This window comes from Cataglyphis hispanica, chromosome 6 (assembly GCF_021464435.1).
Source record: "Cataglyphis hispanica isolate Lineage 1 chromosome 6, ULB_Chis1_1.0, whole genome shotgun sequence".
Lineage (NCBI taxonomy): Eukaryota > Metazoa > Arthropoda > Insecta > Hymenoptera > Formicidae > Cataglyphis > Cataglyphis hispanica.
Window position 1 is genome coordinate 1,513,793 of NC_065959.1, and position 202,436 is coordinate 1,716,228.

At 37.1% G+C, this 202,436-nt stretch overlaps 1 protein-coding gene across 2 annotated transcripts; it reads left to right on the forward strand.

Annotated features, from left to right (window-relative positions):
• Nucleotides 1–21,457: 21,457 nt before the first annotated feature.
• On the forward strand, nt 21,458–179,809 carry LOC126850512 (uncharacterized). 2 transcript variants are annotated; one of them, XM_050593622.1, is made up of 7 exons: nt 21,458–21,965; nt 28,180–28,420; nt 139,433–139,746; nt 140,248–140,427; nt 164,829–165,001; nt 175,494–175,912; nt 177,141–179,809. In XM_050593622.1, the coding sequence occupies exons 2-7, from the start codon at nt 28,186–28,188 to the stop codon at nt 177,347–177,349; spliced, it is 1,530 nt and encodes a 509-aa protein (XP_050449579.1). In that variant the 5' UTR covers nt 21,458–21,965; nt 28,180–28,185; the 3' UTR covers nt 177,350–179,809. The 2 variants fall into 2 exon arrangements, with proteins under 2 accessions (XP_050449579.1, XP_050449580.1); XM_050593623.1 differs by having other exon boundaries at nt 28,185–28,420.
• Nucleotides 179,810–202,436: the final 22,627 nt, after the last annotated feature.

The window sequence follows — 202,436 nt, forward strand, 5'->3', positions numbered from 1 at the left end:
CCTTTGCATCAATGGCGTGGCATGTCTCTTATGAAAGCTAATATGTTTCTCTAAATCTTATGTAACATGCACTATATAAATATTTTTTGGAAAAATTATTTCCCCTAAAACAAAACACATTTGTGATTCTAGATTCAAAAAGCCAACATTTAATTCAAGTGCCAATGCACAGATGTTTCGTAGCATCATTTGTAATAATTCTTATTGTTTCCTCTTACGTCTGGAATTTAAAAGAAGCTGCAAACATTGCGTTCGATTGACACCAAATACGAAATATGTTCCTATATTTTTAATAAAAATATGTTTATAATTTTAATAAAAATGTATAATATTATTTCAAAATATATCTAACATTATAATTTAATGTAACATGAAAGACAAATAATTTAATATAAAAGAATCTAATACACAATTTAATATAAAAGACAGTCCCAAGTCTAAATTTTGTTCCTATTTTCAATTTCAATATTCTCACGTTTATGAACTAAAGGATTTCGACAGATTTAATTTATATAGGAATTTAACTTCTACTTTGTACTTCAAATAAGCATATTAGACGAACAATTTTCCACTTAGAGAAAAGGAGCTTTCAGCAGAATTATAGATTAAATAGTTTAAGAAAAGAAGAGAGCTCTAAATGTTCAAAATATCAAATTATAGATGCTAGATTAAAAATTAAAATCAAAAGTAGAAGAAAAGTCCGACTCAAAAACACAGGCAAAAAATATTATTAATTTACAACTGACTTAATACATCTACAAGCTTAATTTTCATAGGTATTACACTGGTTTCCGCTGTAATACCTACATCATGCGTCTGTGGCCTCCAGCGTTCCCTAAATAGCGGCTGTAGAAAATGTCGAAATTAATTTCGCGTAGTTTGATAGAGCGCTCAAACTTGAGGCAAAAGGCGGCAGGCGGAACTCTATCGCAATTGCAATTACATTCAATGCTGTCGAGAGCTAAAAGCCGGATATATCGTGAGCGTATTTAATAAACAATAGAATCACGGTAAAGGAGAAGGGAAAGCGCAATTGCGAGCGGAAACGGGACCGAAACTGCAAAGCGGCCGCGGCTCATTTCGCGAAAATGAGAACCGAGAACGAGAACTCGGTCGTAAAGAGAAAATGTGGCGAACCGGTCGGTCGTCCTTCTCGGTTGCGGTCTGCCAGACCAGGTTCGTCCGTACGCACAATGTTACGAGTGAGGGATCTATCTAGGATAACCGCATTATTCTGCGAGAGTTACGATTAAACGGATTTGCATTAGGTCCGATACGTTGCGCTCGTCATAAGTAGATTATACACGGTAGCTGAGATTTTAGAAGGCCAGTATCCCGCGCATTGACATGGATGTATGTATGGGTGTGTGTATGCGCGCGTGTGTGTGTGTAAGAGTATGTCGAAAAACAGCTGCGCGTTTTCCCGCTTGAACTTCCCTCTCTTCCCATGGTTTTCTCTTCGCCGAGAGTTTACTTCGTTAGACATCCTCGATATCGCGATATCCTTTTATTCTCGACGACAAGATTATCCCGAGACGAGCGCACCGGATGTCTCGCGATAACTCGCCTCCGGGCGATTCTTTCTTCGCGTATCGTCGATATCGGCGGGTTCCTTTTCAAACTTCCTTGCGCGAAGAATCGCTTCTCTCCCATGAGAATTAGTTGAAAATTACTTTTGTAAGAGCAAAGGAAATTAATAGAATCTTTTACAAACTTGGGAATCAATTAAAAATTGTTTCAATTTATTCTAGTAAATTATATATATAAAGTTATTGGCATTATCTGTGTATCATGTAAAATAATTTTAACAATATAACAAATATTATACAATATTAATCTCTGTTTAATGTAAGAATAACATATTATTTTTATAACGTTTGACTGAAACTATTAATACTTCTTTGTTTTTTTTTTTTTTGCGAGTAAAATAAGACAAATATTATTCGTGTTGCTAAAGTTATATACTTTTCTTAAACCTAGTTTTATGTCTACCGTTACAGAAAATTAACGAACAAGGTGCGTTATTGATTAAATGTCATTACTATAGCACTTCTCTCGAGCTTTCATCATGCGATGGCATTCTCATTAAATTGATATACCCTATATATGAATAATAGGTTCATGATCATATGTGCACTTAAGATGTATCAATTTTATAATTACTGTAAATTAAAAGCATCATAATCTTAAAAAAATTTTTTTTTTAAATATCGCTGGAAATTTCGATAGTATGTAAAATAATTATCTTTATTAGACATAATTAGAAATATCTGATTAATCATCCGCTGAGTAAATTGACGCTTTATTTATTCGGAGAAAACAATTCCACAGCTTTCAGACTGGTGCGCGTTCCGTTCCAATTACGTCCGCGGCTTTTCGCGGATGTCAATTTAGATTGTCAACGACACTTTTATCTTTCACGCAAAGCTTATGACGTCAAGTACGATTCGACGTAAAACAGCGTGATCGATAACGTGACCCATCTTCCCTATCTGTAACCTACGCAAACTCTCTTTCGATTATGATAGACTCTTCGACCTTATTCGCTTTTACCTACAACACATCTCGATTCCCGTTCTTTCTCAAAGTTCTTTCCGACGATGTCTTTCTGGTTAATGTTTAATCGGCCAACTGTCCACCGTGATTGGGAAACAGTGCAGAGGATGGAACAGGACGCGATAAATAATGACAGAGATGTCAAAACGGCCGCAGAAGAAGATCTGGGAGAATAAAAATGCGGTTTCCTCGCGGACAGGATTTGAAAGATATTTCACCGAGTTCAAAAATATTTGGTACGTCACGAATTTCTATGGCGCGCATTTCTTTCGGATCTCTGTCAATGTAGTATCAGTCTTATTTTATGACGAAGAATAAGACGACAAGAAGGTTGGATATTCCATTCAAATGAAATTTTCCGCAAATATTCTTCTCTTCAAAGATTCTCTTCTCTTTTAATATACAATCAATGGAATAGATCTTGAAATATATTTTCTTACGAGCATTTCTTTTCCATACTTTTCAGGTCTCGTTTATGACGCAATAATTTTTTCACGACACGCTTTTCTTTCACACTCGCATGCGCTTCAATTTCGTGCGTGTCCCCATTTTCGTTAAAAAAACATTACTAATTCTCGGCTTCTTAGTTTCCCTCTGTTAACGGTTCCGCACTCAGAAGATAATAAACAGCTTTCAGTCTCTTCCTTAGAGACGGCATGACGATAATGTTTTAAAATATGTATCGCTCTTTTGCTTCAGCAGTGAGTTCTCCACTCATCATTTTCCTGTTATTTCATACAATCGACATTTTTCCAAAAAAAAAAGAAAGAATTTGTTTTGCATCGCTAATTTGTCGATTGCGCCAAAGTTAAGCTGGTTTTTAAAAGAATATTTAATATTTTATTTAACGAGAAAATAACAGCTAACCTGATACTAGTATTTTATTAATTATTATTGACACTAATTTTTTATTAACTTTTTTGCATGTATTATTGAATAAACTAACTGTATATAAACTTAAATAATATTATAAAAAAATCATAACGATTGTATATAATATTTTAATTGTTCAATTTTTCTTATTGTTAATTACTGTTTTTCTCTTTTGCTCTCTTGTAATTTATCGTATAGATTATTAAAAAAAAAAAATCTTGCGATTGTTTTTCTCATGACCCGCGAATTACTCCCTTTTTCCTTTATGAACATTATACAATTTAAATTTAAAAGTTGACTTCCAAAGCACCGGCACTTAAAATTCGTTTAGCTTAAACAAGTTGCGGCTAAAAAGCCTTGTAGAAGATAAAACGATTACTTGTGGAAAGTAGGATATATTCCCCTTCATTTTTGAGAATCACTTAAAAATATGTAGTCTAAAAGAAAAGGAAAAGCTATAAAAGAAACAGTGTCAGTGTTGCTGTATATATATGACGTTTCAGGTTAAGCCATTTTAACGGCGTCAAAATTGATTTATAAATGAGAATATGAATTAATAATCATACATATAAATCATTTAATATCACACAGATATAAATGTGTTTTGCTCAAAATGAGGCCACACTAATTAACAATAGGAAAATATGAAAATTGAATATGAAGGTATAATATGGAAGTTTCTTCTTTCTCTTTCATGAGAGATGATAATTTTAAAATAACCATTCCAATTGCATTTGGTCCAACAGTTAGTTTATTTAAAATTGCGTTACATCCAGTTTTCGGAGCAAAATGTAAATTTTTTAATCAGTAACAGTGACACATTCAGCGGGGATTAAAAATAGAGAAATGTTATGTGTGCAAATTGGCTGCGCAATTCGCTTCGCATCGCTTGCCGTATGTAATGAGAGTCCTGGATATTCTATATACGAGATTATCGATTCGATGAAATTTGAATTTACGTATTCACATTGATTACACGATGATAATCACATGTCATGTTATATTTTTATCAAATTCGTACGCTGACGATTATTTTCTCACTTTCTCGATTATATATGTATAGTAACACAGCATAAAGTAGGAAGGCAAAAGATATTGTAATGACGTTATTTTCTTTTCGCCTTTAATAATTCCACTCTAAATCATTTCTTTTTTGTTTTCCAACCATCTGCGGATGCGCGGGTACTTTGCAACTCTGTTTATTTATAAAAAAAATAAAAGTATTTTTTTTCTATTACATAAAAAGAACTATGATGGGATTTCTTGATTCTTGTCGCCCGAATAGATCGCACGAGCGTCACACAATAACGTTTCTTCCAATATATTTCTGTATGGGATACATCGAAAACAATATGTTTCAATTTGCCACACTCTATTGGGCCAGATGAGCGCGCGGGATATATTAATAATATTCGGGAAATTATTTGAACAAGAAATTGTAGTAACGCTCGAAAGAGCGTTTTCCCGCACACGAGGACACAGCGACAGTCGTCGACATCATCGATTCATTTCGGTGGCGACGAAACAGCACTTACGAGAATTATAATTTTCCTGATTCGGCGAAAGTCTCGGAAGCTCCGAGGGAGAGCGCGCGCGCCCTTCATCCGTCAGGTTACCCACTCGGTTTATCTTATTAGGCGGACCCTTACCCTAACCAAATCACGATTTGATGGAGATGAGTCGGCGAAAACCGGAGACGCTAGCCCGTGAGTTTCCAATCATTTTTTAAAGTCAATCAGCGAACCGCGTTTACAAGAAACCAATATCCAAGATTAATTAATATTAATCCATAAAAAATATGTAAATATTGCGAGATATATGATTTAATGTTTCCACGACATTTAAATCTATTAGACCATTGATATAACCAAATTGATATAAAATAAAAAATCTATGATCACTTTATATATTTATATGTATCACACACACAGAGATATATAATGTGCTTTCAACTAAAATTTCAATCAATTTAATAATCTATCTCGGAAGAAAATGTCTTCTCGCTATCTTAAGATATTACGCATCTAAACCTAAGAAGTAATTGAATCATGTAACGATTTCAAGAAATATTGCGTTAGAAGAAGCTTTTCTGAGTAAAGCGATTTTATTGGAACGATGTTGCCGCTTCTAGCGTTATTTCGAAGCACCATCTTCATATGTGTGTGTGCGGTAGTCTTTTATGTAGTTTCACTTATAAAATAACACATATACCGCCTTTCCATTCCAGATTGCACTTATACACGATGAAGATTTATTGATTATGTAAAAATACACATTTTACATCAGCTGTTCATCATATTGCACATATTACGTTTCGTTAGTTAAATTTATACTCTTTGCAATTATTTTGATAAATAAATATAAAATATAATTTTTAAGGATATTATATATAGAATAAATTTTTTATTTCAAAATATCAAATGAGCATATTTACCTAATACAATATATAGCTATATTTTTAATAAATTTATAAAAAAAAAAGATAATTACTGTCAAAATAATTGTCAAATTAATTGTAATAGTGAGCAAAAATGACATTAGCTAATTTTTTTTTCAGAAATAGCATTATAATCTTTATAAAATTAATAGTCTCTTTCTCTCTTAATAATAGTCTTTATAAAGTTATTCACGCAAACACAATTATTAATCTCATAGTTAAAGATACTCCTAACATAGTCATGCTTAATTATCTCTTGCATTTCACACATTTTCTTCTCGTCTCTCATTTCTGTTGCATTCATCCGTATATGCAAGACTGGCGCGAGTACTCATATTTATCGTATAATTTTACGGATTTTCATCGTGCTATTATTATTTACAAGAGACTGCAAATGTTGAGATAAATATCAAAAAAAAAAAAGAAAAAAAAAGAGAGAAAGAGACGGCACAATATTTTGAATTTTATTAAAGTCATCGTAGCTAAGGACGCAATATTTTAATATTTTACTCGTGTCAGCAAAGGGCGAGTTACTGGGAAAGTAGCAGTTTCAAGGGGTAAGCTTTTTTATATGCGTAATATCATTCTATCGCAACCAACGTGTCAGTGGTTGTTCTTACGCAAATACCCATCTCTTGCATAATGCAGGTATTCCATAAAACCTCAAAGTTCGTTGAAAAAAACCATCCTTGCGAGAGATATACCATGGAACAAAAGAAATTTGTCAAGTAGCGTGAGCTTTTTGCGTTTCCCTCATTATTTATAAACATTTTTATATTAATTTATTGTGTTAAAAAATATATACTTCTTCAGAAGATCGATGATATTAGCGTTAATTAAAACACTATAGGATAGTTCAGAATGACTTTTCATATATATTGTAATAATTTCAAAAACGGTTGAAAAAAAAAATAGTAGATAGAACACTTGTATGTTTAGTTAAAAGGTAAAAATAAGCCTTATGCCAGGATGTTATAATCTCACGGGAACTTTTTTTCAACTATTAGTCGAGAGAGAAATGCTGAAGCTATACGTATTTTTATAATGTTTCACCTACGTAAAGGGTGCAGAGATTTTGTCATTTACAAAACAGCGTCATTATCCCCACTATTTGCGAGCAGAACCCTCGAATAAAAAGAGAGAAATGTTCATCATTAAGCGACAAAAAGGAGCGATATTTGAAATAGGTATAAGCGAGAGAAACTCAGCGAGAAAGATACTTAAGTCATTCTTGAAGGGAAGGACGCAATAAGAAATTCTCATTTTTCTTCGCAGTGGCAACAAAGGGAATTTTTAATGCCTTCTCGTAATACAGCTTCGGCATTTCTCTGATAATATTGAACTATCGTCTGCGATTCTATTGAACTACTTTCAGGAGTTACTTGTCGCGGAATTATTTTCAGTAAATTGGAATCAAAAATATTCGCGTGATCATAAACGAATTTGCGACTTTTTGTTACGGCTTTTTTTCAGCATCACGGCGGTTCACTTATTTTCACAGAGGTCTATATTGTTAGTTCAACATTTTTTAAAATATCTAAAAATTTAAAAATAAAAAAAATCTTTTAATTTTCGATATTTCCGAAAGAATTTTCAATTAATTTTAGAAAGAGTTTCATCATTTAAAGCAACGATAAGAACGTGAAAAATCTGGACTCAAGCTTTATTATATAACGTACATCTAAATAAATTTTTGATAAAGTTCTATTTAAAAAATCTAAAAATTAAATTTAAAATTGCTAAAAACTTATTTAAAAGTATAGAACTATCTGAAATCTTTTTAAAATTTTTGAAAATTGCTATTTTTACATAATGAAGGTAAAGTTAGTTTCCCGGTTTTTACTTTCCATCTTCTCGTTCCTTAAATGATAAAACTCTTTTTAAAATTGATTGAGAATTCTAAAACTCTTCGGGAGATCATCCAGAACTTTAATATTTTTTTTTTTTTCTGGAAATGTGGAACTAACTTTACAAAAGTAGTGGAATCTCGAACTTTGTTTCACACGTCGAAGCTTTCCCCACTTCCCTGTTGCTTAATCCTTTTTATTCCTGTTTTTGCTTAACGCGCGTGTTCGACGGACTCGGACTGATTCCGCTATTTTTGCAAGATAACTCGTGACGAAGAGAGATTAGCTGTGCCAAGCCGATTCGGACGGTTTCTACAAATCTCGCGTTTAAATACCGCGAAAATTCGCAACCGGTGCGGTTGAAATATTTGTTAAAAATTCATGAGAGATATCAAAAAAAAAAAAACATATTTTGTGATAAAGCATTACACATGAGAAAATCCAACATCATTTTATTAAAAATTTAATGAGAGTTTTATGTGCCTCAGCTTTTCATTTTTAATTTTAAATAAATGGTGTTGATATTTTCTCTTCTTTTTTTATCAAAGTTTAAAACATGAAATAAATTATATATAATAAAAGATTTATGACAAGTAGATCAACTTAAATTTTCGCAAGAAAGGTTTCAGATAAATATATATATAATAAACTATATTGTACATTGGCATGGTTTTTTATTGGCTGCAATTATTCAGATGAAGCTCAAGTTGTAGTATTACAGAAGAATTGTAATAATTTGCAGCCAAATATTTAATTTCAAAAAAGAAATTACGTATTTGATGATTTATGAGACACGCTACAAGGATTATCTTTTTAAAAAGTTATTATGCTTTTATGACTTACAAGAACAATAACTATTTGTCTTATTTACGAATATCTCTTCATTACGCATCACGTCCCATTCGATAGATGTCACGAATACACGAAATTGGTATCCATCTAATCTGCATATCTCCATTCCCGGAGATACATCCGACCGTACTCGGAAGTAAGTCCGAGCACGTCGATACACTAAAGTCTTTCTGACCTGCATTACGAATGCATAGGAACATCATTAGAAGTGGAAAGCATCAATTTTTTTCAACTTATTCGTTACCAGATATTCGAACGTCCTCGATTACGGATATTCCCTGAGAAGAGTTTCGGGATTACGAAGCATATAATCGATACATTGCATATTTCGATATATTTTTCCGAAAAATATACTTCTCGAATGAGTTAATCGATATAATCATGCCGAAAGGTTAAGCGTCATACTTTTAATTTTGTCATACTTTTTATTTTGAAATAAAAAATTAAATTGCCATAAATGTAAAGAAATGATAAAATAATTACAAAATATATAATTATTTATTAATAAGCCACGATTATTGATTAAACGGCTTTTAAAAAGAGAGAGAGAGAGAGAGAAAGAAAATGCGCGATTACTAATTACATTATCTTTTTTACCATCTTAGAAAAATGTGCCACAAACACGAGATCTGCCACGCTGCATCGAGGTAAGTACAAGTGCAGCAATCTACTCGGTGATGTACTATCGCCGGTGAAGTAAACAATGTTCGCGAAATCGCGCCCGCAACGTGAGTGATGCACCGCTCGCCACGGTCGGTGCAGTCGGATTGATACGAGCTGTCGGGGACCACCATCTATACGGTGAATACAAAGTATCGAGCAGTACACGAACGGAAGCTTTACGGGGAAAAGAGCGAGAGAGAAAGAGAGAAAGAGAGAGGCGAAAGGGGATTGCTCGGTTTTCTCAGTGGAAAGAGATCGCGCGCGCGCGATCGAGAGGATGCAGAATGGAGTTTACTCCGATGAATTCAATCTCCGTGTGAGAAAAGACGAGATCGTCAGCGCGATCGTCTATGCATGCACCACGCGGGAGTATATTCCGGAAAATGCAGGGCATCGTTCGTCGTCGCGCCGAGCATCTAGTTGCTACCAGGGGAAGAATCGAGCTGCACTTAAGGACGATATTCCCGTGATTTGGAGGGACGTGAGATTTCTCGAATATTCCTATCTCCCTCTTTCTCTCTCCCTCTATACTTGACGATATCATCGTCGGTTATTCGCGATCCGATCTACAATACTCGCGACAACCCGAGGAACCAGCGACGATGAAATATAAAAATCATTCTGTACAACCTATTGAATTTGTACGACACAAATAAATCCTTAAAAATATTTATCTCGATGTGATAATTATTATTTTAAAAGTCGATTTCTGCAGCTTTCATGAAAAATCAACATTTATGTTCTTTTTAAATAAAATATATATAGATTTTTTTTTTAAATAAAAATATAATGCGACGCAATGTAAGTTTAAAAATTTTGATATTAAAAGATGTAATATGTCATTAAATTCTATATATTATTTTTTAATAGAAAATATGACACATTTTATTTTTTGTATTGCTTATATCGGTTTTTTCTATTTCATTGCGCCTCAATCCTTGTCGAGGGCATCGAAAGAGCGCTCCATGATTTATGCATTCCTCTATCGTTGCATATAATGTGTAACTCGTACAGAATATGACCGATACTGAGATGAATCAAACAGCGCGTGCGCGCGCAATATTATTTATTAATCTATTTATTCGCGCATAATCAGCTTGCGTTCGATTAAGATGATATACTAGCGGCGTGTATTTTAAGTTGCGGGAAAATAAAGGGAGCGTCTGTGCAAGTTACAGATGCGCTTTGTTCGATTTGAAGTCTGTTGAAGTTTGAAACACAGGAGTCCAGAATTTTCAATCTACAAAATTTCTTATCTGTTTTCATTACATTGCATTACATATTTAGCGAGATGCCTCGATTTTCCTATTGTATAAAAAGTAATTCTTCTTGTAATTTATAATCTGTTGATATCACTTACTTTTACTTTCATCGATTTGAGTTAAATAAACATTTTATTCAAACAATCATGAAAATAATCTTTTTTCCTTTATTAATATTCTTTTGATTCTTTTTTGTCAAATAATTGTCGTCAACTGACACAATAAAATAAAATAAAATTTTATGTAATTTGTGAGTAAAATTCTCGTGGTTTGCATATAAATCGCTTTTAATTAATTAATTGTTCAGTTCGTCATTTGTCATAAAATGAAACTCGCAATTAAACACGCTCCATGCTAATTTTTCGTACAATTCAAAACAAATATTGAAAGCAAGTGCGATATGCGAATATCATTTATTCCCTAAAAAAAATGGATAAAAATATGGTAGCTTTTCCTGCGTGATCCATTTTATATACTAAAAAGCTGCGCAGTGGTGTTCAACACACAAATCGATAAAATGCAAACGCGAGATGTAGGAAAATAAAGTAACATGTAGAGTGCAAAATATACTTTGATATATATGTTCTATGTGATCCATATTGGATATGTTGTGTACTTTTTGTTTATGCGTACTGCAGATATTACAAGTATTTTTTTTCGTATTATGTTATTTGCATTGCGTCCCTTCTCTAATTTAACTTATCTTTTTATACATATATAAAATTATTATCCGCAGTTTTTTGCACAAATTCGTTAAAAATTTATAATCATTCTTCGATTGTATCCTACGAAAGAGCGAAATGCGTACGAAATAATGTTGGAGGCGAACGACGTCTATAACATGTTGATCGCGCTAACGAGATTGTACAAAATTACGGAAGAAAAGGCAAAGGCAATTAGATAATGCGACAAACGAAGGAGATGCGAGCGTACGAAAGAAAAGGAAATACCAAAACGAGCGCGACCGTATTAAAGCACAGGCGAAGAACTTTTATCTCTTCGCGAATGTGCGGCACGTTCTTTTCATAATACGTCGCGAAATCATTTAAAGTTGCTGCCACTCGTGCAACTAGCGAGAGGAAAAGGTGAATAGATAGAACGAGAGCGATAAAGAAAGAGGGAGATAGAGATAGAGACAGAACAAAAAAGAGAGAGAGAGAGAGAGAGAAAGATACATCTCTTGGGGCTGAGGATATCGCCTCGTTGAAGCTTTGTTCGTCGCGAGATACACTCGACATTTACTTACCGTCGTACGTCGGCCATTGTTAATTCGCAGAACAAACTTTTTCAATTGCACCGACAACGTAGAGGGCCACTTGCCACGGAAAATTGGAATCTCCGAAGAATTCTCGATCGTACCGAGTCGAAAGTGGAAAAGCCGTGGGACTATCGGCGCATTGGGACACAAAGTTTTCAACGTTCGTCTCTCTCTCTCTCTCTCTTTTCTTATTCTCTCCTCCTGCATCCCTCTATCCCTCGCCCTTCTTTTGTGCAATTGATATTGATTCTTTTTCGTTTCGGAGAAACGTCATTTGCAAGCGTTTCCCACCCTGGAAAATGCGACACAGTTTTAATCAGTCGGAAAGTACGAGCAATTTATTCATTTCACGAAATAATACTTTTGGAAAGCTGCTGTATAATTTTGCAACTTTAACGTAAAGTATTTCTTAGATTTTGTCAAAATATAAAGAATAAAAATTAGAAAATTGCAAATTCGAAATATTGAGAACGTTTGTCTTCAATTCAATTATGATAAAATCCAATATTTTTGAGTCACATGATTTTAACTTAAATTATATAATAAGCTTCAATGTTTTATCCTCTCTAACTGAAACAATATTAAAAAAAAAACCTTTTTTTTTATTTAATTTACGTGTAAATTCGAGTCTGCGGGATCACCCTTTGAAGGGATGGCGGGAAAACGGGTTTTAAAGCCATCCGACCACGAGAGTTCCAAGTTGGCGAAGCGGAAAAACGCGTTCGCCTGGCGGTACCTGAAAAATGCGAAATGTGTCTGACGGGAACCACCTTTGCGCTAGTCAGATTTTCGTCATAATCCTGAAATCCTGACGGAGGTGAAACGACGACCGCGACGAAGCAAGAAGAAGCAGGGAGAGAGACTGCAAAGGCAAAGAGAAAAAACCGTGGGGTTTGCCGCGGCGAAGAAGCCATTGACATTGACTTTGTCTTGAAGCGGAAGAAAACGGCGAGATAGAATACGGGAAAAAAGAGTAGAATAAACGTGTCATGGGAAAAAGAGAGAACGTCTCTTGGAGAGTTTGAAGAAGGGGAATCCACGAGATGGCCAATTGTGCGATATTGAGATCATAAAAATGTGATATTTAATTTAGATTTCCTCAATATGATTTAAACAATGTTAGCGCGATCGAAAGGATAATTACTAATTTAATTAACCAGGAAATGCATTGAAGGATTTTTTAGCAACCGCGCGCGTGGAGAATCCGACAAGCTCACTCTCGTGTAAATTATCGGTTTTGTGAATAATGGAAGGCATTTATTACAAGCTTTTAGGAGAATGTACCGAGGTTTCGCGCGAAAGGGATATATTTGTCTACTTCTCCTAGAGTAAACCATTTTTTCGAAAATAAAAATTATTTATTTCATTATATTATTCTGAACATCTAATCCAACATCAAGATCACGAGATAATTATCATGTCGTAAATATGAAATTAAAAATAATAAACTAAATTTCCACAATTTATTCCTTTAAAGCAAACTTTTTTCATTAAAAAAAATTTATTTTAAATATCCGACGTCAATAATTAATGATATCAAAACAAATAATTACCGCTCAACTATCGTGTAATGTAAAAGAAGAATGTTCTTTTCTCGTTGTTCGTATTGTGCCAATTTGACAAAAATGGCGCATATGATTTAAGTAAAGCTTACGACGAGACATGAGAATTCTTGAAAAATTGAAAGCATAGAAAAGATAGCGAAAGTGCTAAGAGTTTTGTCGCGTGAACCAGTTTCGCCGGAACTTCGTGCACGTCCCGATATGAAGTGTGGTTCCCATGAGAAAATATTTAGATGCCCCGACCCGAAAGCCGATATATCGATCGAAGCGCGCTCGTGAAAAGTTGTCGATGACGTTGTACGACACGACAACAGGGAATTTGATATTTAGGAGATATTCAGATTTGAATTATCCTATTCGCCTGATATTTTGATAGCCTACCTTTTTCGCAGAAAGATACATAACTTTGTAAGCAATATACGAGCTAAGAACGCGAACGATGTTAACCCAGAATCCTCGATATGTACGCTACTGCATTTAATAAAAGATCTCGGCGAAGTTTTGCAAGAAGCATATTACGAGGAATGAAGTAATATCGCTCTCGAAAAGACAAACATCGCATATTATCCCGAGTTATCAACGGCGCGCAATCTCTCGCTAACATATGACAGCATCGATCATACGCGGGTATGGCATCGAAAATGTACTATAAAATGCAGTGCCAGAGCGTGTCTCAAATGCATCTGAATCGATAATTCAGCACCTACCTTGCCAATATGCTCGAGATAAATTTGGCGACCGATGATCCATCATTCGTCGAGAATTCGATAAAGTGGCCCGTCACTCAGCGATAACGATAAACTTCGGTAAGATTTACTCCGCACTTAAATAATTCGTTTTTCAATTTTTCGACGAATGATTCTTTCGTGTCGAGCATTGAAAATATTAACTAATATGAGACGTGAGACAGAACATAAATAAATGGAAAAATTTGTATTTCGTAAAAGAATACTTAAAGCACGCTTATAAATGATAAATTTTTATCAAGTTTTACTTTTTGCTTTATATAATATCAAAATTAATGCAATTTGCCGAAAAAATTTCAATATTTTATTCACTATTATTCATAATGAAATTATCATGCAATTTTATTTCGCGCGCGCAAATTCGCAAGTTTTTTTTTTCAACGTCCATTAAATGCTAATATAAGTATATAGATTAATCGGCAAAAAAATCTAAGTTTCGTTCGCCGGCATTCGTCTTCTGACCTTAATCGAACGGAAGCTTTATTTTCGCCTCTCTAGCAATGTCCATTTTCTATAAATTACTTTCTGAGTTCGTGACGGAATGGTTCGCCTTGCTCTTCGGTCTTTCCCATTTACTTAAAATCTAGTCGCATAGCTTTCTGAACAATTACCCGCGAGATCGGAGCAAGAGGTGAAACGTCGAAGGATAAATGTTCCTTCTTTCTTTCGGGCCAGAGCGTAGAAGAGTGCTTTTACAAAACGTAACCGGGGACGAAAAAAATCAGAGATTGAACGGAAAGTTTAGTTCTTAGTAAAAAGATTCCACTAAATTAATATGTACATTATTATTGTAACATTTTGTGATTAAGAAATCATGTCGCGATCTCTCGTATGCGCGATGCACGATCGAATCTTTTATTTGGATAAATTCAATCATTAAGTATATATGTGTCTGGTTTTCATGAAAAGTGTGACACATGACATTTAAAAAATACATAATCACCTTATTAAATCTAAAGGAGAAACTTAGCAGCCTATTAACCCTAATGAGATACGCGTCTCGACAAAATTCATCCACCTTCCTCGTCCCAAATATCGCGAATTATCGCTCGCAATTTTTGCACGCAAGGAAGCCTAAGTATACCGGAAGAAGAGATATTCGGTGCAAGAAGAGCGATGCGGGTTCGACGAGCGTGCACGTGTTTCTGATCTAAGCACCGTCGGTTATAAATACGGACCTAAGAGCAACGACATGCACTCACAGCGTATGAAATATTCCGGTGGCCCGGCTACGTGATATTTGCAAATGCACGGCATATTCCTTTGTATCTTTGTCTACAGGTGACATGGCTAAAGTGCACTTTTCTCCAAGCGGCAACGAATGAAAAATGGGAGGAAGGGAAGGAGAGCGATAAAGAGAGAGAGAGAGAGAGAGAGAGAGAGAGAGAGAGAGAGGGATAATATAGAACGTAGTCGGCCGGCAGTTCCGAGCGGGTAAGAAACATCCAAGATACAACTTTCCCGGAAGGCAGGAAAGAATTAATGAGACGGGACCGAATGACTGACTACCACCTCGCGAAAGACAGGAGGAGAGACGGAAGGGCAAAGAAAAAAAAAAGAAAAAAAAAAGAGAGAAAAGAAAGAAGAGGGGAATTGGATCGCGAAGATGCAAAAGTTTTCCTCAAGCTGCTCTGCGTGCCTCTCTCTCTCTCTCTCTCTTTTTCTTTGCTAGTCAGAAGTCACGCGAATCGCTGCTTGCAAAGGCGGCGTGTCCTCCTTTCTTTCCCGAACAGCTGAGCAGCTTCTTCTTCGTCTGTGTCAAGCTAACTTCGTAATCTGAATTTTCCGCAGAGACGTCAAAATAAAGAATAGCTGAAAGCGACGAAAGAGTAACGAAAGCATTCTCTCCGCAACCGACTGTTCGAATATTACACAGTAAACATTTAATTAATCTAAATTAATTTCTCCCTTTCAAAAACATCGAATATGTATTAACAATGTATTACACGTTAATGCACATTGTAACTATGCGGAAATCATTATCATGTAAAATAAGTTGTTAATATTCTAACAGAGAGAAAAGGGCAGAAAGAAAGAACTAAACTAATTTACATAGATTTCAACAGAAAATTGAAAAAGTAGTTACTTATTTAAAAATATAATGAGATAGTTAAAATATATTTTTAGTACGACAAATTTAATCTTAATATTTTCAAATAATTATGAAAAAAAAATCGTGTCGTTGTTAAATAGCATTAGTTTAATATGTGTTAATAAGTATTTATTGTATTAAAATATAATAAACCAATGCTATTAAGCTTTTATCGTATCCTCCTGGCAATATTGATAATCGATATTGCCGCTGCTTGTGACAAAGACAGTGCGTATTTTTGCAAGCACGTAGATAAAACTGTTCTTTAATAGTTTCAAGTATAAAAATGAAATTCTGTTGACATTGTCAAGTCCCTGCGGTTATTTAGCAAGACTTTTTAAGAGAGATAACCTTGTTCCATTAATTTAGCATGCATGAAACATGCTGATGTTATTTGCGGCCACTGTTAACTAGTACAGAAAGATGCCACCATTTATTTTACTATGCAAGATAGTTTAATGACATTTTTTTTCGTGAAATTCAGCACGATAATTAAAACTTTTTAATAAATGGGACGACCTAATGATTTTCCGATACAAACCAAATAAAAATTTACATAATGCTGTATTTAATTTTAGTTATCTAGCTATTGCAATAGCATTGAACTATGATAACTAATTAATCTTATATTGAAAACTTTATTTTAAAACTGATACAATCCGTTGCGTATTTCTTCATATAACCTATTTTTTTCTATGCTTTATGAGATCAATTAGAAATAAACGCGATATATTGCTCTCTTGAATATGATCAATGTATTATTATTAAAACAATAAATCACTGATAGTTTCAGTTATAAATACACAAGAGTAATTCAGTGAAATCTTATTGAGAAGAAAAATTAATGGTAACTGTTTCAATCAGTGACATTAAAAAAAAAATGCGTCTTATAATATTATATATGAAATAAATTTTTATACAATAATATATTTTTTGTTAAAAAGAAATTTTTTGACCAAGAGTTTTATTCATTTTGTATCTTATCTTAAAAGTAAAATAGTATAATATGTAATATAACTTTGAATTTGTCAATACTAATTATATATGTTTTACATTTTTTAAATAAATAAAAATTTTAAAAGTTATATTTTACAAATATGTACGGTTATTATTTATTTTTTAATAGACTCTTATTGCCGTAATCAGTGGAGCATGGAGGAGCAAACTGTGATTTATTTCACGTAAAGATCAACGAATTTAATTAGTGACATTTTCACTAATTCAATTTAAGAGACTGTATAATGTTAATTTTGTGTAAAAAATCACTTAAAAGATCGGTAGATTTTAATACACGTATATTTAGTTAATTTAGTTAATCAAAACATTCTCGTTTATTCGCGGTATAATATTCACCTTCTGCATTAATTTATTAATGCACGAATTTTCACGTACATATTTCGATGAATATCAATTTCATTCCATCGCCGTTATATAGCTTGTCGAGGATAACGATCATAATCTCAATGCCAATCTCCATCGTGTATCGACTCTCAATACTATAGCTTATCCGCGATCAATATTAGGTGTTTCACGGGATTTCGATCAAGCCCCGAGGATCAGACACGGCGATTTCTCTCACCTCCATCAGATCGGATAATTTCGGTTAAGTGGCTCTCGGGAAACGATCGCGTCGACTGCGGCGGCGTTCCGTTAAACGGCGCTTCCTTCCGTCTCCTCACCGACTGCTCGTCGTTTCTCGTTGTTCGTTCCGCGGCATCGATCCCCATCTCACTTTGTCCGCCGAGGAGCGAGAGCAACGGGGTAAGAACAAACGCGCCGTAATGACGAAGCTTTGTCGAATTAGAGCCTTCTCCTTCCCAGCCATTTCGCGCCCGCTCTTCCCTTCCTATCTCGCACCCTCGCTTGCGCTTACGACGCGTGTATTTGTGTTTGCACGTTCGTGTGCTTGTATTTGTTTGCGTACGTGTTGGGTGTTGCGTGTCCTCCTCATGCGTCTAGATCGTCGTGCGTTGGAATTCCCTTTTCATCCCTCCACTCGCTTCGCATAGTCCCCCTAGTCGTGTATGTATCTACCGGCAGACATAATTAACAATTAGTTCCCCTCTCATAAGTCGAGCGTTCCCTTGATGTGCGGCGCGCGTCTTACCGTAAATTGCGTTTGCTTCCTCCTTACGTACTCGCGTTGCCGTGGCATTATTATTTATCATGAGAAATATTCAAGATTCATGATCGGACACAATCAGTAAAAATATCTGTGTCAAATATATACTTTTCCCCGAGTGGTACAAACTCATTAGATTCTAAAAATCATTAATAAAAGAATAGACATTTACTTATGTAAAATAGCATCCTGATTTTAATAAGTTTTCAACGCAGAAAATGATAGTATTTTAATGTTTGTAGTTGTAATAAATATTTATTATGTAAATTTCTTTCATTTTCATTATAATTGTAAATATTTCTCTCATATTATCACACACGCATTTCAATGTATTTTTTTATATTTATAATTACGCGAATTATAATGACTATGTTCTTTAATCTGCTCTTACGTTAAATTCAGACTAGATGAATATTACGGTAGAAAGAGTTTCATCTGTAAGTGTAAATAAAGAAACAGCAAACTTGTATGCGTATGTTTGAGGCGGAGATGCTTGCAGCGGAATTCATTTGTTCGGTGAAGCAAAGCTCAGCGAAATTTCGCGCGAGTGCGGAAAAACGACATGCGGAAATTGCGCATGGGAAAATAGTTTTTCAATGAAAATCGCTTGTTTACAATTCGGGGAAATGTATTTCATTGGATAGACATTCATTCGTTGCCTTGCGTTGTACAATACCACGTACATAACGACACGGCATATACAACATAAATATTTCAATAATCTTTTATATTATTTAGAAAAGATTAAATATGAAATGAAATATTATTCAAAGCCATATATATTATTTCAAAGGAAGCAATTTAAATAAAAACATTTTTAACATTATTAACATTATCATTATAACATAGTATTAATACTTGTTTCTTTTTTATTTCTCTATTTATTAATAAATGTATCAACATTAATTTAAAAAAAAAAAACTGAAAAAATTTCAGCAGATGGTAGTAAAGATGATGTCACTCGATGAATAAAAATTAAGAGTGTCTTGTACCGAATTGACGAAATAAAACTTGACGTACTTGCGAAACATGGCGCGAGACATTTAGAAACATTTTATTCATTGAAAATTTAATAATTCATGACTTTAAAATCGCCTCGATAACAAAATATACCGAATTTACATCGCAAGTTCGCAAATCAATCGTCCTTCTTCTGTTGAAACTTTTTTCGCTACTCTCCTTTGGTAAACTTTATTCGCAGATGTACGTCCAACAATATGCATGGTTATTTGTATCCAACTCTGACTCCGGAAATAAAGTATAGAAAATAGCATTGCTTTCTCGCGGTAAGTATTTCGTACCTTTTTACGACTTTGCTTATATGTAAGCGTAAAAGACCGTGCAAATGTAAAAATAGATATTTTACAATGTAATGCAACCGAAGAATTGAATACGTTTATCCATGTATTTTAGCATTAAATATCAAATATTAAATTTGAAATATATCGCATTTACGTTATCGTAGCGCACTCATATCCATGATGGTAAAGAAATGAATTGTATTATAAAAACACACGCTTAATAATTAAATAAAGAACAATTATACGAGAAAATCGGATTTGCAATATATTTCCGGCAGTTTCCAATATGCATAATTTATTTAAAGCCATCCTTTTTTAATTTCAATGTTGATATACGTATATATTGTAATCGCTATGTCAAGTAATTTATATCTTGTGCATATATTTTATTATGTATAAATGTATTTAAATTAGTTTAATAATAGATAATAAAATAAATAAATAGATAAAATACACTCACCGCACAATTGCTCCATTGTCGCCTGATGTCTCTCCGGATTTCCTCCTCCTTCTCCTGTCTTGCTCGTTTCTTCTGCAGCTACTCCTTCGTGGCACTCACTTGTGGAAACACGATTATATTATTTATTATTCGTGTAAAATTAATTGCTCTATTTTCGCGTGATAATATCGTTGATGTATTTTACATCATTGCGCGTCATAAAATGTTATCTATATTTTAAACTGAAATTACTTAAAATATTTATAATTAATATTTTTATAACAGAAATGTCCAGGAAATGGACATTTAAAAAAAAAATTAAATAAATAATATTACATAATTTTCAAAAAAAACAATTTTATTTAAATATGAATTTTTATAAAATGTGGCATATATAAAAAAAATTTTAAAAACGCATTTAAGATTTATACATATTCAAATTATTTAAATAAGTCTTAGATTTTTATTTATGTATATCACATTTTACAAAAGTTTATATCCAAGAAAAATTATATTTTTTGAAGATTATATAACATTTTTTATTTATATTTGTCTCTCTTTTTCACTGCTTAAATATTTATTTGCGTGCAATAATTATTATAAATTCGCTTTAAACAATCTTTAATTCATGACACAAATCAGATAGAATTTTACTTTCTAATTTTATATACCGTATAAACTATTGTAAAGTATTATATGTTCTGATATATATTTTATTAACGTATATATATTAATTTTTCAAATATTTTTTACGACTCATGAAATTATTCGTTGTATACTCTGCCGCATATCGGTGAACGATTTTTTATTTTAATATTTAGATAATAAATTATAAAAAAGAATTAAAAAAGTGATGTATTTGAAAAATAAAAAAGTTACATAGAAGGTTTGCTATAGATAAAAGAAATCTCATTCGTGAAGATGAAAAATTTCTATCAATTGTACTTGCATTTTGTACGTGCAAAAAAAAATATAAGTACTATAGCACTCTCAAGATTTTTCCTTCTCAGGAAAAAACACTCATGACCCATGATATTTTTTACTTCGAAAAATACTGACGCGCTTAAATATCAAAAAAATTTCTAACCCTTCTTTTCGCATTCCATGCAAGAATGCATGAGAATCCTATTTCGCCATTTATCAGAGTAATGGGAATTGAGTAATACTCACGCACGTTTGATCCAATATCTCCGAATTTTTCATACAAGAAGAAAACTAATCTCTCTGAATATGTGAAGAAGAAGCATTGTCAAAGATAACACTTTGAACGGCGAACGCGCAATTACTTGTGCAAGCGGAAAATAGGCGCGAGAAAGGGCGCGAGTTTGAAATAGACCAACTGTAGCGGCGTAAGTGGCGGCGCGGCGGATTGCGCGGGCGTTCGTTCGGTGGAGGAAGGTTCGCGAGCGCGGCCCCGCTCGCTCGCAGTATCGCGGCGACCCTCGACTCGAAAGCATCGTGTATCCCCGTCACCCGGCTAGAGGGGGACTTGCGGACCGTGTGGATCGGTGCGGTTCGAGGCCGCGTTGGTTGTGTGAAACGTGAGAACCTCTCCCGGAATCCTCCTCGTCCGTGACCAAATTCGTGCGCGTGTCGGCGGGAGCCGATCTTCGTCTTCGTCGTCTTCGTCGTCCTCGTCGTCGCGGCGCTTCTTCGAGAGGAAGGTAATGGGTGGAAATCTCGCGTTGTAAATTCGGTGAACGCAGTCGATCAGGAGAGGAGTAACTCTTTCTCGTCGTTCCTCCCCCTTTTTCCCCCCGCGACTCGTAATACGATCCGCGATGCGATGTCTGTGTGATATATACGTGTGAAAAGTGTTTTTTTCCCCCGCCAGTACTGTCTTGTCGCCATTTCACTCACGCACCTCCAGCCCGGAGACCGAGAAGAATATTTTGCAGACGGAAGCTGGGGACGAGGCTCAATCGAAGGTGTTTGTGTGACGGATCGTCGAAAAGGTAATGAGCGTTGCGTTTCGAAGTTAATTTATCGATTTTTATTATCTCGGTGTTTGATTTGTACGCAAAGACGCACTTTCGAAAAACGCTGTGCGAATAGATCGTTGTTGCAACTTGGTACTCGTCAATATATCATGTTACCACGTACGGTTTAGAATTTCATCTGCCGGGGATAAAAATCGCGATTTTTTCGCGTGACTCGAGAAATTGGTCGTAACGTTTTTTTTTCGCGCACACCTTCACACACACATACGCCATATTTATTGCGAAAAATCGTTCGTAGTAACTTCATGTAAAACACAGAGCACGTCCCTTTTTTTTTTGTGTGTGTCGAGTTATATTTTTCAATTTTGATAGTCTGTAAAAAAAACACTTTTACAAAACACTTTTGAAAACACCTCGTAGAAAATATTGAATAGTAAATGCATTTTATAAAGAGGTTTTGTAACAAATATATTATTTTACCCACCGGGTGTAAGTGATTGCGGATAGACACGATTTGCGCAGGTAAAGGTAATTTGTTTTCAAAAACATTTTTTAGCGAGTCTGCCACTCTCCCTCTTTTCCACGAATAAGCTCAAGTCCTTTGACCGCGGCTATTCGTTCAGCGTCGAGGTAAACAGAAGATTGAGTCCTTTTTACATGGAATTGAGACGCGCCGATGCGTCGCCAACGATTTCCGAGAAGCGTGTATACAGTTTTTTTTTTCCGTTTTCTCTATCGAGCTCGTCGATAGTATTGCCTATTTCGTTTTATTTTATCCGTTATCCGACTTATATACCGATCGTGAAAAATATTCGGCCCCTCTTTCTACAACTCAAAATAGCAAATATATTTATTTACAATTACCATATGCTTTATATTATGATTCTAAGTAAATAATTAATCTTAGATACAAGCTCAATCATATAAACTTTTATTTATTTATTTTATTTAATATATAGCTTGATAAAACACAAAAGAATAGATTGTTAATATATATATCATGGTATTCGTTTTTTATGGTTTGATAATTGATGATTAATTGAAACTAATTAATAATATATGATATTTAACATTTGTTTTCTTACATAATTATCCGATTTATATACCAATCATGAAAAATATGTTCGGTTTTTTTTCTGTAATTCAAAGTGTGGAATATATTTATTTATAATTAAGACAATATTTTTTATAAATCTAACTAAATATTTTATTTTAAGCAGAAACTGTATAATATAAATTTTTATTTTATTTTCTTGAAATGTTTAATGATACAAAAGTATAAACTTTAAATATATCTCATGGCATACTTCTCGTTTTATGGCTCATTAACTGACATTTAATATCTGCCACGACTTTGCTCTTGCACAGTTATCTTATATGTATAATCATCTTCAAGTCCCTTAATCCTTTTTGCATTCAGAATAGTAAATATATTTACTTATGATTTACACAATCTTTTTTATTATAATTCAAAGTAAATGTCTAATTAGACGAAAGTCGTGTGATGTGAATTTTTATTTTATGTATATTCTGGTAATGCGTATGTTCTTAATGGTATAAAAAAAAAATAGATTTTCGATACACGTTAGGATATTCCGTTTTATAGCTCATTAACTGATGACATTTGATACCTGCCATCCGACGAGAGCTCGCTTTTTGTGTAACCCGAGTTGTGTATCCGCGCGAGTTAAGATTATTATTACGCAGTAACTATTACGTATATTCACCCGACGCACAGCTCAGATTTTAGCGAAGGGGATTCCATTAACCACGATTTGGAACCCTTAATTCGAGCTCGTCCCGGCTCCAAATCTAGTTCCGTCTCAGATTCCTCAATGCATGGGAGTATTAATTTTCCAAAGCCAATTATCCGTAACTATGAACGTATGAAGACATAGTTTCTACCACGTTTACATAGGAAATACTATTTTTATGATATTACGACGATGCTCATTAAAATTACGAAGAATACAATTGATTTTTACGATATGATCGGAATATAAAAGTCGATAAAAAATATATATATATATATATATATATATATATATATATATAATAAACCTATTATGATTGCATCAAAGGTTATGAAAAATAAAATTGATTGTTTTTTTTTTTTACAAAATAATTGGAATACATAAGAGATCAAATATGAATATACATAAAAATAATAAAGTTATCGCGATTGCATCGAGGAATTTAAAATAATTTTACTTTCAAATTTCTTCGAGTAATCTTGCCTTGAGGAGAGATAATCCTTTCCATCTGTTTGTTTACGATTAACTAAGATTTATCCGTGAAACGTTGCGCGACGTCATCCTCCAAATTCACGCAAGCCCCTTCCCCTCGGACAAGATCCCCGGGCTTTTCGTTATTTACGTGCCAACAAATAATCAGATTTGCGACAACTTGTTGCTTACCGGAAAGCGCGGAAAGGCGAAGTTCGAAGACACCGGGGCGGAGAATCGCGCTAATAGACCGACGAGAGATAGAGATGAGAGAAAGAGAGAGATAGCGGAATCAGCTCCCGCGGCCATTAAATTAATCAACCGCCCGACCTCGGGAAAACACGGACCCCGGGTCTGAAGTTCTCTACGTCACCCGCGGTCGTTTGTACAGCGCCGTCGCAATTTCCCTCGACCGTCGTCGCTCCAACTTTTCCGACGACAATGATGACGGAATAAGGTCACCGGAGCTGAAAAACGAACAATACAGATCCTCCATATGACGCGAAAGAGAGAGAGAGAAGGGGAGGGAGGGGTGGGTCGGTACTCGTTTGCGCGAGCAGAGGGAGGGGGGGGGGAGAGGGGATAGAATCATAACTCGCGGCTCGCGCGTAAATTATTTCACCTACCTTCCCGCTAATGAAACATAATGAAATGTAAAGCGCAAAAAAGGTTTTTAGTTATCCAACTGCCGCTGCTATTCCGAGAGTGCGGCGACTTGCACCACCGCGGTTAAATAACGTTTCCACCTCCTGCTTTTCCCCCCCTCTCTTTCCCCGGTCGATCGCAAGAACGTTCCGCGGAATTCTACCTCGGATGAGCACGTCCCTCGAGATGGATCTCAGTCCGACTCACAAGAGCGTGTACTATAATTACGGATTTTTACTTACGCAACGCGTACTGACGCGAGCCGCGAATTCAGGTCTCTTGCGAGATATTTGCCACAGATATTTTCTCGCGTAAAAATATAATTGAGTTTCCGTGAAGGAAAAACTTAACTCGGCTCACTACTGCTCCAGTTCATCAACGTTGATATATCGTGGAGAAAAATAGAGCGAAAGAGTGTACGCGTATATTTTTTTCTGCGATAGGTAAAGGGATTATAAAATTTCGAGTGGATTAGTCTTCTCGGGTTGAGGAGAAATTAATATGAATATTTTTTGCCTCATAATTTTCGTTGATTTTTTAGTGGTTTTATAATAGATTGCAAATTATATTTATTCTACTATTTATTCTAGGAGCTTAAAAAGGACCGAGAAATTTTTTAATAAAAGATTAAATGCAAATTATATTAAAGAGAAATAAAATTATGTGATATGCACGGACATTTTTTAAAGCATTTTAAAGATAATATAATAATATAATAATAACATGTAAAATGAGTTCTTTGTTATAGGTAGGTAGTAAAAATTAGTATTTAAAAGACGTGATAAATGAATTACTAAATAAATTGAATTCGTAAATACTGTTTCTGCATTCGGTTTCTTACAATCGTATAGCGTTGTGATCAATACTGAATCGGAAACATGGAAAGTTTTGTAGTTAGCTCACTGCTCCTAGGGTGAAAAGGAGTATTTAACGGTGGAAGTTCGTGAAGTTGGTCAAATTTTGAGGGATATAAATATTTTTCGTGTGCTTTTCATTAACTGTTCGGTTTACATTTTAGCCTCTCGTCAGAAAGGCTAGCGACAAAATACAGGACGGTTATTTTAAAAGCAGAAATTTATGTTTACCGAAAGAGCGTCCAAGTTTTAACGCCGTAATTAACATTTTTAAATGTACAATTTTTTTTCTCTTTCTTTCTTTCTTAAAATACTTATAATACAGCACAGAAATGTTTATATAAATTTTATCGCAGATAATCATGTTTAATTTCTTAAACATAAATCAATCAATACAAAATTTGATGAAAAATATCAGTCGTGTATAATTTTATCGTCAAAATCAAGCATGTCTACATCTTATTATATATTGCATTTTTATCTTTCTATGAAAAATTGTGTACAAAGTTGCTGCAAAAAAAATTTCCAACATATGTATATATGAATTAATTAAATTATTGTATTTGTATAAATATTAAATTATTTATAATATATACACAGAAATAATAGTAATGACTTGACGAATTCTATTCAAGATAGAAATATTCTGTCAAATATTAAGTGGTGCCACATGATAGATCGCCAATCGTTTCGAAATCCGGTATTGGAACGATTCCAGCGACGCGATTTTTCTTGAAGCCGAGTGGTGGTCAGCCGGAAAAAAGCGGGTCGGAAGCGCCGTAAAATTTCGACGACTCGCGATGACACGATTGGTTGGCCAAAGTCGGGGCCTGTCGGAAGCGATTCGAATGTGATTTGAATTTTGAATTCGCGGATCTGCATATGTAAACACGAAGCCGTCGCGAGATACGATCGCGTAGCCGATTGTGTTGTCGTCGTTCGCATCCGGGACGAGAGGGACTGTTTCCGAGATCTTCGATTGATAGATTTATGCAGGTTTTAAAAACGAAATTTATGCGATTCGTGAAGTATATACGTGTATATGTGTGCGGGAGGAAACTAGCCTGCTAGCTACGCGCGCCTCTTTTTACGGCGGACATTTTTTCCCGACCGTTTCTGCGGGTGAAATGATAATTGAGAAACGCTCGTTCCCTTCTTTCTCCATCGAATAATGGATTCACTTAGCAAAAAAATCGGCACGTTCTTATGCGCAACGGACGGAGAGGGGTGGAAGGAGGGGGAGGATCCGGGGGAATGTAATGGTACGAACCGACCGAACATCGCCTTTTACGCGGCACTTTATTCGTCCGCGCGGTAATATCACGTTATCCTTTTGATTACGTTCATGTAAAAGAACCCCAAGAACCCCAAAGACGACGACCCCCACTGAGCTCTCGGCGGCCCCTGAATTATTCAGCAGTTACGCGAGGAAAAAGCGCGTCGCCTTCTCTCTCTTTTATTGACATGCCTTAGGATCAATTTTGTTTACTGCATCGAAACTGGATTATCACCTCGAAATTACTTTCGACAATATAATTTTTAAGCAATGCATATTCGCTTTTGAAATATTATCTTAAATTATCGTGCGTGTTTCTCGCACCGCTCGCCTCAGAGTATTACGTCATTAATTATCGTAATCGAAAAATGGAGAGATCTTTCTTTTTCTTAAGAAGTTCATTAGTGATGAATTATTTGATGAATTTAAAATTGATTTTTATTTTTGACGAGATTTTTGAGAAAGGAATAAAAAGGTTAAAATTCTACGAAAGTAAAATATACACTGCGATTTAATTAAGCGACAGGATTTTGTTCGGCGAAAAATTCTTTGCGAAAAGAGAGAGATTATAATTAAATAATGAAAATTAATTAAAACTATATTTTATTTTTATATATTCTTCCTTGTGTTCCTTGTATTCGGACACTATGATTATTCGATTATGCAAGATACAGACAATGGCTTTTCGCTTATAGTTGTAGAGACGAAGTATTCTCCTACCGACGGTTATAACAGATGATTGTACGGTCGCAAGGACATGATGAATTGTTGCTCCACTTCATTTTATTTTAGCTCACCGATAAAAGATAAGCTTTATATTTTCCCAACGGTATCGTGTAGTAGTAACGGTAGAAATTACTATCCGAAGTAGTTGCATCTACTAGTAGGTCGTTTCGCAGCTTTATCTTCCCTTGACGTCTCCTTATATGGAGCACTTAAAAGTTTCGCGTTCCTCTCTTAATATTTTGCGCGCGCACACACATACACACAAACACACATAAGGGTCTGGAAAATTGTCGGATGTGAGGCGCGCGCGCGCGTGTCGAATTCCATCGCGCTGTCGCGTTACGGAATGAGCGACTCAAGTATGCAACACGTGCGTACACATACGTGCGTGCGAACGTACGGCGGATGTTAACACGTGTCGCGTGCATGCCGCGCGCCACGGCCGGACTAATAGCGCTCGGCGATTTTATTTTTTATCCTTCTCTACCTTGTGGATATGTCAGCGCAGGATGTCTCGTGGCACGTGGCACCAGTGGTCGGTGCTCTTGCTGCTTCTGCTGGCCACGCGATTTCTCTCCGTCCACGGACAATGCGGATCGTACGCCCAGGACCGACAGGAGAAGCAGGACAAGCAGGACAAGTTGGCGCTTTACAAGGTTATCCTGAGGACCTACTGGTCGAGGGCGCGATTCCCGCGACATTATCCGGAGTGGAAGCCCCCGGCGCAGTTTGGCAAACTGATCGGTGAGTTTTAGTTTGTTGGTGTCAAATGACCTCGATCGATTCGTCGTGCATAAAACAAGGGCATGATAATCCTAAGACTTAGTACTCGCCGCTATATATGTATATAGCTATTCTGAGCAATTTAATTTTTTTTAATTTGTTTCCCAATTTTACTTTTTTGTCACTGAAAGATATATTATTACATCTGTCTCTTCGAAAATGCTTTCAAAAAATTTGCATGTTATATATTGATAGAAATACAAAAAAAAAAAAAAAAGGAAAGCATGAGTACCATACATTTTAGGATAAATGCCACAGAAATATTTGATGGTTAGATTTAAGTAATTTAAATGATATAATTTGCATATACGAAAAGAGAATTACAAACAGTTATACAGATTAAGAGTTATTTTTCTACGGTGATCAAATTCAATTTAAAGGCTAATATATCATTTGTAACGCATTTGGATCTGACGCGCATCTCGAATGAAGATTGAAATGTAAAATATGCACATTGAATATACTTCTCTCGTTACGTACTAGGATGTCAAAAACGGTTTTAATCAAACGCGACGTTATGTAAAATTAGATTAAATTGTTCCGGAATGATTCGAATCTCATCTATTGAGAATGCTGAGATGAAAGATCTGAGATAAGAGTTAGACTTTTTTAATTATTTTCAATCTACACGATCATCCGCAAAAGAGCAGCGTCGCTCTTAATTAATGAGATCTCTCTCTCTCTCTCTCTCGCGAGAGCTGTCTGTCGGCTTATCGACTCTCATCTCGACGACAATTTCTCTCACGCGTCTCACCATCGAAACTTTAATTCGATCAAATCCCCGCAGATATCGCGCGATTCCGATCACGGCGAATACTTATTTCTCCCGGACGATTTCGGGCAACGTCAGCAGCCCGAGCCTTATTCTGCGGGTTTATTTTCTTCGCGATCTCCTTTCTCGGTTGCGTCTTTCGACCCGAAAGGCGCAAAGGTGGGCGGGAAACGATAATTGGAGAAGTTGGGAATTATCGCATTACGCCACTGGCGTTCGCAGTCGTCTGACATGAATTTGAGATGTTTTTGCGCGTGCCTCTAAAGATGACAGAGCATGTATAATACATGGAGTGTCTCTCTCTCTCTCTCTCTCTCTCTTATAATAATTAATAATAATCTTTTTATTATATAAATGAATTTTTGGTATAAGTATTATGTAAAATTTTCTATTTTTTCCGAGCATAGATGATCTTTTCATACTGTTGTCAACAAGCGACAAGCTTGGTTGAAGATCTTTGATTTTAATCGCTATCTATAACCGAAACACCCTATACATAGCACGAGCAAGTGTCGTAAGTTTTCATCGGTCTATAAATCCCTCGCAACCCCTCTTGCCACCAGTTAGTCTCCATAGTTTCGCGCTTTCACTTGGTGTCTGTGGTCGTGATCCTTCGTTCTCGTTTCGTCTCCCCGACCATTCTCTTTCTCCTCCGCTTCCCACAACGCCCGGCTCTAGTCCCTTTCCTCATGTAACAAAGTCGAATAAATTCCGTCGGATCTGATCCGGCCGTTTTGCCGAATGTACGAGGGCGAATGTTCCGCGAGAAAACCTCAAATTCGAATTAGAAAACCGCGTGTGCGCCGCCGAAATTCAATTTCCAGACTCCAGCGGAGAGATCGCTCTCGGCGGCAGTGGACGAGAAGAATCCGAAGAGCCGCTTTTTCTTCTTTCGCCGAATTTATTCTCCGTATTGGTAGTTCGTGATTCGAAATATTTCCTGAAATATTTTGTTCGAATATAATTTAAAAATAACGGTTATTGTATTTTTATACATAAATGAATTTGGATCATCAGGGAAAAATATCTGCTGGATAATAATTGGGAATATTGTATTTTTATAATATAGTTTAATTAAAGAGAAAAATGCTGCATATACATACAATATATATAAAAGTTATTTTTTTATTTTAAAATTTTATACGATTTGTTTAATGAATGGTATTATTTTTTTTTCGAATATACATACTTTCATAATTTATTTATTTTTATCGCAATCAAAAAATTTATCAGACTTTGTCTTGATCATAACTTCAACAGCCACGTTGCGATTCATTCCGGAAAATAAATTTCGCGAAAAGTTTTGCGCGTTAATTACAGAAAAAAGGAAGAGGCGCGACGCGTGAAAAATCGGGAAAAATGCGTAGGTTTTGTCCGGAAAGAGGATCCCGAAGGATGGTTAGATAAAGAATCGGAGGGGAGAGGAAGGCTGTGAGTTTTCTCGTATAATACGAAGGAGGGAGGGAGGGAGGGCCACGTGAAGTGGGCTCGAAACCGAACAGAGCGGAACAAAAGCAGGGACAAAACGTAATCGAAAATCCTTTACGCCGTCCCGGGGAGAAATCGCGCGGGACGTACGAGGCACGAGACGGGGGTGATACGGAGGACGGGTAGTAGGTTTCTCTCCGCATTCCGTAGAACCTCTCTGTGGATATATCCTGCGTGCACACAGTCGAGCGAACACGTTCGATCGTTAACGGCCGACTAATGGAATGGAATTCGCATCTCTTCGTTCTCTCGTCGTATATACACTCTCCGTCGTTTCCGCCATTTCTTCAGTCGTGCGTCTGAATCGTAAAACTGTTGCCCGCGCATTGTCGTTGTTTTCCTTTCATGGCTCCGGATATGGTCGATTTAATTCGAGTCTTTTTTCTTTTTTTTTCCTCTTTCCGTTGCTGTGTTTCTTTTCAATTTTTTTTTTTTTTTCGTCCATTCTTCAATTTATCTTTTCTCTTTCCCTCTCTTTGTCACTGTTCTTGAACTCTGAATTTAGATGGAGGCACGCGCAATCATTACTCGATAACGTGTAATCGAATCTAGATACACGATACATCATATTTTTTAATCATATATTTTATTCGTAAAAAGATAAAATTTTTTAAATAAAAATAGTTTTTAGTTGATATTACATTTGATAGTACTTTAAAGTTTATTTATTTCTGAAAATGGAATGAGATAATAATATCTAATTGACAAGAAAAATTGATAGAATAAAATAAGTATTCTTTTCGATAGACAGCCTTTATAATTAATAATATTGACGTACATTCTGTATGGCAAGAAATAACGCATCGTGTATCTTGAGAATTGGCACATTTAAAGAAAAGTAGCTCTTAACTAAATAATGAGAATTATATGTAAACACATTGAAACTATCATAACTGAACCAGGTTAGAATAAATGCGCATTTGACTCGGTCACTCGAGCTTCTCGTAACTTGCACGTATCCACGAGGAACAAAGGGACGCGCTGTTACCGCGTGCGAGTATCTGCAAAGCAAGCACGATATAATAATAGCGTCGCTAATGCACAGTAGACACTACGCTAATGGCGAACAAATATCTTCTTCAGAGGTAGAACGAATTATATCGAATAACAAGGAAAATCTTGTAAACGTCTTTGCGCGGTGCACGGAAATGGGAAATTATTTTCTGACGGACATAAAAACGTAATCTGCGCGAAATGCTTTAATTGAGAATCGCGAATTTGATTTTACGCTTAAAAATATGTTTTTAATGACGTTTGATCTTTTATGCTTTGCTAAAACAAAGAGAAAAGAAGAATAGCAGGAAATATGACGCCAACGTATATTTATATACATCATAATCTTCTATAATAACATCTTTTAGCATCAAATGTGCACATTTTCTATTCACAAAAGTATATCAAATAATTGCGTTTTCATACGTCGATATATTGATACAATAATCGTTCCATTGCGAATAAATTGTTCTCTCGGCAAAAAGCGTCGCTCGATATTGAGATTTTTATCTCATACGTGGGACGGCATTATTATGGCAATATGTTTTCCATAATATGTTCGCCGCGCTTTTATTCCACGACGATGATACACATCGAAAGTTTGGGCTATTTGCGCGGGAAAAAAGGGATCGCGGCAAGTCAAAAAACACTCCGACGTATGCGAAAGTTTGCCTATTCCCGCTATGCTAATAGATTCCCATATAACAGCGACAAGAAAAAACGTTTTTTTCCCCTTGTCACTGGCAATTCGCGGACTTCATGGAATAAATGTTTAATAAAGGTATCGCGTGTACTATTTTGCAAACGCGCTCTGAATTTAAATGCACGTATTTATGCGTGTACTCGCAATTCATCCTTGAGTCTTCTTGGATGTTGAGTGTTCTCTTTCCCGTAGCGTGAATCATCTAACGCGTATAGGGCGGACCAAAAATATCTCCGGTGAGCGCCAGCTTGCCATGTCTACGTGCGCGAGCATAGATTCACTAATTCTTGTAAATAATCTTTCATTTGTAATCATTCAAGATCTAGAATGCTGAAGTATTATACTTTTACTTGTAAGAGAGACAAACAAAGAGAGAGAGAGAGAAAGGCATATATAAATATTTAAAAAAAATATATATATTTTTTTTATATTATTATCACAAAATATTAATAAAATGACGAAATGTTATATTAATTTATACTATTACGGCTGGAAATCATTTAGTAATATATAGTGACTTGTAATTGCGTATATATTGAGACTAAAATTACTCGTATCGAAAGAGTGACAGTTTGTGATAGTTTTTTTTGTTCGACAAGATTTAATCACGTGAACGCGATTATCGAGCGCAGGAGGGTGCTCGATATAACTCGACATACACAATGCACTGTAGATTTCTCAACTAGAAAGAGAGAGTTTCCCACGTTTAGACACCGCCGACAGAATGTCTTGGAACTTTGCTGAAGAGGTAAAGCAGCAGACTCTGGAACGAGGCCACGCCATACAGCACGAAGCGGAGATCGGAAGGAAAACGGGATAAAGTTGCTGCGAATGATGCCTCGTACATAAAACTTAAGCGCAAGTAAGCTAATTTCGCGAGAACTTTTCAAAAACTTTCAAAATATATATGTTCGCCCGTGTGTCTGCCTCTGAAACATTTCTTTTTCTTTGTCAGATTTTATTCTCGCTTTAACAAGATTCTCGACTCGATGACGCTGAGTAAAAAAATACGTGTGAAATGACTAAGAAAATAACATATATTTAATTTCTGAGGATTGCAATTAAAAACAGATTAATATTTAAAAAAGATTTTATATAAGGTGCAAAAATACGACGTAAGGGGAATGATTAAAAATTTGTTGCTTTTTTTTAAAGAAATGCGTTTTTACTCATAGAATCAAGACAAACGACACACTGCCAAAATCCGAATTTGATAATAGAAAATCGTGGAAAACGTTTACGCGATAGTTCTCTCTTCTGCGAATGAGTCAAGGACCGCTTCTAATTATTCTACCCTCGAGACACTCGCATCGCGTGCGCGCGGTGGTCTCGTAATTTTTTTTTTCTTTTTTTTTTTTTTATTTATTTATAGTTAGAACGACGGCTTGGTACAAGTGAGGGATAGAGGGAAAGTCGACTGGACTACGAACGAGGTAGCGTGCGGTGTAGAGATCCAGAAAAAGCGAGAAGGAAGTAACGATGTGAAAGAGAAACAGAGGAATAGCATAACGAAGAGAGGGTGAGAATACGGGGAGAGAAGAGGGAACGAAGAGGAGGTGTATTTTTAGTCCGGACCGAGAAAGCCGAGCTCTTCTTTCCCTTTGCTCCCATTTCTCTTTTCCCGTATACACCGGCTGCACCCATATTGACGGTGAAAAGCAGAAGAAGCGGGAAGTTGGGGGAAAGAGAGGAGGGAAAGAGCGCCCATTGTCAGCGGATTTGTTAAGATTGGAATCTTCGCGAAGGATCTTCGCGAAGGCGCGTTGTGACTGCGACGGATCACCGGCTTCTCCTTCGCCTTCGTGAAAAGATTATATAACGTGGCAGTTAATTCCGCGTTAAATTCAACGACCTCTCAAAGTATATACAACTCGAGCCAAGAGCGACGACGTTATACAACTTTCTGACAGAATCGCTAAAAGGCGACTTCTCCAATTCTATCATGACGCTTTCGCTTTTCCCTCGTCACCCGACACTTTGAGGAAACCGGAAGAGCATTCCGCGTGTTTCGAGATGGTGTGTGTGTGACGAGCAGAAAGATTGAGGCAATTTTTAGTCTGTCCAACTCGTGGCCTATTTCTTGTCTGTTTAGTTTCGAGCGTGTAGGACACTCATTGTCAGTCTTGTTTCGTTATTCGCAAGAGGCACTCAAAGCAGCCGTTTGTTTGTTTAGTTGCTCATTATCGAACGAGTACATGTTGTTTACAATTCGCTATATTTATGTTTGCATACTTTATCTCGCATTATCAAAAAAAGTATAGTATATCGTGTATCGAAGAATGTTATATTCTATGCTGTACTAATATATATATACATATGTATATATATATATATAATAACTTAGATTGTCATTTATAATATTACATGATTAGTTATATATAAAACTGTTTTACACTTGCCTCTAGAGAAAGAAAGAAAATTGGATAAAAATTCCAAAGTTACAAATTATATAAGAAGATTGATTTTCCACGCGCGCGTTAAGTGAGAGAACCCTCACCTTGGATATAAATTACACGAGAAGAACATAAACAATTTTATTAAACTTAAATAATAATATTCGTCTTTCCTATTTATCCAATGTTAAGCTAATGTTTCTCTTTGATTTTATTCCTCGTCATAACCTACTTGGACGCGCAGATTCAGGCGAATCTAAAAAGCCAAGCCGGTTCATCTTTGTGGAGCATCTTGCTGCTCGAACGTTATGTAAAGGGAGAGAAAGAGAGTGAGCGGACTTATAATTACTGCCTGCTCAAGTCGTAATGTTAATTGAGCGAGACTCGAGATTTTCACCCAACTCGCGATAACGCGATTCGAGATGGGCACCATTACGTTTACTGTAATAGAGATTGAATCCGTCCTAATTTCCGCGATCGCCATTCTCGACGAGATACGTTTTTGCTCGCGCGTCAAAGAAATTCAATTCTTAAAAGTTACATTCACAAAAGCACGTATCGAAGTGGAGACGAGCAAAGAAAGATCTCGGATCTGTTTACTCGAAATTCGGGGAATAACGCGCGCGAGTATCGATTTGTCCCGATGCCATGCGATGTAAACACGCTCCCGACGACGATACGGCGATAATGCGGATAATAATTTACGACGACAGGAAATGGACGGCGCATTAATAACGACGTTTCCGGCGAGATGTCCGCGTTATTTTACCATCGCGGCGACCGAGCGACGCCGATCGAAGAGAGTCGTTCTCGCGGTTAGCGCGAAAAATATATATATATATATATATATATATATATATATATATATATATATTTATATCACGACGAATCTCTGTGCGATGAAAATAGAACTAGGGCGAGAAATATGTCCGGGGACATGCGCGGAGCCACGCGTGCGCGCATAAGTGATGTTTAATTAGTTTTCCGCGTGTACGTTATTAATGCGTTTTCAGATAATTAGAACGAGCGCTCTTGTGCTCGAGATCAATCTTCTTAGACTGATACTCGAGGGATCTTTTCCACTATAACACGTTTTCTTTTCACGTCATCATCTCTCTTTCTGCATTGCTTCTCAACGTGCATTATAAAATATGGAATTGCGCGCGTATCATAATAATTTTGCGAGCTTTCTCAGTTTTTTTTTTTGCAGCCTGCATCCTTATGATATGTATGTTTTTAATATAAACAGAGTTGCATTTTAAAATAGCAGCATGTGAATATGAATTAAATAAATCATGTTTTATATGCGAAAGAAAAAAACGACGAAAATTCCGGAGTCCCGGGCATAACGTATAAAATGGATCCGATATTAAGACGGAGAACAGAAAGGCATCTTAAATCTGAAGTAATTCATTAAAGCGCCGCGGTACTTCTGACTATCCTGAGAGGTTTTTCTCTCGGAGGCGAATCTTTCCCCTTATCAGTGTCATAATCGCCAGTCAGAACAAACCGCAAAGTGTAACGAAGGAGGAGCCTGGTTAGAGAACAAGCGACCGACAGAAGATGGGAGGAGGGACGGATGGGAAAGAGAGGCAGAGAGAGAGAGAGAACAAGTACGACAGAAAGCTTTCTGTAGCAGATGTAGTACTCGCATCTGAAAATCATCCCTCGAGGGGCTTTTGTTGATTTAATAAACGCCAGCCCTCGAGCTCACCAGCCCCAACTCTATCCATTGTCATAGTCTTCCTTTCTCCTTCGTCTGCATTTCTCCCTCTCCCTCTCCTCTCTCTCTCTCTCTCTCTCTCATTCTCTAACTTTTTTTTTTATGTATATTTTTCTATCTTTACTTGTTTTATATTCGCCTTCCGTTTCCTTCACTCGGCTCACTCATTTGTTACCGCTTCGGATTACGTTACGCGCGAATCAATGTCCGAGCTTCCGAGAGAGAGCAAAAAAGGACGAAAAAGAAAAAAGAGAAAACTCTCTCTTCCTTTGTCGCAGTGCAGAGCCCATGTATTTGCATGATTCACAAAAACATCGAGACGAAAGCACGGCGCGGCGATGTACCCGAATATCCGTTCATGAACATTTGCGTGAATTCGCGAAGCCACCGTTTCCGATTGGATTACAAAGTGCGGGATTTTACGTATGCGATTTTGCGCAGCTATAATTGCCTCACTCATTACTCGAACTTTTTTTCGCGCGACGATCTCCTCTCCTTACGTCGCTTCGCGTTTTTTTCCTCGTTTTCGCATCTCCGACATTTGTATCGTATTTCCTTCGTTATGATATCGCGTTTTTATCGGAGTAGCAGAGGAATCCTCCCTTTGAATTTTAATATTCCCCGCCGTATAATAGAGCCGCACACTCGACAAATAGAGTCGAAAGATCCTTATCCCTTCGGTATCTAGGAGCAACCAGTGTCAAGTGGTAATTTCCTGTGAAATTATTCAAATGGTGCCACCCTTCTTCACGAAGCTCTCGCCATCCGTCGATTGGCACGGGGAGCAAATCACCCGCATTTTCTCGCTCTTCGATTCTAAAATGAATCAAGAATCTTGTCGTTCGTGATTCCGTTGATTTTGGAAAACGATTTTATTTACGCGATAAAATAAAATGAAATTAAAGAGCGATCGTTAATACGACTCCATTTACTTATTCACACGATTACGATAATGATTGTTAAATTATTTCGTAAAAAACAGAAAATAGAATTAAATATTATTTGGAGACAATATTATTCAATATTAAAATTTAATAAATTTTTAGATAAAATCGTAAATCTTTTACATTTTGGAGAGATTACGTCTTTCAGAATTGCTTCAATTTTTAATTGAAAATGGCACAGTCACATTTTAAGTCCGCAAAAACCGATTTTTTTATTTTAAACCGGATAGACTTTGTCATGCGACAAATCTCCGTCGCTGATAAAAGCATTACATAATGAATACACACGTTTCGTTAATAAATTATTTCCTTCGTCCCTTTACGAAAGGGGATTAACCCTTTTGGAGGCTATCTTACCCGTACTTGCGCTATCAACAGCTATTTTGCACACACGCCAACGTATTATGTACACACGCACATATGTATGTATACGCATGTTTACCGCTGCGACTACCATTTGCGTAATGAGCCACGTTCCCGGTTATGCGATCGTCATAATAATGCGCCCTTGTTGCGGAATAAAATTTGATTAACGAGCTAGTTTGGCGGAAACACGATATTAATTACGATTTAGTGCTACGTAGGTAGAATTTCATTTCTGAAATTGCCCTGGTTATTTGGCGTACGTGCTGGCGTCGCGTTATCTGAAAGGCATACTGATGGTATTTGATATCTGCCCGAAGATTCCCACGGCGTTTTCGTCCATCAGAATGAACTGACGAATGTCATGTTCACGTATACATGTACCTTCACAAACGAGGGATTTGTGAATAGAATATATATATATATATATATATATATATATATATATATATATATATACACAATAATTGTTGCCTTACAATTTTCTATAACCGCCGAAATGATTTTAAAAAGTAGTTTTTACGTTAAAATTTATTATTGATACGAATTAAGTATTAATTAAAATATAAATATTTGCTAGAGCATATATTACTGTGCAATTATTATATTAATATTCCATGAAATCTAAAAATTTTATTAGTTACGCAAGACTTACAGATCTAATATTGAATTTCTCAATTTATCTATGAATGATTCATAGAGCATAATTTTGTCCCGGAATCCGCGATAATTTATGAGCGAATATTTAGGATGCGAAACGTATAGCTTCGCTATACATAGATAACACGATTGAACTACTGACTCACTTTGTAGGATTTTGCACTCGGGTGACTCATGCCAGCTGTGCCACTCAACTTTGATGATTTTGAATAATCCTTTCGCACCTCTTGTTTGAGTTTTTACACGATAACGGCAATCTTAAAATATCGATGAGCGAAAACTTAAACGCTTTTTTTAAATTAATAGAAAGATCTCAAAACTATCATACTTTTTGTGTAATAGTTTGCCGTCTGTAATACAGTTTAAGTTTAACACCAGTAAGCATTTGCGAAAGACTTTGTACATCATTTTATTCATATATCGAGTTCAAATGTTACGTTGAATAAGAATGGCGGTTACGTGCGAAAAATTCCGTTCACGCACATTCTCACAATCGAGTGCGGATGTAAATTTTCTTTTATCTCACAAACGCAAACCCGGCGAATTTCGTTTGAACGTCGATCATTGATTGCCTCCGAAACGAACGGTAAAAGAGAAGCGCCAAAAAGAGGAGAAAATCTTTAATTTATTATTTGATATCTCTATTATTCTATTATTATATACTATATAATTTGGAGCTTTACTTTCACGCGCGATTTTACTGCAAGTTTCATTTTTACGGCATCTTGAATTTTTTATCACGCGCGTTAATAGTGTACAAATAGATTGACATTTTTTTATAAGCATGGAGGTTTTCCTCGTTTGATTAATCATATTATAAATATACTCAGTTGGCATTTGCGTTTATCGGCGATGTTAGTACAAGATGCGATATAGCCATTTCATATCGTACATGAGCGGCGGATTTGCAACACCCGTTTCAGATGGCTTCCGCCACTTTTTCCGACGGGAAATGAAAACGCGTTCAAGATTTCGCGAGAAATCCCGAAGAGAAATGAGATACTACTATCTAGTTGGTGTACATCCTCTGTTGATATCGCGCGATCAAAAGCGACTCGTCTCTACGTCTCGCGACTCGCAATGCTAACAGCTGATTGTCAGATGAAAACTTGTCAATGGATGAAAACCTATCTTGGCGTAAAATCAATCCGAAGCTGTCGTGGTGAATTCGTGAAGATTTTCAATATCTCGTCACATCCTGCAAGAGTACGTTTCACTTTTTCTTGACGCTTCATCTTTCTACTAGACTATTTGAAATACAATCATATTTTTACATTTTCAACATACATTGAATTAGACATTTTCGCAGGTTCAAAATATCAAAATTGAAGAAATCTTGTTATTTTTTAATGATAACTGACAATTGAGTTATTTTTTTATTCGATAATGACAAAACGAGGAAATGTGTGCAAACATTTATATATGCATTTATAACTTTAATTGCACGAAACTCACAGTCGCGTTTTCCTCTTTGATACGGTTATTACGGTTATTAATTTCATATACATAGACATGTATAAGAATTCCTCGATTTTAGCACTCGAGTAAACATTTTCAAGTATGATCGCGAGGCGCCAGGATTCCGGCGATTTTCGAAGAACACATCGCATTTTAATAGCACTTTATTTGATCGATAGTTTGCGCAACGTTGTTTACTCGATTCGCGAGGAGTAGTGAATAAACACGTGTAACAATGTTCAGATTCTCTATCGATGTTGGCTTCCTGCGGGAGAATTTCTCTCTCTCTTTTTATTTCGCAGAGAGGACAGTATTACGAGGGATAAATTATGTAAAGTGCACCGATAACTCAACTTGCATTACCTTGCGGGCACTGTCGCGTCGTGGGGGAGTCTCTACTTAATATTTCTTTTAAAACTAGTAAATACACTCTCGCTTTCCCGCGAGGACCGCTTTCCCCGGAGTCATCCCTCGTTTGTTTCTTGAATCTAGTCGTGTCTCGCGGCCGATCGGAATAATAAGAAAAGCCGAGAAAAAGAAGGAGAGAGAGAGAGAGAGAGAGAGAGAGAGAGAGAGAGAGAGAGAAGCAACTCTCTCGACAGAAAAGAAGGAAAGCGAAAATTCGGAACTTTTCGTTCTGGTTACTGAGAGTTGACAGAACTCACGTCATCCGTAACACCCTGCCTGGGACGAACACACCCCGTGAACTTTGCTGCCGGTTTCCTCGAGCCATATCGTCCCTTTTCCTTCGTTTTCGTCGCGAAAGATCCAACAAAGATCTAACGACGTTGCTCTTCGGTGTAACTGTATAAAGGGAAAACTGTATAAAGGTCTCCCGCTCTAATTAAACCTTCCGCGTGAGTAACCGAGATAACCGAGGCCGAGAATGAAAAAGGAGAAGGACAGAGAAGCTGCCGTCAATAAACTACGAGTTGCTGGGATTAATTAATTAAGTATTTATAATGCGGCAAGATGGCTGTCATCGGTGTATACCTGCGCGTATAACTGCGACATACAGTATAGCTGATTATAATCGTACATAATTAAGTGAACAGAAATATACAATTATATGTTGGAGATGTAAGAGAAAATTTGTAAGATTTTGAAAAGAAAAATCCTAATTTTTATTTAGTTAGATGCATGCATTTTTTTTTTAGGCTAGACAACAAGACTAGCAACTTTCGATAAATGTCACGGCGATCGGATGATTATTAAAGGCTTGTATCTTTCCCTCGAATTTTTTGCACCTGACGAAAGCAATTAAAAGTTTTCTTTCGATCGCGTTTCGTTATCTGCTGAGAAAGGGATTCGCAGATACTAGCCAGCGTGCGGCAACGGACGAGAAGATTGCCGGTTAAATGTGGCGTTATAAAGCATCGCGATTTTCGCGGGTCGTACGAGAATACCGAAGCACCGGAGTTTCTAGCACGAGTATCCTCTTGGAACGGAAAAGGAGAACTCCCTTGCTGGTACCGACAGGAGAGACCGTCCGTCGGTGGATCTTCTCCCGTTTGAGACGTGCTCGGAATATATTTCCGTTCGCGTAGCTCTGCGTAACACCGAATTTCCCCGGGAAAGTCGATCGGAGAAATTCCTCGCGTGACGGTGGGTTAATGTCCGTGTACGTTCATCACGAGTGAAGCTCTACGTCTGCGAAAGAAAATTCAGAAAGAATTTGGAGAAACGCGTCGACAGTCCGTCCGTTAGGATCTCGAAATATCCAGGCTGCGCGCAATTTTATCACGATAGCATACCAAGTATAATTTAGTGTTATATATTACGTGGATCTTTATATAATATAACAAACATATAGCTGACTTTATTTATTTAAATAAAATTATAATTAGTAGAAATAAAAAATTGCAGAGAATATTTTTTTTGCACAAAAAAATAAATTATATAATTTATAATATATTTTTATATAATTATTATATTTTCATAAAATTTATAATAATATTACATGCACTTGTCATTCACGATTTATTCACAATACGTCTTTTACATTATTAATATTTTATATTAGATATATTTTAGACATTATGTTTCAAGAGTAGGAAGAAAAAATAGCATCGTTTTAGTTTGATTTCAAAGTTAGATACCAAAGCTTTGAAGGACCGTTGGGCACGAATGAGGCATACCATTATTCGTGTCTCGCGAGTCATCCTACGTATTCATAAAGTTTTATTTGAATTGATGAGTTTGGACCGGCGACGGCGGCGTTCTCCTGTAAGTTTGCCCTATATTCCGTTTCTGTAGATGGATGCCGCAAAAGATCTTGACTTTTATTCGAAACGCGTCGACGATACTTTTAAGCACCGCTGCCAAGGTGCTTCGAAATGAATATCGATTTGGGCATTAAGGTTTATGGCAAGAGATAGGAGATTCTAGAGTCGAGGTCTTGACAAAAGTTTAATGCGCGATTCTTCTAGCAGCAGACAGTCTCCCCCAGAGTGCATACATACATACATATATATATATATATATATATATATATATATATATATATATATATATTTCAGTCCCTTGAAATATACGGAATAAAACAAAGATTGCCGTTGAATAGGCAGAGATGGGAAGAGAACATCTCGCATTTGCATGAGAATTGAGCCCTTCTAGTGTGTGTGCTGGATGCGAAATATTTTTTCGTTTATTATTCCTATAGCGTGCGAGTATGTCGCGCAAGAGAAACTCCCTGTATGTATTTGTTTTTTTTTTTTTTTTATCTATAAATATTTCTCGTCGGTTCGCGATAAATCGCCGCCGAACGTAAGTTCCGAAGACAGCGACAGCGGCTTATTACAGCTTCTGATACTAATTAATCCTCACCCGGCGTACTAAATTACTGGAGCAGCTAACGGAGTTAGAAATGCATACTTAATTCATTGTCCGTGATTAAAGGAGGCAGCGAGAGAGATCACGGCGGCCTCCGGTTATAAAGTGCATCGCTCGCGTTCGCGTGAAGACTTCAGGGGATAAGTTAACTCGTATAAACTTTTGCGAGAGTTAACTCCGGCTATAATTTTGTCGTTCGTCCTATCTACGCGGTACTTTTAAAGCAACCTATTGTTACGTTTCACCTAGAGAAAACTCGTTAACGCGAGTCAAAGAGTTTTTTTCTCAACGAACACATGCGACAGTCTTGCAATTTCTTCATGTCTTTTCTTTTACGTTACATGTCTTGTACGAGTTATAAGGATAATCAATATTCGACTCTCATAATTTTGTAAATAAATGCATCTTGATTGACATACAATATAATGCATTAAGTTATAAATTAAGAAAGAAGTAAGTTTAAAATTTTATTTTAATTTTTAACTCTTGAAAATTCGATAAACGTTGTAGCTTTGCATTGCATAATGTTGTTTTAATTAATAGAACATCAGATGTCAATTAATCACAGGAACGCTGGATATCCAGCTGTTTTTGTCTTTTACAAATGTACGCGCCGCGTTAACGCTCATTACGCTGAGAAGAAAAGAGGAAATAGGAAGGAGAATTTTGGATCGCGTCATTAATTTTAATACCGTCCTGAAACGTGAAAACTCGACGTACTCGAAACGACGACGACGACGACGACGACGACGGCCGACGTCGAGTTAGGGGGTCACGTAGGAAAGGAAAAATTGCGATCCATTCCTTTTTATGCGATTACGCCCGACATGTTTCTCTTAATGCCGGTACACGCTCCCATTTACGAAATATCGTTAACTATCTGGAAATTAAGGCGTGAACTTTCTTCGTCGCCATTAGTCGTCGCGATGTTATTTTAATCGCGAGACTTTTAAAAGCGAGACTCGAGGAAAATTTTAACGAGAACAAACAATGCGAACACTCCTCATTTTTTGTCTTTCGAGTTAAATTCAACATTGAGTGTCTGAAATGATTGTGTAAAATAAAAATAAGTGATACATTTTAATCGGTATCGAGGCTTGAAATATAATTAGATTCAATTATTTTTCGAAAAGTCAAATTGAAATACTTGAAATTGTTTGGTAACGCAATTAAACATTAATGGAAGGTGGCAACAATGAAGCCGCTCAATAACTTATTGATTTATTATTAGTGAATCTGACAATGAGATTATTTCTTAGCATTGTGCTGCAACATGTTTTAACACAATAATACGCGATAGTATATTTTAACACGCAGTAAATTAATAATAAATACATTTATTTCGAAGCAATTATTCTGTATAACCAATTAATTTATATGATTAATTTAAATATTTATTGGCGAGAGCCAATTTATTTTACGAACGGCAATATTTTTTGTTAGGTTACGAATTATTAATGCACACTGTGAATTATGTTTAAATATTTACATATAAGAGTAATAAATACAGACAATAGTTAATCGTTTTACACAGCAAAACAACATTTTTTTTAATTTTCAAAATAATATTATAGTATCACGAGCAAAGAAATTTATTCAAGCAAGAATATGTCATTTAATAAAAATCTAATTCTTTTTCTTTACTGAAAAAGTCGCAAAAGTCCGGTAAAAGTTTTTCCAAATGGCCCCTAACGTCGTCTTATCTCGCAACGATTTGTGCTAATGGTTCTTTTAAAAATCTGCGAAGAAAGAGAGCGTCGCGTGTGCGATAGTAACTTTAAGTGTATCATGTAATAGTTAGTTTAACATCTGCGATTCGCGTTGTACGACGATAAAATCGTTCGCGGCGATCGGTCGTGTAAAACCAAGTGTGATTTATACGCTCGCGAGTTATTATCCGTGACCAGTTAATAATGGGATCTGTTTTCGGCACGCGGCAAATTTCCGTGACTGTGGCGGCGAGCAACTTGGATAGTCGCAAGGGGTGAACTATATAGTTAGTCATGCAGATTAGACGTCGGCGCGTTCGTGTAGTCGTGCGTGTTCCAGAAGCTGTTTCTCTCGCCGTCCGCCGGTTCGGCAGCGACTGCGACCGTCCCAACCCTCGTTGGCCCGTATATTCCGTGCACCCCTCATTCCTTCCCTCGCTTGCACCCACCCTTGGGAACCACCTCGGTTGCATAGAGACAGAGAGAGAGAGAGAGAGAGAGAGAGTACGCCGCTAATAATAGCGATGAATTGTTGATGACGTCGCGCTGTACTCTGTATTTATGTACTGACGGGTCCCCAGCCGCGCACTCTATAGAGAACGGTCGCTCTCTATCATTCTCTCTTTCGCGTCACGTACGAGAGAGTCGCGTCATCCTCTTCGGGTCTCCGCTGGTCTCCACCCTCTCAGCCTGCGAGTTATGCGATGAACAAGCCGATGCTCTCTATTACGGCGAATTCATCCGCGAAATTTGCGTGCCTGCCGTCCCTCAACGTTAACCCATCCCCCTCCCCTTCAAAGAGGGTGCATTTTCAACTCGCAGTAACACGCCCCGAAAAATCGTGCCCCGACTGAGAACGAGCACATTTTAGGGATAACGGTAGTTCGTGAGAATCGAGCGACACGCACGTGTCGCGAGCAAACAGTCGCCACGTGTTCGTTTTGAATTCCGACGCGGTCGAAGAAGTGTCGTACGTGATTGAACTGAAGGCGGGAAAGAGAGTTGAACAAGAATGATTGTCACCCTTTGAATTACAGTTTGATGATCCTATATCATCTTTTTTTTTTATGATATTTGCGTGTCGGTATGCGTTAGAAACTCGAAAATCGAGAAGCTTTGTCGGATATTCTACCTTGCCTCATTTTGATCATATATTTATATTAATTAAACAATTTTAATCACGCTTTAATGCGAGAGCACATGAAATAAAATATAAATTGTTTATTTGAAATTATAAATTTACTGAAAAAAATATTTAATTATTAATTTACTTTATATAGGATTGAATTAATAGAGAAAAAAAAAATTTCTAACTATCCCTTTCATATCCTTTTTTATGCACGATGTATATCACGTGCTTTTCCATGCGGACGCTAAATTAGTACCTGTGCTTTGCGTGCTTACAGACGGTGGGGAGGAAGGGGAAGGAGGGGGCTTATACGAGCATTGGTATGAAAGAAACGAAAACCTCTCTCTTTCGCGTTATGCAAATATATGTGGAGATAATTAAAAAAAATTTTCCGGACGCACGTGAATTTGACACGTGAATAGCGAAAAGCATTGCAGCAGCTCCAGCTCTTAGACTGCAGCACGGTCTTCATTACGATGAATTCATCCACGGTTTTTGAGGTAAAAGAATAAATTGTTTTGCCGCAAAAAAAAAAAAAAAGAAAATCGCGAGAGAGTCGATAGTTTGTATAGAAAGTATATGAAGAGGTATTTTTCAGATACTGTTGCGAACAAATGATATAGGTAACGATGCTCTTAAGTTCTTTACTTTCATTATATAGAAAAATATCTCGTCTTCAATCTTTTTTGCGGAGAGGAAAAATATTAAATTATGCTCGTAATAAAGCACGTCGCGGGAGTAAAATACGTACATGAGTATAACATGAATATAACATGGAAACGAAGAGAGTTTATTAATATGTACACATCTGAAAAAAAAAAAGATTAAACAGTAAAAATTTTAATAAGATAACTCGAGAGACGTTAATAATCGGTATCCGTTTTCTACGAGGAAATTCAATGTTCCATTAAATCCCGGCGTAATTCATCCCCATGTTAATTTAATTCGTGAAATTAATTGTGACTGGAAATTTAATTAATATTGATCAACAGCTAAATATATTGCTTTGATAAATACGAATGCGCAGACTTGGTATGTTTGAATATTATTTTAAAATGCGAGATGATTACTAACAGCATTGATTTCGCGAAACGCACAGCGTATATAATTCATTTCTTATCAAGATTTTCACGGGATTTCTGGCAATCGTCGACACGACATCCCGCCATTGTTACTCTCCATTGTATTCGCGAGAAAAGCCGATATTCTGCGCACACTGACTCGAACAATAAAATCTGTACAAATATCTTCTCGCTTTTTTTTCAGTTTTTGGTAATGCAATTATCATTCATACGTACCGATAGAAAAAAAATAATAAGTTAATTATTCTTTTATTTTTAATACAGTTACGCGAAAATTTGGAATTTTATTTTATTTTAATAGATGCGATAGTTACTATCTGCTTAGATCGCGCGTGTTGAAATAATAATCGACCTCTTTATAAAAGTTTTAGAGGTATCAAAGCAAGTTTACTTTTGACGTTGATAAATTTACATTTAATGATGAACTTGCTCAGCTTGTCACGACGATGTTAGTTAGGAAGACTAACTAAAGGCTAATATGGCCCGTATACTTGTACACGGCCAGCTTTCACGTTCGCGAATCAAAGCGCGCGCGCGCACACACTTCCTTGTCTGTAATTTATGCTTGCAAATCGGCTTATACGTCACTCGACGTCATTGTCATTCTCGTCATTTTCGTCGAAGTTGTAGTCGTAGATAATACAAGCGAGATGCGCGATTCTATCGTCGCGAGATGTTAATTAATACATCAGCGATCCTCAAAGATGCGCCAATTGTCTCTTTTAAAAATGTTTATTTTTTTGTGCTACTGTTCGCTTTGGAAACGCGATACTCGACGAAACGGGATTCGTCCAATTATGTAGACTGAGAGATGCGGCGAGATCTCGCGTTCCATTTTACCGGCAGTCTTTGACAGCTCCTTTCGCTAATTAAAGGCTTCTCTCTTAGCTGAGCGCAACGAATCGCAGTCAGGTACACTTACGGAACTTGATTGACTAACAATACTTATTTTTCTCGTGGGATTGTTATATCACGTTCAACGGATCTTATCCGCATCTTATAACGCATCATCGCGCAATTATATTCACTGTTGACATTTATTTATAATTAAATGTGTCATATTATAACATTATTTTTTAAAATAATAAATAAGTAAAATTGTATATCTACGAGGATACATATTATCATGATTATTCGCTAGCACGACGAAAGTTAGACCGTGTTTCCGCATTCTTATTTCGCGAGAGTCGCAACGAAACAAAGAGAATTCGCTCCCACGAGCGGCATTATCGCGCGCGCGCCACGGTAAAAACATAATAAATACCCAGTCAAAAACGGCGCGGATCCGCTTCCTGTTTATGAGGGAACTTACGTAATAAAACGGAAACGACTTTTCGCACCGTGGAGACCACCGTCGCGCACCGAGAAGACAGTATAAGAGGGCGCAACAGAGAAAGAGAGAGAGAGAGAGAGAGAGAGGGAGGTTGGAGGCGGACAGCCATTATGAGATGAAATTTTACTGTGCTAGTCACGCCGAGAATGCAAACTGCACGACCGCGGGGCAAGCACCAAGTTTCGCGAACAGAGGAAGAAGGGTGGTGGGATGGGTGGGGGGAGGGGGAGGAGGGATTCCGTTTCCTCTTCGACGGGGATTGCGCGTAAATTTGTAAAACGACGGTCTCGCGCCGTGTGCTTATATACGGATTTTCAGTCCTCGTATGCGGCGGAATGTCTGGCATCGTCGTCGCCCGCGTCGTTGCAAGACTCCCCGAACCCGGTCACGATTGTAATACAAGCTATACACACGGCCGGAACTTCAATTCTCCGATCGTACGTGCGCGCGCAGAAAATTATGCGGAATGAATGCCGAGCGTGGAATGAAATTATTGTTCTCCTCCTACGGAAGAATGTGAATCCCGGGTATGTTGGACGCCGGGTAAAACATCGTTTTGAAATCTCGGAGGGAGCACGGATCCGGCGGTTTCTGGACGATTCGTTGCAAGCGAATTCCTTGAATTTCCCGCATTAATTCTCAACCCTTTTTCCATCGACGAGAAGATGAGAGCGAGAAGAGAGCGGTGAACGGGACAAGATGCGGAAACGAGAAATGATCCGATCCACGGAGTAAAAAGAAAAAAAAAAAAAAAACGAATATATCTACATATATTTTAGATTAATAGAGTAAAGAGAGAGCAGAGAGTAAGAAAAAGAGAATTTTTTTTTGCGCGAAAGATATAATGAATGACATTTATGGAATAAAAATTTATATTTTTGAAATGACTAAGTAATTTTAAATAATTTTTATAATTATATCCCATGCTTTCCCATTGATTCTAATAATAACAAACACGTCCCCTTTGACTCTATTAATTTTGCAACGTAATTTGTGTCGATTGTGCTTCGCGCGCGCGCTGATTATTCCTAAATAATTTCATAGATGGAAAATTAATCTTTTAATGAAATATCAGTTAATGGAAGATCAATTTTATAGGATCCAAAATGATTTTCCTGTAAACAAATTTTGCATTATATTAACGCGATTTTTATAGTTCCATAATTTCGCTTAGAGTAATTCGCATCAATCAAATTATCATTGCATAAATACATGATTTATAAATGCTATTTACTAACTCGAAGAGTTTATTAATTTTAACATTTTTTTTATCGTTTATCTTAAAGCACATCTTTTACAATAAACATAAAGTTAACAGAGAAACGTAGAAATTGAGTCAAAATTTCTTGGATCGTATTTTTAAAAGGCTTTATACAATACACATTCTCATCGCTTATACGAATCCGTCTCTAATTGTGGATTAATTCAAAATTATCTCGATTACAACTCGACTGATTAACATACGGAGTGGACAATTCGCGACATATGTCGCCTTCGTCAAATTGTCCCAGAAACCTTCGATAAAGAGACGTACAAAGTTACGTACGGAGTAAACGTAAAAGGGAGGGGCTGAGAAGGGCGACTCCACTGAGAGTCATTAAGAAAGTCGTTAGACCTGGTGGCGGAATAAGCGAGCACAGAATCCGGGAAATTTAAATTCGGCTCGTCTCACATCACAAGAACGAGAGAGAGAGAGAGAGAGAGAAGAAGAAGAAGGAAGGAGCGCGACGCTGGATGGACCGACCGCCACAGAAGCTCTCAGTCCCCGAAGGAATTATAAACAAATGGCCTCGCTCGGTACAGCAACCCCTGCTGCGCCAACCTTCCGCTTCCTGCCGCCGTATAACGACACGTTATTCGCGCTGTTACGAGGTACTTGCGAGCTCGTCGTATCCGAGACACGCCATCCCGTCTACCGTATGCTGGCGCCTCTGCAGTTTTGCTGCAGTTGCATAATTTCTAACGGGCGACGTCGGACGCATTGTAAGAGTTACCGCGAGGCCGATTGGTCAGGAATCTTACGTATACGTCATGTAATTGCATAATGTTAGAAAATACTTAATTTTTGCATATATTAAATCTTTACGCGAGCATTGATAAGCTGTTCGATTTGATTTTTCGACGATTTAATTTAACTTTGGATTTTAATATATCTTTGTAGTATCCGATTTCAAAGCGAATAGATTATTCGGATTTTCGAATACTTGATTGGCAAGCGTTCACATTCCAGGATCTCGAAATCGTCGGATCTTTGAATTTCCGATTAGAGAAATTCTTCAATCTTTCAAAAGGAAATCTCTTTTCTCGAATTCAACGAGACTCGGATTTTCAATAATTAAGGAAACGCTGTAGATTCACCTTACGAGGAAATGCTGGGAATTCCGCGAATAGCCGAGGAGAAAAATCCTGTGCTCGTAAGATTTGCTTTTTCGCGTCTGAGTTTATTTGCCAAGATAAATCTTGTATTTATTTTTACAACCAAACGAAAAAAGTATCAAACAAATCGAATAAAATCAATATCATATCTCGTTTAATCGTCGTTCTACATGTATCACACTTTAGTTTGAAATCTTTCCTTCGAAAATTCGACAAGACAAATGATTTAAATTTAGTTCTGTTAACGACAAAGAGAGAGAGAGAGGCGATTTTTTTCGTTCACGTTATGGTTAAGAGATAATGTTTAATCGATAGCGAAAGAGAGGATGGAGACGCGGCAGCAACAGCTACTCTCGTCGAGCAGAGAGATACGCAAAGGGGAAGAAAACAAGAAGGAGCAAGAGAATGGAAGACGTTCGCGGCGGTAGTGTTGCATCCCTTGATGCATGTAACCAATTTCGAACCGCACGCGCCGTAACCATATCTGTGCACACAGCCACATAGACACACATAGACGGTAGAAAGAAAGAGAGAGAGAGAGAGAGAGACTACGTGCGTATCGTCTACGTATTAATTTCGGGTATATATAGAGACGCGTCTTCCCTCTCGTCTGTATTCTGTAGACGTTGGCGCTCGCGTATCTTCCTGTAACCTCAGCTCACGATGAACATCGCCGCGCGGTTTTGGCCGCGATTCATATTGCAAAAGCACGCTAATAGCATTAGCGTTTAATTAAGACCGTGCGCCGAAATTAATTTTGCGTCTGCCAAACTTTGTGTTGGCATTTGTGTCATAAGTACAAATGCGAGCTTGGCGAATATATGTAGAGAAACAAGCGATTGATGGCAAGCGATAGCGAGTGCATCATACAATCATCGGTCCGGAATGTTCCGAGAAAATAGTCGCTTTTTCGCGACGAATTTCCGTTAAGGCTAATTTGAAGATAATTCCGCGTCGTTTACGCCGTGAAACAATTCAATCTTCCTTACGGAATGGTTACATCCAGAAAATTACCCCCAAGAGTTATATCGCTGCCAAGTCTTCCGTGTCAAGCCACGGCTGTTCTCGACCTAAACAGCTGAGCCGACAGACTGAACCACTCCATTCTGCGAATATTGTGTTATGTTACGTCACTAACAGTCGCAACGCTATTGTATAATTCGTGCACTCGCGATGCGCGTTAATATGTATATTTAATAGTATAATTTAATGTATATATAATAAAATGAAAACATTTAAAGTATATTTTATTCTTAGCATTTTATGAATATTTTAAATGTTTTTTAATAATTCTTAGTGATTAAGAAATTTCTTTTTCAATGCCTAGCAATATCATATAAAAAATAATTATAAATACTACTAATAATCTTTTTTACACATTATGATAAAAATATTGTCATTATATCGATCGATCAGATAACGAAAACTTCAATAATATTGATTCACTACATGTGACACTTAACAATGATCCTACAATGATCACAAAGATGGGAGATATACGGCTTTTATTATGATGATATTTTCCATGCTAAACCAATTTCATGCTAACTACACGTTTATGACAAGCTCTGCTCGAATTTATGCAGTTGTCATAAAAGTAAGATTAATGGAATACGGCTCGGTGAATTCCGTAATTTCCTCGTTCGCAGTCTCATGCTTATAATTCCTAATTCTCGACCTCTTGACGGAACGATGCCGTCGAATATCGATCGGTATTACTATCTTCGAATCAAATCCTCGCCGTTGCGTTCAGTGGGTCGAGTGAGTGCCTCGTTTATATATAATAAGCGCTGGCTGAATAACTGCGCCTCGGCTGCACTTAACTACTGCTTCATCCTCCTACCAGGATTGAATGAAGTGGGCAGCGCCGACGAGAGAAAAACCGAAGTGGCTCTCCGGAAATGAGCCTCTCCTCCTCGGATAGATCATAAGCCGCCGTCCGTGTTTAAGATCTAAGACGACTTATTATTAGCGAAGCGTCATAAAGCGAACGCGATTACTATCCGACTCTCGAGCTTCTTTTTTTTTTATGTTCACCAGCGCCAAAGCGCTTTTTACGATGAATAAGAATAAATCGATTCTCTTTGAAAGCTCAGTATGTAAAGAAATATAAATAAGATTACATATGATTATAAAATCGATTTCGAAAAGAGTTATAGGAGATAAAAATGAAATTAAGAAAAAAAACAATCGACGCGGTTAAACAAACGTTATATTGATATATAACAGAAGATATAACAAATATATATATATATATATATATATATATATATATATATATATATATATATAGAGAGAGAGAGAGAGAGAGAGAGATCATTGATATTGTGAAAGAAATAAAGAGGTTCGCCAATGCGAAATCGATAAGAGCGAGATATATTAGTGATAGAAAGAGGTATTTGGGTTGAGAGAGATGCTTAAATTAGCGCCTCTGGAAGAATTAAATAAAATAAACTTACGGTAGCGATTTAAAATCGATGAGGCGTATAACATTTATAAAACGTTTCCCAAGCGTATCGCGATTTACAGTCGTAAGGACGTTTTCATCGACGATAGTAAATCTTTTGTTCGTGCCATTGAAAGAGCCAGATCGAACTTTTATTGTGATCGTGCGACACGTGAGAATCACTGGTGATCTATTTTTTTTTCCTTTCTTTCTTTTTTTCTTTTTTTCTTTTTTTTTTTACTTTGACGAGCGTAGAGAAGAATAATAGCGGGCTATATCGAGAACGAGTCCCGTATCATGGAATTTTTCGCAGGCTGCAAGTCCCAGCAGTGTTTCCATTCATTCGACTGGCCTAGTTTTTTGCCGTCTTCGCCGGGAATGGCGAACGTCACGATCGACATTGTGTCGCAAGTCGTACGCGATAATTCTTTTTATGCACTGCAATATATTCAGATCGTGGTTTTATGTATAGCACAAGCACAAAGTTCTTACATTTTACATGTAGCTTTTTCGTGGTTGATTATAAAATTGATCTTTTCGCAGAATAGTTATAGATATATAGATAGCACCTAAATATTGATTTTCGAAACATATTTATAAATTTATAATTATTAAAATTTTTTGACATTTTTATTTAAAAAGATAAAAATTATTATTTTTATTGAAAATTTAAATACGAGCATCGAGTAGTTAGAATAATTTAGAATTTATTTATCAATACATTATTTGATAATATATAACAGAGAAAGAGAGAGAGAAGTGCTAATTCTCTAAATATATTAAATTGAGGATAATAATTTGATCGAACGGAAATATGAAATAACATCTTGGTGTTATCCCATAAATTGATATATCAATAAGTACTAAGGAAATGGCGCGAGCGACTAAAGCTTTAAGGGAAAGGATCTGGCCAATATTCCGGAAAATATTACGGGATACTGTTTAGGGTTTACGCTCCATTTAAGGTTTGTCTTTCCTCCTCATCTTTTTATTCCCTCGGGATGTGCCGACGCGTGCGCGCACTCGAGCGTGAACGTGTATATTCGATGCGTGTGCGTGTTAACAGTCCTATAAAAACAGCGAATATGAAAAGTATTTCGTCCTGATGTTTCTATTTAGATTTTCTTTAGACGCGCAATGTCATGGATTAAGTGGCTTTCGAAAGAACCGATGAAAGTTGCTGGAATCAGCGAAAAATAACGAGAAACATTTCAACACGTAGAACGTATCTACGAAAAATTGAAACAAAAGAAAAAGAAACTTTCAAGCCATTTTTTTTTAATTTTCCCTCAGCAAAAATTTAATCTGCGGTTTAATCGGCGCGAACTGTCTAACATTAAATAGTTTCAAAAATGAAAAATCCGAATAATGCAAAGATAATAGAAATGAAAATAAGAACATCCCATTCACGCAACTTTTTTAATAAAGTCTTATTTCAGACTTTATTAAAACAATTTAATTATTTGCCACCATGAATTAATTAGCAATTGTACAACTAAGTTATTAATCGAAAATTAGAGTTGTGAAAAGGATAAATAGATTTTTAGAAATAAATATACAGCAATATATGTATAATATATAAAACATGCTGTTGCAATTATATTTACGATTTTATTGCATTTTTATAAAAAAATATCAAATGTCTGTTCTTTCAATCATAAGTTTTATTTATTTACTTTGAATCGATTAAATTATTGGATTATGTGATTTAAAAAAATTCAATCTCATTATTTTAGATAAAAGATAATAATGACATTATATATATTAAGAAAATATTCGCTGAGCGAATTATTTTAATTAATAATAATAATTATTATAAATTAAATTTAAAATTTCCTACTCAAACGGCGGTCACATTGAATAATATCATATCGGAATAAAATGAACCGAGGCAAAAATAGAGCGCGCAAAGAATCATAATGGCGTGGACAAACCCGCACGGTCACATATAACGGGGAAATGTATCGCGATCAGAAGCGTATCGCGCGAAATGCCATTATGAATTTTATGTCGATCCCGCCGATATTGCTAATAAAAGTACCACTTCGTCTCGTCTCGTCGACGTCCACCAATTTTCCATTTGATTTTCGTCATGCGTAACACGCGACGCGACTCTCATGTTTCGTCAATTTCCTCCGGGATTATCGAGATTCCTTTCATTCGCGTTCCATATTAATAAGATATAACACACCATTTATATCGTATTATTATAGAGGCATTGTACGGAAAAACTGTCTTCTTTTCTTTTATATAAAAAATTTTCAAAGATTCGGAACACATGCCAAAATTAAAAGCTAAGAATAATGAAGGATGAGGGACTGTCGTATGTCAATTAAGTTTTTCATTAAATTGTTGTGTAATCAACAGGATATAAAAGCTAGTTGCATAAATTTTATTTGCAATAGATGTAATTTTCCTGCATTAGCATTTCTCAGAGGATGTTTAGCAACGAAGAAAGAAAAAAAAAATAAATAAATAAATAAAACATCGGAACGAGAAAAGATATTATCGTTGTCAGCTGAGCTTCGCACAGGAGGCAGCTTGGAGGGAATAAAATTTAGAAGGGGTCATTCTATTTAAAGAAACGTTAAGAGATATCTCTGCCGCGCGGGGGCGAGAGGGAGAAGAGTCGTCGTTATTGTGTGCTCGAGGTATTTTCCATCGCGAAGACATATATATATATATAGTTTTTCTTAAACTCCTTCGCCTTTCTGCCGCGTCTTTTTCCTTCTCTCTTTTTTTTTTTCATCGGTCCTCTCTATTTCCTTCGATCCGGATGTGATGGGACTTTTAACGACGACGACGACGACAACCACTCGCTTCGGGCCAGCTCGATCTTTCGAGGAAGAACGCGAGGTTTCGTTTCTCGATCATAGCTATACAAAGGGACGGTTGGTTGAAGTCTGAGATGGAGAAAGGAAGGGAAAGAAGAATATATGTATGCACATATATATGCGTACGTTAGTGTGGGGATAACGTAGTATAGCGCATGCAATTTTATTTCAGCGCGAACTGACCGGCACTTTCTCTTCCGCCGGAACAAAAAGCGATTGTTTTTCGTGGTTCGAGGAAAGCACATCGCGACTACAAGCAATATCGTGACTGATTGATTCAATATATTATACATCAAGGATGTGCATTTAAATTTGTTTAAAGAATTGTACAATGGAATGTCACGGAGTGCCATATCGGCTATTCACATTCCAGACAATGGGAGATTATCTATTTCTCTCTTTATCTCAATTACACAAGAAATTTTATCACCGGGTGCCACTGCACTCTATGATGATTTCCGCGAGTTTGGGCGCATACCGTAACGGCACGCAGTCAGCCATAACGCCATTGTTAACCGCGGTTGGTCCCTGGCTGGAAATTTCAGTTTATGAAATTGGATCAGAGGGTTTGAAAGCCGGATGCATAAATTTTCATTTTAATAATGGCGCCCGAGTTATTCCGGATATAAATTCGTTAAGGCTTTTGCGGGAAAAGGAGGAAACACATGGATGGGTGAGGGGAGGCGGGGGTAGGGGAGAATGGGCGTAGAAGCGAGAGCGATTTTGTGCCGCGTAATCCACAGTTTCGTGTTTGCCGAAATTATTCGCGTTTCCCAAAGAGGACTTTCTTCCATACGGAGGGCTTCGTAAACACTAGGTAAACTCGGAATCTCGATTCCCCTGTTTATTCTTCGATTTGAATCCGCTTTCTGATCCTCTCGCCTGACCCGCCACCCCTCTAATACTCTGCAAAATCAGCCTTGAATCTCTTCTTCGTGTTAAATATAAAGAAATCGGAGGAGCAGAAATCGTCTCTCAAAAATAAGCCGGCAATCACGTAAGATCGACGGTGCGCGTCTTAAAGCAATTTTCAAATATTATGTACCCTCCTTTATAGAAATTTTAATTTTTATCCAATCGAGAGACGCGCATTTCCAATGAACACAAATAAGAGTTTTATTTATATATATATATATATATATATAATATTTTATGTCTTTTATTAAAAATATCAAAAATTTATGATTTTTTTATTATTGCAAACGAAATCAAAATTTGCGCAATGTTAACCGGCTCATCTTGCTACGGTATTTTTTCCTTTACTAGATATTTCAAAGCTCCGAGCTCAAACAAGCTCACCTGTCTCGATTTCTCCAAAAAGTACAAATCGTACGTAAACGCGAGCCGACATTCGCGAAAGTGCATGGATTACGATTTCCTATCGCGATGTATTTCCCACGCCGTTTGCCTCTTCGGCCTCTCTTTGTCCCGCGCAATCCGCAAGCTTTACGACGAAAGCCCGGAGGATTGACACGACGCTTAGAAGAAAAAAACTCAAAGATCAGGACAAACACGGTATCTCCGGTGTTTCTTTCTTCAATACAGTTGAGGATTAAATATTTCGAAGAGTACAAATTGATTTTATCCGTTCATAATCAGCAGGTAAAAATAACATTGAAATTTAATAAAATATATCTTAAAAAGAGAGATATATAAAAATTGAAAGATTTATGAGAGAATAACTTTAATGTCATTTATTATGTGAAGCTTTACGTTACAATATTTAAAAATTAGAAAAATCTTGTACTTACTAAAGAAAAGAAAAAAAGCCCCCACACATTTTATTTAAATATTATTTTTTTTATTTTTATTAGTTTTTTAACGACAAAATACTGAATTTTCATGTTTTAAGATTATTATAAACGCAACACTTGACATTTAAGAGAAGCTTCTGTCAAAAATTTTTTTTTACATCATCACATACACAATTACTTTGTCGTTTCAGTTATTGTCGCTAATTCATCACATGTATTTTCGAGCTAATCAACTATATTGTTAAATCTACCCTTTTTAACGTTTAATATATATATATATATATATATATATATATATATATATATATATATATATAATTTATTTCTCTTTTCGGTCGCGTTTCTTTTTTTATTTTTCATTATTATTTAAGAATTGTATTATATAATTGCAATTGCTTTCTATATAACGTCAATTGAAATCGATACAGTGACGAGTTAGTGAACCGAAATATAAAAAATCGTGGAAAAGCCGCGGGAAATAGAGGCGAACGAGCCATCTCGCGTTCATTTTCTCGCTGAAAAAGATTTTCACGAGCGACTCTTGCATCCGCTTGCCGGTTCTCCAAGTTGGCTTCGCATTTTTTTCTGTGCGTTCGTCTCTTTTTTCCTTCTCTTCTTTTTCCTCGTCTCCTCACGTTTCGTCACGACGGTCCTTTTACGAATTGCGTATAAAATATGTATCATCCCGTTGCCTCTGGTACTACCTTTAGTCCGTCAAATTGGATTTCCCAAAAATGGCCGCGAACTGTTTTCCTCGCGTTCTACGCATTTCCCATTTTCGTATACTCTAATGCATTAATGCGATATTGAAGATAAATGATTATATTTGTTTGATGTTTGTAATGATTCCTCACAATTTTATAATCGTTTTTATTATTTAATATATTATATATTTAATAATTTATATATTTAAGTAGATTATATATATTTAATACAATATAACAATTTAAATTTGTAAATTTGTAATTTTTTAAATATAATCCCAGATAAATAACAATCATAGTTTGCGTTACTGTCTTATTTAATATAAAAAATTATGTTTAAACATATATATATATATATATATAAGTGAAAAAAAAATTATTTATGATTAACATCTTTAAAAATGTTCATAAACGAACGTGCAACGATTCGCACAATGCAGATCTGTTGAATGAGCACGAATGGAGTGAACATAGAGTAAGTGACAAGTTGGGGGTGCATTCGATGCAGAAAGTGAATTAATGCATTCAGGTGTACCCCGCACGCTGGCATTCGATGTCGCAATGCGAAATATACGACCTTAATTTGCACATTTTGCAATGATTGTCGCGCTGTCGTAGCGCGTCGCCGTTTCAATGATTATGTCACTCAAGTACATATTTGATTTGTCAGACATTTGCGGTAAGATGACAAAATGTGTCACCATCCAGATATATTGGATTAGATTATCGCGAGAATAATGTCAATCTTCGCGATTTGTGTAAAATTGTGTGAATCTAAATTTTCCCACCAGACAATGTATTTAAAAATATTTTAAGAAAGTTCTGATTTTAATTTTAGTTGCAAATTTTTCGATAAACTTAAAATTGACATTTGTTTGAGAAAATTTGATATCATTTTTTCTCTCGTACAATTTTTTTGATATTTAAATTTATTTGCTCTCTCGGAGCAAGAGAGAAAGAGAGGAAGCTTTTTTCGAATATACATTGAACAGTCATTTTGTCGATGACTTTTTATTAACGACGATGAACCGGGACACTTTCGGAGAGCTCGCTCGATAGTCACAAATAGAAAACAAAACAGATTTCACTGACAAATTTCATTTTTCGAAGTGCGCGGAATTTATTCCCGTAGCGCTTACAATTGTTTTTTAGTCAAACAAACACGAGAGCGCATGGCTATCGCCAAATCAATATGGGAGAACATTTTATTCGTCGGATGAATATTTATCGATGCGCGCGTGTCACTAAATTCGCGCATAAATTGCAAACTACACAAATCGGGCGCAATTTTTCTTGTCGCACGTCACGCGAAATAATTGCGTGAGTGCCCCCGCGAGCGTATTTACCGTTGAAGAAGAGCAGCGCGGCAAAGTTCTTTGTCCAAAAAGGGTATGTTCAATTTACTTGGCTTGGACCGAAGCGCGTCGATGATTTATTGTTGAAATTTTATTGAAATGGACTCTCGATAGCATAGGCGAAATTTACGATGCGTTCGCGCGCGTGCACGTTCGCGAATTTACGATATGGCGAGGGTGAAGGCACGCTAGTGCAAATACGTATTCGAGGATACGACAACCGTTAATTAAGCCGCGGAAAAAAATTATGTCAAGCTTTCCGGAATAAATTTTAATTTTCGTGCTTTCATTAGAAATCGCAGCTTCTTCAAAAAGACACAACTTCCGTAATGAAATATATGCGGAAATAACCAATGCCGTTGGCGACAGAATAAACACGACGTTTGTATAGATATTTTCGTAATTTGAAAAATTTCATTAGTTAATTAGTTATAGTCAGTTATGTTAATATCTCGATATTGACATCGAACAAAAACCTACGCTAAAATTCTGCCTTTATTCAAATTGTAATTAAACTTTGCAAAATTCTCATGTGCCAATGAAACTGTATATACGAACGAGCGAAACGGAATAGTCAGCTCAATCTCACCGAGAGCCTTCGAAATTAGTTGATTCATTTTACGAAAGTGATGGCGAGGGAGAACGATTCACGTCGAATTCACGGTGTAGAGGAGCGAAGGACGGTAATGAGTATCCGTTAAACGAGGACGATGCGAGAAACTTGAACGATGAGCAAGGGACATTTTTTCCTCGGTGTGTGAAAGTCCTATTAACGTTTGCGGAATTGCGCGAGAACGCGTAAAGGAAAGGAGTGGCAGACCGGCGGTAAAAGCGACGAGATGCGAAATTAACTGCGAACTCTCTACGTCTTTCTTCCGCGAAAACTCGGGTCGTAAGACGGAAAGTATAAGAGCCCGTGAAAGGTCATACGACTTTCCCGGGGAAAGTCACCTTCCCCCGCTCCCCTCCCCTCCCCTCCCCCTTTTATCAGGCGAGTCTCGGACGCGAGGGAACGTGCAGCCACGACAGAAGAGGGCAGCGCGCAGCCACTTTGAAAGTCAAATAAAGTTTTAAATTCTTAAACACTTTATTGCGCCGAGCATTTAAATTTGAATATCATTCGATTACGGCCACGTCGCGCGCGCCGCACGACGCCACGGCCGGTAAGACTTTTTTTTTCCTTTTTTTTTGTTCTTACTCGGGACACCCGCCGCGAACCATTATTTACCGGGCCTGCCTTGATTCTACAGCGTTGTGGGACTTGGGCAAATCTCTCGCCCTCGACGAGATGTTGACAGTAAGGCGGGATCAAAAATATATAGTCGCGAACATGGTATATATAAATTCGATAAGAGACGTTGAATTTTTTTTTTTAGAAAAAATGTCCTTAAATTGTGGTAAATATATAATAAATAATTATTGATTCGCGAGACATTATTATATGTTGCTAGAGCATTAAAGAAACAATAAGCTAAAAGTACTTCCGCTAATAAAATATTTGAGAATTAATTAATTCTTATTATGTAAATGTTAACGATTATAAATCTTTGGATAACGCTATAAGATTACATTAATTTTTTCCATTAAACTTTTCTGAAACATCGACGTAAGTATATTTGACTGCGAAATTTTGTAGACGAAATTATCGATACTCGTATATATTTTCCGTCTTTTCATCCCTTTTTATCTCTCCAAGTCTTGGGCGAAGAGAGAGCGAGAACAATGAAAGATGGATGAAGAGGATGCTTCTTTCAATTGTCACCCCACGTCGATGATAATGCTGATAGGGAACCGCTGTAGCAGAATGCGACGAAATAAAATTAGAAACGGCCTCCGTGTACGAGAGCGTGCCGATATATAGACGGAAATAAAATCATTCCTTATTATGTTATTTCCACTCTCGTCCGTACCCCGCGTTTTTTCCTTTCCTCTCCTCTCCTCTGATCTTCTCACGGCGTGTCTGGCGGCAGCAGAGTGAAAAGCTCCGAAGAGACACTGATTGGCTCAGACTTCAGCCTCTCTCTCTCGTGCCATCTTTCTCTTCTTCTTTATTCTCGCCCCTCGCGGCCCTCACGTTCTCCTCGAGAGTTCGCCGGTCGGGCGTGAATGCTCGAGAATATATTTCCGCGTGCGTCCCATTCGTCGGAGGGAGAATCCCGCGCCGCACTCTACATTTTTCCACCTTTTTTCCAAGACGCTCGTCCATCTCCGCCGACCCTTTTCCTTTCGGACCTTGATGTCCTGCGAGCGTATGGTCTCTGACCATGAAATTTTCCATCGTCCCCGGTCCATATGCGTGTAGTATCCTATTGCGCCATTCCGATTGTTCTTTCAATATCTATCTACTGTATCACGATTCTCTAATTCTTACGCGATATTACATAAGTGCACACAATTAATTTTAATCTCTAATGTACGACGTTTTGTAACGACGCTCTGCTTGTTTGGTCGTTTTTTCCCGAGCGATAGAACGCTTCTGAATCGCTGACAATCTCTGGTCAACGGCAGTACCTATTTGTCGTCTGACTTTGTTGTTGCGTCGCGAGACACAGTCCGCGGGAAATTCCGCGTCTGGAAAATTACACTCCTGCCAGAAGAACGTCGGATTATCCCTGACCCGTAGTAGAGAGGAACTGAAATTAAACGACCAAGTTAACGTCCGCTTCCTGCGGGATTTCGAGATGCACCCGCGTTCGCCCGGCGCTTCTTGTGGTTTCTTCTCTCGATCTCATTTTTTTTTCTTTTCTTCTCGAGTTTTTTTTTTCTCTTTCTTTCCTTTTCCTTTCGCCGTTATCTTCCCTTTTTCTCTTGTTGCCTTCTCCATCCCGGGAGTATTTTCGCTCAACAAACTCGCTGTACTTGGTAATAAGACTCGTTTGCTCTTTATTTCTGCTTTCTTCTGTCCGGTCGGAACGACAAAGTGAGTTCTGTTGAATCGCACGTCAATGCACTTACAGATCTTTTGAGACGAACTGTTAATTTGTTTCGATTAAATTCCAGCAATCAATTCTGATAAATAGTATAATATGTAAAATCTATATTTATTATATATAGATGTATATATTATATTCTAGCTTTGCGAGAAATAAATATAGTATATTTATAATATTACAAGTTTGTGGGTGTGCATACATATATGTATTGCTTTGCGTATAAACTACTTTCTCTTTCTCTTTTTCGTTTTTTTTTTTTGACAGCTAAGAATAAAATATTCTCGCTGATATGTGCGGTGGCAGCGAAAAAAGTTTTCCACGATCGGCAGAAGATACGAACGAGTGAATACGACGTAAAGAAAATCCTGAAAACGAAATAAAACGAAGCAACGTAATATGCGCAAGATAAAATTCAATTTTGAAAATGGCTCTGCATCGTGTTATTGAAAGCTCACCGCATCACTCCATCTTTCCTCTTTCTTTTTCTCTCTTTCTGTCTTTGCGAATGTATTGTATACGCGCGAAATTTTTGCAAAGCCACCACTATCGCTATAAAGATCGCAGTGTACCGATCATACAATAAACAATTTTAATCACCGAATTGTCTCGTAGCTTGGGATTAGCCTTCGATCCGTTATGTTTTAATCGACTCGAACTGGTAATCGGCGATTAGTGACTGCCGCGAGAGATTTTTGCCAGATACTCGTTTGAACGGGTATATAAAAAATGTCAGATCCCCCCCCAAAAAAAAAAATACAACGAAAAGTGCGGTGAAAATTAAACGGTGCTATACGTCAAGTCCGGATAAACTGAGAAATAGGTTCTGCGAATCCGCTGAAGCTGAAACCCGTGTTTGGTTTCTACTTTAATAGAAAAAAAAAGACAGGCACGTATTTTCACATGCAAACGGATACAAAAATGGAAAGTAAACATATTGCATCAAAATGGCATTCAAGATAACATTGTGACAAAAAAATATCGTATCACGTTCGTTGCATTTTGAACATTGAGAACGTATTGTACGATGAGTTGACGGTTAGTAATATTAACGTGACGTTAATAATATTGACGTGCGTCTCGCTCGCGGAAGAATTAAATCTCCGCGTTATGATTATCTCGAAATGAAACTCACGTGTAATATTATCACGTTAGTTTCCGACAAAGTCGCCGAAGGGCCGCTAATCGACGAGGACACGATCCAATAGAGGCTAATTCTGGAATTTGACGCGATGTTTAGAGCTGACGACCGCGTACCGGATGGCGATGGAGGATCGCGCGCCGGTGCATCGAGAAGCAATTCCGTGCAGGCAAGCAAATTGCACGCCTGTCGACGTCACGTCCGTTGCCGCTATAAGCAATTGTTGTCGCCTCTGTGAAATACATTTTAGCTACGGTATAACCGACGTTGCACTTTACACGGCATTATTCTCAATTTTGAAAATACGTTAAGAAAAACACGTCAAGAACGTGGAAATATTCAAAAAATATTTGACAGCTCGTGAAATTAAGATGTAAATGCCCGTCTTGAATGTGCCAAGGATAGCTAGGTATACGTCTTAATGAAAGGAATAATGATTTCATTCGGAAATGAAAAAATGTTAATGTCTTGCTCAGGTAATTAGCTGATTATCCGATTAGAGATATAAATTGATGTGAATAATTAAATAAATACTATAACTTAAGCGTCACATTTAATCTTTTACAATTTATACATTCATTTTTCAAATGGACTATTAAGTTATCCGTTTGCGCTTCCTATATCCATTACTTTCGATGAATCCTAAACAAATATAAAAGAGAAGAGTCGGAGTGTTCATTAGCTGAGGATAATTTTAATTCCACGGCAGAAAGAGAAAAAGAGAGGCTTCGGGAAGGCTCTCGCGAGATTTGCAATTCTCTGTCCCGTGATTCTGCTTTAATCTGCGCGCGGATCTTGGTCAATTAATGAAACCTTCGAATATCTCCCTGGCCCTTCGTCCCCATGAGGATCGTTAAGAGCTCTTCTATGGGATTTCCGACATTATTTTTCAGATTCAATTAATCGAGGAATCGGGTAAATTTATCGTTCTGATTGAATAATTCGTGGGGAAGATACGAATAATGCTGATAAAGACCCTGTCTTTCAAAAATGACGGTAGCAAGGTCTTTCTAAAGTAGTGTAAAATTTATAAAAAATTTTCATTAGAATTCTTTATCTCTCTCTCTTTCTGCCTTTTTCCCTCTTTTCCCCTCCTCTCTCTCTCTTTGCTGTGTATATATTCTTTTCTTAACAAAACAAATATGACTTAATTGCTCGATTCTTTCGATCTACGAAATATATAGAGGGCTGCGGGCTAGCTGACACTATGGGGAACGAATTGCCGTATTCTTGCGGAAATTAGCCCGTGCCGCTATCTTTAATCGACAAATAAATCTTCGTTGCGGTCGAGAAAGAGAATCCCTAGTATTCCTCGGCTTGGGATAATTGAAGACGGTGCAGCAGGTTTTCTTCGTTCCGGATGTGTCTTTCTTTGTTTTGTTTTTTTTTTTTTTTTCCGAAGAGTTCCATCGCGAAGTCCCGGCGAGATAAACAACAAAGGGATTAATTCAATTGCAGGCGATTCGGCGCGCCACGAAATATCTTCGATACGGAAGTTTGCTCGCGTAAAAGGCGAAATTTAATTATGTATTCCGACAAGAAGACCCTTCACGATACACAAAGGTGAGAGTATAACTCGAAGTGAAAGTATATTCGAGCAGAAAAAATCAGATTCCCCCCCCCCCTTTCCTTTCGTTATATTTCCATTCAACGCGCCCCGGTGGGGGAGCAGGCTCTTCGCTCCCTTGTTTCGCGCCCTTGCGTCCGCATTCCTCGACGTTATGCCCTCTACCCGCCGGATCTTCGAGGATCCTCGTGGCGAAAAGACGCTTTCCCGCATAAAGCCCCAAGTTTTCATCGCGGCGGTCTTCAAGAATCATGCCCTGAATGCGAAATATGCACCTTCCGGCCTGGAGAATGTACTATATCGAGAGAACTCCGAGAGCGAAAAAAAATCTCGAGAGAACTAATAATTCTTTCATGCGCGCACAATTCGGCCGTGCTCGAGATATTTTCTCATTCGAGAAGAGTTTTATCGGCAATTTTACGGGCGGAGAGCCGGCAGAATCGGATATGACGAACTTTCTGCGACGGTAAAATTATCGAATTTCGTTGATTCTCGCCGACTTTTCCTTTTTCAATGCCGGATCCCCCGGATCGTATTGTTAACCTCCGTGCGCGACAAAATTTTGTACGTGTGTAACAATGAACCGATAGATATGCACATTGAGGAAAAGTATTACGCAGATAGCACGAGGCATTATTTTGCCGAGATAGGTCACTACTGTAACGCGCACTGGATCATTGCGCTTTTGATTCTTTAGTAGGGATGCAGCCGGCATTTCTGCCTGGCTATAATGGCAGGGCTATAACTCAAAAGGGTAGTATTTCCCAGGCACAGATTTATATAAATATTCTTCATCCTTTTTGATGAATGAAACGTGCTTTCGAAATTTTTGTCAGAGCTTTCAGGGACTCGCCGTACATTTCTATTTATATTTATCAATTTTAATAATCGTTATATCTGCATATATTTTTCATTGTTTCCTATAAATCATACTTAATCAACGCGTTGTTTCTTTGCGTAACCCTGTTTAATTAATCAACAAGATACTTTTACATACAAATTGCCGTAAAATTATCAATGGAAATTTTCATGTCTAATAAGGGAAAAGTCAATAATTTTTAAGAATAACTTTTGTATCTAAATAATACGGAATTACATTTAATTTCGAAGAAATTATTTTAAGGAAACTTATATTTATACGAATGCGTTTTTTCTTTTTTTTTGTTTGACGCTATGACATAAAAATTATCATTTCGATTAAATAAAATGACACAAGAGAGTGCACGAAAGAGGAAAATGCGAGGAAAACGGCAGCTGCCCGTAACAAGCATCATCTTTTATAATAATTGTCAGGCGACACGTAGAACTGCGCGTTTCGCGTTACGGCGATCGTTGTTGTCGGCTGTTCTCAACGCGTCGCATCGGCCGGAGATTAATAGACATCCAAAATGTGTCACCAGCAACCTGCTAGCCGAGGGAAAAATTATTCCCCCCGTGGGATCATGCTGATAGGATATCTGGGAGGGTGGGTCGTCAGGAATGACGGAATGAAGAGGCAAAAAGCATCGAGGGTCGTTGATGCCTTTGAGTCGCCGACGATTTCTCAGATACGCTCGTGCAAGTCGATCAAATCAATATCTCACTCATCATATTTTATGTGATTGATATGTATATATAATGCAAATATTTTTGCAATTATAAAAATTTCAGATTGTAAGAATTTTTGTAGATTTATTTAAAATCATACTTTTATTTATCAGAAAATAAATATATAAAATATATACAATATATAAAAATAATATTTAATTATTATTAGTCAAAATTTAATATTATATATCAAAATTATGCAACATTTTTGTGTGAATCTGATTTATTTATTTTTTATCTTTTTATATAGACAAAAAATATTCAAATCTGCTTAGAATTTCTTTGTTACATATAATTATTAAATTCATCAACTAGAAATAATTTATCATATGCTTACAAATAAGAGATGTTCTCAAATAATTAATTGCATACTTGTATTTATCTCATGTCTGCATATATATATATATATGTAGCCAGACAAACTCGGAAATGGGACGATGCAATTCGAACGCAATTAAAGTTTAATTCATTTTAGTAGTTGTAACTCTATAGTAGCTTTCACATTCAACAAATTAACCTCGATAGACGTCCACTTGTAGCGCGCAAAGTGAGAGTTTTACAGCGGGTGGATGGAACGTGGGATAAATGAAATCCCCAAGTTGCATGCGGATGCAATAATTTCGTACGGTGCACACAGTTCTGCGAATACCTTCTCCGCTGTAATATTTAGCTTATATTTGAAAACAGGGAAGCGGCAATATTCATTAATATCATTTATTAAATATGAATTGAAAGCACGGGGAAGCCGAGTAATTTAAATTCTTTTCTTTCTTTGTATAGGTATATATGCATATTAATACATTAAAGAGCGTGACATCCCAAACATAGCCATATTTATATTCTTTCGCATTGAACATGTATGCGAAACTATCACGTTTAGCGGTAATTAATTATATTTCTTAAGAACAAAATTTAAAGTCGAAATGTAATAACAAAAGACGGATTGAATAAATATTTGATGTATTTTACGATAATTTTACGGATAATGCAATTATAACTTTAAATGATTTAATCGACAATCAAAATTATTTGTATTAATTACACATTTCCCAACTTTTGTCTATTCTCTCCCGCTGAGAACGTAACGCTACTGATACACGATGACAGATTACGGAAACGAGCGCTCGTGTACGACTAACCGATAAATTGCCGGGTAATCTTTCAATAGCAAATATTTGCGCACGGAGCTTCTATTATTACACCGAGTTCCTTTACCAACGCTCTATTCATGTGCAATCTTAGGAGAATGAAATGAATAATTCATCATTTCAAGGCGTTAAACTCTTGCGAGCGCGTTATGTGTATATATAATATATATATATATATATATGTATACGCGCCGCTCAGAGAAAAAGACGAAAATTAGAAAGAGAGCTGCGCGCAAGGCCATTTGTTTCGCGAAACGCGCTCGAAATTGGAGCCTCCGCCTTCAACTTCCGACACTTCCCGACGCCATCTCCGTCAGTTTCACACTCCCCGTTTTCTCCGTCTCGGTGTATCCGCGACTGCAGCACGAGCGGGCATATAACCCGCCTGGACCCGACCATCCATCAAATATAATTGTCTCGCGAATTCCTGTGCTATCCGCGTCGCTTTCTTGATAGCTCCCCAGCTCCTTCGAGGAGCCTTGTCTCTTAAGTAACTTAGCCATCAGATTGAACAAGTGGCCGGAATGCTCGGAAAAAAATAAAATGGTTGAAAGATCCATTGAACCACCTGACTTGGGTGTTTGCGATGCAAATATTTTGTGTGTGAAGCTCTGTAGACATTTAAAGTGATTACGAACTGGCACGAAATCTTATTTAAAATCGATAGAATTATTGAAATATATTCGAAATATTTTTCGAACGATTTAATTTGTTTAATTAATAATCTTGTCATTTTTACGCACATAGAAATCTTTGTAGAATTATTGTGATACTCTCTCAAGCGCTTAAAGTCTGGCAAAAAATGATAAAAATATTGTCGGAGGATAAAGTGAGAGACAGCGTGAACTTGACATCTCAGTTTATTCTGACCCATTTTTTTATGATCAGAACTATTTATTTAATTTATCAAGAATTCTAAAATTATTCTAAAAATAAAGCCAGAATTATTAACAATTAATAAGTTTCCATAAAATGAGACGCCAGCTTCACGCATGCAAATATTTTGGAAAGGAAATATTAACATCGATTTTTCTAAATATTCTTTAGCGCGAAAATGATTATCGAGACAATGCATCCCGAGTAGCCGTCTTATCTAAAAAAAACTATGGCGGAGAAATCGAAGAATTAACTGCGAGAGAGAATTCCGTGTCTCTTCTTTAATAATCATTTTCATAATCATTGGCGGGAGCGCCTATTGTTCTTGCTATTAATTACATCCCACGATATATACGCCCGCGTTAATTAACGTTTGAGACGTGCCGAGGAAACCGAGAGATCGGAAAGCTCTCGATAACGAACTTGTCAAGCAACGTGCGAATTTCCGGAAAAACGTCTCGTTTGCAATTAAGTTAAAGGTCGTCGCTCAGCCAGCGCGATGGTTTGATCGTCGTCGTTAGAACGTTACTCGACGACCTCGGCCGAGCTTCGAAGTGCTATCTTCCGAGAGCAAGATCGGACGACGATATCGTGTCGTCCCGGGAGACGAGCGAGGTAATTCGACAGATGCGAATAACAGCTGATCGCCATGCGCCGGACATCCCGATTTTTTGCTCGCGGCGAGAAGGGATGCGAGGGAAATTTTTTCGAAATTAGCAATTAAGAGGGGCTCGTTTGCAGTGACGTTGGTCGCACTGGCAAAAAGCCTTTCGCGGTCTCAAGCGAATGGGGGATGAACGAAGGAGCGAACAAACTCTCCTTCCACAGTATTACGTTCTCGGTAACGCCATACTCAGAATTATGGTAACTGGTTTCTCGAGTACCGTGTTTCTCTCTCTCTCTCTCTCTCTCTCTTTCTCTCTCACAAGTTTTTGCGCGGGGTGCAAACAGAATTTCTCTCGGAGCGCGGGCGCTTGGGTCGAGTCATTTGCAGCGACTCTCGTCAAGAGTTTCGTCGTCGAAAGAAAAAAAAAAGGAAGCCCGCTCGGAGAGTTTCCTCTTCTCGCGCGCTTCTTTAGCGACGCGGCAAGAACCAACCTGCCTCTTTACTTGACACTTTGCGATTATATTAATCATTTTCTGAGTGATGCGAACATACTTAAGTGACGTGATCGTGTGGTGGAAAAAGGGTTTACAGACGACGATGAGGGCAGCGATAGGTATATTATCCGCGGCAGTATCTTAACGATTAATAAATCATCTGGGGGACTAAATCATTCTCGAACACTTCGCCGCAGATGACAATGTAACGACAATTTTTTATCTATTGATTATCTTTACATTATTGAACGAGATGCAAAAGTTTTCCCGGGGACTTTATTATATACAGGATGTCTACTTTAATTTTGCAAAAAATTCTCTGATTTTCCAGATATTTTTGTTCAAAATTTCAGATAAAGACAATATTTCAAAGAGTTTTTAATGCAATTTCTTAAAATAAGTTTTTACAAAAAAATTTTCTAAGAATTTCAGGATTTTTTATGTTTTTTCAGAATGTAGACATCTTTTATGTACAGGATGCTGGGCCCAAACTTTGAGATTATATAGGAAATTTAATTTTGAACAAAAGTTTTCTATAAACACGAAAAATGCTATTCGTAAAAATGTATAAAATAACCGTGATTTTTGAGCGCTAACTTTTTAAGGAAGTATTTTTCGACCCATGTTTATACAAAATTTTTTGTTCAAAAACTAAATTTCCTCTAAACTATCAAAGTCTGGCTCAAACTTTTGGGCTCTGTATATACATATTCATACACACACACACACTTGTGTTGAATATTTCGCATTTAATCGATATGTATGATAATTTTGATCGTATCGCGACTCTTCCTGTTTTTGGAATATCTTCATGCATGGAAATCATGTTATAAATTCGCTATCTATCGCGTGTTAATTCAGCTATCTGCATAATTGCAAATACCGTGTCATAGTTTTAGATGACGCTCGACGCTGGGTACTTCATGCAATTTCTGTTTCCCCTATACCCGTTTTATCATTCGAACGCCGATTACATGGCTGACAATTCGTTAATACTAGGGGCTCGGCGCATGCCATACTATAATTATCGATCAGCGCGCATCTCGATCAGCGTTTATACCACCCCGAGCTTCGTTGTCATGTTCCAGCAATTATTGGCTTTATCCCGCAGCCGTGCAACAACCGTTGAACAACGGTCGTAATGTCTCGCGGTCGCGTAATGCCTTAAATAGGCGCGCGTTAAGCGCGTAATTTACAGTTGTTCACAGATTCCGCTTCCGTCCATTACGTCTATCGCCAAAAGGGCAAGGAATAGATATAGAACAGCTATGCTAATTAACGTTTAAGATTTTTCCAACGCGGAAACTCTTAAAGCGCTCTTTGTTCTCTCATTTTATATCGACGACATCGACATCGATCGTTACGCTTCTCTTGTCGTTGAGAGTTCCGTGACTTTTTAACGATGATGTATCGTAATTTGTGTTCATGCTCGACGAGAAATAAAATATATAAAACATTCTTTTTCATTTTTCTTCCCTTTTTCTTCCCCTTTCCCTTCCTTTCTATCTCGACTCTTTTGCTCTCTTATCCTCTTTCATGTTCTTTGAATATTTTTTTTTTTTTTTTCTATTCTTTCGTTTCTTGACAGCATCGCGACATCTGGTTAGGTGCATCATCGCTAGGATAGGATAAAGAAAGCGAATTTGCGAGAACAGTAATCTCGCCTGGACGGTACAAAACGCGATAACGCGGATGAGATGCGGTCGTCGGCAATTTCGCTAATTTCGCGGGATTACACAAAGCGCCGAACGCTCGATAACGATATCGATGTCGATGGAACAACGATAGCGCTTCATGTTTCCTCGTATGAGTTTCTATGATCGTTCTGTGTTACCAAGGCTGAAAGAGAGCCTGATAGCAGCGCGAGGAAGCTCACAAAGGTTTCTTTTTTTTTTTTTTTTGAGAGAGAGAGAGAGAGAGGAAAGGCGGAGAGGAGAAGGGCGAATGTGTGCATATTATCGTGTAAATCAAAGGGCACTATCAGGTATATCGTGAAAAGGCTTTGTTCGTTGCTACGCGTGTCATTAACGGTAGACGCTTTCGTGTGCTTTGTATGTTCCATGTTCTGTGAACATGGCGTACGTGACTGCGGTATCTAGCAATGTCCGATTACAGCATTGTACCGTACGATAATGGGATATACGATAATGAAATGCGAATCGAACGGAAATGCGTTTTATTATTCTTAGCGTTATAATTTTGCCTCATTTTTTTTATACGATTTCATCATAGAAACGATACTGAAAAATAGACAGCGATACAATTTATTTCAGAGCACAATTGCTATGTTTCTTCTACATTAAAGGCAATTTAAACATTATATTACTAACATAATATTTCTCATTCCGTTATATTACTATTTATCTCGCGATAAATAAAACATTCTTTCTCGATTGCGAGAGATGCTAAAGTGGCCGAGAAAAATGCGGATTCAGGATAAATCCGTCGTTCCAATGTGATTTTGATGCGAGGAGGTTTCGGTCTATTTTTGGAATGGAAGAAAAAAAAATGTATCCTTATCGGCTATTCCGGTTCACGTGCGTCGTCGTTGTACGTTCGCCGATAACGAGGAACAGCGTCGCTCGTAGTCGCATCGAAGTCTGCACCGCCGCGCGTCGTCTGACACTATTGGTTCGTTACTACTTCTAGATTTCTACCGCGCGGCTCTGGACTACTTGTTTTGCATCATGATGTTCGCGATGTGACGATTCGACAGCTTCTGCTCGACGTACTTGTCGGAACGTTTATCTGTAATCGCGAGAATTTCAACTATTATCAAATGTCAGTGCGATAGATATGAAATCATACGGCAAAACTAGCTATTTTTATTTATTTATTTTATTTTATTTTATTTTATTTATTTTTTGTTTTAATACTAGATAATATTTTAATTTTTTTTTTTACTTTCTTATATTTTGTTACAGTTCTCATGTATTGAATTAACGTTTTGATTAATGCATTTTACTCTTGCTAAATCTTTTCTGAATTTTATTATTTAATTATATAGAATAATTTTTAATATATTTGAATAAAAATTCTTTTTGGTCTGATTGAATTTTAATAGTTCAGAATCGAACTTTCGAATTCGCATACTCGCTCACTTGCCCGTCGAAGTAGCAGTGAGAGTGATATACAGAGGAGAACGAGTCGATACAGTATTAGTTCGACTAGCTTGGTACGACTTTGGGACCAGCCATATCTCTCTTACACTCGAACGCGAGTGAATCCGTACAAATTTATACGAACAGTTAGTTCCGGGGTAGTTTCAGCGACGCGATCTCTTCCACCTTCCTCCCCTCTCGTTCTTCGTCCAACACTTCTTCTCCCTTTGGCTCACGTCATCCCCCTTCTCTCGTTCACTTTCTATAGGCAACTTGGCATAACTCGGTAATTCTCTCTCTTTCTCGTTCACTCAATACGCGATCACACCGTGAGCAAGAAGGTTGAGCTAGGTCGGTCGAAGGTTAAGCCCGGATAAATACACAGCCTCATAACTTCCACGAGTCCTGCCGTGCCATTTGCGCGGCCTTCCCACCCTCCCATGTTTCCGCTAGCTCCTTCTTTATGCTCGCATCTCTATCCGTCTCGTCCTTTTATATACGTCGCTATTCGTCTCTTTCGCGCCAGCGACAACCTCATACCTCGCCGACTTTAGCACGTGCGATCCTCTCTCTATCTCCCGAGCATCGTTTACTCGAGATCCCCGGATCCGTCTTTTGCCATCGTTTCCTTCACCTCATCTTCCACCTCCCCTTCCTTTTCCTCCTCGTTGCCTAGCCTTCTTTAAGGTATCGCTCCGATGACTCTTCTTTGGACCGAAACGCGTTCTTGGCACAGTCTTAGAGCCGCTCGCTAGAGCGGAAAAGTGGCGCTTGGAGCGTACAACGTGCGCTGCAAGACAGATTAAGGGTGGTTAAAAGGTGAGAAGCTCCCGGGCAACCATATCCCAGTCAAAGCGCTCCACGCTCGCCCGTGAATTATGCAAAATTTTCTTAAGATTCCGACGAGATATTCGTGAAACGCTACGTCGGGAATACTTGCACGACAAGAGGGAACCAGCAACAATTTCCCTGCTAACTTTTCGATGTTTTTTTTTTTATTTGCGATTTGAAAAGTCGAATTTATAAATTGTTTAACTTATCGATATAATTTTATATCAACAGCCGCATGAGTTTTAATGATTCTTTGCTTTCTTCTGCTTTATCTTTGGCATTTTTTTTTTTTATTTTCTATATTATACATTATTGCTTCTGATTTCATTATATTAAAAAATCTGTAAGTTTCTCACTTTTATAAGCACCTGTTACGTTACAAGATTATTTTAAACTTTATGGACGGAGCACGATATTTTTATCTAATGTTTCTTTGGTGTACAAAAAAGAAGAACATTTTATTATGAGAATTGCTTGTATCTTTCGTACAATTACGGATACATTTCAGAATAACGCCGCGTTGTTTAACGTTCTGTACGAATAACGGCCGTAACGAGCACACAGTACAAAATCCCGCGTCGAACGAGATCCTGCGTCTATACTGAACGCGTAGCGCACAGAGAAATGGGAATATTAAATTATTTAAGTTCCACGAAATTAGATCTTAATCCCCGTTAGTCCAGAGTATTCCGGAACAACGCACCAAGATGTTCTCGCGGTAAATGTACTTTGGTTAATAGTAACAAATGTTTCCGTGCCCAGTGGTGCTATGAAAAATGAAAAGCCCTAAGTTTTGTAGTATCTCGATATACGTTCACTTGTGCAAGGTCGAGACTTCTAAAAATGTAATAACTATTTCTCTTATTATATTCAGGAGTCTCGCTTTTAATTTTAATAGTGGATTCTTTGACAAACTGCGAAATTTTTTTTTTTTTTTTTTAGGGGGCTTCTCTTCAGAATTTTATAATATTTAATATAAAAAAAATCTTGAACTAAATTAAGTAAAAAATAATTTGTATTTTAAATTTAACTAATATTTAAATAATATTAAATTCTCTTGGACAAGAAGGTAATTGCGAAAGTTCTGTATGAGTATGCCCGTCCTGCATATTATTCGCGTTTAGGTCCTTCGCTCGAAGAGGCTCAAAGTGCCATCCGTGCGATCGCCATTATCGAAACTTATAGGAACCGATACTTGAGGCGGTTAACGCGTGGCCAAGGCGTTTACGTTAAGCAACCCTTTGGACACGCGATCCAACAGTCCCGTACATTCCTAGTGCATGCGTATTTGTGTAATGATCCAACGCACGGTGATACGTACTCGACGCCGAGGTTCACTCGAGCGTGGCATACTTTGGTATGCGAGGGACGATCTAATTTAATAGCCGCTAGAAATTCCAGCTAGGTCAGAAATTACCCCTTAGAGCGAGGATACGACCCCGAAGGGTCGCGCGCGCCACCACCCGACAGATATCTATCTTCGATGCAATCCCAAGTGCTTAGGAGAGGAAGCCGCCGGAAGTTTTGGACAAGATTGTGCCCCGGCTACAACTGCAATCGCGGATTCTCTATAGGTAACGAACCAAAGTTCCCTCTTATCCTGGAATGACTCCTTTCGCTCGTACTTTCCGAGAAGCTCGCGGAGAACCTTACGAAGCTAACGGAAGGGAGAGGGAGGGAGAGGAAAGGGGAACGAGAGGTCCGAAATTACGTTCAAGGGTTACGATCGCGCGAACTTTCGAAAATTTCTACCACGGTGGATCTTCTTGCACTAGAGCTTTCTTCACGATTACTAGTCATCGAAGAGGAGAACAATTCGTGGAGAGCTTCAAAGAGAGCTATTAACTTATATATGTAGAAAACTCGGTGACAGAGCTTTATACTATTAGGGTCACTTCTGTCATGTTTTCTCGAAGATAGACAAGGCAGATTCATTTTCAACATATTGTCTGTTACAGCCTCATTTTTTGTTTCCATTCTCCTTTCTATCTCTTCTTTCGTCTGCATATTCAGTTTACAAAACTTTTTCTCGAGTGAAAACTGTCCGCTAACAAATGAAATCGTCGATGAATTAAGTCTAATTTCCCTATGGACTGATTACATCAGAGGAATTTTACGCGAATGATATACAGGATGTCATAGAATCAATCTTGTTTCACATATGATCTCTTGAATCTATTTTCCAAACATAAATTTTTTCGCGACAAATATGTATATATGCATAATACTATTAATAAATTTTGAATAATAAGACATTGAAAAAAAAAAATGTACAACCTTTTCGAGAATTAACTTTAGATAGTACAAAATTTTTTTCAATAATAATTTACGTGATTTTAATTTGGGATATTAGCTGTTGAAGGTACAAATTTATTTTTGCGTTATAAAAGTTTAGATTAAATATATAGTCGAAAAAAATCATCAATAATCAATAGAACATTCTGTATACGCTGTTTGCTGCATGAAATTTAAAAAAAAAAAATGGAAAGCCTATCGAAATGGATATCGAAGCACGGCTATGTACACGACGCTATCGGCATTACAAACGCGATTCGATTAACTGCATTAGCCGCGATTCAAATGCAAAGGCTGCTCGGATCGCAGAAGAAGGGCAACAAATAAATGTAACGATCCACCCTTTATGCGAGCAAAACCGAGCGCTCACCCTGCAATTGCATTAATGTAGCCAGCCATGGTTTTGTGTCTCGTATTTGTTACTTTGTTACAAATTGTTTACAATGCAAGTATTTAGTTTAGTATTTGAAGATAGATGTATAAAACGAAATATATATCCTTTACCGTCGATAAATGAAAATATATAAGCTAAAGAAAAGATTTTAAAATATTAATTATTCTTATGACGAACATTCCTAAAGATTATTCCTCACATAAGTATGTGCGACTATCTTGAATCTTGATAAGAAAGAAAGAATGCAGAGAGCAGAGTAATATTTGAATTTCATCTCTAAGATATTGTACGAATCATGCACTCCGTTTTTTCCTTAGTCTACCTGCTTTTTCATCTTTTATTTTTTTACTCTGCATTCTCGATATTTCAGCCTCTGAGCAGGAATATTTCCTGTTGAGAAAACATGTACATATATCTAGCAATGATGACAATAATAGTCTCAACCTATTTTTGTGATAGGAAAGGAAGAGATGTAAAAAATCGCAAACGGAAATATAAAATATGATTGATAGTTTTTTTTTTTTTTTTGGAATGACAGAAATCTCTGACAATTGATAAGATTAATACAAATTTTACTATATTTCAATTTTGAGGAAGAATATATATTCCTATATAAATTCGCAAAATTAGTACCAAAATTTTGATAAGAAATTATTTATACTTTTACAGGATGAATATTATCTCTGTATAATATTACAAATAATTGTATTAATAATTAGTTTTTTTTTTTATAATATAATATCAACGCGGGCATCGTACATGAAATATTTCTAAGCAAATTATACGAAATTTATTTGAGACAATATTGCTGGCATTTGCAAGATATATATCATCCTTTATCTCATTATTTTATTTTATCTCATCTGTGCAGTTTGCGTGCTTCATTAATTCTCCTACTAAGATACTTTTCTCTATTTTATATTAATTTTTATCGCGTATGGGATACAAATATAAAAGATTATTATTAAATCATCAAAAATTAATGAGCTCGAATTTATATTCTTAATTAGGCTTTTACGCTGAGCTCTAGATTGTAATCTCCCTTCTTTCTCCTCGTCGCAATTTCACAGCTTTATTTCCGTCTGCGGTAAAATCTACACTAACTCTATATATGGGATCTCTAGACGAGATCGTCTGCCGCTCGAAAGGATCGAAGGACGCGGAACAATAAGAGCCCTACATTTTTTATGTCGCGCGGCGTAACTAATACTGTGGGTTTTACAGTCAACCCGCCGGTGGGAAAGTGTACGCGTACCTAGGTATCACGTACGCACACCATGGCCACGCCATAAAAAGCCCAGAAATGTTTGTCGAGAAATATTTCATGATGCAGTGTATCACTAGCGATTCTTTCGAACTAGCCGCCAGCCAATGTCATTTTCACTAAGAAATCCATAGAAATTTGATCCATGACTGATGGAATTTCTACAAGTCTAGAAAAAAAAGATTACGAGGATTAGGAAAATAGAAGAACCATAACAAGATGTCAGAAAAATTTTCTGTAGAAATAAGATATTTTATTAAAAAAATATTAATTAGTAAAATATTGTTGAATATAATTTTTTATGATTGATAACTAATTATGACTTTAAAGTAATAATTAGATTAGAAATAATTAAATGAGATTCTATCAAAATTAATTTTAATTATGATGTTTACTAACTTTTTTTACTAAGGTTTTCTTAAATGTCTGATGATACTAGAACTCGAATTTGTTAACGTTGGAAAATAAAGAGTTTGATATATATAAATGAGAGAGAGAGAGAGAGAGAGAGAGAGAGAGGAAAGGTCAGAGAAAAGGGGGGAGAAATTTACGAAATTCTGTCTGCGTGGCAAACTCTGAATGGCGACGAGAGATCTTATCCGAGAGAGGTTTTCTCGTGGACGAATGGCGTCGGTGCGCATGGCTGTAACGAATGGTTACAGTTACAGTTCAGAGGGAAATCGCTTGCAGCGCTGTGAGAAAACGTTGCCTCGAATTTTACGGTGGTGAAAGTTTCCGCCGGAAAATTTGCGATATACAATTGCCTGCGTCGCGTTTCATTAATATCAATCACTTGCAAAAAACAGCATTTTATACTTTCCCGTTACGTTCGCAAAAATGTATCTATAATGCCTCAGGTGATTACGTTCGCGAGACTGCGATTTCTCAGATTCGCAATGGATTCGTGCCAACCGTTCGGTCGAATCAATATTATCGTAAAATTCGACTTCTCTCTCGTTTTTCTTTTTCTGCCCGTCTCCCTTTCTCATTCGAGGAGCTCTTAAAAATGGCTGGGTTTGCCCGCTTCACTCATCTTTCCAGCTACTAGAAGTACCCTTCATCGCCTGAAACGCCAATATCTCGCACTTGAGCTTCCAAAATCAACTTGACCTATTAATTCTACCGGCGCTCTGATGAAGAGTACCCGCGTAAGAGTTGATTGTCGCAATACGAAGATAATGCGTACGAGAGCTTTGCATCATCAACTTTATGCATTTTTTTTCTTTTTTTTTTTTTTTCTTTTTCTTTCAAGCAGCTTATATATTTTTTCGATTTTATTTCGAAATATTAAAGAATTGAAAATATGAAATAAATAAATTAGAAAAATTAGCTTTATTCACAAAGAGAAGAATGTAAACTTTTTTTACGTACTTATACTATTATATTATTTTTGTGTAATTAATTATATGTATTTTCTTTTAAATACACGAAAAATTTGACTTGTATGAAAAAGGTGAAGAGAATAAAATTGAGCTGGAAGCCTGAAATATAGTGTTAGAATTATTATTATGGGATGAAGTTAAAATCACGATTCTACATCTGAAAATCTAACACGGTCCGACAGGAATTTCCCATTAGTAGTCGTGCTCAGTCGGACAGAAGAGACTAGTAAACTGTCGGATGTCAGAAATGATTTTCGTCCGGAATCGGCCACAATTTCGCGAACACGCGACGCAAAGTTTACCATCGTCGGGGCTGTCTAAACGCTACCAACTCAATATTAGCGCTATTTCCCTCGCTCCATTAATTTTCCACAAGCTGACAAAGGAGTGTCTCTTAGAAATTTATTATTGCGGAGCGTAACTTCGCCACATTTGTTTCACATTGTATCTCCCAGTCTTGCATGTATCTTACGCCGTTAGGTTATTATCGCACGAAATGATTAATCGAAATTGTTCCTGATCGTACGCGGGATATGGTGTTACGGCGAGTACAAAGGAGTAACTCGCCAGCTCGATTGTTTACGCGCTTCAATACATATGGCTCGAGCCATACCATCATCTTAGCAATTTTCTTTACGATCCCTATGCTATCGAGATACCATACCGAACCATTAATCAATATCGGCACTCGTGCGCTCTCTTCTCTATCTCTCGGGACTCAGAGATAATAGCCATGTAATAATCATCATCTGCTTTTTGTAAAAGAAATCCGCTTAATTTGTGCTGATACACAGAGTATATGATTAAATTTAAGATTAATATTTTTTTATCGTTATATTTCGAGCTCTATCGAATTGTCGCGATAAAGCGTATCAATTTATTCAAAAGGACGCGCATTTACATGTTACATCTCGCAAAAATCGATTTCCTGATCGCAAATTCTGACCGCGCATATCTTTCTTTTTTTTTGCCCTCGAGCAAGTTTGACGTTTAATCGTTTTCATCGCTTTCGCGCGTAATATCGTAACGCAGATTTGCTGTGTTTTACGGATTAACGCATCGCAGAAAAACCGAGATAATACTCACAAATTTTCGCCCTCGAATTTTATGCGTAACTCTCGACGTTTAAATTTACGCGGATTGAAATAAATGGGTCAATGAATTTTTTTTGAAACATTTTTTGCACGAGACGCGAACGTCGTCGAAAATCATTTAAATCGATATAAATTTGCCGACGTGTTCATCAATCGAACTTACTTTCGAGATATATCAAGATTACTCGATCAATACAAAGTAATTTGATTAGGTGCGTCAATCAAAGTATCAAACTATTTATTTCATGTCCGGTATTTTCCGGCCATTACACTAGATAGCCGATTAGATTCCGTGATATTTTTGCTCTTTAAATTCCGGGCACGGACAAGTAATGCGTTAAGCAGCACTTCTCTTGGTTAATTCGGAAAAAGAGAGACTCGAGGCGGATCGCGGAAGAAAGCGGAACGAGCGGAAGTGGAAGCCGGCGAAGAAAAAGACGGACGGAAACAGGGGAGGAGGATACGAGAAAGAGCGAAGAAGTTGTGGCAAAAAAAAAAGGATGAGGAGATTAGAATGTACGCGAGGAAAAATCAGATAAAAATGAGGAGAGAGATGAGCAGGAAATGCGGCGCGAAAGCGAACGATTCCAGCGTGTTCTTCTTCGAGTAGTTACGGTCAGCCAAGCGTGATCCTCCAGTCCGCCGAATCCGTCCTTATACGGACTATATAATTCCGAGTCCCGATTTCGAAGGGGCGAATTATAGGAGTACGGACGTACGATGGACGTGCTGTCGTTGTGACCCACTTCGCGAACTTCGTCGCGTTCGCACCGGTGGTGACAGATATCTCTTTTCCCTTTACGAACTTGTCAGCGCGCGCGGTGTGAAGGGAATAAGAGATAATAGTAATAATAGTAATCTTATTTATTGAAATAAATTGGAGAAAAAAGAAAATTGTTAATATTTCTTATATATATATGTGATTTTGTAATCGTAAATCGCATCAGCAAACCGCTTATCATTTGGTGGTAGAGTCCCCTTGAACGGAGAAATAATTGCGAGCATACTCTGCTCTTCTCATGTCGAGTCTAATTAATGATCGGCTCTATACATCACCGTGAAAAATGGAAAAATGGAAAGGAAATACAGAAGTCTGCGATAGGGAACGTCGGATATGCGGATTGCGCGACATCGGTGCGCGCTTCCCGCGATTCGAGCGAATTCGGGAAAGAACGAGAGCTCGCCGACGACGTAATCTACAGCGACCCTGGGGGTCGCTGCAGATTAATATTGCCGCTCTCTCTCTCTCCTTGTTTTCGTCCGTCCCGAAAGCCCGCGATAAATCAAATAACGCGAGCGCGCGGCGATCTCGAATTCCTTGGACGCCACATCGAAATCCCCTCCGATATAAACACGCCGGGAAGCGATAACGCCGGATGACGCGTTATCGGCACAGTAAGAGAAGAAATATACGATTTACGCGCGTCCTGTGCGAGCTGCGTGGATGTTTGGAGCGCAGCCTTCGCGGCTCTTTTCCGAGGCTATTTGCACGCTCGAGGATTATCGTCGCCGTTCAATCCTATTGCGCTTCGAAATTTTAGCGATGCTATAAGAAAATATACGGTAAAATATAAAAATGGAGAATATGAGAAATGCGATATAAAATAAAGGAAAATGTTATCACGAGGGATGAAAATAAAATAGAGAGATAATGATAGATTCAAATATTATCGTATGATTTGACGTGAAGAGATGTAATATATCATTAATATATGAAAAAATTATAAAGAGCACGTTATTAGAAGATAAATGTGACTAAAAGTAATACAATTTGCGTGGTGTATAATACTGTTTGCATCGAAGCTATAGAGAAAAGATGTAAATTTCTGCAAGATGGATGTTCGCGATTTTCTAGAAGGTTACTCAGCTATTTCGCGCAGGTGACTAGTCGACTCTAATATTTTTCACTGATAGTGCTCTGAGCACTATGAGGCTCTCGCCATCGTCTGAGAATCGATGTTAGGAGCTTGGCTGAGGTTAGCATAAATTGAGGCTATTGTTCAAAAATAGAATTTCATTTCGAATGCATTTATGAAAATCTGCAGATATAAAGAATCACGGAGAGATTGGAAACTTAATATTTCAATAAATATTTTTTTTATCTTTTAATATTAAAAAAAAAAATAATAATAAGTACTATACGAAAGAATCTATATCAATCGATTTTGATTGAAATCTTCGAGAAAAATCAATTTTTAAAACCTTTTTAATAAATGTATAGAATGATTTATCTGCGGGATAATTAAAATCTTTTAAATTATTTTATTTCATATAGTTTGCGAAAATATAGACGACGCATCGCTAGAAATTTCAATCGTCGCGTACTTGCATCGCAAAAATGACAACAGCGGTCAACGAATTTTCCATTTATTCTCACCCTTTGGTAATGCCTCTGTCTATTCACCGATCGTCATCCCTTCGATGCGACAATATTTTTCAAGCGTTATTTACAATATGTCATATTTACGTCGTCTGCAGTTTCAATCGTGCCTCCAGCTTTTATTTCAAACTACCCATATATCAGAGATTCATTGAACGTATGTATATATGTATTTCAAAGCAAACAGATTTTAATGACGAAAAATAACATTTAATTATTCGTATTTGAAGTCTATCGAACCGCATTTTTTGAAATAATAGGGAGGAAAGAGGAAAGATCTGTCTCCGTAGGCAAACTATAATCACGTGTCATATCGCTTTAATATTTAATTAGTAATCAGATCTAGTACCGAGTCATCGACAATAATCGTTCTCGCAAATAGAAAATCCATTCAACTACAATTGTCTCGCCATTCGTGCTCGTGAAACAAACGCACATATCTCGCGGAACTTAACGTCTATCGCTGCTGCGGTTCTTCCCTCCGCCTATCCTGGAGTAGAACCTTGGATTTTGGATTCGCAATACGAACAACAAGGATCGCCGAGAGAGAGAGAGAGAGAGAGAGAGGAAGCGCGATTGATCGTCGTCGACCGCAACACGACCCACCATCACCGCGATCATCACCATCATCTCTGAATTCCAGCACGTTAATGGGTATTGCGATTGGTCCGGAAGATTCGACCTTCGATTCGAGCCCGGGTTGCCGCTTGGCAAAGCCAGAGCTTGTTTCATGACGATAATGACGTTGAACGCGCGGCTTGATCTCCACCGCGAGATCTCATCTCATCGCTACCGCTAATGATGAACATTCGCGGGTTCAGCATTAAGCGTCAATATAAAGCGAGCGCGATAAAATAACGGAATGAATTGAAATGTCGCTATTTCAATCTTTTAATCTTTATGAAACGGGAAAAATCATCATCGACGAGGGGGATAGAAAAGAGGAGCAGAATTAACATGAAGCAAATATATGGATAATCGCTGCGCATCGAGATGCCCCTTCTACCTTACAAGAACACCGATCTTCAACGTTCATCCTCAGTGTCCTTTCTCGTTAATAATTCACGGCAACTTTGGAGGAGGGCATCTATGCTCTCGTATAAGTGAGCGATCGCGCGCAGGAATTCAAGGGAAGAGCCTTCGTGTCTTCGCCTTCTCTCTCTCTCTCTCTCTCTCTCTCTCTCTCTCTCTCTCCACCTCTCTTCTACGAGGTCTCGGTGGCAATTTACCAATCAGCTTTATTAAATTTCGGTGCCGCCAATATGGCGGACTACGGGGTAACTCGATTGCTCCATCCTACAGCAGCCACTTCCGTAGCTCGCAGCCGGTCCTAATCCTTAACAGGATGAGACAGGAGCTCTCGCGCGGGGTCGGCAGAAACTCATTATAGCTCGATTGAGTCTCCCAAGAATAACGTCGCGGCTAATTATTGTAATCGGCTGTAACGTGATCTAAAAATTCTGCTAAGATACCTGCTGAGGGAGAAAAAAATTTATTTTAAAATATATGTATGTGATATATAAATTTAATATTTCAACGAGAATAAATAGAATTTATTCTTTAATTAAGAATCATTTAATTAAATCATAAGTCTGAATATTATGATATTAAATTCGAATTAACGATAATCAATAATATATCCAAATATGATTCATTGTTTCTTAAAAGAGAAAGAGGAAGTTTAATTTAAATTGTTTAAGATTCGCTTTGAGAAACGAGATTAAAGATTTGTTTAACAAACAAATCAATAACTCTGCCGAAAAAGTGTAAAAAACATTTTCGACGCGCGGTCGAAGGACAATTTCAAACGAACGTGTGACAGACTTGAAAACAAACGCGCAAGTATCGATGAAATCACAAGCCGATAGAATCTCCGCGACGGACGAATCGCTAACGGGGATGCACAAACAAAAGCGACGCGGCAAAGAGAAGCTAACACAATCCACGGCGTATTGCAGTTTGCAATTTTCGACGTTGAGCGCGCGCGCGCGCGCGCGCATTTGCGATCGCCGAAGCGAGACAGCCGCCCGTGCGGGAGAAGAGTATTAAAAGGAGGATCGCTCTCGCACGCAAACAGGTAAAACCGCAAAAGAGTGCGGTTTTACTTTCACCGAAGAGGAACGTGTAGTGACGTGTGCGGGGGATCGATAAACACGCACGGGCCTAACCAGCAGCCCTCTCGGTCGTCTGGATCGCCGCCGCCCTCAACCCCATCGGGAAATCATCCCCTAGGCCTCGAACTCCAGTCAGTCACTCCCCATCCACCCTCTGGAAATCCCTACCTTCACCACCGGTTCGTCCCGCCGTCCACCAGCGGCGATCTCTCCCCTTCCTTCATCCTCTCCGATCACGTAAATTGCTCTTCCAGCCGTACTCGCCCTACGGCGATTGATACGCAGAGCTTAAATTATAGACGCCCCTGATCCCCGACGCGCCTTAGGCGAGCATGGGGCATGGATTTGCGGTGGATTCTGAGCAATCATGCGAACGTCAGAGTCCAACCACCGTCGTCGTCGTCGTTAGAATTCGCTTTCCTCGCGAGGAGAATCATTCTTCTGTTATTTATCGAGGTAGAGAGAGCTAAGCCACGGATAAGTGTTACACGACACGATAGGGCTGTTAATTACCGTGTAACGAATTGTCTAGCATGGGGAGATGTTTTCAGCTGCGGGCTTAGAGATAAAATTATTACGATCCAAGGTTAAGAATAAAATATATGTTATCCCGCCCTCCTGCTTGTTTAGTAATTTCAGAGATAAAAATTATTCTGAAAATACAGAGGAATTTTTTTTTTTTTTTTTTCAACATTTCATTTTAAAGACTTGGTTTATATGCAAAGAGCGAGATATAACATAACTCACGAAAAAATATCCAAGTTTTCATATTCAAGTTTAGACATATTATCGATTCATCGAGTTCAGAATCGCATCTGTTATCTTGAAAGCACGCAATCTCTAAGAATATCAAACATATATCTCTTTGATGGTTTTACTTTAAAACAGTTGTTGCGAAGCTTATATCTATGAATTACACATTTTTATTTAACAAAATTTGTCTCTATATATGACACGCTAATTGGTCAGATAAATGTCAGAAAGAATTATTCTGAAAGTATAACGATAATATCTCGCGTGAAAAGCTTTCAATATCAAAATTAACCTTCCGAAAACATCGGCGCGATTTCGACGCGAGCGGCCAAATTATTTTTCACAAATTGGACTCGATACTCCTGCAATCAGTTTTAATTTTAAACGTTCCGCTCACGCACATTTTCAATCAATACAGATATCGCCAGTTTTAAATACGAATCGGGAATATTGCTAGCCGTGCGTCGCCCCCTCGTTTAATTCGTATAATAAATTACACTTTACGTTTGAGTACGACCGAATCGCATTGTGTTCGTCGATTATCATGGCGACATGTAATATCAATATTAATGAATTAATTTAAATACAAGCATTATTCAATAGCCGTGTGTATAATGTGTAAAAGCCCATTAAATCAGCAATTAAAATTGAAATTATTGCCGGAAGAAATAAGGAATAATATTTTTCTTAATTAAAATTATATTTTTCTAAATAATCCAAATTTTAAAGTTTCCCGCTATTTTATTAATTATAAATTATTGCAAATAAAATTCTACTGACGCATAGCAATTAATTTCAATCTAAATTTTGTGCTGTTACTTGCATCATTACTGTCTCGCACTCAATGTTGCTGATATCTTTTATCTTGATTCTAATCTTAAGAATATAGAATTTTATATAAATTTTAATTATATTAAATAACGTCCCTCCCAATTAAGGGAATATTGACAAGGTGATATTGGCAATATTGGTATCGGAAAAATGCCCAAGTCAGAAATCTTTTTTTTCCTTTCCGTTGCATCTCTCGAGAGTTGCACCGATATCGATACCCTTCGAGCGTCGACATTGGTCGTTTTACGTCTACGTGTGTTACGAGAATGGTCCCGGTATTAAGCGGCAGCAGCAGCTCCGTTCGACATATCCGTGGGAATCGAATCGGCTGCATCCGCGGCGACTCTCGTGTCGCGGGGAAAGCCGGAGGACAGCAACAGACTCGTGTAGATTACGACGAAACACGTTCTGTCCACTTGGGCTATCGTCTTCGATCTATCGTGCGCTGCGGGCAACTTCGCCAACTTGCAAACTCTCGCCGAAGTGTGAGTAGTACCCGTTATAATCCGTGAACGCTTGATGTTGCCGATTGTACGACATGTGGCCCGGTTGTGCGCGTCGAATAATTTATCACTCAAAGTGAGTCCTCTCTTAACCAGTCTTCGGTAAATATTCCGCGAAGATCTTTGTATAAAGAATTTATTTTCTTAAATTAACAATTATCGGAAGTGGCGGAAATTATCGGCGAGCATAAAAAGGGATGGAAAAGATCGCGATTATTTTGTTGGAGTGCGCGTTTGTCGTAACCGTTGTTAAAGTTGTTTAATTACAACCATCGACGAGCGAGAGTTGTATATTTTTCGCATTGCGCTGTTAAACTATCTCAAACTGCGGCATTTCGTAAATTTGCGCCACGCCAAGATATCCTAGATTCGTAACTCGCATTGTCATTGGAACGTCGCTTATAAATGTCTCGTGCCACCTGTGAGAGCAGCTTCGCGGAACGAGGTTGACGGCGGATAACCCTAGGATTCCGACGATGCGAGCTCTCGCGAAGGTTCTCTTCGTCGTCTCTTGCGACGATGACTGACGACACGACGGTCTTTCTTTGCACGCTTCCACGTGACGGAACACGTTGACGATATACCGTCTTCGTGGTTGTTGTCGTCATGTTACTCCGGGAAAGATACTGCGCGCGAGCTCTCCTTTGTTGCACTTATCAAACGCTGCTGCTCCTGCTTTAACAAAGAATCGAGTCATCGATCTTCCTGCCGTAACGCGCCAAGTTATTGAACTTCGTGTCTTCTGTCTTCCTAATGTATATGTATGAAAATATATCCACCAAACTTTTCGATTCACATACGCCTCCGGCATGACTTATCGAGATTTTCTCTCCCTTTCTGCAACTCCAGACTCTAGTCTCGAGCCGAGCATTTTTCAGAAGACGAGAATTCTTGAAAACGTCTCTCCTCACAAGTTTCTTTCAAAATAGTTACACGGTTGCTGTATATTTTTAGAAATATAAAAAGCATCTGTCGCAGAATACTATAATCACATCTAACCTCTCTCTTTGTAACCTTTCATGGAAAAATAATATTCATAACAAAAATATATTACAATTCTTCGACATAAAATCTTTATTTATGAATAATTACTAGGATTAAAAATGATACATTTTTCGTCACGTCTCTTTAAAATAAATGATTAAACTTTGTAATCATTATATGCTGCATGGCTATTATATTTATAACAATACTAATTAATATTTAGATTATTTTGTTTATTCGTATAATAATAAGAAGAATATATAATATTTTATAATATAAATTAATGAATATAAAAGGGATGCGCGTAGTGATTAATAATTATTATTACTCAAGAGTATCTCTTCCTTTATAAAGAAGATTTTATACATGTAATAGCATAATCTTTATGAAAAATTATGATTAGATTGCGGTGAAATTAATATTTGTGATACTAATGTTGTCATAAACGGAAGCAAATGCCTTGGGTAATTAAAAAAGAGGTTTTGGGTCAGTGTGAGATTAGAATCGTAAATCACAAGCGTCGTAATTTACGAATGAGTTTTTTTTTTTTTTTGCACCACGAGTTAATTTCGAATAATTACGATCGTTAACAATCTACGGGCAATTTTACATTACGATAACACGTTAGCTGTCGCTACTCGCACGAACGAGTTTATCATTCGCTTAATTAGCTTCTCGTCTTTGTTTTCATTAATATTCTCCGATCGCAATTTCGTTAATTAGTCTTTTCTAGCTGTTTATTAATTTTATCGTAATGAAGTGTCGTAATATCAGAATTGTTCGGCAAATATTTTCGAGAGAACAAGAAGCGCGACGCGCAATGAAAGGGCTTCTCACGTATTTAATTTATTCAATTTACAAAGCGCGCTCGGGTACTTGCGAAGTTCCGCGAGCGCAAATTAAATCCTTTTCATGCAAATACTCAATTAACCGGTATTTCGGTGCTGTGCCGCTACGTGCGTGTACGCATGACGTGAATGCAAGTGTGTTATACGCGCAGCCGGAACGGTAAGATGTGCCAAAGGGATGTACATTTTCCCGCAAAGCTCATCTTTCCATAACTCTTTAGCATTAATATTTTTACATATAAATACAAAATTAATATAACATTTTTATCAATGTATGCATTCATCGTGGTACGTATATATTATAAGAGTAATTTAAATGTCAAAAAAATAAAAAGGATCATAATCAAGATACACATATTCCTTATGACATATGACAGTTATTAATTTGGTCAAATAATTAGATAATTATTATTTAATAAAAAGAGAGATTTTAACAAAGTAGCTTTTTGATCTAAAGTATTTCGCATTTCTTCGATGTCTTTCTCGATACTTGAAAAGAAATGGAATGTATATGAATGTCCTTTCCTGGGCCTAATCTGGCCAGCTCTTCACGTTTCCTGACCCCTAATTATTTCTTTGGCAAATATTCTCCCCATCAGCTGACTCGGCCGTTCTTGTTTCGCTTTTATTAAACCTTGTCCGCGATTCCTCTTCGCCGCACCGCGCCCTTCTTTCATTCCTGGCACGAGATTTTAATAAAACGCGATATTAAAGGTATTAAGTGCGCAGTCATCGTCTGAATGGTAACCAGAGCTACGCGATTCGCAAAAGGGCCTGTGCGAACTTCTTGTGTTTTCATCAAGCCCCTTGAACTCGCAACGATTATTGCAATTGTCATAACACTTTTGTGGGGAGGAAAAGAAAAAGTCACGCTCCACGTAGTCTTTTCAAAGCGATGACTGTTTGTTCATTTCTGGAAGCGATTCTAGAAAAATTAAGAAGAATGACTTTTGTTGTATCAATGATAAGCTATTAATATTTTTATTGCATTAAAAATTGAAAAATATAGGAGAATTAAATTTCGAAAAAAAAAAAAAATAATAAACGATGACAAAATTTTATTGCTCTATATATTTTAATGAAAACAACTTCACGGCAAGTAACTTTGATTGTAAAATGAAAATTGGCGAAAATTTGTAACAAAGGATCAGTTTCTTAGAAACTCAGATGACATTCTCTGAAGCGAACTACATTTATGGAGAATATGTTTCACGGATGCGTGTGTGGAAAAAATGGAGAATAAAATTGAGACTCTCTTAATTTATCTTCACGCCCGTTTGGCGCTTGTGAACTTGAAAAGTATAAGCGCCGCATAAACAAGCGCGTTTTGAGCGTATCGTGGCGAGGCCATTTTGCAAATCTCTCTGCGAGAAAATAATGCAAATCCACCTCGTCGACCTCGTCGCGAGAATGAGGGGGGGTTCATGAATTTTTCAACCGCGCATTAATAGCTGCTCTGTGACTCGCGTGAAGAACGTCATGCCACCGCGCTCGGCGACGTCTTTGATGCATTTAAAACAAAAAGAACCTGCCGCGGGGAAACACACTGACTGAGGTAAAGGGATCCGCCCCTTTGCCGTGTCATCGCCGCTCTCCTCTCCTGCGGATAAGAAACGACCGCAGACCCGGGGCCGAATGGATCGTCCGGAGAAAAACTCCGCTGCCGCTTCTTCTTCTTTGACCCGTCCGCCATCATTTCTGGAAGCATCGCCACGAGGGAAACTTGCCGACGATAAAACGAGGCCTCTTTTTGCTCGGCCGCGCCTTCTGTCGCCGCTGTCTCTTTCCTCTCTCAACTTGACTCGCGTATCCCGGGGTCTATAAATCCCCTCGGCATCTTACCGCGCTTCGAGTGCGCGTCATTAATAACGACGTTGAGCCACCCACCGTCGAAGACGAGACCCTTGTCTGTGCACGGACAGGGCATTCCACAAAAGCGACACTATAAGCGGTCGGAACAGGTGGTGCTCGGTTCGGTGATGCGATCAGGACTTGAGCTACCTCGGCGCAAACATGTAGTCGACGTCGAGAAGAACGGCGTTGGACAGGTACAGATGGACGATGATAACGAGAGTGTGTTAGGAGACCGATAGACGGATCACCAGAGAAACAGTTCGAGTTGATTAAGTTATTACAAATTTTATCTTATTACACACATTCTCTATTTTATGTGAATAATATTAAATGTTATATTATGATAAATGTAGGATCTACGGTTTATTGTGAGATACAAAAAATAGATCACGAAGTTTACAAGTGCCACTCTGTTAATTTTGATACGTTTTTGATGTTTTAACAAAAAAAAAAAAACTCACACAATATTTAGCTGTTATAATCATTTATTAAATTGCATGAAATTTTTTTTTTTTTTTTAGTTTGATTATCTTTGATGACCTGCAATTGGCGCGCAGAAAAAACAATTTCAATGTTTAACACGATCGTTTTTCGACTCCATTTTCACGACGATTATAGTTTATTACTGCGCGAAACTTTGTCGCGCCGCTCGTTATGAACCATATTGCGACCATGAAACTTCGTTAATTGTTGGAGCTTTTTATGAGATCCTGAAAACGAAAACGACAGCGCCGAGGATATATCCGAGTCGTTATAAAAGGACACGGCGATTTATGGCTGCCTCGGTTCATTAGACGCTATTCGCGATCGTCATATAGTCTCCGGGAGTCCATCCGAGATAATATTTCATTAGTTCATTATGTATTATTTATTTTCTCTCTCTGCACACTCTTAGATTTGCATTTTGCACAAATTTTACACCCGCTTCCTCTTCCTTTTTTTAAAATTCTCAAGTTTATCATTTTTCTATTAAAAGCGCGAAAGTTTTCTCACAACTTCTATTCTTTCATAAATATTTTAAGACATCTTGTGATATACTTGATCTCCCCCCTCCTCCTCTTCACCCACACATAAGTGTAAAGTTTTCAAATTTGCATTTTGCCAATATGCAACACACACACATATATACTATTATCCTTTCAATTTCAAAATATCTCAAACATGATTCAAAGAAATATATAATATATATATATATATATATATATATATATATATATATATACATAAATAATATCCGGAATATTTTTCTCGCGTAAGGATGCGAGTGTACTTTTCCCGCTTCCTGACTATTTTATAGCGACTACTCTATCAGCATGAATTTTATGCCACGTCTCTGGAAAACACATCGTGGAATCGAGCGCAAAATAATTCACTTCCTTTTGTGTGCTCTCGTCTAGTCTGATCGTATACTCAATTGTTATGCAGATTGAAGTGACACCGGCCAGCAGCCGGTTGTCAGAGTAATTTCAGCGATACTTAGCCGAATGAAGTTACCCGATCCAAACTGACCCGTAAGTGATGCCATTTCCACTTTGGCGACCGGCTGTTCTCAATCTGCCGAACCTCGAATGCAAACGATGATATTTATGCACAAGATAAATTACGTTTATATGTAATTCTTCTCTATTTTTGTTCATCATTTTGACAAACGATAATTATTATTCCAAAAATTTATTAATGATAATAAATCGATAAGAATTGTGCGTATTTATTTAATTTATATAAACTTTATAAGCGTAACGTATATTATTAAATATATGATTTTTAAGTAATTTGTTTATTTTTAATAATCAGTTTAATATTCAGTTTCATTTATATTTTTATATCATAGAATATTATCGAGCGCGAGACGTGAGAAAAAAAGATAGTTTGCTGCAACGTCATATAATAGAATCGTGATTGCGATACTTTTCGCGAAAATATCATCGCATTTATTTTCGTCAGAAATAGACGGCTGTCACCGCGGCATCCGATATTTCTCTCTCGGCGGTAATCAATTATACGACTTGACATAGTTGAACGAGCGGTTGACGTAGCCGTGATGCGTCGAAAAACACAAAAGCGATCGCGTTTACGGCGGTCAAGGAAAGGTGCATTTACATGGCATCGACGCTGCGCAAACGAGCCGACGAGAAAATGAAACGACTAATAAACGATGACGGTGATTATAATATAATTAATCGATAAAGCGACAGAATCGAAGCCGATTTTGCCTGGCTAGTGATCCGATCTTGTTTCGCGACAAAGAAGCGCTCTCTTCTTCAGCGAGTAACCGGACAAAGATTAATGACGTTGCTTGATCAGATTACGCTTAATGAGCGCCCAAGCATCGTTCTGTCCTACTCTCGGGCGAGGAAGATGGAAAAATTTGTTCCTACATCCGTGCACACGATGAAAGGTATTTCTCTTCCGTGGCACTTTTTATAATTCGCGCAAGATCCCGCTAATCACGTGTCGGAAGAAGCAGAATTATTGCGAGATAAAAGCGAGAGAATTAATTTCTTTTTTATCTTTCTCATCTTTTGGTGAAGGTAATTTCGCTTAAAGTACGGATTAGAAATCGAGAGCATATTATCCTAATAATTTAATAATATTACTTGTCATTTATTAGCCGCAGATATAAGTATTTCCGTGTTTAAATAATTTATTTAAATTTTTTAATTTAATAATTATTTACTTTAAGCACAGTAAATTATTTGTACATTATTTAAATAAATTTTTGTCGTAATTTATTCGAATAAATAGTCGAATATTTATCGATCGTGTATTCGCGAAATTTTAAATATTTCCACTCGAAATTTCATTCTTCTTCTTTAGTTCTCTTTTTGATCTTTTTTGCATTTAAAAATTATTATACAAATTATATCATATAACGTTTTCACTCATTTTTCTTTCAGTCGAATATTTTTCGTCACTTTTCCATTGTGATTTAACTACATCATTCATTCGAGATTTTCGATTCCCATGTGCGACATCAGTAAGGGTTAATACTGCATTAAAGCTCTTCCTCAAAGAGCCAATATCCCTTGCAACTTGATGGCACACTATAGCTCTTTCGACTCGCAGTTGGACGAGCTGGAATGGGGGACGGGGGTGAGAGGGTGGATTGACTCGATTTTCGATCCGTCGCTTTCGCTATCCCGGGGGATTTTGTCCTAGCCTAGTCAAGCCCCGGCTAGCTTTGTGGACCGACTGACCGGAACCGAGCCCGAGTGGAAATTGTCCGACCCGATGTGGTCGAGATGCAGAAGGGGTGGGAGCGAGAGAGTTTTTCCATCATTAAATCATCCGCTCTTTGTAGCCTCCCCCTCCCCCTTGCCTCTTACATATTTTGTTCCGCGGTTTCCCTTACGCGCGTGGATTCGCGCTCGCGTTTCCGTTTCCGCGCTGATGCGGACACAGCGTACAAGTTAGTTATTTACCTTCTGTAAAAGTATGTTATCACGAGCCGTTTAGTTATCCGTGAGCCGTTGTGTGTAATATCCCCTCTTGATTTTACTCGCCCGTATGTAGTTAGTTTCTCTTGTTTAACGCGAAACGAGAGAGATGCAACGTATTGTTGGTATAGAAACTATTACAAATTCTGGGAATCCTAATAGATTCTTCGAATGAAACGTATACTATAACGCTCTCTAAAACTATTTGAAATAGACTTTACTCCGTACATATACGTTTCACATGCGTACGTAGGCAATGCGTAGCTTAAATGAAATAGTCCCGGAAAAAGATTAGGCGGTGCAGAGAATTTTTCAAAGCGGGAACATAGATGCTTATTAATGTAAATATTTACACGGGCGAACGTACGCATAGGTCGCGAAACACAATGGGGAATCTGGTCGATTCTTTTTCAGTTATCTCCCTTTGTTGCCTTATTTTCAGCAGCCACCTTCTATCTGCATACCACTCGCGTAGCGCGTGGTGCAAGCACGAGCGTCCCGTGCAAATTGAATATCTACGAGAAACGAAGCACGCGTCCCGATACTTTATTGCGCGCGCTTTTGTTTCGTAAGTTTGTTTTCGCACTCGGACACGAATTAGCGTGCGGAAGAGATCGTAGGAATGGGAAACGCGACGAAACTGCGGAATCTTCGTAATGTATTTTTAAGTATGAAAGCTCCTCCCTCGTCCCCTATCGTCCTCTCTATTTAATTATACTCGCTCTGTGTGTACGGAGAATTTTAAAAGATTCTCAATATATACAGTTTCGCAAATTGCGAATTTCTATCGCTCACGAACCAGAAAAGTTTAAGTAAAGTAACCAGTATCCAGTAATAACTTTCTATATGAACGAATGATGAAATAAAACTTTTTTTTTTTTTTTTATAGAAAATATATTATGACTGTATAAAAATAGCTTTCAGAAAAATAACTTTTTGATATTTGACTGTATTATCAGCTTATATAGTTGTCTTAAATTCTGTACACTATTTCTTTTCATCGAAGGATCCTTTCGAACCGACATGACGTTATTTTCGCGAGATGTTAGTGTTTCAGCTTGAAATATTTAATCTTCTGTTTCGATTCCATCCACTTGGTTGATAATGCATCAAATATCTCGCATTTCTCACGATAGATTAGTACCTTCAGAATGTGTTTGCCGATAATTCTCAATCGCGTATTAAATTTTTGTTTTTTTTTTTTTTTTCATCTAGTTTGCACGGTTCTACGAGAGGGGCCGTCACTTAAAACGCTTTTAGCGTGATTTTCACATCCCCGCTGGTCTTCGTATACTCGACGACAGTCGTCGTCGTCGTCGTCGTCGGCCCTCGTTTTAGCCCCGCAAAATACAGCAGACTTTTGCTCTCTTGTGCAAGTAAATAGGTCATACATAGCTAATTCAGAAACTCGTCGCTCGGGTCTGGCCGCGCGATGCCGGAGAGCAATATGACATTCATTGTATTTACAGCGGGGAATTACGCGCTGCGAGATCCCGACAAAGAACACGTTATTTAACGCATTATTAATTACTGCGGCAAAATTGTTTCGATGCGCGGGGATGGAGAGGAGGGAGGGGGCGACGGGGGGAGCGCATGCGCGCTATATTATTCCAATTATTATACCGTATAATGTGCCCCCCGCGTTGCCCTCCGGCGTTCCATGCATACATTAAGCGGCCATAATGGAACGATTTTAAAATTCGCTGCCGAATTTTCGCCAATAATTCAGCGACCCCGTCGGCCCCAAACGGGCGATATACCTACCTACCTACCTACCTATCTACCTGTCGTGCGCGAATATTCGCTGAGGAAGGAAATATCCGCGACGAATTTGAATTACGTTGTGAGGAGACGAGCGAGCAAGCATATTTGAACGAGTAATGAAAATACTAATAAAATACTAATAAAATTTTCTCTCCGCACAGAATGCGAGGAATGGAATGTATCAATTATTCCGCGCGACGAAATTGTCGACGTAATCGCGTTTCCTCTTCACGTTTTAGTGGAAAAATTAAGGATGTCGGTTGCACCCATCTGGGCGGTCGGCCGATTATCATGATAAGCGCGCTATTACCAGCTGAAGACACGACGCGGCCAACAGAGTAAACTCATTTATCGCTCAGCCCTCCCCTTTGCTTTTTCTCGCCCTACGTGTTCGCCGCGCGAGAAGGGACGGTGAAACTTTTTCATCAGGACGGCGCGCCATTTATCCGCGTGACCCTTCGGCTAACGACACGAAACGAGCTTACAACCACGCCGTAAATCCGTCGCGGCCGGAAGCGCCAGCAATGACGAAGGAGACTGGACCGAATGCTCGCGAGCAACTCGATTATTATGAGTTTTGCGACAAGGGAGGATGAGCGCGGCAGACATTGACAAGATGATACTAGCACAAAAGGAACGATCTAAAGCACCGAAAATGCCGATTGAAGATTATTATCAAATCAAATAAAAAGTTTGATTGAAAAGAATCTTTTTTGTCTATTAAAAATTGTGCCCACACGTTTGGAATTTTGGGAAAAAATTTTGATCTATGAATAAAAAATGAAAAACTTAGGATACAAATATCGCGAACAGAGCTTAATTATTGGAATTTCAAAAAATCCCTGTCGTCCCAACCAGATAACCGGAAGCCAACAACGATGCATGATTCATGAGCCGGAAATTGGGAAACTGTGATACGCTGCAATGCCATCGTCGCGCATACTATCAGAGTATGTGCCAGATTTGAGAAAATACGAAATTCTGCTAATGTTTATAAATAAAAGTTTTATCGATTAAAACAGTAGCCCAGAGCGATATTATTCTTGATATTATTGATAAGTGATACATTGTTACGTATTATTTCGTCAGTCCACTCTCTCTCTGGATATTTCCAATATTAGTCTCCCTTATTTTAACTTCACAAATTATGTATGTAAACATTGTGTATGTAAACATAATTCAATAATCCCGATGTTTACACGAATATAAACCATTCAATTTTTAGTAGCTTTTTAATATAAATCTTATTAGAGAAGATTGTTCTCGTATAATAACTTCTGCATTCGATCACCTCGTGGTTCACGCCTCCTCCACAACCGTGGTTCACCTCGCAATGCACCTCGCCAAGAGATTGTATCTCGGCAACCTTATGAATTCTAGAGAAGCAATATCCCCGCGCAATTCTCCGCCGACGATTCGGCAATACGAGACGCCCGAGCGCGAGCTCTTTGTCGTTTTGTCAAGAAGGAGGAACGCGACAGAGGTGAATGGCGTGGAGAAAAGGACCGCGATATGGTATTTGAGAAGCATCGTGTGTGTCTCTCACCTTGACGTCGTCGACCTTCGTCGCTTTCGTTATCCAAAACGTGGATGGAGAGAGCGTCGGAGGAGATCGCCGGGCAACAAGGATCGACAATCGGCGCCAGCCTCTCGAGAAAGTGAGAATTGCGCGATGCGAAACGGCACGGCGGCGAAGGGAGCCGAAGATCGGAAAGAGGAAGACGGTGTTCCCTCTCTCGATGGCTCTCTCGGGAATCAAACTTTCCCGTGTCACGATCAGACGCGCGCGAATGTGTGCATCAACCTCTTTCCCTACACCCCCGATTCTGCCCTGCGTTTCGCTTTATCGCTCTCGACATGATCTGTTTTTACATTTCTAAAAGTATTTGATTGAAACATCCATATATACTTGTAATTGCGTAAAGCTCCTGTTTGATTTCTTCAGTTATTGCTATATTTAATATTTTTAAATAGATGAAAAAGGATGAATTACTCGGTTTAAAAAAAAAACCTTAGATAAGAATTATTTTTATTTAAGGGAGATTTTTTTTTATGTAAAATCTAACTTGGATTTTATAATATAATTTTTTTTTTTTTTAATGAAGATATTTAATATCAGAAAAATGTCACATTCAGTTGGTTTTGAAATATTTTACCATGAGAGTTTAAGTATTAACGTTATTAGGAGTTATTTAAACTTTTTCTCATTCTTGCAATATTAATATGCTTTATTTTGAAAAGAAATTTTTTGCTTTCCATTCGAATTCCCGAATTTACGATATAATTCTATAGTACTTTAATAGCTTCTTATTCCAAAATTATCTTAATTTCTCTTTTGACAGGACTTGAATAGAGTTATTTCACGATAATCATCTTTCTCATATCTTTAAAAGCTGCAATGTAATTACGGCGGAAATAGCGTATTCCAGATTTTCCACGCTTTCTTTTATTTAAATAAACTCTTTGACGGAATGACATTGCTTTAGAGAAATATTGTTTGAGCACCAATATTATCTCGGCTATGAATAATTATAAATAATAAAAATTTTACGATATATATTTTCACGAATTGAGAAACGAATCCTGTCTCTGTATTTAATTTTGAAAACGAGTTAAATGATTTAAACGATTTTAAAGTCTTCAAAGTCGAATCACGCAGTTTGAATTACATATTTTATTCGCAATCGCGCATATGAAAATAATCTTCAATATTTCTAAGCATACAGAATTATACATTGATTGCGATATAGCTGAACGTGTACCAAAGATTTGTAGGCTCTCCGATAGGAAGCTATCAACGTTAAAGCGTTATTGCGAAGAGCGCCAGGCAATGGGTTAGTCAAGCGTGGGATCGTTTACAGTATCGATAAACAGTTAACAGAGAAGCGAGAGACGATTTACAAATAGCGCATATTGATTTGCGTCCGCACACATTGCCGTGCGCGCGTGCATTGGCGCGTGTATCGCTAGAGTGCATCGACGAGGTAATTAATAAAAGTGTATCCACGAGGTAATTAACAGAGGCATCGGCAGAAACGCGATATTTTTATTACGACAAAATTAGAAATTGCGTAACGCAACATTTTACATTTTGCATATAAAAGGCGATAATAAATAAATTAATTAAAAAGGAAAAAATACTCGCACTTTGTGTCTCATCGGAAAAGCTTTAATATTTCAATGATGAGAATTATATTTCTTTCGTCGTCAACAACTCGTATGTCAGGAATTACCGGTATTTGGCGAAATGAATTAACGCGCTATCTTAATTGCCGTTTTAACAATAAGCCATTCAATTGTCGTTACACCGCCGTGGTAATTAATGCGTCACACTGACGCGCGTGCATAACATCGCCACCGTTTTATTCGGACTTTTTTAGGCCGCGCGCGACGAAACTTTAGTCCGACAACATTCCCAACGGATCGAACGTGCTCGTGGGGTGCTCTTCCGCAGTAAAACCTTCGCGCTATTAGCATCGGGGGGCCCCGTGTCACGCGGGCGATCCGCTTTGCATACTGCGAGGATCGCCTCGAATTTCACGGCGGTTCTGCATTCTGCGGACCGCATTGCGTGACTTCTGCCGATCGCGATCCCTTCGATTTACCCCATCTGGGGATGATCGATCAACTGTCATTCGGATGCGAACATAGTTCTCGTGGCGTAAAAATTACAGGATGTAAAAAAGATGATTAGGAGAAGGGCGCGCAATTCTTGGCGCACGTATTATTGCGTTACTGTCCTCCCCCTTCCTCCATTTAGATTAAATATATGAAGAAATTTCTGAAAATGACAACTGAACCATATCGTAAAATAACAATAGATATTGCTGTATCACGGATGACGGAGAAGAATATTTCGAAATAGAAAAATGAATTTTTTTCTATTGTAGAATATATTTTATAAAAATAAAAAATTATATGAATTAATGTTGAGAAAGATGTAATATTTGGGAGAAATTTTTTTTTTTTTTTGTCACGACTTAAAGCCGCAAAAATACATCTAAAGATTTTACAAATTTCTTTTTATATGTCTCGATTATATTTTCGTGGAAAATTCCTTCGCAATCGATTTATGTCGCTGCGCGGTATATATAGTTCGCGTTACCTACATTTCAGCGAGAAGTAACGACGGACGGAAAAGCAAGACGTTCCCGCGGGGTGCTTTATTCGACGTAAATGGAATTAACCGTTCGGAACTTTGCGCTTAAACAAACCAGCCGGGATCGTCAAACAATTTCATCTAAATGTAACTAACTTGCTTGTGGACGGAGGCCGCCTTGGAGGATGAGCGCGCAGCGCATCCTCGCGAGAGCTTGTTGTCGGAAGCGGAAAACGGAAAGACGGCGGAAAAGCCGTACGAAGTAAGGAGAAAAGATAGGGAGAGAATGGCAAAAGGAAAAGCCGTACTAATTCCTCGATAGCCGCTAACGACGAGGGAGCGACCGGACCGGGGTTGGTTTCTCGGGTAGCAAACCTCTCTCCCGTGTGATACCCGGCTCTTTTTATCCACCGTGTAATCGACTCAATTCCCGATCGAATCTTTTGTTTTGTACGTGCGACGCCGGACGGCTCTCCGCGAGTTTAGAAAACGTTGCTCTCCGGCCAAGAGAGAAATCCTGCTAATTCGATCGATAATTGGTCTGAGCCCCCACTCAGACGCGCCGAACCGATTAATTCCTCGAGACGAACGTTACGGAAGTTTACTTTCTTCTTTTTTTTTCTAGATAGACATTCGTCTGGCGTACAAAGTATTTGCCAGTTTCCGACGAGGTACGTCGAGAGAGAGAGAGAGAGAGAGAGAGAGAGAGAGTTTGACGTGCCATTCAAATATTATAAAAGATTTCTTCCGTGTACGACAGTTCTTTTATCAAGAGAATTTCCGCGAATATTGAAGAGCCGGAATATAGAACGACCTCGTAAAAATACAGCTTGTAATATCTCGATCTGTATATTGGCGGAAAAACGTGATAAGGATTGGCAGGTTTATACCGACCATCGCGACATAAGCATTCGGGGATCACGAATGCCAGGTAGAATCGCTTTAAATCGGTTCAGCGGAGCAGAGATATGAAATTTTCGAGACAGTTAGAACCAATGGAAACGACTTCACAAGGTTATTTTCCAGACCGTCTTCTCTTCCCTTCTCCACTCTCTTCTCTCTTCTCTCTCTCTATGGAAGATTATATTTTTAAATCTCCTTCCCTCCACGAGAACAATCGTACAAGAGAAATTCTCCGGAAGAACAGCATAAAGAATTCTCGCGATGAAGAGATCTGACAAGAAAAAGAAAATAATCTCGAGTGGGGTCGCCGGTGCATTTGGCTTGTCTGCGAAAATTCGAATAATAAGAACTTTGACGTCACATTAATTTTTCGTCGATCCAACGGAGATCGATACCCATCAATTTCCTCGCGAGACAAAAATAGAATTTCCAACGACTTAAATAATTCGAACAACCGTTCAGGCAACGCAATTATTCCAAAACCAACATCTCACATGTGACATCTGACTTTCACTCTCGTGTGACGGACGCGCGAGGTTTCCACCTACGAAAATATTCATTCGTCTTTCCTTTATTGGGCGCGCAGAAGAAAACCAATCTGCCGCGTACGTCAACGCTCATCTACTTTTAAAATTACGGAACAAAAAAGAAACGAGTTTCTCCCAACGATCGGGGAGACATAAATTCTTGTTATGCAGCGGATTCTCTCTAAAATCCTCCATTGAACTTTTTATTTTAACCTATTGTCTCTCCTTTTTTTCTCTCTCTCTTTCCCACCAACCTCGATGCTTTCATCGAGCATCGATCTCTCGAAATTTCTCTCGGAAAATCGGCGTCATACGTGGAGGGACAAACATATCGACACTGGGAATTGAGGAAGGTAAAAAGTTGGAAGGGTTGCGGAACAACGCTGCGAAATGAAAGAGAGATAGATAGGTAGAGAGAATGGTGGTTGTGGGTCCACGCAGGAGCGACGTGAATTATTGCGGGGTCAGATCCGAAAAATAATTCACGTTGCCGCGGAACAGTTGTAAAAAGAATTAAAACAGTAAAAATGTTTCTCTCGGTGTAAATAATGTTGATTCCGGGAACGTATTTTTGTTTTTTTTTGTTTTTCGGTTTGTTTTTTTTTATTTTATTTTTTCTTTTTATGCGTACTACTGATTTATCGAGTCGGAGTACCTGTCCATTAGAATTGAGTTGCCGGACACTCCGTGTAGGCGTGCCAGGCTTTTTGAAGGCCTCGCACACCGATATTGACGACCCTTCATGCCGGTCCACGAGATGGCAGAAAACTTTTCAACTCCGACCGACTGAGAAAAATGGAAAGAGAGAGCGTGGTCGGCCTTGCGTCTCTTCTCTTCTCGCGCGCCCGACGAAGGATAAAATCGGCCAGTTGGAAAATGAATGGCGCTTGAAACGCGCACGTCGAATGAAACAGGAACACGACAGCTCGATCCAGTGATAGGCATCGATCAGTTTCGACGAGAGGCCGTGTAGTTTCGCCGAAAAGCTCCGATCTTTTATGTCCCATCCGACCGCAGGACGATCGCAATCGGCCGGGGATGAAGGAGGAGGTGGGGGAGGGAAAAGGGAGGAAAAATTGTAAGCGCCCTCGAGGGTGCCGCCGGTGCCCGATCGCATTACCATGGCGAATTCGCATATCGATGCGCATACGAATAGAGGAATTTCCGCGGAGAATAGTTCCGCTCCGCCCTCGCCTCTAACACGCGGTGGTTTCCGCTCGCGCGTGTTGCGGCCGCCGCGCGGAATATGGCAAGCGCACACCGCGCGGAAATATACAGAGGGAGCGGGAATATCTATAAACTACACGAGCCACCCGAGTTTTCAATTGGTCCGTTCGTGCTTTTACGGCCGACCATCCCACGTCGCGGATGTATATTTGCTGGTTCGGCGACCTCCTCGCGTGCACGGAGAAATGTGTCTCCCTCCCTTCCCCCCCTTCTCTGGGATCTCACCCTCGTGAACGGAGGTACGTGAAAAGCATTACAAGGCAGCTGCAGGCAGCAACGGAATGACCGATAAAAGCGCGTTGTCGGATAATTCAACCTCGTTGCGTTAAATGAAAACATATTACTCTCCCCTCGCGTGGATTTCCGCGATATTAATTAAGGTAGGAGTTAAATTGTAAAAACTATCAATAAATCTCCATGAAAGATTTAATAATCGTTTAATTCGCGTAAGTAATTTAATAAGCTTAAAAGAAGCGAGTTTCAAACAGAAAATTTTTATATTTTAACTAAAGTTATTATTTTTACTACCTGCGTCTGGATATAATAATATATATATGCTGATGTGATAGCTCCTAGTAATATATTTATAAACTAGTTAATTGATTGCATTCTCAAAAATCAAGACGCATCTTGTACCATTCAAGCAGATAGCACATTTTTCCAGCACGTTCAATATGTTCGTGACATCGTGTCTGCATATTTCGCACGCCACGTTTCTCAATCGTCGAATCCGAGCGAACGGCGTTGCGACGTCGCGAAAGGCGACGGTTTTCAATTCCATCCTGCCCGCTCTTATGATTGACAGGTATTTACCGGATAATCGGCTGCTGCCTACGGTAGGATGTGGCGTCGAGGTGGAGGTGGAATCGCAAAAGCGACCGCCGCAAAACTATATCGACCTGGTTGGATGCGCCGTCGAGAAGACATCGTTTCACCTTTCTCTCATTCTCTCTCTCTCTCTCTCTCTCTCTCTCTCTCTCTCTCTCTCTCTTTCTTTCTTTCTCTCTCTTTTGAACGTGATCGGCGAAAAGAGCCAGGAATAAAACGCCACGGGTGTATATCCGCTCAAAAGTTGGTCCAGATAGGCGGAATTAAAACGCCCCGCGGGCTCGCGAATTTTCAACTGTTTCGACCGTTTCACTTGTTTAAAAACTCACACAGGTCTCGCTCGCTCGGCTGGCGTATCGACTTCTGAATAATGGCCGCGAACATAAACGTTCTGTCGCGCGTGCAACCCGAAAATGTCACCCAGCTTTCACGAAATCTGCCGTTGACACTGCGTCGCCCGCGCGATCCATCGGCAGATTTTCCACACGCACGTATACGCGCAAATCTCGGTATTATTAAAAAAGCATGCAGAAAAAAAGAGATATATATATATATATATATATATATATATATATACAATGTGTATATAAACTTTGGACGCCCACATGAAATAATAATTTTTTAAGAGGAAACTTTTTTTATCAGCGCACGCGTGCGACGTATCCATGTCATGGAGAATGAAAACATTTGCGGAAAAGTCAATATTGGTTGATCTTCCTCTCTCTTATTCTGCGCAAAAATTTTCTCCCCGCTCGAATGAATAACAACCCGACTTTCGACGATTTTCATCGTTCTCGTGAAGAACAGCTGGTTCAAGCGGAATGCTCGAACGTGCTCTCTCCCCTTCCGTTCACATGAATCTCGTCGAGTCGTAAGAAAATCGAACAAGCTGTCGCAAGCTCGTCGCTCTTGTGTCGATCAGAAAATCAATCGCGATTTAAATCAAGACGACATATTGAAAGCAAGAATTCGACTTTTTTTTTTTACAAAATTTTCAAAGGACAGATCGGGTTTTCCTGAATTTTATTCGAAACCATAACATTTGACGTTTCAGGAAAATATCTTGATTTTTAATTTTGATTTTATTAACTTTATTAGGTAAATGATGGGATTTTTACTTAAAGACTGATCATTTGAAATGTGTGTGTTTGTGTATGTATAGAGGCTGAATTCTTATTCTACGTCTCGTCCATTTTTAGCTACAGGTATACGGTTTCCATGGAGAAGAGCGCACGCCTCGTAGATGCCCAGGCATTGTGTAATTCTGGACCCGGAAAGAAAGTCGGTACGCGCGCGGATTAAACGAGGAGCTTGAACGAGAAACTCCTCGCGCGCACGTCCCCGAGATCTCTCTCCATGGAAAATGCATTCCGACTGCATTATGCTCTCTCGTGCACGCGCGCGCGCATGAAGAGTCGTCTAAACTCCTCGCTTGTTTCTTTCGCGAGCGGATAGAAGTTTGAAGCTGTTCGGCAGCCGAAGGGAAATAATACTTATGAAAGTAGTTTAGCAACTTCCGTACCATCCTTATTTGCAAGTAGGTATGTGGCAAGAGCTGCTGTGTGCTATACGAAAGCGAGACAGATAGTCGGCTTATCCGCTTGATGCTGGCAGATTTGCGCCCCCATGAATACTTTTTTGTCGCAACGTATTGTTCTCAACGAAGGAATGGAAATAAACGAGACGATCGAGACGAGTCTGCTCGATGCGTGCCGAATTTAGGTAGAGAGTGTGTGTGAGAGAGAGAGAGAGAGAGAGAGAGAGAGCCATCGCGGAAAAGTAATTTGCGAGAACAAATTTCTGGTACGGTGGAGACAGGTAAAAGCGGCTGAGCGATAGAAAGAGAAAAAACAAATGGAGAAAAATCCCCAATGCTGTATCGCGGCGTACTCGCGAGCATCCATTTTAAGTTTTGGCTTGGTACACCGCAATCTTTATGGGAAACTTGGGCGAGGAGGGAAAGGAGGAAAGAAACGTAAAGCGGGGGCGAGTGCGTCGGACGAACTGCAAACAGAATAAAGTTTCGGTCTCCGGAGCGGCTACGGGGCGTCGAAAGCCCGACGTACTCGAGATTGCTGGTTACAGAGGGAGAAAGCTCGGTCCGAAAGAAATATAAAATACTGTTTCTCTTTCTTTCTTTCTTTCTTTCTTTCTTTCTTTCTCTCTTTCTATACTCGCGATTCCTACGACCACGGTTCGGGGTCGTTTCATTTTGCTCGTAGACACGAACTGCCGGTCCAATATACTCTCGTTCGGATCGAGATCTGCGCGTTAAAGCGATCTTTCATAAATCTCATGCGCCTTAAAGTCGTCGATAAGACGACGTCGCGAAACAGATGTTCCCATTTCTCCTGTAATTGCTCACGTCTCTCACATCGTATTTATTATCTTTCGTTCTTAATTTTTTTGTTAAACGAAAAATAATTTCAATCTTAATTGATCGTAATTTACAAAATAATTTTACTTTAATCTTTTATACGTAAATATCAATTTCAGTATAACTGTATTATTTCTGTCTTATTAAATATTATTATTATTATCTTAATTATCTTAATTATCACTTTTATAAGAAAGACGTTTATACATGTAGTAATAGCTGATATGATAATGTTTGGACATTTATGAGCACACATATCTCGATACTATGAGTAAACAAATCGATTGACCAGATCAATAACGCGCGTCTTGCGATTGCATCGCAAATTTATACAAATTAGGCCCCGAGTAATCGCATAGGGATGTAAATATGGTATATATCTCTGCGCTACACGGCTATGTGTTCTGGGAGGGGAAAGGGGAGGGGAGGAGCTCTATACAGTTCTAGGATGGGATCGGTAAGGCTTAATTCCATTCACGCGTTACGATGCGGTATGCCAGACCACCGCAAGCCATCCGATTGGCTTGTGAGCGTATTACCGCACGCGGCATACCGCATCATCGGTTCGCGCCGGGTAAAACCGGACCTTTGCGCTGCAAATGTATGCGCGCGTCGTGAATAGAGTCGTAACATAAGCAACGGATTATTTTCAAACACAGTGAAACATGGCAAAACCTTCACCCGCGATAATTAAACAGAGAAATGTGAAATTATAATTAAATATATATATAAAATCTCTTACGTCTAAATATATATTTTTTAATTATTTTTGTATGTAAGAAAAATAAAAGCGAGCTTTCAAAAGTTATTATCGCGAACGATATTACATCCATAGATTTCTATATATATATATTAGATTGCTAACAGCGATATGACAGGAGAAGCCTGGGCAAGAATATAACGAGGCTGTCAATCGATCTTAGGAAGGGAAAGTTGTAATATTAATATAAAAGTCTTGTATATATTTCATATTAAAGTTATAAATACAACAGCTGTTCGTTCAAAAGTAAATGTCAATTGACAATCTAATTATATTTTGCTCAATTATAAATGGCTGCCAGTCATATCGCTGTTAGCAGTCTAATATATATGAAAGTCAGTGGTTACATCAATTAATAAAAGGAATTATTAGAATTATTCGAAGCCTCGATATACAACATGAATCGGATTCAGGGAGAAACGGGACACGAAATGGATTACCGCATTCATCGTCCCCCTATATCCCGACAACGAGAGGATATCACGAGTTACAAGGGTGAAGCCGATTAAGAGATTTTTTTTAGAAGCTATTTGCCGGAATCGAGAGGGAGAAGGTTTTCCCCTATACCGGGATACCGCATTCGAGATACCGAAGGATACATTTGTATTTGCTGAGAGGATCCTCTCCCGTCGCATCTACGTTTTCATTTTTTGTCCGAGATCCTTTGTATCCTTTGCTCCTCTCGACTGCAGTCGTACCCGCGCAAGCATTGACAAAAAAGAAAGAGAGAGAGAGAGAACGCCAGTCGCGACTTACGTTTTATTAACTCTTTATACTCTCGCGCACTCGACAAGAGTCTCTCCTCTTCTGTAAATATCAAGATAAATCGACGATTCTTTTGTGACAAAGAGCATTTCCTTCTTTGGTTATCTTAAACGTGCAACGACGCAACGACTTGAAACGCATCCTTGTCGTGTTACAAAGCCACGCTCTTTATATCAATGATATATAATTAAAAAATTATTCACGGATCGTAATCTCGAACAGAAACGAGATAATTTTCAGTCACGAATAGCAGATGAAAAAGATAGAGGCTACATGGTTCGAGTTATCGAAAGGGGATATAAAAAGAGATTTTTTTCATTGTCGAGAAATACCTCTGTCGGAAAACTCTCACGTTCCCGCTAACATAATTGAAAAAGTACACTTTGATAAAGAGAGAAAGAGAGAGAGACAGAGTAACTCGTTCGCTCGCGATCTCTGATTCCGGCTGATGTTTAGAAAAATATTCCAAAACCTTTCATTAAAATTCTTGCCGAGAAATCGACCCCCGCGGACCCCTCCCCTCTCCCCCTCCCCTGCCCCTGCCCCTGCCCTCCCCCTTCGGATAGTACAATCGAGCGATGGCATACCAGCCGTAGCCAATATGGCGCGGTCCCATGGCGAGATTAAATGATGCTGCATTCTTCGGGGTTGGTCGATGTTTTTGTTCTCCGTCGTCATTGGAGAAAATTCGGCAGTTTCGGGCCTGTGTCCAACTATTCGCCAGAAAAATCAGCCTTCAACGGCGATAGATCGATCAATCGATCGGAGCAGAGACACTACATTTTATAGTCGGTCATATTGTTTTAATTATTTCATTCGCCATAGCGATAACAAGTACGTTCATCCTTCAAAAATATAGGAAATATTTTAAAAGCTTTATATGCGAAAAGAGAAAATATTTCAGGAAATCAAACAAAATGTACGGTGAAAATTTACGGAAATTCAATATCGGGCAATATTTAAAAAAAAAATACACATGTCATATTTTAATCTTCTTTACGCAAATTTTTATTTGAATCCAAAGCAAATATTTTTTTATAAAGCGAATATTTTTTTTATAAACTAATATCACACATGTATGTACGTTAATGTACTTTGTTTAGAAAAGGAAAGATTACTTCAAACGCATAATTAACGAATGGTCGATTAATGCGCCGCTATAATATATACATTAGGTCAATTTCATTTACTCGGAAAACAAGCACATTATTGCAACGCGCAAAATTAAATTCTACTATGCAAACTAATTGTTGGATCCGCAAATGAAATGTATTTTGCGCGAACGTAATAGACACGGGCGAAACATGCGTCTCTTTTCACATAATAGCTCTTAATTTTGCAATTAATTCGTAGGCATACGACGATTGATAATTTAGTATTGTACATATATATATATATATATATATATATATATATATATATATATATATAACAATTGTTTATCGGAGGAAATAATTTTACAAATTGAGGTCATCGTATAGTTACATCAACGCACATAATCATCGCATCATGGCGTATTGACAATTTCTGTAACGCATAAAATTCTTTAAAATGAAAAAAAATATATATATTCGTCGTTTAATTTCAATATTACTCGAAATTTAAATCACGATATAATGTACGTGTAACGGATATTTTTAGTTCTCGCTTTTAAAAGCACAACTTATCAAATTGTCCGTGTAATTGTCGGTAGCGTTTATGTCAGCTGCGTTTCAAAGAAAAGGAGAGAGAGAGAGAGAGAGAGAGAGAGAGAGAGAGAGAAGAAGCACTCACGTGGTAATGTTAACATTTCGACCAAGTGCGTGCACGCGTGTAAGCGGGCCATAGTACACGAAACCTTTATATACATACATACATACATGTGTAACCGCGCGCAATTCTCGCCACACCTCGTTAGCGCGGAACAAAAGGCTGATTACCTCCGGTCGTGTATTGCGGTGCGCAACCTGTGTATACACTTGACGTGGGCGCATCTCTCGCCTCTCCGCTCTCGCTCGCCGTTCGATCGCGGTTCGAATCTGAGGCAGTGTGTCAAATCTCCGCAGCCGGCCGGAAATGCTCGCGCGTTTTCATCCCTCCCCCCCCCCCCCCCCCGTCGTGCCAATCGCAACCGACTCGCACCGCGAGTGTCCGCGGGCATTACGCGCGGCTTGCAAGGGGGAGAGATGGGGGAGAGGCGAGCATTATAAAACGTCGACGTTTGCAGTTGGAGCTGGAAATCCGGCCGATCGATAGTCGCTCGTTTAACTCGTTCGTCTCTCTCGTGATTAAACGATAGCGATTGAAAATGCTTCATTGCAATGGTTGAATTTTTAACATCTTCATTAGCGAACTATTTCGCGGGGGGGAGGGGGGGGGGAGAAGGCAAAGATGCAACGATCGCATTTTCCGAGCGTACCGAGGCTCTTTTCACGACGTCCAATTATTTAACTCGCTTCGCTGTTGCGTGATAATACATGGCGCGGTGAACTCGCAGAGATGCATTTATGCGATGCGACATGCCGGTTTACAGGAGGCGAATACATGACTAATGGCAGGTCTGATGACCTGAATGATTCAATATGCTTGAGGCGAAGGTGGACACACTTGTGTATAAACATAACGTATTCTAGTTTGCATTATCCAGACATAGTTTGCACAACGACACATAGATTATTACTATCATTCCATCTGTTTTTCTGTACATTATAAATTAGCATCTTGTTATGTATCTGATATAAATCGCGCGAAAAAAAATTATGCATAATTACGATGATGAGAGATACGTCCCTTGTATTTACGATACTATCGATTTCGTTTATATCATGCGACGAATATATAATTATAACAAATACATATATACACGTTATGTTCGTTGACTAATTATTGCGAGTAAGCTAAGTAGGAAATTATGACGGAAATTAATTTACGGGCGCGTAAACCGGTCGCCATAAACCGCCTCTGAAGTGCGAGCTGTATAAACTGTATTGTTGAATAGGCGGGTCTCGATACGACACTATGAACAATGGTAAGACGACAGAATGCTTGATGGATAACCGTTATGTACACACGGGCAAGTTTGGATTTGAGTATCAGCTTGTTTAAACAGGTGCGTGCTTCTCGATGCACCTCGTATTTGCAGAGTCATTAATTTGAAGAACCGGACGGTGGTTGGGGCAGGCAAACCGCGATACGCGCTGCATGAAATACTCTTGAGAATGCCCGCGCGATAATCGTTACATCGCCGTTGTTATTGTTATCAGCCGAATTACGTTGCGCATCAAGGAGATACTCGCGCGCGCGTGCGCGCGAGAGAGTAAAGTAATTACGAGATTACATACGAACGTACATAAATAAATGTGCCCGAGTAACGCAATATTGTGCGTTTCATCGATTAATTTCAATTCAGGTTAAATGAAATTCCAGCGCGAATAACGCCGTACGAATGCGGCGTTAATAAATGGAAAATGGTTATTCATCGCTGAGATGAAAATAAGCAATCAATGCGCGCCGTTATGAGCGTATCTTTTTTTTTTTTTTCTCGCTTTATCGTACCGATTCGATTCGCGTTGCGAAAATTGTTCATCAAATTATCAAATAAAACGCTCTAATATTTCGAATATACGTGAATTTACGTGAATTCACGTCGTAATATTGGTCACACATTCGCGACATATTTTTCCCCCCCACGATCGATATCGTGCTGCGAACGCGAATTTTTATCCACCATATTACGCAACCACGATATAAATGTCTCATATTTATTTTTCATTATACGGAAAACAATGCTGGAATTTTGCAATAATCTTTTCCAAACGTTATCGCATGCATACTTTCGAATATTATTACGTGTCTCTCCGACTATATAATACTCTCTGTTTCATCCCCCGGTTTTATATTATATTTTGCCCCAAGAATAACATCCTACCCTCTATAAAAAAAATATATATATATATATATATATATATATATATATATATTTTCTTATATATTTCCTTTCATAAAGAACTGTATTTTCTGCCTTGAAATTTTGCGATTACGATACTCCCTTTTATCGGCGTTTGATAGAATTCTATTGGCGTGTGTGACGCAACATGTACACCGATATCACCGTGGACTGATAGAGTGTTAATTGCCGGCTCAAAGCCCGTCCGACGAGGCGCGGTGGATACGCGTGAAAAACAACAAACTGCAACGAGATGCTTGTGCGCGTTGTACGAATGCGAAATACGCGCGATAGCCCGTGGTGGTGGCAGGAGGGGGGAAAGGGGAGGGAGGGGGAATTACCTGCGGTCAGGGCCAGCAGATTGTATGTTCAATAAGCGGTTGCCAATTCTCAACGGTATATATTCGGCTGTCGATTGGACGTCGACATCACTCTCTGTCAATCACCATTTGTAACGGACGACGGAAAAGCGCCGGCGAACGGTCAATCTGTCCGGTGCAGGGGCCTTTCCGGCCATCCCTCTACAGGGATGATTACGGGGGTGCGATTGGATTTAGATATTCTGACTAATTAATGCAAATGTTTTCGGGGGAGCGGTAATTTTTGTCCTGCCCAAAAGATTCGACGCTACTCCCGCGTATGTACATGCGCGTTTAACCGACGTGTGTGTTCATTTTTGTGACGAGGATGTAAAAATTTAATTTTTAGATAAATGCACACGCGTAAGGCAATGAGCGAAGTGGACATTATGAAAATTTAAATAATGAACAAAATTCACGCAACGCTGCGTAAAATATGGTCAAAAATTGTTGACCAAACGGGATTCGTGATTTTGTAAAGATTATCAAAATTCACATTGTATTTATTAATGAAATTAGCCAGCGCTTTCAAATAATTAAAGGTTGTTTATTTTTAAAACAATGTGAGAGGTATCTCTTGCGTTTTTTGCGAAATATAATATTTAGCGTGTATTATTCGATGATGAGCGCAAAGCAAATTATTTATGCGTATGAAGAATTAATTTCGTTAATTTGATAAAGTAAGAGTAAAATTTTATTTTCCATCAAACATAAATTATACATAAATATGTACACGGATACGTTATTTGAGACACGCATAAATGCGCATGGATGAGAATTCGTTCGAGTGATTTAATGAAGTATGAGCAAAATTTAATTTTACATCAAACACAAATTATAATCGATGTATAAATATACGTCATTAGAGCACGTAAATATCATCGCATGGATAAGGATTCATTTGGTTAATTTGACCAAGTAGAAGAGAAATTTGATTTCGCATCGATATGAAATTTATTAGCGCGCGTGTCTTGATAAACATGCTGCATATAAATGTATAATTGTTAATATATATTTTTATATTTATTCAGTTATATGATCGCTCGCATATCAATCCAATTTATCCGATCTAGCATAACGACGCATCGCTCGCAGTGCCTTGGAAATTAAAAAGTACGAAAATATGATTGGACACTGTAAAAAAAAAAAAAAAGCTATCGTCACAAAGAGCGACTTTTTTTGCGGCGAGTAATAATCCGAGTTTTTAAAATTGGAAATTTTATTGTTACAGTCAGAAGAGCTATTTCGGCACTTTATTGCGTTAAGCGTTGATTTATATTGCAATGACTAACAAACCGCAACGCGGACATTTTTCAATTAAGTTGCTCATTGTGAGAGTTTTTTAAGCATTTATATTCGTAATGAAAATGTGCATTACTAATAATTAGTTAATTAATTTCTCTAATTTAATTTCACTGTAATGAAAAGATCTGTACAATTTCATTTAAATATTATAATGTTTAAGTTATTTTAATTTTAAAGAATTTTTTTTTAATTGGAAATAAATTGGAAATGATTTATATATAGGGTTTTTTTCTCTCTCCGTTTTATAATCCAGCATTAAAAATACTATACTTTATATAATAATAAAAGATTTATTTGCCTTTAAACAGTTAATATCGGGTGTTCAATAAAGAAAAATATCCACTTTTCTTATTGATAATTATGCAAACATCACGTATCATCATATTTGCTCGGTATAATTTTTAGCAGCGGGCTTTAGACATGCGCAATTTAAATTTGCGCGTTTACACGCGATGTTCTCTGAATATTGGGAACGCCCCGGTCGTAAAGTGAGCCCCGAAACAATGCCACTGAGTACCATAATCCCGGCCTTAATTAATTCGTCAGGTCATGCGCCGCTCCCTCTGATGTATCGTTAGTCCATCCCCATCGACACGGCCGGAAATATTCTGCATTTACATTTACATTTACGTCGCTCCGCGTCCCCATACATTATCAAGTCGGAAATTCTCGTTTCAAGATCGCTCGTCAAGAACTGTTATCGCAAGATTAGATGCGCGACATTCGTCGCACGGGATATACAAATTTACTGTTACATTTTTTATGATTTTTTTTATGTGCTACTATTCAGCCTCGTCTAAAAATTAGATTGCATAATAAAGGCTTTTCACATTCCCTTTTTTTTTTTTTTGCGTTTGCTATACGTTTGGATGAGTATATTTTACAACACGTGATTTCTCCGAATGAGACATAAATAAATTCCTCCGTCGCTACGAATAACTTTTGTTATATTTGACTGGTCTATTCATTTGCATATGCCGTAGTCGCACATAAAATAATCGTATAAAACAATACTATTTACGATAGCCTGAAATGTCAATACAGTATGGACAAACTCTATGGAGAGAACTTCCATTAAATATACACACGTGGAATATATGCAAACCGAGCTACAAATATTCAAATCGAAAGCAGGTCGTAGTGCAGTTTACTTCACGAAAATTCAGCGAATATGTGTGCGAATGTTTACCGTATATTGCATGCGGCTAGTACCTCTCTTCGTCTCTAACGCATCTCCGTTTTGCTTAATGTTTTCTCTTCAGTTATAATTAATATCCTTGAAGCCGAAAAGTAAAGAAGAGAGAATAAATAGAGAAGAAATGAAAAAACAAAGAAAAGAAACGAAAATAATTGAATGAAGGAAAAAGAACACACTAAGAAAAAAAATGAAAATGAAAAGAGAAAATAAAGTAACAAAGAAGAGTCTCGAATTTATCGTCTACATTCGCATCGCATATTAACTTTTTGACGTGTTTAAATGAAGAGGCGATACAAATGAATGGATATGAAATAGACATTTTTTAAAATAGATGTATCAATAAATGAATAAATACAAGAATCAAAATATTCTGCCATGCAATTCCAATCGAATTCTGAATAATTAATCAAAATTAGGTATTTTTTCGGGCAAGAGCAAAAATGAATATAAAAAAAGAGTCAAAAAAGTAGGAAAGATAATCAAAGAAACGGAAACGTAAATGAAAAGTACACTAAAAGAACGAGCTAGAAAAAAAAGGGAGATTGCAAGGAAGAATATTTTTGCGATGTAACAAGTCACGAGAGAAGATATCAGTGGAAGTCTAAAGATTATGAAAGACAGACTAAATGACGAAAAGAAAGTTCCGGTAGAGGGCTAGAAAAAAGACGAAGTGAATCGAGCGAAATGAAAAAGGATGAGGTTCGCGGGGAAGAGACCGCGGATTTTTGAAGGTTGTGAGGGAAAAAGTACGTCACGATGAAACGAATGGGGGGGGGGAGAGAGGGGCTTTCTCTTCTCTCTTTTTTTTCTTCTGGCCTACGTATATCTTCACAGGGAACTTCCCGAAAAGCGCAAGGGGCTCGGTAAACTTGATACTTTTTTCTCTCGATTCGGTGGAACAAAAGGACGAGCGACCGACCGTCTGCGGCGATCTGTACCAAACTTGTTCGAGTCCGACTTCCCCTCTTGTCGGAACTCTGATGAATCCTCCAGGGAAGTGATTACGATAATACATCCCGTTGATATTTTTTTTTTACGTGGGGGAACTAAGATTATGGTGGACAAGATGTTCAACATTTCTTACGATTGTGACAAACGTAACTTTTTAACAACTGTATCTGAATTTAACTAATACGATTACGAAGTGAGATTAAAATTCAACAGTTCTTCAGTCAAATTTCTATTTTTGTAAGAATATCGAATATCTTTATTTTACTTATTTTCTTTTTCCCTCTTCCTGATTTTGTCATTTTTATTTCTCTTGTATTACAACGAATCGACGCGTACGAGGAAATAGCGAGTGAATCTATGATAACATTTACATTAGTCTTCTACATATGTACATTGACATTTTCATACAGCAATATAATTCACCGTCGGTTCTATATACGCTTCTGCATTTGCGATGCGACATTTTTGCAGTCACAAAGTCCCTTTATTATTTCCTCCTGTCCGCAGTCTGTCTTTTGCAGAAAGTGACCCGGAAGGGATTCCTTCCTGCTCGATAAGCGCGATTTTTTTTTCCACCGCAAACGCGACGGAAGGACAAACGATCGTGAACCCTCTTCGTCCGACTCGTTTACTCGCCGCTGGTTCATCTCTCCCTGACAGATACCCCCTCCCCCTCCTTCTTTCCCGATCGATATTACTATCGCTTCCTCCACCTCCGAAGATTCTCACAGGAGAATTGGGTCGTTTCGGGTGAGGCAAAGACGGCTCGTTATCCAAAAGTCTTTCGAAGACTACGTAACGGGTAGCTTTCTCCTTTACTCGACGGAAACCTTGGGAGCGCTTCCTGTCGATAATATTTAACAATTTCGATCTATCACAGGGATCTTATAGAGAGACTCTGACTTTTCGCATCGCGATAATTCTTTCTCTTTACGATTTCATCGGCTTTATCGCGATCTTACATATTTCTTGGAGAGAAAAATTTATCATCAATTCCAAATTTTTGAGCAAAAAAGAAAATATAAAATTATATTTTCTCTCTTCTTATTATATTTTGTATGATTATTCTCTGTGTTTCATAAATTAAACATGAGAAGAGAAAAACAATATTTCAAAAAAATTAAAGCGAAAAAGAAATTTTTATAATTAATATATTCTCTTTCTTAGTTGTCATATGTACATATATATATAAAATTATAAATTTTATAAAACAATATTTTCGCATGTTGTAAAAATCTGCGTCACATTTTGCCATGCTATGCTATTGAGTTTGCCTAGCATTATGTTAGGGTTTTTTTTTTTGAACGTGAAATGATTTTATATATATATATATATATATATATATATATATAGAACGCAGGATATGGTCGCTGCTATAACGCACATTATATCGGGACGAAAATCCTTATCGCCACGATAGAGAGCTTTTCAGTGGCGACCGTGAATGGCTAACACGGGCAAAAAAAAAAACAACATAAAGAGAGTTTTATATTTACGAATTTTGCGTCTGGTAGCGAATACAGTGTCGGGGATAAGGGCTAAAAGGCTAAAAAGAGCCTTCATTTCATTAATGCCTGTCGTGTCACTCTTCTCTCGGACTAAGCCAAACATGATATTAAAAGGAACGGACGTGGAGAACAAAAACATGAATACACATATCGAAATGGTAACTGCGAGAGGCTTTTAAAGAGAGTAAAAATCCGCTCTGCTTCTTTTTCTTTAAATTAAATTCTTAAGGATTATTAATATTTAATCTTATTTAATCTTCTAATATTTAATCTTTTAATATTTAATCTTATATATTTAATCTCTTTTTTTTTACAACGTGCTGATATATTAATATGTAAATATCAGATAACGAGATAACATAATCGTATAGTTAATCCCCAAGTCTTGTACGATCACATGCACGCATTAATTATTTAGTTGTTAACGGGAATTAATACAAGCTATAGAATAATCAAAATATAATCAAGCATATATAATTATATATTATATCATTAACATTACGTAATATTGACTAAATAAGCTAATCTCTGTCAAAATTGATTGAAGCACAATCAATGAATAAAAGCAAAAGGAATATCTATAATAAATCAATCTAAATAATTGTATATATCTGGAAAATAAATTTCCTCTCTCGTATTTTTTTTTTAATATTATAACAACACATGTATGCTTGTGCATTTCTTACTCTTGCATTTTGTCACGTATGATTCGTAAAACGATGATAGAGATGATCATTCTGTCAACAAAGCATTCTCGGAAAGAGAGACGAATAGGCGAGTTTCCCTAAACGCTGCATTACAGTTTCAGTGAATATGCGGCATATATAGCAAACAGACGAGTATCTCGAGCGGGAAATCATTTGGCAAATAGCCTCGAAGGGCGCTTTCAGCGGTAACAGAGGTGCTTTTGAGGCGAGTAATGTACAGCCGGTATGTGCAAATGGTCAAGCATTATCCATACTCTCTTTGTTCACGGCGAGAGTCGCGCGAAGGGCACGGGGATTATCCGCGATGTCGAGAACGAAATAGAGAGAGAGAGAGAGAGAGAGAGACGATTGATGTTTCCGCTGCGATATAATTATCGTCGTTTTTGGTATATTTGTGAAATTGTACGAATACGAAATTATCGAGCTACGATGATTACGAGGAAAGATAATTTTTGCTTGTGGAGACACGATAATTTGCATCAGGATGATGTGAATCGCAAACTCGGTTGCGAAGTATCTCGATCTCGCGTCTCGCTGATAGACGAGTCTCGTCGGCGCCACGTATTTCATTTCATTACTCAATTCGTAATTGTCGACGCAAACGGACGATATTCATCGCGAGAGGATCAAAGGAGACCCCCCCCCCTCCCCCCTTCTCCCGCCTTTCTCTCTCGATAGCGTCAAGCGGCGCAGCGAGACGACGTCGGCAAACAGAATACATAACTGTTGATTTTCGCGAGAGAAGAGCGAATGATGAATATTAGTTCGGCTCGCTCTTACTCTCTCCTTCGCCTCTTAGCTTATGAAATAAGTGGAGTCGGATGCGAGCTGCAACGTACGAATAAGCACATCAAAGGATAAATTGGCCAGACAAGTTTATACGAGCAGTTTCACGGAGAAAGAGAGAGAGAGAGAGAGAGAGAGCTCATGATTTTTTTCCTAAATGATGCTTCTCGTCCCCGCCATTTTTTTGCGTCCCTCGTCAAGAAATGAGGAATGTCCGTGAAACGAAGCATAATTCAATAGCATGGCGTTCTAAATGCATCATGCCGATTTGAAATCGATTGCAACTTTAATAATTCGCTTCGACTTCCTGAAAAAAAAAAAACTCTACAAAATTCTACCGCGCATATGTTTTAGATAGATTAATTCAACTCGCCGTGTGAATGCAATATTTTTCATTCATTTTTCATTCGTCTGAAACATTGCAACAATAAATTATATCACTATTATTTTATACACTCACGAGATTTGTTAAAATTGAAAATAAGTAGTGCCATTACGTAAATGAATGAAGGTGAACCACGCGCGTTGTTAAAATTAATTCGAGAAAATGCGCGCAAAATTTTACCTCGCCGGGGTGAAGCCGTTTACAATTTTGTGCGAAAGGGGCTTTTCGCGGCGGGAAAAAAGTGCGAAGACTACTGAACCAGAGAATTTCAAAGAGATTTTTTTTTTAAGCCGGCTTTAAACGTGACGCGAGTGCGTTTCGCCACTGCGTTATACAAATGTCCCCGATTATTACGAGTCGAGGACATCCGACACGAGAGAGAGGAAGAGAGAGAGAGAGAGAGAGAGAGAGAGAAACGTAAAGAATTTTATTTGAGATGAATAATACGAGCGAGGGTAATCGGTCGTCTTAATTGGCCGTCGGGCTAGCTCCGACGAAGGAGAATTTCTTTTTGCCGGAACGGGTAAGGAGAGATGGTGAACGAGCAGTCGTTTTCCCTTCGCCAAAGTGGCCGTCGTTTCCCGCGATCGTTAAGCTTTGGCCGGCTTAAAGTCTCCCATGGGGATAAGACGATATCACGGCTTATATATAGTTACATACGTAGGTACGTTCGCTCCTTTATTTTTCGTTTCGGCCACTGTTTACGTAACTCGCACTCGAAAACAGAACAAATCGCTGCGTTTCCGCGAAAGATGATGTAGTTGGCAAAATGTGAAATGACGGCAATGTCGTCTTGTGCACAAGATATAATTCGAGGGGATTTACATATATTTTCTTTTAAATTTATTTTATTCTTTCTGCATTATATAAATTTGCATAATGAATTTTATAGGCCTTAGAGAATTTTAAATATTTCGTAGCATTAGTTTCTTTGTATATATCAAATGCGCGATAAAAGTTGCTTTAATATAAAAATTTATGAAAAAAGAAATTAATTCGATATAGGATGGAGAAAGGAAATAAGAGCTTTTAAGCTCGGTATTGCGGGCAGTTATATAAAGCAAAGGAGCTCCGGAGGGGAAACGACGGAAAAAAACATGTTGTTGCCAAAGCAGAGCCGGTTACTCACCTCGTCGGCGTTAATTTCGTCGTTGCCTCGCCGATGCGAAGTGGCGAAAATGGATGCCAGCGGCGTTCACGGAGAGCCGTGAGATAAGCGGTAAGCTCTCTTTCTCCATCTGTCGCACGTCTCCTCGTTCTCGCTGCTTTGAGAGATTAGGTCAAACTATAAATATACAAGGCGCCAACCTGACCGGAGCCGGACCCAAGTAACCGCTGGACGCGCGAAACGTCGTCGGTTCCCTAACTCTGTCTTGCGTAATTGCGTAAGAATATCCTCATGAATGAATCGAGACGAGCACAAGCTCCTCTCGCTCGCCTCGAGTTTGAATTCTTCCGAATGTGAGCTCTCTCTCTCTCTCTCTCTCTCTCTCTCTCTTTCAGCCAGATTCTTAGCAATAAAGATAGAAAGAAATTGCAAATGACTGCGAGTGAAAATTCATGAAATATTTACTGTGGATGCATATTTATTACATCAGATTAATATACATGATCAGATAAGTGAGATTTTCTTGATCTTATCTGTTAATATATATCGTGATAAGAAATGCTCGGAAATTTTTATTTAGATTATGGACTTCGTAATTTTAAAATTGCTAATAAATTCTACAATGAAAAATAAAAACTCGCATTTATATAACGGTCTTATTAAACAGATATGGATTTCGAATCTTAAACGCGCTAGATCTTGCAAAAATTTCACTCATAGCCGTTATCTTCGCCGTTAACATCTCCGAAATACTTTCCACGTATTTCTGAAAATTATGCGACAGGATTTACGGAAATTTATGCATATTTTCGTACATACGTGTGTTATGAAAATTTGCGAGATGCGTTGCATACGCATAATCCAAATTTTCCTGACAGTAATGTCTCTGATATTTTGACAAAAATGCAATTTTGTTCTTTCTTTCTTTCAAAAAACAAATGATTCCTCGAGCGATATGCATCGAGTCTGGTAAAATTTTCTATTAAAAAATTGTGCGTTACTTCAAATAAAATTGCATAACGCAAGGAGTTTTAGTCAGCTAGAGAAACGCTTTTTTATAGCTTTTATATCGCAACCGCCTGACGTTCGCGTGACGTGAACAAAAGATGTCAAGTTTAGACATTCCGGTATGCAGGCTGGAGGCCTCATAAAAGCAGTAAACAAGGATGTTGGCCATATTTTATTGAAACTACCAGGTTCGCGAATTCTGTAAAAAAAAAAAAAAAAAAAAAAAAAAAATCAAAAAAACAACTTGCGCGCACAACACATTTTATGATAACACACCTGTTGAAATGTATCTGTATCCATTATACTGCGCGCACAATGGTTCGTAATTCTGTTTAATTCAGTGAAATTCATTTCGTTGTACATTCAAAACGAATTACGTGCAGCGTAGATTATTGTTCATTATTATATATACAAAATTATTATTGTCTGTAGAATAATATGCAACCACCTTCTGACCATCTGTGTTGTTCAATTCGTAAATACGCAGTTTTCAATATACATAAATCTGTGTTTAAAAAATAGCATAATAAAACAATTAAATTTTTCTATATTTTTTCTATATCTTTTTTACTAATTCTATTGTTTTAATTGAGGAGATAAAGCTAGTTTAAAAAATAAATACGAAATAAATAAACGAAACAGTTAATTATAAAAATTGAGTAAAAGTTTTTATAATTTTTATATGTAAAATAAAGTTTATTTGTATGCGTGTATACATTCACATACACCCACACATACTAAATCGATTCAATTATGAAATAAAATCACGATTATAGTATATTTTTTCCTGAATTATACAATTTTTATTTCAAATACGATTTTATATCAAAATATGTAGATGAACTTTAGATAAATTATGGACAAATTTGATTTTATTTATACCGATAGATTTCGATTAATCGATATACGAAGCCAAATTAGCAAACATCCGTCCACTGTAGCAAGCATCGAGAATTTCGCTCTCGGAGCTTATCCCGATTTCGCCGTTCAATGTCATTCCCCTGCATGCGCAGACACATGAGTTACTTAAGGAATTAGCCATTCGACGAGGAGCGTCTCTGCGGATCTAATATCATTCGTCTTCGTCGAGGATATCGCTCAAGTGACGAGTTGCTTAATGATTTATTAGCTAAACTGTCTGCGTAGAAGGAACTCTCGCGTCTCCTCGTATTTTACTATCACAATCCTTAAGCGCGTACGAACTTTATGCGTGATAGATTTTGACAGGTACGAAACAATATCCCTCATGTATTATACATCCATCCAATTTTATATATACAGTACAAACAACACGCGCAAGGACATTCGTTACATTTTATTCGTCGTTTTATTATGCATGATTCTTTTGAAATTTTACGTGGATTTTATTTATCACTTTGACAAATAATCATTAACGGATATTGATTGTTAGAAATACACATCGTCTCATTGTAATTGTATAATATGATATTAATTAATCAAACAGTATTCGAAATTTTTGCCGCGGATTAACATAGTTCTGATGCCTTTTCAATTTGCACAATTCATGCAACTTGGCGGACTGAATGTTCAGATGTTCGCAACAGTTCTCTCGTGATAGTAATCCACAAACGCTACTCTAACAACTTTGACTAGGTATGTCATGACTACAGAAGTAATTTTCCGCGACTACGAACTATATAATGAGAATTTGAGTTCACGTACAACTTGTCAAGAATAATTCGCCAATGGACAAGAAGGGAGCTTTATTAGAAACGTCACTTGGAGACTAAATACCTCATTCAGGCATTAAATACTTAGAAATTTCATCTAATTACATACGAATACACTGAACTACTTATTTTATATCGTATCGAAATTCGTATCTTTTCTATTATTTTATTGTGCGAAAGAACTTTTAAGTTGATTAATTAATTAATTAATCCGTCTTTCCATTACACCGCGTCAGATTTCTGTTGGTAAAGAAGTGAATGTTGTACGTCACGCCCATCATCATCAACATTGTATATAATATCTTGAAGCTATTTAAGTTTCAACCCGCGTGTAGGCGAATGCAACCTGTGAAAAACAGAAGGCGCAAGAAGTGCTATTACGTTTCTTATCGCGAGAGTACACTTGACCTCGCGCCTGCGATCTCGTGACCGCGTAAGAAAGCCTGACAAATTGTAGTGGCCTTTAAAAGCGTCGCCGCAGAGATTTTGCCGCGATGCCTAAAGCCACCACCTGCTTTTGCGTGCTACTGCATCCCTCTCCGAGCATCATCCTCTTTTAGAGGCATCCGCCTCTCTCGGGTCTCTCTTAACGCGCACTTAACCGCCGTGCATGCTGAAGCACTAACAATGGTCGAGCGGTATCCGCGAATAGAGTGGAAGAAAACGACAATGTGGCGCATACCCTTTTTTTTTTTTTATTTTTTTATTATATAATATACAATTATACCGTTTGATGTTACGATATTCACGATATTCTCGACTCATTGCGTTTTATTTGAAATAAAAAATTTTCTGCAGATGAATGTTTATTTAATTATTTAAAAGAGTTTGCAAAACGATATTTTAATGAATTTTGCGATTGCAGAATAATATGTAAGGGAAGAGTTTTTGTACGATAAAATTAAAAATGTGCAATTTTATATAATTATAATTTCTACTATGCGTAAGCTTATATTTGCGAGGATATATACATAAATATAATATAATGAAATTAAAATATTATCTTGCGAAAAGATCGCGCGTAACATCGCATTATTAAATATTGAATAAATAAATTAAATTACAAAGCTGAAAATTCATTTTAATACAATTGAGACGTAATTATAAATGATCGTATTAGTTGCGTATAAAATTATGAATAATGAGAGAGAAATACGCAGAGAATTTAACCCGTTTATGTATACCGTGAGACAAATCGATTGGAATGAATACTTCCGATATTTCTCATCGACCAAATTAATTTTCGCGAAATGACGAAATATATACGACATGCGCGTATCTACTTTAGAGTTCATCAGCTAAGATATGCCCCTTCATCTATATGAAGAGGCGAAGTAACAAAGCGTCCTAATCCCTCTCACACCGGTTGCTTGATGTTTGACTTTTAGCTTGAAAAGCCGCACTAACGAAGTCCTCGCGACTTCTAAACTGAGTCACGCTCTGAAGGATCTTCGTAGATGAGAGAGTGCCATCGAGTTTCCTCCCTCGACGAGACAAACGAACCATGCACGAGCGCTCGCTAATTTAGCGACGTATATACTTCGAATTAGTATTGAGAAAAATTTGGGATTTTTTTTCTTTTTTAATTTTATCCCGAGAACATGTGATGCATTAAATATATGGAGTAAAATATGATATTGCAAATAATGAGATTAATATTCTACGGATTCAAGTATGTGTGCGTAGAGCATTCGTATCTCTCAACAAAAATGTTACCTTCCGAAAATCTTTTTTTAAACAAGATAAATGATATAAATGATACACAAATAAAAAAAAAAACCGCATGCAACTTTTTGTTACATTTTGTATGAACGCAAAAATAAATCACTCAGTACATATATGTCAGATTCAATTTCGAATTGTCTAACTGTGCAGAAAAAAAGAACAACTGTGCCAATTAATTCCAATTATAAACATTGTTACTGTATCTGCTTATTCTAGCAATCGTTACGCGTAAAAAAAAAGAAAGAAAAATTTAAGCGTTGTTCCATATTCGCGGCGTTAAAAATTGAACTCGGCTCAGAATATCGATTTCGATTCGAACGGACGATGGCTTTCCAGCTTGAATCCACGGAGGAACAATGCGTGATGCCGCGGGCGCACGTTCGGAATCTCTCTTCTGGTTGCACGCACCGCACCATTCGCGTGCATGTACATAACTTAGTTAGGTACATTGGAAATTACAGCCGGCACACGATATTATACCGCCCGCGCGTGCACGCGGTTTTCATTTATATTCACGCTCTCTCTCTCCCCCCCACCCGCGAATAACTCCTATTCCCACGTGGCGCGCGACTCCGCCACGTGTGTCGTTGTGTATGTGAACGCGAATATCCATATACATATACGAACATGGTGTATGTGAGCTATGCACATTGGTACGCGTGTGCCCCCGTGCCTCATGAATATCGGATGACCGATCGCGAGAAATTCACCATTTGTCGCTTCGCGTCGGATGACATCTGATTTATCCGTCACGCGCGGCGGCGATCATAGAAAAATACGGACACATGATATATACCTCGCTCTCTCTCTCGGGGAAACTTCACTACCTCGCGTTTGAATAAAAACTGCACGTGTTACTTAAAACTCGATTTTTTTACGAAAGAAACATAAGTTATTTTTTAAACGGAGGAAATGTCGCCGGCATCTTTTTGCCGTATATCTTTATGAAAAGCCGCATATGTCGCTGTCTCGTGCAGAAGCCGGAGGTGTTAAAACAAGCGATTATGTTACCGACTACGGTTTTCGCGTGGCCGGCTGGCAAACTACGTTTTCTCGCGTGCATACGTCGCGCATAGAGCTGGGCTAGGTTCTGAGCTCCTTTGCACTGTAACGGGGAATGGAGTTAAATGTGCCGTGCATAAGTGGGTAACGTTTCCGTGGGAGTGCGCAACCACCCCCTCGTTCCATTTTCCCGCCCCATCTATATCTCTGATTTCCTTCCTTCTGTCTTATTTCCTCGCCTGTTTTCCCACCGTCTTCTCATCTTTTTCTCGCCACCACTTCCGCTCGGCCTCGTTTTCTCTCGCACCTGGCTGACGCCAGGACTCTTTAACCGTCCTCTCGTTCTCATTCTCGTCCTCTCTCGAATCGTTGAGCATCGGCGTAGCCGAGCACCACGCTGTACTCGCGAAGGAAACGCTTCAAACTCATTCCCGTCATTTGAACTTTGGTGGGTGAAACGGGGCTTGTGGAAGCGGAGATTTCCACGGTCGTTTCGTATGTTCGCCGCTTCACTGCAAGTGAAGTTTGTAATCGAGGCATACTCATGAGACTTTTCTTCTACGCTATAAAGGATGTTTCAAGAGGAATAATAAATATTTTGAAAAATTGTAGTATCAATTATTCTGATTAAACAAATTTATATAAACAACTGTCAAGCCCTCCAACTGTCAAGAGATGCGAAGATATAGCCGTTTGAAACTGACACAAAGCCATTATGAGACATTATTAAAGTACGATTAAACGACTTGTTATTGTTTGTATTTATTGATTATTTGAATGATACAAAACACAAATAAATGACAAATAATTTGTAACACATTACCACAAGAGTTGTTGCAAAATGTATTGAAGTTTGGTGGATTTTCAATTAGTAAACTGTAGATTGTTTATAAATTATCTGTGTTTTGTATAATTCAATAGTCAATAAATACAAACAACATATCATTTATACCTCTTATAATAGTTTTACCCGTCAATTCAAACAGCTTTATCTCCGCATCCATTGACACATGTTTATATGAACTCTTATTCAAAATATTCGATACTACAACCTTTCCAAATATTTTTTATTCCTCCCGAAAACCCTATATATATATATATATATTTCTTAAAAAATTCTACATAAAATATTAATATCGCATCCCTCAATATAAAATATAAAATTTCAAAAATATATGTGGTTTTATAACAATGATCATATTAAATTGACAGAAATGTGTAAATATTATCTGTTTATACATAAAAATTTTAAAATACATATTTAATAAATACTTTGATATTTGAAATATAGGATTATAATTTTAAATAAAAATAAATAAAATACTATTGTCGAATTTAAAAATACCCACGCGTATAATTGAATAATTATACTGCCATATCATGTGCTGCCAAGAAGGCCTTATTTAAAACAATACGAAGCGTTTAAAGTCTCTTGGCGTCGCGTTCGCAGATTGAGTAGCCTAGTCTGCAGCGAACTGCTCCGAACTCGACTACGTGAAAAGCCGTCACGTTTTCAACTTTTGCGCTTTTGTTCCGCATTTTCTCGCACATTAGCCTGTTGTCACGAGCGCGAACACCACCTCTCTTTCATCGCTCGCGGACTCACCGTTCACGTACCTTGTGTAGGACGCAACGGCGCAAGGTAGATTATTGCATTCGCGCTTTAACATGAAGACGCGAAATTGTTCTCCCTTTACCGTGTCTCTTGCGAGGTAAAAACGCGCGCGCTCGCGCGCGATGCAGTGCAGAGAAAAGGATATCTTCTTCATCACAGAGGGCAGATTAAGCAGTTCGTGCAAGAGAATCCACTCGCATAGAAACGCGTTTTTTTTTATTTTTATTTTTATTTTTATTTTTTTTTTTACTACGTTTCTAGACTTTTGCGTTAACATAAAGTGTATATTATTTTCAGTCTTGTCAAAAGCAAGAGCCTCGGCTCTCTCTTTCTTTAAAAATTTTTTGTTTCTTCATAAAACTATATTTTAATGTATGAGAAAGATATAATATACGATGTTGTGTATATTACATAAAATGCTTTGCTAAAAATTTAATTATAAGTAGGACAATGTAACTCTTTGCAAAAGAATATTTTTTTGATTCCTCATTTTCCTGTTATTAATTTTTTTTTTATTGATAAGTATTCTTGCAATCTGTAAACTTTTTATTAAAGAACGAGATCTTTTTTATGAAAAAAGACAAAGAATTGTTATATTAATGGTCGCTATTGACTGTCGTAAATAATCTTTTTTTCTTCCATATTGTTTTAATCGATGCGTGTACGCCATTATTTTCCGTCCAGCCGCTAGCGACGTAAAAAGTGCACCCCGTTTCGCTTGATTTATGCGACCGTGTTCGACGCGATCTACTACACGCGCGAATAGATTCGACGGCGATTAATGATTGATTTCCAACGAGAAATCGCGCATTTGACGTTATAGATTGATCGAGAGCAACAAATCGCGACGCAATATCGAAACACATCCGGCGGATTTTTGCAAAAATTCCAAATTAATTTTCTCTTTCTATCTCTTGAAAAAATTTCTTGTATCATTGATAACATGCTCTGCAGGAAGCATATTAAATTATTGTCAAACTATCATTGAATTAATTTACATTATAATACAACACGCATTAACATTTGCGCTTTAACTGACAGTTCAATATATGTTCACGTTACTATTGCGAAAATAAACCCCGCTGGTCATACGCACCGCAAATCAAATTCTGGAAAATATTTCTCTCTCTTTTTTTTCTCTTTCCCTCGCGGAATTAATTTAATTCTCTTAACCGCGCGCGCGGTGCAAAATATATTGAGTCGTATATTAATATAGAAAGCGAAATATCAAAATATTTCAAGCCATTTTGCATCAAGGATTACGATGTTTCCACAACAAAATTTGACGAGAAATAAATCGTGTTTTTTCTTTTTTTTTTCTTTTTTGCGCACCGACTAATTTTCCACAATGGGAAGTTCGCATACAACGGCAGAAACAATGAATTGTGATATACGGGACGATTTCCATTATCATTATCATTATAACGCGTGACATTTTCCATTGGACCACGAGATACGCAATTCATTTCAGCCTGATTTATACATACGAGTACCATTAACGGCAAATTAAAACTCTTTAATGGATTGCCGCGATGATCGGAATCTATCGATTGATGAATGACCAATCAGCATTAATGCCGCAGGAAAAATAATCGACGATTAAATTATCGACCCACGCTGCCAGGTGTTGGTTACAAAATTATTATTTATCCAATGTAATTCGCTCTCGATCGAGAGATCGATCGAAGAGTAGTTCCAAGAGACACGGCAAAATGACGCAACGTGTACGGATTCCGGAACAGTATCGATAATTAATTTCAATTACTTAGACCGCGCCCCGGGTTCGACGTTAACTTCGATCGCTGACGTGCGCGATAGCGACTACCTCGGTGTAAGACTTCGCAATTGCAGTTTGCCCTATCTTAATTGATGACGATAACAGAATCTCTTGGAGCCCATTTGGATATATATTCAGGATCGATATCGCAAGTTATGTTGTAATCTGTAGCAATGGGAAAATAATTAATATGATTTTATTACATTTTTCATATATTTCTACATGTTAAAGGCTAAAAATATTATATGCAATCTTAAATCTCTCCTTATGTTCTTTGACATAAAATTGAAAATAATATTCCTCCAGCTATAATATACGACGGATATTATTGTCATAATTTTTTATTAAATATCTTGATTACACAGCTCAACACAAAAAACATTTGTTTTAACGTCAGGAAGAGAATATTTATTTTTTCCACAAATTTTCGACACTAAATACAAAATTTTTAAGATTATAGATTATGATTTAAAAAATAAATAATATTTCAAAAAATTATTATTGCGTTAATAACGAGTCTTTTATATAATAATAAAAAGATACTGTGACGTGACGGAGGAATTTAAAAGTCGGAATCGTATTCCAGCACTAAAAAAAAAAAAAAACTAAATAAAATGTTTTTTCTGGTATTTTTCTCTGTTGAACAAGTTTCAGATTAGAATTCTCTATTCGAGGAAAATCCATTTGATATTACGGCGAGAGGTTGAATAAAAATAGAATAGAAGCAGAGCGGTTTCAGCAGTTTAACACGCTTTCGCGTATCTCTGCGACATCTCCGCCCAATCGTTATATCCAGCCGCAAATACACGGATGGTTAACGCAGACAAAATTCTGTTACAGTTTCGAAATTCTAATCAAATAGCCACGTGTGCGGGGGATCCGCGGCGCTAATGTGTGCCGTTTAAACGCTTCGCGGTGAATTGCGAAATGGGATATGGCACTTCTCTCGTGAATATGTCGGTTTGCCGCTTGTTTACGCTATTTCGCACAGTTATTTGGTAACATCCAATCGCGCGACCTCGAGCGATCTCTGTGCGCGCGCGCTTTATATCGCTCCGTGTAAAGTTTACTTTAATCGAGGCAAGAGAGATAGAAAGAGAGAGAGAGGGAATTGCCATCAAGCGCGATCGCATAATTTATTCAGCTTGTTCAGCGCGTGAAACAATTATCGAGCGTAATTTAACCGCTTGAAAACGACGCGCGTACCTTCGCGACACATTTGCTGAATCGATAATGGCGAAATGACGGTGATTAGCAATCGAATGATCATGCAGTGAGCTAAATGGAGAATAAATATATACATATATCAACTTCTTTCTTGCGATATTTAAATTTCGCGTAAACTGACAGCTGTCAGCTGTTTTGATTGAATAAAACGAAAGGAATTTTATATACATTTACAAACTTGATTTTTTCTCAATCACTAGAGTTTGGAATCATATAATTTATTAAAAAATTAATCTTCAAAATGTTTTAAAATCGTATGTAAAAACGAGAAAAGATTATATATACAGAGTGGACTCAAACGTTCTGGACAGACTTTGAGATTTTATAGGAAATTTAATTCTGAATAAAAAAAGTGTTCTATAAATGTATAAAAAAATATTTTTGTTGTTGTTGTAAAAACAGCATACTTTCCTTGATATTTGTGAAAATAACCGTATAAAATAACCATGATTTCAGAGATTTTGGGCGCTAACATTTAAGGGAGCATTTTTTGATTCATGTTTTTAGGAAACTTTTTGATTAGAATTAAATTTCCTATAAAATTTCAACGTCTGGCCGGAATTTGGACCTATTTTATATATTATATTTCTTTTTCCATTCTTTCTAATTCTTGGAGAAATTTAAAACATTTGTGTTGCCTCGCGCAGTGAACTTTGATCAGAACCGAATTACAATACGACGAAACGCATTTAATCGAGCAACTAAAACCACGTTTCATTCAGACGTTTCGCAATGCATTGTAGTGTTTGCGCGAACACGCCGACGGGTTCGTTAGAGACGCGTTTGTTTGCCGCGGCTCGTAACTCGCGCTCTCGCGAGTGCGGCTCGTCGGGTTTTATGGCAATCGAAGCGCCCGGAAAAGCAGCGCCCGCGCCCACATTCTATTGCGATACCGCGGAGAGAGGACGGGGGAACGGGAGGGGGGAGGGGCTTCATAATTTATACGGCTTTACGCGAAATTAGTTATTGTTTCTAATAAATTCGGCGGGCTGCGGCGACCGCGTGTTACACGGCTGTTCGCGGTGCGACATGTCACGCGAACTCTACGCGAAATGGACGAATTATTTGCCGTTGGGCGACGACGTAGCCAGATCGTGTAAATATTGACGATATAGGCGTGATTTTTTCCAATAAATCCTTCCAATGAAAATGAGCCTGTGTTCCCGGCATCATTCAACATCGCGTCGTCAGAAATCGTCATCCGTGTGCGAATTACGTAAATGGACAGATAATTTATTTTACGATCAAGTGTCAATGATACATTTGTAATTTTATACAAATAGAAAGAAGCTAACACTTTACGCGAAAATATTTCTCGATTTCTATTACTTTTCCGAATCGCAAACCTGATTCGTCTGTAATTAATCCTGCGTGTTTATTTCGACGATACTTAATGACACAGCAACGTTTGCCTGGCACATCACTTGTTATTTCCCGCGAGAGAAATTATTCGGTCCTCGTCTCTCAGATCGTCGATCGTTTCGTTTGATGTTACGTTAATTGCCGCTTCCGATAAATTTCGCTGACAGAATCGGTTACCCGGCTTCGTGTCCCGCACCATTCTCCGTCTCTAGCAATCCGGTGCCCGTTCGGTTACGCGTTCGATAATCACTCGTTTCCCGGAGAATCTAGGCGAGCGAATGTTCATTTCCTTCCTAGACGCGAAGCCGCTGCTGCTCCGTAAACCCCCTTTTCATTCGCCCACCGCCAACTGGGGCAGTGGTGGTCGCTCTCAATTTTCGGCATTCGAAATGCCCCATTTCCGGCAAACCTTACCCCGCGCCGCCATCCATTTGCCGGTTCATCGATAAGGGGAAAACGGATCGATATCGATATACATATACAGAGAAGAGCGGATCGCACTTATACGTGTTTGAAAATGCGACGATAAATCGACTGCGATGGAAGTTTTCCAAATTCCGGTAACTGCAAATCTTCCCAAACATTTTCGCAGCGAAGAAAAGTGAGTCCTTAACGAGCGGGGTGAGAAACTGCGTCGATATTATATTTAATATCTCCTGAATTCGAGTAATTATTATTACGGTGGATAATGGAAAAATTGACTTTGGTATGAAAACAAATAATGCTGTAGGTAATGTTAAAAGATCGGAAAGAAAAAATCGATTCTATATATTTCCAAAGTTCATGAAATATTTTTTAGAAAAATTATAAATGTATATAGAGAGATTAAGTCAATGTATTACATATTACATAATTGTATCAAAATGTTAAACAGCGGCATTTGTCATAATTATCTAATTAATCATTACGATTTAATATTGCTCTATATGCTCATGTAACTGCAAATATATTATGTGTCAAGATTAAGTTGCAAAATTTAATGTATAATAATTAAATAATTTCTGCAATCATAAACCAATGCTCAATTAATTAACGTTAATTCAATATGCTCGATACGGTAATCCAGGCGCATTTAACGGCCTAATTTACATATATATATATAATTTTGTTATAATAGGTATACGTGTACTGGTAATATGATTCTCTAAATAATGATTCTTTAACCATGCATGTAATTAGATTTCAATATATTAACTATCTCTATCATTTGTTTATTGGTTTATTTATAAGATAGCTTTTGGAGGATCCGGGACATGAAAAAATAATAATTAATAGCGCAAAATTCCAAAACTACCATTGGTAGATCGTTTTTTTTTTTTCATTTTTTTTTTCATTTTTTTCATTTTTTCCCTCTATTCCCCCGACATAGTAAGATGCTCGTATATACAATACTACAGAAATGCAACTTAGAAGCTGGCCGCTGCGCGAAGTAACAGTATCGTCGTGACAAAATTAGTTTATCCACTTTACAGGAACACGTTTCTGGCCGCTCGCGCGTTTCATACATTCGCGTAGGGACTCGCAGGTCGTGCAGGTGCAGGTGTCGAGAACACGCGTCGCGGTGAAGGAAACGAGGGGGGGAGGATGCAGCGCGAGGCGCAGTTGCACGCGATGCACAGACGACTCTCGCGGTTGCTCCGCCAAGTTAAGACCGGCTTGTTAGGAAAGTTGTATCAAGTTGGATCGTGCTCTACCCGTGGAGAGACTTGGAGGAGCTCGGGAGCTCCTCCGCATCGTCTTTCCCTCTACGCCGCCGAGCCAAAATCCTCTGGAACGTCACCTCACCCGTATTCGCCAACCTTTGCCTCCCGAAACCGACCCGCGTGTGCATGCGAATGTATGGCGCGCGCCAGAGTAGATTTACCCGTATTATTATGGGTAGAGTTTGGCATCGGTGCCGGAATGGAGAGTCTTGTGGTACTTCATTAAATTCGCGAGGGACACGCCGATCTACCCCGCACGAGAGTGGCTCCACGTGTGCACGAGGGATCTTACAAACTAAGGACAAATTTAGAGCAACTATTAATTGATTAAGAAATAAAAGAAGAGAAAGAGAGAGAGATATTTTAATTTCTGGAAGATTTAAAATATTTATTAAAATATATATAATTTAAAAATAAAAGGCACAAGAGAAGTATAGTGATACCCTTTTTTTAAATGATCTCTGTTGTTAATTTTTAAGGATTAATTAAGCTTCTTTCGCTGTTGTTCATTTCTAGATCGCTTGTACGTATGTGTGTGTCTGTGTACAAAAATATAGCCACAATTTATTGGCCATACGGCTACGCATAAATTTCTTTCGCCGCGTGCTACATCAGCACGGTAAAAGCTTCTTTGACTTTATCGCCGCGAAATTGTACGAAAACTAGGCCATCCATTCGCAGCATAACACGATTTTATTGGACACTGAGCGAGAGCTGCTCCGACATTTTCGTAACTACTTCAGGTAGCGCGGAAACGTTAATACTTTAAACTTTTAAACACTCAAATTTTAAGTTCCATGCACGTTCGCTTCTGAAATTCATTTCATCTCTATTTAATCTATAGATACATATATAAAATTCAGAAGAATTTATATATATATATATATACATAAAAGATATATTACAGTAAACTACTTATTACGTTTCAAGGAGTTAAGTACAAGTTGAATCAGACATATAGGACAAAATGAAATAATCTCTCTCTTCGTGGCAAAGTGATCGGTCGAAATTTTCCGTATATGTATTTCCGAGAAAATTTCTTTTCTCGGCCTATTATTATCTATCTTGACATCAGAGGCAAGATGTAGGTTCTCGCGATGAATTTTCTATTAGATTTCTGGAAGATGAAGCGAACACGTCCCGCTTTCTTCATAAGCGCACAATGGATAGAGACATGTTCGCCGAGGAACGTACGAAATGTCGGACACAAATCGATACTTATTTCTAAATCTGACAAATGATGCATGTCGATACACAATTTTCGACGAAAAATTCTTTCAATCTTTCAAAAATCCTTTCAATCATTGCAGCAGAGCAAAGAGGGCGAGGACTATTTTAAATAAGAAAAGCTATTTCTTTTCTCTTTTAGCATCACGTTATATATATGCGCCAAGAATAAATTTTAGAGAGTATTATAGACAAGGAAGAAAAACTAAGCAAGAACGTTTCGTTAAAAAAATATATTCTCCAGCAGAAACATTAACTTCCTCCAACATGTGCACCTTGTATTAGCATATAAATTCCTATCCTATTAAATTTTAGATAGAGAGCGAAGTAATAGGAGATTAAGAAAGTATGATAACGATGTAGAGTAAATTCGGAAGGTATATGTAGCTTAAGAAGAGAGTAAGGAATCGATGAGAAGAAAATCTATTGTCGATGCAACAGATTTTCAAATTGGCGTAAAGTCAAAGTACCGATAAAAATGGAAGTGATAGTGTAGAGATTGTGTGAAAAACTTCATCGTATCTCTCACATTATCTTACTGGATAAGATGCTCCTTTTGCATGAAAATCTATTTGTTTACGTAATATAAATACAGAAGGTATATCCTGGTTGTGTTCAAAGTTATATATTTGAATTTTTGAAATTAATTTATCATGTTCTAATTTATTACATTTATTAGTCGCAAATTTGTGCGACAAAAATATAAAAATAGTGACGATGAAAATTTCTTTTCTTATCAATAGCATTATTTTTTTTTTAAACTGCAAAGAAATGTTTGAGACGAAATCTTTTAAATGAGATAGGAAAGAGCAAAATGAGAAGATATGTCTATAAAAAAGTAATTGAGTCGGTAAAAGAATATCAGTACGAAACGTTCTACAAAGCTGTGAAAGAAGATAAAATTGCGTTAGTACGTAGTATTTAATGAAATACCCCTATAATTAGCAATATACATAAAGTTTAATTATACGGCTGGGCTTGAAAATGTTAAGTCACGTATTCGCAGTAGAAGAAATGCATTGTAAATGTAAAGAGCACTCAGTTCGTTCTTAAAAAGTAATAAAATCTGACTATTATATTTCTGTTGAATTATATATGAAAAAATATTTGGCAGTGAATAAAGAAAGCGACACACAAAGACAGGCTTTCCGGAATGATAATAATCGTGTAACTGAAATAAAATCCACGAGATATTAAAGGTCGCTGGGAAATGGAACAGAGATAACAGAGGAGTGGCGCTTGATCTTCATCATCGGAAAATATATTGTGACAGTTAAATTATTACACCTGAAAGCAGTGATTCACATACATGGTAGTTTAGTCAGTGCGGCTACGAAGCGCGAGTAAACACATATCATCTTAAATAGGTACGATAGATTAAAGTAAAAATTTTCTCTCTCTCTCTCTCTCCCTCTCTCTCTTTTACATTTCACTTTAAGCTGCATATAATCGTATTGAACGGATATTCAACCGAACAAAGAACGAAGCGTGAAAGTGCGCTTCTAAAGAGATAATAGGATCGCGCGAATAGGATAAAATCCTCAAAATATTAGAATGTGTCGAGTAGAAGAGTGGAATAGAAAAAGTGGAGCGAAGGGATTTGTGCGTGTATCGAGAGGAAAACCCCCCCGCGGAATCGCGCATCCTTTTAAGAGACTTGCTTCCCTCTTCCTTATAATTTCCCTGATCCGAGCACGAGAACATTTCATGGAAAACAGGAGTTTCGTGGATCGAATATCGAATATATGTAACAATCTTTCGTGCCGTCCCTCCGCCATTCCCGAGGCGGCGAGGTATCTTCGTGACCTAACTCTCGGTATTCTCGGGGAAGAGTTGAAAAGTTGTTTCTTTCCCAAATCCCAATTCCGGGGGAAAATGAAGACGAACAAAGAGAACGGCCGGCGAGAGAGAGAGAGAGAGAGACACAGAGGGAACGTCTTCCTACTCGGATTTTCATTCCGCGCGGTCTAATCCGGACTTTCTCTCCTGCTTCTCCGGCAAGTCTCCTGCTTCTCCGGCAAGGAAGGAAACTGAAAACATTTACAGTCGGCTCGAAACTCAACTCCTCGCGACCATCAATCCGACTTCTACCCTCTGCCATCGTGCGCCGGCGAATTTATCAATCTCGGTGTCGAGGCGCGCTGTCGAGACGTTCATTCTTCAGCCACCGGAATGAACGATCTCGTCTTTCCCGGCGCGATCGTGAGCAATTTGTCAAATCACGCTTGTTTGCCCTAAGCACTTGCCGAAACTTCACGGATAAGTTCGACGAACCCGTTGCTCGTCGCCGTTGGCGACGTTCTTCGGTCGCGACACTAATTAAAGGTCGCGTATTGTCACGGGAGAGCTTTGTTCGCATTTCAATTACGGCCCGGTCGATTTCGTTGAATGAAGCACTATGAGCGAATCCGGAAGGTCCAGAGTCCCGCCCCTCCCGGTCTACATTGTTCTTATCCCTCTTGTTCATCAGGAATTCGATCACTTTAAGACACGGGATATGTTTGATATAATACCTGTCTGAATACTATGTGGAGATTTACTCCTAGACGGATATATTTTCGAAAATCGATTCTCGTGTTTTGTGTCAGATGTATTACTTATGCATTTCTTCAGAACACGGCTGAAAATTATATTACAAAAATTAAGAATTGGGAATTACTACAAAAATTTTTTTAATACATAATCTTAATTTTTTGACAAATTTCTCTCCTGAATAAATAGAAATTTTAATAATAGTGAATTATCGGATAATGACTGACGTTTCTATTGAGAGAGAGGGAGAGAGAATTGCGTTTTAAGGATACAATTATCGTAAAAGGATTCGCAGCTCAGCGCTTTGCGAATTCTTTGGCAAGGTGAAATATGCCGGTCGTTAGGCGGATTGATTTTATCGCGTGCAAAAGTTTAAATTCAGTGACATTGAATTTCGCGAATTGAATCGCAAGCCTATTCGTCGCGTCGTCAATCTTCGTTCCGGACTTCACCACAGTCTCTTATTCTTACCGTTCGAATATGGGGCTCGATATAAATAAAAAAAAAAAAGAGAGCAAGCGAATAGAAGTTTCGATGAATTGATCGAATCAAATTTCTTATTTATTTTAAACTTTCACGTGCAAATTTGTGATAAAAATATTTATACCGAGACGATAAAAAATGCGCTGTATTATTTTTATACATATATGTATATCAAGTATCTTCCAACAATATTGAATTAAACAATTGGATTAAACTTTGCAATTTATTAATGCAGTTTATTAATTTGAATCATTGATTTAATTTCAATTTTTATTTTTCTTAACAAGAAAATAGATAAATTTGAGATAAAAACGTGTTGACTTGATATTTTTCTTTAAATCTAGAGCTGAAGAAGAAACGGGGGAGGAGTTTTATATCTTAGATTTATTTATGTTTATTTTATTTTGACTTGTTTCCTCTTATTTTTCACCTCCGCGATTCGCGGAATATAAAACAGACGTGTCTCCGAAGATTTTTCCTGAATAGCGATCATTAATACAAGTTCGCGCAAAGAACGAAGCACGAGGCTGAAAAGAGGCGACTTCGCTGCCGGTAACGAGCGGAATTAATAAAACGCCACTGTTTGCGAATGTAATTTGCGGGATGGAATCAACGTCTATTTAAGTCTTGATGAAATTACCGGCCGGTTAGAGACAGGTTAGAGAGAGCTTCAAAGGGACGGGATAATATTCATTCATAAATTCTGTCTGCCCGAGGCGAGCACGAGGGCAAGATTGAAGGAAGGGAAGGCGCCGCAAGACAGACAGGGATCAGATTGGAGCGACTGTGAGAGACGGGTCGATACTAATTAATCTAATTAAAGAGGCAAATTTAAGCCGCGAGCTGATCCTAATAGCTTTTTTAGCTTATTTTTATGAAGGGAATGACTAATATTTTGACCGTTGGATTAGCTCGAAAGCGCCTTGCACGCAAAGTGTCGGATTATAATTTACTGAGATTTAACTGAAAACAAAAAAATATATTAATTAACGACGCATCAAAGAAGAAATATTTCCCTCTCATTTAGAGAACATAATATTGCCATGTAGAAAAAGTTGAATCACATATTATAAGCAAAACAAAAATGGGGAAAATATATTATTTTGCAATTTGTAAATAGTAAAAATTTTATCACTGAAAATTATCTCTCTTTTTTGCTCTCTCTCTCGAGAGATGTACAGAATATTTTTATATAATAATATTGATTATATTAAAAAAATAACAATATTCGAATATGTTCTCTTATCGGATTTTACAGTGTTGGATTCTTACGGTAAAGTGACGAAGCTGCGGTCGACACGGTTCAGTCGAAGCTGCAACGGAACAGCCTGTTTCGGACTTTCTGCGTAAAGTCTGCCAACGCACGCAGTCCATATTCCTCGCGGTTTCCACTAATTTTCCTAACTAATTACGTTTCCTTCGAACTCGGCAGGACTGTTGCGGCACGAAAACTATTTCGATCCCTTTGAAAGCTACGTTTCGGGTTTGTTCACGGGAATGGTATGAGAAACCGCAGCGCGTAACTCGTTTTGGTGATTAATTCGATGCATTAAAAACAGCTGATCAATTTACAACGTCTTTTAGTACATAAAACAATTAATATTTTATTAATTATTATACGTTGCAAGCTTGGAATTTTTAGCGTTTATCGTAATTTGAAATATACGACTGCAAAAATCGTCCGAGAGTCGCGCGCGATGCGTGGCGTTTAATTGCGCCGGATGTTTTGTCGACCTCTGCTTTTAAAATTACGCGAAACCTTGGTAAAAAGGACTCGAAGGAGAAAAGGATGGTGCAGCAAAAGCTGCACGTGTAGCGCACAATGCCGGCCCGCAAAATCCCCTCGTCTCGAGCGACGTTAGTTTTTCAGAGGCGTCCGGGTCGTGGTTTATTCGCCGTCGATCGATCGTTAAATCGTGCGTGATGATGAATGCCGGGTCCGGGGTGAAACCGACGAGACCCGGGGTGAAAAGCGTCAAAGAAGATCGTCCGAGGGATTTTTCAGGATTGCGTTAGTATGCATGCGCGCGTAATAGTGTCGTGTCGCGTACCTGTGTACGTGTGTGTAAGATTTGTGTGTACGGTTTTGTCTTGTAAGGGTGGCGCATTATTTCCGGAGTGGCGGACAACGAGTCTCGAGCGGGGGGTACATTAATTGACTATAAATTCAGTACTCTTTCTCTCTCTCTCTCTCTCTCTCTTTCTTGCTCTCGGCATTAATTCGGCTATCTCGAGAGCGGCTTTCGTCGTCCGCGGCCGCTCGCGACTACAAAAGGAGCGAGTCGCCGTTAACGAAGCGCCTTAAACGCGCGCTATTTAGCGCGCCCCGCAACTAAAGCGGGACGACGAAACGGTTTTCCCGGCTTCGGGCTGCTTGGCAAGAGTAATTGATCGTTAAATGCATTTGCATCGCGGCGCGGTCGTTGTCTCGCCGCCGCTTGGATAAGGATTATACCGACGCTTACGCTGTAATCGTCGTGTTTCGTAACGTGAGAAGCAAGTTCGCTACTTCGGGCGAATGAAATATTCATGCGAAAATATGTCTAATGTATCGCATCGATCCGAGAGAGGATCTTCTTTTTCTCATCTTTTGAATGATACAATGATTTATTACAGAAATTCGAAAAATTTGAATTATATAATCAACACAATTATATTATTATTATTTTGCAGGTCGGACGCACGACTCGACTTACACTCTGTACAGATTAGGCGAGAGACTGTCTACGGGCGCCAGGTTGTACGTGGAAACCGGAAGAGCTGATGGATTGGACACGGACGGGGATTCGCCCAACAGCCTGCACTCGTTCGCGGGCCCTCCGATACCTCAGGGCGAAGGCACGAGCGTTACTCGAGCCTTCTTGGATGGCAATCACACTCTAATTAGCATTATGGCGCGCATCAATCCCAGTCCCGATTGGTTCGTTGGCGTGGATTCCTTCCAATTGTGCGTCGAGGGCAATTGGGTCGATACCGTTACCGTTGAGGTAATTACGTCGGGCGATGCCAAATTAATGCGCACGAAATGTGTCAATACGGTCGAGAATTGTCTCGCGCGAGAAAGGATATTGAAATGCATTTTCTCAAAAGTCATTTATGTCAATCAATATTTCATGTGGACACAAAATCGAAATTTAGCTTGATCCACAAAATGTCGAGAGATAATATGAAAGAGAGAAAAATTATTTCTGCATTAATTGTAATCAATATTATGTTCAATATAATTGAACTATCTTTATCTGTACAACGTATCAAGCGCTTTAATTGATATATAAGCGACGTTACGAAATGCTTACACACATAGATACCGTGTAAATCGCGTTTGAATCAGCCTGTGGAAAGTCAATAATCGTGTATCGCGGCCGCGAAATATAATTTATGCATTTATCTTCGCGAGTCTCGTCGCGCGCTCTGTCATTTCTCTAAAATCCGCGAATGCTTGGAGAATGCACGTTTAAACCACTCTCTCGCTGCTCCTTTTTCAACAGCTCGACCCGCTGGATGGAGGCACGGATAACGGCTTCACATTCACGGCTGCCAACTGGCCGACGCAGCCCCAAGGAATCGCTTACAGGATCACATCCCGATATCCGCCACATCCCGCGGGAAGCTTCTATTATCCGAATCTACCTCGTCTACCGCCGATAGCTACTCTCACATTTACCAAGGTACGTAAACTCACCCTCTCATATCTACTACACGTACGATCTTTTATTCTCCGTTATTAATTGACCTATCGCGAGATAATTATTTATATGTTATCGGTTTTTAAATAAAATTCGGTATCTGTATGTAATTATTTCTCGACGTGATATAAAATAAAAATTTTTCTTCTTGGCGTAAAGCCATGAAAAATTAATAAGATAAATTAATTTTTATATCAATTATTTCTGTAAAGCTTTTTGTATTTTCTTTTTTTCAAAATTAGGAATATATAAAAATTATATACGTTTTTTAATAGCTTAATATTATTTCGTTCGTTTATGCATTTAATGCTTTGATTTCAAACGAGCCCTTTTGTCGTTTGATAAAATACCCGCGTATAACGCAGTAGCCCATTAAAAGAACATCGGGCTTCGATAATAGCTATTAACTTATTTTCCCCATATATTGATATTGCTGCGTATAATAAATGCGCTGACAATATCAGTTTCAGTATAAAATTGATTAAATGCAATTCACTGTTTAAATAATCTAATAATTCTTCTTATACGAGATGACCCGATAATATAGGCCGATAATGCGAGATCGGATATTGCTTCGCTGCACCAATTTTCGAAACGCAAAGTACGATATAATATCGAAATTATACACTTCCGCTGATCTTTATAAAAGTGAAACAAATTGATTAAAAATATTTTGAATGTTTGTTTTAAAAAAGATAATATCGACGTGACTTTTTCTCGATATTTCGTGATGGATGAACTTTTTTTTGCAAGATCGCTGAGCTATTTTGCTCTTCCCGCACCCCTTTTCTTATTGCTGGCATTAAATACGTTTCTGACGCGCAAGAGGGGGGTGGCTTGACTCAACGTAAATATTTGTTTTCCGAAGCTACACGAACAGACTCCTCCACCTTGCGTTCCTGCAAACATCGAAGCTATCTTCGCGAAGTATCTTTCACCATTGCCAAACTGATATCTGTAACCCAGTTTTTTTTTATTCGAGAGTTAAATATTAACATTACGGCAAAAATTATTTTAAAAACTTTTACAAAATCTAAATGTATTTTAAACATAAAGTATAAGTATTTTAAAAGTGAAATTAATAATAGTAAGAATATAAGTTTTTAATCCTTTTTTAATGAAGGAGTAATCAATACTTTAATAAAGATTTCAAACCACACAAATTTACACAAGCGCGCACGTTAAGGGTTCATCAATTAATAAAAAAACCTTATAAATATTTTAATCGCGACATCGTGAAGATTACGCTCGTTCCGTTCCGAATACTTAAATTAATCGAAAATTCAGACGAGATGCAGTCTGTCTCGAGATTTTTTTTCTCTAATCGCAGCGTGACACTTGCGGGGATAGAATTTGAGAGGCAACGACTCGTATTAACTCGTTAATTATCTCCGCCTACAGTCTTGTACTATCTCTCTTTCTCTTACTCCGGCTCCTTCTCGTCATCCGCTTTGCTTCCGACCTCTCTTTGACTCGTGTCACTCTCTGCTTCCGTTTAGAGCAAAGGGATGGTGGTCCGCCTACTAAATTCCCCTTTCTTCCTCTCACTTACCACTTAATTACCAAACTTTTGTCGCTAATCTGATATCCGGTTCTCGCGGCTCGTTCTCTCTTTCTCTCCTGCTTTGACTTTTCCCAGTTTATGATTACGTCATTTATACTTACCAATGTTTCTGACAGATTTTTCTGTCTCAGTTACATACATTTTGAATAAACGAAAAAGTAGAAAAAAATTGCAACGTGATATTACTGATTGCCAAAACTATAAACCAATGTATTTTGAATGACTAATTACTTTTAATTTATTTTGTGTTGGTTTTGCTGCTACATATTAACATTCCTGTAATTTTTGCGCGTTTTCAAATTCACTGGAGACATTGAATGGAATAACGTCATAACATTTTTGAGAATTAATTTTTATATTTTCTTCGAAAAATCTTTCTCTTCCTTCCCCTCCCCCAAAAAAACATTATTATTTGGCGTGTACATTTTATTTCACTGGCGCCCGAAAATAAATTTCATATAATCACCGTGACATATGCATCGATTTATTCTACGCGGTGAGCGTTTTCACGAGTAGCTATCAAGAGCCAGTTTCAGCCCCATCGGGAAAGAGAGTTGCTCGCAACTGCGCTCGCAACCCCACTGTTTCCATTAAACTTCACGCTTCCGGAACTCCATTAAAGTGAAAATCAGACCGCCTAATGTAATGCCCATTTCGTACAACAACGCGCCCATTATCGCCCCAAAGTGTCCGGCTTTGCAAAATCGAGGACGTTTGTTTACGCCACTTGACTGCTTGAGAGCTTTGAATGATGGCACGAGTTAAGCAGAGAAATTAAAATTGGCGAATAAAACTATGAATTGTTGCGAAACACGCTTGAGATACGTGCGGCAGCTTGGTAATTAATTTGATAATTCTCTAAATGTATATTTATTTTAGTAATATATTTATTTCGCGTAGAGAAAGATTGTTCGATAATGACAATGTAATAAAACTTAATAATTCAGTTGATAATCGACGAGGAGAAGGGAGGAGAATAAACTCGTTATAAATTCTTTCAAAACAAATAAAACTTAGCGTGCCATCTGCAATAAAGATATTGTTTATTATGGATAGCATGTTCGCGAAATTAAATTTGCGACGAAAAATGCGACATGCATGCCGGCATCTGTGCAAGAGGCTAAGATGTGTCTAATTCTCAAATAGAGAGTAAGAAATTATGAACGTGGAAAAAGAAAATTTAATTAAAACACAACAATATATAACGATTTTAATCCGAAATTTCTTCTGGAGATGCTCATTTAAAATCTGAATATATTTATTCTTAATTATATCCATCAAAAAAAAAAAAAAAATTAATAAGAGGGCTATATACCATTTTCAAGTGACATAATATTCGCGAGTAGTTTTTATATTATTAGTAATTATAGATTTAATTATGCCTTATGCTTATCGATTGTTATTTAGTAATTTAAAAATATTTTTAATTAGTTAATAGCTCGGCGTATTAAGAGCTCTGTAAAAGACTATATATGTTAGGTAAGAAATTTAAATTATCTAATGATACTTCTTAGCGAGTTATCGAGGTGACATCACCATTATAGATAATATTTACTTCTTAAACACAAGGTATCTGCGGACGGAAACTGGCCAACGTTTGCAGATGGCTAATATTTATTCTGGTCGATTATCAATTGTTAATGTTGACACGAGCGCAATTTTACACGGATGGCTAATGCGCGCGCTAGTTGTTAATTATTCTCGAATACGATTATCCACGGGGGGATAATTAGTGCTCCTCTTGAGGTTTGCGCGCGGACGTGCTAGAGTATGAATTACTAGGTACGGATATGGATAAATTGAGGTCTACAGTTTGCGGTGCGTCAAATTGTGAAGCGAATTAGCTAAATCGACCCGAAAATAGTGCAGTGTCTTAAATTAATTTAAATGTTATTATAAATTGTGTTAGGGAATGTATTTATATACACATATATTTGCATATCAAAGGCACAATTCATATTATCGTCGATTTCAGATTTCTTGCCAAAACATAGATCGATTTTCGAATATTTTTCAACTCTTTGCAATTAATTCGCGAATCAACTCAATCAGTGGATACTCTCCGGGTACATATATGCTAATTTGTTCAGTTAAAAAATACGAATAGATATATTCAAATCTTGCCACGGGGGAGACACGTGATCGTGCTCTGGGGGCTGGTAACGCATGAATTATTATCGTCGAGTGCTGCGGATAAAGGGCTAGACTCGCGGCGGCGAGTAAAATCGGCATGGAGCGGATTAGGCAGATTAAACAGATTAAGCCGAAGCAGTAGGGGGCCGTTTGCCTGCCTCACGGGGCACGGGGGACCGTTCGACCCCCCCGCGCCGCCGTATCAACGTCAACGCCCCAAACTTCGCGATAAGGAACCGCCTCGATAAAGGCGACGCGTGTGTGCTATGTGTGTATATTTGTATGTGTGTGAGAGTGTATGCTGCATCCAAAATCTCCCGATCTCGCGCGAATTTCCCGATATCGTTTCATTCCATGGTATACTTCTCGATTTTACGACGCGTTCTTATCAAAGTTATAGCAGTGCTCTATCTCTAGCTTTGTAAAAGCGATATTTGTAAAGGGTAGTATTTATTATCTAGATTTAATTACAAACTTTGTGAAATATTATAGATAATTATTTTACCAGGATATATGTACGCGCGATATTGTAAAAAAAAAAAATATGATTACAACTTTTGCCCTTTCGTCTCAAGGAGTTGGAAATTGGATTTCGGTTAGGGAAAAATGGCGGAATACATTGCTGTATCCGAGGAAAATTCCGAGCACGCAATCGACGGAGCAAACATCAAGGGTGTACCTTCGAAAGTGCCGGCTACGTGTTTTCGCTCCACCGCATGAAGAGAGCCGTGATTATTTTTCTGCTCGCGCTGTCGTGAGAATGTATACAAATGTGTAATATTCCGTATGCATCACGTGCAAGTTATTACCAGTACAGGGATTTACGTGGACAGAAGAAAGATGAACACGCGCCTCTCCGGTTGTAATAAGATAACGATAACATTTATAAAAGGGAAGGACGGGATGAAAAAAAGCGAATGTTGAATGATTTAAATATATAATACTCCCTTTTTCAAAGAAGAAAATGAATGTAAGAGTAATATCGATGAGAAGTCTTAATAGTATCTCTGTTATTGTGGAAATATTATTATTTTTATTTTTTTATTTTATATATTATTATTTTTCAACAAACAGAAAATTATTGCGGACGGAAACTAAATGATTGATTCTTATAAAAGATAGAATCTAGTTCACTCGCACAATATCGGGGGGGTAGGCGGGACGAGAGGAAGCAAGAAGTTACCTTTCTCCTCGTCTGTTTTAAACTACCGGTGAAAACGCAAGAATTTATAACTGGTGACACGTCGTAAGTCTTTTCCCGACCGTAGAAATTTATTTTCACAACGGTCGCGTTCTCGTTCGCAGGCATTTCTGGCGTTTCGCGAGCGGAGTTAGAGAGAAGTCACGCCGCTTGTACTTATTGTTAGGATAAACTTTCGCTGGACCGAGGCGCTATGTACGTCGCTGTAGTTTGGAAAAATATCGTGTCAGTACACAAGCGGATACCTGCGAATTTGTGCGGAATACTTTTGACCTCGTTCCCCAAGTAGCATGAGAATAAGACGAGGAGGTTACCAAGCGCGGTTGTACGATTTATATAAAATCAATAATGGAATAAACGGTATCGCGAGAATTCGAATTGAGCAGATCAAACAAGCATGTCAAATCGTCGATTTCTAGCTAAAGAAAAATTAATTAAAAAATGGAAAAAAGTTAAGTACAATTAAAGCAAAAACAATCGCGATGATATAAAATTTATACGAGGAAAAACTTTATTTATTTATAATATAATATTACTTATCAGCATACACACAAAAGAGAATTTTAATCGCACCATAATGCATAAGTAAAATCATTTGCTTTTGGCTAGAAAAAAAAGACGGATGCTATTTCAAAGGAATACGAAACATAAAGGCAAATTATAAATAAAGAAGAAGAAGATATAATATGCAAAGAAATATTCCTAAATTTTTCATAATCGGAATTAATGAATATAAAAAAGAAACACATTCTTTTATTACTAATTACAAGTACAAACAATATTTATTAAATGAAGATAAACATATATTTTATTTATTAACATCTATCTCATTCAAATAAAAATGCTAAGATAATAATCTATAATTATAATTATGTAATTATAAATATTCTTCTCTCTTTGTCTCTCTTTAAAATATCCAATAACACACATTTTTCTCTATGCAAAATTTCCTTAATAAACTTGCGTTAGGATTAACACGTTATCGTGCTGTATCAATAACGAATTGCATTCATTAAATGGGAAACCGATCGGAAAATCGTTATTGCGGCGAAATAGCATCGCGCGAGCAATGCGATGGACCGCGATGGAACTTTGACATTTCCATATCAACATTGTTTCCTGCAAATAACTCTTTCCACGCCTATACCTATATACTTGTGCGTCGCAGCACATAGCGTCGTGTGAAATATGCTTCGTCGATACATGTATATGTATACATGTATCGAGGAAACCGGAGCTATTCTCTAACGAAGCAAAAATTTATGGACTGCGCGGAATTTAGCTCTCTCTCTCTCTCTCTCTATCTCTCTCTTCGTTTCATTGGCTCGTGGAACGCGCTCGCCGTCGTTGCCGATGCAACAGCTGCAACAACTTGACTTTAAAGCCGCCGGCGGAATCGGAATTGCAGCTTGCGGTTCACTACGCGACGGCGTTTGTTTTTTCTTTTTTTTATCGACCAGCGGATACAGACGTCCAGCGCAAGATACGAGGACGTATTGCATTGTTAAACGTTCGTCCGGCGATAAAAAAAAAAAAAAAATAGCAACGATCCCCCCCCTCGGATACGGCGCATTCCTATATCGCGCGAGCGAGAACGCTCCTCTCCGTCGTCGATGACTCTCATTGTGGAAATACGCGAGGGACAGTGATAAACGAGCGCGATGAATACATTGCGTGCGCCTTTCGCGAGAGAAGAACGAGTTGAATATCGTGTGTGTCGGAGAAATCTGACACGTTATTTATGATTTAATTCTGCTTGTGGCTGGAAACTGCATCTCTTTAAAGTTTCTCTTTTCTTTCGTTTGACAAAAGTCGAAAAATAGGACTCCCAATAGAAAATATTTTCTCCCAAATTTTTTCTTGGAAATAGATTGCATCGCGTGCGCATTTATATATATTTATAAAAAATTATATTTAAATATACCACGCGATAAAGAACGTGTATTTTTATTAATTATTCCTCCAACTCACGATTGTATACTTGTAATACTAGCTTAGGCGAGAGAAGCCAAGGGATATTAAGGTTAAATGGGTTTCTAAGTAAATTTTTGCCTTCGCTTTGTTTAACTTCATTAATGACTGTTCCTCGAGTCACGCGACAGCGAAACTTCGTGGAGTTCTGAGAAACTCCAGAGACAAAGTTACGGCTTAATCCGTTATCTTCACGTAAACCAAAAATCTCATTAGCCATTGGTACAGATTCTCTCACGGTGGAGAGAAAAACGCTTCATAATACCTTTAGCCATTTACAAAAATCAACTCGACTTCGTAAGAGATCTCGCACAAATCTCGAGATACTCTAACATTATTCCGATATAACGGCAAAGATCGCGAGATTGTGATGCGAAAGTTTAAAATCCTAAGCGGCAGTTTCGACATCAATAACCTCGGGAATCGAGTTCCAGGCCGCGCATTACCGAGCTTAGTATAGGATCATCCCTGCAGCATTGCCCGATCGCGTGCAAAGTGTTATTGGAAATTACAATTTTGATTCAATACCCCGCCGACCCGCTTACAAAATTCACCATTGTGTGATTTCGATAAAACGATCCTGAAGCGGATTAGAGATAATAACGCGATGCGATATTATCGTACCGAGGGGAGGGGAGGGGAGGGGAAGGGGGTTGTTGGGGGATAAATTCGTAGATCCGACTCATACGCGTGATATGATAAATGTATTAAAATCAGCTACTGATAATCACATCTATTAAACAAAAGTGTAATTCAGCGTATCACGTGTGTGCAGCCTCTATAATATATGTTAATAACTGATATGTAACATTTATTGCGACTTTTCTGTATTGCCGCATATTTCTAGTGTGTATATACGCAGATATACAGAAGAGAGAGAGATGTTAGAATTTAATTAAATTTAATTTTATTAAAAATTTTGTTCAATGTGTGTGATTAGTAAATATTTAACATGAATAAATAGATAAATCGTAGTTCTTAATTAACAAGAGTGACATAAGATAAAGATGAAAAAGAAATTTGAAACAATTATGTGTGAATTAAAATAATCACTTCTCTCAATATTGATGTCCATCGGTTTCTGGAAATGTCTCGTAATTGATCTGCTTAATCTGCTATGCGGCATTGATTAACCACACGATTTATAAAATTCATCGATGATATTACTTTACGTCTGTTCGTCGTACATTATCATCCAAATCGCAATAATGGATTTTTCGTTAATCATGCACGATCGCACGTTCGACAAATTGTAATTCACAAATCATTGCAGTGCCGATAAGCACCGTTAATAATTTATTGATAAACGTTATCGATGTGCCGACACCTTGCAAATGCGATTATCACTAGTGCGATGATCACTTCGATGAATGGCATTTAAAAAATCGAATGTATACATATGTATATACATATATATATATATATATATATATATATATATATATATATAAATGTATATATATAATAATATATATATATATTTAATACAAATTCAGTTTTAATTGTTATTCGTAACTTTTATTTCGCGTAATCATTAATAAAAAGTAAAAAAAACATAAAATAAATAACATTCTGTAATTAATTAGAGTTGCCAGATTGAAAACTGGACACGTTAAATTTAAACATGTTGAAATTTAAAACGCATAAATATGTAGCGAGTTAATTAAAAAAAAAAAAAAAAAAAGAAAGAAAAAAAAACAGTCAAATACAAATTTGATGGCAAAGCGAATTAAAACCATACAAGATAGATTGCTTTAATTTAGTACAATTAGAAATTGCGTACTAAATTAAAATATCTGTGTGTATGTGTATCATCCATAAGATTGTTACATGCATTACAAAAATTACTTGATATAAATTGATGTACTTAAGAGGAATTTGTTGGTAATAAATCCGCAAGCGTTGAAGCAAAGGATACACGTGATATATATATATATATATATATATATATATATATATATATAAAATAGTATAAAATTTCCGCGAGATACTCGTTATTGCGGTGCTTGACCGTTACGTAATTCCAGACCGTATAAATCCGCAACGAAAGCAGCGGTTGCCGGATAAACTGATATTTCAGTAATTCGTCACGGTACGAAACGGAGCTTTATTAAATTACGCTAATTACGCTGACGCATAATGGAAAGCTACATTATGTATAAGGAAGCGATGTAGATAAAATTTTCTAAATTTACTACTGTGACAGTTTCGGAGGAAACATTCAACAATGGCGATTAATTGAAGATAATTTATTCAATGCGTGATAACAATTTAAAAGCTCAATTATATAATTATTCTACAATCATATATTTTTTGTTGATAGTCTCATATCAAAAGTAAAAATAAAATAAAAATTTATTATTAATATTTCGAAGCCTCTTATCAACATTTAATATTGTTATATAAAAACTAAAATAAGATATATAAAATTTTACAAGAAAAAAAAAAGTTTCTCTTTATGATTCTCTTAATGTCACTTATTGGATTGGATTTCATAAAAATAAAAGACTAGGAGTAAACTTTAATAAAACACGCATTTACATTGGGAAAAAAAAAAAAAAAATGTACCGCGAATAAAATAAAATCGAAAAACGAGTCTACAGAATTATAAAGTAAGGATACGGTACTCCGTCGATGGCACGGACTTTAACGTCGTTATTCAATTATGAGCTCGGCAAATTTATACATGGTGGTTTGGCACGCGCACGTGTCAATCTGGAAATTCCAAAGTTCTCCCCTTCTCCCCCTCTCCCGCCCCTTATTCGATTTTGCAGTTTCCAATTTCACGAAATTCGTTGGCCGCCTCTACAATCGGCCGTTTCGATCGGCCGTACCCGCGTTGCAATTTGTCACGGTTCTCTACCCATCGGCGTACTAACCAACGTGGTGGTTACGAGAAAAGCAGCCAGCAGCCCCCCGTCCCAACGCAAACGCCGAACTCTATCCTCGCCTTCCACAACATCCCTCCTCCCTCCGGCAAGTAAACGATGTAAAATTAGTGACAATTATTAAATTACAGTGCCGGCCACCGGCTGCTAATTACCGTCGGTCTCACCGGTATTAACAGATTTTATGTCGGACAAATCCGATTAATGGAAACTGTCGAGCAATCGATGCACACCAGCAGCACGGAGGAGAAGCTCGTTTCGCGCTAACGATCGCAATTTATGGTAATTGGCGCGATAACCCGGAATATTTATAAAAATATATTTGTGCGTTTGTAACAAAGCAAATTCTTCTAGCACTGTATCACAAAAACTCTTTCTCTGCCCGGTATAAATTAATTTTTGAACTAGAAACGAGAACTTTGATTGTGATTATGCATCAATTAAAAATATTTTTGAATTATTCGCTTATAATTTTTGATTTATTATCAAAAGAGGATTAAATTAAAGAAACATATTTATTAATTATTATCCAAAATAATATATTTAAAAAATTATTAGTTTTTTTTTTTAAATACTAGTGATTCGCGATGCTTGATCCATTTTGAAGGGAATATTAAATCTAAAATAATTATATCATTTTTGAGATGTTAGAATATAAGTTAGAATACAAGTATTTTATTTATGAATTAAGAACGAAATTTATAGAAATTATAAACACACACATAGAAAAATAGTACACGAGCACAGTTTGACAGACAATACAAATAGTTTCAATTTTGTGTGGCATTCTATTAATCCATTTCAAGAATACGTGTCATCAGTGCAGTCTTTTCAGCTGGCGCTCTTATCACCATTTGTTGCTGCAGCATCCGCTCGCGCGAATCATACGAGTTTCTCTCTCTTATCTTATTCTCTCTCTTTCTCTCTTTTTCTCTCTACCGCTATTCTCTACGATCTAACCAAAACCACGAGGTGATATAGGAGCGGCTTTGCGGTGTTGCGCTTCTCTCTGCGGACTAGCACGGAACCTGTCTTCTCTACACATGCACGCAAATGCATAGAAAAAGGCGTCGAACGCAAGGTGAATTACTGGTTGCGCACACGATCATAGTCCGCGGTTTCGGCGATCGAATGCGACGAAGCTGCAGGATCGATCGTTTAAGAATAATAATTCGGGAAAGACATGTTCGAGAAGCAAGAATGAAAGTCCTTCAAGTTTATCTTGTTGGAAATCTGGTATTTTTGAATTTAATATCACTCGAATGATTGCGGATTAATTATTCGTATTTGTATTGAATTATTAACGCAATTTAAAAAGCTTTGATTATTTCAAACTCTTTAATAATTCATCATTAATAATCAATAAAAGCATGTGTAATTGAGAGAAATGCTTGTCAATATTTAATTGTTATCGTTATATAAAATTGAAAAATTGGGAAGATCTCTTGTATATTCGTTATCATTACAAAGAATAATTAAGTGCATATATAATAATGAAACTATGCTTTTTTTTGCGTGTTTTATTTGCATAATATAAAACTTTTTATTGTTGAGTGATGCATAAAAACACTCAATATCCAACAATTTCATCTACAATTTCAATTCATTATAATTTCAATTAATTATCAACTTTATACGTATATGAAATAAATATGTAACATTATTACATGTATTGTTATCACATGTTATCACATGCAATAATTTTAATGGATTTAAACGTGTAATTATTTCGCGTTATGTCAGTAATTATGAGTATTGATGCACTTATGTAATTTTGTTTTCGTCATAATTATGTATTTATCTATTTATTATTATGAACAATATATCGGTGATAATTTGACATTCATTAACGAACAATAATTAAGAGCTCTTAGAGGTAAGGTTTATCGACCCTTTTGTTATAAATATGATATATATAAGAATACTTTTTAATAATTAACGTATTATATTACTTTGTGCTAGCATGAATACATGATAATGTTCTTAATATATTTTACGAATATAGTCAACCCTCCTATAACGCGGTACTCTCAGAACGCGGTTTCCATATAACGCGGAGCTGAAAATGCGACAGCCCTCCTATAACGCGGTACTCTCAGAACGCAGTTTCCATATAACGCGAAGCTGAAAATTCGAAGCCCTCCTATAACACGATACTCTTACAGCGCGATTTCCGTCAACAGCATCCCATAAGTTCCTTCCGCGTAGCCTAAGAATGTTTAGCCTATGTTTAGTTCGTTAGGGCCTATTTGAATTATAAGGGAAAAGATGGCGCCAGTTTCATGTAGGTCCAGGCAGTCGGAAGCTACAATCGAAAACCAATGTGAAGATGAGCCAAGTGAGGAAGACATTTTGCCTATTAAAAGAAGACGAGTTAGGCGACTCATATTATCTGACAGCGAGGATGAGTGTTGAAAGATTAAATTTTACAAAAGTCTTTCTTGTTTTTGTTGGAAAACAGTTTTTCAGTTTAGTTTTGGTATCATTTCTTTATATAAACTCTTCAATTCAATAAAAATAATTTATAATTTATCTTGTCCTTATTGGTCTCCATATAACGCGGTACGAATAATGTGATTTGTACTAATTCTGCGTTTCTTATAGCGCGGTTTCCATACAACGCGGTAGACGGTTTCCATAGAACGCGCTACGAATTAGCCTGGTTTGTACGGTTAAATCCGAGTTTCTTATAGCGCGGTTTCCATACAACGCGGTACGCACTCACCGCGTTATAGGAGGGTTGACTGTACATTATGAGAATATGAAAGAGAAAAGTTAAATATGGAAATTTCGCATAATGTATTAATATTATTAAAAGATAAACTTTTGAACCCTTTATACTTACATCGAATTTTTATAAGCGACATAATTCCTCAAAGTTTTCAAAGCGTATAAGAAGCGGGCCAAACTATTAATATTATTATTATTATTATTACATATCCGATTATATAAATGAGAAAAGTAAATTAGAAAATAATTTGTTACGTAACGATAAATTATACATTAATTTTAAATACATTTGTAGGAATAAAGATAATGTTGGGAGCAGTAAAGAGAGTAGCGAGAGAGCGAGCGGATCGGTCAAGTATTTTCTCATCTTCGCAAAAAGTATTATATTACTTACTATTAAAAATTAATGCGTCAAGAGTGCACGGCGCGCAAACTTTATCTATCCCATTTCTTTTTTCACGAAAACTGATGAGTTGGTTTAAACAGCCTTATCCGCGCGATTTTCACCTACTTTACTTTATTTAATCGGACATTTCCGCTCCTCCCACGTTCCCTTCCTGTTTTCCCTTACTTTCTCATCGTCGAAATCCGTATTCGCGTATATAACGTTGTAAACCGAGATGCGAGATGCATCTAGTTTCGCCATCCTTGCTCTGAATAAACAAAAAAGTGGGTAAGGCCGCGGAATTGCAGCGACGCGAGTCGAGCAATGGATATGCAAACATCTATTCGCGCGCACGTGCGTGCAGCGCGTGCATTCACGGCGGGGACAGATATCGCTTGTCGGGCAGACTGCGATATCCAGCGATGTGGCCGGCGCAACGTCGGGTAATTCAGAGAGAAATAGTAGACGCGCTGCAGCATCACCAACGGACCTCAGTAACCGCAGATTTACGAGCGTCACGCTGCTCGCCGCAACGTAAAATTAGAACGCTTGCGGAAATGCGTTCGACCTCTTTCCCGAAACGTCACTCCCGAAATCCTTCCTCCGTCGAGAAGAAACGACCATTTAACTAACGTCGTTCTAAATCAGCTTAAAAGGCCGAATCGAAGTATCCCCCCCCCCCAAAAAAAAAAAGGGAAGAAAAGAAATCGCGCTCCTCCAGATATTTTTATCAAAATTATTATTTGTTGCATTTTAATAACTTCATATCTTGTTAAAAATTACATCCCGCGCATTAAAAATTTTAGAAATTTAATTAAAGATGTAAAGCGCTCCCGTTCCACCACGCCATTAACATCGAAAATGAATTAAATTGAAAAACAGATGATTACGAGTGGCATCTTTTCATGTAAACTAATTATTAATATTTTCGTAAACAGAAGATTATGATGAAGGGATAAATAAAAGCTCGAGTGCAGAGGTATACCTATTCAAACAAGTTGTTCATTGACGCTCAACAGCAGCTTTGAAAGCCCTTCAATCGTGATTCGTTAGTCTGTAACTACTGGTAAGAGACTGGCATCGAGCGAAACATCGTTTTCTCGGCATCATGTGCGCGGCATCGGTAATTAATAATTTGCATAATAACATATTTGCGGAGTGCGCGGTGGCGTTGCGTCTCCAAGTCCGACAGCCATCCCCCGGTAAGTCCGCGATACGCGGCGCGCGCAAAGTTTACAGAATTAATTTACACCGGGCCGCTCTCACGAACAACGGTTACTGCGGATATTCCGCCGCATCGCTCTATATACTATATGCAACGTGCGTCCTCGCGCCCTGTTCTCTCCTACCATGAATGAATGACGAGATGATCCCCGACACGACATACAGCGAGGCGGCGAGGGTGAGCATCTGCGCATCGTCCGCCGAGTTTACAGCGTCATTCTGTAAGTAGTAGTGGCACTTTGAAAGCCGACTGTCATTACTCGCGGCGAGCATTAACATCTGCGGCAGTGCAGATATTTTATAGTCGTATTTTCGCGATTGACGAAACGCGATTCTCAAAACTGAGAAAATAGGTATCTTAAAGTATGTTTATTACCGCGTAAATTACCGTCGAATGACAGTTTGAAATTGAAGCCGATTGGTAATGGATCGTCCTGCCAAAGAAAATGACGTAATCGAAATGCGCTTAGCGCATCCTACAGCTTTCTATTTCAGTAATTCTTGCAAAAATGATTGGGGTTTTATATACGCTACGCAAAAAGAGTGTCAATCTGGAAATGTAATATTCAATGGCGAAAATTGTCAATCTTTATCAAATCAAATAATCGAAATAAAATTTGTTTTTTTCCGATGTCCGAATAATTTATACAAAATTGAATGAAACTTAATCGACAACCGAATTTACGTGAGAAAAATGCTAGTGCGCAGCTTCATTAATCGCATGAATAAAGGAAGACTAATAAGTATGTTTTAATAAATATCGGATGATTCAACGCACGTCAGATGGATATGTAAATAATTTAAGCTTTAAATCCTCATACAATTGGATGCAAAAACTGGATGAATGAGTCTCGCTTAAAAAGATCCATTTAATTTTTCATAGTAATTCCAACATAATAATTATTACTAAGTTTATATACAAAGAATTTAAGCGGAATATTATCTTTTATTTTAGATAACAACTAATCGCAGTAGGACAGAAATTAATCAAAATATAATTTTTAGATTTTGTTAGAGAGAAAAATATAAAATTAAAGAAATATTTCATGACTTAAAATATTTCATAACGAATATATTACAGTTAATAACAAATTATTAATTTTTCTTACCCAAGTCGCCCCAGACATCCCAATTTCTCTTTTTTATTCTCCCATTTCTTGTTTTCTCCACTTATATAGTCTTCTCATCCCATGGTCTTTTTTCTCTACATTTTTCTTCCTTCATTTCTCGTTTGTTTCCTTCTTTTCCTTCTTTATTTATCTTCTTTCGATCTCAAAGAGATCCCTGGTATCAAAGGTCGCTTAGCTACGACATTGCGATGCGCTGTACTAATGAAAATCGTCGCGAGCGTTTGCACGAAGGGGTCAATGGTCGTGTTCAACGGAGCTCAATGTCGCAGCTAACTTTATCAGAACCGTTTTTGGACAAAAACGATCGACGTGCCAGTTTTATTGGCTCGGCACAAACAGCGCGCGCGCGCGCACGATACATCGCGTCAATTAAATCGAACGGACCGTGCAATAGAACTGCATTTCCGATAAACGGCTGAGCGGGACTTCTCGAATTTTAATACGAAAGTCTCATAGACGGAAGCTCTAATTCGCCCGAAATTTTACGATCTAGAAAACATCGCTCCAAGAGATGCAAATAATACAAGTCGCCGGATTACCCTGGAGATCCCGTGTCTTAATAATAATCTGAATTATTTCATATTGCAAAAACCCCCGCGTCGAAGGAGTCTTGAATTATACGACATTTTATGCAGAAACGCATATTTCTGATGTACGTAATAATAAACGTCTTGCTTGAAAATGCAAACGCGATATAAAAAGCATATAACGCGCTACTACGTTTTATTATAAAAGAAAAATATCAGGGTGAAGATTATTTTATCGTTCTACATTTTAATTTATTTTCATTATTTTGCACATGTATATAGTATGCGCAGGAAAATATAAAGTATAAGATTTCTTGGCTACTTGTGTAAAAATACTTGATGAATGTTACTTCATAGATTAACATCGGTCGGGGCGCGTTTTCAGGTTGCATGATTCAACGTAATTACATATTCCCAGTATGACTGTACGATGACGTGATGTCTAAACCTGGTGGCATAGAACTTTGCGCAGTTAGCCGGGGTCTGAGACGAGCCAGGGAGGAGACGAGAAGCCATGGCTCTCCCAGGGAGTTATATGGCACCGTTTGCGAAGTAATAACGCCTCTAACTCAAATGCTATTCTACGGTTACAAACGTTGCTTGATATATGCCCAAATTATCGGTATACATTTCGCGGAGACGCATCTGTGTTTATAATGCATGGAAATATAATATAATGCACGATAATCGCTAATACACATTTTTTTTAATTTAATAATTAAAGGTAATTAAAAGAGAGAGAGAGAGAGAGAGAGAGGAAGCTTTTTTTCAGATTTTGCAAAAATTTCATCTAGATAATAAAAGCTCTTTAACTAATATTTTTAATATTAATATAATAATCTTTTTAAATAATTACTCTTTAAACTGAAAATAAGAACACACTGAACTAAATGAGAACAAATTAAATGAATTAAACGAATGATAAAAATATAAAGTACAATTGAATAGTCAAGATGAAAAATCTTAAAATTTCCAACGATTTCTTGAAAACGAGTTATTAGGCCAAAATTATTGAAAGACAAAGATAAAGATAATTATAATTCAAGTAGAAATATAAATATATCAAAGTTTCATTGAAGTATTGATCTGGTTCAGACCAGAATCGATTTTATTTTCGTAAAGAAATCCATATTTAACATGATTCTCATCTCGCCAATACAATTCTGACGCTGGTGCGAGGAATTGGAGGAAAATTAAAAATATATTTTCTAAAATATGCATAATTTGACATAATTCGAATGTCTATCGCGAAAAAATGAAATCAAGAGACCGCGTATATGAATACATCCGGAATGAATTCTGAAATAGATTTTCGATTCTCCTCTTAGGATTTTCGCTTCGGTATCGAAAAAGAGAGACAAAGGGAGTCGATATTGCGATACACCGATGAGCCAAAAACTGATGGCACAAATTTATGATAGTTGCTCGAGTTTATCGGGTAAACAGAGAACGACCGCCTCTCCCTCTCTCTTGTTGTCCGTATCCGGTCCTGCGCGATCCTCTACGCGTGTCGCACGCACGTGTGTGTATGAGTTGTAGATTAGGTTTCGGGCGACATGGGGCGCTAATGAACGGCGGGTGTCGTTTGCACGCGAGGGAGACCCCCAGAGAAAATTTTCAAATTTGTGTTTACGTCCCCGCCCATTCCTCCCTTACCCTCCGGCCGTCCAGCCAGGCCGGTCCAACCCTTGTTGCACCCTCCCCTCGGTCCGCTCATCGCTTCGTGACTCCCTCGTTCACCAGCCTGCGACATTCGACTCCGCGGCAAATGAACGCGCAAATATACCCCACGTAAATAGCGTCGAGATTTATCTCACGACGCTGTCCTTCGTCAACCTCCTCTACACACATTTCCTGCACTCGTTTTATCAACTCTCTCGCGTGTATGTACCTTCTCGCCCGTGAATTTATTATTCCTTAGTTTAATTCTATTATTTATAAATCATCTTTTATTTGTATATAGATATATATCATATTTATTAATTTAAAGATAATTTTTAATACTCTTCGAGTATCTGCTCATCTGATAATGTCTGGAATATTTTTTATTTCTGAATATACGTGCTTGTCTGTAATATTCTTATAACAATGATTACCCTTCTCCTCTCATCGCTATCCCCGTCTTTGTTCTTCTCTCTATATTTTCCGCACAGTTTCGAAATCACCTGCGTGTTAGTTTCCTGGAGTGCACTCCATCTCTCTCTCTCTTTCTCTTTGTCTTCTTCGACGCTTCGAAATGCACGGATGTCGAGTTCGCGGGGAGTGTCGCGCGGTGGATGAGAGATGTAACTTTGACTGTCGTTACGATTTCAATTCTACGCTTCGAACCGTCGCGAATCGTCCGCTGACTGAGGACAGGTTCATGACGGAAGCGACGTGCGGATATAAGCGCGAATGGGTGCCGCGAGCGAAATAACGCGAACTCCAAGTGAAGAGATGTGTCCTATGTGTATTACCGGAAATACGGCTTGAAAATTTTGCACTGCGCATCGTAAAATCGCGATAAATTCTAGATAAAACGCAACGTACGGTTATATCGTGAGACAAGGAAAAGATATGGAAAAAGAAAAAAAAAAAGAGAGTTATGAAATTATTTGATAATTATCTATGATTATCTATTATTTATTTGTCATATTCACATGCCAAATAATCTTTCATTAATGTCAAATAAAAATTGGTATAGTGTAAACAGATAAATATAAACCGCGAAAATTGTAAGCGAAAGAGAAAGACTTTATCTTTTCTTCATCTCGGGACGCATTTATTTAATATCTTGTAAAAAGGAGCAAAAAACGCGTATTTACACAATTTTCATGGCTGGTTAATGGAAGAGCGTAATGCTCGCTGCAAGCTCTTTATCTCGTACGGCGACATTTGATTTATGCGCGCGAGAGCGATAGTGCGAGAGCGTTACAAGATGCGAGCGAGCATTTCTTTACAGTTATAGCGGCACTTTGTTACAGCGGCAACGCACCTAGTTTTACATAGTTGTGTGCCAAGTTTATTAATACCATGCACGATAACAAATAGCTCTATGTATACGTTCTCTCGCATCGGCAGTAATAAAATAATTAAAGACCGGCGAATATTTTCTCAGAGTGTAAATATTTGTAGTCGCGCGTGCATATATTATAAACTTTAATAATTGAATCGTCGATAATGTTAGACATGTTCATGTATCCGTCTATTTTTTCATATCAGCTTGCTTCTAATGTTGATAATTCTCATACAATAATCTTGTATTTTGAAAACAGAACCGGTTAAAAATCTCTGGCAACTTTAGTTAAAAATTGAATGGGTTTTGTAAATTAAAATTGCAGTAAATACTTTGAGATTCGGTCTTGAAAAATTTAATTTTAGGAAATATCAGGCCCTTAAAATACTTTCATTCCGATAAAATAAATAAACGATTTAACTAATTCCTTAAAATTACATAATATACATCCTACATTCGAAGATGACGATTTAATTCTACTCTTGATCCAACCAATCGAGAGAGACCGTCTTTTATGATCGCCTTTCGTGTGATAAAAAAAATCGTGTAAAAACGGGAATAGACATAAACGCGACACAGGCATGTCGAAGTTAACGCACTAATGCGCAGCGCAGGTCGCCTGTTATAACATCACCAACTCAATATTACCTCGGTACAATGTATGCCCAGGATAATTTTCTCGGTTATACGCGAGAGGGTTTGTTTTGGCTGGTAATATCGCCCTCTCTATTCTCGTCAGCGCTCTCCTATCTGACACAAAGTTTTCTCTCTCTCTCTCTCTCTCTCTCCATCGTATTTACCAGCCGCGTTTTTTGTTCTCGATCCCCTTTCGACAGAGAAGGGAAACGACATATCTGCGGAGACAACGCGTCCGTTGAAAAATGTATCCGCCACGGATCGAACCCTCGTTTCTGAAAAACCACTAACCTCGCGACGAAAAAGTTATTACGCAGAGAAAACACACGCTGCCAGGTGGAGTTTATTCGGATGAATCACCTCCTCCTCCTGGGCTACGATGTGTGTGGCAAGTTTTTTTTTTTTCTAAATGTTGTTTTTGACATGGCGCGGTTTCGAAAAAAAAAAAAAACACAACGGCGGAAAAATCAGAGAGATGTATGCGCAAAACTGTGTGCGACAGTTTAAAGATGTTTCATGCAAGCTAATGCTTATACAAAGTAATATAGTCAGTTTTATTCCGCGAAATGAGTTATTTCTAATCACGGTTATAAATTCAAATTACGTTAATTGTTCTGATATCGCTTGTTCTATTAGCGCAATTTTCCTCCCTTAAAAAAAAAAAAAAAAAGGGAGAAAAAAGAAACGAATTATCGGTTTTCCATACGATTTCGCGACAAAAACAGACTTGTCATTTGCAGGATTAATCTGCTTTAATGGAGCGACTCCGGCGATATTATTTCTGCATTTTACTATTCACGAGAGATCGGATTATTTTCTCCAAATGATGGCGACTCGTCGTGATTGCCTTTTCAATTAGATCTGCAAATCCTCTTCAAATTTTACCAGCGACGTGCCGCCCGATTTTTCTGGGTCATAAACATTTTGACGATTGCATCAGGCACTATATGCAGACGCCAATCAATGCTAATTGCTCTGACATTGTTATACTCGTTATATGCAAAAAATTGGCGGGAAAACAAAAGTGCGAAAAAAAAGAGAGGATTGCTATCTTTTTACGATGAAGAATATTTTTTGCTGTCGCATTGAAACATTTAACAATGGCTACGGCTGACAACGATATAATTTCAGTGAGCTTGCGCTGTTATACTTGTTAAGTAATACCTACGTTTACTCGCGATAATATAAACGCGCCACCGCTGAAAGAAACAGTGATATAAATTATATTTTCCACACTTTAGGGAGGAAACAAAAATGTTTGTGAAAGTACTTTATGTAAAATGTGTGTTTGCAGATATTTTATTATAGCATACTGTCTGCGAAAGAGAAAAAAAATGTAAATTTATGTTACGCCAGAAAATAATTAACCCTTTGTTTGCAGCGGCAACCCGACAAATTTTTCGTCCTTATTTAAGGACCCACGATAACAAATCTTAACTCGGTAGAAAATTAATTTCGAACATTGTCGAAAAAAGAAGTAATATTTTAATTGAAGTAATAGCATCATATAATATATTTATTGCAATAAAAATAACAATGAAAAATATATCCCGAAGAATTAATTATTATAAAGTTAACGTTGAAAGTTATGCTCTCTAATATCATATCGCGAGTCTTAACATCATATCGGAGTCTCGAGAGAGTGGACAGACCAAATTATCAAATGACCGATGGTATACGCGGATTTTACATAAACTGATAGGTGACACATTTTTTTTATTATTCTCATGGATGATTGATTAGGATACGCGCTTCAGACGCATTACACTTAGCAACGATAATAATCTCAACGCTCGATAATCTCGAAGGGAACGTACGTTATCGTCGATTAATTGGGAAACCACGTAGGTGTTTCGAGGGGCTATTAATTGGACTGTTATTAATTCAACATATACCCTGCGAATTTCCTCCCGGACTACTCTCGATGACATTGCGAATAGTTAGCATCGCCGTTAGTATCCGATTAGTATGTGTGTGTATATATATGTATATACGTATATTAGTTGTGTAAGTACACATACTCGTACGTATATATCATTTCTATGCGAATAGCATTCGTCACTAATATTTGTTTCGTACACTCTTTATTTGAAAAATAAATTGATTTACCAAGAAGCTTAATTGGCGGAAATATTTTATTACGATATCGCCGTTAGTATCCGATTAGTATGTATGTATATATATTAATATGTATGTATATATATGTATATTAGTGTGTAAGTACACATACTCGTACGTATATATCATTTCTATGCGAATATCATTCGTCACTAATATTTGTTTCGTACACTCTTTATTTGAAAAATAAACTGATTTACGAAGAAGCTTAATTGGCAGAAATATTTTATTACAATATCCGTTTATGAGAAAACTAGAATGAGGTTAAATCAAATAAAAGAAAATTCTATTGTTCTATCATCCTTCCCTTGGAGAAAGAATATTTCTATGTATGTCAAGAGATTATTATTTTATCCGACAAATCAATTACGATATATCTTAACAAAGAGATATTTTTATGTTAAAAAAGAATTGTTTTTGCTATTGTTTGTCGTTGCAACCATTTCGGGAATATATAACAAGCCATATGCTAGGTTGAGAAATATTTACCTAACGCTACACTTAGTTTGCATCTACCTATTGATTTAGCTTTCCGTCCCGAATAGAATCAACGTTACCATCGTGAGGGATTTTACGAAATGATTACTGAAACAAGATTAGAGAGAAGCTGTCGCTCGTCGCGCGATGTTTAATTAGACAATAATTAACGCTTGCTCCAATTTCAAAGTCCTGCCAGTGCAGGCAAGCAGATGAAGCTGTTAAGATATTTGTCGGCACAATGGTCTCCACAATTATATAAATGAATACAAAGGAAAAACGTTAGGTTGATTATTTTGATTGCTTTTATTCTCATCCGACTATTTTATAAAATATTTCAAGAGTGTGCATTATCGATTATTTTGAGAAAGAGATATGTCGAAGAAGCATTTTTTTTTTTTTATGCATAACTGTTTTTCTTTAGTTTTATGAAAACTCTTGTTTTTACAACATTCCATATAATTGATCATCCGCTCGGCATAAAGTATGTCGAATAATTAAAATGAACACCACTCGTGAAAGTAAGACAATTAGTTTGGTTGGAATAGCATTATAATCCAGAAAGCGCGTTGCTTAAAATAACCAGAGCACTACTGAAAGTTTTATCATAATAGCAGTGATTATGAATTCCTTTTGATGCCATTTGCTCAATAAAACAAAAGGCATTTTTATTTATGATTGTAGCTCTTACAGCTTTTATCAACCAAAAGGAAATCGATATCAAATCGTTAATTCTTGCCGAGCGCGCGTTTGCGATAAGCTTCATTAAGAATAAATGTCCGATATTAGCGGCAAAAATAGCGGATAAAAATGTTTCAAGATGCTCGTTAATAGAATACATTCTCTTATTGCAAAAAGGATTTATTAAAATTCACACATTTTATTTGGAATCACGCTGCCGTTTCTTTTTTTTTCTTTTTTGACTTTTTTTTTGACTTTTTTTGTAATTTTTAAATACATTTTATAAACCGTATTCTATTTTTCACAATTTATGAGAAACAAAATTTGATTTTTTCTTTAGAAACGTCAGAGATATAAAAGTTTAATTAAAAGCTTATAATACATTCGAACTTGAATGTAAAGTATTTTATTCGCACGCATTTGCAAAACGTCGTTTTTTTGCAAGTGCGAAGTGAGTGCAGGAGTTTCGAAAATTTCAGCGAGAAACACAAACGAGTCGGACTAAGGGGCAAACGGAGAAAAACGGCGGTGTGTTGCTCGGTAAAGCACCATAAAGTCTCATTGGCTTTAATTCGGTCGTACCCTGCTGGCCACTGGGAGTGATTAATCGTAAGGTTGCTGCAACACGAAAACACCTTACCACCAATCATTCCGTACGATGCTTTAAAAGCAAGTCAACAATATTGCTTAATACGTTTCACACCTAATTGGCTATATGTACTTGTCTTGCGAAAAAAATCACGAGAACTGTTTTATTAAAGATATTCTCGGGCTTATTTCTGAATAGAAAAAAAAATAATCACATGAGATTATAATTTACATTTGGTAACATCAGGTATTTTCTTCAGAAGTATCCGTTAGTCGGTATTTTTTCATACAATGACTACTACAAAAATATCTGCGTTCTCATTTATTAAAATTCATCGTAAAAGGAAGAAGGGGCTTTCGGTTAATGGTAATGAAAAATTCAACTACTTTTAAAAGGAAGGGAAGAGAAGGTCGGTCAATGTTTAATCTTTAAATAGATCAGGATATATTATACATTCTCATTGTATCCCTTATTAAATCTTGGAAGTTTTTAAGACCATCTTTAATTTTTTATTACGCACTTCTTCCCCCCTCCTCCCACGCTCAGATTGCTCAAGGAATCTGTAGATGAAAACATAACAAGCTTGCAACGATTTTATACATATCAAAATAATATTTTTTATTATTATGATACTTCGCCGAGATCGAAAAAAGCTATATACAAGAAATGGGCTGAAATGTTTGGGCCCATCTCGTATAGTATTTATTTCTAAAAGCAAAAACATTTAATTAGATTAATTCTGCTTTTCGACAGACGATATTTCTATGTATTTATACTTGAGAGTAGAAAAATGTATAAAAAAATTAAATAAAATAATTTGTGCATTTATTATAATTGCGATAAATATGGACAGATATTTAGAAATAAAGCATTACTTTTAAATCTGTTTGCCGATATTTAAAAGTGTATCATCGAACATAATCCGGGGAGTGCGCGCTTTCAGATCACGTAGAACGAAAGGGAACGCTTATGAATTCTCGAAGAGTACGTTTATTTCCCGTGGTTTATAAATATGCATGCCCCATCGCTTATTCCCCGTGTTACACAGAACCGACGGTATTTTCTTCTTTTTTTCGTTTTTATATGACCGATGTGTCGGTGAAACGTTAATTGAAAGTGTGCTCGCTGTTTCAGCTGCGCGAGTATACCCTGACTGAATCGTACCATGAAGACGATGTCTTGGTGGAATTCGTCAGCAACGACAATCTTCAAGCGAATAGCGAGGTCCCCCGAGGAATCGATCCGAACAGGGACCTAAACGAGGCCATAGCCGAGGAACGAAGGGAAATGGACACCCAGAGATACAGGTAAGTAAAACTCGAGATGCTACCATTTTTTCTCGGCCTCCTCCGTCGAGCTTTTTACTTTGTATCTTTGCGGGATTAGAAAGTCGCGCCTTTGCATGGTACACATGTTTGATAACCGAGCTGTCAAAATAAAAGAAAAAATTACTAATTTTCTCTTTTCTTATATATTCTGCTCAATCGGTCAGTTGAATCGGCTATAAAAGTGTAAAGAAGAAATGGAAATAAAATTTTAATTATCTTGATCAAAATTTAGAATATTTATAGACTATAGAACATATGAATAATTTTTCTCTTCATTGTTTAAAGAGACATGATTAAATTTAGATGTGCAGATACAGTATATAAAAAGATTCAAATTCCATAATAAATTACATACATTTTTCAACCGGATATTGTATAATATAATAATTTAAAATAAAATAACAGCCATTATATAGATACGTGTAATTTTCGATATTTTTAATATATGTGAATGTTATAATGTTAGTTTGACTAAATATTTTTTACGATGCGATATCTCCTTCGTATACCCTTCTTAAAGTATTCACGTGAGATTGAGAAAGACTAGGGGAGAGACACCGGCATCTCATAAATCCACGGTTAATAAAACCGAGGGTCCGAGAGAAAGCCCGAAGTTCGAGTCAGCTCGTTAAGCCTAGCAGCCTAGTACGTTTTCTTCGAGTTTTAGTTCGTCCGGGATGTCACACCTCGAGGCGAAACTCTTAAACTCGGGAACGGTAGGTAGTAAATAGTTGCCTTTTCCCGGCGATATAAGAAAGGATCGCGACGTAAGCGACGAGTATGTATTCAATGAACGCGTCAAGCGTGTTCCATTCTAGAAGAGCGACAATCGTCTGGCAACGCGTATCGAATTTTGGAAACGCCGTCAATTGACCGCCCGAAAGCATCTTTGCGTCGACTATACCTTACTTTTTTCCCCTTTCGTGCGGAGAGCGGAGAGGCGAAGGAGCGCGGAAAATCGTAGAAGTTTATGCGCGATGTAAAATATTGAGCTTGCTCATGAACGACAAATATCTAAAGGAAACGACACTCACTGCTGTCAAATCTCTAGAACAAGTTTGATAGATCCATACTTTGAGAAATGATATAATATCGGTTCTTCTAACAATAAAAAAAAAAATTATGCTTGATTCTCTGTAGCTTGCAAATTATATTTGAATGTAAATAAATGAATGGAGAAATAATATTAAAAATATGATATGCATCTCGAACAAAAATAATCTTTCCCAAAAATCATAAAAAGAAAAAAAGAAAAATTGAATGCCACCTTCAATCGTCATGCATTTCGCAGGTAGTTTGCGACACGTATTCGTGAGGGACCTTCTTTCCTAACCGATATTCGCTCGCCAAAGTATCGACCTTTCCTCCCAGGACATTCTTGCCTTATGAAAGGCTCGGCACACGCTCGAAAAGAGATCCATTCAACCCGCTCTCTTTTATGACACGAACTGGGATCGTTTTCCTTTGCCTTCCATCGGCGGCATCTCTCCATACCCTTACGAGATTGTTCTCGTCCGTCCAACGTGCATCTTTTCGCTCTATTTCTCTCTTTAACTTTTACGACGAAAACCTTCGGCTCCGCGCATGAAGATCGCGAGTTTTTTTTTTTTTTTTTTACAATATGTCATCCTTACTTGACCCTCGGAAAAATCATCGGGCCCGCTCCGTGACGTTTGACAACTCGGTATAACGGGTTATTTGCGCAATAACGGAGCAAAACCGCTGTGATACGTCCTCGGAAGAAAATTCACCCGCTGGCAACGCAACTTTTCACTTTTGCCATATCATGCCCCGACAACATCCTCTCGAGTCTCTTCAGTTTACTTTATAAAATTGTCTACTTTCTATTTCTGATACACCATGAGTACGCAAACTGTGAATTACTGCTAACATCGTTCGCTCCAATTGCACGAAAATAAAAGTTTAAAGAGAATTTATGGGGATGTTTTAAGACCACTTTGCCAAGGTTCAGGTACAAAATGTGCTTATATTTCCAGATCCGAAATAAAACTCCCTTATATCCAGGAGAGCGTTAAATAATAAATGATTATTTTAATTTTACGCAAAATTGACATAAAATTTATACAATTTACCACTCAATTAAACAATGTCATTTAATAATGATTAATATTCATATATAATTCTTCAACTACAGATTAGTTATGATTAACTCTCTTACAGCACTTTCATCCTTACACAGAATAAATATGTAATATATAAAATTGCACTTTTTTTCTGAAATAAATTTAACTATATAAATATAAAAATATCTGTATTTATATATATAATATTTTTTCCATAATATGACTTTTCTAGGAAATAGATCGGTGGTGCGTGCGTGTGTGTGAGAGATATGAATTTGATTCGGAAAATATAGAAAGCCAACAGAATAGGCTAATTGATGGTCAGGATATATGTATTGTACGCGACGAAAAGTAATATTCCCTTTCGTTTTGTTTATCGAGCGGAAAATCCCACTGAAAGCTACCTCTCCCCTCCCTCCTCCCCCCCCCGCGAGCCGCAAATGCAATTTATCGTGAAACACAGCTGGTCAGATTGGGTAGGACGCAGCCGACATTGAATACCAATAACGATATTACGCGTGTCGCGTCTGATTCTGCTCGATATTTCATACACAAACGTGGTATAATCTATTACCTCGATACGATATTACTACGCACGACGACGACTTTCTTACCGTTTTTTTTTCTCTTTTTTTTTTTTTTATATGTCCGCGAACACGCCTGGAAAGTGCACTTTCATAACTCGACTTTGAAGTTACGCGACGTCGACCGCCGACCGGGGCGACTTTCATCGTAATGAAAAGTAAATCATGGGATACTTTTATTAACTTAGATGAAAATTAAAAAATAAACACTTATGTGTACATAACGTAGACACAATTCAAGCACGACGGCATATATTTATCTCTTAAATTTATAAAGAGAGAAATAATAAAAGCTAATACTGCTAATAATATGCTTTAAATTTTCGTATTCTTGAATTTCGATTTTACTTTTTCGCAAGTCAAAACGAACTTTTCTGAATCGCAACCGGATACGCGGACGGTCGATATCTAATAGTTGATCGCGATAATTTTTACGGATTGATTCGTGACAATTTTTGCGATACGTGTCTGGCAGTTCTCGCCGTAATATCCGACCGGCGGTTAAAAGCCGACAGAAAATATCGGCACCGTACGACGGTGAGGAAAGCTTGAAAATAACTTCGTAACGCGCCGCTCCATCTCTTTTTCTCTCTTTGTTATATCGTCTCCGGCATTTTATACTTGTTTTACTTTTACTGGGGCGGACATGGCTGACGGAGATTTTCATGACCTCCAATTTCGATCAAGCTGTCCGACGAAATTGGGAAAATAAAGGAGATATTTTCTCCGGAAGAGCTGACCGCGTGCGTAGCACGAAATATTACAGTTGGAAGGATAGTTCTTTGTAGAAAAATCCGCGAACTATGTGCGAAATATATGCCACATTATTTTATGTCCCTGCACGATATAAGCAATAATTAATATTAATAGATAATCCGAAAGTATTAGAGAAAGAATGATTTTCTCTTTATTAATTTAATATTAAATATTTTTGCTATTGTAAAGCGCTCTGAAGAGATTTCCGATTCGAAAAAAAAAAAAGCGAGAGACAATAAGAGTTGCGCGGAGAAATATTCTTTATATTCGATTATATTTTCATCAGACTATAGATCGGTTGTTTCGAGTATTTGCGTGATGTATCAATAGTTGCTGTCATATCTCTTATCAATATATTACAGTCGTATTTACGCTCGCGTCGATTCCTACAATTCGCTGAACAAATGATTCCACTCTCGCGTGTGTTCTACTTTCGACCACTCTATCACATCCTATCGATAAAAATCCAATCTATGATGCATTTCTTATACTTCAATATCCCGGCTCTGACGCAACAAAGCTGATCAGGATAAAATTCCAAACGCCATTCCAAAAGAAAGATGTAACTCTCGACAATTCCGATTACGACTCGATCGAAGAATCCGCAGCGAAAAATACATCCGTTGCTTTCAAAACACCCTGTATTTTTCGCGCTCTTATATCGTCGCACGATTAACGTCTCGAAGACGCGATAATTGACGCGTTAACCCATCGGAACTGCATCAAAGATCGCGAAACGTCGATCGGAGAACGATCGAATCGCACAATCGGGCGATCACGCAAAGATCGACCATCCGTCCGCTTTATATAGGCCTCTCGTATCCATCCAATATCCGGTTGACGCGCCGTCAAGATCGATAAAGCTTACGTTCGATGACACTGCAGATCGATCTGTAATCCTCCCTTCTGCGGGCGGGGAGTAGCCAATCTCCTCGGAACGTTACCGCAGATTCGATTCCATCCGACGCTATCTGGCCACTCGCAAGGAACGATCCGTCGTTTTCTGGTAATTGCTATTGTGCCTTCGAGGCTACTACCATCGATGCTACTACTGCCCCACTTTAGGGACGAAATCTTTCTATTTTCCTGCTCTTTGTCTTAACAGATTAAATCTTACGATCGGATCATTCCGGTTATTTCCTAGTCCCGGGACCCGCGCACTAAGGTCGTTTCGGAACGGAACAACGTGACCATGATGACGATATATCTCGTCACTGAACAGCCATTCAACTGATCTCTTCGAGGGATTAGCAACCAGAGATTAATCTTACGAGAAATATAAATCTTCTCCGTGTAATCAATGAAATAGTAAACTTTTATCGTGAAGAAATATTTCTGCATTGTTAAATCATATTTGTGAGACAATAGCGTAATGAAAGCACGATGTGTGATAATGTCAGTTTTTTACAATTTTTTGCATGCAATTTTTTTTTTTTTTTTTATATGAGTTTGTGCGAAAATTGATTTTTTGAACGCGCCAAAAGGAATGTCAATACATAACTGCAAATTAATGATAAAAGGTAAATCTAGTTCGGCAATATTCCAATTTAGCTAAAAGTTTTTGCGCCCGGGGCCAATATATATTTTATGCTTTTCAGAATAGTGAATTATACTCTTTCCGTGAAAATAATTCACGATTGTTTCGATGAAAAAAATTTTTATTAACCAAACAATATGTTTCTCTTTATTTTTTTTTTTCATATCATCGACATTCTATCATGAGAAAAATCATGTACCAATAAAACTGTGCAAATAATCAAATAGGCTACAGTTGCGTAAATTTGTTGAAGGCGCGCAAAGAGATGGAATAAAATAATAAATCAAATTCAGGATAATCGCATGCTGCGTACGATCTCGATTCTGGGCAAAATGAAGGATTGAAATTATTTGCATTGTTTCAGCACAAACAAAAATATCTTTTATCCGTATTATTATATTTACATATATATATTTTATGTGCATCTAAATATAAATGTTAAAAACGCATCGGAGTTGCAATAAAACTAATTACGCACCCTCGAACTTGAGTTACCAATAAATTATGGATCGAAATAATAATTTTTCATCATAAAAATCTTGCCAAGTTATACTATACAAATTTATTGAAAACAATTTACGTTAACGCAATTTAACAATTAAACACATACAGTACTTATTGTATCGTTTCTTGAGTAAATATCTGTCAATATATGAAGAACGGGTCGAGAGATAAAACGATTGCGCGTGTCAATGAGATCATCTAATTTTAAAAATAAAAAAGCTTCAACGCGAAAAACTCACCTTGATTTGACGCATCACAGCTCTAAAGAATAATAACGCGTTTTTCGCCGAGCTTTATGAATTTCTGCGAATTTGATAGAGCAAAACTCGTGTGCGAGGTTCACACCTCTTGCATAATCGTAAAATTAATTATCGAAGAGAGGGATAAAATTTTGCGCATATCACTAGAAGCATAAACACGATTGCGTAAATTTCCATTGCATGCCAAACGTAATAGGTACCATACGTGAGAGAGAGAGAGAGAGAGAGAGAGAGAGAGAGAGAGAGAGAGAGAGAACATATAGCACGTTCCAATGAATTTACTGCGATAGAGGAGATAACGCGAGAGTGTAACAAGAAGTAACTATAACGGACGACGTGCTTAGGTGGTATCGCCGATGCATTTCGCCTCCGTATTTATCGAAAGGCTGAAGAGAGAGAAAGAGAGAGAGAGAGAGAGCAGAGTCGCGAACCCGCGGCAATCGTAATGCGCCCGTGATAATTTATTTTCCGCCACCCATAATTTATTTCCACGCGCGCATTTTTCAGCGGGGCGCACGCGAGGCCAAAGAAATTAAAGTTAGCTTGAGAGATATCTCGTTCCAAAAAATAGCCCGCAGATCTTAATCAGTGTCAATGATGGATACTAAAGTATCCACAACGCGGCGAATAATTTTGTGTATGTCTCTTATTTTCTTTCTTTCTTTTTTTTCCGATTCTCGGCCAAATATATAGATATGTGTGTGTGCGTGCGTGCGTGTGGCTCGCAATATTCTGAAAACATTTTTTCATATCTCGCACGAGCTCTGTGATAATCCGCGCGAGCCGGACTACGGAAACAGCTTGCATAATCCAAAATGTAAATGCTATTACTGTCGTACCGTTGGAGAATCTCCACCATAGTTCGCACTCATATTGAACAATTTCATATATCTCTGGAATCTTTCCGGAAATCCGGACTACTTTTTTTCACGTTCTAATTGTACTCCGGATTTTGCCAATTTATAAAACCAAGATATATGTATATATTGAGATAATTACTTAATAACAAAATAACTCACGTCGCAAAATGGAGTAAAAATTAAATTAAATTAAATACAAATAAATTATTCGTTTGAAAGGACGGTCGACGAGATTCGCGTGAAAAATTTCAGTTTCGCACATTTTGTATACAGCTGAAAAATATATATCGACGAAGGGAACAGCTCATATTAGAATCATGCATGTTATACGCGTTATCGCCATCGAGATGCGCAGACGAGAACGTATATTGGAACGAAAATCCGAGAGACCGACAACGAAATGCATGCATTAGTGCTCAAAACTTCCCCTCTCCACCCTTCCTTTCTACCGTCAGATGCAAACGCATTAGCGCGCAATTAATTCACCGGTGTCCATTGTATCGCGTTCTACCGCGTATTAAGTTCATCGCGCCTGTAAATTTCACACAATACACACACACACACACACACACACACATACAATGCTACGTAAAATAAATCATTGCGTCGAGCACATACGCCGGATTGAGAATCTCTCGTAAAAATGTAAAACGCGACGTCGTAAAATTGTTAACCATCCTTCGACTTCCGTTCGATGAACCTCAAAAATATATGAAAAGCAGCTGATGACTTTTTTTTTTTTTTTTCGCGCCACCAACACGGATGACATGACGTCTGTTTCGTGTAGATCTAACGACCCGCAATAAGTTTCAACGCCCGAAGAATGGAACTCTATATAAAACAAACGGCACGTGATAAGGGGAACCCTCGAACTCTAACCGATATTATTATTCGGTAAATGAAGATTTATTAAGGTTTTCGTACTTTTCCTGCGTTCTCTTTTCTTCTATACGTAAAAAATATTAAAGTAGGATGAAAGTTTTAAATCAATGAAAGAAATTTCATTTCCAAGAGAAATAAAATTCTTCTATTTTATGAGGCAAAGTAATAATACGAAGACAATTTCCTGTACTTGTCTCCACACCCTCGACTATACTGCCAGCGATATACTATATACTGTTTACCCTACTTCGTCAAACTTCCTGTAGACGCCCGACGTGACCATAATCGGCGGAGACGATGTCATTACGCAAGTCTCATAAAGTGTAACGAGTCGATTAGATCTAAATATAGTTCGATTCCTTGCGGCAAAATAATTCTACTAATTGTCTCAAGCATGACAAATCGATTCAATTGTTGACATTTGATTTGTGTCGAACAGAAATTAAAAGTATCCAAAAGTATCCGGAGTGAATTAAAATACCGGATGTGCCTTTTTCTCGTTCGCGATTGAAAGATAATAAGTTTTGTAAAAAAAAAAAAAACGAATAAAATTCACGTTTGTTCGCATTTGTTTAGATTTCTCGGCTGACAGCGGCAGAGTAACAATGGTGAATTTAATTAAAAAATTATGCCAACCTACGGCGCGAGCTCTTAGCGGCCAGCCATGAAGCTTGGAACTTCCTGGAGGAATATTAAAGCGTAGAAAAAAGTTAACTTATGCTAAATCTGCATACATGCAAATATCGAAAATACAGTTATGCTAAACGGGCCGTGTCGGTATATCTTTAATAGCAAAGAACTTATCTCGGCGAATGCGACTTATAGGATTATACGTTGTTCGAACGGTATGCGTTCGTTGATAAATAAACAAAATGGAGAGCTAAGATTTATGAAAAAAGGAAACAAAATTATTTTATCGCATTTATTCGCTCGCACTCGTGCGATGCAAGCTAACGAGATTCGTGGATTATCAAGAGGATAATCAAGATAATTAGACAATTCCGGTTTCGTAGCTGCGTTTCGAAACTGATACGCATCGATTGCATATGCATTGCCTACATATTGCAAAGCGTAATTGCTTAATTGGATCAGGAATTACAATTACGATTTGTAATTACCGTGATTAAACAGAATTTTCTAATCGATTGCGTTCGGAATTGCAAATTTTCATCGCAAATCGATATAATAATGAAATCGCAAACGTCATGCATGCATTCGGCGAGAGACACGCAGCATCCTGTGATCATATCAAACGAGAATAAACGATGAAAATTCTTTGTCTCGCAGGAATACACGAAGAGCCAATATTTTCCATAGAAACTTTTCCCAAGAGAGCGACAAGAAGATGGAAAGAAAGAAAGAAAGAAAGAGAGTGGGAGTGATAAAGAGAGAGAGAGAGAGGGAGGAGAGGGAGAAAAGCGAAGTACGGTGTGAATAAGTTTTCCCCGCGTGAAACACAAGTTTCGAGGTTTCCGGACAACCCCTTGATTCCGTTCTCTTATGTGTACCACATGCCGACCGTAAATCAATTCTCGAAATTGTTTTCGCACGCCCACACGTCTCCGCTAAATTCGATTCGTCGGAGTGCACGTACCGACGAAAACTACGACGAAAACCCGTCGTACTCGTAGAGACGGTTCATAACGAATGACCGATTCCACCCTTCGATACCGCGCGCTCTCTCGAGCGTCGAAAATCTAGAGAAAGGCGTCGCCTGAAACGAAGCGTCCAGCCTCAATGCACTGGTGAACAACTAGTGAACAATAGTGAATCCAAGCGTTAATTGATATTAGAGATAATCTATTAATATATACAATAGAATAGAGAAGAGAATATAAAATAATTTATTACATTTTTTATCATTATTTCCTTTGGTGTCATTATTTATATGTATGTGATATTCTGGATTTTTTATTACGTTTTATATTTTTCAAGATTATATAATTATTACTCTGTCATTATAACGTTTTAATTATACGTTGATTCTTTTTTCAAATAAAAACGTTAATTGTAATTAAAATACAATGTACGTGTTTGCTGTTTAAAAAGCAAATATTACAAATATTTTATTTATTTTAATTATTCTTTCTCGAACAAACGTTAATTATGACTTCACAAAGGTCGAATATCAATGTATAGTCACATATAGTTCAGCGATATTCGAATTTATTCGATAAATATATTCGTTGCGTAACAGAAGCGTAAGAGTTGTATAAACGCTGTTGCAATTATAATACATTGGTACCAATTAAATTAATTCAGTCGACAAATCGATTGGCAGAGCGCTCGGATCATTTTTGTCTCATTTGCAAATTCGCGAATTTCATTTTCTCCTGAAAATAATTAATTTTGTCTCGCACGAATTGACGCACCATACCTGGCGCTTTACACAAGTAATACGTACACATTTTGGCAAATGGCGTCCGACAAGTTCAGTGCGCCACTGATACCTGGCCAGTTCCATTTAGTAATTGCTACCTAACGCGCTCGTCCAACTTATTACTGTCTAGGCGCTGTCTACACTGTGGCGTTTCGCTGCACCGCACCGACCGACTGCATGTATATTCATCGAGTATTGATTGCGAGTATATGGACATAGTAATGGAAATTCCACCGATTCGCGTTAAAGCATTGCCCGATCGCATCGTCAGTCAAAATGCGCGCATCGAACGATAACATTTACATACGCGAATAATATCAACCTAACAAAGTGATATATCGACGTTAAATAATCGAGAACACGTAATGGGGGCATTGCGAAATTACATACACAAAATTAGAAAGTCTCCAAGACTTTACGAATTTCTAGTTTCTCAATTCTAGAGAGTCTTTTAATTAAAAAGTCTCAATTTTATTTTAATGAACTAATTTATATTCGACTTCTCTCCGAACATCGCAGTCCCCCGAGTCTCCTTTCCGCCCAAGATCGATATAGGTGGTACAGAGCGAGAACATCTCGGAATTGCTAGAGCTATCCCATCTAATGACGCTTTTCTGTCTTCAGATACTGGAGCACGGCAGGGAGCGGTCAACAGGTCGTGACGGACGTTCCGCGCGACAACAAGGCGGCGATCATCAACAGCATCGCCTCGTCGTACGCGTCGTGGCAACGGCCGAGGTATAACGTCACCCCGATACCGCGAACTTCCAAGATCATCACCGTCAACGGCGATAAAACGAGAAAACAGTACAGCGAGACAGGAAGATCCGACTGGCCGTATTATCACACATACAGACGAACGGCGGAGGCGCAGAAGGCGCAGATCTACGAGGATATCCAGAGGAAGATTACGAACGTGTCGAATGTCTCGAGTATCGATTACTCATTCGCGAGCAACGCGACCAATTTGGCGGATCAACGCCAGCACAGACTCAGGATGAAGCATCACGGGTTGACGTCCAAGGGCAAGCGAGTTAGAACACGTAAGTATCAGCACCTATAAATCACTTATCATTCGCGATGTTAAGTTTCATTTGCATCTAAAAGAGGTATATTTTTACCATAATACTGTTTATTAATTTATATTTTTTATATATATTTTTTTTTATACTTTATATAGTGCTTCGCGTGAGCTTTATATATTATTATATTTAAACATTATTGTTTGGAAAATACTAGTTTCTTCATTCGCCTAGAAGGATACGATATAATGCAGCTAGAGTGACACTATATCGAGGTGACACGATCAATAGCTGCGCGCCCCTATTGATCACCGCTAATCCGGCAAAGAATGATTACGGACATAATTCAAAAAATTTTTTTTTTTATCCTTCGCTGGTATCTCCGATTTTGCTATTTAATCGATGCCTTTAATTAACTCTTTAATAGACACGGCGAAAACGGGAGGACCGAACGAAACCCTCGATGCAGTTTTTCATTGACGATAGCTAATGCAAAAGAACCGAGCGCTCTCAATAGCCATATTTCCCGCGTAAATGATCAAAGCACACTACCACTACCTTTCTCCCCCTCCCCCCCCTCTCTCTCTCTCTCTCTTTCTCTTTCGTCTTTCACATCCGCGTTTTGTCCTCTACCCTTTCTGTCTCACGTTTGTCCATCGTTCCGGTTTCCGTGCTAAGTTGATGCAGCCTTTTCCTCGTGTGCGAGTATTTAGTGTGCAAGATTCTCGTGTATATACATTATATAGCAGTAAATTATTTGATTTGATAATGAGATATAACTGACAAATTGAAACATAATGGCAAAAATTATAAATATTAAATTTTAAGAGATAAAGAAGAATGAGAAAAAATGATTATTAACTTTATTATGTTTATAAAAATCTAATATTTCTTGCAATTTATTTAATCCTAGGATTATTTTGTTTCAGTTATGATTTTTCGAAAAGATGATTTTAACCGGAACTTAACAAAATCATACCGTATATTATGATTTTTCGATTTTAAGCTAAATTATCTTACTATTTAAATTGAAAATTATTTTTTTTTTTTTTTTTTTAATTTAAGAGGGAGAAACGTCAAAAAGAATAAAATTTAAAGCCAGAAACTTCCCTTTAAAGCTATAACTTTCTCTATCCTCGTTGCGGTCACCTATCACAGTCATCTAGTCCCGACAACTCCCCGCACGTCGCGAGATTAGACGTGGACCCGCAGACCCGCTCGAGCGGAATAATTGCACTCGTGATTCCAGGCGCACCGAGAGATTGCAAGGTCGGCGAATGGGGTGCTTGGAGCGCGTGCAGTCGTAGCTGCGGGGTAGGCGAGACCCAGAGGACGCGGAAGGTCACGATAAAGCCCCGCCGAGGTGGCGTCCCGTGTCCACCGCTGAAGGAGACCAAGTGGTGCGGCAGCGCAAATCCGTGCATATCGGAGAGCAAGCCGATCGAGTATCATTGGTAGTCATCGTCGGGGATCTTTCACGACCACGTGTACCAAAGTGACTCGCTCTCACGGACGAAAGGTCGCGCGGGCAAGCGGACGACGAGACGGGTGAGGAGCGATTTATGCGAGAAATGCGCACGCAAACGGGACGCACGTGATCGATATGAGTAATTAAATTAACGGAGAATTATGATATAAAGTTGACGTTGAGAATATCTTTTATATCGACATATGGGCGCTGGGAATGTATTACTGTGGACTGTGCTTTAGAAAGAGGGTAGTGATTCGTGTGGTTTGACAATATATATTGCAGAAAAATTTCGTAATCAATAACTCTGATATCTCATAGAAAAAAAAGGGCTAGCGACCATTGGCACCGGACGATAATACTATGTATGTTTACGCAAACGATCGTGCACGGCGTACATATTTTTATTAGGTGCGGCTTCTAATGCGACAGCTTCATAGTATAATTTTTTTAATTACACTCAGAATTTACGAGTATTACGTAAACTCCGAGAAGCATAATCTCTGGTCGTCATCGTTCGGCAATTTTATTTTACTCGCTTACACTTATCAACGTGCAATTCATATTATTTGCAGCCCCGAAACTTTTCGAACATTGAAAATAAAGATTGCCAAAGAGAAATTCGAATGACTGACTCGCATCGTATCGGGTTTCCGCGTGTATCACTAAAACGCGTTTGAGGCTCGATTTTCACGCTCAGAGAGCGCGGCGTTTTGATTTTTTTTATTTTTGGAGTAATTGAACAATCGAGCATTGTTTGTCGAATATGTTATAAAGTTGAAAGATCAACGTGAAAGAGGAGAAAAAATCGTATACCTATTTGCAATATCCGTTTCGCTAATGCAACGCAGATCTGCCAACTGTTTATTTATCTAGTCATATCAATACGTCTGAGATTATAAAAATACCAAAGATTTGTTCGATTAATTGTTTTATATATTAGTTTGACGAGAGAATCACCGTTGAAAATTAAATTAATTCGCGTCGAAAGCGAATTTAACATTGGATAACGTGACGATAGCACGCCTCGATCTTTGCACGCGATCGAAGGTAGAAATGAACCACGGCATAATTGGAAAATTGATCCAACTTTCCGGAAGAAAAACGTTACGTGCAATTAAACTGATAGTTTAATCGCCGGTACAAATAATATACCGCGAATGATCGACGTGTACCACATGCTCAGGCGCGAGAATTTCTCCGGTGAAATTTAACCGTCGCGTGCCACACCATAGTCTCGCCGAGATTAAGTCGACGTTTCTCGGAACCTAGTACATTGCTTGTTAGAGCGAAGTTTTTATCGGCTCGCTATTTTCCATCGCGAAACGAAAACGATCTTGTGCGAGAGATTTGCGATGAAATTCTCCTTAAACAAGGTACAAATAAAGTTATTAATCAACTGAAGATCTAAATGAGATCTCTTTTAATTAAAAGAAAATATTGTTTTTTTTTTTATATTTTCTTGTAAAATTGTATATTTTTTTTTTATTTGATATATTTTCAGAATTCTATGCTTACTTTATTCTTTATGATATAATTTTTTGTTCCCAGAGAAATTTTATTTTCAAAAAAATTTACAAGATACGCTTGTGATTTTTTTGCGAAGCGTCGTGCAATGATCGAAAGGGTCAAAATATCTCGCGGAAAGAAAAAAAAAAAGCGTAAGATCGATGTCCGCGTAGGGCGTGTCGAGTAAACGCCAGAGCGATTTTCAGTGCGCTCATACATATTTTCAGAATCCCAGACAAGGTCGCGTGAGTGTTTTTCGCAAAGCGTCTCCTCGCTCGGTAGAGAATACCGTGGAAATTAAGCAGGAACCCATAGAGCGAGTGTTCCGCAAAATCGATTTTTTTTTTTTTTCTCCACCGTCACCGAGAGTGCTGCATCTCTCTCTCTCTCTCTCTCTCTCTCTCTCTCTCTCTCTCTTTCTCTGTCTATCTGTTTCTCTCTCATGGCGTGGTAGAGAAATTTTTACAAAGATATCATCAGGTACGTCTTAGGTGAGTGTATTATATCTTAGGCATAAATTTAACGATAATAATTAATAATTAACGTCTAATTGTAACACTCGTTAATTATTAGGCCCGTATTAATCGCGTCCGCAATGCGGAGTTTGGCGTTGATCGTGAAGAATGTTCGAAACTTCAATTGTGAGAAAAATCGTACCATACCGTAGAGAGAGATGGATCTATAGATCTAAAAGTTTACTCGACGTTGAATTCCGCACGCGACGTATATACGTTGACGCACGGCTTGTCCTTCGTATTTATTAGTGTCCGTAGCCACTATTCTCACCGGATATTCAGTGCTGAATGCTCGATCGCGAAAATTTATTGATATATATATATATATATATAATTTATATAAAAACATATTTAAAAATAAATATATAAATATATAAAAATATATATATATATATATATATATAAATATATATGTATAAATAAATAAATATATATATATATAATTATTTATATATATATAAATAATACAATCGATTTAATTAAATTTTAAAAATAGTCATAATTTGCAAAAATTACGTAGTCGCATTTAGCGCTAAACACGCGGCGGGAATAGAGGTTTACGTAGTTATTAAGTATTGGAATTATACGACTTTTTTTTTATATGTTAATTTCGACAGGAAAATGAACGTAATGTAAAAAGGCTATTGTGTCAGTTTACTATGCGTCACCGTAATAAAAGTAAATAACGTATACATTTTCAAAATCAATTTTGTACGTGACGCAACAATAAATGATTTCTCTGCTACGTTGGTTCTAGCGAAATGTAAAATAAGCACGCTATGAAAAATAATGGTACGAGCGAAAAATATAGCGTGCGTACTGTGTGCAAACTCGTGTAATATCTGTACCTATCTATGTTTGTTCATCGCGCTAAAAGTGAAATAAAAAGCTAATCGCGATAACAATGTATAAAGGTGAGTGAGAGGAGTCGATTACGCATACAAATTTTCAAATTGCCGCTTGGCATTTCATAACGCTTCGATAATTATCTTGAAAGTACGAAAAAACTGCGCGTTATGCAACACCTCTCGACAATATACTCGTATAGAGTAAGATGGTATATCTTTTTTACACAATCATCCTTGCTCTCTTGCTTTTCTTTTTTTTTTTTTTAATTTAAAAATTGTTGAAGCTGTTTGTGCATGCAAATCTCTCAATGGAAGAGACAGCTGAAAAGCCCCCGCGATCGGAATAATAGCTGCATAATAAAATTGAGTACAAACGAAAGATGATGACTCTCGAAATTTTCTCTGAGGAAGAATCGACTTTATCCAAGAACTTCTCGTTAAAATCGCGCATTTTATATAGAAGATGCTCAGCCTATCCTTTGAGCGCGATATAAAAAGCGCACACGGCGGGGATACAATCTTAATTACAGCGATATTTATGATGCTCTCTTTCTCTCTCTATTACGTTAAAACTCGATCGTTCACGATAATTAGCGGCTGATCTTTACCGGAGAGAGAGACCCTTGGAAGCCATTGCTGGCGACGGGAGCGTACGGTCGAAGTAAAATATCGGACCGAGTTAATTCCCGACACGGAAATCTAATATTTGGCGTATTGTTAAATCTTTCTTGGAACAATATCGCAGGGCGATAAGAGAGAAAGAGAGAGAGACAGCCGCTCTTTTTCTTTTTCCTTGATATATACATATATATACAATATAGATATAGGAAGGAGGACCGAGCCGTTGCTGTCTTGCAGTTTTAGATGCATTAAGGATGAACGTTTTGTAAACTAAACGGGAACGCTTTCGTGAGAAAACGGGGGCTTTTGTGACACGGAAAGAGGAAAGGAGCGAGTGTACAATACTTTTGAAATAACGATACGAAGTCACTGTAAATTCATTATCGTCCAATAAAAGTATTTAAGTTTGGTGCAATTGAATCAGAGAGTTTTTTTTATATCGAAGCCCGTGATAATACAAAATGCAATTCTTTTCTATACCCTCTTCAATTGAGCTCGATCACAAAACTTTGTTCTTTTAAATGCAATTTGAGTATTGCAAATATTTTTCGTAAATTAATTTGTTCGCGAAATATACCGTTTGTCCTTTATTATTAAAAAAAAAAAACAAATCGGACAAACTTATTATTTTGCAACTTGTCTTATATTTTATGGAACATTTATTCAATTAATACAAATAATATGGAAATACATTTCTTTTCCTCTTTCGCGCGTTTCCGGTCTACATGACAATGACAAATCAATGACAGATTAATGGAGGAGCTAAATGGAGTGCCATGATGATTATTCTGTACAAGTCACTGTGCATTCTAGCCCTGTAAGGATAGCCAATAGGACTAGTGATTAAGCCGAAGCATATGTAGCGATGTATAACACATAAGTTTATATTACATAATAAAATGTGTCGAGAAAATAAGCGGGCTCCCTTCTCGATCTTCGAATACATAATATTTTTCACTTGCGACGTATGAATGGTATTCGTATATAATAAAGTAGTAATTATTTCAGGAATCGTGTAATCCTCTCTTTCTTTGTTAACCTTATATCTTTTTTTTTTTTTTTACTCTATCTTTTTTCGATAAAATTTATATTTTTACATAAAATTCTATTAGCTAAATAATGTGAGATATAAATCGTTTTAAATTGCAAGAAATAAAATGTTTTTGTAAAATACATTTATTATAATAATATTCACATTTTGGAAACCGTCTGCCAAAGATTTTGTGTAATTTCAGATACTTCGTTTACGTTGAAAAAACTTTTTTTTCTTTAAAAAACAAATGCTAAAATAAAGCGCATTTATTTCTTCGCATTTTAGAAATTGAAGATTTTTTTATAACAATTTGCAAGACATCATGATAATAATTATTGTTATTATATTACGATGGAAGAATCTTTTGATGACGAAAGCCACTACTGTAAGTAAGTATGCAATTACATCGATACGTAAGTGTATAACCGCGCCGGAAGTGAGCAATTTCATGTCAAATTATAAAACCGAACGAGTTCTATCTCTCGTCTACCATATTCCACCCTCTAGATCCATCTCACTACCGTCGCATCGCAGTCATGATAAAACCGTCGGTACGATGGTACGCAAATTCACGCTTCAAGGAAATCGATCGTTACGGAGATAGCGTTCTCCCCCGCATAACAGCCTTTTAACAGTGTTACTCTGAAATTTTACTCTCTCATTCCACGTAAAACATCCTATACGTAATACGACTGGGAGCATGTATGGAAAATTCTAGATAGAAAACACTACTGCAATTCGTTTAATTTACAAGCGAAAAATTTTCCTACACTGAGAAAAAAAAGTTGTCGATTTCACTAAATGTGTTCAACTGATTATTATTTTTTTAATTGAGATATTTAAGTATTTAAGTCAACGACATGTTAAATTTAACATGATGCATTTGACTTAAATACTTAAATATCTCAATTAAAAAAATAATAATCAGTTGAACACATTTAGTGAAATCAACAACTTTTTTTTCTCAGTGTAGCAAACAACGTCTCGGTTTTTTCTCGAACATGATTATAGAACATCATCTCGTGATATTTGCGTTTGTAATAAATATTCGTTGCAAACGTAAAATTCAACGAACAGAAAAATAACGTAGAAACTACAGTCTTGCCGCTCAAAAGGATCAATATGTCATGTTGATTAATTCGCATTTACATTTATTATCTCAACGTCAAAAAAAAAAAAAAAAATACTTTGACCAGTTAGCATATGCATAGTATCATTTTAACAAAATATCCATTTAATAAATGTCACATTATATATAATATAAAATCTACTATTTCCCGAGTGATTAGATAAATTATAATTTTTGTATGTGTAATACTTGAAGAATCTTTGTGAATACTTGAATTTTATTTAATCATGAAATTTATTTAATACATGAAATTTATTTAATCATTTATTTTTTAAAGGGAAATTTTTGATTATAATTGTTATCAAAAATATTGTTGTAATTAAACATATAATTTGTTGTATTTGTCAATTATATTCGATTATTATTATTTTGCTTGTAAAATAATCAAAGTACGTATGTACATATAATTTATTAGAAAAGTCATATACATATAATTATTAGAAAAGTCTCTAACAATAAGAATATTCCGAAAGAATCTGCCGCAATTAAATATCTCTCATTGAATAGCGACTAATATTATATCTACATAAGATTCGTCGATAAAGAATCACGTCAATCGAGAACGAAGTAGACAGTCTTCTAACATACTTGGAATAACAAATGCGAAAAGCCGAAAGCGGCGGTATTGTTAGCTTTTGTCGAAGCAGTCGTTGAACCCACATTGAAATCCATTTTTCACAAGTAGCTCCCTATTCTTGCTTACCGCCGGTCGAGACCAGGCGGCATCATTCGAAAGCGCATGGAGCGCAGCAGTTCTATTCATCTTTCACTGCTCCCGGACTGATTCTCCGCTCGACGGACTTGTTTCTCTTTGCTCCCCTTGCGCATCCCTTTCTCCTCCGACACTCGACGGACGAAACCAACGAGCGGCGGTAAACCACCGAAGAGAGTCAAGGTATATGTACATAAGTCGTATCCAATCCTGAATACTCTGCTCTACACTCCTCTCTCTCTTTATATCCTCGAATCTTCAGTTTCCCACCATCTCACTGGTGTACATTTTATTATGTCGCTTATTTCGCGAAGAAGCAAGTTGACAAGGAGAATTTTCTCTCTCCTCGATCGCTTGCCATTCTTCTTTCCGGCTCAAGTGAAGGCTTGGAATAATATTTTTTTTGAAAATAAATATATGAATAAAGAATAAGGGCATTCTTTGGACTTTGAATTGCATTCGCTTATCTCTCTAATGATTTATTATTTATTACAAATACACAAATAATATATTTTGCGTTACAATATTTGGTAATCAATTCTCGAGCAATAAAATTACTGCCAATTAATATAAATGCTTTGAAAAACATATAATATAAAAACATCAAATAATAATTAAATATTGTTATAAATAATATAAAAATATTTTATTTAATAATAAAGAGTGAGAAAATAAAAATAAGTATTAATGTTTCGTATAAAAACGATAATAATATGCAATTAATTTGCGAATAAAAATATTCGTCCAAATAATAATATGCGTCTCTCTATAAGTTCCTTATCGACTTGTCGGTATTCACAGAACAGCAGACGGCACTAATAATCGTCCCGATGGGACGGTTCTACCCGTTCGTTGTTATCACGCAACATTACCCTAAGATAAAGCGTTCGACGCAGCGATAGCAATGGCGCTGCTGCAAAATTGCAGAGAAAAGATCGGGGTAATAGAGTCTAAAGTCATATAATAATATTATACAATTTTCCATTGAATGTTAAATGTACTAGCTCTAATTTTTTTATATAATATTTTTTTAATAAAATTACGTATTTACATTAATTTATAGCTCATGTCTCTTTAAAAGTCTCTAATTCAAGTTTCTAATTAAGCGTGAAACTAATATTTTATGAAAGGCGTATTGTAATTAAAAAATAATCCGTGATACTTTACGATAGAGAAAAATATAAGTTAAAATTATTAAATAATCATAGGACTGCTCGAATAATATTTCAATAATAATCAAACGCTTCATCCGCTGTTTCGTACTCTTTAAAAACCTGCCAACTGTATCGATAATTCTTCCCCGAGGGCGATTCTGAATTTAGCTCTTAATCAAGCCAGTTTTGCTTGTTATCACGTAACATTACTCCAATAAAGGGCAACGCGCACCAGGTGACTCTCGCAATAATGTAAAAGATAAACGGGTATGCAATATCTAGAAGGCGTATGATCTCGCAACCTCTCGTAGATAAGAGATACGTAAATAGAACGAACCTTTCTCTCCGCACGCCCTCACGTCACGAGTCAGCAATATATAACGTTGCACAAATAAGAATCAATCAAGACAGTGCATCGTGTATGTTGCTATGCGAGGTTGAGCACCTTAGACGACACATAATGTTACCCCAAAGCCGTATAGGCCGAGTCGATAAGACCTATTCATCGGGGAGGATCGAAACTCGCTCTATCTCTCTTATCGGGAGATCAATTGTGTGTTTACTCGCAGGCATTAATACGCAACGAATACTGGTTTATCTACGAGCTCTGCCTTAATTTTTATATCGTAATAAAATAATTCGGTTTAATGAATGAATGAGAGAAAGATTAACAGGGAATGCCGCGTGTAAATGTAACTGTGCGATATTCGTTCTTTATTTTTCAAGTCGCAGCAAATATAATTATTTCAATAATTATTTTCAAAAATGTTGAAATTATAAGGTATAAAATAAAAATAAAATCAATATATAAATTATGCAGCGAAAAAAGAAAGTAAATTAAAGGCTAGAAAACTATACAAAAATATTTACATTCTGCTAATTTGCAATCCATGTATAAATAAACTTTGCAGAAAATAACATGCAACCTATAGGTGAATTGATAAAATCGATTTAACGAAGTTGATTCTTTCGTTTAAATATTGAGCATTTATTCTATTTATTCCCATGTTTATTTATGGAAATTAATGCAACTTGTATGCGATTTTGATTGGACAAGCGAGGGAAGTCAAACTTACGATCTCTAAAGAACAAAATAGTTATACATCTGTTCTGTAAATTACATTTTTTGCTTGAGAAAGAATGTTTATCCTAATTTTTAATGAGGCCTCAGATTCTTAAGAACGAGAGATAAATTTATTCTGATAATGGTAATAGAAACTCGCTTAATTGTTTATTTATTCAAGTTTAATATATGTATAAATTATAATAATATAAATGATATAACACGCAACAATCACAATTATAAACTTTGCAATGTATACTTTAATTTGCGGAATGTAACGGAATATAATGAAGTGCCAACGAAGTAAAACCGGAACTCGACGAGTCTCTAATAACGAACGAAGCCTGCGAGTCGTGGGACGGAAAATCGGTCGCAGTCAGTCATAATAGAGATATTACCGAGGAGGACACGTGCCGCCCGATTAGATACGAGGATAGTCGGAGGTTCACAAAATTAATAACTCATAAATTTCTGGGAATATTGTCGGGAAAATTACCTCATATATTACCGCCTCGGTCGGCTAACCCTTATTGCTTCAAAAAATGCGAGGACTGTCATCATTTGTGATCGCAATCGTTGTCTTTTCTTTATTCATTTAACGTGACGATAGTTGCGTTTCCTTGTCATGCATAAGATGAAAAAGTTAATAGTAAGGATTGCAGTATATCTACTGTACGATTATCTTTTTCTCAAGTTGCTGTTACTTTATTATGTAAAAATATAAGTTAGAAATATTTAATTTTGAAAAATAATTAATCTTTACCCTTTTAATCTTTAATCGTTAAAGTGTATTCTTTCTGACATCTAAAACAATCTATAAGATCAGAATTTACGCATTTAAAATCCATTAAAAAAATTAAAAGATTAAGATTACAGATTAAAAAGACGGTATTTTTATATCATTATATAAGAACTGGGGAAGAACAATTGCTCTTGATCTCTATCGTCCTATACGTGCAAATGCTAATGAAGGTAAATAGCGGTAAATACAAATTATTCCGTTTACCTGTCGGCCTTTGTTAACGCACGCACTACTTTGTGGCACGAATGAACCTGACAGTTCCCCCAGGAATATATTCCGTTTCTGCGACGATGCTCACAACAATAGGCTGAGAGAAAAGGAAGGGAATCAATATTTATTTGACAAGCAGCGTCGCCTTTGATCCGTGAATTGGTTACTACGATCATATTGTTCTAAACAATCCCATCAAAGGTCTTACTGCAACTCAATCAAACGTTGCACACACACATTCAGAACCCGAGAATTCCTCTTCCCTTTTCTCCCCGACACGTTGGCTCTCCTATCGTAACCTCCCTCCCTGTCTTACCTCAATGACGGAATCCGTAATAGAGACGCCGGATCTCCTCTGGCGTCGTAATCGTTCTCTCGGTAATTGCGATAGCGATGAGTTATTGTTACAAGAAATGTGAGCCGCGCAGATAAAACGGATCGATCCCCGTCGCGTCGCCTTTGGCGTTACGTTCACGATCAAACTATAACGAGAAAAAGGTTCCCGGAAATTTTGACGAGTGTATTTTGCAAAATTAAAAATCAGTAAAATATTATCCGATTTTATTAATTATTTAATACGCAGTTTAAGAGAGAAACCGATTTGAAAATATGGGACATTAATTAAGAAATGCGTAGATTCTATATTGTGACAGATTGTGCTAGTTCGGAAATACTTTGGCTAACTATTATTAAGGAATACTCAATCCTATAACTTTGCCTAAGTAAATCGGAAGTATTTAATTTTTCGTTAATACATATAGCGTATTAAACTTCCTATCGGCAATTGATATTACGTAAATGCGCTTCAACTTGTGCATCACGAAGCTCTTCGTTAAATTGACGCCAGAAGCACAATCACTTTGGATCACCGCTTCAAATCCCGATCACGAACTGCTAAATCGTGAGATCGTAAGTTCGAAATGGTAAAGTACAGCTCTTCGTACTCTCCGATGTATATTTTCTGAAATACTTACATTTCCGGAAAAGAAAGAAAAGTTAGTTAATATTATTAATAATTAAAAGTTAGTAAAATTAATAATTAAAAGTTAGTTAATATTAATAATTAAAAAAGAGAGATGAAAGAACAACGGCAAAAGAATTATTACGCAATATTTGCTAATTACTGATGTTGAAATGAAGGCTGTCGAATAATTTGGACAACAAAATGATTATTATAATACTAAGATCATCAATTTTTAAAATCAGTATAATTATCTCTCTTTTATCAAATTATTACACGTTTTCTTCTCTTCCTCTTCACGAAAGTGCGCGATTGTTATTTTAAGATATAAAATTTACTTTCAAAAAATATTTGTTCATCCAACAAAACTTAATTATGTGCGGTTTTAATAAACTAACATTGTTACAAAGAAATTATAATAAGCTTAGCTTTTCGAACAACTAGATCTCTTGCATTCATTCAAAAGGATTCATTAAAACTATTTTTTTTTTCCCTAAATTCATCTTATCTTCCTGTGAAAAGAGAGCAATTCTTTATTTCTGGCTATAACGTTCTATGTTACACATCCATACATTCTCTTTAGTAACTTAAGCGGATTATGTAGACAATACATTTGACACTGAACGTATTGCGTCGTGAATAAAGCAAAACTTTATTTCTACGAAGAAGCAAACGTCATTTTGTCCGTAACACGAGGACTTTTGACGATGAAGAGACAGTTTTCGTTGGACTGGACGAAGTATCCGCGACGGTTACTTTATTCACGACTGCAAAATCTATTAGATGCTCGCGAGGGACTACCCTAGAAAAGATACTCGACGAACTATCGGTTCCCTCCTTGTGATCGAGGGAGAGAAAAAGACTCTACAACCGAGTTCAAAGATGCTGCGCTCAAGGCCGCTTAAACTTTACAAGCGTGACGTTCCTCATGTACGATACCGTGGTACGGGCTTTTTAAGAACCTTTTCCTCTCTCTCTTCTTCCCTCTTTTTCCTTGGCTCTCCCCTACCTTCATACTTCCTTTACTCGAAAACTTTCACGACGCTTCTTGGGTAAAGCCGGGGCGAAAAGCAGACGCGATGAAATCGAGCCCGGTGAAAGCGTCCCGTAAATTGGGTAAGATTCTGTTTACCTTTCCACAGCGCGCGCAAAGACAATGATGATCAAAGCTGAAAGTCCATATAAGATAGCTTCTGTCACACAACATACATCCTTCTGTCACTTTCTTGACAATCAAATTTGGCCTGCCATTTTAACTGAATTAATTCGCAAACTTTGTTATCGTCCTGGATACAATGTCTCAAATATTATGTATTAATTTTTAGATATTGCCAAAAATATATCATTCTGTATAAATATTTTTTTCATATATTTTGTAAAAAAAGAAATAGCGAAGCACGAGAGAAATATTGTATGTGAAAATAATTTATACGATTTTAATATAACCATCACTAAGATTTCAATAAAATTCACATAAATGTCAATTATATCACATACATACATACATATATATATATATATATATATATATATATATATATATATATATCAAACATTGTGCGTATAACGAGATTGCAGATGAGGAAAAAAACTAATCGAAGATGAGATTGGAATTGATGAAGAGATTAACAAATATGTAAGAGAGAGAACGGAAAATTTTTAAAATCTCTATTGGAGTTCTTGCGTTCGTACTCTCGTACGTTAATCAATGTAAAATGAAATAAATAAGATAAAAAAAAGATACTTTTGCCGGCTCTATGTATTATCGAAGAGAGAAAGAGAGTGGGTGGATAAACTCGTTCGGCACGCTCTTCGCGTGAGTTTCATTGATTGCTTTTTATCGGATACGTCTTCGAATTCCAGAAGTCGTTAATAAAACGCGATCCTATATTTTATTTTTATAACGCTTCTGCAATTCAAGAGACGCAGCTATATACATAAAAGTTTAATGTTGTTGTTTGCGTTACTACTTTTTTTGTATAGCATACACACACGTTTTCTTTGTAGTAAAATAAATTCTTTTTGTAGTAAAAAAAAAAAAAACCAAGTCTCGTCTTATCGCGAGGATTCATTTATTATCGCACATATGTCAAAATTTTAATAATTTTAATGCGTAATTTTTATGTACAAATTCGTTTAAAATTTGATCTCGTCTCTTTTATATTGTACTGAACATAGATAATAACAATTATTGTATATAGATACAATAAATGACTGGATATCAAGCGTATAATACTCTTTCGGGTTTTTGCTGGGACACTCTCGTAAATTAGAAGGCATTGCTTTCAGGACAGCAGATAGTGACAAGAGCAAAGCGTTCCCTCTGAACTCTGTTAAAAAATCAAATGCTCTGTGCGCACCGGCTACGTGCGCCGCAAGTGCAATGACGTGAATGGTAGATGCAAGCGTATATATAGGTATATAGACAATGATATCCTGGCTTGTGCGCTTCATCAATCAATAGACAGATGCCAACTGCTACCCCACGATCGGCTCTACCTGTCGATACTTTTACAACACGTTCCGTTCGTATAATAATGACACGTGACGAATCGCAGCAAGCGACGTGTCATAATTTTCTCACTCACGAAAACAATGGTTCGCGAACTTAATTTCGTGATTTTGCTACTGAAAAACTTTGTGCACGGCACTATCGTAAATTTTCTATCTTCTTTTCTTTTTGTATATTGTCAATTTTCTATCTTTTTAACAAATAATCTAACGTTTTAATAATTTGAGATATATGTTCATGTAATTTTCAGATACTATATATTTTTTGTGAACAAAGATTATTACATTACATGTTTGAAGAATATTCAAGCGGCCGTTTTTTTCTTTTTTTTTTGGCGACGAAAATATTTCGCAGGGGAATCTTTTTGTCAATACATTTATATTCCCGTCACAGCACGCGCATTTTATTCTCATCGTCTAATCTCGCGCGAGTAACACCCGCCAAAAAAGTAATAGTATACGCGCGCGCGATTGCGAGCGAGCTGCAGGCTAAAATGTTCCATAAAGATGCAAATAGCCGAGTGGCGTCTCTGAAATGAGAAATATCGAGTATCGTTCACGGAAAAGGGGGAGAAGATCGGTAGTCGCGCAACCCGGATTCAGCTTCCGCCTATGGAATCCCTCCCCTTTTGCCACGTATCGGGAAGTTTGCGCGAGATATTTTAAAATCCGTTCCAGGGATATGAGCGCGATCGCCCAATCATTTTTTTTTTTTTTTTTACAACGCGAAGAAAAACTATTTTTAAGGTAATTTTCATTTTATCGATGATTCGAACGTCAAAATAGCAGGAGCGAATTTGTCGCCAATTATTTCCGTTGGATTATATATCCATTAATTAAATTCACTTGTTCAATTAATGCACTGTCGATTTTTCGACGCGATGCTTATTAATGTTACAACACAAAGCTCTCGTTCTAATTAAATTATTTGTATTACGCTTTTGCTATCTTTGCAAATAACTTCCGATGAGCCGTGACATGCCGTTAATGTTTAACGCGGATAATATTGTTCTGATCGTAATATTTACAATTATCATTTTTAGAATATATAATATTTGAAAATTGAGAATATATAATATTATATTGTATTATAGTAAAAAAGTAGAAAAAAATGAAAAATTCAAACTAAAATGATAGATAATAAAACGTGTGCATGTGTGTGGTGTGTGTGTGGTGTGTGTGTGGTGGTGTGTGGTGTGTGTGTGTGTGTGTGTGTGTGTGTGTGTGTGTGTGTGTATGTGTGAATGTGTGTGCGTGTGCATGCGCCATTACATAATATAATATTATGCACGCTTTTGTGGAATTGTTAATTCAAAATTATCTAAAATGACGGTTTATGAGTTTCTATTGTGAAAATAATTGAGGTTGAACTTCTCGCTAAAATCATGGCAGATAATGTTGCGAACATTTAAAGTTAGTGACTACTCTGTTAGCGATTGTATGAGAGAAGTCTCAATTATTATTTTCATGCTCTTTTTACATTCAAAAACTCTGTGTTTTAAAATGCCCAGCAGAGATTACTGAGACTTTTTAATAAAAATGATGCAACGTCCTATTTCAACGTGCAGATGTATTATTCCATCTCTCGGGAATAAAAAAGTTTTTAGGACACATTCTCTTATTTTTGTTGCACCATTTAGTCAAATAAATTGAAGAAAAACATACATAATTGTTATGTAACGACGCGACCGATATTTAAACGATTAATACCGCAAAAATTTTAGTCAACTCTAATTTAAATCTCTTTATTTAAAAATAAGATTATTTCAATCAATTTTAAGTATTTTTTTAATGTGATTATTTATTCTTTATAATATTTAATATAATCACTGCTCATCGACATTCAAGTTGTATTAAAATAAGCAGTTAAAAGACTCTAATGTCAAGTTAACAATAATATTGCATTATTTTATAATAAATCCAATGTAATTAAACTTTTAATTTAAAATTATTTGCACAACTGCGGCATGTGCCAAAACATATTTGCAAAAACTTATTTTTAAAAAATAATTTTTCTTACTCTGTATAATCTTTCTTTAAGCTTTTATTTATAAATGGAAAAAAAGTTTTGTTAAAAGCATTTTATTATTAATACATTAACTCATGTGTGAAGAGAAAAAAGATTGCAGTATAAAATTATTTCGAAAAATGTGGATTAAGTATTATTTTTACTGTTTTATTATTTAATAATTTTCGAATATATTATCGAATCTTTGAAATTTTTAAATTTATATATGAGTTTATATATAAATTGAAGTGTGATGCGCTCTTTTATATCAGTTTCTTAGTAACATTGCTATGTAAAAATTCTTTGCGCGTTTTCTACAATATATAGCTTTACACGAGAGTTTACATAGCTTTACAGATATGGCAAAAATACTTGTTTTCCACAATTCTCTCTTCGCAAAGAAACATGTTCGAAAACATTCGTACTTGGCGCAGATGCGAGAAAGAGAGTTAAAAGCTCGTAGTACGCTTGTAGTCTTAAATATCCCCGACAATTTCATTTCCGAGTGTTTCCGCGCCCAGGAGGAGAAGTATCATCCTAGGAAATTATGGCCGCGATACGAAATGTGTAAGAGACGGCGCGGCATGGCGCGGACAGTCTCTGATCTCTGTTAGAAACTCGCGGGAATTACCGGGCGGTCTCCGGTGCAATTACACGCGCGAGTTAAATCATAATTAAGGCGAACACGGCGGTGGAAAAGGGAAGCAAAATTTAGTGTAAATTTTTTTCAGATCAATTAGCCCGATACAATTAATCACCCATGACGACTTAAGCAATTAACGTCGATTGATCGGACGAAATACGCAATAATATTCGCGCAAAGTCAAGTTACATTCTCCGAAGATTGGATTAAACTCGCGATTAATCGCGATGCAGCGAGGGCACACCTCACACCTAACTTTACTGTCTTGCCAATTGTGCGATAATTATGTTCGATAGAGGGTCCTGCCTTGCTGCGAAAAAGCGGACCCTCCGTCGGGGTGCGCGTTGGTTCGCCTCAATAAGGGAAACGCGCCTGGCGAGACGAAGATAATGCGAAGGCACGCGTAAGAGCTCACTCGCGAGTTCTGCTTCAGGGGATGATAAGAGCGCCAGTTCGCAAATATCGGTTGACTTTGGAATAACTGGGTCTAAGTGAAATATTTGAGAAACATTCCGTATAATCCGCTTTTATGAAACAAATTAACGCTATATGAATTAATACGATATATGAAATTAAAACGAGAAATAATAACAATATAATTAATAGTATTAATTTTTTGTATATCTATCATCACGATTTACTAAACTTTTCTCGATATTATTTAGAAATAAAATGGATTCGATTAAGACAACTGTTTAATTTGCGCGAGTGTATATCTCGCAGAAAGATTAAGGATAACTCGGTGTTAAATTCCAAAAACAGAGATTCAAAAACCTCCTGTCCCAGTCCTTGTTTATCGATGATTCGAGGAGGAAGAATTGGAAATTAGTGAACTCAGAAGTACACACCCGCGAACGGAAAGCGGGACGAAATTCGTTATGATCTCTCTTCGCGGAGGTGGATGTTATCTTTCTCCGAGAAGAAGACGAGAGAGACTGAGAAGGAGTGAATGTGTGTGTGTGTGTGTGAGAGAGAGAGAGAGAGAGAGATAAGGGAAATACTGGTTTGGCATCTACGCAATTTCCTTCATTAGCATCGAATTTCCGCAGGATACCCTCCCTTCCTACTCCACTCTGCCGCTCCATCAGTATGTTTCGCTCCCCTAACTCTCGTCCTTCGTCCCCCTTACTCAATCGCTATCTACATCCTCGGTTTTCCCTTTCGGTTCGGTCCCCCGACGAGCCCCCCATATCTCACCGCTGGTATCCCTCAAGCATCTCTTTCTGTCTCTCCGTCTCTCACGTTCCACCAAATCTCTGGGCTGGAGACTGAGATACATCCGCATCGTCACCGCCCACTGCAATTTGGTTAGTAAACTGAAGCCCGTTAAATATATGTAGAGGTGCACGATGAAAGATAGAGAGAGAGAGAGAGAGAGAGAGAGAGAGAGAGAGAGAGAGAGCACAGACTCGATACGCCAATTTTCGATGATTGAAATTCTCGCGTGAAGTGTAAAAAAGCACGAAACATTCGTGAATTTCACAGTGAAAAATGTTAACAATGCAAGCGCAATTGCAATTCTAGTTTAAGTGCCTCTTAAATAATGTAGAGAGGGTTGATCAAGTTACTTTATATTTTATTTTACATTTTACATTCTATATAGAATGCAATAGATATTTGTATTCTTTATTAAATTCCTTTTTTATTAAGTTTTCCTGAATTTATTTTTAATTGAGAAATCTGAAAAAAAATACAATATTAGAATTTTGAAAGATAATTTAATTCTCTGCAACTTTTGTTTAAAAAAACACATTTTTTTCCTGATTTTTTATTAGAAATATATAAAATAACCATGATTTCAGGCTTTTTAGGCGCTAACTTTTTAAGAAAGCATTTTTCGATTCATGTTTATTGGAAACTTTGTTCAGAATAAAATTTTCTATACAATTTCAAAATCTGGCTAGAATGTTTGGATCCATCCTACATAAAATAATATATTTTATATCTTCTTTCTTTTTTTTTATTAATCTAAAATATATAGTTTTATTTTCGTTTTACATCTCAAACTTCTGATACTGTCATCCATATATAGTTTTGATTTTTATTTTCTCTATGGCTGCTCTCTTTATACGATACGCGCGAATCACGTCGCTTCGATCAATCGTGAGCGAGATGGAAACAGTAGTACGTTTAATATTTTTTTAAGGGTTTTTCATTTTCAACACTATTGTAACGTGTCGCATCCGTGCGCGGCATCGGATAATTGAATTACTTATAGGCCACGGCGCTTATGAGAGCGCGCAATTAGGTGTACGCATACGCATCGACGTATAACAATAGGGGGTAAGTGGGATGATTCGATCATGCTTGATGAAACGTGTTTTGATTCCGCGTAAAAAAAAATAATACGCGCCGAGAAAAACGATCGCTACTGCCGCCGATATCAATTTTCTACAATCTCCAATACTATATTGAAGATACTGTAACAACACAATTTTCTGCCAAATAATCAAACGTGGTCATTGTATGAAAAATCAATACAGTTTATCCTTAGATACAGAGTATTTTTAAACATAGATTGTGATCTCCTAAAATACATACACGGGTTGACTCAGAGTCCAGATAAGATTTTAATATCACAATATTAAATTATAGATTTTTTATTTCTATCTCAAGAAAATATACTATATTGTTACTGAGAATAGAAGTTAAAAGTTTGTTCTGTATGGCAATATATTTAGAACAAGGACGACTAATTGCAGAGATGAAAGAATAAATATTTTATATATTCGCACATTTGTCTGTATTTTTTATTCTATGAGCCAACACAGACATTGCCGTCGAAATTGCTCCGGAATATTAATATAGATATGACAAAATGCTATACGTAGGAACTTTGACATAAATTTAAAGAGACAAATGCATCTCTCGTATAAAACCGTTTGCCAAATCACGTCATATCTCGTGTGCAAAACGTAAAGTGCGTCCGACGTATCATTCGCATCCCTAGTCAATGCCATCGATTCCGTCCGAGATCAAATATCGTTTGCCTTGATTCTCAACGACGACTGAAATGCAATTTTCGCGCAAACTCGCACAGGGATCTAAATTCCGTGCGAACGACGATGTAAATTATGACTAACCAGCAGCCGAATTTGCGAGTGATCGAATTTCATGATGTCACTTGACAGATTTGGAGAAAATAGGGAAAGTTATCTTACAAATCAGAGATAAATGGAATTATCAATTGTCTTTCAGCTCTCTCTATCGAGAATACATGAAATTTTATAAATTAAAATAATAATTTTTCTTTCAAATGTCAAAAATAATGCGATTTTATAACAACGAATTTTTATCGCGAGAATACACCGTGCATGTCATACTTTCTTAGACTATTTTTATTAGAAATGTAGAAAATGTAAAAATTTTAATTTCATATTTTTTGCATCTATACAATACCAAAGTGTCAAAATATCGAGAACACTTTTAAATATTAATTATATTACGATTATTACACGAGCTTCTCAAACGCTAATCGCACTTTTTTGTAAACTTTTCAATTTAAATATTCAGTTAACATAAAATCAATACTTTGACCAAAATTAAAAAATTTATAAAAAAAGGAATTGATTAATTTAGTTTCTGGCAAGCTCGTATATTAAAAAAACAGAGATTAATTTTGCTATTATATGTAAAACTATTTCTTATAATATTCCATAAATCCACAAACGAAAAACACACTTATAGAAGAAAACTTGGCGGTTAAAGATCGAGCGGGAAAGACGGAAAATGAAAAGACCACAGTGAGAAATAAAGGGGGAGAGTGATGGCAAAGCGCGATATCGGATGTCGAATTGCCACTGTCGGAGCTGCGGAAAAAGGAGTTGCGAAAGGGGTATGGGGGCAAAATTGCGGAAGAATTGCGATGCACATACCTATAAAAGACGACCTGTCAATAGCATGGACCGTTCCGTGCGCGATTTCAATCGGTATATCTTGTCTCTCTGTCTCTCCCTTATCTCCTTCCCCTCTACCGCAAAGCGATACGTGGTGCATACAAGGCGCCACGTATGCATGTCGCAGTGTGTTTGCACCTGCGCAAGCACAGGGACGTATCCGTGTGTAGGCTAACGAGATAAGCAAACGAAAATTGAGACCCGCATAATTTCTCTCATACCATAGCGATACGCGAAAGAAAATTTTTTATGCCAAAAATTTTGCCAAATTTTTCTCTGCGCTTTCATTGCAACAAATAAGTATAGCATTTTCTTTTTTGTTTTTTGCTTATATATAGTCGTTGAAAACTAAATAAGACGAAGAAAAAGAAGAGATTTAAACAATTGTAAAAACTTTTTCTTACTCGCGAAAACTTTTTCCCTTTATCGCAAGAAAATCCAACCTCTGCTTTCAAAGATTGAGAATAATATAATTTTGCCGAATTTGGACAGGAAAAATTGAATTATAAAAAATACTAGAATAGTTATATAATTTGAATAATGAATAATGCTTTGAAAAAAAAATCAAATTTTTTTTATTTGCTCGCAATCAAGCTTTTGTGGTTTTCTGTATAATAATTAATTCAATTATAAATACAAATTTTGAGAAATCAGTGATCCGCTCCTGAGTAAGCACGCAAGTATAGCCTCCCTCTTTCCTCTCACCGATATAAAACTCATCCGAGAAATTTTCCGCCGCGCCTCATTCCGCCCACATTCTTATTTCGTGGTCGAAAGGATTTCGCGGGAATCTAAAACTCTACTCCAGCCAATGCAGGTGACAGGTACAAAAGAGGAGAATTAAGACTTCGATATCACTCGTGCGAATTATCGTGTGACAACGACACGATTTATTAAAATTATTAATATCTTTACCGCATACACATATGTACTTTTAATTGTTACACTTACTTTCGTACATAATGCTTTTTTTATAATACAAATTTTCTTTATTAAAAATATATAGACAATATGTGACTTCTAATAAAAACGTCTTACTTTTTTAAGAGTAATATTCTATTTTAAGATTATAATTTGTTTACAATTTCTTTTTTATTTGGAAAAAAATATTTACAATTTCCGTTGGACATTTAAAGCAACTGCAAATAAGCATATATAAAAATAGAGAGACGAATAAAATAGAGAGAGGAAAATTCAACCGAGAAACATTTATCACCGAAATTCAGGAAAAAAAAACTCTTACGTATGCAAGTTTCTCGGCAATCCTTCAAAATGTACGGTAAGTTTGATCACCCTCGTATTTAAGTTTTTTAATTTGCTTTTTGCGGCTTCGTAGCATTATTAAAATTTCCACAGAAATAAAGGTACGGTCGCGTTCTTAAAAGAGAGATTTATTTTATAATTATTTTTGGAAAGTTTTTTTTGGATTTTATAACGTGATATGCGCGAAATGAAAGAACAATAAAATATACTCCTTATATATTACTCCTTATATATTTATTACTAAAAAAAAAATTGTGTCTAATTTTTATTTACATATAACTAGCATGGATGGATCCGGCATTTTCGTATAACAATAATAAACAAAATAAAAAAAGGTATACATAAAATTATATTATTAATTTGAAGAGCTTAGTCAATAGTATCTCGAATAAATTTTTTTTTTCATCTTTTTAATGCTCTAATATCAACCATTAAAGGAAAATTTTGTCGGAATAACCCCCTTGGCGAGCATATTGTCCATGGAAGTAAGTTTTCGTGTAGTCCAGTGTCCGCGAAATAACAGAGTCAGAATGAAATTACGAGCTAACCGGCCAGTCCCTCGGGGCGCCGAAGTGATAGAAAAATGTGTGCGGGCGACAGTCTTTTTATCATATTTTATTTATTATCCTATATAGGATCTCGAAAATTTATCGGATAATATCATATAATATTTTTATTGCGCCTTTATTCTTATCATAAAAATTATTTCTTATAATGTAACACATATCTATTTTTTTATGTAGAATATTTAAATAAACGCGGTTATAATTTTTTTTATATAAATAATATATAAGCTTGTAATATTTTATTAAAAAAATGTAATAACTATTTTATATTTTATAAAGTATTAAAATGGTCCCTTTAATCATAACAATCTTACTTGCTGCCTGAATCAGCGAAGATTTGGAGAACCTTAAACGCGTGCCCTAAATGCGTGCCTTAACCGTATGTTCTACTCGCATATCCTACTCGCGTGCTGTAATCGCGTATTTAATCATATCTTATATATTTCTTGCTACGCATTTTGGCCAGTGTAGCCTATATCCATTCTTCGGGCCAATTGGACTTACCTTTTGCTCTTGGCCACTTTCTGAATTGATCTCTAATCAGAGATCGAAAAAGGAGATACATACTCCTTTTATTGCTGGCTATTTATTATTTCCGGCGAATAACCGCAAGATTTTTCTTGCGCTCGTAAGGAGATAAATTCCTTCTTTTGTCGCCGGCACATGAGCACAAATATTTTGCGCTCGTTGACGATCGTGCGATTTTTACGATCGTTCGTTGGACATACATTTCAATATAGCTTTATTTTAATTGAGACAAAGCCAAATTATCAATCAAAATTTGATTAAGAAATTATGATAAATTTGATTAAAATTTATATATTAATATAAAATTTATATAATAATGTAATAATATATAAGATTAACTTATATAATAATATATAATAATATATAATTTATAATAAAGTAAGATTAATTTTTTATACAACATTTAAGCCATTTATTATCATATTACAGGTAATTTAATTGATTGATTATTTGGTCTTATATCAATTAAAACAAAGTTTAAAAACAATCTACAAACAAATTCTACGATGGATGAGCTATAAAATTTATTATTATAGAAGCACGGATTATAAAAATAAATTATTATCATGTACGTAATTAATAAAATTACTACATTCTTTACTCAATAAATCAGGTAAAATGTGACAAATTGGAAAAAAAAATGTTTTCTATAATCTTCCTTTTTTAATTTTGACTTTAATTTACTTTTGCATTAGATGCAATGTATATTAAAAGAACTTATTGAAAGTTATTCAATTGAACCCGTTTTAGCTCATCCATTTAAAAGCAACGGATTTGTCTACAATCTATATCTACAATATATATCTACAATCTCTACAAACATCCGTTACTTTAAAATTAAATAAAAATTTGTCACTCACCGGCACTGATACGCAACAGCGGAGATTTGGTCTTGAGGCTACGTTGTCTGCAACACACAAATATAAAATTCAAATTATAGCAACTCTTAAGATAATTAATATTTCAAGAAATTATTGTTGCACGCATCGAATTTTATATCCGATGCGTATAATAATAAGAAGATATATAAATATGAAATAATTTTATAAATTCTAAAAAAGAAAATTATTTTTTTTAATTAAAAACTTTTATAATATGAGTCTCTCTTGTTTAAACTATTCAAATAATGATCGAATGAATGCATGTACGGAATTTATAATAATTAATATATACAAATAATAATACTCACCCTTGGGTTGCTCCGCCGGTGCAGGATGCCTCTCCTAGGCCTCCTCCTCCTCTCAGGTTGATTCACACGCGCGATACTAAACGACACTCTCGCACTTTTATTAAAAAATGTTACTTCCGCACTTGTACGCGATACTTACAACGACACTCCCGCACTTTCGAATTTCGGCACGATCGAATCCCGTTTCACACGAGAATTATGCTGCGAGTCGACAAGTCGCGATCGCGTTTAGAGAAAGAATTCGAAAATATACGAAGCGTTTCGCAGCATTACTTCAATGTTCAAGTATCGCCGTGCGACATTCGACTTAATAACAAGAGACTGTAATATGTGAATATGTAAACAATAGCGCGCTACGTCACCAAGGCTAAACATTTTGTTATTGATAGTGCGTTGCCGAAATATTTCACGTACTATTACGTATGTTATATATGTATATATATGTATACGTGAATATTAACACGAAATACAATATATAATATTTAATTTAAATTTAATTTAAATTTAAAAACTCATATTATATTTAAATAAATATTATTTAGGAAATAATTATATTATTGTTCATAAAGAGAGATAGCAACAAAACGATAATTTATTATTTGGGACTTCTGGATACTATGTTTCCTTTATTTGAATAAATGAAATAGAATTTAAAACATATGCGCTTCGAAATTTAGCATCGCATTATAAGAAAGAAATTTGGAGAAGCGTCTCGAACTGCTACTATCACTCTTCAAGTAACGCCGTGCGAATGATAAGAAGTGGGAATGAGAAAGGAATTCGACGGAACGTTTCCCCCACTACTACAATATACTATTAAAGTGTCGCCGTATTTTAAATTATAGATTATTTAATAAACGATTAATATATCGCGGAGCTTATCATTATGTTAATTACTCGGACCTGCGATTCAACTATTTTTTATTACGCGTTCTCAATTTGAATCATATTTAAATTGTCGAAAAGAAACGATAAAGTGTTGGACGAGATATAATTGAACTTTAAATATTTTTAAAAAATATTCTTAAAAAATAATTATTGCTTATAAAGAAAAAAAAATCGCATTATATCAATAATTTATAATTTTGATTCCTATCACTTCGATTTTTGATAATGTGTGCCATTTTTGATAGTGTACATCACGCGCGAAATTTGTCGAAATCGTTGCGATATAATTACGTATTATTTAAGATAAAAGATAATTAATAATTTATCAATTCATATCAAATTATTGCCCGATATTTATCACGATCGCGTTTAGAAAAGAAATTTAGAGTGTCTCGCGCTCTACAACTTTACTGTTCGAGGGTCGCCGTGCGAATGATAAGCTATAAGTAATACGTCAACAATAGCGTGCCAATGTTTATGTTGCCAAGGCCGAATATGGTATTGATAATTTATTGTTGAAACATTTTACGTACTATGACGTACACACATACACACACATACCTATACGTGTATATATATATATATATATATATATATATATATATATATATATATATATATTATATATATATTTGGGTGTTAATTTTTTAAGAAAGCATTTTTTGACCCATATTTATAGGAAACTTTTTGTTGAGAATTAAATTTTCTATAAAATCTTAAAGTCTGGCCGGAATGTTCTAAAAAGTTAGCACCCAAAAACTACGGTTATTTTATATATTTTTACAAATATTAGAAAAAATATGCGTTTTACAATAAAAAGTATTGAAATAAAAGATGTAGAAAATTAAGTTATCTTTTAAATAAGATCAAAATGATTGTAGTAATACGATTCATTAAATTTTGAGATAACCAATTTTAAATATAAATTTTTTCATATTTCCGATTTCTTAGATCTGGTTTCTTTAGAATTTTGAACCACGAAATAAAATTGAAATTACTAATTATTATTATCGTCAGTTTAGGAACAC

Excerpts from the sequence above, each read along its gene's own strand:
- LOC126850512 (XM_050593622.1), top strand. The coding sequence starts at position 28,186 with ATGTCTCGTGGCACGTGGCACCAGTGGTCGGTGCTCTTGCTGCTTCTG. Across the intron at positions 140,428-164,828 it reads CTACTCTCACATTTACCAAG|CTGCGCGAGTATACCCTGAC; the intron begins GTACGTAAACTC and ends TCGCTGTTTCAG. Across the intron at positions 165,002-175,493 it reads ATGGACACCCAGAGATACAG|ATACTGGAGCACGGCAGGGA; the intron begins GTAAGTAAAACT and ends TTCTGTCTTCAG.